This window comes from Hemitrygon akajei, chromosome 10 (assembly GCF_048418815.1).
Source record: "Hemitrygon akajei chromosome 10, sHemAka1.3, whole genome shotgun sequence".
Lineage (NCBI taxonomy): Eukaryota > Metazoa > Chordata > Chondrichthyes > Myliobatiformes > Dasyatidae > Hemitrygon > Hemitrygon akajei.
In genome coordinates, this window is record NC_133133.1 from 19065019 (window position 1) to 19343130 (window position 278112).

At 42.5% G+C, this 278112-nt stretch overlaps 5 protein-coding genes across 12 annotated transcripts; 2 read left to right on the top strand and 3 right to left on the bottom strand.

Moving 5' to 3' along the window:
- Positions 1-755: 755 nt before the first annotated feature.
- On the bottom strand, positions 756-54050 carry nkrf (NFKB repressing factor). 3 transcript variants are annotated; one of them, XM_073057850.1, is made up of 3 exons: positions 53742-54050; positions 13263-13384; positions 756-4548 (listed from the first exon to the last, which is right to left on the bottom strand). In XM_073057850.1, exons 2-3 carry the CDS (start codon positions 13348-13350, stop codon positions 2594-2596), a joined length of 2043 nt encoding a protein of 680 aa, XP_072913951.1. In that variant the 5' UTR covers positions 13351-13384; positions 53742-54050; the 3' UTR covers positions 756-2593. The 3 variants fall into 3 exon arrangements, with proteins under 3 accessions (XP_072913951.1, XP_072913952.1, XP_072913950.1); XM_073057851.1 differs by lacking the exon at positions 53742-54050 and adding an exon at positions 26210-26302; XM_073057849.1 differs by lacking the exon at positions 53742-54050 and adding an exon at positions 25408-25846.
- Positions 54051-64432: 10382 nt separating this feature from the next.
- On the bottom strand, positions 64433-139815 carry LOC140734198 (septin-6). Of its 5 annotated transcripts, none has more exons than XM_073057853.1 (10): positions 139703-139815; positions 118854-118968; positions 95019-95214; positions 93335-93521; positions 87367-87528; positions 81784-81880; positions 75367-75535; positions 72251-72383; positions 71897-72087; positions 64433-66038 (listed from the first exon to the last, which is right to left on the bottom strand). In XM_073057853.1, the coding sequence occupies exons 1-10, from the start codon at positions 139730-139732 to the stop codon at positions 66029-66031; spliced, it is 1290 nt and encodes a 429-aa protein (XP_072913954.1). In that variant the 5' UTR covers positions 139733-139815; the 3' UTR covers positions 64433-66028. The 5 variants fall into 5 exon arrangements, with proteins under 5 accessions (XP_072913954.1, XP_072913958.1, XP_072913956.1 ...); XM_073057857.1 differs by lacking the exon at positions 64433-66038 and adding an exon at positions 66269-66879 and having other exon boundaries at positions 139703-139813; XM_073057855.1 differs by lacking the exon at positions 64433-66038 and adding an exon at positions 66269-66879 and having other exon boundaries at positions 118891-118968; positions 139703-139754.
- A 37058-nt stretch (positions 139816-176873) lies between these two features.
- LOC140734199 (uncharacterized) lies at positions 176874-179021 on the top strand. Its single transcript, XM_073057858.1, has one exon. The coding sequence runs from the start codon at positions 177034-177036 to the stop codon at positions 178012-178014; it is 981 nt and encodes a 326-aa protein (XP_072913959.1). The 5' UTR covers positions 176874-177033; the 3' UTR covers positions 178015-179021.
- A 16583-nt stretch (positions 179022-195604) lies between these two features.
- Positions 195605-223881, bottom strand: upf3b (UPF3B regulator of nonsense mediated mRNA decay). Of its 2 annotated transcripts, none has more exons than XM_073057860.1 (10): positions 223675-223881; positions 220856-220962; positions 215781-215887; positions 211203-211328; positions 207306-207419; positions 205374-205417; positions 205081-205272; positions 204841-204995; positions 201962-202265; positions 195605-197230 (listed from the first exon to the last, which is right to left on the bottom strand). In XM_073057860.1, the coding sequence occupies exons 1-10, from the start codon at positions 223783-223785 to the stop codon at positions 197066-197068; spliced, it is 1425 nt and encodes a 474-aa protein (XP_072913961.1). In that variant the 5' UTR covers positions 223786-223881; the 3' UTR covers positions 195605-197065. The 2 variants fall into 2 exon arrangements, with proteins under 2 accessions (XP_072913961.1, XP_072913960.1); XM_073057859.1 differs by having other exon boundaries at positions 201962-202268.
- A 359-nt stretch (positions 223882-224240) lies between these two features.
- Positions 224241-230112, top strand: ndufa1 (NADH:ubiquinone oxidoreductase subunit A1). Its single transcript, XM_073057861.1, has 3 exons — positions 224241-224420; positions 229704-229793; positions 229963-230112. Exons 1-3 carry the CDS (start codon positions 224319-224321, stop codon positions 229981-229983), a joined length of 213 nt encoding a protein of 70 aa, XP_072913962.1. The 5' UTR covers positions 224241-224318; the 3' UTR covers positions 229984-230112.
- The last annotated feature ends 48000 nt before the right edge of the window (positions 230113-278112 follow it).

The following is a 278112-nucleotide window of genomic DNA, read 5'->3' on the forward strand; positions in this document are numbered from 1 at the left end:
TTCAAGGAGACCTGATACCTGTTAAACCATTTGCACAGAGACAACTTTATTCAATCAGTATAACCCTGATGGATTTAAAATACAGCAATGCCCTCTGAAATGCTGAAGTCAATTTGGTGTCCGGTTCATTTGCTGAACAATGCCAAATTAGCTAGTCCTGGCAGATCAAATGGAAGGGGCAAGGGAAGGTGGTAATAATCACTTAACCATGGTAATTTCCACCACAGGAAATGTAAGGAGTACAGATTATCAGTAAAGAACAGGTTTGTACTGGCCTTTCCTATCCATTGCAGTCAAAGTGGCTACAAATACTCACACGGTATGGCTGAAAAGTTGATAAAGGACTAGTACCTATTGGATCCAAACACCAAGAATAAACACCTTAAGCACCATCTGTAAAGAAGGGAGGAAATAGGAAAGAGAAAGCAAAGCAAACTCAGCAAAAGGATCTTAAATAGAAAATGCACCAATTTAATTTGATGTTATTGTTATTTAAAATAAGCATTACCAAGAGCTACAGCAAAGGAAATAGATGTTTCAATTTTTCCAATTCACCCAAAATAAGCTTGCGATTCTCAAATTTCCTAAAGCACTCAGAGGGTGCTCATGTTGCCTTGGTGATGAAACAAACAGCCCCTCTTTGTTCGTTGTCGGTTTCCAAGCTGAATGAATTCAGAGACTTAATTAACATTGGTAAACAGTTACCACCAGATACACAAGGTACAAGCATCGTTAGTCCACTATAGCTGAACAGATTTCATTAAAAATATTTTATTCTGTTTGGAAGGGGGAAAAGGGTCAGGACATTCTGCACACCTGATTTAGTATACTAAAAACATATACAACATATTCACTTTACTGAATTCAGACCCAAATTGCAATATCACAAAGTCATACAACTAACATTCTGACATTCTTGACATCTTACAGTGTAATGTTCTATTCAAGGCAGCAGCTGATGAAATATCCAAGATATTTTGCCAGACAAGTGCAATTAATATTGTGGTAATCTCAGTGAAGTGTCCTCATGAAGAACAAAATGCTTATTATGATTAATAGGTCAGAACCTAATCCTTCAAAACCTGTTAATCCCAATGCACACTGTGCAGTCCTTAAAATAAATTATAATTCCAGCTCAGAATCCTGCATTTACATGATAGAGAATGCAAACACCTGATGTTCCAATTTTGGTCTGTGCCAAGTTCAGTCAAGGCTACAATATGGCAATACAATTGGACACAACATCCACGGGCAAGGAGGGAACTTGGATGAAAAGGGGAAAAAAGTCCAAGCTTGCTGGAAATTGAGATGATGTATTATTTCCAGCAAACTGGAGTTCAGAGGTATGAGGAGGAATTTCATTGATACCTGCTGAATATTGAAAACCCCATAGTGGATGTGGAGAGGATGTTTCTTGTAATGGGGGAATATAGGATTCATGGGCACAGCCTCAGAATGCCCATTTAGAACAGAGATGAGGAGGAATTTCTTTAGCCAAAGGGTGGTGAATCTGTGGAATTCACTGCCACAGACGGCTGTGCAGATCATGTCATTGGATATATTTAAAGTGGAGGTTGATAAGTTCTTGATTAATCAAGGTGTCAACGGTTTCAGGAGAAAGACAGGAGAATAGGGTTGAGAGGGATAATAAATCAGCTATGATGGAATGGCAGAGCAGACTTGATGGGCCAAATGGCCCAATTCTGCTGTCACGTTTTATGGTCTTATCAGGTGAGGATGGTATTGAATAAGCTGCAATATGCTCACATTCACCAACATTCATCATATAAGGAGCAAATTCAACAAGGTACTGAGGGCACCAATATTGGAAATAAAACTAACAAATCCAATCCTACTAAGCTGTAGTTGATGGGGAGGGAAGAAAGTAGATTACTGAATATCAAATCAGAAAAAGGCTGTTAAGTAACAGCTATAAAAATACAATCAAATGAGTTAAAGTTTAAATATTGCACTGCAGAACTATCAAATCAGAAAAATACAATTATCAGCTCCAAATGCTTGCAAACAACTTTGTCTCAGTCCAACAACCTAGCAAATAAAGACTGAAATGGACAAAAAGCTTGGGTCTCATCTACAATTTCCTCCATTCAGTGGGGAAGGTGCTCATGAGAACCAGAAGATAACATGTACTTCACAAAACCCAAACAGAATGCATAATAGCATTTTTTTTTAAATGTACACTACCTTTCAAGATCAATGTACACTTAAGTCTCAAATTCAATTGATTTCACCCACTCACTTAAATTAAGATGAACCACATTGAAACAGTTGTTAGTTCACTAGTAATATCAACAGTGGCAGTTTATTACCATATTTTGTAAATAACAGACAGTTATTCTTATACATGGAGAAAGGTGATGCAGAAATACTGAGAGTTCATTTTGAATGCCTTGTTTTGAACATCTACCCCACTGATGACAATTTCAAAAGTGTAAATAATAGATGCAAATAAATTTCTATTGCAATTGAGAAATCATTTACAATAACTGAATTCAGATTACTGACCAAAAAAGTCTTGCTTCAGAAGAAAACTTCACATAAATAAAAATGAAGACGGTGGCAGAGTTGTGTATTAACTTGAAGAACCTGGCATTACCAATTCAAATCGTCCAACCTGTCCTTCCTGTGTAAGCTGATTCATAATATCCTTTACACGCATTTTTTTGAATACAACCAAATAGCGATCCTTCCCTTTCCCGTAGGCTTTACTCTTGAGGCCATATTTGGCGGCCATCTGATGGATTTGCATACGCTCATCGTTGGTCAGCTCTTTAGAAAAGGTCAACTCCTCCTGTCTGTCCGAGCGGGCATAATTTTTGATAAGATCCTCTATATCTCGTTTGTTTAATTTGGAATTACTCTTACTCATTTCCAAACCTAATCCCTCCCTCTTAAACTGTTCTTTTACAGTGATTGGCTCTGCAATACCCTCACCCTCTTTCCCCAAACCACCCCCTTTCCAACCCATTTTTCGCAAAAGCTGATTGCCAATGTTGTCTTCTGTGATCTTTTGTTTAAGATCTTCTTCCGCAGAACGTCCAATAATGGCACTGCGAGAGATGGCTGTGCCAGATTTTCCTGGCTTGCTCGATTTTACAATTGGCTGCGTTTGCCTCAATATGTCCAAAGCCTTCTCCGCCGCTGTATGCTTCACCAGTTTTTTGGTTCCATAGGCCTCAGCAATAAAATGGTCTTCTATAAAAACACGGCACTGCCAAACATCATTGGGGGTCAGCTGAAACTTGTAATCCACAGTCATTCTATTGAATTGAGCCGAATTGTTCAGAATGCACACGGCATTTTTTGCAGTCTCCAAAATGACAAACTCCATCCAGTTCTTCTTTTTGCCATCCTTTGAATGTCGCGTGCTCTGCCTATTTGTTTCTTTTTCTTTATTGGCTGTGTCCTTGCTCGGTATTTTCTCATCTGGCTTTTTGAGAGCAGGAGGAATGTCATTTCGAGGCGTGTCCTTCTCACACAGTATTAGGTCATCAATGCAATTACTTTTACATTTGCGTTTCACCACCTCAACCACCACATCCTTCAGGAACAACTTTAAGGCTTGTTCAGAAGCCCTATCTCGAGCTCCAATTTTGCTGCCAGCATAACCAGTAGATAAGTAAACACCCTGACACCTCAATTCACAAGCATAGCCATCCGTCAAGACTTTCTTGTTTTTTGGTACATCAGCTGGAGGTATCTCCTTCAGCGAGACATAGAAATACTGAGGATTTGTTTTACAGGCTTGAATACAGCTGCTCAGCACATCGCTGTGGTTCAGCTGGTTACTGAAGCCTCCGATTGAACTAAGTTTCCTTGACACAGATATCTGGAGCATATTAAAAAATGTCTGTCGGCTCTTTACCGCAGATGGAGAAAATCCACCAGATGAAGATTTACTAGATAACGGTTGCAGAGGTTCAGGAAGTACCGACTTGCTGGCATTTTTCTTGGAAGATTTTCTACTTTTTGACCGCTTGGTCTGTGTAAAACCCAGGCCCTTATAGCCCTGCTTGTTGCCAACTGGTGTCTTAGAAAAGTCCGGCCCTCTCATAGTCGGATAAAGATCCGACGAGGGAATGGAATGATAAGCCTCATACTTTGCTGAATAGTTCTGTTGTATTTTAGACATGTAAGTGCTTAAACAGGTTATCCCATTTACACAGTTTCCAGTTTTGTTTTCATTTGATTCAGTGAAGATGTTCTTGTACAAAGAGTCATAATCAAACGTAGAACTCTCAGGGGGAGCCGGAGACAATGGCCCATTTGAATTTTTGCTAGATTTATTTGATTTTTCATCTGTGGGAGAAAGTTCTGCTTTCACAGAGTTCTCCTCAGTTTTAACTACAGAGTTTGATGGCAGAATATCTTCATCTAAGTCTGCCCACCTTCGAGGCTTTTCTGACTGATTGGGCTTTTTCTTTGCCTCATCTTCATCCTTAGTGCTGCTACTCACAAATGCAACCGGCTCAAATCGAAATCTGGGACGGAATGAAGGAGGTTTCCGCTTCGCTGTTGGATTTTCACCTAAAGAGGTAAACAGATAAGTGAGTTTGGTAATGTTCTCAAATATCACTTACATTGCATATTGATGTCTGTAAATAACCAAATCTTAAGACTTCACTCATGTGTCACAAACTATTTCTTATTCTTCTGTTGATCTGCTTGTATTTCACTGGATAGTAGGTCAAATTCCTGTAACTTAAATGTTACTGCATCAGCTGGGGGACTTGCTAAGGTTTCTTTCCAAACTCCTTGCTCTGTAGTCATTTTGAAAAAACCTGCTTCAAAACTTCTTTTAGAATTAAATTCCTGGTATATTTGATACATTCATCTCTGCAGCTAAGATGTAATAAGATATTTCCACAAACTGTAACTTTTGTTGTTTGACTATCATGAAAATGTACCTTTGCAGTTCTGCACAACGGTTTAACTTTTCCCTAAGCAGAATCAGCATTAAAAGTAAACACCAACAAATTTGTTGCATAACACATATTACTGCTATCGGAAGCTTTAGAGTTCAGCTCCCAGAGCACACAATAATCCTTTCCACATGCTTAAACCTATATCCACAGAAGTTTGAAATGCTAAATAGAGTAAATGTGGACCCAAAACTACTTCAAATTTTAGAGATTCTACATCAATGGCTTTTCAATACATTCACCAAATATCAGTTAGTTTATTATTATACAAGGAATAATTAACCACTGATGTAATTGTTTGGTGCTTGTTCGTTAAAACATTGAGTCATAGGTGGGTGGGATGGAGATACGTTTCTACCAAAGGAGGTGAAAGGCACTCCGTCCCTCTGCAACCCTGCAGTTCACCCTTGGGCAAGGTGTAGCACCTGCTTAGCCCTCCAGTCAGGGTCACGTGAAGCCATGGGAGCAGGTGCCAGATGATCGTATAAACAACTGGTGCATATCACGGGTTCTGGTTATGTGATCACTGACACCAGGCAGACAATCTCTGAAGAGTATTGATAATGGTTGGGGTCACCTGTCTTTGTAAAGACACTGCCCAGAAGGCAGCAATGACGAACCACTCCTGTAGATAAATTTGCCAAGAACAATCACGATCAAGACCATGATCGTCCACATCATACAACTGCACATAACAAATAGTTAAATGTACCATCTTAAAATAATGAAAACTTAAAAATGTTATTTCAACTTGAAAATTACGCTATGAAGTGTGTACGGCAAATTCCTTCCCGCGCCTGTTTGGTACACTGGGCAGTATCCTTTCTGTTTCTTTAGCATTTATCTGTTTTATAAGGCCCAGTTGCTAGCTCGGCGTTCAACCCAGCATGGACGGAAGCATGCAAGGAGATGGCTGGATTTGAACTTCTTGTTCTAAAGTCTGTGTGCGGATACCACACCAGCAGCAGACTATGAAGCGTGTGACCAAGAGAAAAACAAACAATATTGTAAAGTAAATTTATTCTTATTTCCTGAATTACAGCAATGAGAATCAAGAAAGTAGTAACTGTTAAAGACCAAACCCAATAAACATATATAACCAGTTACACTGAATACAAGTGACAAAAACAGGTTGTTGATCCTTTTCCATCCCAACTTTTATTCCTTTCTCCTACACATTTAATGGAACAATTCCATTTAGAAGTTGAAAGCGATCCTACCATAGATGTATTACACTTTCAGTTCAGTTCTGAAGGACTAAACCCAGGAAACAACTGCCCATAATTTAGCACAAATTGCCAAATCTATCCAAAACCATAAACGACAACTGCGATATACCGCACAGGTTAAATGGAATAGCATTTCTGAGATGGAAATTCAAAATTCAAAGATCAAACTAAATTTACTATTATACATATATGTCACCATATATTATCCTGAGATTCATTTTCTTGCAGGTATTCACAGAAAATACAAAGAAACACAATAGAATCAATGAAAAACATGCTCAATTTTTTTCAGTTTGTGACTGCCTGTAAACAATCTCAAGGTTGTATAATTTATATTCTTTAAATAATAAATGCACTTTGAATCTTGAATTAACAAGACAATGTGCAAAAGACCACAAACACTGCAAATACAAAAAGAAAAAAGTAAACAAAATAATAATAATAGTAAGCAATAAATAGAGAACATGAGAAGAGTCCTTGAAAGAGAGTCCATAGGTTGTGCGAACAGTTGTCGGGGTGACTAAAGTTGAGGGAAGTTATCCCTTCTGGTTCAAGAGCCTGATGAGTGAGAGGTAGTAACAGATGTGATGCTGATGCATTTTGCAGCTCAGTCCTCTATGGAGCTTGGGAGAATGAACTAATGTACAACAGATACAAGAAATGTAAAAATTTAGCACAGAAATCAAAGTTCAAATTTAATATCAAAGCACATATACCATATATAACCTTTGGATTCATCTTCTAGCAGGCACTCACAAAACAAAGAAACACCACAGAATTCACAAAAAAAAACAAACACAAAGACCACCATCTATCTATTGTGCAAAAGAGGACAAATTGCAAACATGAACTGCAGTCCCCGAAAGTGAAGGGAAGCAAAGCCAGTCCAGGAGCCTGATGGCCACAGAGCAACAACTGCTCGGGAACCTGGCAGCGTGGGGCCCAAGACTCCCGCACCTCTCGTCCATCAGCAGTAGCAAGAAAACGCAGATCGGTCAAATGCAGGGAGATGACACTGAACACCTGTTCATTTTCCATTCTTAGCCTCAACAATTTTAATCTTGCTTGACACTTTAAACGACAGAGTAATGGAGCTGAAGCATTGCTTAAAAACTAAAGCAAAGACAGCAAGATGGTGGAATTCATTTTCAGAGTGATTTAAATAAAGGCTGTGTCAACACCAGTTGAACAGTTTGGAAGGATGACTGAAGTAAAATACAAGATACTGCATATACAGGTGTGCGTTGCTTAACGTCCATTCGGACAACGTCCGTAGTCCCAATCGGAGAACGTGACGTAGCAGACGTAACCAATTTCGTGTATCACCTGCCTCTTGAGTGTAGCAGCGTTATCTCTGTTTAATTTTCTTTCGAAAATATTACCGTAAAGTGCATCATGGCTTCCAAACGCAGCAAAACCACTCCTAGTGATAGCAGCAGCAAGAGGCAAAGTATTGATTTGGAAGTGAAACAAAAGGTTATTAAACAATATGAAGGTGGAAAACCAGTGAATGCTATTGCTCGGGAGTTAGACATGTTACACTCGACAATCACGATGATCCTAAAAAACAAAGAAAAAATTCTTGAAGTTGTTAAAGGATCAGCTTCACTGAAAACTACAAGGCTCACGAAAATGCGAGAGGGACCTATATCGGATATGGAGAAATTGCTAATGACATGGATGGCGGACTAAACACAAAACAGAATCCCTCTCAGCACGTTGACGATCACTGCTATGGCATAAAGCTTGTTCAAAATGCTTAAAGGAAAAGCAGGACCAGGCTACAATATTGAGTTTAGTGCTAGCTCTGGGTTCAAGCGCTTCAAGCAACGTTTTTCACTGCATAATATGATAGCGAGGAATGCTCATGTAGTGTTTGCTGCATAGAGAGAAATTAATGAAGGAAAGAAAAAGCAAACTAGGCAAACAACAATGGGCGTATTCCTGAAGAAGTCAATAACTCCTGAAGAAGAGCCTCAGCCAGGTCCTTCAGGCATTACAGGAGATGATATTATCATTGTTGGTGATAGTTCATCAATGCAGGTTAGTCGACCTGAAAGTCTTCCAGTTGAACACTATGAGGAAGTTGAGAACAGTGATGTGGATGATCCTGATTCTCTTTGATAAATTGTGTGTGATATAGGCTAAGAAAGTGTTTACATAAAAGTTTAAAAAGTGAAAGAAATTAAAAAGTTTAAAATGAAATTTAAAAATTAGTGTATGTATGTATTGCAGTGTACAGTATACAGTTTTAGTGTAAGTTCTTGGCTATTTAGTCAATACAGGTACAATACAGTACTCCATATAGGTTTGCTAAGTATATAATATGGTGTTAGCACAACGTCCAAAGCACATAACGTCCGATTTCACAGAACGTATCGTGGACGTTAAGCAACGCATAGCTGTACTGGAAAAGAAAGAGTGCATAGTATTAGCCTACACTGCTCACAATGAGAATATAAACATGGAGTCACCAGGAGACGCTCATGGAGTGAGCACTGTTTTAGATTCGCTCCACAACCTTTACTTTTTTAACCTATGATCACCCTTATTTAACTTATCTTTACCTACACCAGAAGATTCTTGTTACTTTTCTGGACTTATCTTTAAGAGTGTACTGTGAATTTTGAAGAAATGAATACAGAAATGGCTTTAAGATCTAAAGGGCGAGACCCTGGGAAAGATTCTAACGGCAATGGAAAGAAAAAAAAACTGATCCTAAGCGTACTGAATTGACTTATGATACGTTATTGGAGCTCTTAAATGAAAAATTTGAAGAATAACGACAAACTTTTAAAGAAGATTTAAAGGCTTTCCAGGATTCTCTGGATAAGATTGAGCATGAAGTTAAAAAGCATCAAACTCTAATCGCAACTCTGCAAGAGGACAGTCAGAAGCGAGACTTGAAACTATTATTTTTGCACAAGAAACTCATGTGAGGAAAAAGGACAATCAACATTTTTTTAGGTTTTGGAGGGGTCAACAGTACCATTCGAATTCGAATGCCAAAGTAAAAGGAGTTTCAATTTTTATTGACTCCTCTATTACATTTGTTCAACACGATATTATTTCGGATCCAAGTGGTAGATTTTTGTTAATTACTGGGTTACTTTTTAATAAGAAGGCTGCTATGGTTAATGTTTATGCTCCAAATGTGGATTATCCTGATTTCTTTAAGTCTTTATTTACTTCTTTACCTAATCTAAATGAATATATGTTAATAATGGGTGGTGACTTCAACTGCTGTTTAAATCCTTTGCTGGATAGATCTATATCCATTCAGACTTTATCAAATAAGTAGGCCACTTACATCAATTCTTTTTTGACTGATAATGGAATTTTCGATATTTGGAGATTTCTGCATCCTAAGGACAAAGAGTTCTCATTTTTCTCACAGGTTTATCATTCTTACTCGAGAATTGACTAGTTTTTCATTGACTCTCGTTTTATTCCATCTGTAATTGGATGTAATTATGACATTATAGCCATCTCTGATCATGCTCCAATGAAACTTTCTATTAAATTAATGGATACAGCTTCTAGTACTAAGCAATGGCGATTTGATTCTACCTTATTGCAAGATCCGGATTTCATTAAATTTATGAAGGAACAGATTGATTTCTTCTTTTCAACTAATTCCACGGATGAAATTTCCTGCAGAACACTTTGGGACACTTTTAAAGCATATATACGTGGACAGATTATCTCCTATTCTGTTGGTTTGAGAAAACTTATTAAGAAGGAACTCTTTTATTGGTTGATAAGATTAAAGAAATTGACAAGAAATATTCGATTGCTCCTAGTAAGGAACTTTACAAAGGGTTGAGCTTCAAATGGAACACAGTTTATTACTTACATCTTCGATTGAAAATCAATTAATGAAAACCAGAAGTGATTTTTATATACATAGTGATAAATCGGGTAAACTGTTAGCTAATCAATTGAAGAATGCTTCGGTTAAATGTCAAATTATTAAGATTCATCAACAGAATGGTGAACTGACAGTTAATCATGATGAGATAAACAAATCTTTTCAAGATTTTTATACCTCCCTGTATCATTCCGAATTTCCTCATGATCATAATACCATGCATGATTTTTTTGGGAAATTGAATTTTCCAAAATTATCATCAGAAGATCTTTTAATATTAGAAACTCCTATTACGGATGTAGAAATTAAAGGTGTTATTTCCTCTATGAATTCCGGCAAAGCACCAGGTTCAGATGGGTATACAGTTGAATTTTTAAAGTTCTTTTCCTTCTACTCTTTCTCCTTGGTTATGCAGGGTTTTTGAAGAAGCAATTAGACTAGGTAAATTACCACAATCTTTTTATAGAGCTTCCACTTCTTTAATATTGAAAAAAGATAAAGACCCTACTGACTGTGCATCCTATAGACCAATATCCTTATTGAAAGTAGATTCCAAGATCTTTTCCAAGTTACTGGCGACCAGGCTGGAGAAGGTATTACCTCAAATTATCTCGGAGGATCAAACTGGTTTTATTAAAAATCGTTATTCTTTTTTCAATATTAGGAGATTATTGAATATTGTTTATACTTCACGCAGCGCCTTCAGAATGTGTCATTTCATTAGATGCGGAGAAAGCATTTGATAGAGCTGAATGGCCATATTTATTTACTGTGCTTGAGAAGTTTAATTTTAGTCCGACATTTATATCCTGGATTAAATTGATATATCATACACCAGTAGCCTCGGTTTTTACTAACAATCAAAGATCTCCCTTTTTTCGTTTATTTCAGGGTACCAGGCAAGGCTGTCCTCTTAGTCCATTATTATTTGATACTGCTTTGGAACCTTTGGCAATTGCTATTTTTCACCTAACATTTTTGGCATCACTCGCGGGATGGATATACACAAGTTATTATACGCAAATGACTTGTTATTATACATTTCTGATCCTGAGAAATCCATTCCTGCAGTTATATTATTGTTGGCTCAGTTTAGTAATTTTTCCAGGTATAAATTGAATCTTAATAAGAGTGAATTATTCCCCTTAAATAGACAGGTTCCAATTTATGGAAATTTACCTTTTAAATTAGTTAATGACTTTTTTATAACCTTAGGGATTAAAATCAGAAAAAATCATGAGTTATTCAAGGTTAATTTTTTACTCTTAACTGATCAGATTAAATGTTTGTTCACTAAATGGTCACCATTGTCTATATCTCTGATAGGTCGGATTAATGCTATTAAGATGATTATTTTACCCAAGTTCTTATATATATTTCAAGCGGTACCAATTTTTATTCCAAAATCCTTTTTTGACAATGTTGATTCAAAAATTTCCTCATATATATGGCAGAATAAAAATCCTAGATTAGGTAAAAGATATTTACAGAAGTCAAGGAAGGAAGGTGGATTGGCATTGCCTAATTTTAGATTTTATTGTTGGGCAATTAATATTCAACATTTGAATTGTTGGTTAAGGGATTGGGATTTATCTCCTAGCCCTCATTGGGTAAATCTGGAAACTAAATCTGTACAAGGATTTTCATTGGGTTCTACTTTAGGGACTTCTCTTCCCTTTGCTCTTTCTAAATTGCATAAACGAATTGACAATCCGATAGTCAAGCATACTTTACGTATATGGTTTCAATTTCGGAATTTTTTTGGGTTGAATCAATTTATTTTAACTATTCCTATTGTATCCAATTTCTTTTTTCATCCCTCTATTATGGACCAAGCTTATTCAGCTTGGAAGACTAAAGGTATACTACGATTTTCTGATTTATTTTTGGATAATTGTTTTATGTCTTTTGAACAATTATCGAATAAATATAATTTGCCTAGATCATTTTTTTTAGATATTTACAGATTAGGAATTTTTTAAACACTGTACTTCCTACCTTTCCAAATCTTGATTCTTCGGGTATTTTGGAGAAATTGTTAGAATTAAATCCTTTTCAGAAAGGTGTAATATCAAATGTTTACAATATAATTATGAAAATATGTTCAGAGGCCTTTTATAAGATTAAAAATGATTGGGAAAGAGAACTTAACCTTACTATCCCTATTGAAAATTGGGATAAAATTCTTCAATTAACTAATTTATCCTCTATATGTGCTAAACATTCATTGATACAGTTTAAAGTTGTGCACAGGGCTCATATGTCCAAGGATAAATTGGCTCGTTTTTATTCCCATATAAATCCTATTTGTGACAGATGTCATTCTGAGATAGCTTCTTTAACTCATGTTTTGGTCATGTCCACTTTTGAAAAATTATTGGAAAGATATTTTCGATATTATTTCCACGGTATTGAACATTGATTTACAACCTCATCCTATTACTGCAATCTTTGGTTTACCAATGATGGAGTCAATTCATTTATCTTCTTCTGCTTGTCGGATGATTGCACTTCTTACATTAATGGCTAGAAGATCTATTTTGTTGAATTGGAAAGAAATTAAACCCCCTACTATATTTCATTGGTTTTCTCAAACTATGTTATGTCTAAATTTGGAAAAAATTAGAAGTGTCGTATATGACCCTTCTATTAAATTTGAAAAGACTTGGAGGCCATTTATTCAATATTTTCACATGATGTAATTTGACCCTGTTGCAATCCTATTTGTTTTTCCGGTTTTGATTATATATATGTTGAGAGGATCGGGGTTGGGACACTGATGATTTTGTATCTTTTTATAGATATTATAAACAGCCCTTTTTTCCCTCTTCTTTTTCTTTTCCTTTTTTTTCTCTTTATTAGTTAGTGATCAGTTTGTTAGATTAGTTTTTCTTAGGGTAATATTTTTTTTCTCTTTTCTGTTTTTTCTCAACATGATATACCTAGTTTTTTTTTTTGTTTCGTTTATATGATATTTGTATCATTCATGATTTGGGAAGACTTAACTATATTGTACTTATTGCTTGTGTATCCTTTCATGTTCATTTTAATTTTGTAAGTTTGTAATCCCATTATCTATGTATTAATCTTATCATGTTGATATTAATAAAAAGATCGAAAAAGAAAGAGAATATAAACATACTGATTGTGTGGACTATCAGTTCCATATTGTAATACAGCATAGCTGCACACACACAAAACAGGTAAGGGTTAACTTACCATTGTCAGAATTGGATCTTTTATTAGTTGTGCTCCCTGGAATTAACTCCGATGATCCTAAGTCACCAACTTCAATACCTTCTGCCATTTGTGAGACTCGTTCCAAAAGGTCTCGGCTGTATCTATTAGCAAACATACATAAGCAAAACATGGTCAATTCATGATAATTATATGTTGTAAAGTTACTGCTATAATTATTGGGTTTACAGTATTCCTTCACAAAAGCAAATATTATTGCAGAAAATACCAATGAATGATCGCACTGGGAGAAAAGTGTAAAAGTACATGTGTTTGGAGAAAAGGAACAGGCATAGGAGTGGAAAATAAAATGACAGCAATGTAAAGGGTCTGAGAGTGGATATCCATCAATCCAAGAAAGCAGTAAAATAAACCAGATCATGAGTTTAAAAAATGCAAATACACAATCAATAAATTATTTTTGAACTTTTGACACAAGAGAATCATGGCAGCCAATTCCTGAACAAAATGCAAACTAATAAATGACTATAATCTGCATCAGGTTGAGCTAGGTAACTACTGTCATTCAGGAAAGGAAGCAAATTCAATTTTTATCTTCCAGATATGAAATCCATGGGAAAGCTACCAACAATCTGGCAGGGATGATGGCAGAGCAGAGATGGCTAGTTTCTGGGAATAATTCACAAGGCACAGGATAGATAGGTCTTACAGAGAAAGAAGTTCTCAAATGGCAGGGGTAGGCAACTGCGGCTGACAAGGGAAGCTGCATGATTGGGAAGCTTTTAAAATCCAATAAAAGGCAACTAAAAAAAACTACAAGAATGGAAAAGATTAAACATGAGGTGCAGACAAGCCAATAATATAAAGCAAGAAACCAGACTTCTTTTAGTTATATAAAGAGTAAAAGGGAGGTGAGAGTTGATACTGGACCACTGGAAAATGATGCTGGTGAGGTAGTAATGGGGGACAAAGAAATTCCAGATGAACTTACTAAGTACTTTGCATCAGTCTTCACTGTGGAAGACACTAGCAGCGTGTCAGAGGTTCGTGACTGTGAGCAGGAGAGAGAGCCATTGCTATTACAAAGGGAAAAAGTGCTAGGCAAACTCAAAGGTCTTAAGGTGGTTCAGTCACCTGGAACAGATGGACTACATCCCAGAGTCCTGAGAGAGGTTGCTGAAGAGATAACGGATGCATTGGTCATGATCTTTTAAGAATCACTTGATTCTGGAATGGTCCCGGAGAACAGGCAAATTGCAAATGTCACTCCACTCTTTAAGAATGGAGGAAGGCAAAAGAAAGGAATTTATAGGCCAGATAGCCTAACCTCAGTGATTGGAAAGTGTTGTAATCTATTAAGGGTGAGGTTTCAGGGATACTTGGAGATAAAGTAAGCCCAAGTCAGTGTGGTTTCTGTAAAGGGAAATCTTACTTGAGAAATCTTTTACAGTTCTTTGAGGAAGTAACAAGCAAGGTGGAAAAGGGAAAGGCAGTGGATGTCATTTACTTGGATTTTCAGAAAGCATTTGATAAGGTGCCATACAAGGCCGCTTAACAAAATAAAATTCTATGGCATTAGAGGAAAGGTACTGGCATTTATTTCAAGGAGAATAGAATATAAAAGCAAGGAGATAATGTTGAGCCTTTATAAGACACTAGTCAGGCCACATTTGGCGTATTGTCAACAATTTTGAGCCCCATATCTCAGAAAGGATGTGTTGTCATTGGAGAGTCCAGAAAAGGTTCACAAGGATGTTTCTGGGAATGTAGGGTGGATGTGGAGCATTTGCAGCTTTTGGCCTATACTCACTGGAATTTAGAAGAATGTGGGGGGATCTCATTGAATCCTACCAAATGTAGAAAGGACTATTCAGGGTGGATGTGGAGAGGATGTTTTCTATGGTGGGGGTATCCAGAATTAGAGAGCACAGCCTCAAAATTGAGGGGCAACTCCTTAGAAGAGAGGTATGGAGGATTTCTTTTAGCCAGAGAGTAGCAAATCTGTGGAATGCTTTGCCAAAGACTGTGGAGGGCAGGTCTGTGTGCATTTAAGGTGGAAGATGATCATTTGCTGATCGGTCAGGGCATCAAAGAATATGGCAAGAAGGCAGGTGTATGGGGTTCAGTGGGGATCTGGAATCAGCCATGATAGAATGGCAGAGCAGACTCGATGGGCTGAATGGCCTACTTCTGCTCCCATGTCTTATCTTTGGATTAGTCCAGATTAGATGAAGTTAATAGTATCTTGAACCAATTTATTTAATCATTTTTCATTATCAGTGATTTCATTAGTAAGATAAATCAAACCATTTACATGTTTGCTTTATTTTATTTGTTTTTTTTAAATTTACAGAAGACCCCAATGCCAAATCATTTCATTTTTTGGGCAACATATATAGCTTTAAACAGGTCTGAAATGAATTTCAATTTCTAAATGTGCTGAGTGTGACTTGGTTATGTATGCCTATCATTCTGAAATAAAAAATTAAAACAAACTCACAGACCACTGATTTATCTCAATCCCAATCCAAATCTTAACCACCTCATTAAAATACCACTCAACTGACAAGACACCCACACAAACTCAGCATCCCAAGGCAACCAACTCTCTAACTTCTACTTCACAACAGTCCCTATTCTACACTTATGCATCAGGAATTTATCGCTACAGGAACAATAACACGGATTGAGCCATATCCTGCCACTTGAGCACCAATACTGCTCCATATCTAAAAACATTGTTCAGAAATGTAAATTTAACGTGCTGGCTAAGACTTTACTGCTATGCTGCAGGTATTTCATTTTAGCTGTTCTGCTTTTAGCAGTTTGGATTTGAGCTAAAGATATGTTGTTCAACTTATGATCTGCCTGCCAATCAGGACAGTGGAATTGGGAGAAGGTTCTAGAGAACGCTGGGCGGAGAGATTTTTGTGACGGACACTGGTGGGGGTCAAGGGTTTTTTTGGCGGGAGGGAAGATGGCTGAGGAAGCTGTCCCTGTTGACCAATACTCTGGTGGGGGACCCCAATTGTTTGAGATGGATTTCAAGCAACAGTCGGAAGGCGGTGTGTGCTTTCACACAGACTGTGGATCCAAGTGCATGGGTTAAAGACAACTTCAAGATGAGCTCCAACTTATGTGCACATTTGGACTGGGTTAACTGTAATGGGCCCTTTTTTTCCTATTATTTTTCCTATTAACTGCTTGATAAAGCTGAAATTTGTAAATATACTTTATAATTGTATGCAGTGTACAATCTGTTATTTCTCGCTGATGACTAATTGCATGGAGGCAGTATTTACACAGATCGGGGTTCTGATGGTAGAGACATACCAGCTTCCTGGTTTTGGAGGGACCCAGATGTACCGAGTTTGAGAAAGGTGGTTTTCTCACTACTGAGTCCAGTGAGTGCGGGTAGGTGGGACTAGGTGAGATTAAGAGTTCGGCACGGACTAGGAGGGCCGGAATGGCTTGTTTCCGTGCTGTGATTGTTATATGGTTATATATGGTTGTTAGCAAGGGGCTAACCAGCCATGTTTCTAGAGACACCCGGTAAAAAGGAGTTTCATAAGCAAGCTTGAAAAGCAAGAAAAAGAAACTGACCATTCTTTACGTCCTAGCTCCATGGTTCATAATCAGGACTTCAATTTTTCTGTTGACTGAATAATCAAGAAAACATGATCTCTATAAACTATTCAGAAAAATCAGTGTGTTTTAACATTCTGAAAATATTGCTTCCAATATATTTTCTGAAGAAGATGGAGCCAGCGAACAACATGACCAAAGGCAACTGCTTCACATAGTCCACAAAGCTATTACTACTTCTTCCAAATATGATTTTGCTACTACTGGAACATGTGATTTACAATTTGGCAGTGTGTTTTCGGGCCGTTTGAGTGATCTGGACTTCACTGTCTCCGAAGGAATTCAGTGAGGATTCGAGTGGAGTGTGCGGCCTGGCGATAGTGCGCAAGTCCATGACCGATTCCATTTCGTGCCAATTAAAGTGTCGAGCAAGATTGAAATCAACAACGAGAACAGAAGACGAGTGAATGTTCAGCACCATCTGCCTGCGTTTGTCTAGTCTCTCTCCCACCGTCTTGCTTGATGCTACTGGAGTCTTGGGTCTTCAAAATTGTTTAATCAACACGGTTTGTGAATTTGACTTAGTAGTTCATGTTGTGATGTGTTTTCGGTTACTCCTCTTTTTGTTGCAATTTGGAATAGGACGGACTGGCTCTACGACCTGCAGTCAATGAACGATCAGCCCTAAATTGAATTAAACCAAACTAAACTGAACACTTCCTAGACTGTTTTGATGAGTGGTTTGATGTTTTATATTTTGCTTTTCACTTGTTTTTTTTGCCATTTGCGCAATTTGGTTTTTTTTTGGGCGATGGGCATTTGATGTTTTATTTGAATGCGTTCCATAGTGTTTCTTTTGTTTTGTGGCTGTCTGTGGGAAAATTAATCTCAGAGTTATATGCTGTATACATACTTTGATAATAAATGTACTTTGAATCTTTGACTTTGAACTTAAGCGGTGTATTTTATTTTGTGGAAGTGTTTAATGGCAAATCACATTTGTGAATACCTAGTAGAAGTGTTCACCACTGATGTGAAAAGTTAACTTGGGAGTTAGGTATAAACAATGTTGCTCATAATCTAGTGTCTATTTTCATTCTCAATTTGGTTACAATTTGCCATAGACATTAAAAAATGATATAACTGAAAATACTGTATTTTACACTGATAAATATCCCAAAAACAAAACAAAAATTATCTGAAAGCTAGAAGCTGAAACTATGGTTTCTTAACAAGGAAAAGAAAGCCAGATCAGTTGAAAATTCCCAAGGGACCTCGTCAATGCTGATAGTTCTTCAGACTGCCATAAAAATAGCTTCTTAGAAGTGAGAAGCCTGAATTTCAACTCTGAGGAACTTTTGGACAAATTACCTTCTGTGATGGTACCAGAGGGAAAAAAAAACTCTCAAAAGGTGGGCTACTTTCTTAAAGCTCAGGAGCCCATCAATCTTCTCCGACAGCAGTTCAAGTTTTGAATCACAGATTGAGGAATGGTGAGATACATCCCAATCAAGCCAGCACAGGCCTTACCTAGGTTAAAAGCACCTGACTATAGACACCTATACATACAAATAGCTAAATTCAAACAAGAACCAGTTTTTTTTTTGGGGGGGGGGTGATACCCTGCTTACATGTAATCTTTCTACAGTCATCAGTCACCATTGTCTCACAGGCTGCCAGTATCGCTGCAAGAAGCCATTTAAGAAAGTTGCTTTGGAAACTGATATGCAATCACTTCTCAAACAAGAGAAAATCTGCAGATGCTGGAAATCCGAACAACACACACAAGGTGCTGGAGGAACTTAGCAGGCCAGGCAGCATGCGATGTTTCAGGCCGAAACCCTTTGGCAGAACTGGAGGGGAAAAAAAGAGATTAAAAATGCAGGAGAAGGGAAAGAGGACCACCAGGTGACAGGTGAAACCTGAAGGGGCGGGGATGAAGTAAAGAGCTGGGAAGTTGATTGGTGAAAGAGACAGAAAAAGGGGTAAGAAGCACAAGAGAGAGTGATGGGCAGATAATGATATGAGGTGAGAGAGGGAAAAGAGTTTGAGAAAGTTTGAGAAATCGATGTTCATGCCATCAGGTTGGAGGCTACTGAGATGGAATATAAGGTGTTGTTCCTCCAACATAAGCACAGCCTCATCATGATAGTGACGGTAGTCATGGATGGACACATTGGAATGGGAAAGGGAAGTGGTATCAAAATGGGTGGCCACTGGGAGATCCCACTTGTTCTAGCAGATGAAGCGTAGTTGCACGGCGAAGCGGTTTCCCAATTTACATTGGGTCTCACCGATGAGCAGGAGGCCACACCGGGAGCACCGAAGTGTTGCCTCACCTGGAAGGACTGCTTAGGACCCTGGATGGTAGTGAGGGAGGAGCTGTAGCACTTGTTCCGCTTGGAAGGATAGGTACCAGGAGGGAGATCAGAGAGGAAGGACAAATGGGCATCACTTCTATCGATACCCATGCAATAATGTAACATCCACTAATTCCTCAAGCCCAAAAAAACTAGCTATTGAGTCTCAGCCATCCTGATCCTGCACCATTGTAACTAGGCAGGGGAAAACAATAAATGTTCATGTCAGTTGGGCCTGATCAACATCATTCATTACAACAGGTATGGTAATTGTACTGAGCGACTTTGTACATTTTCTGCCTTATGGACAAAATTGACTTATGGACATCTGTAAAGATACCCTGTGCATAATCTGGGGAACAGCTTTCATGTAACACTTAAACTGTTGATATTTTAAAGATCAAGACTGGCTTTATTTGTTATGTGTATGTTGAAACATACAGTGAAATGTGCTGTTTGCTTCGTCAAATCAGCAAAGATTGCTGGGCAGCCTTCAAATGTCATCATGCTTCCAGTGCCAAAGCATGCGGCAACCCTAACCGTACATCTTTGGAAAAGGGGGAAAACTGAGCACCCGGAGTAAACTCGCGTGATCACAGGGAGCATGTACAAAATTCTTTGCGAGCAGCTGCTGAAATTGAACAGCAATTGGTGATCACTGGCAGTTCCTCTAGGTCATATATGTCAAACTCAAGACCCGCGGGCCAAATCCGGCCCGTGGTGGAATTATCTTTGGCCCGTGAGATAATATCTAATTACTATTAAAACTGGCCCCAGTAATCGAAGCGCCTATGGCTTATGATATGGCTAATGCTGAGTTTATTCAGGTACCAGGTTTTCAGGGTTTTTAGTGTTTATTCGGCAGTCTTCTTCATAAGAAACGGAATTTGTAAAGTGAAACACTTTGTAGTTATAGCAGAGACTGAGACACATGAGTGCAGGCTGAAAAAATGGAGGCAACGAAAGCTGCGTTCACACGTGTCCGACTGATCCGGCCCGCATGAAGCTGCATTTTGCTCAATCCGGCCCGTGACCTGAAATGAGTTTGACACCCCTGCTCTAGGTGGTAAAGGCAACAGGTTTAAGTGTCAAATATCATGGCACAATGCTGCAATGTGTCTGGTAAAGCTGTGGATGTTTAATCTGGAAGATCGGGAGTTAGAACAAACACACATTGATGAGCACCCTCCCTTGAAACATCGACTGTTGGAAGAATCACCTGACTAGACTGACATTCACTCTAAAGCCAGTTTACTGCCAACCTTACTTCAACAATGCGACGGTTGAGACGGAGAGTAAGATGAACACAGTACACATCCACGACATGGTCAGAACTGCAGAGCATGCACAGAGTAATTCTGCTCGCCAGTCTTTACACAGCAACTGTTACCCAAAGGCTCAAAAACTTTTGCCTTTAACAGACTACTAACAATTTCTGAAGGATTACACAAAGAAGAGCTTTGGGACTGAGGTAGTTTCAAAGCGGCAACAATTTGATGTCAAAAGATGAATTCAATAGGTCTGAAGCATTTAGGAGTGAACCTAACAGTATCCATTTTTTCATGGAAAAAACTGAACAAAATTGATCTTCAATATTCGATAGATAAGGACTGAAAAAAAGGAAATTATTAGACTTACTCCTAAATACTTCAGACCTATTGAATTGACCAGCAATGGACCAAATTATAAAGGTGGGAAATCTAGCCTACTGTGATACAGGTTTCCCCCGCTATCCGAAGGTAGAGTGTTCCTATGAAACTGTTTGTAAGCCGAAATGTCGTAAAGTGAAGAAGCAATTACCATTAATTTATGTGAGAAAAATTTTTGAGCGTTCCCAGACCCAAAATATAACCTACCAAATCAAACCAAATAACACATAAAACCTAAATTAACATGAACAGAGAGTAAAAGCAGGAATGATATGATAAATATACAGCCTACATAAAATAGAAATATTGTATGTACGGTGTAGTTTCACTTATCAAAATCGGGAAGACAGCGAACCAAGATCGATGTGGAGAAAAAAATCAGCACGTACACGCATGCGCGCACAACTGCCCGCACAAGGCTTCACGGGGTAAACACTCGTATAAAGCAGGCACCTTTTTTTCGTAAAAGCGAAAATCCTCTTTGGTTAGCGAAAACAGGTACTAATGTAGATCTTTCGTAACAGCGAGCTGTCATAAAGCAACATTCGAAAAACGGGAGCCACTTGTACTAACATTTCATGCAATTAAGACTGACTGAAAACACTGAAATTGATGAACCTGACATGAATGATTAACAGTACAACACTAAACCAGGTTCTGGACAAAATAACAGGTGCAAATGGACACTGAAGTCCTACAAAACAAACCATAATCACAATTTTCCGTAACATGAAACTGTATCCTTCCTCTGCACACATGAAGAAATGCAAGTTGAAAAAGAATTGCGCTTACTTACTTTACCCAAATTCTGTGAGAACAAATTTTACTCCGTATTTCAAATTTTTGGATCGTAATTTGCGAATTGTACAAGGGAAAATTTCCATAACCTGAACAGCCATTATGCAGGATTCTCCTGTACTCCTATTTGGCTAGAAATAATCAAACTAACCAATGACACTATGAGTACAACAACTGTAGCAAGCTGACTTATCAATGCTCTGAATGAGTATGCTTTATAGTTTTAATAAGTTCAGCTGTATTTCTACACAAATACACAGTTTGTGCTTGTTGGACTGGTAAGTGGTGTAAATTAACTCTTTATTCTCTTTGTGGCTTCATAGGCAATCTCAAATAGCGAAAGAAAGTGTGGACAAAAGTGTGACAAGCATCGTCATTGTTTGTGATCTTGAAATATCATTCCTAACCAGAGTTCATTATGCTTCAAACTTTATGGTATATAATACAGTGGATTTCAGTTAATTGGGACACATCAGGGCCAGTACATTTTGACCTAATTAAGCAGCTTTCTCAATTAGCTGACATTTCATGGAAATAGTATAAAAAAGTTGAAAAAGAAAACTGAATAACAAATTATGTATTTAAATGAAACACAGAATAAATGAGAACACTAGCAATAGTACTACAGTACTATAAAGTTGTGAATTAGTTAACAGTTATTGACAGAGGAATTCATCCAGGGTACAGAATGAAGAAAATCAGTGCAGACAACTACAGCATATAATGGACTGCCTTCATACACTGTTTCATATCCAAGTCTTCATTTTCATTGTAACATTCAAGATAATTAATGACACCTTCAAATTCTTCGTAGATCCTAACTTGCTGAAATAGCAAAATTGTTTCATTTTCACTCCACACCACTTCTAGCATCTACGAGCCTGAATGCTTGAAACTTCAGTGAGCAAAACAATTCTAAATTGTCTTACTGGTTATTTCTCACCAACTACATGACAAAAATCAGTTTTTTTTAAAACACAAAAACATCCACTGACTCAGTTTAAAAACTATTTTTTCTAAGAATGTTGTAGGGTCTAACAGCCACAAGTGTACATGATTGACGCTAGTTAGGGATAGTTCAGCAACAGCCTCTGGTACCAAGTAAGTGTCCCAAACAAATGAAGGGAACCCAAGAAATTTTTTCAATAATTTTTGTTAAGAGTTGTCCCAAATAAACAGCTACCCTAATTAACTGATGATCCAATTAATCAGAATTTACTATATAAACCTGTATATTCCCACAGACATACTCAACAAATACAAAAGCTGGATGAACTCAGCAGGCCGGGCAGCATCCGTTGAAATAAGCAGTCAACGTTTCGGGCCGAGACCCTTCGTCAGGACCTTCGTCTCGGCCTGAAACAGTGACTGCTCATTTCAATGGATGCTGCCCAACCTGCTGAGTTCATCCAGCTTTTGTACGTGTTGATTTGACCACAGCATCTGCAGTGTACTTTGTGTATACTCAACAAATACCCTCTTCTACTGTTACCAAAGACAGATTTCCACAATAGTCTAAATTTATAAGATGCTTTTTGCATAGAACATCCCAAGGCAATTCACTGGAACATTATCACACTGAACTGGAATACAAGTTACAATCAAAAACTAAAACCCATCTCCTGAAAGCAGAATTATGCTTGGGGTTAGGGGACTGAATTCCACAGCACAAACCCCAGGTATTCGAAGACACGAGTGCCAGAGATAGAACAATCAAATCAAGATGCCAGAAAAGGAGAAATACAGGTAGCTAGCTTACAAGACTGCAGGTACGGAGGGGGGAGAAGAGGATACAGAAATAATGAGTTGCTTTGTTAAAGAAGAACTCAAAAGTAAGGAGAATTTAAAAGCAAGGCTAAACTTGAGATTCTTCAGATGCTGGAAATTCAGAGCAACACAAAATATGCTGGAGAAACTCAGCAAGTAGAGTAGCATCTACAGTGAGGAATAAAAGGTTGACATTTTGAGCCAAGACCCTTCATCAGGACTGATGAAAGGTCTCAGCACAAAACTTCAACTCTTTATTCATCTCCATCCATTCATGCTGCCTGACCGGCTGACCTTCTCCAGCAATTTGTGTGTGTTACTTAACAGCAAAGGAATTGCTTTTCTCAAAGCCAAGTGAATGGAGACTTGGACAAGTTGTGGCACAGCCAGCAGAGCTCGAGATGACTTTTTTGAGCGAGATGATTCACAAATCTACTGAAGTAGTCCCAGGAAAAATAAGAATGGCATTGCTGAATTTTACAAATACTCCAACTGAGGCAGGGATGCAATTCACCCGTGTTATGACCACTGTAACGGTACAGATATGAGAGAGGTCCCAAGCTAAACTTTCTGTCAACAGAAATACACAATCAGAAGCAAAAACAGAAAATGCTGGAAATCCTCTCCTTTCCACTGATGCTTCAGTCCAAGACCCTTGTTGTGTGACTCTGGGCTCTGTTTCTGATAGTTGAGAGAAAGGAGGGGGATAGTATTTGTTGCGACTAAGAACTAAAGCCTAGCTCCACTGTTCCCAGTATCTGGATGAAGGAACTTCTATTTCCTCCTGTAGTGGATCTTTGACAAAATTATATTCACTATGAAAACTGAAGCTGTAATGTTGGTTAAGGTTATAAAAGAAATGGATAAGGAAATGAAAGAGACCAAGGACAAGTATTTGGGAGACATCAGGGATAACCATGCATGAAGAGAAGTCATAGCAAGTGATCCTTTGGATGGATGAGGATGGTCTGGTCAAGCCAATCAAAGTCTACAGATTAAGTAGACATGAGATAAATTACCTTTGTCAACATGCAGAAATTCAAATGAGGCGCACAAGAGCAGAAAGGCTCAAATTAAAGGCGCCAAAGCTTCCAGGAACTTGGAAAAGATTAGAATCACAAGCTTTGAAAGGAGCAAGAAAAAATGATTTGTGAAGGAACATGATATTGACAGCAGATTTGAAAGAAATAATTTGAAAACAACCTTAATTAACCGTAACTAGAACAGGAAACTTGGATGACCAGTGGTTCAGTGTAAACAGAATTATGGGAGAAATTGGTAAGTCCAGAGGACACAGCTGAGCTATCTTTGGACGGGGCATTTGAGGGAGAAAGTAAGTGAAACTACTAAAATTATTGTTCATAGCTATCCTCAGAAATTCAGTCCAAAAGGCTAAGGAAAGCAGCCGAGGTAATTAACTGGAAGCCACAATCTCACACGAGCTCGTTACATTATTAAGGAAAAGGTACGGGAGGAGGAGTTTAGGCAAGCTTCCAATTTTAAAATATATTATATATACTCAATAAGCTTTGTCCGGAAGTCAACATCTAACCCTCCACAGACGCAAAACCAGTGGAACAAGACTTGCATTTTATTATCGTGTGGCAAATCCGTTAACCTCGGATAGTACAGTAATTTACTGTACTACAGCACGTGTAAATCTCATCCTCACCGCTGAATATCTGGTGTCACTCCATCTTCGGGAGAACTTGTATTCGATCAATCACTAACATATACACGAAACCTTTCATGTCGAGGGTACCACCACACAAGACCCATCTATGGAGGACTTTGGGGGAAGTATTACAACCCCTGACGTGGAGAGGTCGCCGAAGCATAGAGCCAAGCTGCTGCTGACATTGGGGAAACGCTGCCCATCAAAGACCAGGGAGATGCTGGGATCCATGCGGAGCCCGATGCTCCGTGCCCCGCGGCCCTACACGGTCAAGGGAGCGGGTTATGTAACAAAAGCCGGGACCGAGCCCGAGGCGCCGGGCCTACACTCACCTACAGCCCAGGAAGACGTGGTTGGTCCACACCATGGAGAGTGCGAGCAACTGCTCGATCCTGCTGCCCGGGTAGTCGTGCATGTGGCGGACGATGAACTGACGGCGGAAGAGCCAATGCCGGTCGCTCTCGGAGGGTCCGCGGTACTGCTCGGCCGCGTCGGCCAGCTGCCTATTCGGCCTGGCCATTGACTCCACGCCGGCCGCCATCTTAGTGCCCAGGCCCCGAAACTCGGGGCCGGCGAGGCGCGACACGGGCAGGAGAGAGCAGGCGGGCAACCGCTCAGGCCTCCGGAGCTTCTCCGATCGTGGACCACCCAGCCCCTATTCTGCAAGGCGCCCACAAACACGCCTCCTCCTCTTCCCACCGATCCCGATCGTCAGCGCCGCCGCTGCCTTCCGCCCGGCACGGCACCGTTCCGCTCCGCTCCAATCCGACCGCCGGCAACCCTCCCTAGAGCGCCCCCGCTGGTGGAGGTCCACAGGCCCCGGTGAACGAGTCTCAGCCCCCGCCCCCTCCTTCCTTCCCACTACTATTCCCCCTCTTCCCTCTCCCTCCCTCCCCTCTCCCCCGGCACCACAACGCGTCCGCTCTGGTGTCACAATCACCCGCCTCCTTCCCCCACCCGCAACACAGCAGTGACGAGACCAGGCGCTATATGATCGCCAGCGCCCTCGTTTAAAAATAAAAACTGCAAACTTCACACAGATGTGTGCACCGATTTCAGGCAAATTCCACTTCGAAGAGGAACTTGGAATGGTGCTGCACAGCATTCACCCCCACAATCTCCCACTGATCTTACCATGTTTCTTTCCTCTGGTACCCAGCGGTGAAGACTTGGAACCCACTGAAGATCTCTCGGACTCAATTCGGCTGAAGTATTCTTAATGCCGTTTCGAAGGGCGGGCTCCTGTCAGTGTTACTCCACACACAATAGCGCTAATAGCAGATCTCGCTTTTGTCACTGCTGTTGGTGGGAATTGCCTACCGGTTCTTTTAAAACATTGCAACGCTTCAGAAATTATTTCGCTGGCGGTAAAGCCATTCTGGACACAGAAAAGAGGCGAGCGTTCTTTTACATCTTCAGGTCGACTTGAAAGACCTTTGTAGCCAATCAAAATTCTTTTGAATTGTTCTAATAAAGGAAATAACTTAAGCATTTTGATGTCCTAGTTAGTGGTATTTATAAAATATACAGATTCTCTTCTGTTTTGTAATAATTTTGTAATGTTGCCATATCAACCGCGACTCAACCATCAGAGAAACAAGCTCCCACAAAAAGCGATGTAACAATGGACAGACAATTCTTCGTGCATTCGGCATACCGACCGAGGGATCGGATTTGACGGGTCCTCTGGAGCGAAAATCTGCTGGAGGAAATCAGCGGGTCGAGCAGCATCCGTGATGGAAAATGAATTGCCGACATTGGGTTGGGTTGAAGACACTGTATCGGGTCACCGACGATAATTCCTTTCCTCCCACAGATGCTGCTCCACCTGTGGAATTCCCCCAGCAATATTATGCTCCAAATTCCAGCACCTGCCGTCTCATGTGGCTCGGGTCTGTTCTTTGATGGGATGGATGATTCGGGCAGAGGGAATACAACTTCTACACTCGCTAATAGCCCAGAGGACTATTATAACATGCAGTATTGTGGATTCGGCCGAGAATGTCGGGTAAAACCCTCCCAACCATTCAGCACATCTACATGAAACGTTGCCATAGAAAAGCAGCACCCATCATCAAAGATCCTCACCACCCAGGCCATGCTCTTTTCTCGCTGCTACCATCAGGTAGAAGGTACAAGAGCCTCAGGACTCACACCACCAGGTTCAAGAACAATTACTACCCCTCAACCATCAGGCTCGAGCAAAAGGGGATAACCATCGTCATTTAAGGACTCTTCTGTCTTGTTACTTCATGCTCGTTGTTTATTGCTATTTATTTATACCTGCATTTGTACAGTTTGTTGTTCATTGATCCTGTTTACAATTACCGTTCTATAGATTTGCTAAGTACGCCCGCAGGAAAGGAATCTCAGGATTGTTTGTGGTAACATGCATGTACTCTGATAATAAAATTTTCTTGAATCTTAAGGAAATATATATTTGAAAATGCATCTCCTGCTCTGTTTATATTTCCTCTAAAGATCCTGCCTGATATTAGGTTTATAAACCATACATATGCATCCCTTGCCTTTTTGACTAAATTTACATCTCTAGTCATCCAATGTACCTGCACCTTGTCACTCTTCCTCACAGAAACATATTGGTCCTGATTTTGATCAGCTGGGCATTAAATAACTTCCATATATCAGATGTGGCTGGCTGCGGTGTCGTGGTATCAACGATACAGAGGGTTCGAATCCAGCAGGCTCTTTGGACATTTTCCATCCGTGCTAGGCGGAGCATCGAGCTAGTAAATCTATGCCCTAATCTCGGTCCTAACTCAATTTTACTTGTAATGCCTTGCCTTGCACATAAGTGCGTACAAGGTAAAAAAAAAAGCGCGGAGAGGTAAAAATTCATCTGACCATGTGTGCTTAACCATAAACAGCTGCACCCAATCCTCTCTCCTAGCTAGCACTGCTGTTATTCGCCTTTCGACAAGGTTCAGTTTTATCCTTATCCATAACAATCTGACAAGACAACAGAGTAACGATCATTGTTCCCAAAATGTTATCTCACTGAATTACCGATCACCTGACCAGACACGTTTCCCAATGCGAGTCCTCCCCAGGTAATGAATGCGTATCTTACCGACACTCGTTTATAAGCAACCACTAACCACAGGGAACACACTGCAGAATATGTTGATCCCAGATCCGCCTCTACAGCCACCCATCAACAGACAACCCCCTCAGAACATTTTTGTACTCGACCCGAGTGACTGGACTACTATAGAAGCGAGTATTTGTGAGGCCGGCGGCATGGATGAGGATGGATTTGGCGGCTGATGCGAGACTGCCATCTTCTGGAGATGGCCGTCTCTCCCCCTCCTCCCAACCGAGCCATGACCATCGGGGGGCTAGGTGGGGTCGCGCAGAGCTCACTGAGCCATGGAGGCTGGCTGGCGGCCACTCCTGTCGCAGCCGTTTCTATGATCCTCTCCCACACATTTTATTATTTCCAACTGATGAACAACTCGAAGGAAGAATCCTGTCATAACCTGGGGACCGCCTGTACAAGGTCTAGTTTAGCCCATTCCCTGGCTGATCTATCCACATACTGTGCTACGAACCCCTCCTGGAGGCACCAACAAATTCTGTCCCATGACATTGACAGAATTCCTGTCAATAATTAAACTTAAACTCACTCACTACAATTATCCTGTTATTTACACGTCTTTCCATTATCTGATTACATTATCTGGTTCCTGCACCTGCCACTGGCTATTGGAAGCTCTATAGTGTGATCTATCACTGTAACTGCATCTTTCTGATTCCTGAGCTCTACCCATATTGCCTCAGAACATGAACCCTAATACAAGTCCTCTCTAAGTGCTGCCCTCTAACTTCTCCTGGTCAGTACTACACTATATTAATCTATTCAATATATATATACTGTAATTGATTGTTTTTAATTTTTTTCTTCTACATTATGTATTGCATTGAACTGCTGCTGCTAAGTTAACAAATTTCATGATACATTCCAGTGATAATAAACCTGATTCTGATTCTGATACCCCCCCCCCCCCACACCTCTTTAACATCCCCCTCCATTGTAGCTGAAACATTTGAACCTTGGAACATTAAGCTGTCTGTCCTGCCCGTCTCTCGGCGGAGTCCGGTGATGGCTACAACATCATAATCCAGGCCCTAAATCAATCCATTTTACCTGTAATGCTCCTTAAACTGGAATAAATATACTTCAGTCGGTCAGCCCACCACATCTATTATCCCTGCCTTGTCTATCCTTCCTTTCAATCTCACTTGATCTAACCTCTAATTTCCCCTCAGTCCCTCATTTGTTAACTTACTGCTCTACTTTCCAATCCCCTGCCACACTAGTTTATGCCCTCCCAGGTCACACAAGCAAATCTCTCCCTGAGAGTATTGGTGCCCCACCAGTTTAGGTCCCACCTTCCCTAGGAAACAGCCTAACATTCCATGTACCTGAAGCCCTCCATTCTACACCATAAATTTCACTACATTAGCTTCCAATCTCCTGCCTCACTAGCATGTGGCACAGGGTGCAATCTTGAGATTAAAATACTAGAGGCTATAGCAACACACACAAAATGCTGGAGGAACTCAGCAGGTCAGGCAGCATTGATGGAAATGAATAAACAGTCAACATTCTGAGCTGAGAAATTCATCAGGACTGGGGGGTCCTGCCTTTTAACTTTCTGCCTAACTCCCTGAATTCTCTCTGCAGGACCTCATCTCTCTACTGTCCATTAGTGGAAATCAGTTATGATTTTCTATAATATACATATATCAAGAAAGATCAGAGTGACATTATTTTCTAAGCAATATTTTAAATAATTTAAAATAAACTTTTCAGAAAAAACATAGAATAACAATACCCAACAGTGATGATGTAGTTCGCAGGTGGAATCACAGCCAAACAACGTATTAAAAATACATGCAATAGAGTCCTTGAATGAAAGTCTACAATTATGGCCAGAGAGCAAGCTGATAAATAGAATTTGAATTGTTTGGAACTTGGACCAGTGCCAAATTCTTTTCTTGGATAATACAAAAATTTAAATTGTTTTCCATGATTCAATTGAAAGCTTGCTAAAATTACTTTAATGAGGTTCTTTTTTTTTCTACCCTGCAAGTTTATTGTACCTAAGATTTGCTCATATTTATTGATGGATGAATGTTGCCCAGGACACATCCCTTGACCTTCTGAGAAAGAGACAAGAAAGCTATCACTGAGTCAAGGCTTCAGTGAAAATGAATAACAACAACACACACAAAATGCTGGTGGAACACAGCAGGCCAGGCAGCATCTATAGTGAGAAGCGTCAGGACGAAGGGTCTCGGCCCGAAACGTCGACAGCGCTTCTCACTATAGATGCTGCCTGGCCTGCTGTGTTCCACCAGCATTTTCTGTGTGTTGTTGTTTGAATTTCCAGCATCTGCAGATTTCCTCGTGTTTGCGCTAGTGAAAATGAATAACAATGTTTGTATAAAAATGGAAACAAATGCTAAAAGAGAAAAACACTAAAGATTCTGCAGATGTTGGAAATCCAGAACAACACACACAAAATGCTGGAGGAACTCAGCAGGTCAGGCAACAACAATGGAGAAGAATAAAGAATCATGGAAGATAATCACATACTGGTCCTCCCCAAGTTACAAATGCCTGATGATTCACACCCTGCACACATGAACAAGCATTTAGGACACCAGTGGGATAGCTGAGGATGGATTTAACAGCTGCTGTGGGACTGCAGGCATCTTCTGTTTGGTAGAAAAGTGTATTTCCATGTGCCTGCATCTCCAACCAATCCCCGCTACCTACCCCTGCCTGAGCAGAAATGGGAGCACTAAGCAGCCTCACTCTCTCTCTCATTGCATCAGTGAGAACAGCCGGCGACTATTTAGCCCCTGCCTGCTTACTCTCCCACCACCGCCATTATGTGACCCTCTCCTACATCACTGTGGTTGTCCATTACTGACAAGTTACAAAGGGTGGTTGGGAATGAAAACATACAAATCATTTCATTACATTAGTGTATTGGGGTCGTATAAGGTATAACAGTAACAGAATGCAGAATGAAGTGTTAAAGTCACAGCTACAGAGAAAGAGCAGTGCAGACAGACAGTAAGTTCATAACAAATAGATTGTGAGGTCAACTGTCCATCTTATTGCACCATGGAACTGTTCCTTGTCCCAGTTTCACCACACTTCATTTCAGAATCGCTGACAATCACCTTTTCCTGCCAAGGACCGATTTCTGTGCACATTTTTCACAGTGGTAAGATGAGAGTCAGCCACTGTCTGGTGGAGCCCTCCTTGTGATTTACAACAATGGGCATACTGACTGGAACTATAGAGTCATAAAACACTACAGCATAGAAACAAGCCCTTTAGGCTATCTAATCTGTGCTGAACTATTATTCCACCTGGTCCCATTGACCTACAACTGGGCCAGGATCTTACACATCCCTCCCATCCAAGTACTTATCCAAACTTAAATGTTGAAATTATCTCAAGAGTTTAAAAAGAAAATCTGGATGGGTTGCAATGGAACTTCTTTGTGTATTGGTCGATATTGCAGAAGATCTGTGTTTTATCCCCCATCAAAAAGCACTAGTTTTCTTTATGAACAATGGGAAATTTACCCTCCGTAGTTAATGAGCTATCTCCTGTACCTGACAAAATGGCTACTGAGTATTTATTTGTGCTGTTCTGCTGCTAGAGCTCTTCCACTTCAAGGTTTGATGTGTTTTGCATTGAGAATTGCTCTTCTGCACACCATTGTTGTAACGTGGGGTTATTTCAGTTATTGTTGCATTCACGTCAGCTTGAACCAGTCTGGCCATTCTCCTCTGACCTCTTTCATTAACAAGGCATTTTCACCCACAGACTTGTTGTTCACCAGATTTTTTTTGTTTTTTTACACTATTGTCTGTAATCTATCAGGCCTGTTGTGTGTGAAAATCCCAGGAAATCAGCAGCTTCTGAGATACTCAAACCACCCCATCTGGCACCAACAATCACCCATGGTTAAAGTCACTTAGGTTACATTTCTTCCCTATTCTGTTGTTTGGTCTGAACAACTGAACCTCTTGACCATGTCTAAATGCTTTTATGCATTGAGTTGCTGCCACATGATTGGCTGATTAGAAATTTGCATTAAGGATCATGTGTACTTAATAAAGTTCCACTGGGTATATGTAACAGGGAACATAGAAATTCTTGTCTCTTCTTTCACCAGCCTGCTGATCATCCAGATTCAGTATCCTGTTCCAGCTTTATCCCTACTATAAGTCAAAGACCATACCCACCCCAGAAATCTCTTTCTCCTCTCCCACTGAGTCAAAGATACAAAAACCTAAAAGCACGAGCCACTAGGCTCAAGGACATCCTCAGACCTGATGTTATCAGAGTATTACATGGTTGCCTGTAAAGTAAGTTGGACTCTTTGACTTCACAATATACCTTTTATGATCTTGCGCTTATTGTTTACTGGCACTGCACCTTCTGTGTAGCTATGACACTATATTCTGCACAAACAAGAGAAAATCTGCAGATGTTGGAAATCTAAGCAACCCACACAAAATGCTGGAGGAACCCAGCAGGCCAGGCAGCATCTATGGAAAGAGTAAACAGTCGACGTTTCAGGTTGAGACCCTTCAACAGAACTGGAAAAAAAAGATGAGGTCAGAGCAAGAAGGTGGGGGGAGGGGAGGAAGGAGTACAAGGTGGTAGGTGATGGGTGAAACCGGGAGACAGGGAAGGGTGAAGTAAAGAGCTGGGAGGTTGCTTGGTGAAAGAGATAAAGGATTGGAGGAAAGGGAATCTTACAGGAACTGGTAGAAGACTGTGGAAGAAAGGGAAGGAGAGGAAGCACCAGAGGGTGATGAGCAGGTAAGGAGATATGAGAGAGGGAAACAGGGGAAGGTGAAGGAGGGGAGGACAATTACCAAAAGTCCAAGAAATCGGTGTCTATGCCATCGGGTCGGAGGCTAACCAGACTGAATACAAGGTGTCGATCCTCCAACTTTAGTGCGGCCTCATTGCATCAGTAGAGAGGCCATGGACTGACATGTCGGAATGGGAATGGGAAGTAGAATTGAAATGGGTGGCCACCAGGAGATCCCACTTTTTCTGGCGGATAGAGCATAAATGCTCGGTGAAGTGGTCTCCCAATCTATGCCAGGTCTCACCAATATAGAAGAGGCCACACCGGGAGCACTGGATACAGCAGATGACCCCAACAGACTCACGGGTGAAGTGTCACCTCACCTGGAAAGACTGCTTGGGGGCCTGAATGGTAGTGAGGGAGGAGGTGTAAGGGCAGGTGTGGCACTTGTTCCACTTGCAAAGATAAGTACCAGGTGGGAGATCAGTGGGGAGGGACAAATGGACAAGGAGTTGCATAGGGAATGATCCCTGCAGAAAGTGAGAAGTGGGGGTGAGGGAAAGATGAGTTTGGTGGTGGCGTCCCATTGGAGATGGCGGAATCTACGAAGAATTATGTGATGGATGTGGAGGCTGGTGGGGTGGTAGGTGAAGACAAAAGGAACACTATCCCTGGAAGGGTGGCAGGAGGATAGGGTAAGGGCAGACATGCACGAAATGGAAGAGATGTGGGAGAGGGCAGCACTGATTGTGGAAGAAGGAAAGCCCCTTTCTTTGAAGAAGGAGGACATCACATTGGTTGTAAGGATGAGCACGTGGTTGGAGAGTCAGAAGGCAGCAGAGATCACAGAGAGGGACAGTGAGAGAGAGGTTTCCTGAACACCCAAAAGAATCCAGAGCTAATGAGATGTTCTCCTTCTTCAAAGAAAGGGGCTTTCCTTCTTCCACCATCCATGCTTCCCCTTACTCACATCTCTTCCATTTTGCGCACATCTGCTCTCATCCCATCCTCCTGCCACCACACCAGGGACAGGGTTCCTCTTGTCCTCACCCACCACACCATCAGCCTCTGTGTCCGGCACATAATTTTCCGTAACGTCCACCATCTCCAACAGGATCCCCACTTACCACTTTCTGCAGGGATTGCTCCCCACACGACTTCCTTGTCCACCTGTCCCTTGCAAGCAGAACAAGTACCACACCTGCCGCTACACCACCTCCCTCACTACCATTCAGGGCCCCAAACAGTCCTTCCAGTTGAGGCGTCACTTCACCTATGAGTCTCTTGGGGACATCTATTGTATCCAGTGCTCCCGGTGTGGCCTCCTGTTATGTCGGTGAGACCCAACATAGATTGGGAGACCTCTTCACTGAGCACCTATGCTCTGATCGCCAAAAAAAGCAGGATCCCCAAGTGGCCACCTATTTCAATTCTACTTCCCATTCCCATATGTCAGTCCATGGCCTCCTCTACTGCCACGATGAGGTCACACTCAGGTTGGAGGAATAATACCTTATATTCCATCTGGGTAGCCTCCAACTTGATGGCATGAACATAAATTTCTCAAACTTCCAGTAACTGCCCCGTCCTTCACCATTCCCACATTTCCATTTCCCTCTTTCACCTTAGCTCCTTACCTGCTCATCACCTCCCTCTTCTGCTTCTCCTCCTTCCCTTTCTTCCATGGTTTTCTACCCCCTCCTATCAGATTCCCCCTCCTCCAGCCCTTTATCTCTTTCACCAATCAAATTCCCAGCCCTTTACCTCAACCTCCCCCATCCGTCCCAGTTTTACCTATCACCTTGTACTTCTTCCTCCCTTCTTGCTCTGACGTCTCATCTTTTTTCCCAGTCCTGATGAAGGGTCTCGGCACGAAACGTCGATATTTACGCTTTCCCATACGTGCTCCATTTTGTGTGTGTAGCTTGGATTTCCAGCATGTGCGGATTTTCTCTTGTTTGTAATGAATTGATCTGTATGAATGGTATGAAAAACAAGTTTTCACCATATAGGAATAAACTGATTCCAGTTCCAAACTGTTCCATATCAGAGCTCAAAATAGAACTTGAAGTTTCCAGAGGAAAGGTTAAGTAAATTGGTAATGTCCTTACAAGCATGCTTTTACGTAATGAATTGTTCTGTATGAATGGTTTGCAAGACAACTACATGTACACGAGACAACAACTGTATACTATTAGGAAGGAGATACAGGAGCCTGAAGACACACACTCAATGATTCAGGAACAGCTTCTTCCCCTCTGCTGTCAGATTTCTGAATGGACATTGAACCCATGAACACTACCTCATTATTTTTTTATTTTTTTTATTTTTGCTCTTACTTATTTAACTATTTTATATATTAAAAATGTTCACCCCTTACGGGTGGTGCCTATGTGTGTTTTTTCTCTCCGTCTCAAGTCCTTGAGGCCTGGGAGCTTGAGGGTTTGGCGCAGTATCCTTGCTGTTCCTAGTAGTACACTCTTCTGGACCAAGATCTCACATATTGTTCCCGGGATTTGTTGGATCCACTCTCCCAGACCAGGTGTCACAGCTCCAAGTGCTCCTATCAAACCGGGATTACTCTGGCTTTAACCTTCCACATCTTTCTATCTCAAAGGTTTCAAAGGTACATTTAATGTCAGAGAAAGATATACAATATACATCCTGAAATGTTTTTTCTTCACAATCTTCCGCGAAAACAGAGGAGTGCCCCAAAGAATGAACGAAGAATGTTCTAACAGTTAAATGTTAGAACCCCAAAGTCCCCCCCCCCGCCCCACACAGCTCCCCTCCCTCCCGCGCATAAGCGGCAGCAAGTAACAATCCCCCCTCCCCTCACCGGCAAAAAAAACCATCGGCACTCGCCACCGAGCACTCAAGCGTGAGCAAAGTAACAGCAAAGACACAGACTTGCAGTACCCTTCCTTTTGTCCTCACCATAGCTTCTTCGCGCCTGCAGGATCTGCTCTTTCAAGCCCTGGTATTTCTCCAGCTTTTCATATTCTTTCTTCCTGATGTTACTGTCATTCGAGATTGCCACATCTATTGCTATTGCTTTCTTCCGTTCCTTGTCCAGTATTACTCTGTCTGGTTGTTTGGCCAATACCTGCTTATCAGTCTGTATTTGGAAGTCCCACAGGAACTTAGCTCGGTCATTCCCACTACCGTCTCAGGTGTTTCCCATTTGGACTGGGGAGTGTCCAATCCATACTCAGCACAGATGTTCCTGGACACTATTCCTGCAACTTGGTTGTGCCATTCAGTGTACGCTGTCCCTGCCTGCATCTCGCACCCTGTTACTGTGTGCTGGATGGTTTCTGTGGATTCTCTGCACAGTCTGCATCTTGGGTCTTGTCTGGTGTGACAGACCCCTGCTTCTATTGCTCCTGTGCTCAGCGACTGTTCTCGTGCAGCCATGAGCAGAGCCTCCATGCTGTCCCTCAGCCCCGCCATTTCCAGCCACTAATAGGGCTTTCTTATGTCAGCCACCTCTGATATCTGGTGATGGTACATCTCGTGCAGTGGCTTGTCCTGCCATGGCCTCTGGTCCTCTGGCTCTGCTTCACCCACTTCCATTTCCATGTCCCCTGCCTGCTGTCTGAGGTATTCTCCTAACAGATCGTCCTCATGGGCCATCTTCCTGATGTACTCATGGAAGTTTTGCATTTCCTCCAGAACTATGGTCTTGTCACTTCCAAGTCCCCGTCCTCCTTTTTTCTGGTGGGTTTACAGTTGCTCGATGTTGGACTTTGGATGGAATCCTCCATGTATTGTTAGTAGTTTCTGGGTCTTGATGTCAGTGGCTTCCAGTTAATCCTTAGCCAGCACACTGTTGCAGCTGGGTATCTGATGACTAGTAGGGCGAACGCGTTGATGGCTTTGAGCTTGTTCTTCCCATTCCACCGGCTTTTTAAGACCCGCCTCACTCTTTGGAAGGACTTGGATGTTGCGGCCTTCCTTGTGTCCTCATCGTGGCTTCCCTGTGCCTGCAGGATCCCCAGTTTTTGTAGCTGTCCTGTACATCTGGTATGTGGCCTTCAGGTAACTCCTTCAGCTTTGTTGAGTTTGCCTCTTTTCACGACCAACCGGCTGCACTTTTCCAGTCCAAATGACATCCCGATGTCTCTGCTGTACACCCTTGTCAGGTCGGATTAGTGAGTCAATGTCTCTTTCATTTCTGGCATGTCGCTTGATGTCATCCATGTACGGGAGGTGGCTGATGGTCTCTCCACTCCTGAGCCTCTACCCACATCCACTCTCTGAGATGATCTGGCTGAAGGAGTTCAAGCCTATGTAGAACAGCTTTGGGGATAGTGCATCACTCTGGTATATTCCACATATGATGATCACTTGTGCTATTGGCTTTGAGTTAACTTTTAGCATTGTTCTCCAACAGCCCATTGAATTCTTGATGAAGGTCCTTAATGTCTTGTACAGAGACAGGCATGTGTGGGGCATTGATTCATATGCTTTCTGGTAGTCGACCCAGGCTGTGCTTAGGTTGGTTTGTCTGGTCTTGGAGTCTCGCCTGTCTGTTTTATCCACCGGTAGTTGGTGCTTGGAGCTTCTGATTCCATTACCAATCCCCCTCTGAGCAGAGTTCAGGAATTTACACACGTCCCTTCAGCTTGGTGGCTACGATGCCTGACTGGAGCTTCCATGTTGTTGACAGGCAGGTTATAGGCCGGTAGTTTGATGGTGTTGCTCCTTTGTGAGGATCCTTCATTATGAGTACTACCCTTCCTTGAGTTAGCCTGTCAGTGTGGGAGCCTGCTTCAAGCAGCTGATTCATTTGAGCTGCCAGCCGTGTATGTAATGCTGTTAGTTTCTTCAGCCGATGGGCGTGGATCATGTCTGGCCCTGGTGATGTCCAGGTCTTCATACTTGCTACTCGTTGGACATAATATATATATAAAATATTGACTGTAATTCACTGTTTTTTTTCTGTGTATTGCATTGTAATTGCTGCCACAAAGAGAGCAAATTTCACAACATATGCGATATTAAACCTGATCGTGTTTCTGATTCTGTAACTCAATGTTACCCCTGCAGAGATGGTCAATGCCTGGCTCTGTGTCTTTAATTATCAAGCAATATCATGTAAGACAATGTACCCTGTGATTGGCTAGTGTGCCAGTAAACAGCGGCAGCTTTTAAGCACCCAAGTACATGCATATATTACTGCATCATTCACATTTCATGCACACCAGCTATTAAATTATTCAGCCAAATATATGAGCCTGCGATCTGAGTCATTATCCACGACGGCCTGAAATTAATCATATCCATTCTCTAATGCTCTGGAGGTTCAAACCGATCTCTGTTTGAATCTGATATAGATTTCAGTAGTGAAAGCAATGCTGCAGGTGAAAATAATTTAAATTTAAAACACCCCCCGGCGTTATTCAGTATAATGTACTTCCATGCAGTTAGCACCAACTGCCTCTGGATAAGTTACTGCTGCAAACTGTGACCATGAAGGTATGGCGTAGTTTGTAGCAAATTTGTCCCTCAGCCCAAACATACACTCTGGAGACCTCAGCATAACAATCAAGGTAGTCCACTCCACAGCACTGCTGATTGAAAGTCAAACTGCTGCCTTGTGTTGATGCACTGTTTTGCAGAACTATTTATCTCAATCCTGATCAATATTGATCTTGTAACCAACAGTCCAGCAAAGACAAAGCCCTCCCCTCCACTGAACACATCCACGAGGAGTGATGCAACGAGAAAGCAGCAACCATTATAACCATAAAAACACAGGATATATCAAGGACACCCACCATCTCTTCTTGCTACTACCATCGAGCAGGAAGTACAGGAGCCTTGGGTCCTGCAAAACCATCAGGCTCCTGAACTAGCGTGGATAACTTCTCTCACCCCAACACTGAAATGATTCCACAGCCTACAGGTACACATGCACACTACCCATAAGGGGTGAGAATTTTTGTAAATATATAAAATAGTTAAATATATTGTGCAAAAATAAAAACTTCACTTTCAAGGATTCTGTTCTCAGTATTTTTTTATCTGCATAATTATTTTGCACATTGTTTGTTTGCTAATCTTTCTTTTTCATAAACTCCATTGTACTCCTTTAATTTTGTGTAAACGCCTGCATGGAAATGGTCTCAAGATAGACATATACATACTTGGATAATAGATTTACTTTTAATTTCATAGATCCTTTGTTCGATACCATATTACTATTCATGGGTGGTTGCTATTATTCAAACTGGTTGCTGCACTTCAGACATTCTTGATTGATTCTGAGACACTCCAAAAGGGAATGGGGAAGACCTGAGTGAAATACAAATCAATTCTCTTCGCTTGTGTTCCAATTACATGTGCTGCCTTAGAAATTAGCCAGGTTTTGGGAGGCTGGAAATGTCCGCCAACAATTCCTCCAGGCATCTGAAATTTAAAGTGGTTCAAAGTTCAAAGTAAATTTATTATTAAAGTACATTATGTCACCATATACAACCCTGAGATTTGTCTTCTTGCAGGCATACACAATATATCTAAGAAACGTAAAAGGAGCAATGAAAGACCTCACCCACCAGGACGGACAAACAAATATACAAAAGACAACAAATTGTGCAAATACTAAAGAAAAAATAAGCAAAAAGTTTGGAGAACGTGAGATGAAGAGTCCCTGAATTTGGACTGCAATCAATTACTGAGCACGAATACGAGAAGAGAGATACCTTTTCAGTTAGGTTCACAATCAGGATTAAAATGTGGGAATTCTAGGAGACCTCCAGCCTCTCAGATAACCACATCTGCACCAGGTGCACCAAGCCCCAGCTCCTTAGGGATGTGTTAAGGAACTGGAGATGCATCTCAATGACCTTTGGCTAATATGGGAGAATGAGGAGGTGATAGATAGGAGCTAGAGGGAGGTAGTCATCCCTAGGTTGTAGGGGGTAGGTAACTGAGTGACTGTCAGGAGAAGGAAAGGAAATCGGTAGCCACTGCAGAGTCCACTGGGATATTGTTGAAGGGAATGACCTATCAGGGGAAAGCCACAGAAGTGAGGTGAAGAGGACTGCAGCAGTGATAGGAGATTCCATAGTCAGAAGAATAAAGATGAGATTCTGTGGGTACAATAGAGACACCCGGACGGTATGTTGCCTCCCAGGTGCCAGGGTCAGGGACGTCTCAGATTGGGTCCACAACATTCTAGAGGGGGAGAGTGAACAGCCAGAAGTTTTGGTACAGATTGGAACCAATGACATAGGTAGGAAGGTGAGAAGGTCCTGAAGAGAGATTTTAGGGTCCAAGTAGGAAACTGGAAAACAGGACCTCCACAGTAGTAATCTCAGGATTGCTGCCCGTGCCATGCGCCAGTGAGGGTAAAAATAGGATGATTTGGCAGATGAATGTGTGGCTGAGGAACTGGTGCAGGGGGCAGGGGTTTAAATTTATAGATCATTGGGATCTCTTCCAAGGAAGGTATAACCTGTACAAAGTAAGGGGTTACACCTGAATCCAAGGAGGAACCAATATCCTTGCAGGCAGGTTTGCTAGATCTGTTCAGGAGGGTTTTTCTAAGGAGAAGGTTCTTGAAAAACAGAAAGGTTTGTAAGTAGGTAAGTCACCTGGACCAGATGGTGTACACCCCAGGGTTCTGAAAGAGGTGGGTGAAGAGATTACAGAGGCATTAGTAATGATCTTTCAAGAATCTATTGATGCTGGCATGGTTCCGGAGGAATAGAAAATTACAAATGTCACTCCACTCTTCAAGAAAGGAGAGAAGCAGAAGAAAGGAAAGGACAGGCCAGATAATCTGACCTCAGTGGCTGGGAAGATGTTGGAGTCTATTGTTAAGGATGTGGTTTTGGGGTATCAGGAAGCACATGATAAAATAGGCTGTAGTCAGCATAGTTTCCTCAGGGGAAAATCTTGCCTGACAGATCTGTTGGAATTCTTTGAAGAAATAACAAGCCGGATAGACAAAGGAGAATTGGTGGATGTGTGCACTTGGATCTTCAGAAGGCCTTTGACAAATTGCCACACATGAGGCTGCTTAACCAGTTAAGACCCCATGGTATTACAGGAAAGATACTAGCATGTATAAAGCATTGGCTGAATGGCAGGTGGTAAACAATGGGAATAAAGGGAGCCTTCTCTACCTGGCTGCCAGTGGTTAGTGGTGCACCACTGGGTTCTATGTTCGATGATGGAATTGTTGGCTTTGTGACCAAGTTTGCAGATAATACGAAGATAGGTGGAGGGGCAGGTAGTTTTGAGGAAGTAGAGAGGCTACAGAAGAACTTAAACAAATTAGGAGACTAGGCAAAGAAGTGGCAGATGGATTACAGTGTAGGGAATTGTATGGTCGTGCATTTTGGAAGAAGAAATAAAAGTGCAGACTATTTTCTAAATGGAAAGAAAATTTAAAAATCTGAGAGTCAAGGGGACTTGGAGTCCTCATGCAGGAATTTTAGTTTGAGTCAGTGGTGAGGAGGGCAAATGCAATGTTGGCATTAATTTTGAGAGTACTGGAATTTAAAAGCAAGGACGTAATGTTGAGGTCTCACCTGGAGTATTGTTAGCAGTTTTGAGTACTTTATCAAATAAAAGTTGTGTTGACATCAGAGAGGGTTCAAAGGATAATCACAAAAATGATTCCGGGACTGAAAAGCTTGTTATATAAGAGCATTTGATAGTTCTGGGTCTTTACGCACTGGAATTCAGAAGAAAGAGTGGTGACCTCATTAAAACCTATTGAATGTTGAAAGGCCTCATTAGAGTGGATATGGAGAGGATGTTTCCTATGGTGGGTAAGTCTAAGACTTACAGCCTCAGAGGGCGATAGAGTCTTGATTAGTCAGGCATGAAGAGATATGGGGAGAAGGCAGAAAATTGGGGCTGAGGGGAAAACAGATCATCTATGATGAAATGGCAGAGCAGATTCAATGGGGCAAAATGACCTAATTCTGCTATTATATCTTATGGTTTTATAAATTGAGTCCATAGATTGTGGGAATAAGGTGAGTGAAATTTATTGTAGTTATTCTCTTTGGTTCAAGTGCCTGATGGTCAAGGGATAATAACTGTTCCTGAACCTGGTGGTGTGGGTCCTAAGGCTCCTGTACCTTCTTCCTGATGGCAGCACTGAGAAGAGAGCATGGCCTGAATGGTATGGGTCCTGATGGACGCTGCTTTCCTGTGATAGTTCTCCATGTAGATGTGCTCATTGGTGGGGAGGGATTTATCCATAATGGACTGGGCTACATCCACTACTTTTTGTAGGACTTTCCAGTCAAAGGCATTGGTGTTTCCATATCAGACCATGATGCAACCAGTCAATACACACTCCACCACACATTTTCAGAAGTTTGTCAAAGTTTTAGATGTCATTACAAGTCTTTGCAAACTTCTAAGGAAGTAGAGGTGCTGCTGTGCTTTCTTCATAATGGCATTTACATACTGTGCGAAGGACAGATCCTCTAAAATGATAACACCGTGGAATTTAAAGTTGCTGACACTCTCCATATCTGATCCTCAATGAGGACTGACTCATGGACATCCGGTTTCCTCCTTCTGAAATCAATAATCAGCTCCTTGATCTTGCTGACATTTTGTGAGAGCTTGTTGTTGTGGCACCACCCAACCAGATTTTAAATCTCGCCCTATATGCTGATTTATAACCACCATTGATTCGGCCAATGACAGTGATGTCATCAGCAAACTTAAATATGGCATTGAAGCTGTGCTTAGTCTTAAGTGTAAATTGAGTAGAGCAGGAAATGAAGCACACATCCCTGTGGTGCACCTGTGCTGATGGAGATTGTGGAGGAGATGTTACCAATCCCAAATGAATATAGCTTGAAGTGAGGAAATCGAGGAATCAATTGCACAAGGAGGTATTAAGGCTAAGATTGTGAAGCTTATTGTTTAGCTTTGAGGGGATGATCGTGCTGAATGCCAAGCTGTAGTTGATAAAGAGCATCCCAATTTTCCAAGTTGCAAGAACAGCATGTTACTTAAGTTGCTGCATCACTATGGGGTAGCACAAGATAGATATTTCCCCTTTTGCCTGCAGAAACTGATACAACATCCACTGTTGGTTCGAGTCTGATTGACAAGTTTTAATTTCTCTTTCATTGATGCATTTTCCTGATGGGAACATCACTGGCAATGCCAGTATTTATGGTCCTTCAGAAGTTGTTGGAGAGCTATTTATAGTCAGAGTGATACAGCACAGAAACAGGCCATTTGGCCCACCTAGCCTTTCTATGCTAATCCCACTTGGTGCACCTGACCATTATTTTTCTAAACTTTTTGCAATTGTTTTTAATGTTGTAATTGTACCTGCCTCTACCAACTCGTTTTAGATACCCACCATCTTCTTTCTAAAAGGAATCCAAGCCTCTCTTCATCAACTTCTACTGAATGAGAAGAAAATGAGAAACTGATGGGAATTTGGTGTTGAGCCACAAATAAACCACGATCTTGTTAAATGAAGGAAAGCTCAAAGAATGGCTGACAAGGAAAGGAAGGTTGTTTTAACATTCCCAACTCCAACTCTGGGATATGCAGAGCTTTCCACAAGCGATGCAAGTTTGAAAAAAAATCATCAGTGTTTGTTAATATTTAGCACCTATGGAAGTAGAAATCTCACCACATTCTTGGTCACTAACAAATATCTGCCTCAGACATCTGCTTAACAAGAACTTTTGCACCAGGTTTAGGGGTACTGGGAGATCCACTTCATTACATCATAGGATATCTAGGACCTGAGTGGCCAATTAGAATGAGGAATTCTTAATAGGAATTCAAGAAATAGAAGTTGAAAATGTTTATTTAATACTAAAACGGGGGCAGGAAGCACAATAAAGAGGGGCGGGGGAGGAACAGCAGCAACTGAGGGAAATCAAAGAGACTGTGAAAAACATTCAAAGATAAAGCTGCTAAGATGCCAACAATAATTAATTTCACAAGAGATAAACTTTCTAAGTGCAAGAGTTAACTTTCAGCACACACCGTTGGATGTTTTTCTGTAATTAAGACTTAACCAGTCATTCAAAATGAACTTACTCTACAGTGAAAAAGGATTGTATTCTGGTGGGGAAGAACAGCAACTTCATTCCCATCAATGCATTTATCATTCAACAGCATGCAATCTTGCACCTTCTGGTCTTATTGAGTAACTTCACAGGCCCACTCTGGATGGAAGCTCACTGCCACTAGAACACCTATTGTGCTCGCTCATGGAGAAATTCAACATGGATGAGCGGTCTCCCATCTTTTTACCCTTAAAGGGTTGCAACTCAACAACATCAACATAATTTACAGAAGAATTCAAAGTTTTCATCACCATGTGGATAAATAGTTTCTAACTTGTAGGTCTAATCTTTTAGGCTTTTTTTTCTCCAGAATCCCAGACTCCCCTATCTACCTACAACTGCACTTAACAACAAATCAAATTACATTCCAGGGACTGCAAGCAGTAAGTTCACCTCTCTCAACGGTAGGGAGAAACGTCGGTTCCTCAGGCACCTGAATTAGGAGCTCAGCTTTACACCATGTCCTAGAGGAAGGGATATATTCACAATTTCATATAACATAGAAAGAGGCCATTCAGCCCATTAACTCCTACCCCCTCCTCGAATTTCCCTACCATGGCTTTACAGTCGGAGTGCTCTACAGTAGCTGGCTAGCTTGCCAACCAGAATATCACTGGAACGTGGAAAGAAATGTGAGCACCCGGAAAAAAAAAGTCACAGAAAGCACGTACGAGCACCATCACGCAGCACCGGATTTCAAGATCAACCCAGGTCACTGGAGTTGTGAGTCAGCAGCACAAGCCACTGCCCCATAAGCATCTAACTGATGCTCATTTAGAAGGCAGAGCACAATGTGTACAGAAATACAAATTGTAATCCAGTCATTTCATAACTAATTTTTTATCTATTTACAGAACATAAGAACATAAAAAATAGGAGCAGGAGTAGGCCATCTGGCCCGTTGAGCCTGCTCCGTCATTCAATAAGATCATGGCTGATCTGGCCATGGACTCATCTCCACCTACCTGCCTTTTCCCCATTATCCTTAATTTCCCTGCTGTGTAAAAATCTATCCAACCTTGTCTTAAATATATCTACTGAGGTAGCCTCCACTGCTTCATTGGGAGAGAATTCTATAGATTCACCACTCTGTGGGAAAAGCAGTTCCTCCTCACCTCCGTCCTAAATCTACTCCCCCGAATCTTCAGGCTATGTCCCCTAGTTCTAGTCTCACCTACCAGTGGAAACAACTTTCCTGCCTCTATCTTATCTATTCCTTTCACAATTTTATATGTTTCTATAAGATCTCCTCTCATTCTTCTGAATCCCAGCAAGTACAGTCCCAGGCGACGCAGTGTGGGCTTTGTTCTCAAGCTCAGTATTTCCGATGAATCTTTAGTTCCCCTTGTCAGAGTGCTGGTGGTGAATCACCTACTTAAATTGTCGCTCTGCGTCCACAAGTGAAGCTCAATGGTCTGCCTGACTCTACTCTCTCTGAACTTCTGTGGAGTGATGGGTTTACTTGGGAAATTCAAGCACCTGTTAAGGTACAAGAATCTGGGTAAGGGTGGCAGATTTCCTTCCCTAATGGGGAACTGTTTGAGCTTTAATGACACTTGAGTTACCTGGGGCAGAGATCTCTCTTGGACTGAAAAATAACCAGAGCTCCTTCACTGAAAGTAAATGGCACACAACACTTAAAGTCATAGAGGGCTGCTGTACAGAAAAAGACCTTCCACCCATCTCAGCCATGCCAATCTAGATGCCCATCTAACCTTTTAAATGTCCCATTTGCCAACATTTGCCTTCTATGTCTCTAAACCTTTCCTATCTATGTACCTATCCAAATGTCTATCAAATGTTACTGTTGTACCTACCTCTCCCACTTCCTCTGGGAGTTCATTCAGTATATGCACCAGCCTCTGCATGAAGAAGCTGTCCCTCAGGTTCCTATTCAATCTCTCTCCTCTCCTACCTTAAACCCATATCCTCTAGTTTTTGATTCTCTTTCCCTGGGAAAAGACCGTGTGCATCAACTGTATCTACACCTCATGATTTTATACACCTCTCTAAGGACTCTCACTCTTCTGTGCTCCAAACAATAGATTTAGCCTGCTCAACCCCTCCCTATAACTCAGGCCCTCGAGTCCTGGCAACATTCTCATAATTCCTCTTTGCACCCTTTCCAGTTTAGTGATGGTTTTCCTATAACAGAGCAGCCAGAACTGTACACAACCCCCAGGCACAGACTCACCATGTCTTGTGCAACTGCTCCTATTTTCAGTGTCCTGATTCATAAAGGCTAGTGTGTCAAGTGCGTTCTTCACCGCCCGTCCACTCATGACCCACTTCACCAATGGTACACGCTTTCTGGGTTTTTTTTGTTTCTTCTACCCAATAGGAGAAGGGAGAAAAGAGAATGTCCAGGGTGAGTGGGGTCATTGATTCTGCTGGTTGCTTTACTGAGGCAGTGAGAAGTATAGACAGAGTATATGAAGGGGAGGCTGTTATTTTTTGAGGTGCTGAGCTATATCCACAACTCTCTGAAAGTTACTGGGGTCATGGGCAGAACAGTTCCCGTATCAAGCCATAAAACATCCAAATTAGATGCATTCTATGTGCATTGATGAAAATTGGTAAGGATTGACGGGGGCATGCCAAATCTCCTTATCCTCTTGAGAAAGTAGGGATGCTGGTGAGCCTTCTTGCCCATAGCGTCTAGGACAGGCTAAGAGTGCAGAGATTTACAAGGATGTTGAAGGGATTTGAGGGACTGAGTTATGGAGAGAGTATGAGTAGGGTGGGGCCTTATTCACTGGAGTATAATAGAATGAGGGGTGACCTTTTAGAGGTGTATAAGATCATGAGGGGCATAGATAGGATGAATGCACTCTCTTCTTCCCCAGGTTCAGGAATCAATAAACAGAGGGCATAGGTTTAGGGTGAGAAGGGACAGATTTAATAGGCACCTGAGGGAAAACTTTTTTCACACAGTGTTCCAAATGAGCTGTCAGAGGAAGTGTTTGAGGCATGTAGTACATCAACAACATTTAAAAGGTACTTGGACAGCTGCACACAGAGGAAAGATTTAAGGGATATGGGCCAAAAACAGGGAAATGGGACTGCTTAGATGAGAATCTTGGTCAGCATAGGCCAGTTGGGCTGAAGGGCCAGTTTCTGTGCCCTATAACTTGATGTCTCAATTACCTGATTACCACTGTGTTTTAAGTCTCCCTCGACCTCATTCCCTCCTCCACGGCTAACCTCATCCTAAAAATACTCATGTTTCTGCAATGATCCAACTCTGACTTCTTTTATTATTTCTACTTCAGATTCATTAAGGTACAGCCTTGCCTTCAGTTATCAAGGCAGGCCCCAATTCTAGTAAATCTTCTCTGTACTCTCTCTATTTTGTTGATATCTTTCCTGGTCACTGAATTATGGGAAAGAGATCAACAAAATAGAGAGAGTACAGAGGAGATTTACTAGAATGTTACCTGGGTTTCAGCACCTAAGTTACAGGGAAAGGTTGAACAAGTTAGGTCTTTATTCTTTGGAGCGTAGAAGGTTGAAGGGGGACTTGATAGAGGTATTTAAAATAATGAGGGGGATAGATCGAGTTGACGTGGATAGGCTTTTTCCATTGAGAGTAGGGGAGATTCAAACAAGAGGACATGATTTGAGAGTTAGGGGGCAAAAGTTTAAGGGTAACACGAGGGGCAATTTCTTTACTCAGAGAGTGGTAGCTGTGTGGAATGAGCTTCCAGTAGAAGTGGTAGAGGCAGGTTCGGTATTGTCATTTAAAGTAAATTTGGATAGGTATATGGACAAGAAAGGAATGGAGGGTTATGGGCTGAGTGCAGGTAGGTGGGACTAGGTGAGAGTAAGCGTCGGCACGGACTAGAAGGGTCAAGATGGCCTGTTTCTGTGCTGTAATTGTTATATGGTTATAATCTAGAAACCTCTCTGCTTCAAGGTGGACCTTACACATCCTCCCATAGGTCAATATTTAAAAATTGGCTAAGCTAAACTCTCCATTTTTGGAATTTTCTAACATTTGACTGAGCAAAAACCAGTTGGACATTTATCTACATGACAGAAGCTATTTAAATGCAAAGGTGTGCCACCCATTGCCCTGCAGTGTCACTAGTGTCCTGATGGTGGCAGTCTCGATCAGAGAATCTTTTAATATTTACAGATACACACAAGCCCAGTTACACCCAATACCATTATTCTACTAACCCATACATCTTTTGAACGTGGAGGGAAAGCTGCGTGGTCATGGGGAGAGCATACAAACTCCTTACAGTCAGTGGCAGAATTGAACCTGGATCACTGGCGCTGTAATCACGTTACGCTAACAGCTACACTAAGTGTGCAGTCCAAATCTCACCACTGTCTCAATATCCCCACCTACAGGAGGGCGACAGTACTGCAAAGTTATTACATTAAATCAGGTCAAATACACCTACTTGAAGAAACTATATAATTATGCACCAGGAGGCTGTTTGAACAGATTGTTAAGATATATACAGGAAAGACAATGTATTATTACAGTGTTGAAACTCAACCTTAGACACCAATTGAGCATTTAACATAATTTTCATGTAAATAGCTGTGCACTTAGGAAAGGTTGCATAGCAACAATGGGATGTTTTATCTATGAAACACCAACCATTTAGACTTTGTGCACCATTTAGCTTCTGTCTGTGGACAATCCCAGATCCCATATAAAGTTAAGAGTAATGTTTTAATTAGCTCTCAGTGGAAAATTAGCAACTGTAAATGATTCCGTCGTTATTTTCTGCAGCTCATTCTGGCTCCTTGCATGGGTGACTTCATCCTCCTCCTTCACGCCCCTCATAGCTGAGTGTCAAAAGCCCAAATGCACATTATCTAAGCCTCCTTCAGCGGGAGGCATTGCCTTGAGAAATCTGTGCTGTTTAAGTTCTCTGTGTCCCGTCCCCGTTTTACACCTCATTTAACTCCAAAAAGTAGATCTTGTAATTTACTCCCGTTTTCATGACCCTGCTGAGCACAGAATCCTTTGTACAATGCCTACACTACTCTGCTGGCTGTTTGAAAGTTTGGGATCTCCTCGGGCTCTGACAGTCACTATGTAAATCCCGGTGGTGGGTTTATGGAATGAAGTGTTCGACACAGGTACAATAACAACATGAAAAGACATTTAGGAAGATACATGGATAGGAAAGGTTGAGAGGCATTTGGGCCAAGTGAAGGTAAATGAGACCAGCTCAGATGAGCACCTGCGTTGGCATGGCCAAGTTGACCCAAAAGGCCTGTCTTCCTGCCGTACTGCTCTATGACGTGATGACTCTACAAAGGAGAGAGGAATTTGTGGAAGCCAGGTAGTAATGAGATGCCTTAAGTAGAGAAAATACAAATGAAATGATTCAAAGCAATCAAATTTTCTGACCATTGATTGAGAGTTGATTGAAGCATTGATATTTCAGAATGAATTGACTTTATTCCCTACATCCTTCACATACATGAGGAGTAAAAATCTTTACATTACATCTCCATCTGAATGTGCAAATTATACTAATTTGTAATAAATACTATGTACAGTAAGATGTACAGCAGAACAGTCAATATAGCTTAGAAATACAAGTCAGTGTGAATGACACACACATGGGACAAAGGGGTGCACACATGGAACAAGCTGCCGGCGAAATGGGGTGGCACAGGTACAGTAACAATCGAGATACACTTGGACAGCTACATGGAGAAGAAGGGTTGAGAGGGATAATCGGCCAAACAAGACTAGATTAAATGGCCATCTTGGTCAGCACGGACATGATGGCCTGAAGGGCCTGGTTCCAAGCTGCATTTCTGAATGACTTGATCACTCTACCTAAGAGAGAGAGGAATCTGTGGAAACTTGGCAGCATATGGTATACCAAGGGAATGATTCAAAGCAATCCAATTTTCTGATGTTTGCTCGAGAGCTGACTGACACATCGATGTTTTGGGGTGGGGTGCACATTTAGAGCATGCTGCTGGAGGAAATGGAAGAGGTGGTTACAGCTACGAATTTGAAAGACATTTAGACTGGCACATAGATGTGAAGGGTGGGATATGGGCCAAGCACAGACAAGTGGGACTGGTTCAGGTATCCTGGCCGGCATGGGTGAGCTGGGCTGTTTTCAGGGCTCTATGGTTCCATGACGATGTTAACATAAAATGGGCGCTGTCCACATACGGCAGCTGAATGGATCATTAAAGAGAAATGTCTGGTGCTTAGCTGATACAACTGGAGGACCTGAATTACAGCGAAAGATTGAATGGTTTTCTTTGTTTCCTGGCTGTCTGTGGGGAAGACACATCTCAAGGTTGCATACTGCATACAAACTTTGATAAAAAGTATACTTTGAACCTTTGCCTTTTATTCTCTGACTGCAGGAGAATGAGGTGGATCTTATAGAGGTATACAAAATTATGAGGTGTATAGACAGGGTAAATATATGCAGGCATTTCCCCTCACATTGTGTGAGACTAGAACTAGAGGTCATAGGTTTAGGGTGAAAGGGGAAATGCTTAAGGAGAAATTGTTTTTACTTAGAGATATAGCATGGTAACAAGCACTTCCAGTCCTGTTACCTCTGCTGCCTGTGACCAGCTAATCTACTAACTTGAATGTCTTTAGAACCTGGGACAAAACTGGGGCACCTGAAAGAAACCCATGCAGTCCAGGGAGAACGTACAAACTCCTTACGGACAGGAGCAAGAACTGAACCTGGGTCGCTGCCACTTGTAATAGTGTTACATTTCCTCACCCAGAAGGTGGAAGTGGTAGATGCAAATTCAATTATTGTATAACATTTGAGAAAAGTTTGGAAAGGTACATGGATGAGAGGGCTATGGCCCAGGTGCAGGTAGTTTGGAGTATGTCAAAGATCTGGGGTGAAAGGTGAAACCTTTGAGGGGAACTTCTTCAGTTAGAGGGTGTGGTGCAAGTGTGGAATGAGCTGTCAATGGAAGTGGTGGATTGTGCGTTCGATTTCAACATTTCAGAGAAGTTTGGCATGGACTAGATGGGCTGAAGGGCCTGTTTCCGTGCTGACTCCATAAAATCATTTGGTATTCAGAAGGATTAGGAGAGATTTGATTGAAAGCATTTGAATATTGAAAGGCCTAAACAGAGTGGATATGGAGAGAATATTTCGTATTGTGGGGGAATATACAACCAGAGGCCATAGCCTCAGAATATAAGAATGTCCCTTTGGAATGGAGATGAGGAGAAATTTCTTTAGCTAGAAGGTGGTGAATCAATGGAATCCGTTACCACAGACATCTCTGTAGGTCAAGTCATTGAATATATTTAAAGCAGAGGTTGATAGGTTCTTGATTAGTCAGTGTGTCAAAGGTTATGGGGAGCACCAGTGTTGGGGGGGGGGCTCAAGTGGAGACTGGTGTTGAACTAGGCTCCACTTCTATGGACTTGCATCCCAACACAGGCCAGAATTTCTATATGAGTGGCCGTTTCAATGATGGGACAAGAGAATATCGAACACAGATTGGGAGCATGCCCTTTGGCCCACAATATCTGTATGCAACATGATGCTAATCCAAATAAACCCCCTCTACCACAGGAAAGCAACATCCATCATCAAGAACTCCCGCCATCCAGCCCATGCTCTCTTCTCGTGGCTATCCGGCAGGAGGTGCAGGAGCCTCGACTCCCACACCACCAGGTTCAGGAACAGTTGTTACCCTACAAATGTCACGCCCTTGAAACAACTTGGATAACTTCAGTCACCTCAACGCTGAACTGACCCCACAACCTATAAGCACACAATTCATATTCTCAGTGTTATTTTATTTACTTATTTGTAAAATTTGCATTCTTTTGCATGTTGGTTGTTTGTAAGTCTTTACTCATGTAATGTTAGCTGCTGAGGTAATGGTTTCTCTGCAGCAGCGATGTTTGGGTAATAATTAGAGATAATGGGTGGCTAACCATTGGGAGAAATGTTATTCTTTCTTGTGTGTCTGGGAGCCAGGGTTTTTCATGGTTTTTCATCAAGGAGAGAGGGGGAGGAAGGACACGCGTGGAGAGCGCTGGTAGACCACCGGACAGTGTATATTGGAATCCGAGGGTCAGTGACGTTTCACAGAGATCGATGGTGGAGGAATAGCTACTGAGTGAGCTCCAACTGAAACTGTGACTTTAATTTGGGCCCTTTTTTTGTTTTCTTATTTTCATACTATCTCTATATTCAGATTAAGATTCATAAAGTCTATCATTTAATTGCATATGGTGTACTGTCTGATATTTTGCATTGCGGGTTTGTAATCGGGGTACAAACATCCACACAAACATGAATACCCAGTTTGGCGGGGCCGAAAGCTGATTCCCCTGATGAACACGAGCGGGTGAGCCTGAGGGTTACACTAATATATAGATTGTTGATATTTATTGAGATGCAGTGTGCAATAGGCCCTTGTGGCTCTTTGAGACATGACACTGAGCAACTCCCCCCCCCATTTAATCCTAGCCTAATCACAGGACAATTTACAATGACTAATTAACCTATCAATTGGTGCATCTTTGGACTGTGGGAGAAAACCTGAGCACTGAGGGGGGAACCCATGCGGTCACAGAGAGAATGTACAAACTCCTTAGAGATAAGTGGGAATTGAACCCAGGTCATTGTGCTGACTGCTATGCTACTCCGCCCCTCATAAATTCTATTGTATTTCTTTGTTTTCCTGTAAAAACCTGCAAGAAAATGAATCTCAGGGTTGTATAGGATGACATACATCTACTTTCATAATAAATTTACTTTGACTTTTATCTACCTACACCTGATTGATCTATAGCCCTCTATTCTCTGCATGTTCCTAGGCCTGTTTAATTCCTCTTAAACGTTCCTATGACCTCTGCTTCCATCTCTTCCCCTGGCAAAATGTTCCAGGGGAACATTTCTATCATGCTCTGTGTAGAAACACCTGCCTGGTAAATCTCCTTTGAACTCTCCAGCCTGATCACCTTAAATCTATGCTTTCCACTGTTTGACGTTTCCACACTAGGGGAACGACTCCCCTAATTGTATCCACAATACTCAGCCTCCGTACGTTTGTCCAACCCCTGCTGCAGTTATGGAATTATTACACTGGGTGACGGAGCCTTCAGCATCCAGTCGCCGTGATCAACAGTTGACAATTACAGTCTTACACAAGAAACTGGACGTGGAACCTGTCCAAATGCATATCCATGGTGAAGGTGGTTTTAGAGGTTAATCGGATAAATTTGGGCAAACAAGCCGCAGGATACTCCACCAATCTCATAGCAGGAGCACTATTCTGAAAGCCTTTGAAGCAAATTAGCAATTACCCGCAAGTAAAAATTCAGATTAAACAATCAAAATCGAAAGGATATCACATCGAACCCGCTTTGCTCTGTGAATATTTTTTTAAAAAATATGGCCTATTTATCAATTTGTTAATTGTTCGCAGCATGTGATAAATTATTTTCACTCATTAGCAAACGAATGTTGGGGGGTTTTTTTGGTCAGAGATGTTGTGTAATTTGCACTGTTTCCCCACCCGCCATGTCATGTAGTGGGTGAATCCAGGCCTTCGTGTTCATCCACTCACCTCCTCTCCATGACAACCGGCGGCCGTCCGAATTAGCGATTCACTGGCGTTTTTTTTAAATATATATATATATATATATATATATATCTTTCATGTTGATTCTCTTTATTTATGGATTTCTGATGGACGGATACGTCTACCCAAAGCATTACCTACCTCTGGGGCGCCAACCAGCCTGCTGGAGGAATTCAGCGGGGTCCGGCGGCCAGTGCGAGGGGCAAAGGAGATGTCGACGCCGCGGGGCCGGTAACGCCGCCGCCTCTCCCTCGGTACGGTTGCTCTGCCGTGCCGTGTTTGCGTTCATCCAGCCCTGCTTTGCATATGTCCCGGTACTGCGCATTCACCGCATCAAGATGCGTTTCAGGTTTTTATTAGATGGTTAAGGGAACGCTTGAACGTTACCCGGTCTGACCTGACCGGTGCCTTAGAAAGCTTCAACCTCACATCCTTGTTTTTATATTCCAGTCCCCTCAAAATGAATGCTAACACGGCATTTGCCTTCCTTTCTACAAATTCAACCTGCAAGTTAACCTTTAGAGAATCCCCCTCTAGGACTCCCAAGTTCCTTGGTGCCTATGATTTATGAATTTTCTCCCCGTTTCGAAAATAGTCTTCACTTTTTATTATTCCTTCTAGCCAAAGTGCATGACCATACACTTCTGTGCATTGTCTCTTCCCGATTCTCCTAATCAGTCCAAGTCCTTCCACAGACTCGCTGGTTCTTTAACACTGCCTGCCCCAATGTTTGCATCCTCTGCAAATTTGGCTGCAAGATAGTCAATTCAGTTATCCAGATCATTAACATATAATGTGGAAAGCAGCGGACCAAGGAATGATCTCTGCAGAACACCACTGGTCACAAACAGCCAAACAAAACTGGCTCCCTTTATTCCTACTCTTTGCCTCCAGCCAGTCAGCCAATCTTCTATCAAACTAGTATTTTTTGCTGTAATACCCTGGACTCCATTAGCTTGTTTAGCAGCCTCACCTGTGGTCCCAGGGCGAAATAAGCGACATCCACGGACTTTCCTCTGTCTATCCGCTCTGTTACTTCCTCAAAGAATTCCAACAGATTTGTCAAGGAAGAGTTCCCCTCAAGGAAACCATGCTGACTTTGACCTACTCTATCTTGTGCCTCCAAGTACACTGAAACCTCATCCTTTTCAACCATTGAAGCCAGGCTAACTGACCAATACTACACTCACTTCTGACCACTGACACGTCTGAATTTCAAGCATACTGCTAGTGTCTTCCATAATGAAGACTGATACAAAATACTTACTCAATTCATCTGCCATTTCTTTGTCCCCCATTACTACCTCTCCAGCATCATATTCCAATAGTTGATGACCACTCTTGCCTCCCTTTCACTCATTATCTATCTGAAAAAAATTTGTTATTTTGTATATGATTGGCTAGCTTGCCTTCACATTTCATCTTTCCCCTCCTTATTGCTGTTTTTAGTTGCCTTCTGTTGGTTTTTAAAGCTTCTCAATCCTCTAGCTACCCACTAATTTTTGCTATATCATATGCTCTATCTTTTGCTTTTATGTTGACTTTGACTTCCCTTGTCAGCCACGGTTGCCTCATCCTCCCTTCAGAATGCCTCTTCTTCTTTGGGATGAACCAATCCTGCATCTTTTAAATTACTCCCAGACACTCCTGCCATTTCTGTTCTGTCATCATCCCTGCTAGTGTCTCCTTCCAATCAACTTTGGTCAGCTCCTCTCTCATGCCTCTGTAGTTCCCTTTACTCCAATGTAATACTGATACATCCAATTTTAGCTTCTCCTCCTCAACCTGCTGGGTGAATGCTATCATATTATGATCACTATCTCCTAAGGGTTCCTTTACCTTGAGCTCACTAACCAACCAATCAGAATTTTCTTTACCCTTGTGAGCTTGATCACGAACCACTCTGAAAAGCCGCCTCATAGGCATTCTGCAAATTCCTTCTCTTGGGATCCAACCTGATTCTCCCAATTTACCTGCATATTGAAATCCTCATTGACCATCATAACATTGCCCTTTTTACATTCCTTTTCTGTCTCCCATCATAATTTGTATCCCACATCCAGGCCACTGATCAGATTCTTGAATATAACTCCTATCAGGGTATTTTTATCCTTGCAGTTTCTTAACTCTACCCACAAGGATTCTACATATTCTGATCCTCTGTCACTTCTGTGAAAGAAATTGATATAATTTTTGTACCAACAGAGACACCCCTGCCCCTCTGCCCACCTACCTGTCCTTACAATTTTCATGCAAATCCTTGGACATTAAGCTCCCAGCTGTGACCTTCTTTCAGTCACAACTCCGTGATGACGACAGTGTCACACTTGCCAGCTTCTACCATGCTACAAAATTATCTACCTTATTGCATATATGAATATAACACTTTCAGTCCTGTATTCATCACTCTTATCAATTTTGTCTCTATGTTACTGGAAATTAAATTCTTATTCCTTTCTAAACTTTGTTTTTTTAAACTTCTGGAAACTTTGCTTGTTTGTTTTATTCTGGGTACTCCTGTGCACTCTCCTTCCCTTTTACTTTATTCATATTTTTCCAAGCTGTTAAACCCATCTCCCCACTATTTAAAACCATATCCATGACCCTAATTGTACAATTTGCCAGGTCCTTGGTCCCAGCAAGGTTCAGGTGGAGCCTGTGCCATTGGAACAGTTTCCTCCTTCCTCAATACTCATGCCAATGTCTCAGTAATTCATACCTTCTTCCACACCAATCTTTGAGCCACGCATTTAGCCATCTGATCATAACCCTATACCAATTTGCTCATGGCCCTGCTAACAATGCACTCTGCATTTCACTATACGTTTCGATATGCACGTGACAAATGGTTTTTTGGTTGTGCATTATAATTTAGTCCTTAGTTGCTCAAATTCCCTCAACTGTGCCTCTTTTCTTCTTCTTCTTACTTTGTTGGTACCCACATGGACCTCTCCAAATCCTCTGCACATCAGATAAAATGTCCCCAATTGAGGCACCAGGCAGACAACACAGGCTTTGGGAGTCTCGATCCTTGTGACAGAGAATTGTGTCTATTCCCCTGACTATACTATCCTCAATTCCCACTACGTTTCTTTCTCTCCCCCCCCACCCCCACCATTAATGACTTCCTGAATCAAAGTGCCACAGTTAGGTTGCTCATCCTTTCTACAGCCCCCATTCATTCTCAAAGGGAGGAACAATCTCAGATCTGTTGGGCAAAGACTCCTCCAGTACTACCTCATGGTCACCCCCTATCACTCTCAATTGCATCACACCCTCTTGTCCCTAGCCACAGCCTGAATTTGATGGCTACAACTGCCCCCCAAACAATTTCCAGGTAGTTCTCTCTCCCTCCTTGATTCATCACAGTGTTGGAGCTCAGATTACGGGTCATAAATTCTGAGCTGGAGTTCCTCAAGCAGCCAATAGATGTGGTCAACGGGAACCACAATGGGATCCACCAGCTCCCACATCATGTAGCTACAATACAACACTTGATCATGCATCCCTATTTTACTTGTACTAATTTGGTTATCTTTTTCGTTAACTACTATAGTTTTAAAAAAATTACCTGTTCTTACCTTGTGCCTCCTTGTCAAAGTTTATGAGACAAAACCTAGTTCCTAGGCTCCTCCACAGGATGGTTGATTCAATATTGTCTCTGCCTCTTCTTGCCGAAGCCTCTTGAGCCAAAGCCTCAGTTTCCCACTCTGTCCTCTCCCACAATGGCCACTCCACTTGAACCTCAATTGGCCCAAGTGAAAGTCACACGCAACGAGACTTGATCTTTTTAATAGTTCCCGTTTTCGCATTCACTACTCCAAAGTGAAGATATTAAGTGTGTAAGAGAGTTCCTGGATGATTTTCCGGAGTATTGTAACAAGGGGTAAATGATGGGTAAATCATAAAAGGAGGGAAATCATAATGTTATAATGTTTCATATTCATGGAATAGATGTTCATTTCTGTCAATGCATTACACTGCCTATGGTACCTACTGGGGGGACACATCAGTATAGAATAAATTAGAAAAGCATTTTCTAGAGTGATTTCTGGATTACTTGCAGCTGCACAAATCAGCAAGAGCATAAAAAATGGGGAAGGGTCAACAGCACTATGCAGGATGAAAGGTATGAGATTTACAAGCCACCAGGAGGAGACAGGAATAAAAAATGCCAGGCACACTCATCCATGGAGAGAGTAACTTTTCTCATTTCAGATTGAGAACAATTCTTCAGGCAAGAAGCTAGCTGGAAAGGAACAGAGGTGTCCAGGTAGTTCTACTAAGTATTAAAATTCCAGATTAGGGTGTTATTAAAGGGGCAGACAGAGAGGAATAGGAATTTCTTCCATAAATGTTGAGATATTCTTCTCATGGAGGAAGGAAACATTGGTGGATCTGGCTTTAGTGAACAAGGCTAGTAGAACATCATTGTCTTTTTATTTATTTATTTGTGGGATGTGGGTGTCACCAGCTAAGCCAGCGTTTAATGTTCATCCCTAGTTGCCCTTGAGAAGGTGGTGATGAGCTGCCTTCTTGAACTGCTGCAGTCCCTGAGGTGTAGGTATACCCACAGTGCTGTTAGGGAGGGAATTACATCATGATTTCCAAACGTATTGATCACCCATAGAAGAGGGCAATGTCTAAAGTGGAACCTATGTGAACATTAGTCAGATAGGGTGGAGGGGGTGGGAATGAGATGAACATCAATAAACTCAAGGGTCCATAGGATAAATTAATAGAACAAGTGTGGCCCTGAAAAGAAACAATTCAGATATCACTTAGGCCCATTCCATACACAGAAAGAAGCAGGTGATTAGATGCGAATAGGGTTAGGATTTGTATTAAAGAAAATGGCAAGTTTGTATTAAAGAAAATATTAGCTTTATTTGTCACATGCATATCAAAATGTACAGTGAAATGCAGCATCTCCGTCAGCAACTAATGCAGTCTAAGGATGTGCTGGGGGCAGCCCACAAGGGTGTCATGCTCTGGGGCCAACATAGCAGGCCGACAGTTTACTAACCCCAACTGTTCGTCTTTGGAATGTGGCAGGAAACTGGAGAATCTGGAAGAACCCCACACAGTCAAGGAGAGAACATACAAACTCTTTACCGACAGCATTGGGAATTGAACCCCAATTTAACGCTGTGAAGCATTACACTAACCGCTACCCCAAAGTGCTGCATTATTATCAGGAAGATGTCAGAATCTATGACAACAACCAAGCACCCATTTATCGAGAGTAATCCTTTCCTAACCAATTTTAATCTCCCTGCCTTCCCATCATCTTACCTCTCCAGATTCTACCACTCTTCTATGAGTTAAGACTAAAAAGCCAATTAACCTATGAGGGAGTAACTCCACTCTGAGTACCCAAGGCTGCAGAACCTGGAGCAGAAAAAAAGCCTGTTGGAGGAACCCAGTTGGTCAAGCAGCCTCCGTAGAGGCAGGGGGGAAGATAACCAGTTTTTGGAAGTGAGAGGGCTGGTGGAACAAATGAGAGAGTGGGGTGAGGGGGTGGCTGATGGAATAATGGACAGAGGGGATAGGGGATGGTGAACCGAATTGGAAAAAAACCACGTAGTGGTGATGGGCAGAATGAATCTGAGTCTGGGTAATGGAGGGGAGGGTGTGACAAACATGGAAAAAGTCGGCAAAGGAAGAGAGACCCTGGGTAGACTGGAGGGAATGCAGTGATTGCTTGAGGAACATAAAGGAATGGTTTACCTGAAACTGGGGAATTCCACTTTCATGCCATAAGGTTGTAGGCTATGCAGGTGGAATACTGTAGGTGGCGCTGTTCCAGTTTGTCTGTTGTTCGTCCTTCGGAGTCGAAGACGATCACGACTTCTGTCAGGTGGAGGGTTTGTGACTGTGGGTCCGGAGGTGACTGGTGAGGCCAATCCGGGCCCTGAAAGCTCGCCCACATGTGGGACACATGAGGGTAGGTGCTGCAGTGGAAGTGGAGGTAGCTCGAGCCTTGCGTGCGGCGCGTTTCCTCTGAGCCTCTGCGGTGCGTCTGATTTCTGCTGCATACGCTCCTTTAGTGGTCCTGCTCCACCAGGTTGGGCAGTCCGGAGCAAGCGATTCCCAGCTACTGGGATTGATGTTGAGGTCTTTGAGGGACACTTTGAGGCAGACTTTGAAACGTTTCTTCTGTCCTCCAACTGAGCGCTTGCCCTGGCTCAGCTCTCCATACAGCAGCTGTTTTGGTAGTCGACTGTCACATCCTGACGACATGGCCAGCCCATCTGGCTTGGGCTTTCTGTAGGAGGGTGTAGACGCTGTGGGACGCTCCAGGACCTATGGCCTCTGTGGCAGTGGAGAAGGCCAAGGACAGATAGATCAGTGTAGAAATGCGAAGTGTAACCTGAAGCTCAAGATGGTCAGTCCTCTGTAAGCTAGTTGTCTAGTCTCACCAATGTAGAGGAGGCTATGTCGCAAACACAATACCAGTGATCTTCCTTTCTCTGCCCCCCCCACCCCCACCAACTTGGCTTCAGCCTCCCGCCCCAAATCTGGTTCCACTTATTGCCATTCGGCCTGTCTCACTTCTCCACTCTCCTCTTTCCAATGGCTGTCTTCCTTCAACACTCTTAGTCCTGACTCAAAGCCGTGAGCCTGTCAACTTCCTCCAGAAGTTTTGTTTTCACTCTACCATCCTAAGTGTGATGGGAATATGAATGGAACGAGGTGAAAATGGTCAAAATTTGAGAAAGGCCCAGGACTGAAAAAAAGAAGCCCAAAAGTTTTATTTCTGAGGGTGTTGATGTAATAAATGGTAAAAGGGTGTGCAAGTTTGGCTGAAATGTGAGGAGTAGGGAACATTCACAGCGGGGTAACATGGAAGTTAGTGTAACTCTTTACAGTGATCGGCATTCAATTCCCACCACTACCTGGAAGAAGTTTGTACCTTCTCCCCTATATCCGCATGGGTTTCCTCCCGGTGCTCCAGATTCCTCACACATTCCAAAGACATACAGGAGTACATTTTGGGCATGCTATGTTGGTGCTGGAAGCATGGTAACATCTACAGGCTGCCCCCAGCACAGCCTCGGACCCTGTTAGTCTTGATGCAAACGGCATGTTCCACTCTATACCTTGATGTGAAAATGACAAATCTTTAAATCTCTTAACATTCAAAACACTCTTGCACTGGTCTGTGGTGGAAGAGGATGATCCTACAATCTCACTGGAAGTAGCAATAAAGGAGGTGGTTCTACAAAATACGGCTGTACTAGATGTTACTTTGCTTGAATCAAGTGGAGTCTATCTTCAGGTGCCAGGGGACTGGAAGTTGCAAGAAGCTGCCCATAACCCTCCTGAATGAGAATGAACAGGAGAAACAATGGAATGGAAGAGTTACGCCGCTGTTCAAGGGCACAAGATGAAACCCAGCAACTCCAGACTGTTCAGTTTAACCTTGGTGCAGGAAAAGGTTGGTAGCAATGTGACTAGCACAACCCCTTACAGCACGCCAGCAGTAAGACTGGGTTCAGTTCACTGTGAGGAGTTGGCACGTTCTTCTCATGACCACGTTGCTTCCCTTTGTGCGGTTCGGTTACCCTCACATTCCCAAGGCATACTCACTAGGCTTAATAAACTGTGGACATGCTATGATGGCACCAGAAATGTGGTGACACTTTCAGGCTGCCCTCCAGCACATCCACAACATAAGCAATGCATTTTACTGTACATTTTGATGCATGTGGACAAATAAGGCTGTCTTTTTAGGTTTTAAAATTCCAAAGAAAAATATTAATGGTACTGCCACAGAGAGGCCAAAGACAAGCTAGCGCAGCACCACCTATTCCACCTGGGTAGCCTGCAACTGATTGGCATGAACATCGAATTATCCAGTTTCAGCTAAATCACTCATCTGTGCGTCTTAACCATTTCCTTCATTCCCCCCAGGCACTCTCTCCTATTGTCCACCTTTCCCATGATTCCTCCCCTCCAATTAATTAAAGACGAGAGAAAGTCTGCAGATGCTGGAAATCCAAACCAAAACACAAAATGCTGGAGGAACTCAGCAGGCCAGACAGCATCTATGGACTAGTCTTGAGGAAGACCCTTCAACAGTCCTGAAGAGTCTCATCCCGAAACGTCAACTGTTTACTCTTCTCCACAGATGCTGCCTGTCCTGCTGAGTTCCTCCAGCATTTTGTGTGCGTTGTTTACCTATGGTAAAGGTACTTAGTGAACTTGAGTTAAAGGAAAGCCGTTGCAAATTTGCTAAATGTGAATCATATCTGACTAACTCAACAAGTTGTTGCTTTGATCAGGTGGAGAGAGGTGGATAGTTTAGTTGTGGCTTTCATAAAAGGAATGAATAAAATTAAAGAAATTAATAATAAAGAAAGGATGTGCTGACATTGGAGATGGTTCTGAGGAGGTTCATGAGAATGATTCCAGGAACAAAGGGCTTTTTGTACAAGTGTTTGATGGCACAGGGCCTGTACTAACTAGTTTATAAGAATGAAGGGAACTCTCATTGAAACCTATCAAGTGTTGAAAGGGTTAGATAGAGTGGATGTGGTGAGGATGCTTCCTATAGAGGGGGACTCTAGGACCAGGGGGTACAGCCTCAGAATAGAGGGACGTCACTTTAGAATGGAGGTGAGGGGGAATTTCTTTAGCCAGACTGTAGGGAATCTGTGGAATTCGTTGTCACAGATGGCTGTGGAGGCCAAGTGATTAGGTGGATTTAGGGTGGAGGTTGATCGGTTCTTGATTAGTCAGGGTGTGAAAGGCTATAGGGAGAAGGCTGGAGAAATGGGGTTGACGGGGAAATGGAACAGTCATGGTCGAATAGTGGAGCAGACTCGATGGGCCAAATGGCCTTATTCTGCTCCTATCGCTTATGGATAAATGAGGGTATAAAGGGAATTGGCACTGTACTACAAAACAGCTAGCTTGGACTTGATGGCCCGAGTGGTCTCCTGTGTATACTTCCAACATTGCTTTTTGGACCAAGGTTGCGTTCTACATTCTTGAAACATAACCTCAATGGTCAATTGTGCAGCGCACTCTGTCATTTGTTGCCTCTGGGTTAGACGTTGCTTCAAGAGAATGACTGAGACAATAGAAATGAGCGCTTGAAGCTGATCAAACATCTCCGCAGCTGGAACACCAACTCCACGATGCTGCCCAACCTGGTGAAATAAAGACCCAAAAACGCTGGAAGCACTGTGCAGCATTTACAAGGAGCTGCGTATCTGGGATGCTTTCGGATGGTTGGGGACCTGGAGCCAGGCAGTGCGTGCGCTCCTCATCAGCACATGGAGAACCACAAAGGGCCCACAAAATGGTCGACCTGCTGATGCAGACACTACAACAACCATAATCCCAGCTTCAGCTGCCCCATTTTAAAAGGGAATGGTACAATAATAATCATCTCATAGCTCTGTAAAGCACATTTGATTTTTTTTTCTTGCCATTACTAGTTGCCACAGTTGTTTTCTTTTCTCTGCTCAGTTGAAGAAAAGGACTTCCAACTGTGATCAAGGATAATTTACCATACCTCCTGGTACCCAATAAAGTAACCATTGAGTGTGCATTTGTGACCTTATGCTGCTGTAGCCCATCCACTTCAAGGTTCACTGTCTTGTATGATTAGATGCTCTTCTGAACGCCACTGTTGTAACGTGTGATTATTTGAGTTTCTGTCACCTTCCTGTCAGTTTAAACCAGTCCGGCCAATTTCCTCTGACCTCTCTCATTAACAAGGCATCTTTGCCCACTGAACTGCTACTCACTGGATCCATTTTGCGTTTCACACTATTCTTTGCTGTGCATGAAACTCCCTGGTGATCTGCAGCTTTTTGAGATTCTCAAACCACCCCATCTGGCACCAACAATCATTCCCTGGTCAAAGTCACTTCTATCACATTTCTTCCCTATTCTGATGCTTGGACTGAATTGAACCTCTTGACTACGTCTGTATGCTTTTATGCATATAGTTGCTCCCAAACAATTGGCAAATAGAAACTTGCATTAATGACAGGTATACCTCAAAGTGGCCACAGAATGTACACTTACATGCATTATGAATTTGGGGTGGTGTGTTGGTATGACATGCACCAAAAAACAGCAACGTTCAATAATTGTAAAAGAATAAAGAATTATATAAAAAATAGAAGTATGGATATGGAATAAATGTGCAAAACTCCATAAATACTAGCATATACTTAATATAAACAGCATTATAAAAAGTGGTTTAGTGTTTATAGTGCAGTGACTGAGGTAATAGAGGGAGTGGGAGGACTAGAATGCTTGATCGAACTTTCTTCCCATAGGCTGTTACTTTTAAGATGGCACTAAGTTTTGTTTTTATAGCCCTTATACATCAAAGTTGTGGAAAGTGAAGAAGCATCGCGTAAAGTTTCAAACTGCATTTATTATCAGTGTATGTGTACAGTATACAACTCCGAGATTCGTCCTGCTGAAGGCAGCATAAAATATCCCAATCATAAAGCCTTTCTGCTATTGTTTTAATCCCGGGCTTCCCAACCTTTTTTATCCCATGGACCAATACCATTAAGCAAGGGGTTCATGGACCCCAGGTGAGGAACCCCCATTTTGATCAGAAATCACATTTTCCTCCCCTTTTCCCCCCAACTTGCTCCCTAATCTCTCCAGGATATGAACAGAAACATTAGTTTAAATCAGTGTGTGCAGCCGTGCGGTTCTTCCTAGCACCCACGTGAGGAAGTGCCTACGTAGCAGTTGCCACACAAGTTTCATGTCAGGCATGCACTCATTTCAAAGATATTTTAAGAGCATTGAGAATTTACAATCAGGAATTGATAGCATGAAACGCAACAAGATTTTTTTCTCACCTAGACTTTTATTGAAAAGTTACAGGCATGAATAGCAAAGTCAGAAAGGAAGATCATTTTCTAATGGGTCAAACACTTTGAGACCTCTAAACAAAAGTGGAGAGTACACCACTCCAGTGGCTTCACTGAAGTGAAATAAGCAGAAATATATACAGCACAAAGCAAGATGAAGATCAGAAAGGTGCAGGAATTCCGTGTGATGAGCGAGACAAACAAGGGTTAAAAGACGAATTCAGGAATGTTAACAAGGCAATGTTCAACAAGGCCTTATGGTCACTACCTTTTAACTCTAATGCACCCACAATTAGTAGCCAAAACAATAACTAGCATGTTTATCAAAAGACATTCTACAATGTTTATTTAACATGCCAAAAATAATCCAAAGTATTCCAGTTAAATCTGTTCAACATCCTTAACTACTTTTGCTATTTTATGGGAATGTGAAAAGTTAAACCCGTGTTACAACAAATTTAAGGATCCCTTCATTCTACCACTGAGTGACCGAGACACACACTCCTTTAAGCACAGAACACTACATAATCTTGTCTCCTTCCACATGCACTGCAAAGCCCACCTTCTCCTGCCCATTCCTCAGCATGAAACGAATGCATTCAGTTGGAGCTGGGTGCTCCACCTCTGCCTTCCCCTGTCCTACCCATTCACTTACTCAATGGCTAAAATTCCCACCGACTCACTACAAACCAGGAACTGAATCTGGAGCTTTCCGGGGCAGAATTTACTTTTGTTTAGAGATACAGGCCTCTCCGGCCCTGAGAACCGTGTCACCCGGCAACCCACCCACTTAAACCGCAGTCTAATCGCAGGACGATTTACAATGACCAATCAGTACGTCTTTGGAATGGGGGAGACAACTGGAGCGCTCAGATGAAACCCAATGCTGTTTCACATCATCTGCCATACCCATTTACAGCAGTGTTCGTGTGAACCTGTCTAGCTCCAACCTCTCCTTAACATCTGTGTAGAGAACAATTAGACTATTCATTTATGATCATTATACTTTACTGTATTTTCACAAAACCACTGTACATTTCCCATAGCCACAAGAGATGCTGGAAATCCAGATGACCATTTCCCACCCTTTCAACCCATGCTTCAGATCGCCCCTAAAAGCGGATCATAATTTAACACCCCTGAATAGCAGCACACCCCCGTCCCTCCCACAAGTGGAAAGTAACTCACAATGAAACTTTTAAAACAGAGTTTAAATTTAACTTCAGCTCCGCAGTATGTTAATTATATTCCTGGGTGGTGGATGGTAATTTGTACAGCACGGTGGGGAAATGAGAGCCCATTTAAACACAGAAGCGTCAAAATATTGCAAAGCTGCAGTCTTCAACAGGCAAAAATTAAAAGGAAAACAGAACATTTCACACCCATTAGCCCTACTGGTAAGACAGACTGCAGACATAAAATGGACTTGTGGGATGAGTCCACATAACCCACACAGGCTGACTATTGCCCTTTAGAGTACAGATTTAGTTTCACAGTTAAAAGAACAGCACAAGAGCCCTGACTCTTCTATGGGTCGCAGCCTCCTCCTCCAGAGAGCAGCCCGTGCAGATATTAAAAGAAGCTACAGAGAGAAAAACACAAATGAGATAGATCATCAACACAGCAAGATATTTTCAGATGTGAGCACAGAAAAGGATACTGAGCAGAAACTGAGAGAAATAACTCGAAGCAGGGGAGGGAGGGCCAAGGGACTTTGGAAGATGAAAACATGCAAAGTCTCTGATTGCCAAGGGACTCCTTCAAGGAACTGCTGCGAGGGTCATAATTCCAAATAAATAAAGACACTGTGGCTGAGGTGCAACAGATTTTAATAAGCTTAATATATCATAAACGTCCAGAACATTCTGTGGAGTCGCACACAAGAATTAAAAAAAAAATCCTAAGTGAAAATTACAAATCTGTGCAAATTTGGCACAACTGTCAGAGAAACGTTATTCTGTAGCTCTGAAAATAGCAGGGTTCTGTCTGACTGGGATAGCTGAAGAGATGTAATCCCAAAGTCTTGCATTTAAAAATACTTCAGCAAGTCTTGGTATACAGTGTTTAAAACTTTCAACCTCTCCACATTTGCAAACCAAATAGTGCAAATTATTCCTATTCAAAAACACTCAAATATGATGTACTTAATGCTCGTCACATGGGCCTAAAGAAAACATGCACTTTAAGGTGTACATTTACATTTGCTTTAAAGAAGCCTCTTAGTTTGAGCTATATGATGCAAGCTTTTCTACTCGTGAAAAGATAAAACCTTCAGATTTTGGATTTCGAACACCTGGATCACAGGCAGTGTACGGCTATCTGAAACTGCCCCGTTTAATATTGATCACAGCTTAACAGAGTAAAGCAATAATGTTCCATAATCACTCAGGGCCTCTAATTATTCAGTGCAGAGCCAAGGGTTACTGTAAGGAAAGAGCGTACAAAATACAGACAAATGAATCGCCAGTCTGAGAAATTCATACAACTCAATTCACATTTATTTGCATTTAAAGACTACTTCTGTTCAAACTGTTTCTTAGCACAACATTAGCATGCCTTCACAACAGAAGGACAATTAAAGCGGTATAAAAGTCATCTTATAAAAAACAAGCATGCGCTCTAACAAAAAATGCCCTCAAACTAATCCCTCCAGTGTCTATTAAAATAGAAATGAACAAACCCTACGTCAGTGCTATGCACTGCTTCAGATACAGCCAGGAACAGATACAGAAACAGTTTCAATGTAAAGTTTTAAACACTGAAAGTTAACAAAAATAAATATCTGGTTTCAAAAATTGGGGGAAAATTAGAAAATATTTCTTTCCTGTTCATAATAAAAACAAGTTTCCTGTAAGCTTCAATTTATTGCACCATTTCAATTGATTCATTTTCTTTCTGGGACTGTAAACAATATCTTTATTTTGCTCAGAATTGTACTTCATATTTCCCCCCCACCCCACATTAACATGCCTTTTGTCACATGCTGAAAATGTAACAAGTTCCATTTGACGTCAATTTATAAAGGGAAACAAAAGCAATGATTTGTTAAGTCCGTCGTTACATGTTTCAGTAGCCAGAAACACGAGCAGCAAGTAGGCAGCACAAGGGATGAGACATAAATGATGACGATTCATGCATAAGCTTCCTGAGTTATCTAATACACATTAACCCCACAAGGTCTTATGTTGGGATTAGTGAGTAGGAACAGTCTCTGATGCTCACTGGCGGCTTGTGTGGTACCATGCAAGTACTGAAGTGGTAAACTGGGAGTCCTTTTCACAGCTCCATACTATTTATTGCTGGATTCCTCCATTCAGCATAGCCACAGTATCAAGCTTGAACATGTATGTTCGGCATGGAGGGAGGGAGAGGTGACGGCTGGGAGGGGAGTGAGAGAGGGGCAAGCACAGCAACGTATTTGGAAACAAAAGGGAGTTCATTCTCGACTTGCTGAGGAAAGGATTCTACAGGAAGCCTGAACTGAAAATGAAAGAAAAGCAGGATTAATTTTTCATGAGCTACTTCAAACTAGGTGAAATGTTTAGCTGTTCACAATGTAAACAATGAATGAACACAATTCCAGGTTAAATATGAGAATGGTTCATGTAAAACACACATATAGCAAACATTCCAATGTGCACAGCAGTGGAAGTCCTTTACCACACAGTTACTTTGTCCAGTCAGCTACCCCGGATACAGACCGAGGCACTTTGGGAGGTCAGCAAAAGTTGAGGGCCAAGTTGACCACAAGTCAACACAATCTAGATCACTGTTTCAGTGCAGTGGTGATGGGGTGCAGCCTAGTGCAAACACATTAAGCAGAGATCTACCTACAATCTCGGGTGGATGGAAATAAACCAAGTTGGGACAAGAAAAACCTTGTACCCTTCCGCTACATGGCAGGAACGTTACCCCTGCACGGCTGTGCGTGGATCTCTGTGCAGTTCTGCTGCGACTTTTCCAATATCGATAACGCCCAAAGTTGTTCACCGTCTCCAAAGCGTTTGAAATATCCCAACAAGGGACGTGAGTGGTGCCATGTATCTGGTAGCATACACTCAGAATCCACTTTATTAGGTATATTCTGCATCTAATGAAGTGGCCACCGAGTGCATGTTCATGGTCCTCTGGGGCTGTGGCACAACCACTTCAAGGATCAACGTGTTGTGCATTCAGAGATGCTCTTCTGCGCACTTTTCTAATGTGTCGTTATTTGATTTTTTTGACACCTTCCTGTCAGCTTGAACCAGCCTGGCCATTTTCCTCAGACCTCTCACATTAGCAAGGTGTTTTCACCAGCGGAACTGCCACTCACTGGATTATTTTTTTTTTTAAATGATTTTCGCACTATTCTCTGTAAACTCTAGAGGCTGGTGTGAATGAAAATCCCAGGAGATCAGTTTTTAAGAATTTTAAAACACCCCGTCTAGCAATCATTCCACAGTCAAAGTCACTTAGATCACATTTCTTCCCCATTCTGATGTTTGGTCTGAACAACAACTGAACCTCTTGACCATGTCTGCATGCTTTTACACACTGAGCTGCTGCCATAACTGCCGATAAGATACTCATATGAACCAAGTGTACAGGTGTATCTAATAAAATGGCCTCTGAGTGTATGTAGGTACTTACACCATTCTGCTGTGCTCAGGTTTAAAATAAAACACCACCAAATTTCTTTTTTTTCCTTTTCAGACCTGAAAGGTCTCGGCCTGAAACGCTGGCTGTTTATTCCTCTCCATAGCTGCTGCCTGACTTGCTGAGTTGCTACATTTTGCGTGTGTTGCTAAAAATGGAACGAACCCTCACACTTTCCCTAGTTAGGAACTATCACTGCATTCTTGCGCCAAAACCCAGACTATCCCATCTAATGGCAATGTAGGAGAACTATCAAAACAACCGCTGGCTTCAGGATACATACAGATCATCGACATTTATCAAAGGTGACTACAGACAGACAAATACAGTCCGTCTCTACAGCTGAAATCCACATCATACTTGGGTAATAAATAGTGTTAAACCTTTCTAAAAGTGTGGGATTTAGAACTACTCGATATACCATTAAGGATCTTATTTACACCAAGAACGAGACTTCTGCACTAGACGAAGCTAGATGCACTGCAGATGGAAATCTAGCAGAAACGCACACAAACCATCACTACTCGATGTACTGGAGGACAGAACTGAGATAAGGTTCCACTGCTGTGATGGGGGTCAGCAATCAATCAAGCTTACCAGAAGTTATGGGTCTCATGCAGCATGCAGTGAACAGCGTTAACTGTAAAACAGTACATTACATGCAAAAAGCTAATGTAGGAGAACAGTGGTAAAAGTGTAAACACAACACTTGCTTGTTTTCACAAAAACCTTCCCTGTTCCAGAATAAAACTTTTTTTTAATAAGAGCTCACTGATTTCCAATGACCTTGTCACTTTACTTACCAATCGCACACACTGCTTATAATCAGAAGGCCAATGATTATTGGTAACGGAGGTCTCAATTCAGGGACCTGAACCTTGTGTATTATTAAAGTGTTTGACCTGCTTCCCTCAACATCTGCACGCTTGCCAGTGCTCCATAACAAGCTCTTGTAAGGAACTTGTGTATGCGTTTAATATAGAACCCTACAGCACAGTACAGGCCCTTTGGCCCACGGTATTGTGCCGACCTTTTGACCTACTCTAAGATCAATCAAACCCTTCTCTTTCCCCATGGGAATTACTAGTGGCTATTTTTCTAAGTGTCTCTTAAATGCCCCTGATGTATCTGTCTCAACCACCACCCCTGGCTGCATGTTCCATACACCCACCACTGTCTGTGTAAAATAAAACTTACCTCTGACATCCCCCCTACCCCCCGTACTTTCCTCCAATCACCTCAAGATTGTGCCCCTCCAATTTGCAATTTCTGCACTGGGGAGAAACTTCCTCTGTCCTCTTTACATCTTGTACATCTTTATCAAGGGACCTCTCGTCCTCCTTCACTCCAAAGAGAAAATTCCTCGTTTAGCCAGCCTATCCTCATTGGGCAGAGCCGGGCAATAGTTTAAATATTCCCTCCTGGTGTTTTGAAAGTGGTGGCTGGGAGTATACAGTGTACACATGACACAGAACAGTATTGCTTTGGTATCTGACTGAAGGTGTGTGGTCAGCCATCTAAACTGCAGTATGTGGGTAAATTCAGTTTCTGTTCAATAGACAATAGGTGCAGGAGTAAGTCATTTGGCCCTTCGATCAGCCATTTTAAATCAGCCATGTGATCTCCTGGACCAGTTTTCGATAGCCTGGATGGGTCGGAGAGGAATTTTCCAGATTTTTTCTCCTCAATTGGCAACTCGGTTTTTTTTCCCCGGGTGATCACATGGGTTTGGGCGGGATGAATAATAAAATAAAATGGGCGGCATGGTGCCCTGTTGGTTGGCACTGTTGCCTTGTGGGATTCGGTGAAAACTAGAGTTAAGATTGGATCAGCCATGATCTTGTTGAATGGCGGAGCAGGCTTGAGGGGCCAATTGGCCTACTCCTGCTCCTATCTCTTATCTCTTATGTTCGAGCCATTCATTCAATGTGATGATGGCTGATCATCCACAATCAGTACCCCGTTCCTGCCTTCTCCCCATATCCCTCGACTCCGCCATCTTTAAGAGCTCTATCTAACTCTTTCTTGAAAGCATCCAGAGAATTGGCCTCTACTGCCTTCTGGGGCAGAGCATTCCACAGATCCACAACTCTCTGGATGAAAAAGTTTTTCCTCAACTTCATTCTAAGTGGCCTACCCCTTATTTTTAAACTGTGGCCTCTGGTTCTGGACTCCCCCAACATCGGGAACATGTTTCCTGCCTCTAGAATTGGTGGAAAGACCAGGTCAGAGTAATTACTAGTGGCAAGACTTCACAAACCAGCAAGCCAATCACAGTGGTAAAGTGGGAACACAGGATGACCAAGGCATCACAGTTAGGTGAATGTTCCTACTTCTGCAGCACTGTGGCTCCCCTTAGAAATGATTAGAACTGGATGTCATTAATCAAATATTGAGCCTGCCCTGCACACGGTCTCCATTAACAGTCTCTCTAGCAGACGAAGCACAAGAACAACATGTTACTGGCTGCACGTTGCATTGTCCTGACTAAGATTGCAAACACTCAGTGCCAACTTTGCAATGATGAAGTGCCCCAGTGAAGCACTTTGCTGGCACACGGACAGATGCTTACTTGTGCATTTCACAGGTATGCATGGAAAATCGCATCTGCTACCAGAAAGGGACCTTTTACGGATAACAGTACACCCCAACACCATCCCAGTCATGGTGTCATTTATATGGGATGTAGAATTGAAAGGAAGCATCCCCTTCCTGAACACAAATTGAAAAAAAGCTGGTCTGAACTTTGGGGATTGATAACAGGATAAAAGAAGGTAAAATAATTTTTAAAAATATACTTACTTTTTCCGCTCTTTCTCCCTCTTGAGAGTCTGCTGGCTTCCGGACTGCTGGGCTTGTGACTGAAGCAACTCAGCTGCAGTCTTTCTCTGTTTAAAGGCGTTAATCTCATCATCTAGGCTCTTCTTCTTATCCTCTAACTTTTTCTTCTCGTCCTGATGAAGTTTTTTTAAACGATCAAACTTATCATGCAACTAGAAGAGGAGGGAAGAGAGACATCAGGATACTTGTCAAAAGTAACTAACTGGTAGCCCAAAAAGAACTTGGACGTTCTCAAGCACAACTTCTGATTCTCCTGTGTTGCCTGATTGCTGTTGCTTGGTTTTAGTGAGGAGGGAAAAAGGTGGCAAAGTTTACCTCTTTCTCTGCTTCCTTCAGTTCGGATTCCTTCTCCTTCACTCTCGTAACAAACATTTGTCTCATCTCCTCCTCCTTCTTCTGCAGCTCTCCAAGAAACTCGTTTCTCTTCGCTTCATACGTTTCCTGCAGACTAGAATAGGGAGTAGTCATTTAGAGCTGGAGTCACAGAGCATGAGAGTACAGGAACAGGCCATCCTACCTCATCCCATCCCTTATTCTGCCTGCACCCAAATCATAGCCCCTCGTGCCCTTCCCATCCATGCACCTAACCAAATTCCTCTTAAGTGTTGAAAATCAAACCTACATCCACCACTTCCGCTGGCAACTCGTTCCACACTCACACCACCCTCCGAGTGAAGTTCCACTTCACGTTTCCCTTAAACATTTCACATTTCACCCTTAATCCGCCCCAGTCTCACCCAACCTTAGCAGAAAAAGCCGGCTTGCATTTACCCTATCCATGCAACTCATAACTTTGTATTGTTCGTTATGTTTCGTATGACATGGGCAATCATGGTCTTTCTGTGGCCATGATTGTTCTTGGCAAATTTTTCCACAGAAGTGCTTTGCCACTGCCTTCTTCTGGGCAGTGTCTTTACCAGACAAGTGACCCCAGCCATTATCGATACTCTTCAGAGGTGGTCTGCCAGGCATCAGTGGTCGCATAACCAGGACCTGTGAAATGCACCAGTTGCTCGTACAACCATCCACCACCTGCTCCCATAGCTTCACGTGACCCTGAACTGGGAGCTAAGCAGGTGCTGCACTGTGCCAAAGGGTGATCTGTAGGCTAGCGGAAGGAAGGAGCGCCTTACCACCTCCTCTGATAGAGACATTATCTCTACCCAGCCACGACTTTATAAGCACTATCAAATCTCCCCTCATTCTCCTATGCTCCAGGGAATAAAGTCCTAACCTATTCAGCCTCTCCCTATAACTCATGTCTTCTAGTTCCGGCAACATCCTTTAAATGTCCTCTGTACTCTTCCAATCTTATTGTCTTGCCAGACCGTGAAGTTTTCGGCAAACAACGAAAATCTTTGAGGTTACTGCAACCAAAAAGCATATGGAGAGAACTAAATACAAATGTTTGTAATTAGAATAACAGATCAAATACATTTGTTCAGTTTCCATCTGCAGCTTAGAAGTCTGAAATTTCCACTACATCTTGCTAAGCCAGAATAAACCTCCTCTGTCACTAATGAGCCCATGGAGAGAGGAATTTAATGTCAGAACACATTTCCAACATTACATTTATTTCCTTCCTCCACATTATCCAGAGCTTTTGCCAATCCCTTAAAATCTACACAACTATTCAATCTCTAATAAACTTCAGTTCTAACAGCAACTCTGACTTGTGACATGTTGCCGTTTCCCTCGTCTTAGTCACTGCCAAACCCACCGGAATTTAAGGAAAATCTTGCTTCCTTTAAGACTTTTAACGCCTTCAGAAATTTGCCTTTGCACAAGGAGTGAAATGCGTTGCCTTAAAAATTCCTGCATGTAACGTCACATTGAAACGCCCCATTCCAGCCCCAATGCCCCCGGCAGAAACAACCTCTCGAAGGGAAACTCTGACCAAATTCAGTTAAGTGAGGAACATGGAACGGTGACAACAAAAGAAGTGTGGAGAGTTGATGATTAAGCTGATAAAAAGAAAACAGCAGGAATGCTGTTCTTTTAAGGTGATCAGTTTGGCCAGATGTAGGAGTGTGATTAAATTAGGAACTGGGAAGTTCTACAGCACTTTAAGGGTATCAAGATGCATTTATAGGAGTGGGTCGAATACAACGGAGCATCACAAAACTAAAACAATCTGCAGCTGCTGGAAATCCAAAGCAACACACACAAAATGCTGGCGGAACAGCAGGTCAGGCAAAGATTAAATAGCTGATGTTTCAGGAAGAGAACCTTGATCAGGACTGGAAAGAAAGAGGAAGAAGTGCAAGGTGGCAGGTGATAGATGAAACTGGGGCAGGGGAGGGGAGGATGAAGTAAAGAGCTGGGAAGTTGATTGGTGAAAGAGATAAAGGGCTGGAGAAGGAAGAATCTGGTAGGAGAGGACAGAGAACCAGGGAAGAAAGGGAAGCAGGAGGAGCACCAGAGGGAAGTGATGGGTGGGTAAGGAGATAGGTGAGAGAGGAAAACAGGAATGGGAAACGGTGAAGAGGGGGTGCAATTACCAGAAGTTCGAGAAATCAGTGTTAATGCCATCAGGTTGAAAGTATCCAGCTGAAATACAAGGTGTTGCTCCTTCAACCTGAGAGTTGTCTCACTGCACTAGGAGAGGAAGCCAAAGGCTGACATATCGGAATGGGAATGGGAAGTAGAACTGAATAGTTAAGATAGGGTAGTTAAGAAGGCCTATGGGATGCTAGGCTTCGTTAACAGGGGGATTGAGTTCAAGAGTAGAGAGGTCACGTTGCAACTCTACAAATCTCTGGTGAGACCGCACCTAGTATTGTGTTCAATTCTGGTCACCTCATTTTAGGAAGGATGTGGAAGCTATGGAGAGGGTGCAGAGGAGATTTACCAGGATGTTGCCTGGTTTGGAGAACAAGTCACATGAAGCAAGGTTAGCAGAGCTGGGACTTTTCTCTTTGGAGTGTAGAAGAATGAGAGGGGACTTGATAGAGCTCTACAAGATTATGAGAGGCATAGATCGGGTGGATAGTCAGTACCTGTTTCCCAGGGCACCAATAGCAAACACCAGAGGGCACATGTACAAAATTAAGGGAGGGAAGTTTAGGGGAGACAACAGGGGTAAGTTTTATTTTGTTTTTTTTTTGTTTGTTTTTTTACACAAAGAGTTGTGAGTGCCTGGAATGACTTGCCAGGGATGGTGGTGGAGGCTAAAACATTAGGGGTATTTAAGAACCTCTTGGACAGGCACATGGATGAAAGAAAATGAAGGGTTATGGAGTAGTGTGGGTTTAGTACTTTTTTTAAAAGGATTATATGGGTCGGCACAACATGGAGGGCTGAAGGGTCTCTACTGTGCTGTAGTGTTCTGTGAATTGGATGGCCTCCGGGAAATCTCGCCTTTTGTGGGACTCGTGCACGACGGTGTCCTGTCGGTGTGGACTGCACATGGGTAACTCGCGAACATCTACCTGAAGGGCTTGTTATCAGGGTCCGTGTCCTTAAATCCCATCTCCTCCAGTTTGCAGCGCCGATACAGCTCATAGTGGCGGGCGTGCGTCTGCTCCCGAAGGTCCTCCATGTTGACGCGAATGAGCATCTCCCGCAGTTTTACAAAGTCACAGTGATTTTCATTCTCCACTGCACCACAAAAGTTTCAGATTGTTTACAGACAAAAGTGAAAATCAGATGAAAAAAAGCACATTTTCCAACGGAACATTACAAAGCTGCCTAGCAGTCAGTTAAAACTAGCTCCATTTTCAGAACAGATATGACTCTACTGCTCTCTGCTTTGCCACACAATTGCATTATCTTGTTGGAGGGATAAATCCTGAACCAAAGTTACTGTGGCTTGCTCAGTAGCGCAATGGTTAGCACAATCACTCTACCATGGCAGCGCTCACCCAACGGGGGCTCGATTCCTGCCACTGTTCTCCCTGTGACTACATAGCTCTCCTCGGGGTGCTCTAGCTTCCTCCCACATTCCAGAGACGTTAGGAGTTTTAGAAGATGTGGTGATACTTGTGGGCTGTCCCCAGAATAACACCAGTACAAAAAAAAAGATGTAGACCATAAGAACGTAAGATATAGGAGCAGAATTGGGACAGTTGGCCCATCAAGTCTGCTCCGCGATTTCACCAAGGCTGATCCAATTTTCCCCTCAGCCCCAATCTCCTGCCTTCTCCCCATAACCCTTCATGCTCTGACCAATCAAGAATCTATCACTCTCTGCCTTAAATATACATAAAGACAGCCTCCACAGCTGCCTGTGGCAAAGAATTCCACAGATTCACCACTTTCTAGCTGAAGAAATTCCTCATCTCTGTTCTAAAAGGACACCCCTCTATTCTGAGGCTGTTTCTGCTAGTCTTAAGACTCTCCCATCAGAGGAAACAACCTCTCCAGAACCAGTCTATCAAGGCCTTTCACCATTCGATAGGTTTCAATGTCACCCCTCATTCTTATGAATTCCAGTGAATACAGGCCCAGAGCCATCAAACGTTCTTCATATGACAAGCTGCTCAAACCTGGAATCATTTTCATGAACTTGCTTTGAACTCTTTCCAGTTTCAGCACATCCTTTCTAAGTTAAGGTGCTCAAAACTGCTCACAATACTCCAAGTGAGGCCTCACCAGTGCTTTATAAAGTCTCAACATTACATCCTTGCTTTTATATTCTAGTCCTCTTCAAATGAATGCTAAACATTGCATTTGCCTTCCTCACCACAGACTCAACCTGCAAATTAACTTTTAGGGAATCCTGCACAAAGACTCCCAAGTCCCTTTGTACCTCAGTTTTCTTTTCTCTCCATTTAGAAAATAGTCAACCCTTTTATTTCTTCTACCAAATGCATGACCATATACTTCCTAACACTATATTCCATATGCCATTTCTTTGCCCATTTTCTTAATCGGTCCAAGTCCTGTAGCCTCTCTACTTCCTCAAAACTACCTGCCCCTCCACCTATCTTCATATAGTCTGCAAACTTTGCCACAAAGCTATCAATTCCATCATCCACCTCCTTCAGGACTCTGGTCCAAGTGACTTACCTACCTTCAGACCTTTCAGTTTCCCAAGAATCTCCTCCCCAGTAATGGTAACTTCACACACTTAATGCCCCCTGACAGATGGAACTTCCACCATACTACTAGTGTCTTCCATAGTGAAGACTGATGTAAAGTATTTATTCAGTTTGGCCGCTATTTCATTGTCCCCCATTACTACACCTCCAGCATCATTTTCCAGCGGTCCAATATCCATTCTCACTTCTCTTTTACACTTTATGTACCAGAAGATGATTTTGGTATTCTCTTTAATATTATTGGCTAGCTTACTTTCAAATTCCATTTTCACTTTAATGATTTTTTTTTTAGTTGCTTTCTGTTTTGTTTTTTTACAAGCTTCCCAATCCTCTAACTTCCCACTAGTCTTTGCTCTTTTATATGCCCTCTCTTTGGCTTATATGTTGGTTTTGACTTCCCTTGTTCCTCACGGTTGTGTCATCTTCACTTTAGAATACACCTTCCTTTTTGAGATGTACATATCCTGTCCCTTCTGAATTGCTTCCAGAAATTCCAGCCATTGCTGCTTTGCCATCATTTCTCCCAGTGTTCTCTTCCAATCAATTATGGTCAACTCCTCTCTCATGCCTCTGTAATTCCCTTTACCCCACAGTAATACTGACACATCCGACTTTAGCATCTCAGGGTGAATTTGATTATATTATGATCACTTGCCCCTCAGGGTTCTTTTACCTTAATCTCTCTAATCAATTCTGGTTCGTTGCACAACACCCAATCCAGAATAGCTGATCCCCTAGTGGGCCCAACCACTAGCTGCTCTGAAGAGCCATCTCAAAGGCACTCTAGAAACTTCCGCTCCTGTAATCCAGCACTAACCTGATTTTCCCAATCTACCCGCATATTTAAGTCCACCATGACTATTGTAACATTGCCCTTTTGGCATGCATTTTCTATCTCCAATTGTAATTTGTAGACCCCATCCTTACTACTGTTTGGGGGTCTGTATACAGCTCCCATCAGGGTCTTTTTACCTTGCAATTCCTTAGCTCTGTCCACAATGATTCAACACTTTCTGAGCCTCTGTCACCTGTTTCTAATGATCTCATTTCATTTTTTTTTACCAATGGAGCAACTTCGCCCCCTCTGCCTTTCTGCCTATACTTCTAATCCAATGTGCATCCCTGGGCATCAAGCTCCCAGCTATAACCTTCTTTCAGCCATGATTCAGTGATGCCTACAACATCATACCTGCCAATCTGCGTCTGTGCTGCAAGTTCATCCACTTTATTCCGTGTACTGCACACATTCAGTTACAACTCCTTCAGTCCTGTATGCAGCTGTTTAGATTTTGTCGCACCATGCTCAACCTTTTGATTCCTAACTCTGTCTGAGGTCTTGCCAATATCTGCCTCCACAATCTTTCCACTAACTGCTCTGGCACTCTGGTTACCACCCCCCTGCTGCTACTCGAGTTTAAACCCCACCGTGCAGGGTGGTGAATTTGTTACCACAGGCAGCTGTGGAGGCCAGGTCACTGGGTGTATTTGAGGCAGAGATTGATAGGGTCCTGGTTGGACATGGCATCCAAAGGTTATGGGGAGAAGCCCGGGAACTGGGGTTGAGGGGGAGATAGAAAGAAAGGATCAGCCATGATTGAACGGTGGAGCAGTCTCGATGAGCCAGATGGCCTAATTCTGCTTCCATGTCTTATAGTCTATTAGCAAACCTTTCCACTAGGATATTCAGGTGCAAACCATCCCTTTGTACAAGTCCCATCTTCCCTGGAAGAGAGCCCAATGTTCCAAAAATCTTATGCCAACACCTTAGCCATGTATTAAACTGTACAATCCTCCTAGGTCTAGCCTCACTAGCATGAGGCATGGGTAGCCAACCTGAGATCAGAACTCGGGAGGTCCTGCCCTTTCACTTAGCACCCAACTCCCTGAACTCCCTATGCAGAACATTATTTGTCCTATCCATGTCATTGGTACCTACATGGACCACGACACCTGGCTGTTCACCCTCCCACTTAAGAATGCTGAGGACTTGATCCGACATATCCTGGACCCTGGCACGCTGGAAGCAACATACCATCCAGGAATCTCGTTCTTGCCCACAGAATGTCCAGCCCGTTCCCCTAACTAATCAATCTCCTATCACCACAGCGTGTCTTTTCTCACTTCCCACTAATCTTTGCTCTATTATATGCCCTCTCTTTGGCTTTTATGTTGGTTTTGACTTCTCTTGTTAGCCATGATTGTGTTATCTTCACTTTAGAATACATCTTCCTTTTTGAGATGTACATATCCTGTCCCTTCTGAATTGCTTCCAGAAATTCCAGCCATTGCTGCTCTGCCATCATCCCTGCCAGTGTTCTTTTCCAATCAACTATGGTCAACTCCTCTCTCATCCCAGCTTCCCTTCTGAGTCACAGAGGCAGACTCAGTGCCAGAGACTCGACCACTGTGACTTTCCTCTGTTGGGTCAACCTCCTGACAGATCCAAAGTGATACACCTGTTGTTGAGGGGAAAGGCCACAGGGTACTCTGCACTGATTCCTTAACCCCTTTCCCCTTCCTGATTGTCAGCAAGATTCCAGTGTCTTGCACCTTGGGTGTAACTACCTCTATATGTCTGATCTATCACCTCCTCAGCCTCCCGAATGATCCGGAGTTCATCCAGTTCCAGCTCCAACTCCTTAACACAGATTGTTAGAAGCTGCACCTGAAAGATCCACACTCCGTGTTTACAGAAAAGCTTCTTCCTTCCATGAACACCACCTTGCACTTTGTCTTTTGCACTATTTATTCCTGTAACCCTCCTCTTGCTGCCATCAGGTAGAAGGTACAGGTGCCTCAGGACTCACGCACCAGGTTCAAGAACAGTTACCATCCCTCAACCATCAGGAAAAAGGGATAGCGACACTCCTCTATTGAGATGTTCCTACACCAATAATCTCACTTCATGCTCGCTCTCTTTATTTATTCCTGTTTATTTATGCTTGCATTTGCACAGCTTGTTCTCTTCTATGCTCTTACTCTTTCACCGATCCTGGTTACGGTTACTATTCTATAGATTTGCTGAGTATGCCCACAGGAAAAAGAATCTCAGGGTTGTATGTGGAAACGTAAATGTACAACCATAAGACACAGGTGCAGAATTAGGCCATTTGGACCATTGAGGCTGCTCTGCCACTCGAGCGTGGCTGATTTATTATCCCTCTCAATCTCATTCTCCTGCCTTCTCCCCCATAAACTTCAGCAGCCTGACTAATCAAGAACCAATCAACCTTTGCTTTAAACATACCCAATAACTTTGCCTCCACAACTGTCCACGGCAATGAATTCTACAGATTAACCACCCTCTGGCTAAAGAAGTTCCTCCTCATCTCTGTTCGAAATGGACATCTTCCTATTCAAAGGATGTGCCCTCTGGTTCTAGAGTCTCCAGTGTTTGGAAATATCCTTTCCACATCCACTCTATCCAGGCCATTCAAAATTGGGTAGATTTCAACTTTCTAATTTCCAGCGAGTACAAGCCCAGAGCCATCAAACACTCCTCATGTGATAAAACTGATTTAATTCTGTCCATCAGCCCACCACCTCCCTGCTGATGCCCCCATTTTCTCTACACAGTTGTGAATTTCAGCACGCTTGTCAAATTCCACCGTACCCCCAGCCATGATTTCAGAGCAAGTGCTCTCCAAGACCTTGCTCTCCCTGGGTGGGCCGAGGGCAAGAAAAGCACATCACGGAACAGTCCAGCCTTGCGCTCGATAGACCTGCTCCCCAAGCTGCCTTCAGGAGCTGGCTACCAACAGCATGGCCCAGAAACCCCAGGCCTTCAAGCTGTCCTCCTTGAAAACAACGTCCCACCTGGGGCAGCTAACACAAAGCCACTGAGTAAATACCAATTAAATTAATCTAATGACAATCATGAAGCCATTGAGAACAAAAAGAGGGTAGAATTTGAAGGTGATTGGAGGAAAGTACGGGGGGGTAGTTGTCTGAGGAAGTTTTTCCCGTGCACACAGCAGTGGTGGGTGCATGGAACGCATTGCCAGCCGTGGTCATGGAGGTAGACACATTAGGGAGATTTAAGAATAAATACGGATAAAATAAAAATAGAGGGCCATGTGGGAGGAGAGGGTCAGATTGACTTTGGAGTAGGTTAAAAGGTCAGCACAACATCATAGGCCAAAGGCCCTGTTCTGTTCTGTGTTCCAAACCCCCGCGTGATCATCCGTGGCTCTCACAGGATCTCATCGAATGCTGGCTTTCACCATTTGTAAAAACAACCTGCAGATCTCCTCCGTGAATCACTAAGCAGCTGTATAAACAACTTGGTGAAGGCAACTTGGCCTGAGTTAGACTACACAAAAACAAGGGCCTCTTATCATTTTCCCAGGCAAACCCAGCAATACGGCCATTTGGGTAGCAGAAGGACACCATCACAATACAATATGCTCTTACAGAACTTGTGTGAAATTAGTAAATAAGTACAATTTTTCTACCTGTGTTTGACTTAAGTGGAGATGACAGGGTGCCACACTGTGGACAGAGGGGGGACAGGGTGCCACGCCGCGGACAGAGGGAGTGTGTTACAGAAAGAGAGGAGAGAAAAAAAAAACCAGGACACAGACTGTTTTCTAGGACTGCAAGCCCCAGTGATGTGGGGGCTGCCTGTACTACAAAATGTACCTGCAGAGCATAAGGATCAGTGCGGTCATGGTGTGGAAAACTGATTTGCCAGAGTACTTTTCAGTAACAATTTTCGTTGTAAGGAATCGCACTGAACAGTCAGACACAGATTGCTGCTCACCAGCACAGAATAAAAATCAGCTATGAGCCCTGCACCCAGCTTACCCTGCACGGTGCCCCAGGGGTACTGTCGCGCCTTCATCATCTTGTTCCCAATCTTAACCTCCTCTGTACTTCCAACGACAGCAAAAGGCAAATGCGCCTGAAATACATCAACATTAGTTCGTAAGAGCGCAGTACTGACAGGGTAACTCGTAACGCTGAATCTGGTTTGAAACTGTATCAGTGGTCAGGAGCTCACTGGACCTTCAAAGACACATCAGCTATGTCCCCTCTCCGCCAGCAATTAGTTGCACCCCCATCCTTTGACTATTGCACTGCAACTCTCTCAGCAGACCTCAGTTAAAGGCCGTGCTCTCCTCTCGCTGCTGCCATTGCGAAGGAGGTACAAGGGGCTTGTGTTCCCCACCACCAGGATCAGGAACAGTTATCACCCTACAACCATCAGGCCCCCGAACCAGTGTGGGTAACTTCAAACACCACAACACTGAACTGATTCCACAACCTGTGAACCCACTTTTCAAGGACTGTACATCTCATGTTCACAGTACTGTTTAATTTATTTATTTTTGCACAGTTTGTCTTCTTTTGCACGTTGATTGTTTGTCAGTCGAGTGCAGTTTTTCACTGAGTCAATTCTATTTCATTGTTCTACTGTGAAGGCCTACCAGGAATTGAATCTCAAGGTAGTATGTGGTGACATATATGTACCTTGATGATATATTTACTTTGAATTCTCTTTTGGTCTATATCCAAGTTACTGTTCAACCACCAGCTTTTCAGAGAATGTTTTGCTCAAAAAGAAATCTAATTTTCCCCTTTATTTCTCACTATCTACCTTGCTTTTGTTACAGACACTTGCAGTAGAACTAGTTTCTCCAAATCCACTATCAAAAGGCCCCAACACAACCTACCCAATGGTCAACTACTCAACTCACTGCCTGATGCTCCCCCAGGCTCTTTAATCCATCCGTCCCACATTCCCCCCCTCGGAAAAACTTGTATTATTATATTAAAAAGCAACTGCTTCGTGGGGGTCAAAATCCCTTTGATCCTCAAGTTGGGCTTCAAAAAAGTTACAGGGAGAAGGCAGGAGAATGGGGTTGAGAGGGATAATAAATCAGCCATGATGGGATGCGGAGCAGACTCAGTAGGCTGAATGACCCAAGTCTGCTCCTTTGTTTTACGGTAATTTATTTTGTAAACTAACAGATTTTTGAAACAAGACACACTAATGGGTGGGTGTATGCTAGCTTGCATGCTCCTTGCCAAGTTTGAAATGACACCTTTACATTCTTCCGGCAGCAGTCTCTTTCTGTTCAGTTCTGTAACTTACTGCTCCCTTCATTGCCCGTAAGGTGACCGGCAAGCCTCGTTCTCGAACCACGGCTGTGGTGCCGAGAGAGACCTCACATAGTACTAACGGGGCCGACATTTCCAAAATCTAGGCTCCTCCCAGAGTACGGGAATTGAATTGACAAACAGTAATCTCCAGTTCAGTGTTGAGTTCATAAAGCACATGGGAATGGACCCCTCTGCCAAACATGATAACCATATAACAATTACAGCACAGAAACAGGCCATCTCGGCCCTTCTAGTCCGTGCCGACGCTTACTCTCACCTAGTCCCACTGACCCGCACTCAGCCCATAACCCTCCATTCCTTTCCTGTCCATATACCTATCCAATTTTGCTTTAAATGACAATACCGAACCTGCCTCTACCACTTCTACTGGAAGCTCGTTCCACACAGCTACCATTCTCTGAGTAAAGAAATTCCCCCTTGTGTTACCCTTAAACTTTTGCCCCCTAACTCTCAACTCATGTCCTCTTGTTTGAATCTCCCCTACTCTCAATGGAAAAAGCCTATCCACGCCAACTCTATCTATCCCCCTCATAATTTTAAATACCTCTATCAAGTCCCCCCTCAACCTTCCACGCTCCAAAGAATAAAGACCTAACTTGTTCAACCTTTCTTTGTAACTTAGGTGCTGAAACCCAGGTAACATTCTAGTAAATCTTCTCTGTACTCTCTCTATTTTGTTGACATCTTTCCTATAATTCGGTGACCAGAACTGTATACAATACTCCAAATTCGGCCTTACCAATGCCTTGTATAATTTTAACATTACATCCCAACTCCTATACTCAATGCTCTAATTTATAAAGGCCAGCATACCAAAAGCTTTCTTCACCACCCTATCCACATGAGATTCCACCTTCAGGGAACCATGCACCATTATTCCTAGATCACTCTGTTCTACTGCATTCTTCAATGCCCTACCATTTACCATGTATGTCCTATTTGGATTATTCCTACCAAAATGTAGCACTTCACACTTATCAGCATTAAACTCCATCTGCCATCATTCAGCCCACTCTTCTAACTGGCCTAAATCTCTCTGCAAGCTTTGAAAACCTTCTTCATTATCCACAACGCCACCTACCTTAGTATCATCTGCATACTTACTAATTCAATTTACCACCCCATCATTCAGATCATTAATGTATATGACAAACAACATTGGACCCAGTACAGATCCCTGAGGCACACCACTAGTCACTGGCCTCCAACCTGACAAACAGTTATCCACCACTACTCTCTGGCATCTCCCATCCAGCCACTGTTGAATCCATTTTACTACTTCAATATTAATACCTAACAATTGAACCTTCCTAACTAACCTTCCGTGTGGAACCTTGTCAAAGGCCTTACTGAAGTCCATATAGACAACATCCACTGCTTTACCCTCATCAACTTTCCTCATAACCTCTTCAAAGAATTCAATAAGATTTGTCAAACATGACCTTCCATGCACAAATCCATGTTGACTGTTCCTAATCAAACCCCGTCTATCCAGATAATTATATATACCATCTCTAAGAATACTTCCCATTCATTTACCCACCACTGACAGGCCTATAATTGCTAGGTTTACGCTTAGAACCCTTTTTAAACAATGGAACCACATGAGCAATACACCAATCCTCCGGAACCATCCCCGTTTCTAATGACATTTGAAATATTTCTGTCAGAGCCCCTGCTATTTCTTCACTAACTTCCCTCAAGGTCCTAGGGAATATCCTGTCAGGATCCGGAGATTTATCCACTTTTATATTCCTTAAAAGCTCCAGTACTTCCTCCTCTTTAATCGTCATAGTTTCCATAACTTCCCTACTTGTTTCCCTTACCTTACACAGTTCAATATCCTTCTCCTTAATGAATACTGAAGAAATTGTTCAAAATCTCCCCCATCTCTTTCGGCTCCACACATAGCTGTCCACTGATTCTCTAAAGGACCAATTTTATCCCTCACTATCCTTTTGCTGTTAATATAACTGTAGAAACCCTTCGAATTTATTTTCACCTTACTTGCCAAAGCAACCTCATATCTTCTTTTAGCTTTTCTAATTTCTTTCTTAAGATTCTTCTTACATACTTTATATTCCTTGAGCACCTCATTTACTCCATGCTGCCGATATTTATTGTGATATCTCTCTTTTTCCTAACCAAGTTTCCAATATCTCTTGAAAACCATGACTCTCTCAAACTTTTAACCTTTCCTTTCAACCCAACAGGAACATGAAGATTCTGTATCCCCAAAATTTCACCTTTAAATGACCGCCATTTCTCTATTACATCCTTCCCATAAAACAAATTGTCCCAATCCACTCCTTCTAAATCCTTTTGCATCTCCTCAAAGTTAGCCTTTCTCCAATCAAAATTTGCAACCCTGGGTCCAGTCCTATCCTTCTCCATAATTATATTGAAACTAATGGCATTGTGATCACTGGACATGAAGTGCTCCCCAACACATACCTCCATCACTTGACCTATTTCATTCCCTAACAGGAGATCCAACACTGCCCCTTCTCTAGTCGGTACCTCTATGTATTGCTGCAAAAAACTATCCTGCACACATTTTACAAACTCCAAACCATCCATCCCTTTTACAGTATGGGCTTCCCAGTCTATGTGTGGAAAATTAAAATCTCCCACAATCACAACCCTGTGCTTACTACAAATGTTAAATTAAACCAAGTATCCTCTGCCTACACTGTTCATATCTCTCCATTCCCCACATATTCACGCATCTGTGTGAAAACCTCCCAAAGTCCACTATGGCATCTGCTTGTACAACTACCCCTGGCAGCCTGTTCCAGACACCTACCACTCTGTGTGGGTGGAGAAAAGATTCCAACTATCTACCGTAACTCTGCCTCTCATAACATTACAAATTTCTGTAGACTATCAGCCTCTGGCGCTCCACAGAAAATGATCTAAGTTTGTCCAACTTTTCCTTATGGTTCATACCTTCTAATCTAGGCAGCATCCTGGTAAACGACTTCTGTACCCTTTACGAAGCTTCCTGTAATGGGGTGACCAGAAATGCACACAATATCCCAAGCTGTTTTGATTCTTTTCGTGCTTTTTTTGCGGTTTCCATAGCAATTGACCTTTTTTTTTTAAACAAGGCTGAGTTGCTCGTTTGATGCTCAACCCAGCACAGATGGAAAGCGTGCAAGGAGCTGGCCGGATTCAAATTTGGGACTACTCGCCTCCAAGTGATGCAATTACACCCCTTCTCCAGCTCTGTATCACTTTCGCCAATCACCTTTCCAGCTCTTAGTTTCATCCCACCCCCTCCGGTCTTCTCCTATCATTTCGCATTTCCCCCTCCCCCCACTACTTTCAAATCTCTTAGTATCCCTCCTTTCAGTTAGTCCTGATGAAGGGCCTTGGCCCGAAACGTCGACAGTGCTTCTCCTATAGACGCTGCCTGGCCTGCTGTGTTCCACCAGCATTTTGTGTGTGTTGTTGTTTGAATTTCCAGCATCTGCAGATTTCCTCCTGTTTGCTCAATTACACCACTGGCCGGCCACAATTCCCCAAGTACACCTGACAAATATTTCATGCAGCTGCAACACACACAAAATGCTGGAGGAACTCAGGAGGCCAGGCAACCCTGTTGAGTTCCCCCAGCGTGTTATGTGTGTTGCTGGGCTTTCCAGCATCTGCAGATTTTCTCCTGTTTGTGATCGGAGTTTTATACAGCTGCACCAGCTCCATCGTGGGCACTAACCTCCCCACGATCGAAGAATTCTTCAACAGGCAGTGCCTTAGGAGGATGGCATGCCTCATTAAGGGTCCTCACCACTCAGGACATGTCCTCTTCTCACTGGGAGAACGTACAGAAGCTTGAAAACGCACACTCAACGTTTAAGGAATGGCTTCTTCCGGTCTGCCATCAAATTTCTGAACGTCCATGAACCCCAGCTCAATATTTGGCTCTTTTTGCATCATTTTTACATTTTTTATCGTAACATAAATTTAATGTATCGCACCAGACTGCTGCCACAAAACAACAAATTTCATGACTTCTGTCAGTGATTCCTCATACTCAGCGGCTGATCAGTGAAGGCAAGGTAAGCATGCCTTTACTACCCAATCAACTTGCACAGGGAGTTACAAGATCCCTCTGCTGTTAAGAGTCCTGCCATTAACTGTATACTTTCCCCTTACAGTTAACCTGCCAAAAGTACAACGCTTTACACTTGTCACATAAAGTCCATCTGCCGTTTCATTACTCATACTTGTAAACTAATCCAAAAGAAAAGGCACACTCACGTTCATGGTTCCATTGATCTCTGCCACCGTCTCATCGTCTGTGGGGAACTGATAGATCTGAACACCGTTGCTGACCAGTTCACTCATTATTTTGATCTTGAATTTCTGGAGCTCGGTTTTGGAGATTGAATCTGCTTTGGCAATGATTGGAATGATGTTGACCTGAAGGAGAAGAAAAGGACATTGGCTATGGGCTGAACACAGGACAATGGAGCAAGAGAGCTTCTTAGTTGGACCAAAATCCATAATAACGGGGTGTAACTTGAAGGATTAACTGAATGTTTAATGTCTGTCTTGACTCCCCAATCACTGAACCCACAAACTGATTTCACCCAAGGTTACAGGAGAAGGTTAGAGGGCAGGAGAGGTGGTGCCGAATGCAAGCTTGAAGAACAGCATTCATCTTCTTACAGGGAATGTTAGAGCCTACAAGTCTCTGTTCAACAATTTAAGGTAACCTTTCTTTTTAGTGTATACAAAGAACCAGACTTGTAATTTCTACCCCACCCCTCTGATTATGCTGCTAAGTCTTCAAAGTAAAATAAAGATCTTTATCAAAGATCAGCTTTTTGTGTCACGTGTAAATTGAAACAGTGAAGTGAGTCGTTTGCATCAACGACCAGCACGGTCTGAGATGTGGGCTGTCCCCAGCAAAAAGTGTCACCATACTTCTGGCCCCAGCACAGCATGTCCTCAACTTACTAGCTCTAACCCGTATGTCTCTGGAACATAGGAGGGAAGGGAGCAGCTGGAGGAAACCTGTGCGGCCACGAGCAGAACATACAAACTCTATAGAGACAGCAGCGGAATCGAAGCCTAGCAGGGATTGCTGGCGGTGTCAACTAATTGTGCAAACTGCTGCATTACTGTGCCAACCTGCCCTCCCCACCCCACGCATCCATATCGTCCATTTCAGACCTACAGCAACAAGTGTTTCAATCTCCGTCCCAGAACTGTTCTTCTTCCCTCTTGTTCTTCGTCATCCTCCAAACAGATCAGTTCTGATTAACCCTTCCCTGTGCTTTCAGCGGGCACCGATACATTTCATTCAGTCTTATGCCCTTTCACAGACATTCTCTTTCATCTCTGGTTCTAGCTTCTAGCTTTCCCTCGTTCTGATGAAAGGTAATCAACCTGAAGCATTAATGCTTTCTCCAGTGACCTGCTGGAGAAGTATTTCCAACATTGTGTTTTTATATGGGGAAAACGGAGAGATTTGTATACACAGTTCTGAGAGTGGCTGGCATTTGAGGAATTGCTTCGTCTGGCTACAGAGCTGAGAGGTAGGGATGAGTTTTCAGGATGGAAAGTTGGATGTTTAGGACATTTTTTAAAAAAAAAATACTCATGGAGCCCATAAACATTTAGAATTCTCTGTTCTAGAGGGCATAGTTCATCCAGGCAGAGACTGATAGATGGTAGGACTCAAGGGGATAAAGTGTAATGGACTAGAGCAAGGCTGAGCGAACAGTCGAACTGTACATGTTCCTTTTGACAGACTGCGAGCTGGTTGCTCCAGATTACAAGTTTGCAGGAGAGGCAAGATTCACAACTCCACACAAGGAAAAGGAGAACAACCGTATGGACAAGCAGCCTCTACAGGCCAACATCAAGGTTGAATCCATCAGGAAGGACCTCGGCTCATTGATCATAAGGCCAGATTAAGTCCAGTCGGCCCATCACATCTACTCCATCATCCCGTCATGGCCAATTTATTATCCCCCTTGACCCCACTCTCCTGCCTTCTCCCTGTAACCTTTGACATCCTTACCAACCAAGAACCCATCAACTTCCGCTTTAAATACACCAAATGACTTGGCCTCCACAGCTCTCTGTGGCAATTAATTCCAGAGATTCACCACCCTCCAGCTAAAATTCCTCATCTCTGTTTTAAATGAATGTCCCTCCAATCTGAAGCTGTGTTGCCTGGTCCTGGACTCCACCACTAATAGGAAACATCCTTTCCACACCCACTCTATCTAGGCCTTTCAACATTCAATAGGTTTCAATGAGATTCCCCGCTCATTCTTCTAAACTTCAGCAATTACAGGCCCAGAGCTTTCAAACACTCCTCATATGCTGACAATTTCATTCCGGAGATCATTCACGTGAATCTCCTCTTGACTCACTCCAATGTCAACATCTTTTCTTAGATAAGAGGCCCAAAACTGCTCCCAATACTCCAAGTACGGTCTGACCAATGCCTTACAAAGCCTCAGCATCACATCCTAGTTTTTATATTCTAGTCCTCTCAAAATGAATGCCAAAATCGCACCTGTTGAGAGGGATCAGCCTGTGGACTGCTCCGGTGGACTGGGCAGATGAGATCAGTGAGATCCAACGATCAGGAACGCCATTTTGCAACACTCCGTGGAGAGCAAAAGGCATGAACGAGGCACAGAAGTAGCCATGCTCATTCACCGCAAGCAAGGGAGACCCCAATTGTGACGACTACCTAAAGCATTCGACCCAGACATCCGAGGCTGCGAGAGTGAAACTGCCCCAACACAAATAAAAATCGGCCACACGGGTTTCTTATCATTATTGGATATGATGAACACCCAATCAATAAACCTAATTCTGAGCTTTGACACCCAACTGAGGCAAAGATGCCCAAGGGAGAATGGAGGATACACCCTCATGTGGGCAGTGGATCAGTGCTCTGCTCTGTACACGATGTGCAATTTATGAATAGCTAGACCTTAGAATGAACAAGGCTGCACATTAATGGCCGACAGTTAATAATTAATTACTGGCAGATAGATAAAAGTGCACAAGATTAGTGATGCAACCACCACCCGTAAATTCATGGGAAAATTCACCTCTTGGTGCAGTCATAGCAGACAACAAAAAGTGGATAAGGTCAGGTAGAGATCAGGAATGTAACTCTTGGTGAAGAATCTTACAGCCTCACCCATGTCTCATGTTTGGGCTGAATATGGTTTTGGATTCGCCAAGTTTTTATTTAAATGCAGGGGAGACTCCTTATTGCCAACACCTAGTCCATCTGCTCCAGAAGGTGGTCTTTATTTCCTTTCTTCCTTCCACAGACTCCCCCAGACCTAAAGAAAGTCTTTCAGCATTTTCTGGTTTTGTTTGATGTTCCTTTTGATGGCAAATCTCCTGCTTCTCTAAGCTGACTCCCAATTCCTTTGATTGAAGCAGAGTAACAACCCATCTCTCTTCGCCTTCCTCTGAGGGAGCAAGTTGCTAATCGCCTTGAGGCTGAAGCCTTGGCTGACAGGCAGGAGGCAAAGAGTGGGAAGAAATGGAGCCTTTTCTGGTTGGCTGCCAGTGACAAGTAGCGCTCTGCAGGGGTCAGTGTTGGGCCAGCTACTTTTCACGATATCGGTCAATGATCTCATCGACAGATCTCTACAAAGGAAGCTCTTGTTATAAAACACCTCAGACAACCAGTTGATTCCTAGCTTACAGGAGCTGCAGAAACCACTAGCTATGGGCTGCCCCAAGCTGACCAAATTAGCAAAACAAAAAGATATGGGACTGGCTTGCTGGGAGTTGAATAGCCACAAATATAAGAGTTTTCCTAGATTGGAAGCTCCACCGTTCCTCCCAGTAGCTTAAAAAACTGCTTCCCGAATTAGTATAGATTTTGCACATTTAGATAAATTTTGGACATAATGTTTGTAGCTAAGTTTACAAATAATACAAAGATAGGTGGTAATGGCAGGCAGTATTGAGAAAACAGGAAGCCTGCAGAAGAACTTGGATAGATTAGGAAAGGAGAGTGAGCAAAGTGGAAGTTCTGGGAAATATATGGCCATGCACTTTGGTGGAAGGAATAAAGGCTAGATTATTTTATAAATGGGAACAAAATCGTAAATCAGGTGCAAAGGGACCTGGGAATCCTCGTGCAGGAATCCCTCAAGGTCAACTTGTAGGTTGAGTCAGTGGTGAGGAAGGCAAAAGATATGTTAGCATTCATTTCAAGATGACTAGAATATAAGAGCAAGGATGTAATGTTGAGGCTTTATAAATTATTGGTCAGGCTGAATTTGGACTATTGTGAGCAGTTATCTAATCCCCTTATCTAGATGTGATTTCATTGGAGGGACCAGAAAAGATTTATGTGAATGATCTAGGGAATAAAGGGTCAATGTTTGTGGACATATTTGATAGTTCTGGGCCTGTACTCACTGGAGTTTAGAAGAATGGGTGGGGGGGGGGGGGGAATCTCATTGAAACATACTAAATATTGGTAGGCCTAAATAGAGTGGACATGGAGAGGACATTTCTGTCAGTGGGAGAGTCTAAGGGCACAGCCTCAAAATAGGATGTCCCTTCAGAACAGATCTGAGGAGGAATTTGCTTAGCCAGAGAATGATGAATCTGTGGACTTCATTACTATAGATGGCTGAGGAGGCCAAGTCATTGGGTAGATTGAAAGTGTAGGTTGATAGTTTCTTAATTAGTAAGGTATTAAAGGTTACAAGAGGAAGCAGGAGAAAAGGGAAAACAAACCAGCCATGGTTGAATATCTGGAGCAGAACTTATAGGCCAAATGACCTAATTCTGCTCCTATGACTTACTGTCTAAAGCTTTCACCTGATTCATAGAGGCGAATCAATTAATAAAAAATTCTTAGGTCTATATCTTTGGTTGGTCCAATTTAACCTGACCAAGCACTGAAATACCCATAATTCTGAGTAATCTCAAAGAACCTCGAGAGTTGACAACAGTGCAAAATCAGAGGCATTTACACAGCAGCAGCCAATGCACATCCAAAATCAACGTGGGTGTGGGTAGGCGCTGAAGAGCATAGGGCAGTGGGAGGACACCACAAGTGTAACACCAAGCTTCTCAATTCCAGCCAGATGCCACACCCAATGACGTCACAGGATATCACTGCTAATGATGATGCCTCAGCACCAACACCCATCCCTAACCAAGGCAATAAAATTGTCTTTCATGACAGATTTAATGCAGAAGAATTAGGTTAAAAGCAGACAGCACAAACTTCAGTCAAGTCTTTGGCCTAGAATCTAAACCCTTTGATTACTTAGTTTGCAATCTTCAGCAACGAAACTCTTAAGACAGAACCTTCTGTAAAGCAAACTAACCCTGAAAGAATATGCGGGAAAATAAACTAGGAATTAAAGCAGATTGTTATTGTTTGAATTTGCTTGACAAGTATGGATTAGTGAAGTGCAGCACACACAGACAAATGAAAAACTGGATGAGAGTCGAAATATTTGTGAAATGTACAGAATATAAATCAGTCCAAGATCCACTTTTATACACAGCTAAGTTGTACTTCTCTTCTGATGATGTCCATGACTGCAATGACCCGTGAACTTTACCAAGACCTCAAGGGTGATGACCGACAACATCACTTGTATCTGGTCTGTCACCAACCCAGGGACACAAGCACAGGGATTGCTGTGCATCAGCTCCTGAGGCACAAACACACATGGCCAGTAAACCAGTTTAAGTGGCATTGAAGGGCACCAATTGAATTTACACACACCACAAAGGACTGCTGAGAGAAGTATCAGGGTCTCTCTTCCACCCATCAGAAATATTTATCAAAAGTGCTGCATACGTAGGGCTCTTAGCATTGTCAACAATCCCTCCCATCTGTCCAATTATCCATCAGGCAGGAGGTACCATAACATTGGGACAAGGATGGTTAGGATGGGAAACAGCTTCTTCCCAGCCATGAGACTACTGAACTCCTCTCACATTTTGTTTGTGTTGCTCTGGATTTCCAGCACCTCCAGAATGTTTTGAGCTTATCCACTTCAAGATGTGGAAGAGACCAGATTTCAAGCAAGAATTCTAGAGTTTTGTAGAGCAAGATGTAAGAATAGAGGAACCTTGCCAGTGGAGTGGACTCATGGAAAGAGGGCACAAGATTTAACGTTACTACTGCTGAGCACTTGCGCCGTTATGTTTACAAGACAGCATACTGCAAGCACAAAGGCGCCTGCTCCTGAGAACTCCTCACCTTGCTATCCAGTTTCTTCATGGTCACCAAATCAAGCGACTTGAGGGAATGGCCAGTGGGGGCGATGAAGTACAGGCAGACGTGGATACGGCTGTCATGGTAACTGTGTAGAGTACGTTTAATCTTCAGCTCCTCCTGTAGGTAGGCCTCGAACTGAGTGTCAATAAACTCAACGATAGACTTGTAGCTGCAGGGTAGAGAGAGCACAGCCTGTTAAAAAAAATCTCAGTGCAAACAAAGGAAAATTACGAAGAAACCTTTAGGCAGAAAAGAGATCTGGATAGACTGTATGAACTAAGTCAAATGCAATGGCCTATCAAAGAGGCAAAAATATTACCTACACTACTGCCATGTTGGAGACAAGCAAGCAACGTAGCAGAAGCTGGTAGTGGTTGGCAGGGCCAGAGTGGGGGGGGGGGTCTAATGTAATTTGGGGGGGGGAGGTACAAGTGACTAAATTACGAAGATGGTGTCATGGGAAGAAGAATTAAACAACATTTTGAGCCACCTCAGTACTTGACCCTAAAGCCCATCCCTTCAGCTTTCCAATCAGCACTCCTGCAAACTTCCATTTCTTTTGCAACACACACAAAACGCTGGAGGAACTCAACAGGTAGAGCAGCATCCATGGAAATGAACAGACAGTCAATGTTTTGAACCAAGATCCTTCTTCAGGACCGGAAAGGAAGGGGGAAGACACCAGAGTAAAAAGGTGGGTGGACGGGAAGGAGGATAGCCAGAAGGTAATGGGTGAAGCCAAGAGAGGCAGGAATCTGACAGGAGAGTGGATCATTGGAGAAAGGGAAGGAGGAGGGGACCCAGAGGTGGTGATAGACAGGTGAGAAGAGGTAAGGGGCCAGAGTGGGGAATAGGAGGGGAGGAGGAGATTTTTTTTTAAACCAAAAGGAGAAATCTATATTCATGCTATCAGGTGGGAGGCTACCCCGATGGAACATAAATGTGATTTCTTTCGTATTCTGTACCTTGCCTACAAGTCCAGTAATCTCTTTTTTTTTTACAAAAACAAAACTGTTTTATCTATTTGAGGCACTGTTTGCGAATCTCTTTTGGCCCTCGGAATTACTTCCACGGCCCGTTTTCAGTGCAGTTTGGAAGTTAGGTACCACTCTCCCTGGCTCTGCCAATATCACGCATTAGCTTCTGTGTGTTGTATTCACAGTGCATCATTGACAATCCATAAAGGCAACAGGTTCTTCAGATGTTGGAAATGTTGAGAAACAAATCTTGAAGTGGATTAGAAGGAGTCGGAAACACACACAGAATGCTGGAGGAGCACAGCAGGTCAGACAGCATCCATGGAGGGGAATGAACAGGCCAAGACCACTTCCACTTGTCACTGTTCAGCTTCTTGCTTCATCCCCCTCCCCTACCTACCTTCCCCCTCACCCGGTCTCACCTGTCACCTGCCAGCTTGTACTCATTCCTCTCCCACCTTCTTATTCAGGCTTCTGCCCCCTTCCTTTCCAGTCCTAACGAAGGGTCTCGGTCTGAAAAGTCGACTGTTCATTCCTATCCATCGATGCTGCCTGACCTCCTGGAGGTTCCTCCGACATTTCGTGCATGTTGCTCATCGTGAACCCAGTTCCCCACGGACTATACAAGGGACTTGATTTACTGTTTATCAGATTCAACATAGCAGAAGTACGAGAAAGTCGTTCCTGACCTTTCTTCCTTGTTAATCTGGTCCCCAAATCCCACGCTGTTCACGATGGAGAGCTTCAGTCGCACACTGCTTTCCTGCAGTTCGTAGCTGCTGGACTTTATGTGAACTCCAGGCTGATTGTGTGGGGCAGGATCGCCTTCGAACTTGGTGTTGAACAGGGTATCCATCAAGGTGGACTTTCCAAGACCAGTTTCACCTAAATGCATGGAAGAGTCAAAAGTATGAAATAAACACCATTACCCAGAGCAGGGCATTCTCAGTGACCGGTCAACCTAATCAGATCAGCAATTGGGGTTAGCATTGTCACACAAGCTGAGTAATACTGTGGTATTTCACATGGACAGACTGTTAACCCTTTAGACCACACAACAGATTTTAGAAAGGTTTGGGATGGCACAGTAAAAAGAGGTTAAGGATTAACTTTGTTACATGTACATTGAAACGTACAGTGAGATGTGCTGTACGTTGATTTCAGATATCGTACATAGCCTGCGGAGCATCACCATGGTTCACAGCACCATATTGCAACTGTCAAATCATCGAGGATTGTGCAAATGTCATCACTCTTCATAGCTCCCCCACCGCTTACTAATCCTAACCCGTGTACCTCTGAAATGTGCGAGGAAACCTGGAGGAAGCTCACAGGGTCAGGCAGGGATGTAGAAACTCCTCAGACCACGGCAGGAGTCGATCCTTAATCCTACAGTTAACGCACTGTGCCACCACACTGCCCCAACTGTGTAGCATAGTGGTTACCTTGACGCTAATGCAGTGCCGGCCAGCGGGGTTCAATTCTGCCCGTGTCTCGTCACAATTGTGTGGGTTTCCTCTGGGTGCTCTGGTTTCCTCCCAGATTCCAAAGGTGTACAGGTTCGTAGGTTAACTGGTCACTGGTGTGACTGGGTGGTGCAGGCTCGTTGGGCCGGAAGGGCCTGTAACCAAGCTGTATCTCTAAGCTAAATCACTTGTCATTTATGCAATTACAGTAATTCCCACACAAGCTGTACATTTTTGTTATTTGCTCCTCCCCACTTCCCCTTCAAAGGAGGAAATGGGTGTGGAGGGTAATACCCTGAGGCCTTAAAGACAAAACCAAAAGAGGGAGTTGAACAAGATGCTACAAACCACAGTTTACAAAGTCTGTGTTACCTAGGGGCATCCCTGAATTCAAAATGTGGGGATGTAGAATAGTGAAAAAACGACTTTGTCACAGCACAACATTTCCAGCCAAGACCCTTCATCTGTACTGATGAAGACTCGCAGCCTTTAATGCTGACTGCTCATTTCCCGCCATAGTCGCTGCCTGACCTGCCGAATTCCTCCAACATTTTGTGTGTTCTCAAAAGCAGTCGTCGCAGGCAAGGTATTCCCAAAGGCCTGTGGGAAAACTCCGCTAAAATTTACAGCTGTGAACATCTGACCATGAGAAACTGCACCCAGAGCAATTTATAAATACCATACAATTCTGAAAAGAGAATTTCTCCAAATAAACACAGCTTGTTGTGTGGTTTGGGACTATCAGAAGCAGAATCCTACTCTCTGAATTAAGAAACACACACAAAATGCTGGAGGAACTCAGCAGGCCAGGCAGCATCCATGGAAAGGAGTTCAGTTGACGTTTTGGGCCAAGACCCTTCGGTGGGACTGGAGTAAAATGTGATTAGGAATCCCCGATAGAGGAGTGACCACAATGAAGCATATCCTGAAACCATTCAAGAGCAAACTAATGCCTGCCATTGGAGTCTGTAAATAAATTTGAAGGCAGGGCATGAGTGTGAACTTCCTTAGGAGTTGCAGATTTAGTACGTCACCAAAGACTCTAGCTAGTTTCCACAGATGTACCTTGGACAGCATTCTGACTGGCTGGCTCACTGTCTGGTATGGAAGGGCCACTGCACAGGATTGGAAAAAGCTGCAGAGGGTTGTAGATTTGACCAGCTCCATCACGGGCACAAGCCTCCCATCATCCGAGAACGACTATGGAATCCAGGATTAAGTATATTCACCACCCAGGACACACACCCTTCTCGTTACTATCATCAGAAAGAAGGTACAGGAGCCTGAAGACACACACTCCATTTTCACAGCAGCGTCTTCCCCTCTGCCTTCCAATTTCTGAACTGTCCATGAACACCACCTCACTATTTTGCTCTTTTTGCACTATTACTTTTCAGATACACTTACTGAAACTCTTTTTTTTCTATGTTGCTCTATACTGCTGCTGCAAAACAACAAACTTCATGAGATACGTCAGTGATCGTAAACCCTACTCTGAAGCAGAGGGTGAGGAGGTAGCAGGCAAAGATGGGGTTTGGGGTGATAGAGGCTTTCAACAGGCCTCTATCAAATGTGCAGAGGTCACTCGAATGTGCAGAGGTGCAAAGGGACTTGAGTCCTTGTGCAGGTCTCCCTACTGGCCAAATTGCAGGATTGAGTCTGTGGTGAAGAAGGCAAATGCAATGTTAATGCTCATTTTAAGAGGATCAGGGTACAAGAGCAAGGATGTAATGCTGACGCTTCATAAGGCATTGGGCAGTCCTCTCGGAGTATTGCGAGCAACTATTGGGCCCTTTATCTAAGAAAAGATGTGCTGGTATACGAGGGTCCAGAGGAGGTTCATGAGAATAATCCAGCAGTGAAAGGGTTGAGGTATGAGGAGTGTTTGATGGCTTTCGGCCTGTACTTGTTAGAGTTTAGAAAAATGAGAGGAGATCTCAGTAAAACCAAATAATGAAAGGATTAGATGAAGTTGACAAGGAGAGGATGTTTCCTATAGTGGGGCAATCTAGGACCAGAGGGCACAGCCTCAGAATAGAAGAACATCCCTTTAGAACAGAGATGAGGAGGAATTTCTTTTGACAGAGGGAGGTGAATCTGTGGAATTCACAGCTGCAGACAGCTGTGGAGGCCAAGTCATTGGGTTTATATAAAGCAGAGGTTGAATAGTAAGGGTGACAGGGAGAAGGCAGGAGACTGGGGGTAAATCAGCCATGGTGGAAAGGGGGGGGGGGGTAGACTCGATGGTCTAATATACACCTGTATTTTATGGTTGAAATCATTAAGTGCGCACAGGTGCTGGTGTGGAAATTCATTTAGAGATACACCACAGTAACAGACCTTCCAGCCCAAGGAGCCTGTCCCACCCATTTACTCTACTAACATTTACATCTTTGGAATGTGGGAGGAAACACACAAGTCCCTTTGCACCTCTGCACATTCGAGTGACTGACAGCCTGTTGAAAGTCTCTATCACCACAAGCTCCATCTTTACCTGTTACCTCCTCACTCTCTGCTTCAGAATTGGGTTTATGATCATAGAAACATAGAAAACCTACAGCACATTACCCACAAAGCTGTGCCAAACATGTCCTTACCTTAGAAATTACCTAGGGTTACCCACAGCCCTCTATTTTTCTGAGCTCCATGTACCTAACCAGGAGTCTCTTAAAAGACCCTATCGTATCCGCCTCCACCACTGTTGCCGGCAGCCCATTCCATGCACTCACCACTCTCTGTGTAAAATTTACCTCCTCTGTATCTACTTCCAAGCACTTTAATACTGTGCCCTCTTGCGGCAGCCATTTCAGCCCTGGGGAAAAGCCTCTGACTATCCACATGATCAATGCCTCTCATCATCTTGTACATCTCTATCAGATCACCTCTCATCCTCTGTCACTCCAAACAGAAAAAGCCGAGTTCACTCAACCTATTCTCATAAGGCATGCTCCCCAATCCAGGCAACATCCTTGTAAATTTCCTCTGCACCCTTTCTATCGTTTCCACATCCTTCCTGTAGTGAGGCAACCAGAACTGAGCACAGTACTCCAAGTGGGGTCTGACCAGGTTCCTATATAGCTGCAACATTACCTCTCGGCTCTTAAAACTCAATCCCATGATTGATGAAGGCTAATGCCTTCTTGACCACAGAGTCAACCTGCACAGCAGCTTTGAGTGTCCTATGGACTCAGGCCCCAAGATCCCTCTGATCCTTCACACTGCCAAGAGTCTTACCATTAATGCTATACTCACTGACGTATCTCATGAAATTTGTTGTTTTGCAGGGGAGAACGTACAAACTCCTCACAGACAAGAGCAGAATTGAACACGGGTTGCTGGCACTCTGACTGCACTATCATACCATCTCAGCAATTATAGACTTCTCCAGTTTGCAATATTTTGGCTATACATGAGGGAAGAGGGGCCTTTGCACTGCCACATCTCCCCTACGAAAGCAATACACCTTGTGATAAACTGAAGTCAACTACAGTGTGCCAAATTGAGAGAAACAGACAGATCCTGGGACCCAACTGACCAATGAGACACAAGTCCCACGACAGGCCAAATGTCCACGTCCCAGTGGGAAACAAAGAACCATCAAGCTTATTATTAAACTACCATGGGCTCCACGCCAGAAACTTAGATGACAAACAAGATCAATCCCACACGGCAGGAGTCACAACAGTGCCTACTCTTCCATCTCCCTTTCCTCCACTGCCTGAGGGAACACATTTCCTTCAGTCGAACAGTTTCTACACAGCGCTTACTTGAAATCTTTCTGCAGAAACCAGTGCTGCCAAAACGAATTTAAAAAACAAGTCTAGGAGCCCAAGAAGATTGATAGCAGAACACAAGCTTCTGCAAACAGGCTGCCTGAATCATGTCACAGATGAATTCGCTGCTTCCAATGCAAATCCCACTCCATGGTCAGCCACAACGTTCACAGCAAACCACAATTTATGTTCGAAACTAAATGAATTAAGAGGAAAATTCCAGAGAAAAAAAGCCAACTGAAATCCAAATCAAAGCCAGATTACCCGAAGAACAATGTCAATTGAGAGGTGGGTGGGGTTTACGGTGAAATTTTCACAGCTGTGATGCATCAAGCCTGAATAACAAGAAGATGTTAATATTTTTATATAAACAGCTGCCAAGCATTTCTGCCAGTCTGCTTAAATTTAAACCACGTTCTTTAATTGCATCATGGATTAAAGAAAGGTTTCCATAACACTTTATAGTTCCAAACAGAACATTACAGAAACAAGAGATTCTGCAGATGCTGGAAATCCAGAGCAAGTCATAAGATGCTGGAGGAACTCAGCAGGTCAGGCAGCGTCCATGGAGAGGAATAAACAGTCAATGTCTCGGGCCTCGACTCTAATCGGGACATTAGAGTGTTTTACAGCCAATCAAATGCTCGCAGCACAGGTCATTTTGTGTAATTTAGTACACAGTTTGCCCACAGGAAGCCTCAACAAAAAGACAAATGACAAAAAAGCTGTCAAACTAGGCTGAAGATCAACCAAAATCGCAAAGAGAACTCCAGTTTCCTATTTTAAAACAGCTTCTCGGGATCCTTCACATCTGGTTGAGGGATTCAGTTTAATTTTCTTGCAAAACATAACATGGTGCTCCCTCCACACTGCGCAGGAATGCCAGCCTTCCCTTGGTCCACTACAACAGCCAGGAATTCCTGGTGGACAGCCAATTCATTTCAACTTCCTATTCCCACACTGACACATTTATCCACAGCCTCCTCTGTAGCCACAATGTCCACCTGGGCTGTCTCCAACATGATTGCATGAACATTGATTTCTCAGACCTCTAGTAACCACTCTCCTCTGTTTCTCCTCCCCACTGTTTTTTTTTGGTCTTTCTGGTCATCCCCTCACCTTTTCTCTTCATCTCCCATCCTCATGACCAGCCTATCTTCTCTATCTGCTTCCCTATCTTCTCCCCTTTCTTCCATGGTCTACTGCCCTTTCCTTTCAGATTCCTCCTTCAGCCCCTTTACCTCTTTCACTTACCACCTTCTCACTTCATCCCGCCTCCCACCTGGTCTCATCTATCACCTACCAGTTCGTACTCCTCTCCCCCCCGCCCCCCAAGTTATTCCAGCTTCTGCCCCCTCCCTTTCCAGTGCTGATGAAGGGTCTTGAGCTGAAACATCAACTGTTTATTCCCCTCAACCTGACTGAGTTCCTCAAGTATGTTGCATCTTAGGTGCATACTGCTATTATTTTACCTTGTTCTTCTTCAATGCACCGCGTAATGATCTGATCTGTTTGAACAGATAAGCTTTCCACTGTACAGTACCTCAAGACCAATCCAGTTCTGCACTATGCTGAAGTGCCGGCAAATAAACAAAGTAACCAAAAGTGACACACACAAAATGCTGGTGGAACACAGCAGGCCAGGCAGCATCTACGGGGAGAAGCACTGTCGACGTTTCGGGCCGAGACCCTTCGTTAGGTCTCGGCCCGAAATGTCGGCAGAGCTTCTTCCTATAGATGCTCCCTGGCCTGCTGTGTTCCACCAGCATTTTGCGTGTGTTGTTTGAATTTCCAGCATCTGCAGATTTCCTTGTGTTTGGTAACCAAAAGTGATGTTCTTCAGACAGCTTATGAAATTATTTCTTTTTACTTCTACTTCTTTCAAATTTGATTCAGTTACTATCGGTACCTGTGATTTACATCTTGGTGGTGTGTTTTTGGGCTGATTGAGTGATCTGCCACTTTGCTGTCTCCGAGGAAGTTCAGTGAGGTTTCAAGCGAAGTGTGTGGGCCTGAAGGCCAAGAAGCCTGGAGACAGGGCGCCGGCCCACGAACGACTCCACCTCGCTGATCGAAGCGTTGAGGAAGACTGAAAACCGAAGACGAGAGCGGGTTTTCAACACTGGCTGTCTGTGTGCAAACAGCCTCTCTCTCGCTGCTCCCAGAGGAAAGTGCCTGGGAGCCGCATTCAATTCATCTCCCTCTTGCTCGATGCTGCCGGAGTCTTGGGGAAGGTTTACTTGACGCAGCTTGTGGATCGGCTCTTTTTTTGTGGCTATTTTGTGCGATGTTGATGGGGACAGACCGTCTCTGCTGCCTGCAGCCAATGAACAACACAGCACTACATTGAACTAAATATTCCTGGACTGTTTCAATGACTGTATAGTTTGATGTTTTATGTTGTGTTTTTTTTCCGCTTGTTTTTCCTGTTTGCTTGATTTTTTTTTTTGCGTTTGGGAGTTTGATGTTTTTCTTTGAACAGGTTCCATGGTGTTTCTTTGTTTTGTGGCTGTCTGTGGGAATCTCAGGGCTGTGTACTGCATAAATACTTTGATAATAAATGTACTTTCAATCTTTGTTTCTGTACTCAAGGTTCCTGAATGGGACTTGAACTCTGAACCTTCTGAATCAAAGACAAGCATGCTGCCACACAGAATTCAGCTGACTCATGTTTTTCCAGTCTCTGGGACAAACAGGTAACAGCCTGTGAAGATTTGGCATCCAGGCATCTTCCATCTACTTTCCCAGACCTCTACTCACAACAGAGAACATTCACATACATTGGACCAAATCCATAGTTTCTCCTTGTATTTCTAAAACCCAAGATTCTGTTTCTTCTGAGAAAAAACTGGTTTCTTTTATTGTATGTAAACAGAGGCCCAAACACACTTCAGAGCAAGAAGATGGACAGATGGTAGAGACGGCTAATGAATACGTGGACCGAATAGCAAAGAGATGGTGGAGAAAGGTTTATTATTGGGCGCCAGCCGCACACACACACAGCCCGTTTGTGTTTGTCACTATGTTGCCACAAGGCACAGAGTGGCGCTTGTGTTCAAAGCCTGAAACCTTTCATAGGCTGCATTCAGCAACAAGGGGAATGGGGAAACTGGCCAATGAAAACCTAGATTGGGGAGGGGAGGGGGGAGCAACAAAAAAAAAAGCAACATCTCATTCTCTCTGGGTAACTTCCAATCTGACGACAATCTAGAGGAGGTAGCAAAGGTACTTAATGAATACTTTGCTTCAGTATTCACCGGGGTAAAGGACCTTAGCAATTCTGGTGATGACTTACAGTGAACTGAGTGTACAGACATTAAGAAAGAGGATGTGCTGGAGCTTTTGAAAGGTATTAAGTTAGATTTGTTGATGGGACCAGACGAGATATACCCCAGGCTACTGTGGGAAGCGAGGAAGGAGATTGCTAAATCTCTGGAGACTATCTTTGCATCATTAATAGGGACAGAAGTACCAGAGGATTGGAGGGTTGCAAATGTTGTCCCCTTCTTCCAGAAAGGGAGCAGAGATAACCCCAGGAAATTATAGAACAGTGAGTCTTTCTTCAGTGGTAGGCAAGTCGTTGGAGAAGATCCTGAGAGGCAGGATTTATGAGAACTTGGAGCGACATAATCTGATTAGGGATTGTCTGCATGGCTTTGTCAAAGGCAGGTTATGCCTTACGAACCTGATTGAATTATTTGAGGATGTGACAAAACACATTGATGAAGGTAGAGCAGTGGATGCAGTGTATATGGATTTCAGCAAGGCATTTGATAAGGTTCCCCATGTGAGACTCATTCAAAAAGTAAGGAGGCATGGGATCCAAGGAGATCTTGCTTTGTGGATCCAGATTGGCTTGACCACAGAAGGCAAAGGGTGTTTGTGGATGGTTTGTATGCTACATGGAGGATGGTCACCAGTTGTGTTCTGCAGAGATCTGTTCTGGGACCCCTCCTCTTTGTGATTTTTTTAAATATAAAAGACCTGGACGAAGTAGAAGGGTGGGTTAGTAAAGTTGCTGACAAAGTTTGGGGGTGTTGTGGATAGTGTGGAGGAGGGCTGTCAGAGGTTACAGCAGGACATAGATAGAATGCAGAACTGGGCTGAGAAGTGGCAGATGGACTTCAGCCCAGGTAAGTCAAATTTAAAGGCAGAATAGGTCTCCTGCCAGTATGGAAGATCAGTGACATCTTGGGGTCCATGTCCTTAGGACACTCAAAGCTGCTGCACAGGTTGACAGTGTTGTTAAGAAGGTATAAGCTGTTTTAGTCTTCATCAACTGTGGGATTGAGTTCAAGAACCATGAGGTAATGTTACAGCTATAAGAGACATTGGTCAGACCTCATTTGGAGTACTGTGTTCATTTCTGGTCAGGAAGGGTGTGGAAACCATTGAAAGGGTGCAGAGGAGATTTACAAGGATGTTGCCTGGATTGGAGAGTGTGCCTTATGAGAATAGGTTGAGTAAACTTGGCCTTTTCTCCTTGGAGTGAAGGAGGATGAGAAATGACCAGATGATGTACAAGATGATGAGAGGCATTGATTGTGTGAATAGCCAGAGGCTTTTCCCCAGGGCTGAAATGGCTAACACAAGGGCGCATAGATAGAAGGTGCTTAGCGATAGATAAAAGAGGGATGTCAGAGGCAAGTTTTTCCACACAGGGAGTGGTGGGTGTATGGAATGGACTGCCAGCAATGGTGGTGGAGGCGGATACAATTGGGTCTTTTAAGAGACTTAGATAGGTACACAGAGCTTAGAAAAAGAGGGCTATGCGGTAGGGTAATTCCAAGCAGTTTCTAGAGTAGGTTACATGGTCAGCACACAGTGTGGGCTGAAGGGCCTGTAATGTGTTGTAGATTTCTGTGAACATTGACTTCTCCATCTTCTGGTTATTTCACCCCTCTTCCCCTTCTCTTTTTCTATTCCCCATTCTGGGTCCCCCTCTTACCCCCTTCTTTCTCCTCACCTGCCTATCACCACCTTCTGGTCTCACTCTTTCCCTTTCTTTCCTGGTCCACTCTCCTCTCCTATCAGATTCCTCCTTCTACAGCCCCTCACCCATCACTTTTTGCCCCTTACTTCATCCCCTCTCCTAGTCCCACCCATCACCCACCAGCTGCTATTCCTTCCTCCGCCACTCATTCTGGCTTCTTCCCCCTTTTCTTTCCTGGTGAAAGGTCTCGGCCCCAAACGCTGCCTCTTTATTCCTCACGGGAGATGCCGAGTTTCTCCAGCTGCTGTGGATTCTGAGCATCTGCCGAGTCTCGTGGCTGAAAAAGGTGGAAAGCCAGAGACAACGGTGTCGGGCATTCGAGTCACAAATCAGAGCAGCCAGGGGTTCAGCTAATGAATCTTAATTTAGAAAGGGCAAAAACAGGGCAGACTAAATTGCATTCTAAATGAATGATGAATTAGAGAGTCACTTGTTTGATGGGGCAGTCAACCAGCTCTACCCACACTGAAGCCACTGTAAATATCTCAGTTCCTGGAAGCTGTCCAGCCGCAGAAGGACAAGGAATGGGCAGCACTGCCAGACTGATCTACAATCCTGTCGCATCCAGCTACTGGAGCGGAGACACAGGAGCCATTTCAGATACACCAGGTAATAAATCCTCTGGGATTGCCAGTGAATAGATTGACGGTGAAGTCCTTGCCCGGTCAGAGTGCTCCATTCGTCTCCGTCAGCTAACGCTCAGAGTATAATGAATATGAATGTGTTGCCCCGAGTTAACCAACTGCATTAGTCACAGAGAGTCACTGCCCTCGAGTGTTTGGTAGCAGAGGTCAGAGGTAAACACTCTCCGTTGCCAATCAACACAACCCCGGCAGTAGCTTACTGAGCTGGTTTCAACCAGATTGAACACAAGGACACCTTTTAATCACAGGGTGCAAGAATGTTTATCAAATTCAGGTCTACTGTCATTCAAGCATACACATAAATACATGTTCTTCCAAGCTGGCGTACACAATACAGCTCATATAACTCACACGCAACACACAAATTAACAATGTACATTTACAACACAAAAAGTAAACAGTATAATATTCCTGACACTTCATGTGTGATGAGACCTGGGTGGGGGCAGGGAGTTCAGTAGACTCACAGCCCGAGGGAGGAAGCCGTTTGCCATTCTAACAGTTCTGTCCTGTCTGATGGTAGGGAGTCAAAAACATTGTTGTTATGGAAACAAGTTTCACGCACAACCCTTAACAGCTCAAGATTAACCCTCGACCTTGGAGGTACAAGCTAAGCTCGTCGGAGAATGCTACACAAAGTAGTGGATACGGCCCAGTCCACAAGTGAAACTTTCCCCCTCCACTGAGCACGTCTACATGGAGTGCTGTTGCAGCAAGAAGCCCCACCGTACAGGTTACGCTCTCTCCTTGTTGCTGCTATCAGGAAGCTACAGGAGCCTCCGGACCCATACCATATGGTTCAGGAACAATTATTGCCCCTCAACCATCAGGCTCTTGAACCAGAGTGGATAACTTCACTCCCCCCCATCACCAAGATGTTCCTACAATCTAAGGACTCATCATCTCATGTTCTTAATATTTACTGCTTATTCTCTTTTGTGTTTGTACAGTTTGTCTTTTGCACGTTGGTTTGTCCATTCTGTTGGGTGTGGTCTTTCACTGATTCTATTGTGGCTCCAGGATTTACTGTGAATACCCACCAGAAAGTGAATCTCAGATGACCTACGTACTTCAGTAAATTTACTTTGAACTTTTCAGTACAGGTACTATCTCAAGAGTTGATGTTTGATTCTAATGGAGTTCACACAGTCTCCCTGTAACTACGTGAATTCTGTCCCACATTGCATTCTCCCTGAGACTATGACAGCTGCCCCACATCACAAATTGAAGAGTTAATTGGTCACTAAGTTCCCCTTGGTGTGTAGGTGGGCAGCAGAATCTGGGCCAAGTTGACAAGAACAAAAATGGGATTTACATAGGATTAGTGTAAATGGGGCAATGTAGACAGAGGGGGCAAAGGGCCTGGTCATGCATCCCCATACCTTACCCCTCAGCTCTAATACGTACAGACTCTCCTCAGGTGTTAAAATACATTATGCATCCATGCCTTCAATTTGTTAGATTGCACATCACAATTTCTTAAATTGTCCATTGTTCAGCCTGAGCTGAACAGAAACACTAACCCTCAGATTTTCTGTTGTGCTGTCACAACTGAGTCTGAGTGTAAAAGTTCAGGTGCGAATCAGAGCAGACTGCAGGCCGAAGAATACAGGCTGTTCTCGGGGCTGGAGGACTGTGTACGTGCAAGAGGGAGGGAGAAACAGAGCTAGTTTTTGCTGTTCACGAGGAAATCTGCAGATGCTGGAAATTCAAGCAACACACACAAAATGCTGGTGGAATGCTGCTGGTAGTCCTGACGAAGGGTCTCGGCCCGAAACGTCGACAGCACTTCTCCCTATAGATGCTGCCTGGCCTGCTGCGTTCCACCAGCATTTTGTGTGTGTTGCTAGTTTTTGCTGTTGATGGTTTGCATGTGTGTTGTCCTGCCGAGCATTGTGGGCATGCCATTTTGGGCACTGGACTGGGTAACGACACTTGCGGGCTACCTCCCGCACACCCTTGGGTGCGTTGGTTGCTGACGCAATCAACACATTTCACTGTACATTTCAATATACGTGTGATAAGTAAACTAGAATCTTGAAGCACAGGATATTAGATGGTTCCCTGGTATACAGACTATCCCCCTCTTGCCCTCCCACCAGTGCCATAATGCACAGGTTACATGCAAACTAGGAAATGGAAATAGAAGTGTCAAGGGATAAAAAAGTTCCTTACAAAGATGTTCAAGATCATTAGACACACACACACACAAGGTGGATGGTAACAGTCTTTTCTTCTGGGTAGAAGAGTCCAAAACTAGAGGGACAGATTTGTGGTGAGGGGGGAAATAATTCAAAAGATAGTTTTCCCCCTGCACAGAGGGTGGTGAGTATATGAGCAAGGAAGTGGTTAAGGTAGGTACAATAGTATCATTTACACAGCACTTGGACAGGTACAGGGAAGGGCTAAGCACAGGAAATCAGAACTTGCTACGTGGTCAGCAGAGACTGGTTTGGGCCAAAAGGCCTGTATCCGTCCTCCACTGGTCTATCACTAGGTGCTCTTTTTTAAAAAGATACATTTTACTGAAATCGATCATTGTTCCGCCTGTACACACTCGGTAATGTCATGACTTCAAATATTAGACTATGTAATGTTATTTAGAGACCAGAGGCTTTGCGTGCTCTGCCCACTCCAAATGTCAATCCATACAATGTAAAAGTATCAGACTGTGATGCTCCATTTTGTCCAATTTTCCACCGTAAACTCCTTCATGCCGCTAATGGTCTATTGCTGCAACAGCCCAGTAGTCTACACCTTTAAAATGGCCGAGCTACGAAAACTGGGAAATTGTGGAAGAATTCAGGTTCCAAAATCCAAGCAGGAGCATTATTAAATCCAAGCAAACAGATGAAGTTTTGAGAGGGTCAATCCAAAAATCATAATGACAACATTTTATGCAACTCAAAAAACAGTATCAAGTTTCACCATCAGATCCATTTTATGCAATATTGAATGTATTTAATTGCCAGCCACATAGCCAAAATCATGCTGGGGTAGTTAAAAATATGGAGATTCTGCACCAGTATCAAAATATTGATTTCAGACTTGCAGAATTCGCGACGTGCACAGATCCAGATTTTGATCCGTCAACTCTGTCTATGTTGTTCCTTATCGCGTCTTGTGGCACATCGGGCAGTGACCTTGCCAATTCTTTAGCACTTTGGCCTGTTTCTTTACCCACGAGGCCGAGTTGCCAGCTCAACACTCGACCCAGTACAGACGAAAAGCGTGCAAGGAGCCGGCCGGATTTGAACCTGGACTGTTCGCCTCGCAGCTACTACGTCACCGGCCAGCTGACTCCGACTTTGCAGCAGAATTTTACTGAGGGGATAAAACACTGGGCTTTACAGAACAAAAGGTATTGTCTGGCTAATTGTTACCAGTGATCCAGGTCCTCTTAAAACAGGAGTTCCCAACATTTAAGTCATGGACCCCTACCATTAACCGAGGGATCCATGGAGCCCAGGTTGAGAATGTCTCTCTCAAAACAAAATCCAAAAGGCCTTTTACTCCCTTCCTAAACGGGAACATTACTAAGTGTTTAAAAACATGGTAAAAGGACACATTAGTGTAACTGTTAGCACGATGCTTTACAGTGCCAACTGTAAAACCAGGGTTCAATTCCCGCACAGCCTGTCAGGAGTTTGTTTGTATGTGATGCCCCTGACCGTGTGGGGGTTCCGCCAACATTCCAAAGATGTACCGTTTAGGGTTCACAAGCTGTGGACATGACACATGGTGTCGGCAGCATGGTGGCATGTGCAGGCTTGCCCAGCACAGCCATCGCTGATATGATTTGACACAAAATTTTACTGCATGCTTCAATGTGACAGATAAAGCTGATCTCTCTAAAGCAGGGGTTCCCGAGCTTTATGCCATGGACCCCCTGCCGTTAACAGAGGGGTCCCTGGACCCCCAGGCTGGGCCCCCTGCTTGCTGAGGAGGAAGCCCAGTTCCAGTCCAGCTCACAGGACGCAAACTGCGCTGCCGAGATGGGTGCAGGTGAAGCAGCGGTGGGGACCTGCCCACCGGGTGCTGCGGAGCCGATACCAGTGAGACGCCCAAACCAGCCGGTGGGGTGATGCAGAATGACACCCGAAGAACTGGGAAAGAATTGCAGGGATTTAACAAAAGCTGGAAAAAGAGAGGCGGGGGAGAACAGTTCAGTTGCTAGGAGGTTGGAGAAGTTCGGGAGTCTCTTACGTCAAGGGCAGAAAGAGATTGGGTGGAGGACAGAGCTCCATCTATGGGTTGGCTGTCATTAGGAGATATCAGAGGCGATGCAAGGAGAGACAGGATTAATATGGCAGAATCCACAGCATCACCATGGTGATGTCAGTAGAAGGAACTAAATGGTCCGAGTGAATGATAACACTGAGAGGATGCTAATAAATTAATTTCATGCAAAGTTTATAAAGACATTCAAGAAAAAAACCAGCAAGCTAACATGTTTTTACGCGCAGAGAGGCCCCAGTTGTGTTTGCAGCAGAATCACAATTTACCATCAATGTCAAATAAATAACACAATTTCTTTTATTCCTCTCGATAGAGGCTACCTAACTTGTTTAATTCCTCCAGAATTTTGAGTCTCTTGTTCAAGGTTTCCTGCATCTTGTGATTAGCAATTTCTTTAAGTGCTCTCCTGAATGAGTGAATCGTTTGGGGTTGATTTCCTGTCACACTGAACCACATCACAAATCCTCAGGATTAAAATTTCAACCGGTTACCAAAGCATAGAAACCCCCTTATTTAACAAGTTCTGCTTCCCAGATTCTTGCCCCTTTTATAATTAAGCACACACAGAAGTGGAACTGGATACTGGCTTAGATGCTTCCTGATTTGAAAGGCTCACTGACACAGGGTTCACGGACTTTTCACAGTGACACAATTAGAAGCTTCACCAAGCAGAAGCGTGTGAACAAAAAACCGAAACTACATGCCCACCACCCTTAAAATTCAAGAACTATAGACTGTTCCATTCCAAATGTGGATTGCCCAAAATACTCCGAATTCAAAAGACGTATGGGAAACCTTTTACACTTGGGACTTCCCAAAAAAAAAATACCCAATAGACAATGAAATTCCAGCATCTGATAATATACTTCTCTCAGCTCCCCAGTTCTGGCAGTGACCAGCAAATGTACAAACTGTAGATTTCAGTGCATTGACTGCTTGGCACTCAGTTCTTTACACCTCCAGGGTATCTCTGTTCAAAATGTTATTAGCTTGATTTTGCTGTCGAATGTCTTACGAGCTTCCAGTATATTTGATTTGAGATTCAGGTTTATCTCATGTACTGTACACTGAAACATACAAAATGCTGGTACAACCCAGCAGGCCCTCAGCATCCACAGAAAGGAATAAACAGTTGATGTTTCAGACCGACTGTTCATCAGGACTGGAGAGGGAGGGGACAAAACCAGAATAATGGGGGGGGGGGGGGGGGGAGTACAAGCTAGAAGGTGATGGGTGGGGGGTGAAGCAAGAAACTGGGAGGTGTGATTGGTGGAAGAGGTAAAGAGCTGGAGAAGAAGGAATCTGGTAGGAGAGGAGGGTGGCTCATGGGAGAAAGGAAGAAAGATCCGCACGGGTAGGTGACAGACAGGTGAGAAGAGACAAGAGAACCAGAATGGGGACCGGAACAACAGAAGGGGGAAAGGAGAGAAATCAGTGTCCATGCCATCAGGTTGGAGGCTGCCCAGAGTATGTAGTGTTGCCCCTCCAACCTGGGGGTGGCCTCATCATGGCAGTAGAGATGGTCATGGAACAACACGCTGGAATAGGGAATTGAAATGGCTGACCACGAGAAAATCCTGCTTAATGCGGATGGAGTGAAGGTGCTCACGGAAGTGGTTCCCAGGTTTGCAGCGGGTCTCACTGATGTAGAGGACATTGCATCGAGAGCATCAGATACAGTAGACAACCCAAGCAGACTTACAGTGAAGTGTCGCCTCACCGCCAAGTGCTTAAAATGACAGCAAGGCCGTTAAGAGCTGATGTCAGGAAGAAACATTCTCCCATGCCACAAAGGAGCAGAATTTCCTTCAATTTCACCAGGCCGGCTGGTGGCGTAGTGGCATCAGCGCCGGACTTCGGCTCCCAAGTTCGAATCCAGCCGGCTCCAAAAACCTGGAGAGAGATGGGCTCCGCCAGGTTTCAGGTGCCCAAGACACGGCGTATAATGAGCTATCACCAAAAAGATCGGTGACAGCGACATGACGATTCCACCAGGAGACACACACACACACACACGGTCTGTTTCTCCCCACAGTAACGGGCACTTCCGGACCAACGAGCTCACACCGCCCAATTACACTCATGTGACCTGCATGTCTTTGGAATGTGGGAGGAAACTGGAGCTCTCAGAAAATTCATGGGGAGAACATACAAACTCCTTACAGACAGCAGCAGCAGAATTGAACCTGGGTTGCTAACACTAACTGCTACACTACCATGTCACCCCAATTCCAAGACAATTTGGAAAGCTTGGTTAACTACATTAGAGCAACACACAAAGGTGGAATATGGAGGGGAATAAACAGCCGACATTTTGGGCCGAGTCTTCATCAGCACTGTTGAAGGAGTCTCATTGAAGAGTTGGCTGCATTCTCCCCTCCATAGATTCTGCTTGACCCGAGTTCCTCCAGCACTGTGCGTTGCTATGGATTTCCAGCATCTGCAGAATCTCGTCTTCACTGTACCAGACATTCCCTTCGACCATGTGATGACCTCAACCAAAACAGCCACGGGGGGGGGGGGGGGGGGGAGAAGGGGAGGTCCCACAGTTATTTTGGGTAAACCTTGAATACTCATTTAGAATCTGAAATTTCCCACCTACAGCAGATGCACAAAGTATTAATTATACTAGCAGGTAACTTAATCTGAAGCAAAGGTCACAAGCACATTAAATTCTACATTCCACCTGTTCACCCCAATCGTCAAGTGTTCTCTTTAGATTTTTACTCCACTGCTCACTTCACGCATCAGTTACCATCCATCTGACAAACTTATCAGAAGTTACAAACTCCCACCGCATGGTGAATGTTTCACTGACTGCACTTGGGTGTGCCAAGTGAAAGCTTTCTTTAAAAAATAACAAATCTTTCTTACTTTTATTGATTCCTACCAAACAAAGGGCTCTGAACTGCCGCTCCAAAAGACACAAGAGCAGAATTAGGCTATTCTGCCCAGCAAGTCTCTGCCATCCCATCATGACTGATTTATTATCCCCTCAACCCTGTTCTCCTGCCTTCTCCCCTACTAATCAGGAACCTATCAACCTGCACTTTAAATATACCCAATAACTTGGCAAGGAATTCCACAGATTCACCACCCTCTGGCTAAAGAAATTCCTCATCTCGGTTCTAAAGGGATGTCCCTGTTTTCCAGGGGTTCCCAACATTTCTTATGCCATGGACTGATACCATTAAGCAAAGGGTCTGTGGACCCCAGATTGGGAACCCCTGTTGCATTCCAAGGCCATTTCCTCTGGTCTCGTACTCCCCCACCATAGAAAACAACTACTTCACATCCACTCTAGGCCTTTCAATATTCAGGAGGTTTCAATGAGATTCCACCCCAATTCTTCTGAACTCCAGTGAGTACAGACCCATCGAAAGCTCCTCGTAATTAACTCTTTCATTCATGCATCATTCCCATGAATCTCTTCTGGACCCTCTCTAAAGACAGCACATCCTTTCTTAAATAAGGAGCCCAAAACTGCTCAGACTACACCAAGTGTGGTCTGAACAGTGCACCCTGTGAGTGCCTATGCTGCTTTTTATCCTGCCTAGACCAGGTCGGGAGCTCTTCAGAAGTTCAAACAGAAGGCACTGCTAATGGCTTGGAATTCCACGTCAAGGACCTCTAGACTTCCATCCAGCAAGTTATTGAAAACTGATGACCAGGACAGCAGCAAATCAATGATCAAAGTTCTCAGGAAACTAAAATAAACTTAGTTACTCCAGTTCTGAAACAATCAGATTTTCAAGGTACCACCCCCCCCCCCCCCCATTAGTCTTCAAAGTATACAGGACGTCCCTTTAGAACAGAGACTAGGAATTTATTTAGCAAGGAGGCAAATCTGTGGAATTCATAGCCACAGATGGTTGTGGAGGTAAAGTCATTTGGGTGTATTTAAAGTGGAGGTTGACAGGTTCTAGATTAGTCAGGGTGTCAAAGGTTATGGAGGGAAGGCAGGAGGAGAATGAGATTGAGAAGGATAATAAATTAGCCATGATGGAATGGCAGAGCAGATTCAATGGACAAAATGACCCAGGTCTGTTACTATGTCTAATGGTCTGATATTGAATATGGCGAGTACTGAATGAGGGCAAAATTACATTTCCCTTGAAAGATCATTACAGATTGGCTGAACTGGAGGTACTTCAGGGAAGCAAGCAGTTAGGCAAACCCATGCAAAATAACCTTCATGTTCCATTTTCCTGCTTGCATTGCAAAACTATTAAATATACATGAAGCCCAGAGCCAAACTGTTCTACATGATCCCATCACAATCATGTCCAATACAAAGAGTGGTGCCAATTTTAACTGTGCAATAAGGTTATATATTGCCTACAAGGTTGAACAAACTTGGATTGCTTTCTCTAATGCTGAGGCCGGGGGGGGGGGGGGGGGGGTAAATAGAAGCTTATAGAGGTTATAGATAGGACAAGACCCCAAACACCCCCTCTGCTCTCTGAGCACATGCGCTATCAAGGCTCAAAGACAGCTTCTATCCCACTATTATCAGACTCTTGAACAGACCTCTTGTACATAAAGCTGGACTCTTGGCCTCACATAATCTTGCACGGCATTGTTCACCTGCTCTGCACTTAGTAGCTTTTACATTTTATTCACCATGGTCATTGTTTTCCCTCGTTCGACCACAATGCACCGTGTAATGATTTGATCTGTATGAACAGTTTGCAACAGTAGCTTGGTACACGTGACAATGATAAAGTACCAATATAGTCAATTATTTTCAAAAGGTGGAAAGTCAAATATTAGAGGGCGTGAAGTGAGGAAAATGAAATGTGAGGGGGGCAAAATTCAAGCACGAGTGGTGGGTGCCTGACTGGAGAGTGCTGCCAAGGTTGGTGGTGAAAGCACCCAGAGGCATTTTGACAGACACATGGACACCAGAATCAGGTTTAATATCACTGGCACGTGTCACAAAATTTGTTATGCGGCAGCAGTACATCGCAACACTCAAACTATAAATTACTGTAAATATATACACAAAATTTAAATATAAAAAATGAGGAAGTGCTCACATATTCAACGTCCATTCAGAAATCTGATGGCAGAGGGAAAGAAGCTGTTTCTGAGTCACTGAATGTGAGTCTTCAAGCTTCTGTACCTCTTCCCTGATGGCAGCAATGAGAAGGGGGCATGTCCTGGGTGAAGGGGGCCCTTAATAATGGGTGCTGCCTTTGAAGATATCCTGGATCCTGGCAAGGGGAGGCCAGTGCCCATGGGGGAGCTGCTGAAGAACATGTATGGAATGGAGGCCGATTAGTTTAACTTTGGCCCATGATGTCTGTACTGACCATGATGCTACAGGGCCTGTTCCGGGGGAGGGGGATGGGGGGAGGGTGGGGGGGTACTGGCTTATACATATAGTACAACCATTTTACCCTGTGGGTTACAATAAATAATCTAACAAAAACTAATAGAAATGTGGCGACTTGGAAACAAAACCAATTTTTGACTCACGTCAGTCTCAGTTCAAGATTTTTGTTTCCATTAGAAGCAAAAATTTACCTTGCACTTTTAAAATATTCAGAGTTTTGCAATATATATTAAAGACCATTGGCACACATCCACAATGCCATCTCTGAAGCTATGTACAGTCACATTCATCAGTTCTTGACACAATTTTGCATTCCCAGCAATGGAAACATCCTCAAAATTGGCAGTGAGATTTGTACAATATGGTTTGATTAAGAGTAGTTGAAGTTCAGAACATTTGCCATGAATGACACGATGGAAGCGTAAAAATTTGCATGATGCTATTATAGCTCAGGGCCGATCCAGAGTTTAGAGTTCAATTCCAGTGCCGTTCCACAAGGTGCATGTCCTCCCCACGGAATGTGTCGGTTCTCTGGTTTCCTCCACAGTTCAAAGACGTACCAGGTAGGTTAATTGGTCATTGCAAATTATCCTGTGATGAGGTTAGGGTTATATCCGGGTTGTTGGGGTGGCGTGGCTCAAAGGGCCAGAAGGACCTACTCTGCACTGCATCTCTAAATAAATAAAAATCCTCAAGTCGTAGACAAAGTGGACAACAACCAGGTGGTGTACCACAAAGTAATCCATGAAAGACTTTCAGTCAAGATAAGCATAGGCTAATCATTTGATGTCCTCTGTGTGAGGGCAGCAAGACCACAAGACAGAATTAGGCCATTCAGCCCATCATGTCTGCTGGTTATTTGTCGTTTCAAATGCATTCTCCTGTCTGTCCCCATAACTTTTGTCAAAAATTAAATAAACAACATTAATGTTTCAGGTCGAGGACTCCATGAAAATTGGGAAGCAGAGGAAACTCAAGTTGCAGGGGCCCCCAATCTTTTTTATGCTGTTGACCCCAGGTTGGGAACCCCTACTCTACTGGGATAAAGCCAATGTGATCATGTGGATAAGGTGCAAAGTTCTCTCATCAGTGAGTAAATGGGAGCAGTCAGAGATGAGAGCATAAACGGAAGAATGCTGGAATACAGAAAAGCAGAGCAGGGAGACACTGGGGCAAGCACAACCTCTGTTCTGAGGGAAGTTGGAGGCAGGGGAAGAAACCAGTTGAGTCAATACAAGACAGATTCCTGACAGAGACAGCAGTTGAGACTCCTGAAGTTGTAGCAGGTTGCAATGTGTCCAGATAAAAGACAGACCTCTGTTCAAGTTTGTACTGGGTCTCAATTGGTCAGTGTGGGTTGGGATGGAGAACTGGAAACATGTGCCCACCCCCATGGACTGAACCCAAGTACTCTGTGAAGTATAAACACAAGAGATTCTGCCGACGCTGGAAATCTTGAGCAACAAACACAAAATGCTGGAAGAACTCAGCAGGTCATGCAAATGGAGGGGAATGCATGGTCAACAGTTCAGACTGTGACCCTTGAATGAGACAGGAAAGGGGGAGGGTATGAACCTCCTTCCCCTTTGTGGTGAACTAGATATACCTGTCTGACTGCTCCTGTGGCTCCTCCCACAGACCCCCTGCTGACTGCTCCTGTGGCTCCTCCCACAGACCCCTGCTGACTGCTCCTGTGGCTCCTCCCACAGACCCCTGCTGACTGCTCCTGTGGCTCCTCCCACAGACCCCTGCTGACTGCTCCTGTGGCTCCTCCCACAGACCCCTGCTGACTACCCCTGTGGCTCCTCCCACTGACCCCTGTATAAAGGCGACTGTGGCCTGCTGCTCTCCCTCATTTTCCCCAGGATGTAGTGTTGTTCTTCAGTCAATAAAAGCCGATATCTCACTTCCTAAGTCTCGGCGTGAGTTATTGATGGTGCATCACCCTTCTTCCATGGTCCACTGTCCTCTCCCATCAGATTCCTCCTTCTTCAGCCCTTTACCTCTTCCACCTATCACCCGACAGCTTCTTAATTCATCACCCTCTTCCCTCCCCGCTTACCTATCATCTGCCATTTGTACTCCCTTCATCTTCAAAAGTGGCTTTGGGCCCTTCCTTCCAAGTCCCAATGAAATGTCTCCGCCCAATTATGTCAGCTGTTCATTCCCCTCCATGGATGCTGCCGGAACTACTGAATCCCTCCAACATTTTGTGCGTGTGACTCTGCAAAACTGACTGCCCAAATTGCATCAGAGATTATATTGTCAACTCAGAATATAATGCATTAGATTAGAGCTGCAAATTCCGGGCAGTAATTATGTCCACAGCTACGTGCACCAGCAGCTTGCTTCAGGACCATCCAGTCCAAATGCTTGTGTCATCACAATAAAACTGCACTTTGTCCGCTCCAGTCTAGGTTATACACTTAGAACGACACCACACGCAGAACAGCACAATCTCTTCGCTCAAAATGGAATCATGGCACATATCTGTCAAATTGAATCACCTAGTTAGTGGAGGGAAAACAGCTGTAGGCCCGATTTAACTTACAGCTTCACTGAAGAATAAATACAGAAATCCGAAGTGTAATTATTTGCAGAATTTCAAGGATTTTGAAAAGTCATGTAAACCCAAAGGGAAAGGGTACCGCAATTTCAACCAACTAGCAAAGCAAGGGATTAATTAAAGCAGTAGAAAATTAAAACAGTCATAGGCTGGAGCCTGGGTTTCAATGAATGAAACTGGGAGCTGTCATCGTGATGGGCCCCAAAGGTAATTTAGATTTTCATCAGCTGTAAGTGGACCAAGACACACATTTTACTATTTTCAGCCGTATACTCTTGCCCAAGGCCACACCACAAACAAGGCAACGGGAACATGGAACGCCAAACATTAGCTTTACTTGTCACACGTATATTGAAACAATGAAACCCATCGTTTATGTCAACGACCGACATTGCCGGAGCACGTGTGGGAAGCCGATACGTGTTGCCACGCTTCCAACACCACCACAGCACGCCCACAACTCACTAACCCCAACCGTACCCGATTGGAATGGGGGGGGGGGGGGGGAGGGGGGGAGAAAGAGAGAGAGAACCGGAGCAAACCCACATGGTCACAGGGAGAACATTAAGAGAAAAGTTAGCAACATCTATCATTGGTTATTCAAGGAGAGAACACGCAAAGTCATTACGGGCAAAAGCAAAAATTGAACCCCAGTCGGTGATCACTAGCAGTTTAAAGGGTTTCGCAAACCACTATATGCTACCCATTCGCTATTCAGCAGGTACTGCTGCTCAGTTAGTTTATATCTGACTTTGTAAACCCCCCCCCCCACCCCCAACCACAACACAGCAGTACACGCGCAGATACCTGGTACAAATATATCCAAGCAGGAAATGACCTACACCCAATGTCCCCTCTAATTCCATCCCCCCACCCCCCAAAGCAGCTGCACAGATCAACCATTGCTCTAGGCAGGAATTAATTTCTTTCTGAAATAAAATAAAATTTTTTAAAAGCCTGAAAACCGCCTGGCACTATGAATATTTGGAATGAAAACTGAAAAATTACACACTTGATTTTATTAAAGTGTATAATGAAATTCAGTATGTCAGGTAGTCTAAACAACTGACATGTACAGTGGCAAAAATTAAATGTTTTGACTAGATGGCATCGGCGCTCAGCAGGCAAGTGGTTTATTAACAAGCTACAAATTTCCATTCTGTGTTCATTGTTACAATTTGTAAAAGTGTTTAACTTGAAATCTGACAGTGTAAATAGATTGAAACTCCAAAATGTTTCAAAAAGGTTGAGGCACAATTATTACTGAGAAAATTTATGGATTATATCCATTAACACATTAATTACAGGGTAATTGTAGCTGCACAGGAGCATTTCAGTTACTACGCGGCCCCGCACCAGCACAGCCTAGAGGGATCAGGGCCTACACCCAATAACGTGCTGCAACCTTTGACCCTGACAAGCACAGGGCAGATTACGTAGGGTGGCAGGAGTCGGTCAGCTGGTAGGAAATATTCATCTTGGAGCCCTGGCAGTCAATTACTCACCCACACACAAGATGTTGAAGCAGAAACCCTGACATACCGACTTGTTGACTAACTGGTCTGGCATACTGTCAAAGCCAACATGACCAGAGAGTGACAGGTTCCGGGCACCTTCCGTCTGTAAAACAGGAGAAACAAATTAGTGGGGAGACCAGCCCCACCCATCCAAGATCCTATTCTTTTCTCTTCCCATACGCAGAAGATTATTTCCAAATCCTTTACCAATATAGCACTCCAAAAAAATAAAAGCTAAAGCTCATCACAGAACGCAGGTGGCAACAAGAGCCCTATTAACTATGCCAGGCATAACTGCAAATTAATGCTTGATTGGTGGTTATTGGCTACAACTGGACACCACATCAATAAGCCAGCCAATCAGAATGTCCAGTTAACATCACATCACAGTCCTCAGGAATGCAGGTGATCAATATATTATGACATCTCTGCCAATATGCTACAAGGTTTTTTAAATTCACAATTTGACAAGTTATAGCAATGTTTTACATCATATAAACAGCAATATACCCCCCCCAAGACTTGCCATATTTAGCTATACATGGCAACTAGAAAATACAACAATGTGGAATTCCTTAAAAAAAAACAATAAATATAGAAACAGAATTAGGCCATTCGGCCCATCAAGTCTGCTCCACCATTTCATAAAAGCCGATTCACTTCCCTCGCAGCACCGATATCTTGCCTTCTCCCCATATCCTTTCATCCCCTGAATAATCAAGAATCTATCAACACACACAAAATGCTAGAGGAACTCAGCAAGCCAGGCAATAGAAGTAAGAAGTCGACGCTTCGGGCCAAGACCCTTCATCAGGACTGGAGAGGAAAAGATGAGAAGCCGGAGTAAGAAGGTGGGGGGGGAGGGGAGAGAGAAACACTAAGTGATCAGTGAAACCGGGAGGGTGAGGGGTGAAGTAAAGAGCTGGGAAGTTGATTGGTGAAAGAGATACAGGGCTGGAAAAGGGGAATTTGTTACGAGAGGACAGAAGGCCAAGGAAGAAAGGGAAAGGGGAGGAGCACCAGAGGGAGGTAAGGAGATAGGTGAGAGGGAAATGGGGATGTGGAATGGTGAAGGGGTGCATCACTGGAAGTTAGAGAAATCAATGTACATGCCATCAGGTTGGAAGCTACCCAGACTGAATAGATGTTGTTCCTCCAATCTGAGTGTGGTCACATTGTGACAATAGAAGAGGCCATGGATAGACACATCAGAATAGGAATCGGAAGTGGATTTAAAATGAGTGGCCAAGGGCATTCCTTCCTCCACCATCAATGCCGCCGTCGACTGCATCTCTTCCATGTTGCCACATCTGCCCTCACCCCATCCACACTCCACCCAACCAGGGAGAAGGTTCCTCTTGTCCTCTCCTGCCACCCCATCAGCCTCCACATCCAGCACAGAATTCTCTGGAACCTCCACCCTCCAATGGGATCCCACCACCAAGCACATCTTTCCCTCCCCCCATCCATTCGTCCCTCCCCACTGATATCCCTCCTGGCACTTATCCTTGCAAGCAGAACAAGTGCTACACCTGTCCCTACACCACCTCCCTCAGGGCCCCAAGAGGTCCTTCCAGGTGAGGCAACACTTCACCTGTGAGTCTGTTGGGGTCATAAACTGTCTGGTGTGGCCTCCTGTATATTGGTGAGACCCGACATAGACTGGGAGATTTTTGCCAATGACCTGCTCATCATCTACCAGAAAAAGCAGGATCTCCCAGTGGCCACACACTTTAATTCCACTTCCCATTCTGATACTTCTACCCATGGCCTCCTGCACTGTCATGATGAGGCCACACTTAGGTTGGAGGAACACCACCTTATATTCCGTTTGGGTAGCCTCCAACCTGATGGCATGAACATCGTTGTCTCAAACTTCTGGTAATGGTCACCCCCACCCCACTCCTTCAACATTCCCCATCCCCTTTTCCCTCTCTCACATCTCCACATCTGCCCATTGCCTCCCTCTGGGGCTCCTCCCCCACCCCCTTTCTCTTTCTTCCGTAGCCTTCTGTCCTCTTATCAGATTCCCCCTTCTCCAGCCCTGCATCTTTCACCAATCAACTTCCCAGCTCTTTTCTTCACTCCTTCTCTCCCCCCCCCATTTCACCCATCACCTTATGGTTCATCACCCCCTCCCCCAAACACCACCTTCTTACTCTGACTTACCTTTTGTTCTCCAGTCCTGATGAAGGGTCTCAGCCCGAAATGTCAACTGTACTCTTTTCCATAGATGCTGCCTGGCCCGCTGTGTTCCTCCAACATAGTGTGTTGCTTTGGATTTCCAGTACTGCATCTGCAGATTTTCTCTTGTTTAAGAATCTATCAATTTCCACCTTAAATACACCCAATGACTTGGCCTCCACAGCTGCCTGTTGCAATGAATTCCGCAGATTCAGCACTCTCTGGCTAAAGAGATTCCTCATTTAATAAAAATTGAGATAACACAATTCACCACTACACAGAATTAATAATATATTCAATAGCTGGTGACACAATCTGATTATTAATAACGAGCTTCTGCAGATGCTGGAAATCCAGAATAACACATACAAAATGCTGGAGGAACTCAGCAGCTCAGCGTCTACAGCGAGAATAAGGAGCCAAAGGTTTTGGGCCGAGAACCTTCATCAGGATCACCTCAACATTATTAATGTTCTCTGTGGTAATAATCTTCCAGTTAGCAGAGTAGCTTTAAAGAAATGACCTATAGAATGACATATTCCACCCCCCCCCCCCCCCCAGTCTATTTACCAGATTTCCTTGGAATACATTAAACACTTTACAGTTTGACGTTGTAGAGGTTTGAAGCAAGCACTGAGCTGTTGTCATGGTTACAGCAATTACTCAGCTGTTAAGTCTGCTTGCATTCTGAACTGTTTAAAAAAAACCAAGCCTGTGAACATGATCAAATCAGAAAGGAGTTAGAATGGGCTTCAAATTTAATATCTCTGGGGAACGTTGATAAATTTAAACAATTAACCATATAGCAAAAGGGTGCTGCTAGCCACCTCATATTATGGTGCACTGAGGCATTCAAACATCCAACAGCAGCTTCTGACTGAATGAATACATTTACCAGATGCAGCAAAGCACCTTGGTCACTCCAAGCAAACAATATCTGTCTTTGTTCTTCCCTGTGCATTGCCATGAAGTTGCAAGCGCGGCTGCAGAAGGAGGGGAGTTGGTCACGGGGTTAGCAACCAGTCCCACAAAAACCCCAGAGCAGCAGAAATGGCAACAGAAGCTCCAAAGACTCACCCCAGGAGGGGAAAGGTCGCTGCTCAGAAGACACACGGTGAAAGCAGAAGTCATAGGGCTGATCAAGCTTTGACCGTGGCCGAAGGCCTCCGCGAGCTGCAGTCAGAGGGCTCTGCCCCAATAGGGGCAATGGGCTAAGAAAGTATTACCCAAATTTCTTTAGGTCTCATTTTCAATCCACAAGCAAACAACATGCACATTTTGTCCTTGCTTGAAGACTCACTCTTTCAAAGAGTGCTCTTTAAAAGAAAACGTAGACAAAGTTAGCAGTCAACCTTTAACATAAAACTCATCCTTTGCTCAAATACTCTCCCTCCAATCACCCATTCATGCTAGAAGTCATCTTCCCTCTCCTCAATAACCCCTCCCCTCACAACTGAAACTACTCAAGTGTGGTGAACTAGATATACCTGTCTGACTGCTCCTGTGGCTCCTCCCACAGACCCCTGTATAAAGGCGACTGTGAGCTGCTGCTCTCCCTCATTTTCCCCAGGATGTTGTGCTGTTTATTCTTCCAGTCAATAAAAGCCGATATCTCGTTTCCTAAGTCTCAGCGTGAGTTATTGATGGTGCATCATTGAGACAAACTGAATACAGTGAATTTTGGTTAATTCAGTTGATCAGGGCTGCCACTTATTTGGAACAACTCTTAAAGAACAAAAGCTATACTGAGACAATGGCCTGGATTTCCTTTAATTAGGACACTATGCCACTTAATTGGGACAGGAGACCATTGCCAATTTAAAACTAGTGTCAGTTGCATGCACTTGCATGGCTGTTAACACTACACTGTGCTACAGCAAAGAGTTTTTAAAATGTGTCAGTTACCTGAGCTTGTGTTCAAAAAGCAATGACTTTGTCATTGACAGTTGGTCAGAAATAAGCAGCAAGACAATTCAGAACTGCTTTGCTCACTGTGGTTTCAAGCATTCAGGCTTAGAGTTTACAAAAATGATTGAAAACTTCACAACTTCAGTAAGTTAGAAACTATAAAGAATCAAGATATTGACAATCTTAAATGTTATAATGAAAATGAAGGTTTAGAGGATGCAATCGTCAAAAGCATTCAATGAAGTAATTTTGTTCATTTACTGTCAGAAGAACACAGCAAATGAATTCCTCCATTAAAACTAGTAGTTCCTAATAGTTGTCAAGGTACTGCAGTAGTATTGGCAGTTTTCTATTCTGTATTTTACTTAAATACACAACTTGTTAGTTAAATGCTAGTTTGTCTTTTTATCGTTTAACTACTTGCATAAAACATTGGCTAATTAGGACAGCCACTTAAATGGGCTTGAGTGTACTGGTACTGATGTGTCCCAATTAACCAGAATCCACTGTACTTCCTTCTGTACACCCTATGGACAGCAAATAAAGTGCAAAAGAATTAGACCATAGCATTGTTCCTGCCAGTTTGTCTTTTTATCGTTTAAAACTACTTGCATAAAACATTGGCTAATTAGGACAGCCACTTAAATGGGCTTGAGTGTACTGGTACTGATGTGTCCCAATTAACCAGAATCCACTGTACTTCCTTCTGTACACCCTATGGGACAGCAAATAAAGTGCAAAAGAATTAGACCATAGCATTGTTCCTGCCCACCTGTCCAATCCCAGCCACCATTCCCCATTGTTCCTGCCCACCTGTCCAATCCCAGCCACCATTCCCCATTGTTCCTGCCCACCTGTCCAATCCCAGCCACCATTCCCCATTGTTCCTGCCCACCTGTCCAATCCCAGCCACCATTCCCCATTGTTCCTGCCCACCTGTCCAATCCCAGCCACCATTCCCCATTGTTCCTGCCCACCTGTCCAATCCCAGCCACCATTCCCCATCAATGGTACATAATCCATTTATCCAACAGGCTCACTAGATATAGTACTACTGGACATATATGCAGAAAGGTGCCAGAAAAAGGCCAGCAATATCATGAAGGATCCGACCCACCCTCCTCATGGACTGTTTGTCCCACTCCCATCAGCGAAATGGCTATGTAGCAACCACACTGGGTCCACCAGACTCAAAAGGTTACTTTCCCCAAGCAGGGAACACCTCATCAACACCTCCACCCACTATTGCCACCACTACGTTCTCGTTTCCTGTCAGTCACCCGTGTACACGGGTACTTCTGAGCCCAGCATTACTCCATGGACACATGTACATAAGCCATCTGATAGTCAGTGTTTTACTGTTGTGCTCTTTTATCCTATTCTGACTTTTTGTGCTGCACCAGATCTGAAGTAACCATCATTTCATTCTCCTTTACCACTTGTGCACTGGAAATGACAATAAACAACCTTGAATCTTAAGTGCAACTCTACATCAGTGTTTAATGGTTATTTATCTATCTTCACTGCAGAACTCGATGCTTTCGGTTATTGCCAGGGACCTGAGCCAGACCATAACCATCATAATCAACTGCAGAAAATTAAATTTTGAAATATAAAAACAAAACTCCTGCCAAGGTCACACCAAGCCAAATTTAGTTACGAACTTCAATGGACTATTAAAGAGACTTAATTATCTGCTAGAACCAATTACAGGCCAAGGAGCAGTGCATTGTTTAATATAGTGTTAGTTAATATTGTATTAGTGTGCACATCACAAAAACATTTAATTCAGTAAACAAAGTCTTACATTCATAAACCACAACATAAATGTAACCAAAATAGTGAAAATACACAAGACAAAAAGCACCATCTGGTTTACCTAACCTGTGCTGCTCATCCTGTGTTTTAAACATCAGTTCTCACTGCTGCCTGCAAGGAGTTTGCATGGTCTCCCTGTTGTTGTGTGGATGAAGTCACTGGAGAAAAGTACTGATAGATACATAGCAGCTTCTGTATTTGACAAAACAGGTACAGCAGGCATCACGTGGAGACACTTTCAGTGGAAAGGTCTCCTAGCCCAATATGGTGCCGGATATTCTGTGCTAAACAGAGGACAACTCCATATTTACAATGTATGGACAATGCTTTCTTTGAAACTACATACAACCTTCCTATCTCCTGATTCACCTCCCCACCAGAGATGCCCAAATGAATTTTAATCAGTATTGTCTGGACTGGGATTCACAACTTTTTAGGAACCCATTGTTCAGAGCTGCACTCCAAATTAAATGCACAATACAGGTTCAGATGTGAAGACTGGTAACCAAAGTCAAATGCCAAATGTTTATGTCCCAAACCCAAAAATCATTCTAACACTCCCCGTGACTGTGGGGGTTTCCTCCGGGTGCTCCAGTTTCCTCCCACTATCCAAAGATCTACCGATTGGTAGATAAATTGCCCCGTGATTAGGCTAGAATTAAATTGGGGGATTGCTGGGTGGTGCGACACAGAGAGCTGAAAGGGACTGTCTGCACTCACTCAATAAATAAAAATAAAATCATATTTCTCCAATCTCATTTACTAAATAACTTTTGAAAAATAGTGTCATTAGAGACCAGAGGGATACAACTCAAAGGTTACAGGGAGAAGGCCGGGAACTGGGGTTGAGGAGGAGATAGGAAAAAAGGATCAGCCATGATTGAATGGCAGAGCAGACTCAGTGGGCCAGATAGCTCCTACGTCTTATGGTCTAAACAAAAATCCTCTGATATATTTCTAACCAAACACCGAATACAATCTGACAGCCGTGCAGTCAGAGGAAAGAGGTCTACGAGGTGGAGTGTGATTGGAAATAATTGGAGGCTTTGATCGTTCACACACGGCTCGGTTTTAAGCATGCAATGCAGAACAGTGACACTTGCAGAAGGGTTTCATGAAACAAACCCACATGAAGGCAGTGACAGTTTAATTCCACACCCGGCTGTAAGGGGCTCGTACGTTCTCTCCATGACCACATGGGCACCCTCGGGTGCTCCAGTTTCCAGAGATGTACTAACAGTCACATGGGCGTAACGGGGCAGCCTGAGTGCGTTGCTGTGGAAGATCCCCTTAGTGTGCTGCATCTTAAAATTTTCTAAAAATTATATACACTGAAAGGTGCGGCAACAAAAACTAACGTACGTAGCTCACAAACAGCAAAACAAAAAGAAAATGACCTTGTGGCGGCTGAGAATTTTGTACCCAACATGTCAGATCTGTAAATCTGAGGAGAATAAAATGTGACTTGATAGAAACGTACAAGAGGCTAAGAGACATTGATAGTGAAGAGCCAAAACTCACCCCCCCCCCACCCCCAAGGCAGGATTGAGTAATACAAGAGGGCATAATTTTAAGGTGATTGGAGGAATGTATAGGTAGCAGAGAGGTTGGGGTGGGTCTATTGGTAAAAAAATGAAACCAAATCCTTGGAAAGAGGAGACAGGATCAGAAGATGTGGAATCCTGTGGGTAGACTTACAGAACTGATGGGAGTTGTATACATTTTCCTGAGCAGTAGCCAGGATGTGGACTACAAATTACAATGGGAGATAGAAAAGGCATGTAAAAAGGGCAATGCTCAGAATCAGATTTATTATCATCGGCATGTGACGTGAAATTTGTTAACTCAGCAGCAAATTTGTGATAGTCATGGGAGGTGTCAATATGCAGGTAGTGGAAGTTGGGAAAATTCAGTTGGTGGTGAATCCCAAGCAAGGGTATTTAAAGAATGTCCACAAGATGGCTGCTTTTTTTAAAAAAACAGCATTTTCTGCTTGATCTCGCTAGGGGAAAGGCAATTACAGAGACATGAGAAGGGAGCAGGCCAAAGTTGATTGGAAGGGAACACTAGCAGGGATGACAGCAGAACAGTAGTGGCTGGAGTTTCTGGGGAAATTCAGAAGGTACAGGAAAGATACATCCCAAAGATGAAGTATTCCAAAGGGAGGATGAGGCAACCATGGCTGACAAGGGAATCAAAGACAGAATGAAAGTAAAAAGAGAGGGCTTATAATATAGCAAAACAAAAATAGTGGGAAGGTGGAGGACTGGGAAGCTTTTGAAACCAATAGAAGGCAATTAAAAAACCATAAACAGAGACAAGATGAAATATGAGGGTAAACCAGCCAATTATACGAAAGAGGATACAGTTGCCTCAGATGTATTGTACAAGGAGTAAAAGATAGACGAGAGTGATTATAGACCACTGGTTAAAATGACACTGGAGAGGTAGTAATGGGGAGGACTAAGAAATGATGGACGAATCTGATAAGTCTATTGTGTCTTCACTGTGGAAGACACTAGCCAGAGAAGTGGGCATGACAGGGGGCAGAAGTGAGTGTCATTGCTGTTATGAAGGAGAAGGGGACTCTAACCCAGGAAATCTTCTGCAACGTTTAAATAGAGGTAAAGGGGGCTGAATAATTGGGGCAGGGTCAGCTGGGTAATCTGACAGGAAGCGGAAGCTACTTTTGAACTCTGAATGAAGGTCCCAATAAAACACCCCTCTAGATCACGTGACCAGTCCCAATCTCTCCCCCCCCCCCCAGTACAATATGCTATGGGACTGATCACGTGACCAGTCCCAATTCCCCCCCCCCCCCCAGGTACAATAGGCTGTGGCGCTGATCATGTGACCAGTCTCAATCCCCCCCCTCAGGTAAAACATATTGTAGCACTGCCCCATTAAAGCCATTCTGCCTGTAGTCAGAAATGATCAAGTAATTACTGTTCAATGTGTAGAAGAGCTTCTTTACACTTTAATGTTTGATATTCAGTGAGCCGGGGGAGAGAGAGGACCCCAGGACGAATCCGCCATCCGTCAGTGAAGCAGTGGAGCAGCTTACAGCAGGGTTATTGTAGAGTCCAAGATATTAAATTCAACAGATGGTTCTGAATATCCACTGTAGTTGTCAAGTCAAGTGTCTGGAGGACTACAGGATTGGTTTTGAGACAGCAACAGATAACCAGATTCTTCCAATCAAAAGAAATCAGACATTAATTTGGCAAGGTCAACTTCCCCTCTGGTCAGACAGACAGCCCCAGTGGTTACAAATCTCATCTGATTCAGACGGGTAGATTTGAAATTGGCAACGAGAACAGATATTTGTGGTGGCACTTAGAGAAGGTCAATTCTAAACGTCAGCCATGGCTTGGGCTTCTAATGGGACGAACTGTTACCCATTACAGGGAAATTTCTACCCACCCAAAAGCCTTGTGTACAAATTACCTCAAAACATTGAGCAGCAAAGTCTTACACAAGGGGTTTGCAGAGTAGGAACTGCCTGGAGGAAACAGACTGCGGTTTCCCGTTTCCTCCCTGCAATCCCCTGCAGCTTGAAAACAAGTTGTAGAAAAACTGAACTGTTGCACACAGGCACCAAGAAAACCACCAAGTGAAAAGTTGTCAAATTAAACTTGATTTTGATGAAGATTGCAGAGGGAATCTAACTCAGACAAGCGAAAAGTGATGCACAGTAAATGACGGGATCCCGAGGACGATTGTTGAAGAGTGACCCCCGGGTACAAGAGCACAGCTCCCTTAAACCGACGGACAGTATAGTGTACAAGGCATCGACATGACTCCCTTGTCCACTCCTCCCTCTCAGCACCACCCCTGCAAATGTGGCAAGTCCCACCAGCCAGGGCCCCGAACAGTCTTTCCGGGGGAGGTGACGCTTCACCTGCGAGTCTGTCTGGGTCAGCTACTGTGTCCAGCACTCTTCTCTACATCGGCGAGACACAGTGGAGAGCGGGAGTACCACTTCGTCAAGCACCCTCACTCTGCCCACCACAAAAGGCTGAGATTTCCCAGTGGCCACACGCTTCAATCAGGCTTCCCATTCCGACACGCCAGCCCATGGCCTCCTCCACTGCCTACACTCACACTGGAGGAGCACTTCACACTTCAACCTGATGGAACGAACACTGATTTCTCTAACTTCCAGTAACTCTCCCCTTTCCCTTTATCCATTACCATTCTGGCTGCCGTCTCACCCATCGCCTGCACTGCGCATCACTTCCCTCTGGTTCTGCTCCTCCTATTTACTCCACGGTCCAATGCCGTCTCCCATCAGATCCCTACTTCAGCCCTGATATGGAAGGGGTAATCACCTCCCAGCTTCTCACTGCAACTGCCCTCCGCCACCCACCTTCCCCATCACCTGCCAGCTTGTACATCTACACACACCCCTCCCCCTCCCACCATTCTGGATTTGCCCTCTTCCTTTCCAGTCCACAGATGCTGCCTGACTTGCAGAGTTCCTCCAGTATTTTGTGTTACAAGATTTCCAGCGTGAGCAGAGTCTCCTGGTTATGGCACGCTTTCCTTCATTGGCCGTGGATTACATAAAAAGTTGAGACATTGTGTTATGGTTGCTCCAGACATTGGCTAGACCACACTTGCAGCATACAAGCTGTTTTGACTGCTGGCTGTAGGGTGTGATGAAGACAGAGGTGGTGATAAAAAGATTCACAGGGATGTTGCCAGGCTCCTAATACTTTAGGAAGGGGAAGTTTGGAGAACAGATGCTGTCAGGACTGAATTGTGAGGAGAGATGACAAGTTGGAGCTGCTTTCCCTGGAACAGAAGAAACAGGCAACTTTGCAGAGGTTTATAAACATCAAGAGGAATAAGAGAGTAGATGGCTTTTTTCCCCCTCATGGTTGGAGAGTCTAAAACTAGAGAGTTTAAAGGTGAAGGGAAAGATTTAAAGATGTGAGGGACAGGTTTTCCACACGGTGGTGGGTATAGAGATCAAGCTGCTGAAGGAAGTCACACAGGCCGACATAATCACGATTTTAAAGGCATTGGCCAGGTACATGGATGGGAAAGGTTCAGAGGGATTTGGCCCATACACAGGCAAATGGGACCAGTTTGATTGACATGGACGAGTTGGGCCAAAGGACCCATTTCCCTACAGTATAACAATGACAATATTCCAGTAGCAACACCAAGACCCTCCATTCCAATCGCCCCCAATAAATACAAATTTCTACGTGTACCGTGGAGAGCATTCTAACTGGCTGCACTGCTGTCTGATAAGGAGTGGGGTCATTGCACAGGATTGGAAAAAGCTGCAGAAAGATGCAAACTCAGAGAGCTCCATCATGGGCACTGGCCTCCCAGTATCAATGACATCTTCAAAAAGGCGGCATCCATCATTAATGATCCACCATCACCCAGGATGTGCCCTCTTCTTATTGCTACAGGAGTCAGAAGAAACACACACTCAAAGTTTTAGGAATAGCTTCTTCCCCTCTGCCCGATTTCTGAATGGACAGTGAACCCATGTACATTACTTCACTATTTTTACCTTTTTCCACTGTTATGTTTAAATTTTGTAATTTATAGTTTATTATTAGAATCTATTGCATTTCTAATGCCACATAACAAATTTCTCTTTAGTGATAATTAAACTCGATTTTGATGCTATCAACTACATTGATGGATCTGAAGTTACACACAAAAAAAGACAACAAATTTCTTTTCCTGAGAGATATCAGCAAAGCTGATGGTCATTTGAACAAACATCTCACTGTTTCAGTTATCAAGAATAATAGACTTACTATCAGATCCACTTAAATTTAAATTCCCCAGCTGCCATGGCAGGTTTAAAATCCCACTAGATACAAGTTCAGTAATTTAACCATGGTGTCTTTCCGTTCCACAGCAGTGACCACGATTTAGAGAGTGGTCTTTAACTGCTGTGGTGTTTAGTCACGCACATCTTCAAGGCAACCAACTGCTCAGATTTCTCTGTTGGAAACTGGGGCTAGATAAGCACATTCAGCCAAACCTCATTAGAGGCTAATTGCCAGGGGAGATTCTGTGAATTTGCAAGTGGAATCTAATTTAATCATCTTCATCTTGGAGGTTAGCAGACAAGAAATTAACATCTTTATTAAAAAAAAGGTTGTGTTGCAGTTTGCTGTCTTATTAAGACAAGTAAGTATAAATGTGTTATAACACCAGAGTCGCTAATCACGTCCTTTTCTTCAAGCCACTGCTCTCTCACACCCCCACCAGCAGAACGACCTGCACAAACCAGGTCTGTTCACCTGAGCTGCTGCTTAATTAAGGGATGCCAAGTTGCTTGTAAAATTTTTAACCTCTGAACTGTGAAGTCTGGAAGGACACTGAACACGTCTGCATTCTTTCACACTATGAAGACACCGTTACACATTCAGACAAATTGACTTTAATAAAACAGCTCCCTGTGCTGAGGTAGCCTGAAGTTAGAAAATGAATCACTTCCAATTCTTCCATTAGGTCAGGGTGAGCAAATTTATTTCTGGGGAAGAAATTTGGCCCTTTGACTGGTCCCCAATACTTCTGCAAGAAGTCGGGGAACACACACCTGTCTCGTCGGTGAGGTCCGAAGTGGAAAGGGCGAGCAGCTTCGAGTTGCTGGGTGTTAACTTGTTGATGCAAATTAAGGTGACGGCACACCAGTGGCCACGTTTCGTTAGGAAGTTGAGGAGATTGTGTGGTCACAAATTTCTATGGATGTACTGAGGGGAGAGTACTCTGCCCGGTATGTAAGGGCCAATGCACAGGGTCAGAAAATGCTGCAAAGTGTTGCAAACTCAGCCAGCTCCATCAAGGGCACTGGCCTCTCCAGCATCAAGGACATCTTCAAAAGATGATGCCTCAAAAACGTGGCATCCTTCATTAAGGGCCCCCATCATCCAGGACATCCATCTTCTCATTGCTACCATCAAGGTGGTGGTACAGGAGCCTGAAGAGACACATTCAACATTTTGGGATTGGCTTCTCCCCTTTCACCATTAGATTTCAGAATGATCCACGAACCCAATTTTTTTTTTTGTGCACATTGCAGCAACTCAAACTTCACGGCATACGTCAGTGATAGTAAACCTGATTTGGATTCTCTTATATCCACACGAATTTCAAAGCTCAATGAAAACCATAGCAACCATGGACTTGCCTCCTCTCCCCCCCTCCCATCTCAAAAACCTGCGTCAATTCCAACGGACAGCACGTTGGCCTTCTAGCAGTGAACTGAAAAGCAATTCAAAGGTTACCAGAGTGGGGTTATCTTTATAACACAGAACGTTAAATTTACATTGAGGGGTGTGAGGGCTACAGTCCAGCTGCAGGTCAATGGGACGAGACAGAATAACAGCTTGGCATGGACTAGATGGGCCAAAGGGCCTGCTGATGTGCAGTAGTACATTATGACCATAATTCATATACACTGGGTGAAAAACAGTGAACAGCAGACCTCGCTCCTCACAAGCATTACAAAGCACCTCCTCTGCCTCTTAGCCCAGGAAGGGAGGAACGGTAGTGCAGCTGGAAGCTCATCACTTTACAGCGCCAGCGGTCTCCAATCAGGGTTCTGTTCCCGCTACTGATATTTGATATCGTCATTTCAACAAAAAAAAAAAAAAAAATTGGATAGGTGTATGGACAGGAAAGGAAGAGGGTTATGGGCTGAGTGCAGGTCGGTGGGACTAGGTGAGAGTAAGTGCTCGGCACGGACTAGAAGGGCCAAGATGGCCTGTTTCTGTGCTGTAATTGTTATACGGTTATATGTTATACCGCCTGTAAGGAGCTTGTACGCTCTCCCCATGACCACGCGGTTTCCTCCCACAGTCCAAAGACGCACGGTTAAGGTTAGTGAGCTGCAGGCAAGCCACGGTGGTGCCAGAAATGTGGTGACGCTGGCGGCTGGCTCCCAGCACATCCCTCACCGATTTGATACAACATAAAATAGCGCATTTCAGTGTACATGTAATAAATCAAGCTAATCTTTAAATCAGGAACAGTTTGAGTGGGCAGTGGAAGGGACTGATACTGCACTAGAAAGGGAGAGAGCATTAGACAAACAAAAAATTGTTAATTGAAACAGTACACATTTGCAATTGTTTTTAATTAAATGTGGGAAGAGATCTGAAAACCAGATACGTGGCTGCATTTGAATTGAACTTTAATGAGAAAGTCTTGTACTCTGGAGTTTAAAAATAATGTTTGAAAATCATGTTTCTAATTTTAAGCATATCCCATTTGATATTTCCAAAAGATCGCCTTTCTATAAATTTCTGAAATACTTGGACGTGGTTGCTGATGTGCAATTCATATCATCAACTGGCTGAAATGAGGCAATTTCATTGACCTTTAGTTAGGTGATAATTTAGTTATGCTAATTAACAGCCATTAGTTTTAAGGAACCATGTTACTCACTGCCTTGTCCTTCTCTGGAGGTATCAGCACAATAAAGCCAATCTTTATCATAATAAATCAGGAAAGTTAAATTGCTGTGTAAGTATTATGGACAGGAGGTGGCTACTCCACCCCACAAGCCTATCGCATCCTTCAATATCACCATGACCTGTCATCTGAAAGTCTCATTTCCTCATCTGTAATGGTACTTCCATTTTAATGACCTGGCAAACAAAAAATCAACCCTTTCACATCCAATATCCAGATGTACAGCAAGAGGTATTTGTTACACGTATATCAAAACATACGGTGAAATGTGTGTTGCTTGTGTCAACAGGTTGTGCTGTGGGTGGCTGGTAAGTACTGCAATGTTTCCATTGCCAATGTAGCATGCCCACAACTTACTAACCCTTAAATTTTTTGGAACGGTGATCTCTGGCACTGTTAACTGATTGTGCTAACCACTACCATGCCTGACAAGCTCTACTTTGTTTTATTCCATTACCCTGTGTGTAGGAGTCAGCATTTCCGATGTCCTCTTCACCCACACAATCCTCGGCATTTGGATATTTACCCAATTACAAGCCATATTAAAGGCCAGGGAATCCTGGCCGTCATATTAAAGTCTGCACATGTGGACAAATCACAATATTGCCCAAGAGCCAAACAGCAATCATCAGCAGTTTTAGATTTGCAGATAATTAACACAGCAAGATTTCCTTCCAAGTGAACTGTCAGCAGAAGCCGGTGCCATTAAAACTCTCCTTCCCACCATAGAAGGCAAAGTCAAACTGCAAAACTTAAGGATAATTGGTTATAATGGAAAACTTGGCAACCCTAATAGAAAAGATCAATGTGACTTTAATTAAAGCTTGCAAACCAAGGTTAAATATCCAAGAATTTGTTAGAAGACAACACATCCTTGGGAGCTGAAAGCAGTCAGTTTGCTCTCCCAGATTAAGATTAAACTATTACACTTGGCTTTTTCTACTGAGGCTGAGGGGGACTACAACTACAGGTCATGGGTTGAGGTGAAAGGTGAAATGTTTAAGGGGATCATGAGGGGAAGTGTCTTCACTCAGACGGTCATGAGGGGAAATGTCACTCAGGGGATCATGAGGGGAAATGTCTTCACTCAGTGGTGGAACGAGCTGCCAATCCAAGTGGTACATGCGAGCTCGATTTCAAAGTTTAAAAGAAGTTTGGATTGGTACATGGATGGTAGGATGGCTTATGGTCCTGCTGCAGGGCGATGGGACGAGGCAGTTTAAAATGGGTGAGCATGAACTAGACAGGCTGAAGGGCCAGTTTCCATGTTGTAGCTCATGACTAACATCATAACACATAATGAAATATGCTGTTTGTGTTACAACGGACAAATCCAAGGCTGTGCTGGGGGCAGCCCACAAGTGTCACCACACATTCTGGCACCAAGACAGCATGCCCACAATACCCGGCAGAAACAACAGAAAAATAGCAACAAAACAGCAAACAAGAACCTGTTCTCTCTCCCACCCTGCTCACACAACAGTCAGGCTGCCAGCCCCCCGACAGGCCACTTCCAAATCTCCAAGCTCCAGCCCCTGGCCCACACTCGCAGAATCAGGCACCCACCTTCCAGGTACGCCATAGAGCCCCCAAGTCGCAGACTTCTGATGCCCAGAACTGGGCAATTCCAACTGAGAGTGACCTCGCACTACAAAGTGGTTCATACCTCAGCGACACATCCTCTGGATTAACAACCCTCCTCAACATGACCAGACACATGGTCACTGGGACAGCTAGGTGCACAGTACCATAGGGGCTAGTGCGATGCTATCGTAGCTTTGGTGTTCAATCCCAGTGCCCTCTGTAAGGCGTCTGCACACCCTGGCCGTGGAATGCGTGGGTTTTCCCAGCTGCTCTGGTTTCCTCCCACAGTCCAAAGATGTCGTGGGTAGGTCGATTGTAATATAATCCCAGGATTAGTTGGGGATTGTGGGATTGCTGAGGCAGCATGGCTTGAAGGGGCAGAAGGGCCTACTCGTTGCTTTATTGTCAAATAAATATTTGTGTTGGCACTTGTGCACCTTAGTTTAATAACAATGATAAACAATCTTCACTAATAGTCACTGTTTGCATGACTAGCAGCTGTAAAGCACTCAAGGCAACACTATCTCTGGCCACCACCCCCTACCCAAATCCACGTCCTTCAATACCTCAGAACTCAATACCATCATTACAGTTGATAAAGACAACTACATGTCATCAAGCCTACTTCATCAGTACTCAACTTCCAATCATTCAGCAGAATATCAGTGATCCTCCATTTCACACACCATCAAGACTGTAACTAATTTTTCATTATTTGGCTGGTTTTCCCTTTAGGGATAGAGGCCACTAGTGTTCACCACTTATCCCAGTAAACCCTATCAGCAGTCTGTAAGGCTATGATTAGGAGGAATTTCTTTAGCCAGAGGTTGGTGAATCTGTGGAATTTGTTGCCACAGGTGGCTGCGGAGGCCAAGTCATTGGGTGTATTTAAGGCTGAGGTTAATAGATTCTTGATAAGTCAGGTGTGAAAAGTTACAGAGAGAAGGCAGGAGATTAGAGTTGAAGGGGGAATGATCAGCCTTGATGGAATGGCAGAGCAGACTTGATGGGCCAAATGGCCCAATTCTGCTCCTATGATTATGGTCCATTTCAGGTCAGTTAAGACTAACAGTGCTGTGTGTCTGAAGCAACACACAAACTGCCATAAGAACTTGACAAGTCACACAGCATCCATGGGAAGTGCTGGAGGAACTCAGCAGGTCAGGCAGCATTTACAGAAATGAATAAACAGTCAATGCTTTGAGCCAAAACCCTTCAGAGTAAATCAACTGTTTATTCATTTCCTTACAGATGTTGAGTCTCTCCAGCATTTTGTCTGTTGCTCTGAATTTCCAGCATTGCAAATCTCACCATTATGGCGACGTTTCAGGCCGAGGCCCCTCATTAGGGCCAAAAAGGGAGGAAAACAGCCAGGATTACGTGGCGGGGGTTAAGGGACGGCATACAAGCTGCCAGGTGACAGGTGAAGGTGGGTGGGGAAAACAGGAATGAAGTAAGAAGCTGGGAGGTGGTAAGTGGAAGAGGTAATGGGCTGAAGAAATCCGATTGGAGAGGAGAGTGGACCACGGGAGGAGGAGGAGGGCCGTGGGAGATGGGCAAATGAGAAGAGAACCAGAATGGAGAATGGAAATCAAGGGGAGGGGTCGGAGGTAGAGAAATTAGCAGACATTTGAGAAAAAGTTATCTTAAAAAAAACAGGTCATTGGTACATCCTGAATATGGTAGGCGTTTTTAAATGACAACACAGAAGTCAAATTGTCAGCATTATTGCTGTATTCCATTCTTCTGGGTTCTAGTTAGAGTGACATCTACAATGGGGAGGGGAGGGGAGAGGAGACCCCCCCCAGGGGTTTAACAAAGCCAACCATCAACACCCACAGGGTAGGTAACAAATGCAACCCTTTTGGAGTAAGGCAGACAACTGCCAACCTGCTGCACTGTGCAGTATAGTCACGGCTCAGATTTACCATGACTCCTCTGGACCATAAGATATAGCCGCAGAATTCGGCCATTCGGCCCATTGGGTCTGCTCCACCATTCCATCACAGTTTGTTATCCCTCTCAACCCCATTCACCTGTCTTCTCCCCGTAACCTTTGACACCCTGACTAATCAAGAACCTGTCAATCTCCGCTTTAAATATATCCAATGACTTGGTCGCCACAGCCATCCGTAGCAACAAATTCCACAGATTCACCACCCTCTGGCTAAAGAAACTCCTACCTCTATTCTAAATAGATGCCTTTCTAGCCCAGGGATGCCCAACCTGGGGTCCCCAGACCCCTTAATGGTATTGGTCCATGGCATGAAGGTTGGGCATCCCTGGTTTCGGGGGTTGTGCCCTGTGTTCCTAGACATCCCCACTATAAGAAACATCCTCTCCAGGTCCACTATCTAGGCCTTTCAATTGGTTTCATTCTTCTCAAATATCACCCAATACTTGCTCTTAAGAGGCAGCATACAATTTTGTATTGTACAATTTTAAATCTTGTAATTTAAATTCTGGAATTAAAACTGTGTCAAAACTCAACTTGTCTGCATATTTGCAATGCAGGACAGAAGTCCCAGAAGTGCTAGATGCATTTTAATTAACAAGGGATGCTTGTTTAGAACTTAATTTACCGAACATACTATTACCTAGAATGCTATTCCAGTATAGCAGTATTGTTCAAAGTTACTCGATGTGATTTTAATCGCAAATAAATATCTTTTTTTTTAAAAAAAAGGCAGGAGGATGGGGTTGAGAGGAATAAATCAGGCGTGATTGAATGGGAAAGCAGTCTTAATGGGCCAAATGGTCTAATTCCGCCATGTCTTGCGGTTTTAATGCCCTGCAGGTTGTACACATTCTTAGATTGAATTAAAACAAAACAAAAAATTAATTCCTTTCCATTGAAGCTGCCCGAACTGCTGAGTTCCTGCAGCACTATGCGCAGGTTACTCCACATTTCCAGCAACTGCAGAATCTCTGGTGTTGAATCAAATCAAAAGTCCCTCATCTTCATGAGCTCTTAAAACACCAGATCATCAGCTCAAGAATTTGATTCACCACATTCTCACTATTCTGTGCACTTCACTGAGAACCAAAACTGCAGAAGGTACATTTTCAACAGCACAGGACATGGGGTGGGGGGGGGGGGGGGGGGAGAGCATTTTCTTGGGCCTTCCTGCCTCAAAGCACTGAGACACGTCAACCCCAACACCGAATGAGAGGCACACGAAAAGATAAAACCAACAGGAAGACCTAAATAGCAAAATTGATGACAAAGTTTCAAATGATTAAAATACCACAAGCACCTGAGGTAGAAAGCCAATCGATGCTCCATTTTAAAGTCAAAGATGCTTCTTGATACTACAAAGAGCAGAAATCCAATGCAACAATGAATAAAGTGTCCTGATGAAGAGTTTTGGCCCAAAATGTCTGTTTTTTTTAAAAATTCCTCTTCATAGATGCCACCTGACCTACTGAGTTCCTCCAACATTTTGTGTGTGTTACTCTGGATTTACAGCACCTGTAGAATCTTGTGTTTAGGAATACAATATTCCCCTTTAATATTCTGTGAAACACTAAATATTACCTTACTTCCATTACAACCTCAAAGGCTTTGAAAACTACTAAAAAAAAACAAGCCAGACCTCAAATATACACCTCAGCTATTCATATCTTAAACTGCAAACACACTACATCCTTCCAGTGGTTGAAGACCTTCATTGGTTAATATTTGTCACACATTTTGTCCCCAGGTAACACACTCCACTGTCACCAGAATCACATAAGACATAGAAGCAGAATATGGCCATTCAGCCCATCGAATTTTCTCCACCATTCTAGCATGGCTGATTTATTATCCCTCTCAACCTCATTCTTTTGACTTCTCCCCAGAACCTTCGACGCCCTGACTAATCAAAAATCTATAACTTCCGCTTTAAATATACCCAATGACTTGGTCTCCGCTGCCATCTGTGGCAATGAATTCCACAGATTCACCACTCTCCGGCTGAAGAAAGCCCTCATCATCTCTGTTCTAAAGGGATGTCCTTCTATTCTGAGGATGGTGGTCCAAGACTAGAGGACACATCTTCTCCACATCCACTCTGTCCAGGCCTTTCGATAGGTTCCAACGAGATTCCTCTCTCTCTCTTCCCTCCCTCCTTTCTAAATTCCAGCGAGTACAAACCCAGAACAAAAAACTCCTCAAACGTTAACCCTTTATTCACGGTATCATTCTTCGGAACCTCTAGACCCTCTCCAATACCCGCACACCTTTCAGATGGGTGGATAGTATTTATCACAGCTGGGTCTAAGCGAAGCATGCCGATACACTAACGAATGCAGGGGGAAAGACTGCTTCCCCTTTAATACCCTAGGTAAATCGTTCAGTTGCGGAAACGGTGAAGCCCCGCAGGGAAGAGTCCGCGTGAACAGCTGTTATTTCCATTCGGAACTCTGACAGATAAAACCGATGGGCGCAGGTGGCCCGTCCCATCTATAACGGTTTTTACTACGAGGTAGGAAGTGGTCGGGGAAAGGGGAGGAAGAAGGAAAAATCAACCCGGGTCGGTAACGGGCTCCGCTCCACAACACAAATTCCCTTTCACTGAAGTCGCCTGAGCCGAATTTCGGAAGCGGACACGAACCCTTAGCGCTGCTCCCCATCCGTTTGTTATTTCTCCCTTCGCCCTCATTCACTTGGGTTAATTTAATTGCCAGTCCATGCCAGGAGCCGACGCCCAGCGATGTGCACCCAGCCCACATCTTGATGGGTGAACAATAGCTGGACTGACCAGACCACCGCCAGCGGTTAACAGCCCGGGGGCGAGGCAGCGCTTCATTCATAACAACGCAGGGAATGGCAGCCCTCCCACTGGGGGGCAAACGACCGCATGCCTACGCCAGTGGAAGGAACGAAGGCGGAGAAGCGCACTCACCGACTGCCGAGCCACCTCCGCCGCCGCCATGGTCGATCCTTCACCGACTCCCTCCCGAACGCTGCCGCTAGATACATTGTGGGCGCTACCACGGCGCGCCCGTAGGGGTGCCTGCAGCTCCTAATCGTCCCGACCCCTCTCTCACAATCTCCTCGCCGGTTAGTCTTCTTACCAATAACAAATCCTATTATCTCATTAACAACTTACTTTATCTAACTAACCTCTGCAGCCCTCTGTGCAGCAACGTCTTCACCATGTGTGGGCGGCAACCCCTCTTTTCATTTTGCTCGGGTCCAACTCGAGCGGAAACCTGAAGTATCTTATTCTCTGCCTCCGTCTATTTTATACGTTTGACCACACCGGTTCATAAATGATTTCTTCATTAACAACGGACTATTGCAACTTGACTTTGCTGCATTATTTCATTGCAGTAAATAGTTTATTTATCCACACCTCAAACTTTAAAGATATAAGTTATAAATTAGACTCAAATTGAAAATATTTGCACGAAAGTGGTCGATTAGAAATTAATTACTGTTGATGCTTTCACGATTTTGGAAAATCCAGTGTGGGTGTAATAACGTGTTAGCCACTCTTCAGCAGGTGCGGAAATCTGGGCAGTTTATTGCCATTTTGTATGCGTCATTCCAACGAAGTTGTCTTCAGCCCTCCCACTTAATTTATGGTTGATCTTTGCAGGCGCCAATAAAGCGGCGACCTCACACAGCCACTTAAAAGGTGTAACCTTTAGGTGTCTGCATTGACGCATATCAGATTTTTTTTAAAAAGACGTGGTGCCTCCTACTGTACACGGAGAATAGTCGCACTCTGTACGCAATGAGTCACATTTCCACTGTATTCAGAAATCGGATATTTGATCTGGATGTTTTATTTATTTTAGCGACATTTGCATGTGTGGATGGTCCAAATTTCCACGTGGTACTATTAGAATAACAGTCAGAGCGCAGGGGTGGACCCAAACCACATCTAAACCCTTAAGTATCTATGTATTTTCTTAGCTGGTGACAAGTTTATTCCACTCCGGTTGGTTTAAATACAATTCTGCCGGGATGCATGATAATACTGTTCCAAAACCATCCAGTAATAACTGGCCATTTTATTCTGTGTCCTAATCTGATAATTTTGTGAAAACATTCAATTATAAGAGGGGATTGGATTACAGCCCTGAAACAGACCCCTCGGCCCATCTAGTCTGTCCATCGTGGTCTCATACCAAGTCCCATTTACCTGCAGTCAGACCATAGCCTCCATACCTCCCTCATCCATGTACCCATCCAGAATTCTCTTAAGTTTTACAATCAAGCTCACTGGCAGCTCGTTCCACACTCTAACTGCCCCATCAATGAAGAAGCTCCCCCCTTAAGGTCCCACCTTTCACCTAAACCTATGACCTCTAGTTCCAGTCTCACCCAACCCCATAGCAAAAGACTGCGTGTATTCACCTTATCTATACCCCTCATAATACCTCTATCAAATCTCCCCCATTCTCCTGTGCTCCATTGAATTCAGCCATTCAACCATACCCTACAATCCAGGGGTCCACAACATCCTTGTAATTTTTCTCTGCACACTTTCACTGATACCTTTCCTGTAGGTAGGTGACCGGAACTGCACACAACACTCCAAATTTAGCCTCACCAATGTCTTACACTTTAATATAACATCTGAACTCCAGTACTCAGTGCTCTGATCTGCCAATGTGCCGAAAGCTCTTTAAGACTGTGTCTACCCATATCACCACTTTCAAGAAACTATGAGTCAGTATTCCGAGATCCCTTTGTTCCACTGTACACTAAAGAGCCCCACCATTCACTGTGTAAGTCCTACCTTGGTTTGCCCTCCCAAAATGAAACACCTCAAGCTTACCTGATTAAATTCCATCACCTACTGTATTCCTCAGCCTATTTTTCCAACTGCTTCAGAACCCACTGCAAGCTTTGATTGCCTTCCTCACTGTCATCCCTCATTACATACTCAATCTTGGTGTCATCTGCAAATTTGCTGATCCAGTTTACCACGCGGTCATCTAAATCATTGATATAGATGACAAACAACAATGGATCCTGCACTGATCCCTGCAGTACATTACTATTCACAGGTCTCCAGAGAGGCAACCCCTCCCTAGCTTCTCTCATTAAGTCAATGTCAAGTCCAATTGACTATTACATTCTAAACAGCCAAGCAACCAAACCTTCAGTCTCCCATGCAGGACTTCATCAAAGAATCAGAATCGGAAAAATGTTTAATTTCACCGGGCAGGTGTCGTGGAATTTGTTAACTTTGCGGTAGTACTGCAATGCAATACATGATGAATGTTTCTTAAAACTGAATTACATAAAGTATATACATTGATAGTCAGAGGCTTTTTTCCCAGGGCTGAAAGGGCTAACGTGAGAGGGCACAGTTTTAAGGTGCTCGTAAGTCAGAGGAGATGTCAGGAGTAAGTTTTTGACGCAGAGAGTGGTGAGTGCATGGAATGGGCTGCCCATGGCGGTGGTGGAGGAGGTACAATAGGGTCTTTTAAGAGACTCCTGGATAGGTACACTGAGCTTAGAAAAATAGAGGGCTATGGGTAACCCGAGGTAATTATATAATATATCTATAAGTCAAGTCAAGTCAACTTTTATTGTCATTTTGACCATAACTGCCAGTACAGTGCTTAGTAAAAATGAGACAACGTTTTTCAGAACCATGGTGTTACATGACACAGTACAAAAAACTAGACTGAACTACATAATAAGAAAAACACAGAGAAAGCTACACTAGACTACAGACCTACACTGGACTGCATAAAGTGCACAAAAACAGTGCAGGTATTACAATAAATAATAAACAGGACAGTAGGGCAAGGTGTCAGTCCAGGCTTCGGGTATTGAGGAGTCTGATAGCTTGGGGGAAGAAACTGTGATATAGCTAACTGTTATATATAACTGTTATAAAATAGCTAAGTTAAAATAAGCAGTGCAAAAACAGAAATTATTTTTAAAAAGTAGTGAAGCAGTGTTCATGGATTCAATGCCCATGTAGAAATTAGATGGCAGAACTGAACTGAATTTATTTCTTACATCCTTCACATACTTGAGGAGTAAAAATATTTATGTTATGTCTCTGTCTGAATGTGCTAAGTGCGAATTACAGTAATTTGTAATAAATACTATGTATGGTAAGGTGTACAACAGAACACAATTGAAATACAATGGTGTCAGCGTGCATTAATCAGACTGATGGCCTGGTGGAAGAAGCTGTCCCGGAGCCTGTTGGTCCCGGTATCATATCCCGGATGATAGCAGAGGGGAAGAGGCTGTTCCTGAATCGCCGAGTGTGGGCTTTCAGGCTTCTGTACCTCCTTCCTGACAGTAAAATGCAAAGAGGGCATGTCCTGGGTGGTGGGGGACAGACTCACCAATGACAGATACTGCCTTCCTGAGGCACCGCTCCTTAAAGATGTCTAGGTAAAGTCCATGTCGACAATATCCATTACCTAACCTTCTTAGTAACCTCCTCAAAAACCTCTGAAGATTTGTTGGACATGACATGCCATTCACAAGCCATGTTGACTATCCCTATTCTGGCCCTGTCTATCCAAATGCTTATACACTTAGTGGCCAGTTATCAGTTACCTCCTGTACTTAATAAAGTGGCCACCGAGTGTATGTTTGTGGTCTTCACTGATGTAGCCCATCTACTTCAAGGTTCGCACGAGGAAATCTGCAGATGCTGGAAATTCAAGCAACACACACAAAATGCTGATGGAAACGTTGACAGTGCTTCTCCCCATAGATGCTGCCTGGCCTGCTGCGTTCCACCAGCATTTTGTGTGTGTTACTTCAAGGTTCATTGTCTTGTGCATTCAGAGATACTCTTCTGCACACCACAGTTGTAACGCATGGTTATTTGAGCTTCTGTCACCTTCCTGTGAGCTAGAATCAGACTGGCCATTCTCCTCTAACTTCTCTCATTGAAAAGGCGTATTTGCCCACAGAAATGATGTCACTGGAGTTTTTTTTGTTTCTCGGACCATTCTCTGCAAACTCTAGAGACTGTTGTGCATAAAAATTCCAAATCATCAAGTTCTGAGATATTCAAACCACCTGAACTGACAGCAACAATTATTAAATGATCAAAGTCACTTAGATCACATTTCTTCCCGATTCTGATGTTTGGTCTGAACAACAACTGAACCTCTTGACCATGTCTACATGCATTTATGCATTGAGATGCTGATTGGGTGATTAGATATTTGCATTAAGGAGCAGGTGTGCCTAATAAAGAGGTCACTGAGTTTATAGCCTGACCCCTAATTCCTTACAGTAACTTATTTACCCACTATTGACATCAGGATCACTGGCCTATAATTTCCCGGCTTATTCCCAGAGCAGGTGAATTTTCGAGCACAGATCATCGTTAGTGAATTCGAATTATGGCTTTCTGCTCTTGTAGCTCAGAGAATTCAGAATGAGGTTTATTATCATCACTGTGTGTTATGAATTTTGTTAACCTAGCAGCAGCAGTTCAATGCAATACATGATAACATAGAAAAAAATAAGTAAATCAATTACAGTAAATATATACTGTATGTATATGTGTGTGCGTATATATGTATGAATGTATGTATATTGAATAGTCAGATAAAAAAATAGTGCAATACAGAGATAATATATAAAACAAAAGTGAGGTAGTGTTCCTGGGTTCAATGTCCATTTAGGAATTGGATGGCAAAGGGGAAGAAGCTGTTCTTGAATCGCTGAGTGTGTGCCTTCAGGCTTCCCTGATGGTAGCATTGAGAAGAGAGGACATCCTGGCTGACAGAGGTCCTTAATAACAAACATCACCTTTCTGAGGCACCGCTGTTTGAAGATGTCTTGAGTACTACGGAGGCTAGTACCCAAGATGGAGCTGACTAATTTTACAACTTTCTGTAGCTTCTTTCGGCCCTGAGCCATAACACCCCCCCCCCCCACTTCCCTCCCTCCCCCCCCCCCCACCGTACCAGACCACTGGTACTGGTGCAGCCTGTCAGAATGATCTCCATGGTACATCTATAGAAGTTTTTGAGTGTTTTTGTGTGACAAGCCAAATCTCTTCAAACTCCTAATGAAATATTGCCACTGTCTTGCCTTCTTTATAGTTGTATTCATATGTTAGGATCAGCTTAGATTCTCAGAGATCTTGACACCCAGGAACCTGAAATTGCAAACTCTCTCCACTTCTCTGAGGATTGGTTCATATTCCCTCGTTTTCCGTTCCTGAGGTCCACAGTCAGCTCATTTGTCTTACTGATTATAGTTGCAACACCACTCAGCTAACTGGTATATTTTGTTCCTGTATGCCCTCTCATCTCCATCTGAGATTCTAATTCATAGATGACACTTGAGCTATGCCTAGCCACACAGTCATGGGACTAGAGAGAGTAGAGCAGAGCGATAAGCACACACCCCTGAGGTGCACCAGTGTTGATTGTCAGCAAGGAGGAGGTATAATCACCATTCCGTAGATTGTGGAAGTTGAGGATCCAATTGAAGAGGGAGGTACAGAGACCCATGTTCTATAGCTTATCATTCAAGACTGTAGGAATGATGGTATTAAATGCTGAGCTATCATCAGTGAACAGCATCGTGACGTAGGTGCTTGTGTTGTCCAGGTGGTCTAAGGCTGTGTGAAGAGCCATTGAAATTGTGTCTGCCATTGACCTATTCTGGCAGCAGGCAAATTGCAATGGGTCCAGGTCCTTGCTGAGGCAGGGGTTCAGTCTAGTCATGACCAACCTCTCAAAGCATTTCATCAGTGCTACTGGGTGATAGTCATTAAGGCAGCTCACACTACTCTTCTTGGACACTGGTATAATTGTTGCCTTTTTGAAGCAAGTGGGAACCTCTGACTGTAGCAGTGAGAGGTTGAAAATGTCCTTGAATACTCCTGCCAGTAGGCTGGCACAAGCTTACAGAGCCTTACCAGGTCCTCCATTGGGGTTTTCTCTCCTGAAAGACAGCCTGACATCGGCCTCCGAGGCTGCAATCACAGGCTCACCGGCTGCAGCAGGGATCCTCATAGCTGTGGTTTTATTCTCCCTTTCAAAATGGGCATAAACGGTATTGAGCTCGTCTGTTAGGGAAACATTGCTGCCATTCATGCTATTGATTTCACTTTGGTGTAGCATTAATCCTGCAAACCCTGCCAGAGTTGACTTGCATCCGATGTCACCTTGAACCTTGCTCGGAATTGTCTCTGTGCCCTTGAGTGTGAGTGTGGATAATGACAAATCCTAACTATTTACTGTATGTAGTATCAATAAAGTATTGATTTGGGGGAAAAAAATGAAGACTGATCTTTTTAAATCTTTCCTCCTCTCAGTTTAAGCCTCTGACTTAAGCTTTTGATTCTCATTCCCTGTGAAAAATACTGTGTTCACTCACTCTATCTATACCTCTCCATGATCCTTTGACACCTCCGTAAAATAACCCTTCAAGTGACCCTCGCTTTGGGGAATAAATCCGAACCTGCCCAGCATCATCCTCGAGTCCAGGCAACATTCAGATAAATCCTCCTTGGAGTTGAATGGCATCATTTGTTAACACAAGGGAACCCCTTCAAGTACTTCAAATGATCAAACCTCACAGTCCTCAGGTGTGGAGAGGTCCAGAGGCTCACCAGCCTCTGTGAAAACAATATTCTATTTCACCTCTGTTTGAAATGAAAGGCTCCTTATCATTGTAACTGTGTCTCCTAGTTTGAAACTCTCCCACTGAAAACAAAGAACATGGAATAGTACAGGCCCTTCGGCCCACAATGTTGTGCTGACCTTTTAACCTATAAGATAAATCCAACCCTTCCCTCCCAGATAGCCCTCCATTTTTTTTCATTCATGTGCCTATTTAAGAGTCTCTTAACTGTCTGCCTCTACTGCCATCCCAAGTAGAATATTTTATGCACCAACCACTCTCTCTGTAAAAAAAACGAACCTCTTGTATCTCCCAAATGCATTCCTCCGATCATCTTAAAATTATCCCCTCTCATATTAGCCATTGCTGCCCTGGGGAAAAGGTGCTGGCTGTCCACTCTATTCATGCCTCTTATACACCTCTACCAAGTCACCACTCATCGTCCTTCGCCCCAAAGAGAGCTTAACCTTTCCTTGTAAGACATATAAACATCTCAATATCTCCCCCGTCATGACCCCTTCATACATATATGATTCCATAATTGCCCACTGGCTGAAGAAATTTCTGCTCAAAGTCTTGAGTGGCCATTGCAGATTCTTGAGGCTCTGACTCCTGATTCTAAGCTTTCTGCCATCACTGATACGAATCACGAGAAGCTCCGCACCACTTTCTGTGGCAATCGCTGTTCCCTCTAAGCTGCACGGCCAGGCAATATCTGAAATGCTTCCGCACACATAGCCTTTGTTGCCGTTCAGACCGAGTTTTCTCTTTATACCATGTTTTATTAAAGTGCTGCGCAATTTTCAGGCCGGGTAAAAATTTCCTGCTCAGCGCCACGGTTGATCTGCACGGCTGTGAAATGTATTAGAGGGAATGTTGGTGGCAACCACTAGCCACAAATTTCAAACCCAAAAAATGACCCACATACTGTTATGAGTGATGAACAGACTTGATGAAAATGGGGTGAAGAGTTAACCATTCCCCCCCACCCCCCGAGAACTATGAACTATTGCTGTTGCTATGCTGCTACTGAGAGAGAGAGAGAGAGAGATGAAGCATAGAGGCAGGAACATCTGCTACAGATAAGAGAGAGAGAGAGACTGTTGATTTATTGTATTTTGACTCTTCCTGGATTATTTACCCTTCACTACAAGGACTTTACTTTGCTCGTTAACATTCCTCAGGAGACAGCAGGAGTGGCCTGATTTGATGGACACGGTCATTCAGAGTTGATGGATAGCTGAGACCCCGTTAGTAGGGATAAAAGACAAGTCTGGGGAGACACCCTTCAGACACACCAGAGGACACTGACTGAGTGTTGGGAACCCACAGAAAGGTGGGGGCTTTGGAGACTGAACCAGGAGATCGGTCAGTAAAGCTCTCAGTGTGATGGCAGGGCTGGTGGGGACTTGTGTGTGTGTCCACTCATGCCAGAGTGATGAGTCCACCACAGAAGAACAGTCTAGCTGAAGAACAGAGGGGTCATAGCTGAATGGCCACAATGACACGACGGAATAAGAAAGCAGCAGAATGTTTGCCTGCTGCAGCTGTTACATCTCGCTCGCTTTCTCCCGCTCTCTCCAACGATTACAACACAACAACCATAACTACCTCAGCACGCATGAACTGAACTTTATACTCTTCTATGACAATTCATTTACTCCTAGACATCAATAGAGCTTGTTTATTATTGCTTATTATTATTCCTACACTTCTATGTTTATTATTGCTAACTTGTTTTATATGTATATTTGGATTTTTGATATTGTGTTGTGTAGTTTACTAATAAACATCTTTAGTTTTGGTACCACCAGACTCCAATGGATTCTTCTTTCTTTGCTGGTCTGACACCCAGTTACGGGGTACGTAACAATACAGACTCTCCCTCGGTTACAATCGCCCAACTCATCAACCTTGTACATATGAACCACTAGCCACAGTTCTCAAACCCAAAACTAAAGCACTTATATATCCTCCCCAGGTTATGAGTGCCTGACTTAGGCACAGCCCGTACATATGAACCAGTGCTTGTGCAAACAGTCAGATGGATGGGGATGAATTTGCTGGTGGCTGCGGGAATGTAGGCATCTTCTGTCAGGTGAAAAGGGAGCATTTCCATGAGCCTTGTCCCTACCCACCTCATCCCCTGAGCCACAATAAACAGGGGCTGGGTTGAGCTGAGTAAAGCTGGGAGCACACTCTTTGCCTTACTGAGTCAGTGAGGCTGGCCGACGGACGCTTTTCTCCAGCTTGTTTGCTCTCCCGTCACCGCTGTTTCTATGGTCCTCTGACACACTATTGTTGTCCATATCTGACTAACAAACATTTCAGATTACAAACAATCGTCGGAAATGCAACTCTGTCATAACCGTGGGACAGCATCTCTTCCAAATCTTTATTTTCTATTAATAAGTCCTCAACCCATGGCAATACATGATCCCAAATTCATGTAATCTAACTTTACTTAGTAACCTCACTTGAGGCACCTTATTGAAGGCTTTCATAAACCACGTCTGCTGTACACCCTTACATTCTCTACAATCTCAAAAACTCCAAGATTTGTCCAAAATGATTTCACTTTCATGAATCTGTTATCACTGTCAAATTATTCATCAAGAGAGCTTTTACTGCTTCCTAAATAGCAGGTTCTAGCATTTCCCCTAATGTTAACAGTTCATCATATAAACTCCACTACACTATGAATGTAAGGAAACATGTACAATTGTGTATTTTTGCATCTTGCATAATTTTATAAATTAATTTTATTTAAAATTACTCTAGTGTTAAACAGAAAGTTATTTTCTATTATTGTCAAACCAGCATTTGGACCAATGAATAACAAGGTATTACAGCACGTTTCAGCAGTACTTCTTTACCAGTAAGACTAGTGAACTCTGGTGACAAACCTTTCTGTCTCTCTACATCTAGCCATGCATACCAACAACAACAACTCATATTTATGTAAAACATTTAACACAGACAAAAGTTAACTTCTTTGTATGAAACAGAAAAGTGTAATAATTAGATATGGAAATAAAGGATCAATGTGCCCTTGTAAGCTACCACACCAGTGAAGCAAGTAATTAGGAAGACTAGTGTTGGCTTTTCTTACAAGATGATTTAACATGTAAGACTTTGACAAACTTCTATAGATGTGTGGTGGAGAGTACATTGACTGGCGACCTCACAGCCTGGTATGGAAACACCAACGCCCTTGAATGGAAAATCCTACAAACAGTAGTGGACATGGCCTATTCCATCACGTGTAAAGTCCTCCCCATGAAACTTCGTCGCAGGAAAGCAGCATCCATCATCAGGGACCCTCACCACCCAGGACATGCTCTCTTCACGCTGCTGCCATCAGGAAGAAGGTACAGGAGACTCAGGACTCTCACCACCAGATTCAGGAACAGTTATTACCCCCCAACCATCAGACTCTTGAACCAAAGGAGATAACTTCACTTACCTCATCATTGAAATGTTCCCACAACCTATGGACTCACTTTCAAGGACTCTTCATCTCATGTTCTCAATATTTCTTGCTTATTTATTATTCTTATTATTTCTTTCTTTTGGTATTTGCACTGCTCGTTGTCCTTTGCAGTCTGGTTGAACACCCAAGGTGCTGCGGTCTTTCATTGATTCTGTTACGGTTGATATTCTAAGGACTTATTGAGTATGCCTGCAAGAAAATGAATCTCAGGATTGTATATGGTGACATATTTGTATGTGTTTTGATAACAAATTTACTTTGAACCTTGAGTAGTGTATCAGTTAGTGTAACACCATTACAGCACCAGTAAACACAAAATACACTGCAGGTGCTGTGGTCAAATCAAGACGTACAAAAAAGCTGGATGAACTCAGCAGGTCGGGCAGCATCCATTGAAAGGAGCAGCTGAAAACCTGAAACGTTGACTGCTCCTTTCGACGGATGCTGCCCGACCTGCTGAGTTCATCCAGCTTTTTTGTACAGCACCAGTAACCTGGGTTCAACTCTGCTGCCGTCTGTAAGGCATTTGTACATTCTCTCTATGACTGTGTGGGTTTCCTCCCACGTTCCAAAGATGTACGGATTAGTAGGTTAATTGTCACATGGGTATAATTGGGTGGCGTGGACTTGTTGGCCCCCAGGGGCCTGTTACCGCACCGTATCTCTGAAAAATGGAGTAAACGTGTCTCAGCGTAGGACCTTTGTGCAACTGTGCCTAGTGTACGATTTATAGATTTCAAGAAAACCACTTGCCATGTATTAAGAAAAGCAATTATAAATGAGGGCAGAGTTTGCAAGAGTGTACTGGGAAAAGAGATAAAAGGATAGGACTAAAGATCAGCCTTGGCAGACATTTGATGAGATATTTCATTAAGTTCAGCGAAGGTAGGTTCCAGTGAGATGGGAAAGCCTCTATAAGAAGCATATGCACCTTTGCTGGATAACTGAGAAGTTGTGGGTGGTATCAGATTGAAATGACCTATTGTGCAGGTCAGCGGTAAGTCCGAAGTTTGAGTATCATTTAGACATCAGTAAAGGACAACTAAAAAGTAAAGGGGGAGAGGATGGAATATGAATGTAAACTCAGAATGAGGTTTAACATCTTTCGGTTTAAGATGGTGCTACCGAAGACATGTGACAGCTTACTGGTAGTTCAAAAGCAAAGGAACTCGATTAAAACTATTATTAATAACACACATTTTTTGAAGTACATTGTGATAAACTATCACTACAAACAAAGGCAAAGCGAATTCATGAAATGTGCCCTGCTGGTGCGCTGCAAAATCGACACCCTTGGATTTGGAGCCGTGCTGGTTGGAGTGACAATTCGGAGGGAGAAGACGGGACAGAGGGGTTCCGATGCCTGTGCAACTAACCTGGGTAGGAGGGTGGATCACCCTAAGCACCAAGCTGATTTGGAAAGGTCAAGAACGGCTTCATCAGCAGCAAAGTCCAGGGCCAAAGTGAATCACCCTCTTACTCTGACTCTCCCCTTCCTGTCCAGTCCTGAAAAAGGGCCTCAGCCTGAAACGTTGACTGTACTCTTTTCCATCGGTCTTGCCTGACCTGCTGAGTTCCTCCAGCATTTTGTGTGCATTGCCTTGGGTTTCCATCACATGCAGATTTTCTCTTGTCAGTGAAACTGCTGAAACTGAAGAGAGTGTAGAAAAGTTTTCAAAGGATATATCAGGATACACATCAGTTACAGCTATGGGTGGACAATTGTCAGATGGAGTTTCATCTGGGCAAGTATGAATCGTTGCACTTGGAATGGGAGTCAAATGTAAGACCATAAGACCCAGGAGCAGAATTAGACCATTTGGCCCATTGAGTCACTGATGCACCATCAATAACTCTCTGAGACATGAGGCGAGATATCGGCTTTTATTGACTGGAAGAAAGAACAAGCAGCAATTGACCACCATGCTACATCCTGGAGACTGAGGCCGGGGCGGTGTCTCCAATCGCCTTTATACCGGGGTCTGTGGGAGGAGCCACGGTCAGTGGGAGGAGCCACAGGAGCAGTCAGCGGTGGGGGGGGGGGGGGGGCCTGTCCAGACAGGTATATGTAGTTCACCACAGTCACACCACCCCATCTGCCCTCTGGACAGTAAAAATCCCACAATATTATCTGAGCATCATCTGAATTATTCCTAACTTAACACACCAAATGTACTAATTGTTCATTCATTTTACTGCCAGGGCATTGGACTTCCAGACCACCATACAATTGTGAGATATTGGTGAGCGGACACAGCAGCAAGTGGTCCCTGTATGCCAGCTACTGACTACGAGCACGTCTGACTTCAGGGCCAGGACGTGAAAATCTTACAGGCAGTAGTGTGAACATCATAGTAGCACAGTCACTAGCATAATGCTTAACAGTGGAAAGCATACAGTTAAAAGCAGCTTTTGGAACAACATTGATGCATGGAGGAATCTCAGGGTCCAGCCCTTAGCTCTCTGAAGGTAGCGACGCAAGTAGATTGAACAGTAAGGTAGCTTGACTTCATTGGCCAGAGCATTGAATACAAGAATATGCAAGTGATGTTGCAACTGTATAAAACCTTGGTTGGAGCGTGGGATGTGGAACTTGGACCAGGACATAGAACAATTGACATGCGATGTAGGGTATGGGACATATGACATTGGATGTGGGACGTGGAACAGGGAACATAGAACAGGAGAGCACAGTACAGGCCCTTCAACCACCATCTTATGTCTGTATTGTATGGTTCTATGTTCTCTGACTCACAGTGGGCAAAAAGTTGGGCAGATGGAACATAATGTGGGGAATGTGAGATTATTTACCTTGGAATGAAAATGAAAGGGAGAATGGCTGTATGCAATGCTACGTGGAGTATCTTTGATTTTTTGTTGAGATACAGCATGGAATCAGCCCTGCTGGCCCTTTGAGCCGTGCTGCCCAGCAAACCCCCAATTGAATCCGAGCCTAATCACGGGACAATTTACAATGACCAATTAGCCCACTAATTGGTACGCCTTTGGACTGTGGGGGAAACCAGAGCACCCGGAGGAAACCACACGGTCACGGGGAGAAGGTACAAACTCCCTACAGGCTGCCTGTACTGTAAAGTGTTATACTAACCACAGCGCTGCCGAGTGTGAAAATATTGTGATATAATGCGGGCAACTAATGCAGTGCTGGTCTTTATTGCAAGCGGCGTGAGTATAAAAGTTGGGAAGTCTTTACACAACATAGCAAGTGTAAAGCAATTGTTCAGCAATCAGACATCTTTGAGGAATTATATGAATAGAGGCATTAATACGAAAAAGAAAAACAGGTTGATATGCTGGAACATGTCAACATTAAGAAACAGGATGTGGTGGAATTTTTGTAAAACATTTAGAACAGGTAAGACCCCAGGGTTGGGCAGAATACACTCCAGGTAACTAGGGGAAGCTGCATCTTTGGTGACAAAGTTTGCATCCATACTGGCCCCAGGAGTAGTGCCAGAAGACTGAAGGGTAGTAAATGTTATTCCTTTGTTCAAAAAGGCAATAGGGATAATCAGGGGAATTATAGACCAGTAAGTCTTTTGTCAGTGGTGGGCAAACTATTGGAGAGGATTCTCAGAGACAGGATCTATGAACATTTGGAGAAGCATGGCTTGATAGAGATATAGTCAGCGTGATCTTTTGATGGACAAGTCATGCCTCACAACCCTGATTGAGTTCTTTGAGAAAGTGACCAAACAAATTGAGGAGGGTAAAGCAATGGATGTAGTGTAAATGAACTTTAGGAAGGCATTTGACAGAAAGTTTCCTATGATAGGCTCATTCACAAAATCAGGAGGCATGGGATGCAGGGAAAGTTGGCTGTGTGGATTCAGACTTTCCTTGCCTATAGAAGGCAGAGGGTGGTAGCAGATGGAGCACATTCTGCCTGCAGGTCAGTGCTGTTCCACAGGGATCTGTTCTAGGAACACTGCTCATTGTGGTCTCTATAAAAGATTCTGATGAATAAGTGGAAGGCTGGGTTAGTAAGTCTGCAGAGGACACAAAGGTTGGTGGTGGTGTGGATCGAGTAGAAGGTTGCTGTACAGTCGTTTCAGTAGGTTAATGGTTCAATTTTATATCAGAGAATGTATACAGTATACAACTTGAAATTCGTACTCTTCACAAACATCCTCAAAACAGAAAAAAAAAACAAAGGACAAATGACAGAAAATGTTAGAACCCTGATGCCCCCTTCCCCCTCCCATGCACAAGCAGAAGCAAAACCATCAACAGCACATTGACAGGATGCAGACCAGGCTGAGAAGTGGCAGGTGGAGTTCAATCCGGAAAAGTGTGAAGTGATTCACTTTGGAAGGTTGAATTTGAAGGTTAATGGCAGGATTCTCAGCAGTGTGGAGGAACAGAAGGATCTAGGGGTCCACAACCATAGATCCCTCAAGGTTGTCGCACCAGTTGAGAAGGCATAAGGAGAGTTGGCCTTCATTACTCAGGGGATTGAGTTCAAACGCCACAAGATAATGTAATGTTGCAGATCTATAAAACACTTGGACTATTGTACTCGGTTCTGGTCCCCTCATTATACGAAGGATGTGAAAACTTAAAGGCTGATTTATACTTGTGCGTTGCATCGACGCCGTAGGTACCGCGTACCCTATGCCGTAGGGTGACATGCACCCCTCCAGAAAAGTTACTCACGCATCGTGGTGACGCAGACCGCAACAACTGTGATTGGTCCGCTTGGTAGCATCGCATTTCCTCCTACACATTTCTGGTTGCTTCTTCTCCGCCATGTCTGAACACCGATACGAAATAGATGAACCAAATCGTCAAATCTACCTGCCAACATGCAAAAATGTTTGAAATGCATTTTCTCGTCCATGTCTCTCAACGAAGAAACTCAACACAGTGGCATAGAAACCCCACCACTAACTAGTGTTCTAGCACACACCAACGCATGCTCGCTACGGCGTAGAGCAATGCAGAAGTGAAAATCAGGGTTACAGCGTAGGCTGCGGTGTAGCCCGTACGCACAAGCATAAATCAGCCTTTAGAGAAGGTGCAACGGAGATTTTCCAGGATGCTGCCTGGATCAGAGAACAGCTTTTACAAGCATAGGTTGAGCGAGCTAGAGTTTTTCTCTTTGGAGAGAGGGAAGATGAGAGGTGACTTGATAAATGTGTACAAGATAAGAGACATAGAGTGAGTGAACACCCAGATAATTTTTCAGGGTGGAAATGGTTAATACATGAGGCATAACTGTAAGGTGACTGAAAGAAAGTATAGAAGGCGTAGAAGGGATAAGTATAGAGGAAAGTACGGAGGAATGTCAGAGTCAGGTATTTTTACTCAGAGATTGGTGGGAGGGTGGAATGCCCTGCCAGGGGTGGTGGTAGAGGCAGATACATTAGAGACATTTAAGAGTCTCTGAGATAGACACATGGATGAAAGAAAAGTGGAGGGCTTTTGGGAGGGAAGGGTTAGATTGATCTTAGAGTAGGTTAAAAGGTCGGCACAACATTGTGGGCTGAAGGGCCTGTACTGTGCTGTAATGTTCTATGGTCTAAGTTTAGTTTTTTTTAAATATGATCAAATATAAACTGCAAGCAGTAATCAGTTTTGACATTGAAAGACAGCTATGTAAACGAGCAAAGAAACACTCACAAAAATGCTGAAGGTACTCAGGTCAGGCAGCATCTGTGGAGAAGAATAAACAGTTAACGTTTTGGGCCAAAACGCTTCAAGGCAGTGCATGTCATTTACTTGGATTTTCGGAAGGCATTTGATAAGGTGCCTCACATGAGGCTGCTTAACAAGATAAAATCTTGTAACAGGAAAGATACTGGCATGGGTACAGGAATGGCTGACAGGCAGGAGGCAATGAGTGGGAATAGAGGGGGCCTTTTCTGGTTGGCTGCCAGTGACTAGTGGTGTTCCACAGGGGTCAGTATTGGGACCGCTACTTTTCACATTGTTTGTCAGTGATTTAGATCATGGAATCGCTGGTTGTGTGGCAAAGTTTGCAGATGATACAAAGTGCTGAGGAAGCAATGCGATTGCAGAAGGATTTAGACAAATTGGAAGAATTGGCAAAAAAGTGGCAGATGGAATACAGTGTCGGGAAATGTACGATAACGCATTTTGGTAAAAGGAACAAAAGACTCTTATCTAAATGGGGAGAAAATTCAAACATCAGAGGTGAAGGGGAACTTGGAAGTCCTCATGCAGGACTCCCATAAGGTTAATTTACAGGTTGAGTATGTGGTAAAGAGGGCAAATGCAATGTTAGCCTTCATTTCAAGGGGAATAAAATATAAAAACAAGGAGATAATGCTGAGGCTTTATAAGACACTAGTCAGGCTGCACTTGGAGTATTGTCAACAGTTTTGGGCCCCATATCTCAGGAAGGGTGTGTTGTCATTGGAGAGTCCAGAGGAGGTTCACAAGGATGATTCCAGGAATGAAGGGGTTAACATATGAGGAGCATTTGGCAGCTTTGGGCCTGTACTCACCGGCATTTAGAAAAATGCGTGGGGATCTCATTGAAACCTACTGAATATTGAAAGGACTAGATGGGGTGGATGTGGAGAGGATGTTTCTTCCGGTGGGGGTATCCAGAACTAGAGGACACAGCCCCAAAACTGAGGGGCGATCTTTCAGAAAAGAAGTAAGAAGGAATTTTTTAGCCAAAGAGTGGTGAATCTGTGGAATGGTCTGCCACAGACTATGGTGGAGGCTGTGGGTATATTTAAAGTGAAAGTTGGTAGTTTTCTGATCGGTCAGGGCATCAAAGGATATGGCAAGAAGGCAGGTGTATGGGGTTGAGTGGGATCCAGGACCAGCCATGATGGAATGGTGGCAGAGACTCAATGGCCTAATTCTGCTCCTATGTCTTATGGACCTCGGCCTGAAACATCGACTGTTTATTCCTCTCCACCAGTGCTGACTGACCCGCTGAATTCCTCCAGCATTTTTGTGTGCGTTGCTCTGGATTTCCAGCATCTGCAGAATCACTTGTGTTTACTGTTACATTGTCATACTGACTCAGAGCACAGGCAACTGACTCACAACAGGAGCTGCTCAGGAGATATGGCCTGTAAACTCACATAAGCTTGAGTCATCCTGGCATGCATTAGCCAAACATGAGACGATGGATCTATGATAATTGGCCTGTCTCAGCCCAGACATCCCACATCTTTAGCTACTTTTGTACTTTTGAGACAAAGATAAAGAGGAAGGTTCCAGACCAGACTGATTATTTTATCACTTGACATTTAACTTGCAAATGTGGAAAGCTTGAGGCTAACACAAAATTAGGTGTTGATTATGTTATGGATTACAAGGGGATTTTGATCAATTAAGAAAGTGGGCCGAAGAAGTTCAATGCAAAGTATCAGAATCAGAATCAGGTTTATTATCACCGGTATGTGTCGTGAAATTTGTTAACTTAGCAGCTGCAGTTCAATGATAAGACAGAAACAAAACAAATAAGTGAATCAATTGTAGTAAGTCTATATATGTATATTAAATCGATTAAAAATAGTGCAAAAACAAATAATATATATTAAAAAAAAGTGAGGTAGTGTTCATGGGTTCAATGTCTATTTAGGAATCGGATGGAAGAGGGGAAGAAGCTGTTCCTGAATCGCTGAGTGTGTGCCTTCAGGCTTCTGTACCTCCTGCCTGATGGTAACAATGAGAAGAGGGCACGTCCTGGGTGCTGGGGGTCCTTAATAATGGACACTGCATTCTTAAGGTACCACTCTTTGAAGATGTCTTGGGTACTACAGAGGCTAGTACCCAAGATGGAGCTGACTAACTTTACAACTTTCTGTAGCTTCTTTTTTGTCCTGTGCAGTACCCCCCCCCCCACCCCCGTACTAGACAGTGATGCTGTCTGTCAGAATGCTCTCCACTGTATGTCTATAGAAGTTTTTGAGTGCTTTAGTTGACAAACCAAACCTCCTCAAACTCCTAATGGAGGAAATTGCGGAAAAACTTTTTCAGCCAGAGAGTTGTGCATCTGTGGAACGCTCTGCCTCTGAAGGCAGTGGAGGCCAATTCTCTGGATGCTTTCAAGAAAGAGTTAGATAGAGCTCTTAAAGATAGCGGAGTCAAGGGATATGGGGAGAAGACAGAAAAAGGATTGTGGATGATCAGCCATGATCACTTTGAATGGCGGTGCTGGCTCGAAGGGCTGAATGGCCTACTCCTACACCTATTGTCTATTGTCTAATGAAATATTGCCACTGTCTTGCCTTCTTTATAGCTGCATCGATATGTTGGGACCAGGTTAGCTCCTCAGAGATCTTGACATCCAGGGACTTGAAACTGCTCACTCTCTCCACTTCTGATCCCTCTACGAGGATTGGTATGTGTTCCTTTGTCTTACCCTTCTGGAAGTCCACAATCAGCTCTTTCATCTTACTGACATTCAGTGCAAGGTTGTTGCTGTGTCACCATCCGACTATCTGGTATATCTTGCTCCTGTATGCCCTTTCATTTCCATCTGAGATTCTATTAACAGTGGTTGTATCATCAGCAAATTTGTAGATGGTATTTGAGCTATGTCTAGCCACACAGTCATTTGTATACAGAGAGTAGAGCAGTGGGCTAAGCACACACCCCTGAGATGTGCTAGTGTTGATCAACAGGAAGGCGGAAACATTATCACCAATCCACGCAGATTGTGGTTTTCTGTTTAGAAAATCAAGAATCCAGTTACAGAAGGTACAGAGGCCCAGGTTCTGTAACATCAATTAGGATTGTGGGAATGATGGTATTAAATGTTGAGCTATAGTTGATGAACAGCATCGTGACATAGGTGTTTGTGTTGTCCAGGTGATCTAAGGCCATGTGAAGAGCCATTGAGATTGCATCTGCTGTTGACCTATTGGGGCGATAGGCAAATTGCAGTGGGTCCAGATTCTTGCTCAGGCAGGAGTTGATTCTAGCCATGGCCAACCTCTGAAAGCATTTCATCATTGTAGATGTGAGTGCTACTGGACGATAGTCATTAAGACAGTTCACTCTACTTTTCTTGGGCACTGGTACATTGTTGCCCTTTTGAAGCAGGTGGGAACTTCCAACCATAGCAGTGAGAGGTTGAAAATGTCCTTGAATACTCCCACTAGATCCTTGGCACACTTTTTCAGGGCTGTACCAGGTACTCCATCGGGGCCTGAGGTAATGCATATTGAACATAGAACATAGAATAGTACAGCGCATTACAGGCCCTTCGGCCCACAATGTTGTGCCGACCCTCAAACCCTGCCTCCCATATAACCCCCCACCTTAAATTCCTCCATATACCTGTCTAGTACTCTCTTAAACTAGTGTATCTGCCTCCACCACTGACTCAGGCAGTGCATTTCACACACCAATCACTTCTCTGAGTGAGAAACCTTCCTCTAATATCCCCCTTGAACATCCCTCCCCTTACCTTAAAGCCATGTCCTCTTGTACTGAGCAGTGGTGCCCTGGGGAAGAGGCACTGGCTGTCCACTCTGTCTATTCCTCTTAATATCTTGTACACCTCTATCATGTCTCCTCTCATCCTCCTTCTCTCCAAAGAGTAAAGACCTAGCGCCCTTAATCTCTGATCATAATCCATACTCTAAACCAGGCAGCATCCTGGTAAATCTCCTCTGTACCCTTTCCAATGCTTCCACATCCTTCCTATATACAGGCGATCAGAACTGGAAACAGTACTCCAAGTGTGGCCTAACTAGAGTTTTATAGAGCTGCATCATTACATCGTGTCTCTTAAACCCTATCCCTCGACTTATGAAAGCTAACACTCCATAAGCTTTCTTAACTACCCTACCTACCTGTGAGGCAACTTTCAGGGATCTGTGGACATGTACCCCCAGATCCCTCTGCTCCTCCACACTACCAAGTATCCTGCCATTTACTTTGTACTCTGCCTTGGAGTTTGTCCTTCCAAAGTGTACCACCTCACACTTCTCCGGGTTGAACTCCATCTGCCACTTCTCAGACCATTTCTGCATCCTATCAATGCCTCTCTGCAATTTTCGACAATCCTCTACACTATCTACAACACCATCAACCTTTGTGTCATCTGCAAACTTGCCAACCCACACTTCTACCCCCACATCCAGGTCATTAATAAAAATCACAAAATGTAGAGGTCCCAGAACAGATCCTTGTGGGACACCACTAGTCACAACCCTCCAATCTGAATGTACTCCCTCCATCACAACCCTCTGCCTTCTGCAGGCAAGCCAATTCTGAATCCACCTGGCCAAACTTCCCTGGATCCCATGCCTTCTGACTTTTTGAATAAGCCTACCATGTGGAACCTTGTCAAATGCCTTACTAAAATCCATGTAGATCACATCCACTACACTACCCTCATCTATATGCCTGGTCACCTCCTCAAAGAACTCTATCAGGCTTGTTAGGCACGATCTGCCCTTCACAAAGCCATGCTGATTGTCCCTGATCAGACCATGATTCTCTAAATACCCATAGATCCTATCTCTAAGAATCTTTTCCAACAGCTTTCCCACCACAGATGTAAGGCTCACTGGTCTATAATTACCTGGACTATCCCTACTACCTTTTTTGAACAAGGGGACAACATTTGCCTCCCTCCAATCCATTCCCGTGGTCAATGAGTACGTAAAGATCCTAGCCAGAGGCTCAGCAATCTCTTCCTTTGCCTCGTGGAGCAGCCTGGGGAATATTCCGTCAGGCCCCGGGGACTTATTCGTCCTAATGTATTTTAACAACTCCAACACCTCTCCTACCTTAATATCAACATGCTCCAGAACATCAACCTCACTCATATTGTCCTCACCATCATCAAATTCCCTCTTAGTGGTGAATACTGAAGAGAAGTATTCATTGAGGACCTCGCTCACTTCCACAGCCTCCAGGCACATCTTCCCACTTTTATCTCTAATCGGTCCTACCTTCATTCCTGTCATCCTTTTGTTCTTCACATAATTGAAGAATGCCTTGGGGTTTTCCTTTACCCTACTTGCCAAGGCCTTCTCATGCCCCCTTCTTGCTCTTCTCAGCCCCTTCTTAAGCTCCTTTCTTGCTACCCTATATTCCTCAATAGCCCCATCTGATCCTTGCTTCCTAAAGCTCATGTATGCTGCCTTCTTCCACCTGACTAGATCTTCCACTTCACTTGTCACCCATGGTTCCTTCACCCTACCATTCTTTATCTTCCTCACCGGGACAAATTTATCCTTAACATCCTGATCCTTAAACATCGACCACATGTCCATAGTACATTTCCCTGCAAAAACATCATCCCAATTCACACCCGCAAGTTCTAGCCTTATAACCTCATAATTTGCCCTTCCCCAATTAAAAATTTTCCTGTCCTCTCTGATTCTGTCCTTTTCCATGATAATGCTAAAGGTCAGGGAGCAGTGATCACTGTCCCCCAGATGCTCACCCACTGACAGATCTGTGACCTGACCCGGTTTGTTACCCAATACTAGATCTAGTATGGCATTCCCCCTAGTCGGCCTGTCAACATACTGTGACAGGAATCCATCCTGGACACACTTAACAAACTCTGCCCCATCTAAACCCTTGGAACTAATCAAGTGTCAATCAATATTAGGGAAATTAAAGTCACCCATGATAACAACCCTGTTATTTTTGCACCTTTCCAAAATCTGCCTCCCAATCTGCTCCTCGGTATCTCTGCTGCTACCAGGGGGCCTATAGAATACTCCCAATAGAGTAACTGCTCCCATCCTGTTCCTGACTTCCACCCATACTGACCCAAAAGAGGATCCTGCTACATTACCTACCCTTTCTGCAGCTGTAATAGTATCCCTGACCAGTAATGCCACCCCTCCTCCCCTTTCCCCCCTCTCTATCCCTTTTAAAACACTGAAATCCAGGAATATTGAGAACCCATTCCTGCCCTGGTGCCAGCCAAGTCTCCGTAATGGCCACTACATCATAATTCCATGTATGTATCCAAGCTGTCAGTTCATCACCTTTGTTCCTGATGCTTCTTGCATTGAAGTACACACACTTTAGCCCTTCTACCTTACTACCTTTATACCCTTTATTCTGCTGCTCTTTCCTCAAAGCCTCTCTATATGTTAGATCTGGCTTTACTCCATGCACTTCTTTCACTGCTCTATGGCTCCGGGTCCCATCCCCCTTGCAAATTAGTTTAAACCCTCCCGAACCATGCTAGCAAACCTACCTGCAAGGATATTGCTGCCCCTCGAGTTCAGGTGCAAACCATCCAATCTGTACAGGTCCCACCTTCCCCAGAAGAGATCCCAATGGTCCAAAAATCTAAAACCCTGCCCCTGGAAAGTCAAACCAGAGTAGTACTATGAATGATAGGGCAGAAGTGAGTGTAATTGAACAGAGGGACTTGGGGGTTCATTGAAAGCAGCATCACAGGTAGATTGTTCGTTTGTTACATGCTGTTTCGTAAAAGGTGGGTGATCATTGTCTTTCCTGGACCATGATTGTTCTTGACAAATGTTTCTACAGAAGTGCTTTGCCATTGCCTTCTTCTGGGCCGTGTCTTTACAAGACGGGTGACCCCAGCCATTACCAATACACTTTAGAGATTGTCTGCCTGGCGTCAGTGGTCGCATAACCAGGATTTGTGATACAGTATGCACTAACTGCTAATATGACCATCCACCACCTGCTCCCACGGTTTCACGTGACCCCAATCGGGGAGGGCTAAGCAGATGCTACACCTTGCCCAAGGGTGACCTGCAGGCTAGCGGAGGGAAGGAGCCCCCTACACAAGTAGTCAAAGGATGTTTAGCACACTGGCCTTCCGTCAGGGCATTGAGCATAGGGGTTGGTATATTACATTGTAGTTGTTTAAGTAATTGATGAGTCATTCTCCAGGGTAGTGGGGAGCATATAGATTGAGAGTGAGGGGGGAAGGATTTAAACGGGACCTGAAGACAATTTTTTTTTTTCACACACAATGCGGCAAGTATCGGGAATGAGCTACTGAAGGAAGTGCTTGAGACAGACCCAGTCCTCTCGTTTAAGAAGCACTTGGACAGGTACGTGGGGGGGACAGAGCATAGAGGAAGATGGGCCGAATGCAGGACATTAGGACGAGCTGGTTTGGGCGCAGTGGTCAGCATGGATTCGTTGGGCTGAAAAGGCCTCTATCCATTCTGTATATAATTCTCTCTGATTCCATGAAGATATCAGACATGCCAGAGGCATATTTACTCTGTCATTCGGTAACTACGATATCTGTTAAACCAAAAGTCAGTCCTCATAATACTAGTTTTGAATATCTGAGATTTCTCTCCTCAGAAGTTTTTAAACCGTTCACGTGAATTACTTTGTTCCAGCAGATGTGTTTGAATATTCAGGTAAGTTGTGAATAAAAATGTAAGTCAATGAAAGAATCTGTCTCCCCCAAAATAGAACCATAGAACCATAGAACATTACAGCACAGAAACAGGCCTTTTGGCCCTTCTTGGCTGTGCCGAACCATTTTTCTGCCTAGTCCCACTGACCTGCACCCGGCCCATATCCCTCCATACACCTCTCATCCATGTACCTGTCCAAGTTTTTCTTAAACGTTAAAAGTGAGTCTGCATTCACCACTTCATCTGGCAGCTCATTCCACATTCCCACCACTCTCTGTGTGAAGAATCCCCCCCCCCCAATGTTCCCTTTAAACTTTTCCCCCTTCACCCTTAACCCATGTCCTCTGGTTTTTTTCTCCCCTAGCCTCAGTGGAAAAAGCCTACTTGCATTCACTCTATCTGTACCCATCATAATTTTATATACCTCTATCAAATCTCCCCTCATTCTCCTACTCTCCAGGGAATAAAATCCTAACCTATTCAACCTTTCTCTGGAACTCAGTTTCTCAAGTTCCGGCAACATCCTTGTAAACCTTCTCTGCACTCTTTCAACCTTATTAATATCCTTCCTGTAATTCGGTGACCAAAACTGCACACAATACTCCAAATTTGGTCTCACTAATGCCTTATTCAACCTCACCATAACATTCCAACTCTTATACTCAATACTTTGATTTATAGGCCAACTACCCTATCTACCTGTGACGCCACTTTTAGGGAATTTTGTATCTGTATTCCCAGATCACTCTGTTCTACTGCATTCCTCAGTGCCCTACCATTTACCTTGTATGTTCTACCTTGGTTTTTCCTTCCAAAGTGCAATACCTCACACTTGTCTGTATTAAACTCCATCTGCCATTTTTCAGCCCATTTTTCCAGCTGGTCTAGATCCCTCTGCAAGCTTTGAAAAGCTTCCTCACTGTCCACTACACCTCCAATCTTTGTAACATCAGCAAATTTGCTGATCCAATTTACTACATTATCATCCAGATCATTGATATAGATGACAAATAATACTGGACCCAGCACTGATCCCTGTGGCACACCACTAGTCACAGGCCTCCACTCAGAGAAGCAATCCTCCACTACCACCCTCTGGCTTCTCCCATTGAGCCAATGTCTAATCCAATTTACTACCTCACCATGTATACATAGCGACTGAATCTTCCTAATTAACCTCCCATGCGGGACCTTGTCAAAGGTCTTACTGAAGTCCATGAAGACAACATCCACTGCCTTCCCTTCATCCACTTTCCTTGTAACCTCCTCGAAAAACTCTAATAGATTTGTTAAACATGACCTACCATGCACAAAGCCGTGTAGACTCTCCCTAATAAGTCCCTGTCTATCTAAATACTTGTAGAACCTATCTCTTAGAACTCCTTTTAATAATTTACCTACTACTGACATCAAACTTACCGGCCTGTAATTTCCCGGATTACTTTTAGAGCCTTTTTTAAACAACAGAACAACATGAGCTATCCTCCAATCCTCCGGCACCTCACCCGTAGATACTGACATTTTAAATATATCTGCCAGGGCCCCTGCAATTTCAACACTAGTCTCCTTCAAGGTCCGAGGGAATACCCTGTCAGGTCCTGCAGATTTATCTACTCTGATTTGCCTCAAGATAGCAAGCACCTCCTCCTCTTCAATCTGTATAAGTTCCATGACCTCACTACTTGTTTACCTTATTTCCACTGACTCCATGCCAGTTTCCTTAGTGAATACAGATGCAAAAAACCCACTTAAGATCTCCCCCATTTCTTTTGGTTCCCTATATAGCCGACCACTCTGATCTTCAAGAGAACCAATTTTATCCCTTACTATCATTTTGCTCTTAATATACCTGTAGAAGCTCTTTGGATTATCCTTCACCTTCACTGTCAAAGCTACCTTATGTCTTCTTTTAGCCCTCCTGATTTCTTTCTTATGTTTTTTTTTGCACTTTTTATACTCCTTAAGCACCTTATTTGCTCCTTATTTCCTATACATGTCATTCATCTCTCTCTTCTTCTTTATCAGAGTTCCAAAATACCTCGAGAACCAAGGTTCCTTATTCTTATTCACTTTGCCTTTAATCCTGACAGGAACATACAAACTCTGCACTCTCAAAATTTCTCCTTTGAAGGCCTCCCACTTACCAACGACATCCTTGCCAGAGAACAACCTGTCCCAATCCATGCTTTTTAGATCCTTTCTCATTTCTTCAAATTTGGCCTTTTTCCAGTTTAGAACTTCAACCCGAGGACCAGATCTATCTTTATCCATGATCACGTTGAAACTAATGACGTTATGATCACGGAACCAAAGTGTTCCCCTAAACACACTTCTGTCACCTGTCCTGACTCTTTGCCAAATAGGAGATCTAATATTGCATCCTCTCTAGTTGGTACTTCTGTATATTGATTTAGAAAACTTTCCTGAACACATTTTACAAACTTTAACCTGTCTAGACCTTTAACAGTATGGGAGTCCCAATCAATATGTGGAAAATTAAAATCCCCTACTATCACAACTTTATGTTTCCTGCAGTTGTGTGCTATCTCTCTGCAGATTTGCTCCTCCAATTCTCGCTGACTATTGGGTGATCTATAATACAACCTCATTAATGTGGTCATACCTTTCCTGTTTCTCAGCTCCACCCACATGGCCTCAGTAGACAAGCCCTCTAATCTGTTCTGCCTGAGCACTGCTGTAATATTTTCCCTGACTAGCAATGCCACCACCCCACCCTTCAACCCTCTGCCTCTATCACATCTGAAACATCGGAACCCTGGAACATTAAGCTGCCAGTCCTGCCCCTCCTGTAGCCAAGTTTCACTAATGGCTATAATGTCGTAATTCCATGTGTCAATCCACACCCTCAGCTCGTCAGCCTTCACCACAATACTCCTCGCATTGAAATAGACACACCTCAGAAGATTATTACCACCACACACAACCCTTCTATTTGTGACTTTGCATGAACCTTTAACATCATTTATTTTCACCCCCGCTCCACTATCTACTCTGGCACTCTGGTTCCCATCTGAAGTAAACTCTGTAATTGTAACTATTAAGATAGTATTCAATCAACTGTTATTACCTTTGTACATAAGAGTATAAAGTCTCAATGTATTTTGAGTTCAGCAAGATTCCACTGATTTTCCCAGGAGAACATCTTCTATGAGGTTTTCTTCCTGGATGTTTGCTAGTGCTGAATGAAACCCTTTTACCTGTACACCTGCCGCTCCACTTTCCGTGTGCCTCATTCATGGCCACAGCTGGTGAGACGACGTCAGGAGCATGTCACTTCTGGGCCAGTTTCTTCTCACCACCACCATCGTGCAGGAGCTACCTTGGGTCCTGCCCCACCAGGTTCAGAACAATCAACCATCCTCAACCAGTGTGTGGATAACTTCTCTCACTACAACACTGAACTGATTCCACAACCTATCGACTCTACCACTCATGTTCTCAGTAGTACGTATTTATTTTTATTTGCACAGATTGTCTTCTTTTGCTCATTGGTTGTTTTAAAGTCTTTGTTTATGTACTCTTAAAATAAATTCTGTTGTATTTTTTATTTTCCTATAACTGACTATAGGAAATGAATCTCAAGATAGTATACAGAGTGACATACCTATGTCCTTTGATATTAATTTTATTTTAACTTTGACGGGCACAGGTACATGTATGTAACGATGCAGTGAAAACCATACTTGCAGTCACATCAGCGGCAGCATTCACAAGAGAAACATAAATTAAAATTACGCACTATTTCACAAGAAATAACACAATTTGAACTAAATAAAATGGAGTCTATTTTGGTGCACAGTGATCACATTTTGGTTTGCACTGCAGACGTATAGTTTTAGTCCGTATGTTGAAGGAAGGTTGTACTTGCTAAGGAGGAAGTGCAGGGATGTTCCTTAGGTTGATTGCTGGAATTAAACTGTTGAGAAACAATGACACCTCGAGCAGGTTCGGCGTGTTCTGGCTGGAGCTTAGAGGAGAATGAATCTGGGGAGTGCAGAGACGGAAATTCCCCTGGTGTGAATATCGAGAACGTGGGGCATGGACCAGAATAAGAGGTCTCCATTTATGATGGAGGTGACAAGCAGAGCAGCAGAGTAGTGTAGTGGTTAGCACAACTGCCTCACAGTGCCAGTGATCACCGATCGGGGTTCGGTTCCCGTCTCTGTCTGTGAGGAGCTTGTACGTTCACCCCACGACTGTGTGTCTTTCCTCCAGGTGTTCTAGTTTCCCTCCACGTCCCAAAGATGTATGGTCAGGGTTAATGAGTCGTGGGCATGCTATACTGGCACTGGAAGCGCGGTCACACTTGCCGGCTGCCCCAGCGTAATCCTCGCTGATTTGATTTGACGGGGAACAAAGCGCATTTCACTGTATGTGTTGATGTACATATGACTCACAAATAAAGAAAGCTAGTTTCTTCTCTCAAAGGGTTGTGACTCTTTAGGATCTGGAGTAGCAATCATTTGGTTCTCCTAACACTTGTGTACTGAAGAATCACAATAAACAATCTTATATCTTGAAACTTGAGAACGTGCTGGAGGTGGACGTATTGAACGTACTTAGGGTGGAGATTATCAAGCACTTCAGCTACAGAGAGTCAAAGAACATGGAGAGAGCAGTGGTGGAGCTAAAACTGGATCAGACGTCATTTCATGGAAAGATTGAATAGGATCAAAGGGCCAGTTAGTGACTCCTGCTCCTCTGTCTCATGTGGCAATGAAAATCCACCAGAATTATTCTTGGAAGTGTGGGTTTTGTCATTCAGTGGGCATTTCTATAACTCTAGACTTTAACTGAATGAGAGATGATATCATAAAAACTGAAAAAGTTCTTAAAAGGCAGGTGTAGACAGAGATTTTCACTTGGTAAGGATTGTATAGAATCAAGGGTTATCGCATCTATGGAAAGGGTAGGCCATTTCAAACTGAGTGTAGGAACAACTTCTTGGAACTGGGCTTGGTTTGTTATTGTCACAGTTATAGGGAAAAGCTTGTCTTGCACACTGTTCATACAGATCAAATTGTTTCACAGCACATTGACGTAGAACAAAGTTAAACAATAACAGAATAAAGTATTACAACCTCAGGGAAAGTGCAGCCCAGGTGGAAAAATGGGGTCATAACCAGGATGATTGATTGTGAGGTCAAGAGTCTAACATATAATTCGAAGGAATTATTTAATAGTCTTCTAACAGCGGGGTAAAAGTTGTCCTTGAACCCAAGCTAAAATGTAACAAAAATGAACCTGAATTTCCCACCATAATCCCACAAAAGCATTTTAACACAAGAACAATAAACAGTACTGGTCATTAGAAATGTAGGGGCGGGCTGTCAACCTTGCCCCTCCAGAGTGTCACACTATGTTTTCTATACATAGATTGATTATATGTCCATAAAGTGATGCTAGGCTGGACATACGGTGACTGATAGTAAATAATAAAGTAGTGGTGGAGTGAGTGGGTGGAGGTGTTGATCAGCCTTACCGCTTGGGGAAAGTTACTATCCTTGAGTTTGATGGTCCTGGCGTGGATGCTACGTTACCTCCTCCCTGGTGGGAGTGGGACAACCAGCCCATCTACAGAGTGCGTGAGATCGTTCATGATGTTACTAGCCCTCCTCTGTATGTTTGTCCTCACTGGTGGGTAGGCTGGTGCTGATGATGCGTCGGGAAGTTCTGACGACACGTTGCAGAACTTTCCTGTCTGCCGCGGTGCAGTTTCGTCTCATGCAGTGGTGCAGCTAGTCAGGATGCTCACCTGTGGAATGACCTGAGTATGGATGTGCAAAGTCCAGCTCTCTTCAGCCTCCTCACAAAATAAAGGCACTGGGGAGCGTTCTGAGGACCACAAGACAATTGCGTATGATATGCACTCTCGGGAATTTGAAACTGCTCAGTTTCCACTGTTGCCCATATGGCATAAATGGCAGTGATCACTCCCCATTGAGCTCAACGCCTTTTATATACGCATTGAAAGGGAGAACAACACCACACCTGTGTGAGTCCCCACATCATCTGGTGACCCTGAGATCTCCGTTTTGACAGCCGTGGTCCGAACAGCCTCCAAGGGGGTAAACCCTCACGAAGCTTCAGGCCCTGATATTTACCTGGCAGTGTACTGAAAACCCGTGCCAGTCAGCCAGCTGGCTGGAGTGTTCAAGGACACCTTCAGACTCTCACTGTGGTGGCCTGTGAGGCTCCCATCCGTTACAATAGTTCAGCAATCATCCCGGTGCCCAAGAAGAGCAGGATGAGCTGCCTCAAGGACTATCTCCCAGTAGCAGTCACTTCTACTGTAATGAAATGCTTTGAGAGGTTGGTCATGGCTAGATTTAACAGCTGCCTGAGCGAAGACCTGGACCCACTGGAATTTGCATGCCACCACAACAGGTCAACAGCAGGCACGGGCCCCTTGGCTCTTCACTCTGCTTTGGAGAACCTCTGGAACACCTAGACAACTGTGAGACAGACATCAGGGAACTGTTTATCGACTACAGCTCAGCATTGAACACCATCCTTCCCTCACTACTAACAACCAAGTTCCAAAACCTGGGCCGCTGTACCTCCCTCTGCAACTGAACCTCAACTTCCTTATCAAGAGATCACAGTCAGTGCAGATCAGTAATAAAATATCTTCCTCGCTGACAATCAACACAGGCACACCTCCAAATTTTTGTACTTGATTATGGAATGGGACCTGAAACCTGAAATCACTGCCTCAGAGGCAAAAGTGCCGACAACAAAACACAGGCGATTTAATTGACTGTCCCAAGATTGCAGTTCTTCTTCCAAAAGCCGTAATTCATGTTGGATCTGCTTTAGTCTTAAATATGAGGTTGGTAGGTTTTAGCTCATGCAAAGTATTAAGCAATGCACTATGTGGCCACACTGTAAGATACACCTGTGCATCTGCTTGTTAATGCAAATATTTAATCAGCCAATTATGTGGCAGCAATTCATAAGAACGTAACAATTATGAACAGGAGTAGCCCATCTGGCCCATCAAGCCTGCCCCGCCATCCAATAAGATCATGGCTGATCTGTCCATAAACTCAGCTCCATCTACCTGCCTTTTCCCCTTAACCCTTATTTCCCCTACTATGTAAAAATCTATCTAACTGTATCTTAAATATATTTAATGAAGAAGCCTCAAATGCTTCCCTGGGCAGAGAATTCCACAGATTCACCACTCTCTGGGAAAAACAGTTTCTCCTCATCTCCATCCTAAACCTTCTCCCCTGCATCTTGAGACAAGGTCCCACCTTGTCTCACCTACCAATGGAAACAACTTTCCTACTTCTATTTTATCTATCCCTTTCAAAATTTTGTATGTTTCTATAAGATCCCCTCTCATTCTTCTGAATTCCAGACAGTATAGTCCCAGGCGACTCAATCTTTCCTCATAGGTTAACCCCTTCATCTCTGGAATCAACCTGGTGAACCTCCTCTGCACTGCCTTCAAAGCCAGTATATCCTTCCTCAAGTATGGAGCCCAGAACTGCACACTAATCCAGGTGCAGCCTCACCACTACCCTGTACAGTTGCAACATGACCTCCCTGCTCTTGAATTCAATCCCTCTAGCAATGAAAGCCAACATTCTGTTTGCCTTCTTAATAACCTGTTGTACCTGCAAGACAGCTTTTTGCAATTCATGCACAAACACTCCGAAGTCCCTCTGCACAACAGCATGCTGCAATCTTTCACCATTTAAATGATAATCTGCTCTTCTATTATTCCTTCTAAAGTGGATGATCTCGAATTTACCAACATTGTATTCCATCTGCCAGACCTTGGCCCACTCAGTTAACCTATCTATATCCCTCTGCAAACTCTCCACATCCTCTGTACAATTTGCTTTTCCACTCAGTTTAGTGTCATCAGCAAGTTTTGCTACGCTACACTCAGTCCCTTCTTCCATATCATCAATGTAAATGGTAAACAGCTGCGGGCCCAGCACTGACCCCTGTGGCACCCCACTCACCACTGACTGCCAACCGGAGAAACACCCATTTATACCAACTCCCTGCCTTCTATTGGTTAACCAATCCACTATCCATGCCAATACACTTCCTCTGACTCTATGCATTTGTATCTTATTTATAAGTCTCTTGTGTGGCACCTTATCGAACGCCTTCTGGAAATCCAAGTACTGCATATGACATCTGCCTGTTTCCCTCTATCCACTCTACTCATTATGTCCTCAAAGAACTCCAGTAAGTTGGTCAAACAGGACCTGCCCTTTTTGAATCCCTGCTGTGTCTGTCTAATGAAACCACTCCTTTCTAAATATTTCGCTATTTCTTCCTTAATGACAGCTTCAAGCATTTTCCTGACTACAGATGTTAAGCTAACTGGCCTGTAGTTGCCTGTCTTTTGCCTACATCATTTTGTAAAAAGTGGTATGACATTTGCTGTCTTCCAGTCGGCCGGGACCTCCCCAGAGTCTAGAGAATTCTGGTAAAGATTACCAACATGTCTACTATAACCTACGCCGATTCCTTCAGCACCCTGGGATGCATCCCATCAGGACCGGGGGACTTATCTACCCTTAGGCCCTCTAGTTTGCTCATCACTTTCTCTTTAGTGACAGTGATATAATTGAGGTCCTCACCCCCCATTTCATCCATAACATTGTTCTTTGGCATATTAGATGTGTCCTCCACTGTGAAGACCGACACAAAATACAGTAGTTGTTCAATGCCTCAGCTATTTCCTTATCACCCAGTTTCCCCTTCTCAATGCATAAAAGCATGCAGACACGGTCAAGAGGTTCAGTTGTTGTTCAGTTGGGGAAGAAATGTGATCTAAGTGACTTTGACAGCGGAATGATGGTTGGTGCCAGACGGGGTGGTCTGAGTATCTCAGAAACTGCTGATCTCTTGGGATTTTTAAACAGAACAGTGTCTAGAGTTTACAGATAATTGTCAGAGAAAGAGTTCTGTGGGTGAAAATGTCTTGTTAGTGAGTGAGAGGTCAGAGGAGAGTGGCCAATTTGGTTCAGGCTGACAGGGAGGTGACAGTAGCTCAAATAACCACGTGTTACAGGGGTGGTGTGCAGAAGAGCATCTCTGAATGCACAACACATCGAACCGTGAAGTGGATGGGCTACAGCAACAGAAGACCACAAACATACACTCAGTGGCCACTTTATTAGGTACCCCCTGTATCTAATAAAGTGTCCACTGAGTGTAGGGCAAAGGTGAGTATGAGAAGATAATATCTATAGATTTTCCATCTTCTCAGCTGCTGCTTCAGACATAGTCAGTTCCTGCCCCTTAGAAATCCATATCACGTTTCTCTCCGATTAACGCAGTCTTTAAACAATTCTGTCTTGTTTTACTTACAGATGTGTTAAGATAATGTTATAATTATTTTAATTTCCTAATGAATGATGTTATACAGACCAATTTCACTTCTACTTTCTTAAACTGCTGGTTGAAATGTTTTGAGAAAAGACTTTTCAACAATGCTTTATGTCCATTTAATCACTTCCCATTCACGTGACAGCAAGTCCAGAAGGGGAATTCACTCTCTTTAGATTCAGATTCATTTTTCTATCACAAGCACAAGATGATGAGATGCATAGATCAAGTGGGCAGCCTGAGACTTTTCCCAGGGCTGAAGTCACTAATACAAGGGGAAATAAGTTCAAGGTGATTGATTGGAGGAAAGTTTAGGATGATGGCAGAGGTAGTTTTTTTACACAGTGAATAGTGGGTGCATGAAACACACTGCCAGGGATGGAGCTAGGGGCAGAGATACATTAGTGATGCTTAAGAGACCCTTTCATGGATGAAAGTGAAACGGAGGGCTATGTAGGAGGGAAGGCTTAGATTGATCTTAGCGTACATTAAAAGGTTGGCGCAATATCATGGGCTGAGCTGTCTGTACTGTGTTAGCTGTTCTATGTACATCAGAACATACAGTGAAATGTGCCGTTTGCATTGACAACCAATACAACCTAAAGAAGTGCTGGAGGCAGTGCGTAAGTGTTGCCACACATTCCGGTGCCAACACAGCATGCCCGCCACGTTCAGCAGAACAACCCGAGTAAACAACAAATCAAACCCCTTTCCCGCCCACTCACAAACACAGACCAGCCTCCAATCCCAGGACAGGCCACAACTGTGTTCTAGGTCCACCTAAATCATAATTGGCAAAGAGGGATTCTTGTGGTGAATGAGAGCACATGTGATGATTCTCCGAAATTTTCTACCCTGGCGGGATGTAGATGATAGATCATTGGAGATATTTAAAAAGGAGGTAGATACGTTTTTGAAAATCAGGGAATGGTGACTCGGGGGAACTGCACAGCAGAGGCGTTAAGATGAGCATATTAAATAATGGGATTAGGAATGAGGAAGCAGACGTCTTTCTCCTCTTGATGACTCCTTGGTTTCCAAGTATCCTAAGTACTTTTAGTTGGGAAGTAGGTGGATTTAGGAAGTGGGTGGGGAATTTTTGTACTATTTTGTGTTGTGTTTTTCGTTACTCTATAAGTAGGTATTGTTGAAGTGTGTGTGCGTGAATACCAGTTCATCTACTGTTTAGCTTATCTAAATCTAAAAACTGTATATGCCAGAATTGTGCAACAACAACCAAAAATGCTGAAAACACTTTGCAGGTAGAGCAGCATTTGTGGAGAGAGGAAGAGTGTAATTTCAGGTTGACTGGTACCTGACCTGCTGAGTATTTCCACCATTTTTGACTTGTTTTCATTAAACTATCCCACGCAGTTAGGTCACCTGGTTATAACTGGTATTGATCCCTTTACGTCCAAGAGGACAACAACCCGGAGTTGTGTGCCTCAGTGACCCAGAGAGCTATGTTGGCTGGAGTCCGGGTTTTATGCTTTGGCTCTTGGTAGGGTCACCCATGCCAAACAGGTCAAAGGGTAAAGGCCAGATTAAGGGTGGTCAACTGGTCTTCCAAGTTCAGAGGTTCTGCTCAGGACTGCTAAGAGAAACAGCAATGAAGAATCCTTCTACATCTGAATGGCCAAGGACAGACAGAGATGGAGGACCTTCATTGCCCCTCGAAACGCCAGCGGTGTAACCGGCAGTAAGAAAGTAAATGATTGTTTAACACAGACAAAACCACAGTGGTAGCAATAGGAGAATGGTAGAAAAAAATCTACAGTTTAACATCGACTGAAATGAAAAGAATACACATTAACTTGTTTCCAGTGTTCTAAATCTAACTTTTTAACTTGGTGCTCTTCACTTTTAAGCCCTGCATTTTGAGGACTCCACATAACGATGAAGATTAGATATGAGCAGCACCAGTTGAAGTCCAGATGTTGGTCTGGGCCTGGGATTCCCGACCTTTTCTTGTGCCGTGGATCCTCACCATTAACCGAGGATGGGAACCCCTGCCAGACGCTGCCTGACCTGGTGAGTTCCTCCAGCATTTTGTGTGTTGCGGGAACGTCATTGCCTGCTCATTGAGATCAGTCTTTTTCCAGCACAGTTCATGATGAATTTACACAAAGCAGCCCCTCCCCAACAACTGGTCCTATAAATCATTGATATGGTTTTATCTTCAGATGCGAGACTGTTGACGGTGACATGGAGATTTATTTTAGAACTGTTTCCTGGACGGGACATCCGAATGATCTTTCAGTTCTGCTTTAGTAGAACTCTCGTGACCGAGTTCCTCTTTAAAGTGTCAGGGGTTATTTTAAATATATGTTAACGTCACGGTAGAGGAGTTTAAAGCGAAAAAAAACTGTTGGGGGAACTCAGCAGGACAGGCAGAATCTGTGAAGTGAGTGTTTTATTTCAAAAATATTTTTGTTCATAATAATACATGTATGGAGGAACAGAGATGTTACAAATCTCCTTATATTCCTGGTGTCATTTGATTGATAAATTCAGTGGTATTATTAACGCGTTACTTTTACATACCACCGTTGCCACCGGTGTGGATGGGAGCGGATGGCTGACAATTTTTTTTGAATAAATGAATGAAATTAATTTATTTCGGTCAGTACAAACATAACAAAAAGCATCATTCACAACGATGATTTCATAGGACAATATTACAACAAAAAACATAGATATTCTTTAAAACAGACCGAAAGGGTGTCGGCTGAAGCTACAGTTTATTACACCTACCCTTCTTACTTACCTTATACACATCCAATTCGGGTTGGTGCCCCCCCCCCCATTGGGACTGAAAGCAGGAAGGACTCCCACCAGCCAGGCCAGGCTCTCTTCTCGCTGATGCCATCGGGAAGGAGGCTCAGGAACCTTGGATCCCACACCACCAGGTTCAGGAACAGCTTCAACCATCAGGCTCCTGAACAGACAGACATACTTTATTGATCCCGAGGGAAATTGGGTAAACAACTTCACTTACCTCAACTCCGAACAGATTCCACAACCGAGGAACTCGCTTTCAGGGACTCTACAACTCAGATGTTCAATATTATCTATTTACTGATTTTTAAAAAATTATTTTTGTATTTGCAATATTTGTCTTCCTTTGAACGTCGGCTGTTAGTCATTGATTATGTGTAATTTTTCATAAATTCTGTTGTATTTATTTTCCTGTAAATGCCTGCAAGAAATGAATCTCCCGGTAATATAAGGTGACATCTACATACTTGAATGATATATTTACTTTGAACTTTGGAACGTGGCCAGTATAAAGAAAGTGAGGGGAGGGAGCGGAATTTGGAGTTGGGAAAAGGTTCACTTGACAGTCGATGTAAATAAAGGAACAGTCCCAGAAGCGGGAACAGTGGGCGGTCCTGTTTGGGAACAGAACCTCGTCTTCCCAACATGATCCATATCACTCCACTTCCTGTGTATTCATCTCTCCCTCTCTCTCTTCAAAGCCTCTCAAACGATAGCATCTCCCCCCTCCTTCCTGAACGTTTCGCGAACCCATAAACATTACCTCACCGTTCCTTTCTTTTGCACTGTTTACTCGAGTTGTGGTTTACAGTAAACTTACGTTTTCATGCAGACAGATTTATCATCAGTGTCTTATCGGACGGTGATGATAAACCTGATTCTGCTTCTGTCTATTTCCACCTCTACCCCGGCCGCCTGTTCCAATAATGAATATCAATACATTCACTATCGAACATTGAAAAGCCTGGACAGAGTGAAAGTGGGGTGGCCGTTTCCAATAGTCTATGACCAGAGGGCAAACACAGCCTCAGAATAGAAGGGTGTCCCTCAGAAAAGAGATCGGGCGGAATTTATCTGTGGAATTCATTGCTAAGGACTGCTGTGGAGGCCAAGTCTTTGGGCATATTTAACGCGGAGGTCGATAAGTATTTGATCAGCAAGGACGACAAAGGGTACGGGAAGAAGACAGGAGAATGGGTTTGAGAGGGATTAAACAATCAACCATGATAGAATGGCAGAGATGGGCCGAATTGCCTGATTCTGCTCTGTTTTATGGTCACAGGCAATGAACCCAGGTATAAGATAAGATAAAACATTACCTAGTTGCTCAGTCAGAAATATAAGTTAGCTGTCTACAACCTTAACACAGTACGTTACCACTCTGCGTAAAGAAAAAAAAACTCCTTTAAACTTTCCCCCTTTTAATTTAGATCCAGATCCTCTAGTTTATGAGAAGCAGAAAGTAGAAGTGAGAACCGACTTAAGGAGACGAGCCGGTGCCCACGCCTGTTTGGCCTTAGTGATGGAAATTCCGCGGGGGCGTGGCGAAGGGCAGGGTGCAGTGAGTTGTTGACTCAGACTCATTTGTTCGCTAATTCAGTTTGGACTCTGGATTCTCTGAGTACGTTCCTCACGGGGTAGGTCTCCAGCGAGCTCGGGATGTTCGAGAAGATCGAGACGAGCCGCGGTCGGTTCCTTCCAGCCACCAAGGGAGTACATCTGACCCAGCCCCCCAAGGGGGATCCACTGGTGGCTGCGGAGCGCGACTGGGACGCGTCGCCCACCAAAAGCAGCGACCGCCACTGTCCGACCTACGGCCGGGTCTTGGAGGACGTCAACCGCCTGTCCAACCTCCTGGGTCGCTTCTTGCAAGCGACGGACGAACTGGTCGGCGAAAACGCGGTGCGGACGCAGCCGCTGACCGGGTCGCTCGCAGCTCGCCTGACCTACCGCCGAAGTTTGCGGCTGGAGCGGAGCGACTCCGGCGTGAGCGCAGGGGCTCGGGCGCAGAGCAGGAAAGTAGCGGCAGATCGGCGGCAGGATGGAGAGGACCCGGTGGACGAGGGTCTGGCCGAGCACGAGTGGATGATGGCAGCGGCCGGAGGCGATCTGGAGAAGCTGGCAGCGCTGCTGGACTCGGTGCCCGGTCTGTTGAACAGGAAGGACCCGGTGACGGGGCTGACGGCGGCGCACTGGCTCGCCAAGAAGGGAAACGACGGAGCGCTGCGGGAACTGGTGTGCCTGGCGGAAAGTCGCGGTCTGCGCCTGGACCTGAACTGTCGGGCCGGCGGAGGGGGCCACACGCCCTTGCACCTGGCGGCCATGCAGGGACACCAGATGGTCATCAAGCTACTGATCGGCGCCTACAACGTCGACGTGGACGCCCGTGACTTCGGCGGTAGGAAAGCCTGGCATTACCTGGCCAGCGGGGTCCCCGGCAAATTCCGGGAGCTGGTCGGGGCGCAGGATCAGGAGTGCCCGAACGGGACTGCACGCCACCCCAAGAAGTGCCCCCGGTTGCAGGAGGAAGAAACTCAAGTGGACGGTCCGTCCAAAAAGCCCCAGTTCTTTGTAATCGCCTCATTGCAGAGAATCTTACACGCAAGCTATTGGCGCTGGCGGAAACGCAACTCGGTTTAGACTGAGACTATACAGTACAGTAAACTACAGCCGCGGTGTGGACTGAGAACCCGGCACTACTAGATTTTCTATAGCACCAGCCATGTTCTCATTGACGGGACATCCCAAAGCACTTTATCTCTGTGAAGAAATCGCTGCCGGACAGCAAATGAGCCAACGAACATTAATGTCTAGTGCTAAAATTTAACGTGATCAGCGCGTATATATCTTTGAATTGCGTTGAAAAGCACAATTATTTGCTCTCAAAATAGAGATGTATTTTACTGACGTTTTATGACATATTGGTTTCCATTTTCAAATGGTAAATTTACTGGGAAAAAAAACTTTTCACTTTGAGTCCTTGCACGATGATATGCCACATCTATACTTCCCAGTAATAAGTACAGTATATGTTCTGGGAGCAGTCCGGGAATTTCTTTGTTGTTGTTTTTATGTGCAATTTATAAATAAGGAAAATAATAGATTTGGTACCTGGTGACGATGGTAATTGTGTGATGATGCTACTGAATTGATAAGATTTAATACTTGATCTTGACTGTATTTATTTTCCCCACTCACCTTGCCCCTTGCCTGGTTTCGCCTATCACCTTCCAGCCTGTACCCGTTCCCCTCCTCCCAGCTACTTACTCTAACTTCTTCCCCCTTCCCCTCCCGTCCTCTTGAGCGTCAACTGTTTATCCTTTCCACAGATTCTGCCTGACCTGCTGAGTCCCTCCACCATTTTGTGTGTTACTCAGGTTTTCCAGCATCTGCAGAATCTCCTCCTTTATATTTATTTTCAGTATGTTTTCCAAAAAATCGGTTTAAATTTTACTTCATTTGGGAACTTTTGTACTAGAAATCTCTATTTTGTACCATAAATGTGTATTTGACAAAACCTTTTACACATGGTTTATTACTATGTGTAAAAGAAATTCACCTGTGACATTTATATTGATTGTGTGATTGAGTATTAATTATAAAGACCACGATTAATAATGGACACAATAAAAGCAACTGGAAAATGAGATTGATTGTGAAATGTTTTGTTTAAGCTAGTTGCAAAGTGCTGGTAAAGAGGTTATATACTACATGATGTAATACTAAATTTTCAAAATACTATATATTGTAGGAAAATTGTAGTTTCCCTTTCATATTTCATATAAACCTGTATTGAGAAACAGGTTTTAAAAATACCATCACAACCAATGGTTTATTATTTCTGCTCCACTCCACAACCCTCTGCTCTGAATTTCGGCCAGTAATTTCTGACTAGTCGTGCTTCGGTCTGTTTAATTTTGCATCGAGTGTGGTGTTTAGCAGCTTGAAGATATGGGATGCAAGTGGTTTAATAAACAGAGCAAAACACACAACATGCTGGAGGTCAGGCAACATCTATGGAAATGAATCTATGGCCAAGACTATTCACCCCAAAATGTCGACTGTTTATTCCTCTCCAAAGATGCTGCCTAATCTGCTGGCATTTTGTGTGTGTGGCTTTGAATTTCCAGCATCTGTAGAATCTCTTGTGTTTCTGATTTAATAAACAGCTGGTTTAACATTTTTTTTCAGTTTGATAAAGATATGTCAATTAAATTTACTTGAACTCTAAATAATAATTACTTTATTTTTGCCAATTAAATAATAAATTATTATTATTGTTATGCCATTTTTCTTTTTTTATTTGGACATTGTTGGCTTTCGCACACTGTCATTTGTGTATGGTTTTTCATTGATTCTGTTGTGTTTCCTTGCATTTACTGTGAATGCCCACAAGGAAATGAATCTCAGGGTGGTCAATGGTGACATACGCAGAATGTACTTCGATAATAAATTTACTTTGAGCTTTTTGAACTGTGAAAAGCAGGAGGAACTCAGCAGACTGAGCAGCATCTACAGAGGCAAATAAACAGTTCAGGCTTTGCTCTGAAGCATCGGCTCTTCAGAGATGCCCCCTGACCTGCTGAGTGCCTCCAGCAATTTTTTGTGTGTGGCTGAAGATCTCCAGCATTTGCAGAATCTCTGGTGTCTCAGGAAATTCTGTGTCAGTTCTGAGCCACTATGGTTCTCCAGTAATACCCACCAGTTGATTGTCCAGGAAAAGTAGACACAAATTCATCGCTCAAATATCGTGGAGTGTGTTGGTGAAATGATCAGTGCCCGAGGCTAATTTTGCAATTCCAGGAAATATTGCCACATTGCACTGTAGAGCTCCCGGCAACAGCTACAGTGCAGAAAGTGTAGTGTGCAAAGCATTGCCAGAATGTTAGAGCTGACTTCTTTACATTATTTTTTTAATTTAGAGATTCAGCTCAGGATTGGTCCAATTTTCCCTGCGTCTTAAACTTCTGACAAAAATCCCAACCAGGGTGCAAAATTTTTGATGGCTATCTATGTATCACATTAAAGACGCAGACGAAAGATTAGCTTTATTTGACACCTGTACATTGAAACGTACTGTGCAATTTGTTGTTTGTGCAAATGAGCAACGCAGCCCGCAGGTGACGACTCGCTTACAGCGCCAACATAACATGCCATAACTATTAACCCTAACCTGTACGTTTTTGGAATGTGGGAGGAAACTGGAGCACCCGGTCACAGGAAGAACATGCACACTCATTGCAGACAGCGGTGGGAATTGAAACCCAGTCACGGTCACTGGCTCTGTAAGGTGTTATGCTGGCCACCATGCTACTGAGCCACCCCGCACACTATGTATCACCCTCCATCCCACATGCTGAAAAATAAGGAAAATGTGTTTAAATCACAAGTATACTTGTTGCAGTAAAGAATGCAATGGGTTAATTTTGAGACCAGTTGCCAAACATACTCAATGATTTGCGACACAAGCATTTCATTCAAGCACAGGATGTGGGCATTATCGACAAACCCGGCATTCACTGTAAATTCCTCGTTGCACTTGTGAATGTGGTGGTGTGTCACACAAAATTCTTGAAGCTTTGCAGTGCTGTTGAATGGGAATCTTGTTTTTACTTCAGACGCAGCGAGGCAGGAACAGATTCCTTTTTACATTTCAGGATCTTGTGACTTGGTGTCGTTACAATGTGCTTATCCTTCTAGTGATCTAGGTTGTGGGAACTGCAGTTGAAGAATGCAATAACTACAAGAATATCAACATGTCCCCTATATTTGCATTACAACTTCTGCTCTGAGGTGCAAGCTGCACAACAATTCTATCTTAAGTTCGTTTCACTTTAGCTAAGCTTCTTAGGTGAGCTGTGTGCACCTTCATGCAGTACCTTTGGCCAAGAGTTAAAACACTTAATGATCCTTGCCTCTTCAAAATAGTTATTCTATAAAGACTGGTGTTAAATAAGGATAAGCACCATATTCGATAAACACATGGCTGTTTCAGACTAGATCCGTTTAATCACAAATAACCACTTCATACAAGTGACCATAAACATGGCGCCATGGTAGGATAGCAGTTAGGAGCGACAGAGGGTCTTTGTCCCATGATTAGGTCAGGATTTCATCGGGGTTGCGGCGTGTGGAAGAAGCTGCTCCGTGTAATGGGAAGTGCTTTGCACTGGTGCCAGATTTGGAACATCAATAATTTCAATCACTCCAGCCATTGTGATAAGATTCTGCAAATACCAACTGACATTTATGGATTGAACTGACAGGACTATTTAGTCACTGATAACATTTCAGATATTTTGGACTTACTGTCTTGTGACTAAATATTATTGGTATTCAATGGATATGTTAGTTTCAAATATGCTTTTATGCAAATACATTATGAAATTAATTTAGTTAATATTTATTTAGAGACACACACAATAACAGGCCCTTCCAGCCCAATGAGCCCACATCACCCAATTAACCCACCAAGCCTCACATCTTTGGAATGTGGGAGAAAACTGTAGTACACAGGGGAAACCCACGTGGTCATGGAGAGAACGTACAAACTTCTTACAGACAGAGGGGGAATTGAACCTGGGTTGCTGGTGCTGTAATATCGCCATGGTAACCACTATGCCTTATTACCAAACTGACCAAAGAAACATCCTGCTCTGTCAAACACTTATTCAGCTCCACTCTAAATACTTGCAGTGATCTAGCTTCTATCACCTGCTGGGACACAGAATTTCAGAGGTTCACCACCCTCTGAGAAGTAAAAACAAAGATGAGTTAAATGAGTCCATAAAACCATAAGACATAGGAGCAGAATTAGGCCATTCAGCCCATTGAGTCTGCTCTGCCATTCCGTTATGGCTGACCCTGGAACCCACTCAATGCTATACTCTTGTCTTCTCGCCATATCCTTTGATGCCCTGACTGATCAGGAAGCGATCAACTTTCGCCTTAAATATACCCCCGGATATGGCTCCCACTGCAGTCTGTGGCACAGCATTCCACAGATTCACCTCTTTTTGGCTAAAAAAAATCCTCCTTACCTCTGTCCTAAAAGATCGCCCCTCAATTGTGAGGCTGTGCCCTCTTGCTTTTATATTCTACTCCCTTTGAAATAAATGCCAACATTGCATTTGCCTTCTGTACCACAAACTCAACCTGTAAATTAACCTTCTGGGAGTCTTGCATGAGGACTCCTACTTCCCTCTGCACCTCTGATGTTTGAACCTTCTCATTATCATTTAGATAATAGCCCACACTTTTGTTCCTTTTACCAAAACACATCATACATTTCCCAACACTCTATTCTATCTGTCACTTTTTTGCCCATTCTTCCAGTTTGTCTAAGTCCTGCTGCAATCGCATTGCTTCCTCAGCACCACCTACCCCTCCACCTATCTTCATATCATGTGCAGACTTTACCACAAAGCCATCAATTCCACTATCTATATCATTGACAAACAATGTGAAAAGTAGCAGTCCCTACACTGACCCCAGTGGAACACCACTAGTCACTGGCAGCCAACCCGAAAAGTCCCCTTTTTTCCCCACTCACTGCCTCCTGCCTTTCAGCCATTCCACTATCCATGACAGTATCTTTCCTGTAATGTCATAGGATTTTATCTTGTTAAGCAGCCTCATGTGAGGCAGCTTATCAAATGCCTTCTGAAAATCCAAGTAAATGACATCCACTGCCTCTCCTTTGTCCACTCTTGCTTGTATTTCTTTGAAGAACTCTAACATATTGTCAGGCAAGATTTCCTTTTACAGAAACCATGCTGACTTTGATTTATTTTATCATTAGTCTCCAAGCACTCTGAAACCTCATCCTTAGTAATAGACTCCAACAATTTCCCAACCACTGAGGCTAGCCTAACTGGCCTATAATTTCCTTTCTTTTGCCTTCTTCCCTTCTTAAAGAGTGGAGTGACATTTGCAATCTTCCAGTCCTCTGGAAGAATCAAGTGATTCTTAAAAGATCATGACCAATACATCTGTTATCTCTTCAGCAACCTCTCTCAGGACTCTGGGATGTAGTCCATCTGGTCCAGGTGACTTATCCACCTTAAGACCTTTCAGTTCGCCTAGCACTTTTTCCTTTGTAATAGCAATGGCTCTCTCTCTCCTGTTCACAGTCAGTCACGAACCTCTGGCACACTGCTAGTGTCTTTCACAGTGAGACAGATTCAAAGTACCCATTAAGTTCATCTGCCAGTTCTTTAACCCCCCAAACTCTTCCCCTCAGAGAGCTGAAAACAGTCAGACTAACTTTTAGGTAGATGACAATATATTCATAATTAAGGGGCATGTAGGTTACTGTGACTAAATAGAAATGAAGGGTTGAGGTTAGATTAGATTATTATATTTAGAGGTACAACAAGGTAACAAGCTCATCTGTCCCAATGAGCCCACGCTACCCAATTACACTCATGTGACCAATTAACCCATATGCCTTTTAAAGTGGGAAGAAACTCATGTCGTTGGGGGACAACATACAAACTCCTTACTGACCGCATCAGAACTGATCCCAGGTCACTGGCACTGTAATGGCATTGTGCTATCTATGCCATCGTGCCTAACGTAATGATCTAATCCAATAGAAGAGCCTTAGTAAAGCAGCCAGCGTAATCGAAGACCCCACCCCCGATATTCTCTCTTCTCCCCTCTCCCAATGGGCAGAAGACTGAAAGCATGTACCACCAGGATCAAGGACACTTATCAGACTCTTGAATGGGCCTCACAATTTATCTTATGATCTTGCACTTTATTGTTTATTTGCACTGCACTTTCAATCGCTTTTACACTTTATTCTGCATTGTTTGATGTTTTACCTCAATACACTGCATAATGATTTGCTGTGTATAAACTGTAAGCAAGACAAATCTTTCACGGTATCTTGGTACATTTGACAATAATAAACTAATTCCAAAACTAACTACAATCTCAAAATGAATCCATGAACACCATCTCACTACTCTTTCTTGCATTATTTAACATTATTTACTGTAATTCAGTTTTCTTTTCTCTCTACATTACCATGTATTGCATAGTACTGCAGCTGCGAAGTTAACAAATTTCACGACCAATGCCAGTAATATTAAACCTGATTCTGAAAGTATTTGGGACTGAGACAATGAGAATTTTCTTCTTTAAAATGGTCTAAAGTGAGAGGGCTGCAGATGTCCATTCACTGATTTCATTCAGAACAAATATCAATAGATTTCCATTGACTGGAGGAATTGGGGTATGCTCGTACAATGCAGGAAAATGATGACCAGGCGCTATCTTGAGTAACGGCTGAGGAAACCCATGCACTGAATTTACTTACACTTCTATTTTCAGAGAAATTGAATTCCAACTAAACCTAACCTAAAGCAATTGTAGTCAGTGTGTGAATATAGTAAAAAGAGTAAAATTTCTTTATGAGTCACCTTGAGTGGACTTTCTCATCCATATCTATATTTTTGCAAATGGCTTGAATGACTGTTGTTTAATTGGTTTTAGAAAAATAAACATTTTTATTATAAAGATTGAACAAATATAATAAATAGTTGTAAGATAATAGTATCTTATACCCTTATAATATTAAATATTAATTATCAGTTATTAACAACTATCTGTAAGGAGTTTGTCTGTTCTCCCCTAGACTGTGGGTTTCCTCCGGGTGCTCTGGTTTCCTCCCACAGTCCAAAGATGTACAGGGTCAGTAGGTTAATTGGTCACATGGGTGTAGTTGGGTGGCGAGGGCTCGTTAGGCCACAAAGGCCTGTTACCATGCTGTATCTTTAAATAAAAAAATAAACAATCATAATTCTCACTCTTTGGAATAATACAGTAGGATATTATTGGGTTCTTTATACCTTTGCCAACTTCCTTAAAGAGTTTGCCTGTTAATCTATTTCCCCGGGTTTCCCTCTTACTCTGTAAACAACACCCAAGTGCATATCTAATCATCATTTTCAGGTTGATATGTTGTGACCAGTGCCACAGGAAAGGTACTGAAACCACAAGCATAATATTTGGGGCAATGTATTGTAGCTAAATTCACTGTTGATAAAAAGGATGGAAGTTGTGAAGAAGAAAGAAGTTCAAAAGGAATATAATTAAGTACATGGGCTTACAGATGAAGTAAAATATAAGGTACAAAGAATAGAGATGCAGAATATTATTTTCAATAGAGAGAGACTGCAGAATGTTCCTGACATATGTGGCTGACAGACAAGAAGTAATTTGAAAGGCAAATGATATGTTTATCCTTAACCATCAGCACTGGTGCACAAAAGGCTGTGTGCTTAATCCCCTGCTTTACACTTATGACTGTGTGGCGAAGCACCGGTCCAATGCCATTTTCAAGTTTGCTGACAACACCACTGTCATAGCCAGAATGAATGTGGTGACGAATCAGTATAAAGGAGAGAGACTGAAAATCTGGCTGAGTGGTGCCATAACAACAGCCTCTTACTCAATGTCAGCAAGACAAAGGAGCTGACTTCAGGAGGATGAAACCAAAGGTCCAGTCCTCCATAAAATTAGTAGGAGAGAGAGTCAGCAACGTTAAATTGCTGAGTGTTATTATTTCAGAGGATCTGTCCTGGGCCCAGCATGCAAGTGCAATTACAAAGAGAGCATGGCAGCGCTTCCATTTCCTTAGAAGTTTGCGAAGATTTTGCATGATATCCAAAGCTTTGACAAACTTTTTTAGATGGGTAGTGCAGAGTATATTGACTGGCTGCATCACAGCCTGGTATGCAAACGCCAATGCCCATGAATGGAAAATCCTTCAAAAAGTAGTGGATACAGCCCAGTCCATCACAGTTAAAGACCTCCCCATCATTGAGCACATCTACATGAAGTATTGTTATAGAAAAGCAGCATCCATTATCAATGACCCCCACGACCCAGGACAAACTCTCTTCTCGCTGCTACCAGTAGGAAGCTGGTGCAAGAGCCTCAGGACTCAATACCACCAGGTTCAGTAAGTTATTACCCCTCAACCATCAGATTCTTCAACCAAGGAGATAACTTCATTCAACTTCAGTTGCCCCATCATGGAAATGTTTCCACAACCTATGGACTCACTTTCAAGGACTATTTCTTGCTTATTTATTTTTCTTTTCTTTATTTTCACTGTTTGTCTTTTTCACATTGGTTGAACAAAAGATAAATAGTCTTTAATTGATTCTATTATGGATTTATTGAGTATGTCCAGAAGAAAATGAATCTCAGGGTATTTATAGTGATATCTGGCAACAAATTTACTTTGAATTTTGATTGTAAAGGGGTTAGTGTACAAAAAAAAGTAGGTAGCACATTATACGCACTATACCGAATTTTGAGATCACCTGGGGAACTGTTTATATGCAAAGGTCATGGAGAACAGGAAAAAGAGGAGTGGAAGCTAACACCAAGAACATAGCATCCATCAAGGACCCCCATCATTCAGGCTATGCTCTATTCTTGTTGTTGCCATCAGGAGGGAGGCACAGGAGCCTGAGGTTCTATGGGTTCAGAAAGAACAATAACATTATAAGATATAGGAGCAGAATCAGGCCATTTGGCCCACCTAGTCTGATCTACTATTTCATTATGGCTGATCCATCTCCCTGTCAGTTCCAGTCTCTTTCCTTCTCCCTGTAACCTTCATGCCTTGACCAATCAAGAACCTATAGACCTCTGCCTTAAGTATACCCAATGACTTGGGCTGCCTGTGGCAATGAATTCAACAGATTCACTACTCTCCAGCTAAAGACATTCCTTATCTTCATTTTAAATGGACAGTCCTGCATACTCTCCACATCCACTCTATCGAACTTTTCAACATTTGATCAGTTTCAATGAGATCCTCCTTCATTCTTCTGAATTCCAGTGAGTACTGGCCCAGAGCCATCAATGAGTTCTCATATAGTAACCCTTTCATTCCTGGAATCATTTTCATGAACCTTGATAGAAACATAGAAAACCTACTGCACAATACAGGCCATTTGGCCCACAAAGTTGTGCCAAACATGTCCCTGCCTTAGAAATTACTAGGCTTACCTATAGCCCTCTATTTTACCAAGCTCCATGTACTGATCTAAAAGCTTCTTTAAAGACCCTATTGTATCCGCCTCCACCACCACTGATGGCAGCCCATTCCATGCACTCACCACTCTCTGAGTGAAAAACTTACCCCTGACATCTCCTCTGTACCTACTCCCCAGCACCTTAAACCTGTGTCCTCTTGTGGCAACCATTTCAGCCCTGGGAAAAAGCCTCTGACTATCCACATGATCAATGCCTCTCATCATCTTATACACCTATAAGATTACCTTCTTTGAATCCTCTCCAATGTCAGCACATCTTTTCTTAGAAAGGGGCCCAAACTGCTCACAATGCTCCAAGTGAGGCCTTACTAGTGCCTTATAAAGTCTCAACATTACATTCTTGCTTCTATATTCTAGTTCACTCAAAATGAATGATAAAATTATATTTGCCTTCCTCACAACTGACTCAACCAGTAAATTAACCTTTAGGGAATCCTGCACGAGGACTCCCCTGACCCTTTGCACCTTGGATTTTTGTATTTCTCTCCATTTAGAGAATATTTTAAATCCTTCTGCAGCCTCCCTTCTGAATCATCAACACCAGCTACCCCTACACCTATTTTTGTATTGTCCACAAACCTCACCACAAAGCCATCAATTCTGTCATCCAAATCATTGACATATTATGTAAAATGAAGCAGTCCCAACACAGACCCCTGTTAAACACCATTATTCACTAACAGCCAACAGAAAATGCCCTTTTTCCCCATGGGCTCTTAACTTGTTAAGCAGTCTCATGTGTGGCACCTTGTTCATAGGTCTTCTAAAAACCCAAGTACACAACATCAGCCAATTCTCCATTGTATATCCTGCTTGTTATTTCTACAAAGAATTCCAACAGACATATCAGGCAAGATTTTCTCTTAAGGAAGCTATGCTGAGTTCAGCCTGGTTTTATCATGTGCCTCCAAGTACTCCAAAACCACATCCCTAACAATCAACTTCAACATCTTCCCAATCACTGAGGTCAGACTAACTGCCCTATAAATTCCTTGCTACTGCTACTCTCCCTTCAAGAATGGAGTGACATTTGCAACTTTCCAGTCCCCAGAATAATGCCAGATCTATTGGTTCTAGAACAATCAATATTAATGTCTCCACAATTGCTTCAGTCACCTCTTTCAGAACACTGGGGTGTACAACATCTGGTTCGGGTGATTTATCTACCTTCAGACTTTTCAGTTTCCCATGAATCTTTTCCCAAGTAATGGCAACTTCACACACTTCTGCCCCCAACACTCAAACTTCCGGCATACTGCTAGTGTCTTCCACAGTGAAGACTGACGTAAAATACTTAAGTTCATCTGCCATTTCTACATCTCCAGTGTCATTTTCCAGTAGTCTGATATATATTCTTGCTCGTCTTTTACTCTTCATATTCACAGTTGTGTCATCCTACCCTTTAAAACACTTCTTTGGGATTCATCTATCCTGCTCCTTCCAAATTGCTCCCAGTAATTCCAGTTATTGCTGCTCTGCTGTCATCCCTGCTGGGGTTCCCTTCCAATTAATTTTGGCCAGCTTCTCTCTCATGCCTTGGTAATTCCTATAATTCCACTGCAATACTGATACATCTGAGTTGAGCTTATCCCTCTCAAACTGCAGGATGAATTATTCAATATTATGATCACTGCATTTTACCTTAAGCTATCTAATCAATTCCAGTTCATTGCACAACACCAAATCCAGAATAGCTGATCACCTAGTGGGCTCAAACAGAAGCTGCCCTTAAAAGCCATCTTGTAGGCATTCTATAAATTCCCCCTCTTGGGATGCAGCACCAACCTGATTTTCCAAATCTACCTGTATAATGAAACTCCCCCACGACTATTGTAACATTTCCCTTTTGAAACACATTTTCTATCTCTGTTGTAATTTGTTTCCCCACATCCTGGCTACTGTTCGGAGACCAGAATACAACTCCCATCGGTTTCTTAGCTCTACCCACAATGATCCTACACCTTCCAATCCTTTGACACCTCTAAGGATTTGATTTCATTTTTTATTAAACCAACAGAACCACGCCACTCTCTGCCAACCCATCTATCCTTTTGATAAAATGCATATTCTTTGATGTTAAGCTCCTAGCTATAATCTTCCTTCGGCCATGACCAGTGATGCCCACTTACCTGCCAATCTGTAACTGTTCATATACCTAATTCCATATACTGAATGCACTCAAATATAACATCACCCTTTTCAATTCTGTCTCCCCCTTTACATTGCAACTCATCCCACTAACTGCAATTTTGCCCCATTGTCAGTCTGTTCTTGCTAGCTGTATCACTGTTGTGATGAACCCCTAGGTTTATCTTGCCGTGGACTGTCATTTTTAAGAGAGAGTGCCTGAGGGATGTCAGCCGCTGGCTTTCTCGGCTCCTGTTTGATTCTTACTGAGAGAGAGAGAGGGGCGGAACTATTTGACTCTGCAGTTTGTTTTGATTTAAGCAAGGACACTCACACACAGTCAGTCGCAGTTGGAGTCGGACAATGGAAGGGAGCCAGTGACTAAGGGGTCACTGGTTGGAACTTTCGAGTGCCCACAAAGGGGGGGTTGAGCATTGACCCAGCACATTGCTAAGTGGCTATCACGTTGTGTGATTGGGGCAACCTTGTGGAATCTATCTATGTGTTAACCCTTGCCTGGATGGTAGTTCCCTTTGAAGATGGTACCCCTGTGATACGCTACTATTGGTGATAATTCGTAAGTGGATTTGGAATGACGACGGATAAAACCTACGGCGATTGTTATCCTGTTTTACCACCTTGGAACCTGTGGAATACGACATAAATGCCTTCTCTCAACATTCACCTTGGCTTACAAATATCTCTCTCACATCACTTAATCTGCCAATGAACTGAACTTTCATACCTTACCATCTCAAGATTTTAAGCCTGGTGCTCCAGAGCTCAATAGTTTGGGAGCTATATTATACATGTGTATACTTATAACACTGTTAACTTTTGATTATTCTTGTTTAAGTTGCTATATTAAGTAAATACTAATAAAGATAATGGTTTTAACATCAAAACCAGATTCCAGGCGTGGTCTATCGCTGCTGGTTCATTTAAACCGTTACGGGTACCTAACACTATACTCTGCCCGTTTGTACACCAACTGTCCCATCCCCATTCCAAATTAGTTTAAATCCTGCCTGCTAGAATATTGGTCCCCCTTAGGTTGAGGTGTAACCCATTTCTTTTATACAGGTCGTACCTTCCCAAAAGAGATCCCAATGATCTAGAATCTAAACCCCTGCTCCCTGTACCAGCTCCTCAACCACACATTTATCTGCCAACTGCTTCCATTCTTACCTTCACTGGCACATGACACAGGCAGCAATCCAGCCATTACTACCCAGGTAGCCCTACTTTTCACTTTCTACCTAGTCTCTAAAATTTCTCTTGAGGACTTCCTTCCCTTTCCTACTGATGTCATTGCCGCCAAAATGTAGCAAGGCTTCTGATTGCTCACCATCTTTAGAATGCGGTGGATTTGAGACATTCCTGACCCAGGCACCTGGGAGGCAACATAGCATCTGGGTGTCTCTATTACATCCACAGAATCTTGTCTCTGTTCCTCTAACTATAGAATTGCCTATCACTATCTCAGTCCTCTTTACCTCTCTTCTCTGGGGAGCCACAGTGGTAGACTCAGAACCAGAAACTCAACTCCTCCCCATTAGGTTGTCCCCCTCAACAGTATCCAAAACTGTACTTATGGAGGGAAACGGCACAGGGGTACTCCATACTACTTGCCCATTTCTCTTCCTTCGCCTGACAATCATCTAGTTACCTGCCTCCTGCAACTAGGGGTGACCACCTCCCTATCACTTCCTCATTCTCCCATATGAGCTGAAGGTCATTGAGCTGCAGTTCCAGTTCCTTAACTCACTCGCTGAGATGCAGATGTGGTTATCTAAGAAGCTGTAGGTCTCTCAGAATTCCTACATCTTACACAAACAACATAACTTGGAGTATTTCTCACTGCTCTATGCCCAACAGATGAGGAATGAAGAATAAAGAAACTTACCAGATACTTACCTTGCCCAAGCCTGATGAGCCAAAACCCCACCTTACTTTTATTTGCCCTTGCTAATGAATCCCACTGATTAGCTGCAGTTCAAACTCAGAAAACTACCACGAAGCACTGCTTTTTAAATCTTCCATCCTGGACCTCTGTGACATCATCTCATGCTCCTGTTCACTGATCAGTTGCTGTTCAGACTCCTAGGTTCCTGAACCAGCGTGGATAACTCCACTTTCCTCAACTCTGAACTGATTGCACAACCTACAGATACAAGGACTAAGTAAATTATGATCTCAGTACTATTTATTTATATTTGCACCATGTTTTATTTTGGTATATTGGTTATTTGTCAGTCTAATTTTTCCTCTTTGATATTGTATTTCTTTGTTCTACTGTGAATGCCTGCAAGGGAAATTGAATCTCAAGGTAGTATAAGGTGACATATGTGTATTTTGATAATACATTTACTTTGAACTTTGAAACCAGTCTTGATCTTCCAATGATTAGAAGGCTCAATGGGCCAGCTGGTGTAAGTCTGCACCTGATTTGATGTATAGAAAAATAGAAAACATACAGCACAATACAGGCCCTTTGGCCCACAAAGCTGTGCTGAACATGTCCCTACCCTGGAACTACCCAGGCTTTACCCATAGCCCTCTATTTTTCTAAGCTCAGAGGAGTTTATTCAAGAGGAAAGCACTTCCCATAAGAATTTACAAAGAGATGTTTCTTCATTTTCACCTTTAGTTCTTTCCCCAAATGTTTTAAACTAATGACTTCTATTACAGAAACTTGCTTCATCACATTTGCTTATCAAATACTTTTACCACTTTGAATAATATTTGCTTTATAATCTCGTCACTCTCTCCACCAGGCTCAACTCTCTTATCCCTGATGTAATCCCAGTAAATCTGAGTCTTAATTAGAGATTTGTTATGGTTAAGGAAAAATAAACAAGTATAATATTTTTTTCAAACATCAACTACAAAATGCAGCAGCAAGAGAAACCACATCAACGCTACTGATCATCAGCAAGAAAAGCTCATCATTAAGATAACTTTGGGAAGATAACTGATACCCTTTCCTTTGTGGTCTATCAGCCAATCCAATAAGTTGCTTTACATTCTGAGAACTGTGGTTGCACTACTCAACAGTCTGTAAGGAATATCATTCCCCTCCTACTACAGCTAGTTTCAAACAGATAACTTTAAATCAGTCAATTTTACAGATGACGTCAATGTTTTTAGTTTTAGTATTTTCTTCCTTTTTGTCTCTTAATGCGAAGGAAAAGAAACGTTGCTTGTCTTTTGGGAAGTATAACCATATAACAATCACTGCACGGAAACAGGCCATTCTGGCCCTCCTAGTCCATGCCGTTTTTGATGTTTTTGATTTTCAGAACCACAATATCTGCAACATGCTAAACATAGCAGCACATGAATTGCGTTGTGGCTGGTGTCTCTCTGAAAGAATCCAGTCACAGGAATTGGAGATTACTGAGAGTTTAAAAAGGAGAGTCAACCACATTGGCTGGTCTAGTGTGACAGACAGGCTGGAGACAACAAGGATGTGGATTTCCTTTGGGAAAAGGACATTAGATGTTGTTTTAAGCTTAGATGGCTATGTGGGAAGGAAAAGCTAGATTAATCTTTAGGTTAAAAGGTTGGTGCAGCATCGTCAGCCAAAGGGCCTGTATTGTGCTGCACTGTTCTATGTTGTAATTCTGGGTAAAAATCAGACCATTTAACAGGCACAGGTGGCTTAATGATGCATGCAACTAGAGATTTGAGCTTCCGTCAGCACAAGGTGATTGGGTTGGCTGTCGGCAGCCAGTCCTGGAGCTGGCAAACCAATCAACACTTTCCAATTTGAACCCATGGTAACCACCAACAGTCATCTGGAGTAAATCTGGGGCATAAAATATACAGCTCCCTCCACAGAATATCAGGAGTGAAAAGGACAAATAAGTTTGCAGCAGGTGGTATATTAACAATACATTAATGAGAGTCATTGTATAAACAGGAACTGCAAACTATAATATTTAATTCAATGTTAAACAACATTTAGATGTTTCACAGTTGGTATGACTGACACTATATCTTTAAATTCCGTATTTATTTAATAATGACTTCAAAACTATCACAGTGGGATTCAAATTCCAGTCCTCTGGATCAATGGTCAAGACTCCTGCATCCTAATTCCGTAACAATTACTGTGTTACCAAACTTCTCTGCCTAATGAAATCTAGGTATGATATTCATACAGGTTTATATTTTTCATGACACGAGTGATGCAAGGCATAGTAGCGTGGATGATCAATCTTTTCCCCAGGGAAGAAATGTCAAATATCAGAGGGTAAAGGTTTAGAATGAGGGAGAAGCTTCAAGATTTGCAAGCCAAATTTAAAAAAAAAATGGAATGGCAGGTCCCTCAAACCACCAGCAGGTGAAGTAATAGAAGCAGTTATGATAGCATTTAGACAAGTACAGGTAGTCCCCGAGTTACGAACGTCCGACTTACGGACAACTCGTACTTACAAACCGAGGAAGGAGATCGCTGTCTGTCATCTTAAGTCGGATCGCGACACCGTCCGCCATTTTAAGTTGGATCGCGATGCTGTCCACCATTTTAAGTCGTTGCCATTGACACTGTGTTGAGTGTGTAACTTTGTATTTGGCTTAAATTTTTCTTAGCAAGATTCACCCTGACCCTGGCCCCCTCCCCATTCCGGTTAGCTGGTGGCACAGTGAGATCAGCACCAGGCTGGAGAACGGAGGTTTCTGAGTTCAATTTAGTAACAGACCGTTCCCGTGCTGGGTTGATGTTGATCCACTGACTCCTGTACCATCTGTGCCGGGTTGATGTCGAGCTCACAACTCGACCTCGTAAAAAAAAACACACTGCCACCTCCAGTTTAAATTCCCACATGGAATATTGTGGAGGATCAAATACCCAATCCCAGCACAGCCCCTACTTATCCCATTTAACCTGTCTCAGTGCGGTGCAGTTTAGGACCCGGGGAATTCAGTGCGGTGGTCCTTAGGACCCAGTGGACCTCGGGAGCCAGCGGAGGTCAGGACCCGCTGCCCGCAGTGTTTCTGTTCCGTTGATGGGAAACGATCACGATTGAAAATAAAGTGGAAATAATAAAGCGTTTGGAAAGAGGTGAAACACCATTGGTCATTGGAAAAGCATTAGGCTACAGTCGGTCAACAATCGAAACAATTTTAAAGGATAAAGGATAAAGTGAGAATAATGGAGCATGTGAAAGGCCCTGCCCCGATGAAAGCTACAATTATTACTAAGCAACGCAGTGGTTTAATTATTGGAATACATACATTTCTTAATTGTTTTATATGCATAGAAAGGTAAAATATATACTATATACTAAGACAAACATTTGACTAACTGACGCTAAATAATACCAGATGTATTTGTTCTGACTTACGTACAAATCTGACTTAAAGACGGACTCAGGAACTGAACTCGTTCGTAACCCGGGGACTGCCTGTATAATAAAAGACAGGGACTTGAGGGATACGGATCATTGCAGACAGAACTAGCTTTGCATTATGGTTAGCACAGACAATGTGGCCTGAAGGGCCATTCGTGTGCTGCACGGAAGTTTTCAGAACAAAGTTCATTGGTTTATTTAAAAGATCCTTCTGGAGTCTTTCAGGAAGTGTTCTGCAAGTTACTATAGAGATAAAGACAGTATCATGCGCTGTGCATTACGTGGATCACTAGGTGCCAGGATTATTGAACTGCAAACTTCTGTTGCTGATAACCCAGTAACCTTTGGTTTCAAAGGATTCTGATAGAACAAATATGGAGAAACTATTTTCACCAGTAAATGGGTGGGAACCAGGATAACAGTTTTAAACAAATGTACAAAATCCTCGAATTCCTTTACACTCAGGACTGGAATACTACAGAAACAGATTTCACAGCAATTTTAAAGTATTACTTGGAGGACTAATTTCAAAGGCCATAGGAATAAAGTCTGTAAATGAAAACAGCTCTTTAAGATTAAGGTATATATGCTGCCTCCTTTCGCAAGATTCTATAGTAGTCTAAAATGCCATTAAACTACTGAGGTTTGGATAAATTAAGACTCAACACCTTGGCATGGGTATTTATTGATCGCAAGTGTTCAACACTATTGAAAAATATAAACACACAAACAAAATAGGAAAGAATATATCGCCTTGAGAATGTAGTAAAAGTTTCAGCTTTCAATAGATGGAATTATTACAACAGCTCTGTTCTTGGAATGTACAAACAGATTTGCAACATTTGTTTTAAAAGTAAAGCCAAAAAAAGTTTGTTGATGCAGGTTTAGCATTTGTTTTTACCTCAGATCCTGAAGAACAATGTCTACAAGATACTAAACATGAAATGCTGGAACTGGCAATGTTACAAATCAGGATCAAGAAACAGGCTCCAAAGTTTTCTTTCTCATTTTACTACACATGATCCAAATCCATTTACTTAGTAAATCACAAACAGTCTTAAAGGATTAGTCACCAAACAGGTTTGTTCTTGTTCTGTCAGCCATCCAGCTCTCTCAAAACAAAAACTCAAATCAACATTTTCCCAACTCAAGGATCTGATTACCATTCTAGCAACTGTTAAAAAGCACACACACACCCCCCTCAGATTTCCTAATGCAGACTCCTGGTTACCAAGCTTATTGGCACCCTCTATTGGCTGACTAGGGAACAACATCGTAGGGGACTTCCCAAGGCACAGGAAGAAAGAGGAAGTTGTACAGAGAGCAGATTATCGATTCATACTCATCCCTTAATGAATCATCATTTTCAGCTACCCTCATGTTCATGATTGAACACAATTTGGATCATGAGCACTGGACTGGCACAGCAATACGAAAGTACACTTAGATTTTAAGCACAAATCACTGGAACCAGTTGATTAGATTTAAAACTGAAGCATTACATGATCTCCAATACAAATTGCAACTGATATACCTTAGACAGGTAGAAAGCTAATGATACAGCACCTATGACAAGTATGAAAGAACAATTTTATTTTACTCCCTTGGGCCTTTTCATTGATCTTCCCACCACAGATGGAATCTATTAAGGCCATGAAGAATTTGGTCTCTCATATTCTAACCTGCAATGTGGAACTAAAATTTATATCAACTTACAGCTCAGGTAAGTTATTAGCATTTTCTGGTGTAATTCTGCTGTAGCCACCAGAACTCATCCTTTCTACTTGCCTCCCCTGAAGTAAATAATGGGATATCATTAGCTCATTATCAAAGCTGTTGGCTAGTACATTTTCAGAGTTACTAGCATCTGTCTAGTAAGCACATCTAATTTACATCCCAGTTTTCTCCAACTGCAACAATCTTGCACATCAGTAACCTGTCACAACTGTGATGGCAAAAGAAACCTCCATTCTTAATATTGGGAAATTACCAGTTTCAAACGTTTTAATCTGACAAGCAACGCACCATTCTCATTCTCCAAGCTCATCTCCAATAAGGGCACTTTTGAATTTCCCCATACGGCTGGCATACTGTGATTTCTCAATCACTGAACGGGCAGCAGCCTTTTCATTCCTCGTTCGCCTTTTCAGCAATGTTTCCAGAAGCCTCAGGCTCTTTTTTCTCCTCGCTTTCTTCTGCTGGCTTTACGCTGCTTTCGCTAGACTTTGAAAATGCCACTAAGCGGCTGCGGCTCCGCGCCCCTGGCTGGTACAGCTGCATGGTAGGGCGGTCCTGGAAAGAAACAAAAGACATGAAAGCACAGAACTTGAATCGTTAACCATTTGTCTCTTTGTAGATGCCACTTGATCTGCTGAGATTTTACAGTCTTTAGCTCAATATGGTAAGAATTATTTGCACATTTTATAAAGTGTTTACTCTTTACACCATCTTGCAAAATAATACAAGTCCAACTGTTTTGTTCATTGTAATGGAGTAAAACAATTCAGATACATTTCCAGCAAAAGTTACGGCAGAGCTTTAGTAACTGGGAGAGGCAGTAAAAGGACCACATGAGTGCCAATGAACTTAATGACTGATTTGTAAAATTATAGCAATTTAATATTTCAGTGGTTTGGTGTTAAATTCCTAGATTAAAAATCCATTATGTAAAGACTGAGTTATATTAGAAAATATTCAGAGAGCTTACTCAAGAGAAATTTTAAAAATAAATTTGATAAATGTCACTTAGTATGGCAAGTAGAGCTACGGCCCATTAAAAGCATTCTGACTGCATCATGGCCTGGTAGGGAAACTCCAATGCACAGTTCCTTCACAGGTGTAACTCTCCCTATAAGGACATATCCAAAAGGCAAATGTCTCAGGAAGGTGACATCCATCAACAGGGACCCCACCGTCCAGGTGAAACCTTTTTCTTGATGTTGCCAGACAGGAGATATGGGAGCCTGAAAACCCACACGTCCAAGTTCAACAACAACTTCTTCCCCACTGCCATCAGGTTCTTTAAGTGAACTGACCTGCAAAAGCCCAATTCTACTTAGAACTATATTCCTGCTCTCTCCCACAATGTACATGTTTATTTTGTCATGTATAATTGATGTCAATTTAAGATTATTAACTTGTATAATGTACTGTGCTGCTGCAGAAAGCTGATTTTCATGGTGTTTATACCCTGTCTATACAATAAAAACTTGAGTGCAAACCCTTGGTTTTCCAGGGGAATTCACGCTTGCCTTTCATAGACAATAATAAGCACAGTGAGTGTTATTAGCTGAAGGAACTGAAACAGCATCTAACCTCACTGCAGTACATCAGAATTAGGTTTAATATCACTGACGTAAGTAATAACATTTGTTATGTGGCAGTATAGACAATAGATAAATGCTGAAGTATATAGTATACTAAAGTAAATAGTATATAGATAAATACTAAAGAAATACACACACAAAAAATAAGTAGTGCAAAAAGAACAGAAATAGTGAAGTGGTGTTAATAGGTTGGTCCACTGTCCATTTAGAAATCTGATGGCAGAGAACAACATGGATGTCACAGCAGTAACTAGGTATAGGTAGAAATGATGGGACCTGGTCTGTGCAGGAGGAATGTACCAATTCCACATGAGTTCCCAATGAATTTTACATTCAATTGGTATTCTTTACTAGCAAGGGTGACAGCTTCTCTGGGAGCTGCAGCCAAAGTCCAGTTCAGATCCAAATAGGTGGGTCAGCTGCAGACAGCAAAACCAATTGAAATCAGATTGAATTACCTGCAGTCACAGACGTGCCAAGTTGGCATGTTGCTTTTCTGGTGCTGGGGTGCGAGCTGTGTCATTGAACAGTTGCATAACATTCTGATTGAAGACAGGAATCAGCCAGAGGCACAGTGCCTACAAAAAGTATCTCAGTCCCCTTGGAAGTTTTCATATTTTATTGTTTTACAACATTGAATCATAGTGGATTTAATTTGGCTTTTTTGACACTGATCAACAAAAAAAAAGAATCTTTCATGTCGAAGTGAAAACAGATCTCTACAAAGTGATCTAAATTAATTACAAACATAAAACACAAAATTGCAGAAGTATTTACCCTTTTAATATGACACATCAAATAATCACTGGTGCAGCCAATTAGTTTTAGAAGACACATTAGCTATATGGCGATCTGTTTTTGGAGACCCATGGTCAAGGTGTTTCAATTGACCGTACTAAAAATACACCTGTATCTAGAAGGTCCAACTGCTGGTGAGTCAGTTCCTGACAAAAACTACACGATGAAGACAAAAAAAAAACACTAAGTAACTCTGTGAAAAGGTTATTGAAAAGCACAAAACAGGAGATGGGCACAAGGAAATTTCTGAGTCACTGAATATCCTTTGGAATACAGTCGTCAATCATCAAGAAATGGAAAGAATATGGCACAGCTGTAAATCTGCCTAAAGCAAGCCACCCTCAAATTGAGTGACCATGCAAGAAGGGGACTAGTGAGGGAGGCCACCAAAAGACCTACAACAACTCTGGAAGAGTTGCAGTCTTCAGTGGCTGAAATGGGAGAGACTGCACATAAACAGCTGTTGCCCGGTGCTTCACTAGTCACAGCTTTAATTGAGAATGGCAAAGAAAAGGCCACTGTTGGGAAAAAAAACACTCATGAAATCTTGGCTAGAATTTCCCAGAAGGCATGTGGGAGACTTTGAAGTCAGCTGGAAGACACTTCTATGGTCTGATTAAACCAAAATAATGCTTTTTGGCCATCAGGCTAAATGTTATGTTTGCCATAAGCCAAACACTGCACGCCATCAATAGCACACCATCCCTACTGCGAAGCATGTTGGTGGCTGCCTCATGCTGTGGGGATGCTTCACTGACGCAGGCCCTGGAAGACTTGTGAAGGTAGAGGGTAAAATGAATGCAGCAAAATACAGGGAAATCCTGGAGGAAAAACTGATACACTCTGCAAGAGAACTGCGACTTGGGAGAAGATTTGTTTTCCAGCAAGTCAATGACTCCAAGCATAAAGCCAAAGCTACACAGGAATGGCTTAAAAACAACAGTTAATGTCCTATAGTGGCCAAGTCAGAGTCCAGACTTCAAACTAATTGAAAATTTGACTTGAAAAGAGCTGTTCACTCATGATCTCCATGTAATCTGATAGAGACCTATCCACACAAACTCAAGCTGTAATTGCTGCCAAAGGTGCATCCACTAAATACTGACTTGAAAGGGGGATGAGTAACTATGCAATCTACTTTGTGTTTAATAATTGTAATAAATTTAGACCAACTTGTAGAAATTTGTTTTCACTGTGACACAAGAGTTTTTTCTGTTGATCAGTATCAAAAGTCCAAATTAAATCTACTGTGTTGTAAAACAATAAACCATGAAAACTTCAAAGGTGGCTGAATACTTTTTATAAGCACTGTACCAATACCACAAAAGAGAATCAACAAGGAAATTAGTTTGCTGGAAAAGAGATTCAAAAGGACAACTTCAATGAAATTCAAATGTCCATGAGTACCACATGTGTATTAATGGGGCAACAGGACAGGTGGTGTATATTAAAACACAGTGAACAGCATCATTTGTACCAGCGTTGCCCTGGGAGCACCCTGCAAATGTTGCCAACATAGTGTGCCCACAACCTCACATATCTTTGGAATGTAGGAGGAAACTGGAACACCCAGAGGGAACTCATGCAGTCATGGGGAAAGCAAACACCTCACAAACAGTGGCTAGAATTGAACCCCGATGTTACTGCTAGCTGAAAAACTTTACACTATCTGCTACCCTACCATGCCGGCCAAGGATAAGTACAGATGAAGCTTGCAGGGAGGAGGGCATCAGATTCCTGGACTCGTTTTGGTCAGCAGGGTTTGGGAGAAGGGAAAATAAACTGGAAAGCCATGGACCAGCACAAGGTGGACACCCTTGTAGGCAAAAGGAGCATCAATGAGAAGTTATTATGGTGGTTGAGGGCGAGGTATAAAAGTTCTATTTGGACAAAGCTAAAACTTTACCTACATTGCGTGTATGATTAAGAATGAACAGCAAACCACTGCTTTGCGGCAAGCCAACGGTCAAAAACATTCAAGGTGAAGAGTAAAATCTGTTATGCTTTTTACACAAAACAAATTAGAACTCCCAAAAACCAATGCCTGGAGGAGCACATTGTGTCCACTTTATAAAATACAAGACTGGTTTATTCGTCACATGTACATCAAAACATACAGTGAAATTAGTGATGACTGTGCTGGGGAAGGTCCAAAGATGTTGACACACTTCTGAAGCCAATATGGCATGCGTAAAACTGACTAAATCTAATCCACAAGTCTTTGGAATATGACAGAAAATCAGAGCACCTGGAGGAAGCCCTTATGGCAATGGGGAGAATGTACAAACTCCTTATAGATAGCAGCAGGAATCAAACTGATCGATAATCACCAGCACTGTACAACATTTCAGTAACTGTTACACTATCCTGCTGCCCCAAGTTGGCTATAGTTAAAGTAACACCAACAAGGACTTACAAGAATGATGCTATCTCAGTGCAGAAGGCTCAAAGAATGTTTAAGGATTTTACAAGGAAAGTTAAAGGCCAGCTTTGCCTACACTGGGAATGGTTTGTCGACAATAGAAGGTCCAATGTGATTTAGTCAAGGGTACAAAACTATGCAACTTACTTAGGAAAAGTGGTACGAACACGTTTACTTATTAGAGAAGTCAATAGTTAGTATAGTCCAACAATAGGAAAAATAACATTATAAGTAACAAGATCCACATAAATGATTGTTTCTATTTATCTGGCCCACTCAGTTCATTTTTAAAAAACATCTGGATGAGCATTTAGCTATCACAAGAGCTGGAAAATGGAACAAATCTCAATGGCTCTTTTTCAGCCAATAATAGCACAGGGCAAAATAGCAGAAATTCATACTAGGTCAAGAATTTCCAACCTTTAGAGTACCAGGAGGTGCACGTTTTACCTGTCAGTAAAAGAAATTATGCTGTACCTTATTTCTGATTCGTTCTTTTTTCATTGCAGTTTCCTCCTTCTTATCCTCTTTTCCCTTCTCTAATTTGTCGTAACTTGCTGTAATCTCCAAGCTCTCCCTTTTCCTGGCTTTTTCATTTGACTGATCCTTCTCCTTCTTTATATCTTCGTCTTTTTTCCTGAAAGGCTTGTCAGCCTCACACCGTTCCCTCAGTTTCCTGCGGTCTTCCTCCTGGCGTTTCTGACGTTCTTTCTCCTTCATTCTCCTCTCGCGTTCCCTTTCCTCTTTCTCTCGGTACTCTCTTCCGCCATCGTCCTCAAACCTACTGGGTCCGAACAAAGAAAAACTCATTCAAGTCTCTAAAACAAAAGCCTCTAATTAAGAAAACAGTTATTATGCGATGGTGTCAAAATGGCTGCTGTGACACGTCTGGTGTGGTAATGTAATTTGTAGCGCTTGTCACTCTCACTTTCAGCTCCACCGATGGCTAACAGTCTCGTAAAAAGGAGAGCCAAATGTGTAAATTCTCCCTGCTACTATGTAGCCTCTGCAACAGCAAGTGTCATGTAGTACCTCCTCGCTGATAAGACATGGAAACTGAACTCCTGGATTGGGTGTCTATATAATAAATGGCAGGTGATTAGGGAGCTTAAGGTAAAAGAACCCCCAGAGGCAGTGATCACAATATGATTGATTTCAACTTGAAATTTGATGGGGAGAAAGTAAAGTCTGATGCAGCAGTATTTCAGTGGAGTAAAGGAAATTAGAGTCACATGAGAGGAGTTGGCCAAAGTAAATTGGAAGGAGATGCTGGCAGGGATGCCAGCAGAGCAGCAATGGCATGAGTTTCCGGGAAAAATGAGGAAGGTGCAGGATAGATGTAGATCTTCTAAAATGAATGCTAACGTTGCATTTGCCTTCTTCACCACTGACTGAACCTGCAAATTAACCTTTAAGGTGTTCTACACAAGGGCTCAAAAGTCCCTTTGCATCTCCCCATTTAGAAAATATTTTAGGAACATTTGATGGCTCTGGATCTGTGTTCACTGGAATGTAGAAAGATGGGGGTGGGGGGATCTCATTGAAACCTTTTAAATGTTGAAAGGCCTAGACAGAGTAGATGTGAAAAGAACATTTCCTATGGTGGGGGATTCTAGGAGAAGAGAGCCAAGCATCAGGATAGAGGGGCATCCATTTAAAATTAAGATGTGGAGAAATTTCTTTAGCCAGAAGGTAGTGAATTTGTGGAATATATTTCCATGGGCAGCTGTGGAGGCCAGGTCATTGGGTGTATTTGCCAGGAAAATTGGTGTATCTGAAATGCCAGTATTCATTATGGATTTCTACATGACCCAGGATGAAGAGACCTGTTCACAGGGCAGCTGAGTCAACCACTATGTTGTAGAAGATAAAGGCCAGACCAGAAACAAATAGATAGCTTTTAGTTTCTAATTTCCAATCTGCTGTGGTGGGACTGGTTCCAAGCATAAATGATTATAAGACCATAAGACATAGGAGCAGAATTAAGCTAGTCGGCTCATCGAGTCTGCTCCACCATTCCATAATGGCCAATTTATTATCTCTCTCAACCCCATTCTCCTGGTCTTTTACCTGTAACATTTGATGACCTTACCGATCAACAGTCTATTAACCTCCACTTTATACCGAACAGACTTGATGGCCAAATGGCGTAATTCTGCTCCTAATGTCTTATGGTCTATTTATACACAATGACTTGGCCTCCGCACCATGTGTCAATGAATTGCAGATTCACCGCTCTCTCATTAGAGAAATTCTTCCCCATCTCTATTCAGAGGCTGTGCGCCCTCTAGTATTAGACTCATTCCCCATAGTGGGCATCCTCTCCATATCTACCCTGTACAGGCCTTCCAATATTCAATAGGTTTCAATGAGATCCCAATCACCGCCCCCCCCCCACCCCCCCATCTCCTCATTCTTCTAAACGGCAGTGAGTACAGGCCTAGAGCCATTAAACGCTCTTCATGCTTTAACCCTATCATTCCTGGGATCATTCTCATGAACCCTCCCCCCTTGTGATCTCTACCATTGCCATCATACCCTTTCTTAGGTATGTGGTCCCAAAACTGCTCACAATACACCAAGAACAGTCTGACTAGTGCCTGATAAAGACTCAGCATCACATCCTTGCTCTTCTACTGCAGTAGTCTTGAAATGAACGCTAACATTGCAATTGCTGTCCTTATCACCTACACAACTTCAAGGGTACAATTTAATGTCAGAGAAATATGTACAATATACATCCTGAAATGCTTTTTCTTCACAACCACCCACGAAAACAGGAGTACCCCAAAGAATGAATGATAGTTAAATGTTAGAACTCCAAAGTCCCCCCCACCAGCTCCTCCTTCCTGCACGCAAGTGGCAGTGAGTAACAATCCCCCCCATCCCCACCAGCAAAAAAAAGCATCGACACCGCCACCGAGCACTGAAGCGTGAGCAAAGCAATAGCAAAGACACAGTTAACCCAAAGACCGCGTTTCACCTGGTATTCGATATACTGCAGGTTCTCGCTCTCCCCAGTAACGGAGAAAGAGGTTTCTCCATTTTCCCTTCAGGGAATCTTGCACGAGGACTCCCAAGTTCCCTTGCACCTCTGATTTACTCCCTTTAGAAATTATGAATCTAGTATCGCAACCACTATGCTGTAGCAGCCTTCAAAGTCTATTGCGAGAAAAAGGCTAAAGGCTGTTTGGCAAAGATTGACAAAAGCAGCCTTTATAAAAGTCTGCAGGGAAGATCACTACTTGTGGTTCACTGTACTCTAGCACTGATTTATAATCACAGGTAAAGAAGTGCATTTACTGAAACAAATAGCAAGACAACAGATACAATTAATTCCATTTAGTCCCACGTACTTTTTTCCTTTATCATCCTTGATGGAACTCTCCAGTCTTTTTCCCTGGGCAATGAATGACCTGTCTTCTTTAGCCCTTTCTCTGTCCAGTTTCTTTAGTTTGTCCTTTGGCTTTTCCATGCAGGAGTCATCCCCTTTTTCTGGCTTCTTCAGAAGCTACAAATCCATTGAGATATATTCCCGTTACATATTTTACTGGTTAATATAGCAATTTTGTAGATATACTGACATTATAGTGCACCTTTATCTTTGGTTCATCCTTTGATCGATCCTTTTCTTTGTCAAACCCTTTTTCTACCATCTTCTTTTGTTTCTCTGCTTCCCTCCTTTTCCGCCTTTCATCCTCTCTCCATTTTCTTCTTTCTTCTTCTCGAAGCCTCCTTTTTTCCAGCTCCCGTCTCCTCCTTTCTTCTCGTTTTTCCTCTCTTATTCTCTGGTAGAGAAAACAATGACACATTCATTCATTAACAGCATGTATGAGGGAAATAACACTAATTTTCAAAATAACAAATTGAGGGAGGGGTGGATCTTTACCTGCTTAGTTTTTACATAGTCCAGAAGAGGTGTTGTTTTCTTGGCTGTGAATTAAAAATATTATCCATTTAGACTATTGCAAAAACTTCTGAAAATTAGAGAAAACGCTGAATAAACCTTATACACCAACATGTAGCACAACTCAGGGAAAATTACTGCTCAGGAAACAAGTACAAATGGTTATCAGTACAGTGTCTTTGTAAAAGACCCAAGATACACAAAAAGCTCCATTAGCATTAATGCTGTATTTCTGAAGTGCATGAATGTAGTTGGGAGCAGGTGGTAACAAGCAGAAACATAGGACTCCCTAATCATCATTCAGGAATACACCATTAACAAGAAACATATTGTTTTAAATAATAGCAACTCAAGTCGCATGTACACAAGCATTCAATGGATGGAAGGATGGAAGGATGGTAGATAGATAGATAGATAGATAGATAGATAGATAGATAGATAGATAGATAGATAGATAGATAGATAGATAGATAGATAGATAGATAGATAGATAGATAGATAGATAGATAGATAGATAGATAGATAGATAGATAGATAGATAGATAGATAGATAGATAGATAGATAGATAGATAGATAGATAGATAGATAGATACTTTATTCATCCCCATGGGGAAATTCAACTTTTTTTCCAATGTCCCATACACTTGTTGTAGCAAAACTAATTACATACAACACTTAACTCAGTAAAAAATATGATATACATCTAAATCACTATCTCAAAAAGCATTAATAATAGCTTTTAAAAAGTTCTTAAGTCCTGGCGGTAGAATTGTAAAGCCTAATGGCATTGGGGAGTATTGACCTCTTCATCCTGTCTGAGGAGCATTGCATCGATAGTAACCTGTCGCTGAAACTGCTTCTCTGTCTCTGGATGGTGCTATGTAGAGGATGTTCAGAGTTATCCATAATTGACCGTAGCCTACTCAGCGCCCTTCGCTCAGCTACCGATGTTAAACTCTCGAGTACTTTGCCCACGACAGAGCCCGCCTTCCTTACCAGCTTATTAAGACGTGAGGCGTCCCTCTTCTTAATGCTTCCTCCCCAACACACCACCACAAAGAAGAGGGCGCTCTCCACAACTGACCTATAGAACATGTTCAGCATCTCACTACAGACATTGAATGACGCCAACCTTCTTAGGAAGTACAGTCGACTCTGTGCCTTCCTGCACAAGGCATCTGTGTTGGCAGTCCAGTCTAGCTTCTCGTCTAACTGTACTCCCAGATACTTGTAGGTCTTAACCTGCTCCACACATTCTCCATTAATGATCACTGGCTCCATACGAGGCCTAGATCTCCTAAAGTCCACCACCATCTCCTTGGTCTTGGTGATATTATTGCTTGTTATTAAATTAGCAAACTTTTACAATTCACCTTAGAAGAATGAAACCTGCCATTACCCTTACATGCTCAAAATTATACCAGAAATCATTTTTTTTATTTAGAGATACAGCAGGGAAAAGGCCCTTCCAATCCACCAAATCGCACCACCCAGCAACCCACCAAGCTAGCCAAATCACAAGACAATTTATGATGACCCCACTAACCTTCTTTGGACTGTGGGAGGAAACCCACAGGCACACAGGAAGGAACGTACAGACTTGTTTACAGAGGACACCAGAATTGAAATCTGATGCCCCGAGTTGTAATAACATCATGTTAACCACTACACCATTGTGGTGGCCTAAGTTGATGGTTCTTTTTGATCAAAGACAATAGAGCAAACTGCTTTTATTGTAGATCTTCATTAATTATTATAACAAAAAAGTTTCATTTATGGAAAAGCATTCAGTATTAAAGAGCACAAGATTATTTAAAGCAATAATTTAGAGAATCATCATTTCTGCAACTCTTTTATAAACAAGCAAATAAAGATTTGGAAGCTTTAGATTTTTTTGAAGCAGTTCTATTTACCCGCCAGTTCTTTTGTTTTTGCTTCAATTTCCTCCAGAAGTGTTTCAGGATTGTTTGAATTTTTCTCATCGTCCATATTATTATAACTCTCCAAAAACTTCTTGTATTCAGGATCTGATATACAAAAAAAATACAAAACAGTGAGCACAAATTCAGCTAATTCCAAAGCAAACTCAATCAAAATCAAAACAATTAATTCAAGGTCTTCTGTTTTTGAAAAACTGCTCAATTTCCCTTATCAGAAAGGCATGACAAACTTCTACTACTTGGACGATAGGATCATTCAGAACTGCCATGGAAATATATGAACTTTGATCTCCAGATCAGCACCTTGTGTTTGCTTGGCACTTATTCCCACAGTGGATCAGGGACAAAATATCGCCAATCACTACAAGGTACTATGTATTGAGGCTTCAAAATAATTTTTTACCGGACCTATAATACACAAACTTAGTATTCTAGCAAAGAGTTAACCTGAACTTTGTACCTGTAAGCCCGAGTAGGATTCAAACCTGTCATCTGAACTTCAGAAGGGAAAGGTTTTAACCTCCAAGCCAGTGAAATAAACAGGAATTTTTAAAAAATGAATCTAACACACTGCAAATCTTTTCCCCCATAATTGATACGACACAATTTTAAAGTGCATATATTAAGTCAACATGGTGATAGCAACAAGGAGCACTGGTCTCCTCACTAGAAAACGCAAGTCTTAAGAATTGGTACTCCCTGATCTCCTAACAAAATCTGTATTTTAATGCCACTTTCTTCAGTCAAAGGCAATTGTTTCCTCAATAGATTCCTCTCCAGCTGCTAACAACACTGATCCAAGAGCAACTAAAGAATACTTAAGAGTGTTGTTAACAAAATACAGTGGCATGCAAAAGTTTGGGCACCCCTGGTCAAAATTTCTGTTACTGTGAATAGCTAAACGAGTAAAAGATAACCTGATTTCTAAAAGGCATAAAGTTAAAGATGACACATTTCTTTAATATTTTAAGATTACTTTTTTTATTTCCATCTTTTACAGCTTCAAAATAACAAAAAAGGAAAAAGGGCCCAAAGCAAAAGTTTGGGCACCCTGCACGGTCAGTACTTTGTAACACCCCCTTTGGCAAGTATCACAGCTTGTAAACGTTCACTACAGTCAGCTAAGAGTCTTTCAATTCTTGTTTGGGGGATTTTTGCCCATTCTTCCTTGCAAAAAGCTTCTAGTTCTGTGAGATTCTTAGGTCATCTTGCAAGCACTGCTCGAGGTCTATCCACAGAATTTCGATGATGTTTAGGTCAGGGGACTGTGAGGGCCTAAACAGCTTGCGCCTCTTGAGGTAGTCCATTGCAAATTTTGAGGTGTGTTTAGGATTATTATCCTGTTGTAGAAGCCATCCATTCTTCATCTTCAGCTTGCTTGCTTCTTTTCCTTTTAAAAAACAGACGGTGTGATGTTTGCTTTCAGAATTTGCTGGTATTTAATTGAATTCATTCTTCCCTCTACCAGTGAAACGTTTCCCATGCCACTGGCTGCAACACAAGCCCAAAGCATGATCGATCCACCCCCGTGCTTAACAGTTGGAGAGGTGTTCTTTTCATGAAATTCTGCACCCTTTTTTCTCCAAATATACCTTTGCTCATTGTAGCCAAAAAGTTCTATTTTAACTTCATCAGTCCACAGGACTTGGTTCCAAAATGCATCAGGCTTGTTTCGATGTTCCTTTGCAAACTTCTGACACTGAATTTTGTGGTGAGGCCGCAGGAAAGGTTTTCTTCTGATGACTTTTCCATGAAGGTCATATTTGTGCAGGTGTCACTGCACAGTAAAACAATGCACCACCACTCCAGAGTCTGCTAAATCTTCCTGAAGGTCTTTTGCAGTCAAACAGGGGTTTTGATTTGCCTTTCTAGCAATCCTACGAGCAGTTTGCTCTGAAAAATTTCTTGGTCTTTCAGACCTCAACCTGACGTCCACCATTCCTGTTAACTGCCATTTCTTAATTACATTACGAACTGAGGAAACGGCTACCTGAAAATGCTTTGCTATCTTCTTATAGCCTTCTCCTCCTTTGTGGGCATCATTTATTTTAATTTTCAGAGTGCTAAGCAGCTGCTTATAGGAGCCCATGGCTGCTGATTGTTGGGACAAGCTTTGAGGAGTCAGGGTATTTATAAAGCTTTGAAATTTGCATCACCTGGCTTTTCCTAACAATGACTGTGAACAAGCCATAGTCCTAACAAGGTAATTAAGGTCTGAGACCTTGGTAAAAGTTACCCGAGAGCTCAAATCTCTTGGGGAGCCAAACTTTTGCATGGTGCTCCTTTCCTTTATTTCACTCTAAAATTGTACAAAATAAAAAATAATACACTAATCTTGCTTAAAATGTTGAAAAGAATGTTTCATCTTCAGCTTTATGACTTTTGGAGATCAGTTCTACTCACTTAACTATTCACAGTAACAGAAATTTTGACCGGGGTGCCCAAACTTTTGCATGCCACTGTATATAATACAAATTACTTGGCTGAAAGACAATTAAAACAAGCAACAGAAATATCTATATTATAAAACATCATTGAGCCCCAGGATGAGAACTAGCAACAATCATATTTACTTACAGTGATTCATGCTAGGTCATTTGACTCAAAGTTAAACAGCAAAGATTTCATTAACCAAATTCATACCATGTGAAGCATTTCACTAACGTATTTGAAAATCAAAACAGCAGGTGCTGGAAATAAAAAAAAGACAAAATACTGGGAAGGCCAAGTTACATCTCTGAAGAGCAAAACATTTAACATTCCAGTTCTAAACTTTTATGCCGTTGAAGCTTTAGTCATTATTTCAACAGAATAAGCAGCACCAACCCAAAATATCAATCCTGTTTTACTCTTCCATAGCCTTCTGAGTGTTTCCAGTATTTTCTACCAAAATCTGTCGTTTTTCAAACTTGAAACCAGTAAAGGACTATTTTTTCAACATTTGTCTCTCATTTAAATCATTTCTCCCAAGATAATGGAATAAAAATGAGTACAGCACAAAAGCAGTATCATGATGGATTGAAGGCACAACTTGGAATTCTTTGTTTAACGCAAGTTCCTTGATAAAACCCCATGCTCTGAGATAAATCCAAAGTCTATCTTCTAGCTAAAAATAAGTAAACACTTGGATTTCCACAGAGCCTTTCACATTCTTTTTAGAATGTGTCAAAGCACTTAGGAGACAGTTATTTTTGAATTGTAGTCACTTTGGTAATGTAAGAAATGCAACAGCCACATGTACACATCACTATCAAACTGCAGTTACAGCTTAACCTAAAACTGATTATCTCTCTGGGTCAGTGTATCTGGGTAGTCAAAATGCAATGGTTAACTACTGAACAGTTAATCGATGGTTGGCTCATGATTCATAAAACACCAGTTCAATCCCACCACAGCAGGTGGGAATTAAAAAACACCAACTAGAATTTGAATCAGTAATTGCAACAAATAATTATCTTAGTGATACTCCAGTACACCTGGCCCATCAATATCCCTATCTGTTCAGGGCCACATGCAACTCCAGACCAACAGATATGGTTGTTATTTTATCTGTCATTGCAAAAAATTTGTTCAGCTTAGAATGCACAAGTTTAAAAAAATGCATTGACTGAGGAACATGAAGCAGAAATAAAGGTTAACACACTAAAAAGAGCTTGCATTGAGCCACAGGATACTTCATGTCTGCTAGTGATAACATTTGAGGCATAGCCCAAAAATTTACACGCTTGTATCTGAAGTTGGTACAATTGGGATAACCAAGTTACACCTTAAAAATCTACCTGAAATTCATCAATGCACACAAACAAAACAATCACATAAAAAACAGTTCACAAGCATTTATATTATATAAATAAGATAAACAATCCATACCATCACTAAAGTGTATATTGTCCGTACCATCTTCAACAGTTCCTGCTTTTGCATCCTTTTTCTTGCTTTTCTTTTTTGGAATTTTCTGAAATGGGGCAAATTCTACAATAGCAGGGTATTCCTGACCTATTATCAGGAAAAGAAGAGATAGAAAGCCAAGACATAGAATACAAGTAAAAAATTTAGCTATTAAAATGAGATCAGATTAAAAATTTAATCAAATACAGGTGGCCCCCGCTTTTCAAACATTCGCTTTACAACAACTCACTGTTACGAAAGACTTACATTAGTACCTGTTTTCGCTAACCAAAGAGGATTTTCACTTTTACGAAAAAGACGCCCGCTTTATACGTGTGCTTACCCCGAGAAAGACTACAATTGACCGTGAAGCCTCGTGCGGGGAGTTGCTTGTGCATGCATGTATGTGCGCACGTTTGTGCGTACGTGCCAATTTTTTTCTCCAAATTGATTTTGGCTCGCTACCTTCCCAAGTTTGATAAGTGAAACTACACCGTAATTACAATATTTCTACTTTATATAGGGTGTAAATTTATCATTATCATTCCTGCTTTTACTATATGTTAGTGTTATTTTAGGTTTTATGTGTTATTTGCTTTGATTTGGTAGGTTTTTTTTGGGTCTGGGAACGCTCAAAAATTTTTCCCATATAAATTAATGGTAATTGCTTCTTCGCTTTACGACATTTCGGATTACAAATGGTTTCACTGGAATGCTCTACCTTCGGGTTGCGGGGGAAACCTGTACAAACTTAAGGTAACTGAAACATAACTACTCGTATGGAGGCTGGAACAATCTGTCCAAAATTAATTTTTCATTTTATCTTTAAGTCATGACAAACATTTGAACCAAATCTGCTTAATAGCAGAAGATACCTTTCAAACCAACTAAATCAACTTTGTGGCAGTCTGGATGGTTATCTTCTATTTAGAGTGAAGTTATGCTTTGTTATGTGTTCTACATTCATAACCAGAGCCAGTTCTTTAAGATTGATATAACCGGGGTGATAATGGGCAAAAATTCCCACTACCTATTAAATGCTCCCGATGGTGTTCGTCTCAAATAGCCTCTGACAACCAAGTCCAGCTTCTGGCCTTCACGTGTGACTTAACTACTAAGCCCAGCAAAACCACTGCTGACAGAAGGGGGGGGGGGGGGGGAAGGCAGGTCACTGGTGCCTTAAAACCAGTCACTTCAGGCAAATGGGGCTCTTCAGCCGTGGTTGGCAGCTCATCTAGAACAAAATCTCTGATCTCAAATGTCTGCTGCCTTGCTGCTGAATCCACTCATAGGGCAGGCTTTAGGAATAAACTCCGACAAAAAATCCAGAGCTGGAGTTCCCAGGGCAGTCCCTCATTGAGTTCAACGCTGACTGGTAACTCCTGTGACGCAGCTGGTGACAAACTGTATTGGTCTCTGCTGTTCCTTTAGATTCAGCAGCTGTGTAGAGAGGGGGAGTCTGCTGCACAGGCAACAGCTGCTCTCATTATTGTACTGCCCTGGCTTGCGTATCAAGTAGGCAGCTAGGTCGTAATATCCATGGTCGACCCTGACCAAAGGAGGGTCTCAACACTCATAGCCAGAGGTACGTAGAAAAATAGAAAATAAACAATGTAATTTTATTTGATATTCCTCAAACTCATTTGCTAATGGAACACCCAAAGTACCAAACCTTCCACGGAAAGGCATCTTCCCTTCACAGGTGGTACTGCAAAAAGAAACCTTCTTAGGCCAAATAATGCTACATATGATCATATTCCAGGAGTGGGCAGGTAAAAAAACAGTATTTATTAAACAACACTATAATCTAAAAAAAGAAATTACCATTCACACAGAGGATTCCACTTAATTGGGCCATCAGTTAATCAAGGCAGCCACTTATTTGGGACAACTCTTAAAGAACAAAAACAAGTCCAGAAAATAGCAGGACTCCCTGCCTTTATTCAGAACAGTATGATGCTTGATTAGAGCAGGCAACCGTAACCTAGCTTCAGCCTTCTGCACACCATGTGGCTGTTAGATACTACACCATGTTTAGGGCGAACAGTGTTTAAATAGCATCACTTGCCATATTTATGTGAAAATGTGATTTTTGTTACTGATAGCTGGCTAGTAATAAATTGTAAGCTAACTTACAACTATTTTGCACCTTGCGGTTTCAAATATTCAGGCTTGGAGATGACAGAGTCAGGAGGGAAAAGGAAATAATCTCACCACTTTAGAAAGTTAGAATTTGGAGGTATTGACAATCATCTTAAATGTTACAATTAAAACAAAGATTTGGAGGATGCAATTGTCAAAAGCACCATTTGAAGGCAATCCACTCTCTGCACTAGGTCACACACACAAAATACTGGAGAAACTGAACAAGTCGGGCAGCATCTATGGAAATGAATAAACAGTCAATGTTACAGGCCGACACCCTTCTTCAGGACTTGGAAGGAAGAAGACAGCAGAATGAAAAGGTGTGGGGTGGGGGTAAGATGGAGGAGGATAGCTGGAAGATGAAGCCAGATGGGTGGGAAAGATCAAGGGGTGGAGGAGGAATCTGACAGGAGAGGAGAGTGGATCACAGGAGAAAGGTAGAGGGAGAGAGGAGGGGACCCAGGGGAAAGTGATAGGCAGGTGAGAAGAGGTAAAAGGTCGGGGGGGGGGGGGGGATTTTTTTAAAAAATATTCATGCCATCAAGTTGGAGACTACCCAGACAAAATACAAAGTGTTGCTTTTCCACCTGTGACAGTGGCCTCATCTTGGCCCAAGAGATGACCATGGACCTACATGTAGGAACGGGAATCAGAATTAAAACGTTTGACTACCAGGAAGTTCGCTTATGACGGATGGAGCAGAGGTGCTCGACGAAGCAGTCCTCCAATTCACAATGAGTCTCGCCAATGTAGAGGAGGCTGCACCGACACAATAGACAAACCCAGCAGATTCACCTTGAGCAACTGTTTGGGGTTCTGAATGGAGGTGAGGGCAGTGGTGTATGGCCAAGTATAGCACTTCGGCTGCTTGCAGGGATAAGTGCCAGAGGAGAGATTAGTGGGGAGGGATGAACGGACAAGGGAATCCTGGAGGAAGCAATCCCTGTAGAATGCTGCAGGGGTGGTGGGTGGAAGGTAAAGATATGTTCAGTGATCGGATCCCTTCGGAAATAGTGAAAGATAGGGAGGATGATGTGTTGGATGCAGAGGCTGATGGGGTGGTGGATAAGAACAAGAGGTACTCTATCACTGTTAAGGCGGTGGGAAGATGGGGTGAGCACGGACGTTTGGGAAATGGAGGAGAAACAGGTGAGGGCAGCATCTATGGTGGAGGGACATTCTTTAAATGTGGAGGACATTTCTGATGTCCTAGAATAGAAAGCCTCACCCTGGGAATAGATGCAGTGGAGTAAGAAACTGAGAAAAGGGAAAAGGGAAGAGGTTTAATCCAGATAACCCTGGGAATCAGTAGGTTTATTACCGATGTCAGTTGACAGCTTCTCTCCAGAGATGCAGTAAATGGAGGGAGGTGTCAGAGATGGACCAAGTGAATTTAAGGGCAGGGTGGAAATTAGAGGCAAAGTTGATAACATTGTCTAGCTCAGCATGGATGCATGAAGCAGTACCAATGAAGTGGAGGAAAAGTTGGAGGAGAAGGCTTCAAACATGGACTGTTTTACGTAGCCAACAAAGAGGCAAGCACAGCATGGCCCATGCAGGTGCAGCCCATGACTACCACTCGAGTTTGGAGAAAGTGGGAGGAGCTAAAGGAAAAAAATAGTTGAGGGTGAGGACCAGTTCTGCCAGACTGAGCAGGATGGTGGTGAAGGGGAATAGGTTCATTCTTTTGTCAAGAAAGGAGTGGAGAGCTTTGAAGCCTTTTTGATGGCACATAAAAGTGTATAGGGACCGAGTATCTATGGTGAAGATGAGGCAGTCAAGACCAGGGAACTGAAAGTTACTGAGGAGCTCAAAAGCATGAGAAATGCAGCGGATATAGGTGGGAAGGGACTGAACCAAGGGGATAAAATGGAATCAAGGTATGAGGACTCAATTTCAGTGGGGCAGGAGCAGGCTGAGACAATAGGCCTACTCAGACAGTCTGGTTTGTGGATCTTGGGAGGTGGTAGAAGCGAGCAATGTAAGTGTAGGGTAAGGGAACTATGAGTTTGGTGGCACGGGATGGGAGAACTAAGTTTAGTGGGGTGTCTGTGTTGATTTTGTTCATTTACATTCAAAAGAACACATCAGCATACACTGAATGAATTCCTCCATTGATAAATAACTAATAATTTTATAGAAATGTAGTAGTTTTGGTAGTGTTCTAATTTATTTTATTTTTTATTTAAATACATAATTGTTATTCAAACAGTAGTTTGTCTTTTTATACCCTTTTAACTATTCCCATAAAACAATTAACTGGGACAGCTGCTTAATTGGGCCAAAATGTACTGGCCCTAATGTGTTCCAATTAACTGGAACCCACTGTACTTTTGAGGATACAAAGGAGGTGGTTTAACAGATGCAAATTGTGCAAACCAATTGAAGTGTTAATAATAGTTAAAAGTACCATACCTTTGCTGTCAATAAAAACATAACCATCAAATTGATCCCTGAAGAGCACAATATCTTCTTGGTTTTTGAAGTTAATGTATGCTCTAGAAAATATGTGGGGAAACAAACTGTAGAGAGAAAGAGATTTTGTGTAAGAAACAGCTTGAAAAGGGTACTTTTTAAGCTCAATTGCTTTATAGAAATGACTGGACAGCACTTATGACCTAGCATTTCATTTAATATCAAAGATTTGGATTAACTGTAATATACCCAACCTTGCTGATAATATAAAGTTACATCACTGTGGGTTCTGAGGAAGATGAACAGAGACTTCGTGGGATTAGAGACAGTTTAACTGAAAGGCCTGATGAATTATAATGTGGAAAATCGCAAAATCATCCACTCTACCAGAAGGAAAAAAAAATTAGGTGCAATATTATTTTTTAAATTGCAACAGATTGAAAAGTATCAATATTTAGAAGTAACTTCTTGTACACAAGTCACTGAACATGAAGGTAAAATGATATGGAAAGGAGGATGAAAAGTGACTTGATAAGAGACATAGATAGAGTGGTGAACCAGAGACATTTTCACAGGGCAGAAAGGGCATAATTTTAAGGTGTTTGGATGAAAGTATGTGGGAGGATGTCATAGACAGTGGTTTTTCCTTTCTTAAAAACAGAGTAGTCGGTGTGTGGAATGTGCAACTAGCACTGCTGGGAGGGGTAGATACATTTGGAACATTTAAGAGACTCTTAGATAGGCATGAATGAAAGAAAAATAGAGGGTTAGGAGGGAAGGGAGGTTAAATTGATCTTGTAGTAAGTTGGTACAACATTGTGGGCCAAAAGGCCTGCACTGTGCTGTAATGTTATATATTCTTTATGCTGGCCTTTATTGTAAGAGGATTTGAGTATAGAGTAGATATATACTACTCTCATTAATACAGGTGATTATTTGGTGAGACCAAATCTCCAAATATTGGTCAGAGTATTGTTCTCTATGCACTGTCTACATTTCTCACCACCTTGGTAAAGTAGACAATAGGACTAAAGATCCCACGCACCCTGGACACCCTTTCTTTCTCCCTCCTACTAAATGGTTCCCTAGTACAACTGCATCTTTTTACCTGTACTACACTTTATTTTTCTCTTTTATTGCTTTCCCCTTGTGCTATGTCAACACATTGTAATCAATTGATTCATATGGACAGCATGCAAAATGGGTTTTCACTGTACCCTGTGACAGTAATAAACCAATTTACCAATAGCTCTGGTTCCCCTACCAACTATACACCAATGATAGAAGGTATGCAGTGCAAGTTCACCAGTGATATCCAAGGAGAAGAAATGAAGTACAAAGAGTTTAAGCAGACTACATCTGTATTTTTAAAGTTCAAAAGTGAGAGAGGTGATCTCATTGAAAAGGTAGAAAATTCTAATTGGGCTCAAAAGGCTAGATGCTTCCCACATCAGGGAGATCTAGAACCCAGGGTCAGATCCTCAATACAAAAGAAAGGTGATACAGGATTGATGAGAGGAAACATTTTTAGTCATAATGTAGCAAATTGTGAAAATCGTTACCAAGATTGAGGAGTTATATAGCATGAAACCAGACCCTTGGGAACAACTTGATGACCAAGTTGCCTACCTGAGCTAGTCCCATATTCCCTAAACATCTCTATCCATCTACCTGTGGAAATTATACCCACTTCTACCATTTTCTCTAGCAGCTCATACCATACACTATCCATCCTCAAAGGCAGGGGTTCCCAACCTTTTTCATGCCATAGACCCCCATCATTAACCGAAGGGTCCATGGACCCCAGGTTGTGAAGTCCTGCTCTATGGGAGATTTGCCCCTCAGGTCCTCTCCAAATCTTTCACCTCTCACCTTAAACCTATGCCTTCTAGTTTTACACTCTTCTATACTGGACAATGTGGCCGTTTACCTTATTTAGGCCTGTCATGATTTTATCTATCTCTACAAGATAGTCCCTCAGCCTTGTGTGTTCCAGAGAAAACAGCCTCCCCTTATCAGTCTCTCCTTGTAACTTAAGCAATTCAGTCTCAACAATGGTGAAGGAATATTGAATTTAAGGATCTCAGAGCCGACCTTCCACAATACTGTTGTATCGCCACATTCGTTGTTCTTCCTGATCAAGGTCGAGAAACTGATTGGTTCAGCAGAGGTAACTAGCCAAATACCATGTCCAAGACAAAACAGAGTTTTAGATGTCCAAGGTAAATCAGAGGACATGGAGACAGTACAGGAAAATGATACACAAAGTTATTGAAAGACAGGGCAAACACACAAAAAGGACCAAGCAGCCTACGCTTACTTCTGCTTCTCAAGTTGTTATATAAAGACTCAGTGCTTTTGATTTCAACATTCTGCACAAGAAAATCTTCCTCATCACCACCAGTCATATTTTATACATCCACTAATCATAAATTCAACTGCAACTTAGAAACAAAATGCTGAGACTTATTCAGACAAGTTTCCATCTTAAAAAAATATCATTTGCTGGAATTTCCCCATGAGGTCAACAAACAACTCATAATACACTGCATGAAAGAGTGCATTTGGCTAAACCATTCATGGAAATAATCAAAATTGCCTCAATGGCTGTTCATAAATCAAGCTGATTACTGTCACAAAGTTCTGCATTTCTATTCAAAGCACTATGAGAAGTGTTACAATGACAGAGCCACAAAAAAAAAGCCATTCTCAGTCAGTAATAGATGAATTATCAGCAAGATCTTCACTGTCCAGAGATCTTCACTGAAGATTGTCATTGGGGTCAGCCTGTCAAGAATGCAGTCCAGTTGGCCCTCCTTATCCGCGGGTTCCGCGTGCGCGGATTCAAACAAATGCAGATCAGGAAAACCCGGAAGTTCTCTCTCCAGCACTTGTTGTTTGAGCAAGTACAGACTTTCTTTTCTTGTCATTATTCCCTAAACAATACAGTATAACAACTATTTTCATGGCATTTACATTGTATTAGGTACTATAAGTAACCTAGAGATAATTTAAAGTATATGGGAGGATGTGCATAGGTTACCACAGATCGGGAATTGGAAAAAAAACCGGAAGTTCTCTAACAGGTATATCCGGTATTATTTAGCGTCAGTTAGTCAAACATTTGTCTTAGTATTCAGTATATATTTTACCTTTCTATGCATACAAAACACTTAAGAAATAAGAAATGTATGTATTTCAATAATTAAGCCACTGCATTGCTTTGTAATAATTGGAGCTTTCATCGGGGCAGGGCCTTCACGTGCTCCATTATTCTCACTTTAAAATTATTCTGATCATTGACCAACTGCAGCCTAACACTTTTCCAATGACCAATGGCGTTTCACCTCTTTCTGATCGCTTTATTATTTCCACTTTATTTTCAATTGTGATCGTTTTCCGGAACAGAAACACTGCAGGCAGTGGGTCCCAAGCTTCGCCAGGTCCTAAAGTCCACCGACTTGAGCAGCTGCATTTTTTGGTATCCGCAAGGGGGCCCGGAACCAGTCCCCCGTGAATAAGGAAGGCTGACTGTAGTCTAGAAGATTTCATTCTATACTTAAAACAATTTGTTTTCAATTATGCTGTTAATTATACCAGTGGGATCCCAAAATTGCTCTGCAGTCTGACAGATTTACATCTAACTGATGTATAATTAAAATGAGTCACCAAACAATGAATATAGCACCACTTGACCAATATCACAAGTAGTCATGAGGGAATAAACATAGGTGCTGAAAATCTAAAATAAAAACAGAAAATGCTTGAGAAACTTAGCATGTTGGGATACTTAACAACTGCTTTGCTGGTTACAAAAATACTGCAGAGTTGTGGACACAGCTCAGCACATCACAGAAGCCTGCCTCCCCTCTATGGACTGTCTACACTTCACCATCTCAGTAAAACAACTAGCATAATCAAAGGCACACCCTACCCAGATATTTTTTCTCTCCTCCTTCCCAATAAGCAGAAATGAACTGAAAAGTATGGTAGTATCAGTCTCTGAGAATAAAGGATTAACATACAAGGAGTGTTTCATGGCTTTGGGCCTGTACTCACTGGAGTTTGGAAACTGAGGGGGGCATCTCATTGACAGGCCTAGACAGAGTAGGTGTGGAGAGGATGCCTCCTATAATGGGGGGGGGGGGGGGGGGGGAGGAGAAGGAATAGAGTCTATGACCAGAGGTCACAGCCTCAGAATAGAGGGACATTCATTTAGAACAGAGCTGAGGAGGAATTCTTTAGTATAGAGTGGTGAATATGTGGAATTCAGTACCACAGATGGCAGCTGAGACCAAGTCACTGGGTATATTTAAAGCGGAGGTTCATAGGTTCTCCAGTAGTCAGGGCATCAAAGGTTATGGGGAGAAAGCAAGGGGGGGGGGGTGTTGGGAGAGATAATAAATCAGCCACGATGGAATGGCACAGCAGACTTGATGTGCTGAATGGCCTAATTTTGCTCTACGTCTATGGTTAAGGACAGCTTCCGTCCTGCTGTCATAAGCCTATTGAACGGTTTCCTAGATCAATAAGATGTATTCTTGACCTTAGTTTACCTTGCACCTTATTGTCTACTTGCACTGCACTTTCTCTGTAGCTGTAACACTTTATTCTGCATTGTTATCATTTTATCTTGTACTACCATTGTAGTGAATTGATCTCCAAGAACAGTATGTGAACCAATACATCTACAGAAAGGGAAACAGAGTTAATAGGTCAGGTGAACATGTCAAGATTCAGGAATTTAATGTCATTTCCAGTATACAAGTGTAAAGAGAAACAATATTTTTAAAACTCTGGATGTGAGGTAACTAAAAAAAAAACATGATAAGATAAAAACACGATATTAAATACATAGGATAACATATACATAGATTGACTATGTCCACAAAGTGATGTTAGGCACATGAAAACCTATACATAAAGTGACAGACAGCATTTCTAGCACTTATTACCACAGCACATCAAATCTACGTAACTACAAGATTTTGAGAACAAGCTCTAACTTTTAATGTGGTAAGGAAAGATTGGTCTATTTCAAAAACACAACACAATTCTGTTATATTAACATTCACCTCGAGTTGGTAGAAAAAAACTCGAAGTAATCATGTTCAGGTAACGGGGCAAGCTGCTCCTCTAATTGTTCTTTCGTCAAACTAGGAGGTAGACGGCGAATCACCACCTAATTAAAAAGGAGAATTATAATCAATTACATGCCTACAACACAGTTTGTTACTGCAACTTATGAAATACCTTTCAATTCTGGAACAGCTCACTCAAATCAGATATCCACCATTCCTTTCAATTCTTTCAGTGGCCTAAACATGGGTGCCCAACAGCGTAGCAGTTGGTACGACACTGTCACAGCTTGGTGTGTCAGAGTTTAGAGTTCAGTTCCAGAGTCTACTGTAAGAAAGTCTGTACATCCTTACCATATGTGTATTTCCTCCCACAGTCTAAAGACGTACTAGTTAGTAGGCTAATCTGTCATTGTAAATTGCCCTGTGATTGGACTCAGGTTAAGTCAGTGGGTTGCCGGCATGCAGCTTGGTGGGCTGGAAGGGCCTGTTAAGGTGCATCTCTGAAAACAAAATAAACAAACAAACCAAGGATCCCCACAGTCCATATTACAACAGATTATCTGAAGCCCCTACTCCCATTGAGGATCATCAGTAGATCATAGGCTATTTGTGGTGACACAGTTACTAAAGTTACTATTTGGTAGTATAAAATAGTTAAGCAAGTTACCATCATGCTCAGTTAAACACAGCAAAGTCTCTCCTAAAATGCTTTTTTAGTTAAAACAGCAAATACTTACAACATTGTGACAGTATTATTGAGCAAATCTAAAGTAGCTGGAGATTCAGCAACAAGTATAGATTAAGCAACACACACAAATGCTGGAGGAACTCAGCAGGCCAGGCAGCATGTAGGGAAAAGAGTAAACAGTCGCCATTTTCAGCCAAAACCCTTTGCCAGCCTGCCGGAGGTTTTCGGCCTGAAATCTCAACTGTATTTTTTTTCTACAGATGCTGCCTGACATGCTGAGTTCCTCCAGCATTTTCGTATGTGTTGCTCAGATTTCCAGCATCTGCAGATTTTCTCATTTGTGGAAGTATACATTAATTCAGTTTTAGGATGCTTTTTGCAGGCAAATATCAGTTACAAGCTCAAAACAATCTTTAGAATTAAATGCTTATAAAAATGAGGAAACTTGTTCATTTGTTACATGCCCCGTTGTATGACATGGGCAACCGTTATCTTTCTGTGATCGTGATTGTTCTTGGCAAATTTTTCTGCCTTCTTCTGGGCAGTGTCTTTACAGAACAGGTGACCCCAGCCCAGACTGGTGTCAATGATCACATAAACAAGAATGAGACATGCACCTGCTGCTCATGTGCCTATCCACCTCCTGCTCCCATGGCTTCACATGACCCTGATCAAAGGGCTAAGCAGGAGCTGCAGCTTGCAAAAGGGTGGCCTGTGTGTGTGAGTGCAGGGAAGGATCGCCTTATACGTCCTTCAGTAGAGACGTATCCCCACTCTGCCACCTGTAATCAGGAAATTCAGGCCTCTAAAAAGAAATTATACAATAACAGCTCCACAGCTTTCATCTTAACAACATGGGCTTAATTTACAAAGCTCAACATGCGATTAAAATATTGAGAGATAAATACAGAGGAACAACACAGGGCATTTCCATTATAATATGTGGGATAAATGCCTGCCACACCATGGTACAATTTAGTGTTACTGTGGGCAATAAACGGCTGTGGATGCCCAGGGATCGGTACTTGACCCCAGATTTTCACAATATATGTCAATGATTTTTGTTTAAAAATGACACAAAGGTGGGATATAGGCAGAGAAAGCAACTTTGGTGGGATATAGGCAGCGAGAACAACTTTGGCAGGCAGGCAAATGCATGTCATATACCTGTCAAAACAAGGATATCTATTCTCCTAAAAAGATGCAAGTATTAATAGTTTGGGAAGAAAGAAAGTGTAATGAGAGCAGGGTATCAATTCATATGCAGCGAACAGTTAGGAAGGCAAATAGATAATGAACTTCACTGTAAGATTTGGGGTGGGGAGGAGGAAGAAAGAGGGCTGCTTTGACCTCTGGAGTCTCTTTATCCTAGAAAGGAACAAAGATTTACTACATTGATCCCTCCAATGCAAAAATGACATACATTGAGAGAACTGGGTAAGCTAATTGGCTAAGTTAGGCGTACATTCACTCTAGCATAGAATATAAATCTCTATAAACCTATACAGCTCTAATTGGAGTAGATACAGGGAGAGTGCTCCTAATGCCAGGAGAGTCCAGCCAAGGGATCAAAACCTCAGAATACAGAGTATGCCAACAAAACCAGGATCAGAATTGTCTTCATCCAGAGGTTGGCAAATCTAGAATTCAGTACCACTGAAAGCAGTGGAGTCCGAGTCCTTAGATGTGATCTAGATGGAGATAAATAAATCTCTCAAACATATGCAAAAATAAGTAATACAGGCAAAACGCAGAATACTGAAGTAGATGATCAAGCATCATTATTGTGCTGTATACGAAGGCCTAAAAAACTGAAGAGCCTTCTCCTACCCCTATTTTCAGCTTTCTAAACATTCAGCCGCAGCACGGATTGTGTGCGTAGAGACAGTGGCTGTGAAAGGGGTGTGTGTTTAAACACCCATTCGCAACAGACAAGAGTGTGTCTGCGATCAAACACCTAACCAGACCACACATAACAGCGTAAGAAAACACTTAAATCCAGCACGGTGTGAAAAAGTACCCAGTCAGATCACGGGCAGCGCGCTGCGACTGTGTGTCAGCAGACACCTAGGACTTTGCAGCCTAATCCCAATTATGTCCCATTGAGGCCCACTGTTGCACAAACCTTAGTCAGAGCCTCTTTCTTCTCCTTCTTCTCAACTCTCTCCACACGCTCTTCATATTTAACCTCCGTTTTCTTGTCCCTCGGCTTGGTATTCTCCTTATCCTCTTTCATCACGATGAACGCCACCTCACGCAGGCCTCGGCCCCGAATTCAACTTCACTCCACTAGGGCTCCGGCTGGCCGTCACGTCACTCACCGCAAACTCCTTTTCTAATTGGCGGGAGTGAGGTTGGGAGGCGGGAACTATCTCGGCAAATTGCCGCGAGATTTGAACTGGGGCGTCGATGGGCTGCCCCGCTGATTATTGAAACGGTTTGTGTTTACCATGCGCACGTTAGAAGTGAGGGAACAAGCACCAATTTGTAAGGGAACACGCTCACGGCAAACGTCAGTTTAGATTAAATAGTCTCATCAAAAGTAGGTCGCGAGGTCTCATCAATGCGCATGCTCATTATTTTTTTGTGGCGAGGCGATGTCCTTGGTACGCATGCGCAATATACCTGGAAAAAGGATCCAATTCTGCGCATGTGCGTCCGGTTTCCCCTTGACGCGCATGTGCTAATGGTTTAGTCTTCTGCGCGTGCTCAGTGTGCGCGGAAGGTCGGAGGTACGGTACTGGAGGTCGGTTGTTGCTGTCGGCAGGGATGTGGTACGAAATCCTCCCTGGCCTCGGCCTCATGGCTGTTTGCATGACTATTCCTGGGCTTTCCACCATCTATATTCACAGGTTCACCAACGGTGGCAAGGTAAGCGTGGCCGTCTGCAAGGTGGTGTGAACGCGTTAGGGATAAAGATAACGTAGTAAATTTAAATAGTACCGCGGGGCACCCTGTAGCTTTTTGACCTACAGTCACTGTTCCGGCATTTATAACTCTAATTTATTTAATATTAATTGCCTAATTGTGAAAAGACTTGGAGGGTCACTGTATGGGGAGGTGTATGTATATGGTGATTTGGGTAGTGGGTCCTAGGGTTTCGAAGTTCAAAGTATGTTTATTATCAAAGTACATATATGTCACCATATATAGCCATGTGATTCGTTTTCCTGTGGGCGTACTTAGAAAACATAATAGAATAAATGAAAACCGCTCTTAACATGACGGGAAAACAATGTGCAAAAGACAACATGATGTGCAACTGCCGAAGAAATGGTGAACAAATACTAAATATTGAGAATCTGAGATGAAGGGTCTTTGAAAGTGAGTCCATAGGTTGTGGGAACAGTTCAGTGGTAGGGTGACTGGAATTGAATGAAGTTAACCCCACTGGTTTAAGAGCCTAATAGCTGAGGGACAATAACTGTTCTTGAACCTGGTGGTGTAGATCCTGAGGCCCCTGTACCTTATTCCTGATGGCAGCAGTGAGAAGAGAGCATGAACTAGTGGTGGGGACCTTGAATATGGGTGCTGCTTTCCTCTGACAGCACTCCATGTAGCTGTGCTCAGCGGTGGGGAGGCCTTTACCCTTGATGGATTGGGCTCCACTTTTTGGAGGTTCCATTCAAGGGCATTGGAGTTTCCATACTAGGCTGTGATGCCACCACTTAATAGAGCTCTCCAACTCACATCTATAGAAGTTTGTAGCAACACACTGGAGGAACTCAACAGGCCAGGCAGCATCTATGGAAAAGAGTAAACAGTTGATGTTTCGGGCTGAGACCCTTCATATATATAGATGTTTGTCAAAGGTTTATATATCATGCCGAATCTTTGCAGACTTCTAAGGAAGTAGAGATGCTGCTGTGCTTTCTTCATAATTGCACTTGTGTACTGGGCACAGGACAGGTCCTCTGAAATGATAACGCTGACTAATTTGAAATGGCTGACTCAATGTCAATAAGACCAAAAAACTGGTTGTAGAGTTCAGGCAAGGAAAGCCAAAGGTCCATGAGCAAGTAATCATTGGAGGATCAGAGGTGGAGAGGGTCAGCAACTTCAAATTCCTGGGTGTCACTATCTCAGAGGACCTGTCATATAAATATAATTGTGAAGAAAGCACAACAGTGCCTCTACTTACTCGGGAATCTGTGGAGATTTAGCATGTTATCAAAAACCCTAGATGTGTGATGGAAGGTGTGTTGACTGGCTGCATTACAGCCTGGTATGGGAACGCCGATGCCTTTGAGCAGAAAATCCTGCAAAGGGCAGTGGATTCAGCCCAGTACATCGCAGGTAAAACCCTCCCAACCATTAAACGAGTCTACATGAAACATTGCCATAGGAAAGCAGCATCTATTATCAACGATCCTCACCACCCAGGCCATGCTCTTTTCTCCTGCTGCTAAGGTAGAAGGTACAGGTGCCTCAGGACTCACACCAGCAGGTTCAAGAACTGTTGCTACCCTTCAGCCATCAGGCACTTGAACAAAAGACTTCTTATCAGCTGGATTTTCAATCTCTCTCCTGTATGCTGATTTACCACCACTTTCGATTCAGCCTATGACAGTGGTATTGTCAGCAAACTTAAATCGCAGAGTTTGGACATAATAACAAGTAATAATGTTGGGAACTGGGAGTGGAATCTGCAGGTGATAGTTTCCGAAAGTAACTGCTGCCCTTGAACTTCGTGGGTGGAGTGGTCGTTGGGTTAGTCTGCAATGCATTTTGCTGCAGCTACTGTGTGTTGTAGTAGTTGGTGTTTTTGAATGATTGATGTGGTCCAATCAAATAGCGATAGTGTAGATAATCCTGAGTTTTTTGAAAGTTTATTGGTGCTACACTAGCTCCCTTAGTTTGCTAGAGGCCGTCCTTTGTTTTCAGAGCTACTCTTTTTCACAGACCCATTAGCTTCCTTCTGATTCTATTCCCAGCTTTTCTTCCCCTCCCCCCCCACCAATATTAGGAGTAACTTAGAATCCTGATGTAGTATACCTGGTCAATTTGTTATGCTGTCTGGAGGATGCTAGTGCTGTATCTGTACTGGAATATCTTATTGGAACAGCTAGTTCTGGAGCTTGGGTCCTCGGTGCTTATTGCCTGTTATGCTGCTGGCGGTTAGGGCAGCAGTGAAGGTCCTCCATCTCTGGTTGTGCTCAGGATTTCCTTCGTCATGTTCAAGCGTACCACAACCTTGTCGTGGTTCGGAGGCTTGCATGCTTCAAAGACCCGGTGAGCTACGTTGGCTGGAGTCAGGGCCTTAGGCTTAGGCTCGTGGCCAGGTCTCCCATACCAAGCAGATCAGAGGGTAGAGGGTAGACTCTGTGGACCACCGGTCCTCCAGGCTCAGGGATTTAAACAACTCTGACTGGTCAAACAAAACTGTTACGGAAACAGCAATGAAGAGTCCTCAGTGCAACAGCTGGGATATTATCTGACTCTATAATACTCCCTGTTGATGGATTAAAGTTGTTGGTTGCACATTTCTTTGATGTAGATGTCCTAAAGAGTACAAGGAAAAGACAGTGAAGAATGAACAACATCTCAGAGATGGCATATTTTGTTAAAGCATGTCATTACTGACATGAAGGTACAAAAATATTCAAAGTTGTACCATTAAAGCAAAGAGAAATTAATAAAATAGAATAAAACAATCAAAAAATGACTTGAATTTGGAAAGGGCCAGGTTAAACCAGTCTAATCAGACCATGTGTATTTCATGCCTTGTATTTGGAGGGTAGTCAGGATAAAACTGTCAAGTGGGCAATGGAGTGACAGGAGGTCACAAAGCATACTGATGGATGCAGGGAATGTATTTTCTCTGGCTATCCATCTATCCCATATTACTTTTCTGAAAGAGTCATCAGCTGGGCTCAATCCCCTGCCTTGAAGTTGACATTAGTTTTCCTTTCTTAAATATGACAAGATATTTTATTCATCCTTTGCATTTAAACATTCAAAACATCTGTTATAATTTCAATGAGCGATCTTAAAAAATCTCCCTTCTCACTCTCAAATTGCCAGCTTAACTTTGTTTTTCTTGATAAACTATTTCAAAATTCACTATCAAGGTCCTTTACCTCCTGTCTGGAGAGATTGGTCAAGATGGAAATGTTTTTTATATAGAATCAAAAGAGAATTACATAAAATATTCAAGGAAAATGGTTGTACAAAATAATTTATTTATTTAACAGATGCTGATGTATAACTCAGCTTTCAGCAGAATATACGTAAAGTTTAAAGTTTACTTTGAATTTTGAGCTTTAATTATTTTCTGCTGACAGAGCTGAGTTCTTTTACATCAGCATCTGCTACACATAAACAGTTGAACTAGAATGACATTGCAGCTTAGTTTACATTAGTTTCATACATAATAGACTTATTCCTCTGTGGAATGATTTAAATTTTTAAAGATTAGCTTTATTTGTCATATGTACACAAGACTTAGGAGCAGAATTAAGTCGTTTGGCCCATCACATCTCTGCCATTCAATCATGGCTGATCCTTTTTCCCGTCCTCAGCCCCACTCTCTAGCCTTCTCCCCATAACCTTTGATGCCGTGTCCCATCAAAAACCTATCAAGTTTGGCTTAAGTACATCCAAAGACCTGCCTTTGGTAATAAATTCCACAAATTTACCACACATAGGGACATTGAAGCACAGCAAAATGCATCGTTGCATCAAAGTGTAAAACAGTCGGAGGGTTGTGCTGAAGCTGCCTGCAAGTGTTGCTGCGCTTGTCCCACAGCACACTAACCCTAACCAAACATCTTTTGGAATGTGGGAGGAAAACCACGCTATTAGGGAAGGACCTGTTCCTGCAGACAGGTGAGAACTGAACCAGTGGTAACAGGCACTGTAAAGTGCAGTGCCTATGCTAAAAGGTTTTGAGCATAATATTTCCTTAAATTAACTGGGATTGAGAATGTCCTACTTGACTACTCCTGGATTGAATCCTTACAGTGATTAGTATGTGAAGTGCAATCTCTATCTTAAAAAATAAAATTTGAGATTTAAGTCACAAGACCCCTTAAGCTTTATATTCAGAATTGCCATGGTTGACTTCTCCAATTCTCCTTCATGCACTTTCATGCTTGATCCCCAATAATTTGAAAAACTACAGGTCTTCATTTTGATTATACACAGTGCTCTTCGATGGGAAAATTACTTCTTGTTGATGTTCTAATTGAATGGTCCCTTATTGGATCCCCGTCCTCTCCATTTAACTCTTCACCTCCCCCCCCCCCCCCACAGCAAAGTTCCTTTATTTCACTTGCCGTACATAATTGTGTTCAATGAATTCAAGATTGTTTAATGTCATTTCCCATGCACTAGTATAAAGGAGAACAAGATGATTGCTACTCTGGATCCCATACAGCACAAAATAAACACAAAAGGTAAAGAACAAAACAATAATACAAACACAATAAATATAAATATGTAAGATGACCAACAGGAAATAATAAAGTAGTGGTGGAGTTAGTGGGTGGAGGTGTTAATCAACCTTATTGCTTGAGGAAAGTTACTGTTTTAGAGTCTGGTAGTCCTGGCGTGGATGCTATGTAGCCTCCTCCCTGATGGGAATGGGACAAACAGTCCATTAGCAGGGTGAGTGGGATCCTTCATGATATTACTGGCCCTTTTCCTGCATCTTTCTGTTTTTATGTCCTTAAAGGCAGGTAGGTGGTGCCGATGATGTGTCCGGCAGTTTTGGCTACCCATTGTAGAGTCTTGCTGTCGACCGCGGTGATGTAGCTTGTCGGGATGTTCTCTGATGCACCCCTGTAGAATGACGAGAGTATGGATGTGTAAAGTCCAGCTCTGTTCAGCCTCCTCAGAAAGTAGAGGCGTTGGTGACCTGTGTAGGGTGTGTTCTGGGACCATGAGAGGTTGTGTTTGATGTCCACTCCCAGGAGTTTGAACATGCTTGCAGTTTCCACTGATGTGCAGTGTTCCGACCTAATTGGGGAGTAAGTGATTTTTTTTTTTTTGCAATCTCAGTGAAAGAATATGCTGAGAAAGTTCAAGTCCTGATAACTAAGAAGTTGCTAGTTATCTTAAAATCAAATTGCAACATAGCATACAATGACAGTTAATGACCTTTTAATCAAAATCAAATTCTATTAACATTTCAATGATCTTTTTTATGCTCAGGAAAAAAGAACTGCCCGGTTACCATATCAATGGACTCTGTTAGAAAGGGACAGAAGAGTGTCTGGTGACAGAATCTATTTCAAATCAAAGGTAAATTCTTGGGGAATATGAATGCTAAAATGCATTGACCTCAAATTGAATCCACTATGCAAGTTATAAAAGTGGCAAATTATATGTATGCAAGATCTAAATAATAATATATTACTTTGATTGTGTTTATGTAAAATAAATGTCCTAATTTATTCTTCTGTTTTAACAGGGATTAGAAAACATTGACTGATGGGGGTCTTCATCTTGAACACCATATTTGTGAATCTGGAGGAGAAGCATTATTGAAGTGTTAACTTTAATCTTTGTTTCATAACGTGAACTAAATATTTTACCATAAAATGGAAGGTATAAACATGAACTGGATAAGTAGTTTGTGTTTTCTATTGCAGATAAGTTTAGGAAGTGTTGAAAGTGTGGAGGTGGAAATGAGCGAGTTAGAACATTGAAAAAGTTGCTAAGGGGTATTGATATGTCTATTTTAAACATTTTTCCATTTTTGTCAGTTTGAATTCACTTTTCAAAGTACATTTGTTATCAGTGTGCCATGTACAGACATGAAATTCATCTTCTTGCAGGCAGCCAAAAACAAAGAAACACACTAAAGTCCACAGATAATTCCATATAACAAAGATCATCAAACAACCAACATGCAAGAAAAAAACAAGTTGTACAAACTATATTTTTTTAAAAAGTAAACAAGTAATACCCAGACATGAACCGCAGAGTCCCCGCTGCGGGGACAGCCAGTTCACAGCTGTAGCCGGTCCAGAAGCCCACTCACTGCTGGCCACAGCTGCAGTCAGTTCAGCACTGAGGCAAGTAAAGCCTCAGTAGTGAGCTGATCACCAGTTTGTTCTTTGCCCTTGCTCTCGATGCTTTAACCTTTGTAATCTGGCTCGGTGCTTCAATCAACTAAACATTGGTTTGTTTTTTTCCTCTCTGCCTGGGCCTCGTCACTTCAATCCAGCCCCAAGTCCACCCAGCAATGCAGCCATTGCTGCATTCTTAAGAGTAGTTTGCCAAATCCTTCAGGACATCACAAAAAGCTACAGTTCATACAGATGGTTCAAAAGCATACAAAAGGTTTCTACATGGTTTCAGTTTGAATTCTTCATTTGAGACACTGAAAAATTGCAAATTCTATTGGCATGTTGTGAAAAGAAAAATTAAGCTTAATTAGAGTTAAGAAAAAATAGTGAACTCTTGAGTAACAAACAAAATACTGGACGAATTCAGCAGGTCAGATGCTATCAAAGAAATAGAGTTAATGTTTCAAGCTGAGACCCAGCAGGACTGATGGTAAACTCTTGTATATTTATGTGGTAGCGAAAACAACTTAAAACCATATTTTACATTATGTCTATCACACTGATGGTAAAGTAAAATGATCATAGTTTAATAGAATTATGGAAATTGTTGAAAGTATCTCTATCAGTGTTTCAGAATGTAAAAAAAGCTATGCTGAAGACATTGCAGACGAAGTTCTGCATGGATGCTTGTTTTGAATCTGATGAAGCAGTCATCATCATCGTCATTGTGTGCCGTGTCGTTTGACGTGGGCAGACATGGTCTTCATAACCATGATTGTTTTTGGCAAACTTTTCTTGGAAGTGATTTGCCATTGCCTTCTGGGCATTGTCCCCGTCATTATCAGTACTCCTCAGGGATTGTCTGCTTGGCATCAGTGGTTGCATAACCAGGACTTGTGATATGCACCACCTGCTCCCATGGCTTTATGTGACCCTGATCAGGGGTCTAAGTAGATGCTAGACCTTGTCCAAGGGTGACCAGTAGGCTAGCGGAGGGAAGAAGCCCTTTACACCTCCTTTGGTAGAGATGTATCTCCACCCTGCCACCTAGATACAGAAGTAAAATGTTAAAATCAGTGTGTGTCTATCATATATTATGGGGGAAACAGTGAAAGCAAGTGACCCTTTGAAAAGGGATGGAGGGAACTTCATAATGCAGTTCAAAGTTCGATGTAAATTTATTATCAAAGTACATATGCCACCATATACAATCCTGAGATTCATTTTCCTGCAGGCATACTCAGCAAATCGTGACTATAACAGGATAAATGAAAGATCAGTTAGAGTGTAGAAGACAACAAACTGTGCAAATGCAAATATACATTAATAGCAATAGATCGTGAGAACATTGGATAACAACATAGAGTCCTTACAGTGTGACCATTATTCATGGGAACACCTTGACATATGAGTGTACCCCTCTCGTTCAAGAGCTTGATGGTTGAGTGGTAGTAACTGTTCTTGTAGTTGATGGTGTGAGTCCTGAAGTTCTTGTACCTTATACTGAACGACAGCAGATTGAGACAATGCTTATTGCATGTTAGTACAGGATTCAAGTACAGCATTTCCACTCCACGAGCTCTAGTTTTTAAAGAGCTATACGGAAAGCTGGAAGCTCTGTTTAAAATCAGGTGCAAAACTTTTCCAGTGTTACACTTGTACAGCTAAAAGCAGGATGTCTTCTGTCCTTTGATCTTGTGTGGGGTTTTTTTCACTTCTGCATGCCCAGAGACAAACAAGCTGGACAGAATTGGTTGGGTTACCAATGAGCTACAAAGTCACGCTTGTTTAGTGCCTGCATCTTTTATTTAGATGAGAATTAGGCCATGTTGTGCATTAACCTTGCTTTGCCATTTGACCATTGGACAGAGGAGCAGAACTAGGCCATTTGGCCCATCAAGTCTGCTCCACCATTTAATCTTAGCTGATTTATTTTTGCTTTCCACCCCATTCTCCTGCCTTCTCTCCATAACCTTTAATCAAGAACCCTTGATTTAATCCTTACTAATCAAGAACCTCCACAAATACAACCAATGACTTGGCTCCACAGCCATCTGTGGCAATGAATTCCACAGATACAAGTAATGATGGTGTCAGCTTAGCTTGTCTTGTGCCTCAGAGTAATGCACTTGCAGTACTCTGAGGCACTCTGATTTTAACTCTGTGATTCCCACATCCAACCCCAGGTGTGGATTTTTAAGAAGATCAAGCAAGCCAAAGATAGGTGATTAATTTTAGCTGAGGTTACACAGGAAAATGGTTAAAACACAATGTGCATAGTCTTATGCCAGATGGTTTGAGGAAAGTACACTAGTAAAATGCACATGAAATGAAAGAAGAACGTTCAGGTCAGGCCAGGAAGGGATTTTAAAAAACATTCTAATAAGTTTCTTAAACTTTTCAGACAACTCACAGATCTGAAGTAACCTATTAGGGCACTTGTGCTCATGAATCCTCGGGTTGCATTTATTTGCTTGCTGTACGTTATTAAATGTTGGGTCCAGTGATTAGGAAGGAACTAGAACAGTGCAGTGATGATGCCAATTACATAGGTGAACTCCACCCACAGCACAATTTCCAGAGCTGGAGAAGAATTATATAATAATTAACTTTTCATACTTCAAGTTGATTAAAAAATAACTTGTGTCCACTAATGGATAATATACCAGCCATGATGAAATGGTATAGCATGATTGATGGTATAATGAAATGGTCTAATTCTGCTCTTGTGTCTTATGGTTCATCAGGTATATACTTTGTGCAATTCAGGAAGTGTTCATTGGTGGGCAGATAGTTGAATGGAGAATGTGCAAGGAACACCATGCCCAATTGCTTCTGGTGCCTTGTTCGGTCAAATGTAGTTTAACTTTTTTTTAAACTCTTAAATCAAAATTGAATAGCTTAAGAGTTTATTCCCTGTAACACAGGGGAATAGAGGGAGCTGTTACAGAGGTATACAAAGCTATGAAGAGTGTATGATAGATAAGGCTTTCCCCCTTAGGTTAGGTGAGACTAGAACTAGAGGTCATGGGTTAAGGGTGAAAAGTGAAATGTTTAAGGGAAACCTCTTCACTCAGGGTGGTGAGTGTGGAATGAGCTGCCAGCAGAAGTGGTGCATGTGGGTTTGATTGTAATACTTAAGAGAAGTTTGGACAGGTATGAGAGGGATATGAAGGGCTGTGGTCCAGGTAAGGGTGGATGGCACTACAAGTCAGCACAACTAGATAAGCCAAAGGATCTACTATGCAGTAGTGCTCTATGACTGAATGAAACAGAATATTACACTAAAAAGGTCTATGGTCTTTAGTAAGAAATAAGAGATTGGTACGACATTACCCCTTAAGTTTTTGGCCTTGTTGCAGACAGAGACTAGGGTATGGCCAAAGAAGGGCACTCTTTGTAGTAGTAGTAGTAGTAGTAGTAAAATTCGATGGAAGCAGGTGTGCATCTTTGCATCGGAAGGAAAGTCCTGGCTCACTGAGTGTTGGTCTTAATTCCACCAGTGAGGTTAGGAACAGAATTAGTCCAAGTTAGAGTGTTATAATGTTCTTTTTGTTTCCTAAAAGGGAACCATGACAAATATGTTGGACACCAGACCTTATGATCATGTGGCTGAGGTGAAAATGCATTTTTAATTTCTTTATTAGAAATGAATATAAACACAATGTCCTAAATATTTCCAATAACTCTTTAATTAAAAAACATTCAAGCTCTCACTGTTGCTCAGCTTTAGTGATTGTACATTAAACCAATAGATTTAGCAGGATTGTTCTACAGTTGTTTTGCAGAGGGAGGTAGAATGTATCACTTTAGTATCAGTAGCCATCGATTCACACTGGATTTGTACTCCTCCCACTGCGTTTTCATTGCTTTACCTGGCCTGATGAGGGGAAACTAAAGGTCAACGCAAAGTTCAAAGTAAATTCATTATCAAAGTACATATGCGTCACTCTATACAACCCTGAGATTAGTTTTCTTGTGGGCATACAAACATGACAGAATCAATAAAAGACCGCACCCAACAGGGCAGACAAACAATCTATGTGCAAAGGACAACAAACTACAACTACGAAAGAAAATAATAATAATAATAAGTGAGCAATACATAGAGAACACGTGATGAAGTGTCTTGAAAATGAGTCCATAGGTTGCGGAACAGTTCAGTGCTGGATTGAGTGAAGTTAGCCCCTCTGGTTCAAGAGCTGTGGGGGAAGTAACTGATCCTGAACATGGTGGTGTGTGTCCTGAGGCTCCCATGCCTTCTTCCTGATGGCATCTGAGAAAAGAGAGCATAGCCTGGACGGTGGGGGTCCTTGATGATGAATGCTACTTCCCTGCAACATTGCTTCACGTGGATGTGCTCAATGGTGGGGAGGGCTTTACCATGATTGACTGGGCTGTATCCACTACTATTTTAAGGATCTTCTGTTCAAAGGCATTGGTGTTCAAAACTCAAGCTACTCAAGTGAGATATAAACGCTGCATGATTGCCATCTATAGGAGCAAAATCTAAGGATGGGGGCGGGGGTTAGCCCACCTAAGACTGAGATGAGAAGAAACACGTTTATTCTGAGCATTGGAAACCTTTGGAAATCTAAACCCAGACTGCTATGCATGCTTTGTTTTTCTTGTTTAATCTAGATTGGGGAATGACCAATGCTCAAATATTAAGGAAGTTGAGGCATTAAGATCAGCAAGGAATATTGTATCAGTATAAAGTTTCACAATGAAAGAGCATTTTATAAATTTTTTAAAAATTTATAGCCAAATAAGCCTGCACTGCCCAATTAACCCACATCTTTGGAACATGGGAGGAAACCGACACAGTATTGTGTTCTTATTATGCAGAATGAGAAAAAGCTTTTCCTCTTAACTGTTCTTACTTATGATTCATGTACAGGCTGAATTATAGATCATTTTGCCCAAGCAAAAATGTGATGATGTCTACTGTAGCAAAACATACACCAAATTTATTCTGGTTTTAGTAGGGTGAGGTCACTAATGTTACATGTGCTCTTTATTCATTTCCTAGGAAACCACACTTGACCAGCAATGAGTCAGTCATATCAAGCTGACTCCCAGAGACATCAGGGAAGAAGAGTTTTTGCCTCAACCATAATACTTTATTTTGTCTGGGAATCTTTTCAAAACTTGCAGAGAGATTTTTCAAAGCTTGCAGAGAGATTTAGGCCAGTTAGAAGAGTGGGCTGAATGTTAGCAGATGGAGTTTAATGCTGATAAGTGTGAGGTGCTACATTTTGGTAGGAATAATCCAAATAGGACATACATGGTAAATGGTAGGGCATTGAAGAATGCAGTAGAACAGAGTTATCTAGGAGTAATGGTGCATAGTTCCCTGAAGGTGGAATCTCATGTGGATAGTGTGGTGAAGAAAGCTTTTGGTATGTTGGCCTTTGTAAATCAGAGCATTGAGTATAGGAGTTGGGATGTAATGTTAAAATTGTACAAGGCATTGGTAAGGCCAAATTTGGAGTATTGTGTACAGTTCTGGTCACTGAATTATAGAAAAGATGTCAACAAAATAGAGGGAGTACAGAGAAGATTTACTAGAATGTTATCTGGGTTTCAGCACCTAAGTTACAGGGAAAGGTTGAACAAGTTAGGTCTTTATTCTTTGGATCGTAGAAGGTTAAGGGGGGACTTGATAGAGGTATTTAAAATAATGAGGGGGATAGATCGAGTTGACATGGATAGGCTTTTTCCATTGAGAGTAGGGGAGATTCAAACAAGAGGACATGATTTGAGAGGGGGCAAAAGTTTAAAGGTATCATGAGGGGGAATTTCTTTACTCAGAGAGTGGTAGCTGTGTGGAACGAGCTTCCAGTAGAAGTGGTAGAGGCAGGTTCGGTATTGTCATTTAAAGTAAAATTGGATAGGTATATGGACAGGAAAGGAATGGAGGGTTATGGGCTGAGTGTGAGCCAGTGGGATTAGGTGAGTGTAAGCATCAGCACGGACTAGAAGGGCCGAGATGGCCTGTTTCCGTGCTTTCTTTTCTCTTAACAATATTTTTATTCAGAAGAAAAAACAAGATTTATAGAGTGCAACACATATTTACATCTTAACATAAATTGTGTACATTTGTATATTGTAATAAATTGATCAAAATGTTATAGCATATCACATAAAGCTATACCACTCTGTAATCAAAAATTTAAAGATAGGTCATACATCATAAATGACATTTTTTATATTAAAAAAAGTCAACCCCCTACCAACTACCAAAGAAAAAAGCTGACGGATGATAATGGATAATTAGAAAAAAAACATTCGCTTAAGAAGGGAAGATAGAAATATACATAAAAGTCTGTGCACTGTTAAACTTTATAAATTGGAGAAGTAATTTAGGAAAAGTCCCCAGATATCATAAAAAGATTGTTTTGAATTTAAGACTGAGCAGCGGATCTTCTTTAAATTTAAATAAGACATAATATCACGTAGCCATTGAAGATGTGTAGGAGGAGTAGACTCCTTCCATTTAAGCAAGATTGCTCTCCTTGCTAAAAGAGAGGTAAAAACTAAAACCTGTAGGTTAGGAGTATTTAAAGTTATATCTTCATTTGCAATAATACCAAACAAGGCAGTAAGAGGATTTGGGTCAAATTGGACCTTAAAAAGTTGTGAGAAGGTATTGAATACTTCCCGCCAAAACTTTTCAATTTTAGGGCAAAACCAAAACATATGAATTAAAGAGGCATAAGCAGAGCTGCATTTATTACAAAGTGGAGAAATGTTCGGATAAAAACTGGACAGCTTCTGTTTAGAAATGTAAGCTCTATGAACCACTTTAAATTGTAGAAGAGGATGACGGGCACAGAAAGATGATTTATTAACCCGTTTAAGAATTTTATTTTATCTAAAAAGTCTTGTCTAGAATCAAACAACAAGTTCCCAATTAACTACTTTTCCTGTAAGTCCTGATAAAAATTTACTGGATGATCTTTTAAATTTAAAACCTTTTGTTAATGGTTCTATTACTGGTATCTATAACTTGTTGATTGATTCTAGACAAGACTTTTTAGATAAAATTAAAAAAGCTTGGGAGGATGTTTCCGTGCTGTAATTGTTGTATGGTTATAATGGTATAGTGTTTGAACTTATTAGGATCAAACATTGCGGAAGGATTAAAGAGATGCTGCCATCTGTGAGCACCAATATAGATCCCTATTCTTTTGCAGAAGGAGGAAGATGATTAGTGGGTAAATAGGTGTGGAAAAGGCAGTGGTGTACAATAAGATCAGGAATTATAGTATTTCTGCTGACACCAAGTATATAATCAGTTATACATGACTAAACCTAAAGGTACTGCCAAATTTTGACCAACTTTCAAGGAAGGTACCATAATGCAATGCAATAACAGCAAAAAACATAAGCATGTTATTGATCATGTTTTAAACTTATTATTCTGAAAGGTTATATCATAAAACTTTACCAATTTGTCACCTTTGTCTTAACTTTCTTCCATATGCAGTATATTGCCTCCTGTTTGATTTTATATAGTTTCAAGTCTTTGTCAGAAAGAATCCTCTATTGGTTAACAGATGCCATTGCGCCTAATTGGTGGTATTATACAGCACATGGTTCCTTTCATCTGATTGGGAATCAAAGAAAAACTATTACCATTCTCTATCTGATTTGAAACAGTTGCAACATACACACAGTGCCCATGTTATTAGGTCCTTCCTAATAAAGAAGCCACTGAGTGTATGTTCATGGTTTTCTGCTGCTGTAGCCAATCCACTCAAGGTTTAACATGTTGTGCATTCAGAGATGCTTTTCTGCATACCATTGTTAATCACATGGTTATTTGACTTAGTGTTGTCTTCCTGTCAGCTTGAACCAGTCTGGTCATTCTCCTCTAACCTCTCTCAACAACAAGCTGTTTCTTTTTGCAAACAGAACTGCCACTCACTGGATGTTTTTATTTGTTTTTCACACCATTCTTTGTAAACTGTAGAGACTGTTGTGCAAGATCAGTACTTTCAAAAATACCCAAACCACCCTGTCATTCCACAGTCAAAGGCTTAGATCACATTTCTTCCCATTTCTGATGTTTGGTCTGAACCTCTTGACCATGTCTGCATGCCTTTATGCATTCAGTTCCTGCCACATGATTGGCTGATCAGATATTTGCATTATTGAGCAGGTGTACCTAATAAAGTGGCCACTGATTGTATATCTACTACCAGACTTATTACCAACAGTTCCAGAAGAGTGATTTTCCATTTAGATTTTTAAATCTATTAATGCATAATAGTACGTACACAATCTTAACAGCAGTGGAACATGCTGACACAGGAGGGCCCATGCAACGAAGGTGAAATTGTTCTGGGGAGATGTGTCTAAGTGGGTAACAGTAGATTTTGGGGTTCTAAAGCACTGAAATTTAAAAAAAACAACAGAATAAATTCATGATTGACAAAATTTGTATTAGAAAAGAGCAATTTTGACCTTGCTGTTTTGGACTTAATGCTGAGACTTTATAAGACACTGGTCAGGCCACACTTGGAGTATTGTCAACAGTTTTGGGCCCCATATCTCAGAAAGGATGTGTTGTCATTGGAGAGAGTCCAGAGGAGATTCATGAGGATGAATATGAGAAGTGTTTAGCAGCTTTGGGCCTGTACTCACCGGAATTTAGAAGAATGCATGGGGATCTCATTGAAACCTATCAAATGATGAAAGGACTACATAGGGTGGATGTGGAGAGGATGTTTCCTATGATGGGGGTATCCAGAATTAAAGGGCACAACTTCAAAATTGAGGGGAGTCCCTTTAGAACAGAGGTAAGGAGGAATTTTTTTTAAGCTAGGGAGTAGTAAATCTATGGATTGCTCTGCCACAGGCTGTGGTGGAGGCCAAGTCTATGGGAAAGTTTAAGGTGAAATTTGATCATTTCCTGATCGTTCAGAGCATCAAATGATACGGTGAGAAGGCAGGTATCTGGGGTTGAGTGGGATCCAGGATCAGCCATGATGGAATGGGCAAGCAGACTCAATGGGCTGAATGGCCTCATTATGCTCCTTTGTCTTATGGACTTATTCCAAAGCGTATGTGTTAGTAGGTTAGTTGGTCGTACAAGTGTAATAAGGTAGTACGGGCTCTTTGGGCTGGAAGGACCTGTAACTATACTGCATCTCGGAATAAAATAAAATTACAACCAGGCTATGGTGTTTGTACAGCTGTCCAGCTCATTGAGGCAAGCTATAGAAACAAGACGTCATAGACATTTTGCAGGTAATAAATGGATGGGTATAAAAATCTGTATTTAAAGCAGGGATTCTCAACCTTTTTATGTCAATACTATGAAGTAAGGGTCTGTGGACCCCAGGTTTGGAACCCCTGCTTTTAAGCTATTATATTTCCATATCTTCTCTCTACTGAAAAAACACAATTGCATCTCTGCGCTATTTGTGTTGTCTTTGGCTCAGTTAATAGTAGATGATTGCTGATTCAAGTCTGAAGAGTTGAATACTGAAAGCTGCCGCCTTGGGGCACAAGGGGATGCTGGACTATTGGTTGTGGCAAAATCGAGAGAAGTAATGCTCAGAGCGGTGCATTGAAATTAGTTCATTATTATCAGTGAAAAGATTGTCTGGCATACAGGTTATTCAGATCAAATCATTACACAGTGTGTTGATGTAGAACAAGGTAAAACAATAAGAAAATGCAGAATAAAGTGCAACTGCTACAGAGAATGTGCAGGTCAGATAAACAATAAATTGCCAGATCATAATGAGGTAGATTGTGTGATTGAAAGCCCATCTTATACCAGGGAACCATTTAACAGTGGTGTAGAAGTTCACCTTGAGCCTGGTGGCACAAGTTTTCAGCCTTCAGCATCTTCTTCCCAATGGGAGGAGAGAGAATATCTGGGTTGGATGGGGTTTGCTAATCGAATGGGTTGCATTTTCTGGGATTGCACTGACATTCTTGGACCTGTGCTCATTCAGGGAAATGGAAAGTAACATCACTAGCTGTAAATTTGAGAACTTCCTACCAACAACGGTATGGTGGTAGCTCACCAGGGGCATTAAAGCAGTTAAGATGGTGGCCTACCAGCACCTTCTCAAGGATGACTGGGGGTGGACAATCAATGGTGGCCTTGTCACTCCTGCTCATGTCCTAAGCAGTGAGTGAATAGATCAAGGCTGCCACCACCACCCAGTGCAAAACACAAACGTGTGGTAATTGAACATTATAACTGCTGATCTTGTGCTTTGGCCAAGCTCATTTCATCTTAATTCAGCAGGCAGCTGGTCTAATGCATAAATATGGTTCACTCACTCATTCTTATACTCTGTGAGAAAGCTCAATATATTCCATTGAATTACGTACTTGTCCCTGTTCATTAGACTTACAATAGAGGCATATTACATTTCTCTTAGCAAAAATTTGAGAATAAGTCATTGCAGCAGCTTTACTGGAGGCAGTAACTCCTCCATTAAACAGAAACATACATTGTACTAGTTTTCCAAGTTGATGGCATACAGATAAGCATTGGACTGTGGCACAACTCCAGCACGTTTGGGCACTGATAAGGGGACATCATTTGGGAAGCCTCTGCTCAAGCTGGGAAATGGCAGAAATGGGATGTAATGCACAATGTTAAACTTTCTGCAGACCATTTCCGATACTCTATGCCTGATGTTTCCATGAGAAAGACTGCAAACCTTTTGTGAAACCTGTTGGATAGTTTTGCTAAAATGTAATCACAGACTCCAACGATAGCAGAACCACATTTGAAAGATTCAAAGTGCCAAATCGATGTTGTCAAAATGAACATCCTTCATAAATTTTTATACCTTTTTCAATCCATACCAATTTTCATTCCTAAAGCCTTTTTTGATTCACTAGACTCAGTCATATCGTCCTACCTATGGAAGGGCAAGTGTCCCCGACTGAATAAAGTTCATCTTTAAAAATCTAAACGTGTTGGGGGCATGGCTCTGCCCAATTTCCGCTTATATTACTGGAAAGCTAACATTTGTTGTCTCATCTTTTGGTCTAATTTTTATAATCAATCCGATTGCCCATTATGGGTGACAATGGAGCTGAACATTCCACTAAGAATGTTAACATCTCCACACTTCTTGGATCCGCACTCCCTTTCGTATGTCTAAACCAATTGCTAATCCTGTCATCAGGCACACCCTGAGAGTATGGGCTCAGTTCAGAAAGCTCCATGCCTTTATTCTTTCAAGTCCTATTCTACATAATCATCTCTTCCAGCCTTCTATACATGATTCAACATTTCAAGCCTGGTTCAGAAAGGGCATCAGATGCTTCAAAGATCTTTTTTTAGGCAACAGTTTTGCATCATTTGAACAATTGTCTGCAAAGTTTAACCTACCCGACACTCATATCTTTAGATATTTGCAAATTAGACATTTTATCCGCCCTCTGATACCAAACTTCCCTGAGGCACCCGACACAAACGTCATTGATTTGTTTCTCTGTATGAATCCATTGCACAAAGGTCTAATATCTATTATCTGCAACAAGCTGGTGGCTCTGAGGCGAGCCTTTCTTGACAAAATTAAAACTGCCTGGGAGCAAGATTTAAATTTTTCAATGTCAGATGAGGTATGGGATGAAGACCTCAAATTAGTTAACTCAATCTCTTTATGTGCCTGCCATTGCCTGTTACAGTTCGAGGTCGTACACAGGGCCCATATGTCTAAAACTAAATTATCTTGCATTTACCCAGATGTTAATCTCTGTTGTGACAATGCAAAAGGGGCGAGGCTGCCCTTATCCATATGTACTGGACATGCCCTAGATTGGAAAAATACTGGAAAGATGTCTTCCAATCTCTATCCCAAATACTTAATTACAATCTGGAACCTAACCCTTTGATTGCTCTTTTTGGCACCTCCGGAGAGAGAGACATGCACCTAAGTCCGACCAAATGTCGCACACTGTCTTTTGCCTCTCTGCTGGCCAGGCGCACAGTTTTGCTCAGGTGGAGGGATGCTGCCCCGCCCACCCACACTCAGTGGCTCAGGGACATCATGTCCAGTCTACACCTTGAGAAGATCCACTACTCAATCCTCAATTCAGAAATAAAGTTCCAAAAGGTGTGGGGACCCTTTCTTGAATATTTTCAAAATTCCCAGCCAAACAAAAAGGTCCATTCTTTCTCCCTTCCCTCAGTACATAAATCCCTGACCTCCAGCATTTTCTGGTAAAACTCTTCGGACTCAGATTTGTTATCATACAACAGCCTATGTATTAGAAAAATACACCTTCTCTATACCAATGCAGCTCTGTGGGGACAAAGGTTCTGTTTAACCCTTTTTGCCAATGCATTGATGGCTTGGAGTTGGGGACTGGGAGGGGTGGGGTGATAATGGTTGTACTATGGGTGCATCTCTTTCATGAATGTGAATTGTACATTTGATACATTTGTTATGCACTGCACAATTCTCCTTTACACTACAATCTCTTTATTTTAAAAAACAATTTTTAAAAATTGTTGAGAAAGATTCAAAGCACATTTGTTATCAAAGTATAAATCATACACATTGAAATTTGTCTGCTTACTGGCAGCCACAAAGCAAGAAACCTGAATAACTCAATTTTGAAAAAATAACCACTGCGCAGAGAAAGAGGGGGAAAACACACACACACCATGCAAACAACAGATGCAAGCCAACAGTATTCTGAACCAGACTGAGTCCCAGATCTGCTCCCAGAGCAGTCGGAGTATTCCCCAGACTCAGTCCCCAGTTCATCATACCAACAGGGCAGAAGTGCACAGCAGCCGGACGAGTTCACAGCCTCAACGCAGCGGAGAAAGGAATGAATATTTGTGGGAGAGCGAACAAGATCAGCCCAACTCTTGCCTCTGTTCCCAACATTCGGGCTTCCGGTCTATCTGGGCTGACGTTTAAATTGTCCAAGCACCAGACAGTGCCATGTTCTTGGAGTGATCCAACCTTGCACCCAGGCTAAGTGGATGGGCATTGACATTGACTCCTCACCAAAAGGCTCACTCCATCTCTGGCAGTGATACCACCAACTCCATTTGCGACTCCCTCGCAATGACCCAGCAGGGCTCATCCCCCGAACCAGCCTCGCCTTCGCCTGCCCCCTCACTCTCTGTGGCAATAGTTCACCACAACTTGCTTCAGAAAATATGTTACAAGTAATGTTTTTAGTTGATTCTCTTGTCTTACAAGCTAGCAGTAAGCTGTTGCACATCTTCAGCAGCGCCAAGGAGATGTAAACGAAGAAGTTTTGTGAACCATCTGGAGGATGTCACCATTGGTCTCAGTTCGCTGGTGCCATCTTTTTCTGGAATCATGCAAAGTAACGAAGAAATGGAGATGCTATTAACATTCTGGTGCAAATGAGAGTCATAGGATCAAGCTCCCCCTTCAGATACTCAAGCAATTAAATGTAGACAGGCAGTGCTGTGCATCTGATGAAATATTAAACAGGGCTCTTCCTCTCTGTCTTCTTGGATAAGATCTTATGCACTAATCTGAAGATGAGCAAGAGAATTTGCTCCTGTGTCTTGGCTAATATTTCTCTCTTGATGTCAATGTAACATCAGAATCAGGTTTATTATCACTGACATATGTTGTGAAATTTGTTGTCTTGTGGCAGCCGTACAGTGCAACACATTAAAAAAAAACTATGTTCCCATAAGAAATGTTAAATGAGAACAAAATAGTGAAGTTAATGGACCATTCAGAAATCTGATGTTCATAAAACGTCTTCAGGTTCCCGTACCTCCTCCCAGATGCTAGTAATGAGAAGGGGGTATGCCCTGGTTGGTGATGGTCCTTGCTGTGCAAGATGACTGCAACGTCCCTTTCAGAATTACATCAACTACTCATCAAAAGTTGATGTGATTCTCTCTGTAAAAGAACTCAGAATATCCTGGGGGGTTTGAAAGGAGCTACCTTTTTGTGCTCTGATTAGACCAAATCTGTATATGCAGCACGGTGTTGAAGAATGTTGAACTATTACAGAGGCATAGAGCATGACAGCACAGAAACAGGCCCTTTCACCCATCTAGTCTATGCCAAAATATTATTCCAGGTCCCATCAACCGGCAGCTGGAATGAATGTCACCCTCCGTACCTCATCCATGTACTTATCCAAACTTCTCTTAAAGGTTGAAATCGAATCCACATCCACCAGTCCTGCTGGCAGCTCAGTCCACACTCTCACCACCCTCTGAAGGAAGTGCCCCCCCCCCCATGTACTCCTTAAACATTTCACCTTTCACCCTTAACCCATGACCTCTAGATCTAGTCTCACCCAACCTCGGTGGGAAAAGCCTGTTTGCATTAACCCTGTCTTTACCCCTCATAATTTTGTATACCTCTGTCAAATCTCCCCTCATTCTCCTGCACTCCAGGGAGTATTCAACCTTTCCCTATAACTCAGGTCCTCAAGTCCTGGCAACATCCTTGTAAATTTTCTCTGTATTTGTTTAATATTCTCTTACACTATTCCCACAAACTCAGCAACTTTAACACAATAAAATCTTGATAATCAATAAGAGGTGAACAGTATATCTTTAAATGCTCCCCAAAATAACTTACTGGATAACAAGTAGTGATGAGGCTTTCATTGATCAGGGTCAACCATGGATGTTGTGTCCCAGGGCAGTAGGTTAAGGAGGGCAAGCTCATCCACACAACTGATGAATCTAAAGGAATGGCACAGACCGATACAGTTTGGCCCCGGCAGGGTCAGAGAAGTTGCCCGTCAGTGTTGAACTCTGCCTTGGGGACTCCAGCTCCAAATGTTTTTCCTTGGGGTTTACTCCTGAAGCCTTCCCCATGAACGAGTACAGCCGCAAGGCGATGGAGGTAGGACATCAGAGTTTTTCTTCTCCTAGATGAGATGTCAACCATGGCTGATGAGCCCCATCTGCCCAAAGTGACTGGTTTTAAGGCGCCATCAGAAATGGTTCCATTAGGCTTTGTCGCTAAGCCACACGTAAAGACCAGGAGCTGGTCTTAGCCATCAGAGGCTAATTGAGATGCACGCTGTTGGGATCATTTAATAAGTAGTGGGAACTCATCCCCATTGCCCCATCCCCAGGCTATGAGAACCTCGCAGAACCTGCCAAGTGGTGCCCATTGAGTAAATGTGATCTTAATTAGTCCCTATGGACACACGGCTCCAATCATTGACCCAGTCCACTCCCAGGATGGCCTCTTCAGCTTTTTATACTGTTTCAATCAGGTTAATCAGATATACAATAAGTAGTTAATAGTAATGAAGAATAGTTCAGAGGAAGAGGTAATTCAGCCCATCTAGTGTATATTAGTTATTTTGACAAGAAATCAAGTTAGTTGCCCCCTGTTGTTTCTGTTGCAACTTCCCTTTAGAGAATCGAGGTACATCACCCTCTCCGTGATGGGTTCTAAATTCTAAAGTCCAAGGAAATTGTGTATGTGTATACGGGTAAAGGACTGCCACAGGAAAGGGCAGAAACAAATACACTTTACAGCCTTTAAAAGAAATTCGGAAAGGTTCGGAGGGAAGGGGCAAATGTGACCAGTTCAGGTAGGCAACTCGGTCAGCACAGGCGGGTCGGGCCGAAGAGCCTGTTTCCCGCTCAATGGCCATCGATGAGATAATTTCGCTCTTAAGGTGGGAGATGAAGCGACTTGCTCAGTTAGCTGAGAACACAAAAGCTTACTTTAAAGCGTCTCCCCACTCAGCCAGAGACACGGGAATTAAAATCCTCCGCACAATTCCTCCGTGATTTTTTCTCTCCCTCTCTCTCTCTGCTTGGGAAAGTTGGACAGGCGGCCGGTATTTTATCACGATCTCACGGCTGTTAGAGTGGACGGGGTAACGTCCCGGTAATTCAGTGGGTCTCAGTGAAGGTGCTGAACGATCAGCCACCGTTTATGTAAACAGCCCGGCTCAGGCCAGCGCCATGGGGTGCACCCCGTCCAAAGCGAAGCGAACCTACGCCCAGGACGGAGTGTGCAAGGACTTCGATACCGGTTCCACCTTTGTGTCCGGTCTGAAAACATCTTCTACCCCGGAGAGACCCACCCGGAAGGAACAGAGTGACAAAACGGAGGCAAAAACAGCCTTCTTAAGTGGTAAGAGTCGACGTGGACAGTTAACTGGGGTTTGGGATCCCACTGCAGGAGCGTCGGGAGGAGTGGGGCTAAGCGGCCAAATAAATAAAGTCCTGGAAGAACTCGGCACGTCGGGCAGCATCTGTGAAGAGAGACGGACAGCTGATGTTTCAGGTTGACACACTTCATCTGAACCTGATGCAGAGTCTCGAACCGAAACTACATCGGGTGTGTAAGCTTTAGGGAAGGCGCAGTAGAGATTTACCCGGTGTTGGCTAGAATAGTGAGCATGTGTTATGAGGATAGGCTGAGCCAGCTGGAGTTTACAGTGGAGAAGCGACTTGATAGAGGCGTAGAAAACGGTAAGAGGCAAGGACGAGTGAACAGCCGGAGACTTTCTCCCCGGGTGGAAATGACTAATACAACAGCCCATAATTCAACATTATCGACGATTTTTATTTATAAGAGCAGGGATGTGATGTTGAGGCCCTATAAAGAACTCGTGAAACCACACTTGGAGTATTGTGTGCAGTTTTGGGCTCCTTATTTTAGAAAGGATATATACTGACATTGGAGAGGGTTCAGAGAAGATTCATGAGAAGTTATTTCCCATGGTGGGGGAGTCTAGGACAAGAGGATTGAAGGACATCCATTTAGAACAGAGATGCAGAGAAATTACTTTAATTAGAGGATGATAAATCTGTGGAATTTGTTGCCATGATCGGCTGTGGAGGCCAAGTCATTAGGTGTATTTAAGGCAGAGATAGATAGGTTCTTGATTAGCCAGGGCATCAAAGGGTATGGGGAGAAGGCAGGGGAGTGGGGATGACTGGAAGAATTGGATCAGCCCATGATTGAATGGTGGAGCAGACTCGATGGGCCGAATGGCCTACTTCTGCTCCTATATCTTGTGGTCTAAGAGGAACAGAGAGAGAAAATCAGAAAATGCTGGAAACACTCAGTAGGTTGGGCAGCATTTGTGGAGAAACAACAGTAGGGACAGGAGTTAGCCACTTGGATTTTTAAGCCAATGTTCATACATCACCTCAACACCAAATTCCCACTCACTCTCCATCCCCTCGATGACATCTATTTCCTTAGACCACAAGACCATAAGACATAGGAGCAGAATTAAGCCATCCAGCCCATCAAGTCTGCTCTGTCTTTTCATCGATTGATCCTGGATCCCTTTCAACTCCATACACCAGCCATCTCACCATATCTATTGATGTCCTGACCAATCAGGAATCTAACAATTTCTGCTTTGAATATACCCATAGACCTGGCCTCCACTGCAGTCTGTGGCAGAGCATTCCACAGATTCACTACTCTCTGGCTAAAAATTTCCTCCTTACTTCTGTTCTAAAAGGTCACCCCTCAATTTTGATGCTGTGTCCTCTATTTCTGGATACCCCCACCAGAGGAAATACCCTTTCCACACCCACCTTATCTAGTCCTTTCAACGTTCGGTAGGTTTCAATGAGATCCCCACACATTCTTCTAAATTCCAGTGAGTACAAGCACAAAGTTGCCAAATACTCCTCATATGTTAACCCTTTCATTCCCAAAATCATCCTCATGAACCTTCTCTGGGCTCCCTCCAATGACAATACGTATTTTGAGATAAGGGTCTCAAAACTGTTGACAAAACTCCAAGTGCAGCCTGACTAGTGTCTTATAAAGCTTCAGCATTATCTCCTTATTTTTATATTCTATTCCCTTGAAATAAATGCCAACATTGTATTTGGCTTCTTTACCACAGGCTCAACCTGTGAATTAATTTTCTGGAGGACTTGCATGAGGACTGCTAGGTCCTTCTGCACCTCTGATGTTTGAACCTTCTCCCCATTTAGATAATAGTCTGCACTATTGTTCCTTTTACCAAAATGCATTTCCCAACACTGTATTTCATCTGCCACTATTTTGCCCATTCTTCCAAACTGCAGTCCTACTGCAATTGCATTGCTTCCTCAGCACTATCTACCCCTCCACCTATCTTCGTATCATCTGCAAATTTTGCCACAAAGCCATCAATTCCACTATCTATATCATTGATAAACAATGTGAAAAGTAGAGGTCCCAATACTGACCCCTGAGGAATGCCACTAGTCACTGGCAGTCAACCAGAAAGGGTCCCCTTTATTCCCAGTCACTGTCTTCTGCCTGTCAGCCATTCTTCTATACTTCCTGTAACACCATAAGATTTTATTTTGTTAGTCAGCCTCATGTGAGGCACCATATCAAATGCCTTCTGAAAATCCAAGTAAATGACATCCACTGCCTCTCCTTTGTCCACCCAGCTTGTTACTTCCTTGAAGAACTCCAAAAGATTTGTCAGGCCAGATTTCCCTTTACAGAAACCATGCTGACTTTGACTTATTTTATCATTAGTCTCCAAATACCTCAACCTCATCCTTAATAATAGACTCCAACACTTTCACAACCACTGAAGTTAGGCTAACTGGCTGAGAATTTCCTTTCTTTTGCTTTCTTCTCTTAAAGAGTGGAGTGACATTTGCAATCTTCCAGTCCTCCGAGGCCATGCCAGAACCAAGTGATTCTTGAAAACTCATGACCAATGCATCTGTTATCTCTTCAGCAGCCTCTTTCATAACAACTGGTCCAGGTGACTTATCCACCTTAATACCTTTCAGTTTTCCAGCACTTCTCCCTTTGCAAGACCAATGACACTCACTCCTGTTTCCTGACACTCCTAGAGCTAGCATCTTCCACAGTAAAGGTTGAAGCAAAATACTTATTAAGTTCATCTGCCATTTCTTTCTTCCCCATTACTACCTCACCAGTATCATCTTACAGTGGTCCAATATCAACTCTCACCTCCCTTTTACTCTTTATATAACTGAAAAACTTCTAGTCTGCTTTATATTATTGGCTAGTTTGCCCTCGTAATTCATTTTTTCCCTTCTTACAGCTTTTTTAGTTGCTTTTTGTTGGATTTTAAAACTTTCCCAATCATCCAACTTCCCACTCCCTGATGCAGTCCTTAACTTCCCTTGTCAACCACGGTTGCCCAATCCTGCCATTTGAGAACTTCTTCTGTGTGGACTGTTACGCCTGTGCCCCCAACTCTGAGGGGCTGAAGGGTCCAAAGTAGCCCCCTCCTTTTTGAGGATCGCAAGATCACTATTAATTCAGGTCAGGAGACCCAGGAAATGAGAGAGAGACGTTTGGAATGTCCTGGCCCCTCAGCGATACAAAGCCACGGGAAACGGCCATTGTCTCTTGGAGACGGAATTGTGTATTGAGTACTGTGCTATTTATTTGAAGCCCTCAGGGAATGACCAAAAGTGGGCTGGTTGAGGGGTGGTGTCCTTCCAACCTGATTGACATCTGAGACCCTGTGAGTAAGGATAAAAGAGGGTCTGGGGGAACAGCCCCTTCAGACGCACCAGAAGAAACGCTAGAAATCCTGTAACAGCGTAATAGCGACAGCCGGTGGAAAGCCACGTGCGTCCTTTTCCATTTGCCTTTGAATTGGTGGGCCTTACCACGGAAGAACGGCTTTAGCTAACAACAAAGGAGAAATCAGCCCCAATGACTCTTGAAGGATTGACATCATAAAAGGAATGGGCAAGTTTTAAACTCTCTCTCTTGACTCCAACCAAAGGCTGCAGCCTGCAGCTTGAATGAGCTTGAGTGACTTTTATATTTCCATCGGACAATACATTATCCCCTAGACAACGATAGAGCTATTTCTTATTGATTATTATTATACCCGCGCTTTTAGATTTAGTATTGATGACGTATATTATCTGTATGGTTGCATTGATATTATTTTTGTGTATTTTTATCAATAAATACTGTTAAAATAGTACCATCAGACTTCAATGGACCTCTCTATCTTTGCTGGTAAGTGACCCAGTTACGGGGTACGTAACAGGACGTATCTATCCTGCACCAAACAGCCTTGTGAATGTTCCTTTTGTGAAATTATTTGACATTATTTTAATTACTATATTAACTATTTTTATAATCGACATTTTAATTTATAATTTTAATTAACCATACTTTCAAATGCCATTCTTTGTATATGAATGCCAGATTATTGAAAATAAATCCACAGGAAGCTGGGGTAAGATTGCAAGAACTCAAAGCTTCAATTGCCGTATGAGTTTTCAAAGTGGTTTCTGGAGTTTGAAGTGGAGTGGCCGTTGTGTGAGTGGATAGGCTTTGGCTCAACAGCTAGTTCTTAGGTTTAAGAAGTTATAGGCATAACAAGTGTAGACAGGATGGTAGTTCAGGCAGTGGAATGATCCTCCTGCAAGATGTGGGATTTCAGGGTACCCAACAGTTTCCTTAATGACTACATCTGCAGGAAGTGCACTCAACTTCAGCTCCTGACTGACAATATCAAGGAACTGGAGCTGTAGGCACCTAGGACCATCCAGGAGTCTGAAAACTTCATAGATGAGTCTTCCATTGAGGTGATCACACCCAGAGTGCAGGCTTCAGGTAGTAGATGGGTGATCACTCTGAGAAGTAAGGAGAGTAAGCAGTTAGTGTCGGGTTTTCTGGTGGCCATTCCCCTCAGCAACAAATATATCCCTTAGTTTACCGCTGTAGAGATCACCTATCAGGGCACAGCAGCAGGTGTCAAGTTAGTGGGACTTTCACCAGCTCTGACACTCAGCAGGGAAGGGTAAAGTCAGGCAAAGCGATAGTGATAGGAGACTTGATGGTCAGGGGGAAGGAAGGGAGATTCTGTGGCCACAACAGAGAAGCCAAGATGGTGTGTTGCCTCTCAGGTGCTTGAGTCCAGGATGTCCCAGAAGAGCTGCAGAATATTCTCAAGAGGGAGGGTGAGCAGCCAGAGGTTGTGGTGCACACTGGCACCAGTGACACAGGTAGAAAGGGAGAAGGGGTCCTGCACAGGAGTATAGGAAGTTAGGGAAGAGGACAAAGAACAGGATTTCCAAGTAATAATCTCTGGATTACTCCAGAGCTACGTACTAGATAGGGTGGGAATAGGGTGATATTACAGATGAATGAGTGGCTGAGGAAGTGATGCAGGGGGCAGGGTTTCAGATTTCCGGATCATTAAGATCTCTTCTGGGGAAGGTATGACCTGTACAGAAAGGATGGGATACACGTGAACCCAAGGGGGATAAATAACCTCGCAGGCAGGTTTGTTGAAGATGATGGGGAGGGTTTAAACTAAGTTGGCAGGGGGATGGGAACTTGACTGATCAGGCTGACGATGGAGCAGTTGGTATGCAAGTCAATGCAGTGTGTAGTGAGACTGTAAGGAATTACCGGCAGATGATAGGGCAAAATTGCAGACAGTGGGATGAGGTGAAAATTGAAAAGAATGATGAATGCAGGGGTGACGGTGCTAAATTTGAATGCATGCTGTATACAGAATAAGATAGATGATCTTGTAGCACAGTTAGAGATTTTCAGGTATGATGGGAGTTGGGAGCTTAACATCCAGCGTAACATTGTATTGAAAGGACAGGCAGATAGTCAGAGGGACTGGGGTGACTCTGTTGGTAAAAAATGAAATCAAATTCTTAAAAAGAGGCAACATAGGATCAGAAGATGTAGAATCTTTGTGGGTAGAGTTAAGAAATTGCAAAGGTGAAAAGGTGCTGATGGGAGTTATATACACTCTCCCAAACAGTGGCCAGGATGTAGGATATAAATTTCAGCAGGATGTAGAAAAGGCACGTCAAAAGGGTAATGTTGTGATAGTCATGGGGATTTCAATATGTAGGTAGATTGGGAAAATTATGTTGGTCCTGGATCCCAAGTGAGGGAATTTGTAGAATGCTTACGAGATGGCCTTTTAGAGTAGCGCATGGTTAAGTCCACTCGGGGATCCACTATTCTGGTTTGCGTGTTGTGTAACTGACAGGATTTGATTAGGAAGCTTAAGGTAAAGGAACCCTTGGGAGTCAGTGATCATAATATAATAGAATTCACCCTGCAGTTTGAGATGGAGAAGAGAAAGTCAGATGTATCAGTAGTACAGTGGAGTAAAGGGAATTAAAGATACATGAGAGAGGAGCTGGCTAAAGTTGATTGGAAAGGGGAGATTAGCATGGATGATGGCAGGACAGCAATGGCTGGAGTTTTTGGGGACAAATTGGAAAACACAGGTTAGGTAGATATCAGGAATGAAGAAGTATTCTAAAGGGAGGATGAGGCCACTGTGGTTGCCAAGGGAAGTCAAAGACAGCATAAAAGCAAAAGTGTGGGCACTTAATATAAATTACTGGTAAGGTAGAGGATTAGAAAGCTTTTAAAAACCAATGGAAGGCAACAAAAAACCATAAAGAGTAAAAAAAAATGAAATATGAAGATAAGCTAGCCAATAATATAAAAGTAGATACAAAAAGTTTTTTTTTCAGATACATAAGGAATAAAAGAGGGATGTGAGTGGATATCGGAGCACTGGAAAGTGATGCTGGAGAGGTAGTAACAGGGGACAAAGAAATGGTGGAGGAACTTAATGAGTATTCTGTGTTAGTCTTCACTGTGGAAAACACCAGCTGAATGCCAGAAGTGTGAGAGTGTCGGGGAGCATAAGTGATTATCATTGCTAATGCTGAGGAGAAGGTGCTTCGGAAGCTGAAAGGTCTGAAGGCAGATAAGTCACCCGGACCAGATGGACTGCATTTCAGAGTTCTGAAAGAGATTGTGGAGGCATTAGTAATGATCTTTCATGAATTACTGGATTCTGGAATGGTTCTGGAGAATATCACTCCACTCTTTAAGAAGTGAGGGAAGCAGAAGAAAGGAAATGATTGGCCAGTTAGCCTGAGCTCAGCAGTTGGCAAGATGCTAGTTCCCAATATTAGAACATAGAACATAGAAAACCTACAGCCCAATACAGGCCCTTCAGCCGACAATGCTGTGCCGAACATGTACTTACTTAAGAAATTACCTAGGGTCACCCATAGCCCTCTATTTTTCTAAGCTCCATGTACCTATCTCTTAAAAGACCCTATCATATCTGCCTCCACCACCATCACTGGCAGCCCATTCCATGCACTCACCATTCTCTGCGTAAAAAAAAACTTACCCCGACATCTCCTCTGTACCTACTTCCAAGCACCTTAAAGCATGTTAGGGATGAGGTTTTGGGGTACTTGGAGATGCACGATAAAGGAGGCCAAAGTCAATATGGTTTCCCTAAGGGGAAATCTTGCATGACAAATTTATTGGTATTCTTTGAGGAAATAATTGGCAGGATAGAGAGAGGAGATTCAGTGGATGTTGTTTACTTGGAATTTCAGAAGGCCTTTAACGTGGTACCACACATGAGGCTTCTTAACAAGATAGGAACCCATGGTATAACGGGAAAGACTCTAGCATGGCTAGAAGATTGGCTGATTGGCATGAGGAATAAGTGTTGGAATAACGGGAGCTATTCTGGTTGGCTGCTGGTGATGTGCTGATACACAGGGGTTGCTATTGGGACCGCGTCTTTCCATGTCATATGTCAATGATTTGGATAATAGAATTGATGGCTTTGTGGCCGAGTTTACAGATGATTCAAAGGTGGGTAGAGGGCCAGGTAGTGTTGAGGTAGCAGGATGTCTGCAGAGGGAGTGGTCAGATTGGGAGAGTGGGGAAAGAGGGTGGCAGATGGAATACAGTGTAGGGAATTGTACGGTCATGCATTTTGGTAGAAGGAATAAAGGTGTATACTGTTTTCTAAATGGGGAGAGAAGTCAAAACTCAGAGGTACAAAAGGACCTGAGAGTCCTTGTGCAGGATTCTCTAAGGGTTGACTTGAAGGTTGAGTTGGTAAGAAAGGCAAATGCAACGGTAGCATTCATTTAGCGAGGACAGGACAATATTGTAAAAGCAAGGGCATGATGCTGAGGTTTTATAAGGCATTCAACCGAGCGCACTCGGAGTATTGTGCAGTTTTGGGCCCCTTGTCTAAGAAAAGGTGTTCTGGCATTGGAGAGGGTCCAGAGGAGGTTCACAGGAATGATTTTGGGTATGAAAGTATTAACTTTCCTGAGGAACATTTGATGACTATGGGTCTGTACTCACTGGAGTTAGAAGAGTAAGGAAGGATTTCATTGAAACCTGTAGAAAATATTGAAAGGCCTAGACAGGGTGGATGTGGAGCAGATGTTTCCTATAGTGCATGAATCTAGGACCTCAGAATAGAGGAATATTCATTTAGAACAGAGATGAGGAGGAATTTCTTTGGCCAGAGGATGGTAAATCTGTGGAATTCATTGCCATGGACAGCTGTGGAGGCCAAGACACTGAGTATATTTAAAACTGAGGTTAATAGTTCCTTGTTTAGTCAGGACATCAAAAGTTACAGGAAGAAACCAAAAGAATGGTGATAATAAATCAGCCATATTGGAATGGCAGAGCAAATATGATGGGCTGAGTGGCCTAATTCTGTTCTTCTGTCTTACGGTCTTATGGCCCAAAACCCTGACAGCTTATTCACTTCCGTAGATGCTTTCTGACCTGCTGAGTTTCTCCAACACTTTGTGTGCGTTAGTCTGGATTTCCAGCATCTGCAGAATCTCTTGTTTATTGTTTTATGCATTTCTCACCATTACTAGAACAAGTTAGTTGGTTTGGAAAATGCTACATTAAAAATAATATGAAAGGCAAACATTCGATTTCATATTTCATTTTATGTTACAGACAGCAGCAGGTAGATTTCCAGTGACTAACAATGTACTGTACTCATATTCTTTCAGTGCCCAGGAATGATTTCCACAAATGCAGTGTGGGGCACTCGCCAAGCACAGAGCCCCAGGACACCCAGAACTGCAGCAGAGAAACACTAAAGGACAGTGACTCAGCAGGTGGCAAGCATTGATCAGGAAGACAATCGATTACTGTCAACACTTACAAATTTAATTTGAGTTACGGTTAGAGAATATAAAAAAACTGTAAGGTTATTTATGAAAGAATTTTGTTAAAAAGTAAACATGCCTGTGGTAACCTCATACAGGGGAGATAATGACAACTAAATGACCAGTGTGTACAGAGTATTGCAGTTAATAATGACTTCAGTAATGGGAATTGATTTAGTTAAGTTAACTTACTTTTTAAAAAAAGTTAATCCCATCACACGTACTAGGGAATTGGTTGCCGACAGCAGCCTGACAGAGTCCTCTGTCCCGGGCCAGTCTTTTGTGTTGTCCCCGGGTGTAGCCCATCTTCTTGCTGTATCCTTCCTCTCCCAGGGATGAGGTCTTTGGATCTTCTATTGCCGTTTATGGTATGAGGTCGCTCGACCCATGCCCAACCCTCCTCCTTTCTCAGCCGGGCTTGGGACTGTCCATGGTGAGGTTAGTTGAAGTGTGGCTATTGCTGATAGATCTATCTCCCACCTGTTCCGACGATTACAAAACAAAGCACACCAATAGCATTAATTGTGTCATTAGCATTTTGATCTAAAACCTAATGATGACCCATTTCTGAAAGAACACATTTTGTGGTGTTAGCCTAGCTTTGCCCTTAGCAGGACAGCTTCGAGCTCCTTTGGGTTTTACATAGCAAGGTTCTGTCTGTCTACCATTGAAATCATGGTGCCTTACTCTCAGCATCCAGGAGCTGTATGAACAGTGAAAGCTTGTTAACAATATTGACTAGCTAGCGAGCAGCTTGGAGTCCGAAGTAAAAGCAATCATTAAAATTGTGAATCAGTTTCTGGTGTAAAGAACAGAACGAAGAGTGGGAAAGAAAGAACGAATGAATATCAAACATCAGCACAGACCCTTCAGCCCACAATGTGGTGTCAATTTTTTAGCCTACTCCATGATCAGTCTAACCCTTCCCTCCTGTATAGCCCCCCATTTATCTAAGAGACTCTTAAATGTTCCCTAATATATCTGCCTTAAAAATCAGCCCCCTGGTATTCACCCTGACAGAATAAGAGCAATAAAAGAGACAGATCAAAGTTAATGTTCTTTAGTGTCTAGTAATCATTAAACTTTACATAAAACTGATTCATACTTGTAAAAGTTCACTTTCAATGCGAGAGATGTAATTTAACACCACCAGTAACAGGATGGAAGATATTTCCACAGGAATGTCAAATTCCTGTGAGATTGATTCACATCTGTGATATCAATGGAAAAACATAACTCTGTTCCATGTACTTCAATGCTGTAATAATAACTGCAAAAGGAGGACATCTTGTTCAACAATGTCCTGTTTTCTGTACGTAACTGATTGTAAAGAGAAGTTTCTTTTCCACGTTGGTTTTATTTAAAGCAGAGGTTGGTAAGTTTTTGATTAAAGGTCATGGGGAGAATGCAGGAGAATGGGGTACAGAGCGATAAAAGATTACCAATGCTGGAATGACAGAGCAGACTTGGTGGGCTGATGGCTTGATACTCCTCCTGTGTCTTATGGCCTCTAACTGGACCAAAAGGCACGAACAAGCAAGATGATGCAATGGGAGCATTTTAAAATTGTTGCTGGGGGAAAAATTCGGGGGGGCAGAGTTAATATCTCTTTGGAGAGTGTTGCTTTTCATAACAAGTCAGTCTGCACCTCGGAAATTAGTTCTGCCTCCCAAATAAAATACTTTGTTAAGTGGTTAATTAGAAACTAGGCACTGGAGAAGTGGTTGACAACTGTTGCTCTCATCTTTTGTGGTTGCTTTTGGTTGTCATTTGATGAATAAATCCTCAACTAAAATAAAAACAGAGAAAGGTAAAATACTTGTGTCTGTGTGTGGGTGCTGAGGTATTACTTCACTTCATACATAATTAAACGTTAGTTTCAGATTAGATCTATTTATTTATCTATCATATGTACATTGAAACATAGAGTGAAATGTGCCATTTGGGTTAATGACCAAGGATGTTCCGGGGGCATCCTGCCACCCATTCTAGCACCAACATAGCATGTCAGCAGGACAACACAGAACACAATATATAACAAGCAAAACAATCCCCCTTCCTACATTCCCCCCCCCCCCACACACACACACATGGACCTCTAATTTCAGGACAGGTTGCCGCCAGGCCTCTGACCCCAACCCCCCCCAGACCGTGGTCCCAGACCTCACAGATATTGGGTGTCTGACCTCTGGACTCACTGAACAGTGTAAACAGCTTTATAAAAATTTACATATTTTACGTTTCTTGAATAGCCTGTATAATATCAACTGACCATACGTTGTCTTAATCCCCAATTGGTAATGAATGTACAAATATGTAATGAGACTTTGACTCTGACCCTTTGCTAGAGGCATTACACATGGAGAGGAAAAGAGATTTAACATTTCCGGTTGAATTCCTGACTAAGGGTTTTCAATCTAAAACATTACTTTTAGATAGATAGATAGATAGATAGATACTTTATTCATCCCCATGGGGAAATTCAACTTTTTTCCAATGTCCCATACACTTGTTGTAGCAAAACTAATTACATACAATACTTAACTCAGTAAAAAATATGATATGCATCTAAATCACTATCTCAAAAAGCATTAATAATAGCTTTTAAAAAGTTCTTAAGTCCTGGCGGTAGAATTGTAAAGCCTAATGGCATTGGGGAGTATTGACCTCTTCATCCTGTCTGAGGAGCATTGCATCGATAGTAATCTGTCGCTGAAACTGCTTCTCTGTCTCTGGATGGTGCTATGTAGAGGATGTTCAGAGTTATCCATAATTGACCGTAGCCTACTCAGCGCCCTTCGCTCAGCTACCGATGTTAAACTCTCCAGTACTTTGCCCACGACAGAGTCCGCCTTCCTTACCAGCTTATTAAGACGTGAGGCGTCCCTCTTCTTAATGCTTCCTCCCCAACATGCCACCACAAAGAAGAGGGCGCTCTCCACAACTGACCTATAGAACATCTTCAGCATCTCACTACAGACATTGAATGACGCCAACCTTCTAAGGAAGTACAGTCGACTCTGTGCCTTCCTGCACAAGGCATCTGTGTTGGCAGTCCAGTCTAGCTTCTCGTCTAACTGTACTCCCAGATACTTGTAGATACTTGTTTCTCTTTCCATAAATGCTGCCTGATCTGCTGAGTGTTTCTAGTAATAAATGATTTTATTTCAGATTTCTAGCACCTGCAGTTTTAAAAAATTTCCACTGACAAGAATTAGAAGGTAGAAGTCCAACATTTTATCCCCAGCACCACCCTGTCACCACTTTCTCCTTCGTCCTCCATTATGAACCAACTCCATGAATTCTGTCCAGCCCGCTAATCTCTTTCTCTAATTCCAGGACCATAATCAAAAGTAAAGACCTACACTGCTGTTTTCTACTCTTCAATGGGTGTCATGGTAGTTTAGCAGTTAGCATGACGCTATTATAGACTGGAGTTGGGAGTTCAATTCCAGCACCGTCTGGAAGGAGTTTGTACATTCTCCCCATAAGCATGTGGGTTTCCTCCGGGTGCTCTGGATTCCTCCCACAGTTCAAAGATGTACTGGTTGGTAGGTCAATAGGTCATTGCAAATTGTCCTGTGACTAGGCTAGTGTTAAATAGCTGGGGTTCCTTTAGGTTGTAATAGTCGGGGGTGGTAATGGGGACAAGCTCCCACTATATATTAAATGCTCCCAATAATGTGTGCCTCAAATAGCCTCAGACAGCCAAGTCCATCTCCTGCCTTCACCTATGGCTTAACTACTAAGCCTGGCCGAACCATTTCTACTGACAGGAGAAGGGACAAGGGTGAGTCACTGATGCCTTAAAACCAGTCACTTTGGGCAGAAGGGGCTCATCAGCTGTGGTTGGCATCTCGTCTGGGAGAAGGAAAACTCTGATCTCAAACCTCCGTTGCCTTGCAGCTTTACCTACTCAAGGGGACGGCATCAGCAATGAGCCCAGAGGGAAAATCTTGAGATGGAGTGCCTAAGGCATTGAGTTCAACACTGACTGGCAACTCCTGTGATGTTGCTGGTGCCAACCTCTGTAGTTCCTTTGGGTTCATCAGATGCGTGGGGGAGGGCAGTTGCTACATGGTCACCAGCTTGCTCTCCATATTGTACTGCCCAGGCTTGCATATCTAGACAGCTAGGACACAATGTCCATGGTCAACCCTGACTGACAGGGGCCTCACAAATAGGTGGGTTACTGAATAGTGCAGCTCGTTGGGCCGGAAGGGTCTGTTTCATGCTGTATCTCTAAATAAATATTAATTTTTAAAATTAATTCCTGGACTTCCCTTGAATCCCCAAGCCGTTCAGTCAGACCAATAAAATTAGTTGATGTGTTTATGAATCCAGCTTCACCACAACGGTGGTTTCCACAGTCTACACTAAGAGTACATAAAAACATACTTAAAAAGAGCAATTACTCATCAGTGCAATGCACTCTACCTTTCAGTGAAAATGTATTTGTTGGAAACACTCTGTTTGGATGCTGGTGACTAGTAGTGTCCCTCTGGGGTCCGAATTGAGCCTGCTGCTTTTCACTTTACGTATTGATGATCTGGATGACAGAAATGATGGCTTTGTGGCCAAGTGGGCAGAGGATACAATAACAGGTGGAGGGGCAGGTAGTATTGAGGAAGCAGGGAGTCTGCAGAAGGACTTGGACAGATTGGCAAAGAATGGGCAATGGGCAGAGAAGAGAATGGTCAAGTAAGTGGTAGAGGGAACACAATGGAACGCATCCTTGGACTATGATGGCCATTGACACAAACAATGCATTGTACTGTATGCTTTGATGTTTTGGTGGATATGAAACAACTAAAGCTGATTTTTAATGATTGTAGTAATGTATCAACCAATCGGAAATCTCTTATCCTTTGGAATAAAGTATTCACATTTGTTCTTCATTAGACGTCTCCCTGAATTGCCATCTTCACTTCTACATTATTGGTGTCCTAGCAAAAGGCTGATTGTCACATGTGTCACTCCAAGGAGACACGATGAATGAATCCTCTATTTGATATTTCAGACTAATGGAAAGTATTTCTGATGGTTGCATAATTGTGATATCTATTGGCTCAATTGGTTTAATGGAACTGAGGAATAATTATACTTGCAATTAACACACAATTAATTAAGTAACTTCAAAGGGTGAAGGAACAATACCACCATTAAACAAGACTACATCAGCTTTTAGTCCTTTGGATTTTTCTACATGTAACTATATTGTGGTGAAAATAAATGTGGGAATCCTTTTTGTGCACTGATAGCATATAAACTGAAACTTAGACACTCAGATAACGTGTTTAATAAATCTCCATGGCAACAGTGGAGTTTGACTCATTTATGTTTTTGTAAGTCTCAACAAGAAGTTCCAGTTCAGGATTTATTAAAATATTAAAGGAAATAGTTATTTTTCTCAGCTTAAATTTTTGGTTGCAAACTGTGATTAGTTTGTGTTTTATTCTGACTGGGATAAGCAATGGGATTAGATAAATGGGATGGTAGGGGATGGTGGGATCACCTCAGGCTTCTGTCTCAGTCTGATAAGCTACTGGAAACCTGGATTCACAAATCTCGGACCATTCTCTGGGATGGTCCACACAGCTCAGAACTAGGCTCATACTGTACATGAAGGTGGCCACTTAGATACAGAATCAGAATCAGGTTGATTATAAACACAAGAGATTCTGCAGATGCTGGAAATTCAATGCAACAAGGCAAGTACTTCTGTAGACTCTCTACTTCCTCAAAACTACCTGCCCCTCCACCTATCTTCGTATCATCTGCAAACTTTTTCAACAAAGCCATCAATTCCATCATCCGAATCATTGACATATAATGTAAAAAGAATCAGTCCCAGCACAGACCCCTGTGGAACACCATTAGTCATCAGCAGCCAGCCAGAAAAAGCTCCCTTTATTTTCACTCTTTGCCTCCTCCAATCAGGCACTGCTTTATCCACGCTACAATCTTTCCCATAATACCATGGGTTCGTAGCTTGTTAAGCAGCCTTATGTGTGGTACCTTGTCAAAGGCCTTATGAAAATCCAAGTATGCAACATCAACTTTTTCTCCTTTGTCTATCCTAGCAGCAATAACCTCCACCAAACATTTCCTGGAGCTGGTGATCAGATATGTACAATGGCAAGGAGGAACTTTAGACCATTCCTCCATACAAAACTGCTACAGTTCATCAATATTTCTGGGATACCTTGCATCAATAGTCCTCTTCGGTTCATGCCAGAGCATCTCAATTGGGTTAAGGTCTGGACTCTGACTTGGCCATCCAAAGTACGAATTTTCTTCTTTTTAAACCATTCTGTTGCTGATTTACTCTTCTGTTTCAGATCATAGTCTTGTTGCATCATCCAACTTCTATTAAGCTCCAGGTGATGGACCGCAGCCCTGACATTCTCCTGTAAAATGTCTTGATACAATTTTGATTTCATTGTTCACTCAACGATTTCAAGCTATCTCAGGCCCTGAGGCCGCAAAGCAGACCCAAACCACGATGCTCCTTTTGGTGTGCAGAGCCCTTTTCCTCCAAACATAGCCGTGTACATTTCTGCTAAAAAGTTCAACTTTTGTCTCTTCTGTCCACAGAACATTGTCCCAGAAGCATTGTTGAACATCTAGACAATCTTTTACAAACTTGAGTCATGCAGCAATTTTTTTTTTTGGAAAGCAGTAGTTTCCTATGTGGTGTCCTTTCATGAACACCATTCTTGTTCAGTGTTTTTCTTATAGTGGACACATGAGCAGAGACTTTAGCAAGTTCTAGAGATTTCTGCAGGTCTTTTACTGGTTCGTTTTCACCTTCTTCAGCATTACACCTTGTGCTCTTGGTGTGATCTTTGCAGGGCGCCCACTCCTAGGGAGAGTAGCAACAGTACTGTGTTTCTTCCATTTGAGAAAATTTCTCTGACTGTGGACTGATGAACACTCAGGTCTTTAGAAGTGCTTTTGTTCCAGCTTCATGCATCTCTACAATTCTTCTAAGGTTCTCTGAAAGTTGCTTTGATTGAGGCATGGTGCACATAAACAGATTTTTCTTGGGAAGAGCAGGCTCTGTCAGTAAGTTGACTTTGTGTGTCTTTTTTTATAGAACAGGGCATCTCTACAACCCACACCTCCAATCTCATCTCATTGATTAGAACACTTGACTCCATATAGCTTTTGTAGAAGGTATTATCCCAGAGGTTCACATACTTTTTGAACCTAGACTGTGATTGTTTAAGTGGTGTACTCAATATTGATGAGGAGACATACAATTCATTATGTGTTATTGGTTTAGGCAGATTGTGTTTGTCTATTATTGTGACTTAGATGAAGATCTGACCACATTTTATGAATAGTTACTGCAGAAAACCTGGTCATTGCAAAGGTTTCACAAACTTTTTCTTGTAACTGATTTTTCTGATCACCCCAGCAATCTTTGAGCATTTTGTCTTAGATAATATTTTTCTTCATGTCAGATGTCTTTGCAAACCAGGAACTAGCTAGCACCTAGGACTTAGCAATGTATCATTAGTGAGGCTTCATCTAAAAATGACTGCAATCTGGCTTTCCAAAATGAGTAATTGAATTATTATTGAATCTTTCCTTTCTTCAAAACTACATTGGATCTTTCATGATATTGCAAAACAAATAAATATCTTTCAATCTTATTGCATCTGAACACCATTACTGGAGGCAGAAGAGATTCTGCAGATGCTGGAAGATGCACACAATTTGCTGGAGGAACTCAGCAAGTCGGGTGCCATCTGTGGAGGGAAATAGAGAATCAACATTTCAGATCGAGACCCTTCATTAGAATCAGAAACAAAGGGAGGAGCTAGCCAATATGAAAAAAGTGGGGCAATGGGTGGAGGAAAAGCTGGTGAATGATAGGTGGAGCCAGGTAAAGAGAGGGTAATGGACAAATGAGAGAGGGAAAGAATGGGAAAGATGAAAGTGGGAGGTGATAGGTGGAAGTGAAGGCTGGAGAAGATGGAATCCAATAGGAGAGTGGACCATAGAATAAAAGAAAGGAGGTGAAGAAGGGAACTGGTAGGAGGAATATGGAGGTATATGGAGGAATTTAAGGTGGGGGGTTATATGGGAGGCAGGGTATGAGGGTCGGCACAACATTGTGGGCTGAAGGGCCTGTAATGTGCTGTACTATTCTATAGAAACATTGAAAATAGGTGCAAGAGTAGGCTATTTGGCCCTTCGAGCCTGCACCGCCATTCAGTATGATCATGGCTGATCATCCAACTCAGAACCCTGTACCTGCTTTCTCTCCATACCCCCGATCCCTTTAGCCACAAGGACCATATCTAACTTACTCTTAAATATAGCCAATGAACCGGCCTCAACTGTTTCCTGTGGCAGAGAATTCCACAGATTCACCACTCTCTGTGTGAAGAAGTTTTTCCTCATCTTGGTCCTAAAAGGCTTCCCCTTTATCCTTAAACTGTGACCCCTCGTTCTGGACTTCCCCAACATCGGAAACAATCTTCCTGCATCTAGCCTGTCCAATCCCTTTAGAATTTTATACGTTTCAATAAGATACCCCCTCAATCTTCTAAATTCTAGTGCGTATAAGCCTAGTCAATCCAGTCTTTCTTCATATGAAAGTTCTGCCATCCCAGGAATCAATCTGGTGAACCTTCTTTGTACTCCCTCTATGGCAAGAATGTCTTTCCTCAGATTAGGGGACCAAAACTGCACACAATACTCTAGGTGCAGTCTCACCAAGGTCTTGTACAACTACAGTAGAACCTCCCTGCTCCTGTACTCAAATCCTTTTGCTATGAATGCCAACATACCATCTGCCTTTTTCACCGCCTGTTACCTGCATGCCCACCTTCAATGACTGGTGTACCATGACACCCAGGTCTCGTTGCATCTCCCCTTTTCCTAATCGGCCACCGTTCAGATAATAATCTGTTTTCCTGTTCTTGCAACCAAAGTGGATAACCTCACATTTATCAACATTAAATTGCATCTGCCATGAATTTGCCCACTCACCTAACCTATCCAAGTCACCCTGCATCCTCTTAGCATCCTCCTCACAGCTAACACCGCCGGCCAGCTTTGTGTCATCCGCAAACTTGGAGATGCTGCATTTAATTCCCTTGTCTAAATCATTAATATATATTGTAAACAACTGGGGTCCCAGCAATGAGCCTTGCGGTACCCCACTAGTCACTGCCTGCCATTCTGAAAAGGTCCCGTTTACTCCCACTCTTTGCTTCCTGTCTGCCAACCAATTCTCTATCCACATCAATACCATACCCCCAATACCATATGCTTTAAGTTTGCACACTTATCTCCTGTGTGGGACCTTGTCAAAAGCCTTTTGAAAATCTATACCACATCCACTGGCTCTCCTCTATCCACTCTACTAGTTACATCTTCAAAAAATTCTATAAGATTCGTCAGACATGATTTTCTTTTCACAAATCCATGCTGACTTTGCCCAATGATTTCACCTCTTTCCAAATGTGCTGTTATCACATCTTTGATAACCGACTCTAGCATTTTCCCCACCACCTATGTCAGATTCACCTGTCTATAATTCCCCGGTTTTTCTCTTCCTCCTTTTTTAAAAAGTGGGGTTACATTAGCCACCCTCCAATCCTCAGGAACTAGTCCAGAATCTAAGGAGTTTTGAAAAATTATCACTAATGCATCCACTATTTCTTGGGCTACTTCCTTAAGCACTCTGGGATGCAGACCATCTGGCCCTGGGGATTTATTTGCCTTTAATCCCTTCAATTTACCTAACACCACTTCCCTACTAACATGTATTTCCCTCAGTTCCTCCATCTCACTAGACCCTCGGTCCCTTACTATTTCCGGAAGATTATTTATGTCCTCCTTAGTGAAGACAGAACCAAAGTAGTTATTCAATTGGTCTGCCATGTCTTTGTTCCCTATGATCAATTCACTTGTTTCTGACTGTAAGGGACCTACATTTGTCTTGACCAATCTTTTTCTTTTCACACATCTATAAAAGCTTTTACAATCAGTTTTTATGTTCCCTGCCAGCTTTCTCTCATAAACTTTTTTCCCTTTCCTAATTAAGCCCTTTGTCCTCCTCTGCTGGTCTCTGAATTTCTCCCAGTCCTCAGGTGTGTCGCTTTTTTTTTTGCTAATTTATATGTTTCTTCTTTGGACTTGATACTATCCCTAATTTCCCTTGTCAGCCACGGGTGCACTACGTTTCCTGGTTTATTCTTTTGCCAAACTGGGATGAACAATTGTTGGGATGAACTATGTTCTATGTTCTATGAATGTGTGGGTGATGGGCAGATTGAGAGGACAAGGGAGGGAAAAGAACACTATTTATAGTGTTCTTCCTCATAACACAATGCTATTGTTCACGTTTTCTATTGCTCAATTCCACAATCCCTGTGCAGCCTTAATGAACGAGTGAAGTAGATGTGCACCAGTGGACCAAGTGCATGCTACCCACGCTACTCTGCAAAACTTGTAAGCATTAGATCTTTCAACGGATGCAAATAAGAACATTATTCAATGAGAACTGAAACCACATTAGTCAAGAGCTTAGTTTCAAAATGGAAATAAAAAGCTTGGTTATTGAGCAGGCCGTTGTATTTTTCTTCCGCTTTGTATAGTTCCCATTCAATAGTTTCCAACCTTTTTGAATGCATCATTGTTGATAAATGTACTCTGTGATGTATTCTCCAGGGAACTTCACCATATTTGGAAATTGTAACATATCATAAAATAGCAAATTACTTAAAGGCAAAAGCACAAATAATCCCCTGGTACATTGACCGTTCAAATTAGTGTATTGACCAGAATAAGTTGGTTTTTTTGGCAAATATGGTAATGTGCATTTTGAAAGATTGAAATTTAAAGTTCATGCATGAATCCTGATGTCATGATGAGTACTGGGACTTTGTACATCACAATCCTGGTGAAGGGTCTCGGCCTGAAACATCAACTGTTTATTTCCCTCCACAGATGCTGCCCGATCTGCTGAGTTTCTCTCGCATTTTGTGTTGTTCATGCAACTTGATTTTATTCTCATCAACTTTCTTTGTTTTCTATTCCTGTTCTTTATAAATTAATCAATCGCATTTCTGGGAATTAACTAGATTTTATGTTTATATCTTTATGATTATATCTTTATGTTTTAAAGATAGACCGGACAATTTAAAGATGACGATTGTTTTTCTTCTGTGCAAGTATTTCAAGAATTGTTTTGGATGTGTTTTTCTTCCCTTAACTCTAATGTTATGAAGGTTACTTTCAAATTGAAGGTCGTTTTGTTTTACAAGAAAAACACTTTCCTTCCAAGTTAATTATATTGAGATATATGTTGACTGTAATGAGTTTTATGTTCGGTAGAGGGAGACAGAGATGATTTTTTTCCCTTTTTTTTAACTTAGGTAGGCGGAGTTTGTAATTGTATGCATCTGTGCTTTTCTTGGAGCTTGCGTCGATTGATATCGACTTGTTTCTGGGCTTTGTAGTTTGGGTGGGATTTTTTTTCCCCATTATGGAATCCCGGAGCATACGCCAATTATTTTTATTGTTGTTCATCTCTGCCATTTTTGACTACCCTATCCTGACATGCATCTAACTATTGTTTTTAGATACAAAGTTCCATGATGATATCTAAACAGCTAAATGTTTTAACTTGGAATGTTCATGGTTGGAATCAGCCTATTAAGTGTAAGAAAACATTTAAAGTTATTAACCAATTCCAGCCTGATATAATCTTTGCTCAAGAGACACATATCAGGTTATGTAATAAAAATCGATATGTAAATTTTGGAAGGGTCCTCAGTTTCACTCAAACTCCCAGAGTAAAACTAGAGATGTCTCTATTTTTATTGATTCCAATATTCCTTTTAATCAGGAGGATATTATAGCTGATATTAATGGTAGATTTTTGATTGTTAAAGGAATAATTTGTAATAGGAAAATGGTTTTGGTTAATATTTATGGACCAAATGTTGATGATCCCTCATTTTTAAAAACTGTTTTTGCTCTATTACCCAACTTAAATGAATATATGTTATTATGTTATTAATGGGTGGTGATCTTAATACTTGTCTAAATCCTTTAAGATGACTTTGGATAAGTCATCATCCAAATATCAACTCCCTAATCATTCTGCATCACTTATTAATTCCTTTTTAATTGATTATGGTTTAATTGAGATCTGGAGGCATATGCACCCCAGTGATAGAGAATACTCTTTTTTTCTCACATGTTCATAATAAATATTCGAGAATCGACTATTTTATAGTTGACCCTCGACTTTTATTCAATGTTCAGAAATGTGAGTATGATGCGATCGCTATTTCTGATCATGCTCCTTTAAACCTAATATTTGAACGGAAAGATGTTGTTTCTACCAGACCATTTTGGCATTTTCCAGAACATTTATTACAAAGTTCAGAATTTGTTGAGTTTATTGAAGCTCAGATAGAAGAGTTTTATCTCTTTAATAATATAGGAAACATCTCTAAGTTAGTAATTTGGGATACATTAAAAGCTTATCTACGCGGTCAAATTATTTCATATATAGCTAAACTGAAGAAACAATCAAGAATGGAATTAGATAAAATCTCTAAACAAATTAAAGAATTAGATAACATCAATGCAATCTCTCCAAATGTTGTTTCATTTAAAAGAAGAGTAGAATTACAATCACAGTATAATTTATTACTAACATATCCCGTTGAAGGATATTTGCTTAAATTGAAAAGTCAATTTTATATCTTTGGGGATAAAAATAATAAGCTCTTAGCTTCTCAATTAAGAGCAGCTAGAGCTAAAAGACAAATCTTAAAGATTCATAAAAATAATGGAGATATAGTAAGTAATCATGAGGACATTAATAATACTTTTCAAGAATTTTACTCTGATCTTTATAGATCTCAATTTCCTGCAGATTCCTCTCAAATGAAGGCTTTTTTACATAAGATCAAATTTCCACAAATTTCTCTTGAAGATCAACAGATGCTTGATGCTCCAATTACCGAGCATGAAATTCAGAAAGCTATTTTATCAATGCAATCAGGTAAAACTTCTGGACTTGATGGTTATTCAGTGGGATTTTACAAAAAATTTGAAAGATTACTTTCTCCGTATCTTTTGGAAATATTTCATGAATCCTTTGAGAAGGGTAATTTACCTTCTTTTTATGAAGCATCTATTTCCTTAATTCTTAAAAAAGATAAAGATCCTGTTGAATGTTCATCATATAGACCTATTTCGCTATTAAATGTGGATGCAAAAATTCTCTCTAAAATAATGGCTAATCCCTTGAAAATATTTTAACTAAAATCATTTCTATGGATTAAACGGGCTTTATTAAAGGCCATTATTCTTTCTCTAATGTTTGGAGATTGATGAACATTATATATTCATCATTATCCAAGCAACCTCAATGTGTTATCTCTCTCGATGCAGAAAAGGCATTTGATAGAGTTGAGTGGCAATATTTGTTTAAAGTATTAGAAAAATTTGGTTTTGGTAATAATTTCAATAGATGGATTCAAATGATTTATAAGAATCCTATTGCCACGGTCATTACTAATAACTGCAGGTCTTCTTTTTTCTTATTTTCTCATGGAACTTGACAGGGATGTCCATTAAGTCCTTTATTATTTAATCTTGTATTGGAGCCTTTAGCTATAACACTACGTGAAGCTAGAAATATTCATGGTATCTCTATGAATGGAACCATACATAAGATTTCTCTTTATGCAGATGATCTTTTGGGTTTTATTTCAAATCTTGAGGAATCAATTCCTAATCTTTTGGAAACACTCAAAGATTTTGGTAAATTTTGAGGATATAAACTTAACTTGAATAAAAGTGAATTGTTTCCATTAAATGTCCATGTTAGTATATATAATGATATGCCTTTTAGAATTGTTAATACATTTAGATATTTAGGTATTATAATTACTAAAAAAAATAAAGATCTCTATAAAGCGAATACAGTTCCTTTAATGGACTCCATGAAACAACTATTTTCTAGATGGAATCCACTTACTTTTTCTTTAATAGGTCGTATTCATGCTGTGAAAATTATGATTTTACCTAGATTTTTATATATTTTCCAAAATATACCTATCTTTTTAACTAAAAATTTTCAATCAAATTGACTCTTATTTCTTCCTTTATTTGGAACAATAAGAGACCAAGAATTAATAAATATCATTTACAAAAATTTTAAAAAGATGGTGGACTTGCACTTCCTAATTTAAGACTGTATTATTGGGCTGTGAATATTAGACAATTATGTTTTTGGTTATACTGGCTCGATAAGAACCAAAAACCACTTTGGGTTGATTTGGAATTAAAAGCTGTTAAACAATTTCATTTAACTTCAATTTTAGGAGCTCCATTACCTTTACAGCTCTCTAAAATTCCAAATTTAAATCTCTATCCGGTTATTAAACAATCCCTACGGATTTGGGTTCAGTTTCGCAATTTTTAAAATTTTAAACAATTTAAGTTGTCTAGTCTTTTATATCAAAACGTTTCATTTAAACCTTCAACAACTGACCCCATTTTTCTTCTATGGAAAAATAAAGGAATCTATTCTTTTACAGATTTATTTTGTAATGATCAATTGATGACTTTTGAGGAGTTAATTAATAAATTTTCTCTCACTCATACACATTTTTTGCAATATTTTCAGATTAGACATCTTTTACAACAATATTTACCTAAGTTTCCATATTTACAAGAGTCTGATTTGTTGGATACCATTTTGAAATTGAATCCCTTAGCGAAAGGTTCCATTAGCAGAATTTATAATTTATTTTTGTTACAAAAAGAGAACCTATCACTAAAGATTAAACAAGATTGGGAAAGAGAACTTAATATGGCCTTTGTTAATGAAGATTGGCTTCGAGTTTTGAAAACGTAAAGTCTTCTTCTGTATGTGCCAACCATTGTTTAATTCAATTTAAAATTGTACACCATTATTACTTAACAAAGGAGAGACTATCTAAAATATTTCCTAGTATAGACAACTATTGCGATAGATGTAAAACTGAAGTAGCTACTTTGTCACATATGTTCTGGTCATGTTCTTCATTAAAATCGTTTTGGAAATCTTTATTTTCTACAATTTCTAAAGCTCTGAAAATTAATTTACAACCTAATAGATTGACTGTTCTATTTGGAATAGTTCCACATCATATTCAGGGTATCTCATCTTCAGATCAACATGTAATTGCATTTGTTACACTGCTGGCAAGAAGGGCTATTTTATTAAAATGGAAAGACATTTCTTCCCCTACATTAATTGCATGGTTTTCTCAAGTGATGTTATGTTTCAGTTTGGAAAAAATTAGAAGTAGAACTTTTGATCCTCGATTTGATTTTGAGAGAAGATGGGGTTCTTTTGCCAAATATTATCATTTAATTTGAATTAAGTTATATGGTTTCCTTGTAATTTTTTTTTATAAATATGAAATGGTGGTTGATGACTCTTTTTTTATATATATTTAGATGATGGTCAAACGTATTGCTCCGGGGGGTTGATTCCTAATGGGTTTTTTTGTAGTTAATGGGGTTTTTTTTCTAGTTAGATGGGGTTCTTTTTTTTTCTTCTTTTTCCTATATATATATATATATAAAAAAATCCATTTTTATATTTTATGATCAGTTTTTTTCTTCAGCTTTATTAATTGTATACATATTAATCTGTTGAAGTTTTGTATCATTTTATAGCTGTTGAAGATTACGTACCAATAAAAAGATTCTTAAACTGAAAATGGATTGTTTCCAATGACAACACAGCCCTCCTGAGATAAAGAGCCCAAAACTGTCCAAGTGTGGCCTGACTAGTATCTTATAAAGCTTCAGCATTATCTCCTTGTTTTTATATTCTATTTCCCTTGAAATGAATGCCAACATTGCATTTGCTTTCTTAACCACAGGCTCAACCTGCAAATTAACCTTCTGGGAGTCTTACACATGGCCTCCTAAGTCCTTTGCACCTCTAATGTTTGAATTTTCTCCCCGTGTAGATAATAGTCTGCACTATTGTTCCGTTTACCAAAATGCATTATCGTGCATTTCCCTACATTGTTTTCCATCTGCCACTTTTTGTCCTTTCTACCAATTTGTCTAAGTCCTTCTGCAATCATATTGCTTCCTCAGCACTACCTACCCCTCTGCCTATCTTTGTTTCATCTGCAAACTTTGTCACAAAGCCATCAATTCTATTATCTAAATCATTGACAAACAATGTGAAAATTAACGGTCCCAATACTGACCCCTGAGGAGCACCACTAGTCACTGGTAGCCAACCATTAAAGGCCCCATTTATTCCCATTCACTGCTTCCTCCCTGTCAGCCATTCCACTATTCATTCCAGTATCTTTCCTGTAATATCATGGGATTTTATCTTGTTAAGCAGCCTCATGTGTGGCACGTTATCAAATGCCTTCTGAAAATCCAAGTAAATGACATCTACTGCCTCTCCTTTGTCCACCTTGCCTGTTGCCTCCTTGAAGAACTCTAACAGATTTGTCAGGCAAGATTTCTCTTTACAGAAACTGTGCTCACTTTGACCTATCTTATTATTAGTCCCTAAGTACCCTGAAACCCCACCCCCAACAGTGGACTCCAACACATTCCCAACCACAGAGGTCAGGCCAACTGGCCACAATTTCCCTTGTTTTGCTATTCTCCCTTCTTAAAGAGTGGAGTGACACTTGCAATTGTTCAGTCCTCTAGAGCCACAACAAAACCAAATGATTCTTGAAAGATCACAACCAATGCATCTGCTATCTCTTTAGCATCCTCCTTCAGAACTCAGACTTATCCACCTTAAGACCTTTGCCTCGTTTGCCTAGCACTTATTCCCTTGTAGTAGCAATGGCACTCACTCCTGCTCCCTGACACTCACGGACCTCTGGCACACCGATAGTGTCTTCCACAGTGAAGACCGATGCAAAGTACCCATTACATTCATCCACCATTTCTCTGTATCCCAATACTACCTCACCAGCATCATTTTCCAATGGTCCAACATCAACTCTCACCTCTCATCTACTCTTCATATAACTGAAAAGAATTTTAGTATTGGCCAGCTTGCCCTCATACTTCATCCCTTCCTTCCCCATGCCCCCCCCCAAGTTTCCTTTTATTGGATTTTAAAAACTTCCTAATCATCCAACCTCCAACTTACCTTTGCTACATTATATGCCCTCTCCTTGGCTTTTATGCAGTCCTTTACCTCCCTTGTCAGCCATGGTTGCCTATCCCTGCCATTTAAGAACTTCTTCTTCTGAGGGTCAAATCTGTCATGTGCCTTGTGAATTATTCCCAGAAACTTCAGCTGCTTCTGCTCTGTGGTCATCCCTGCCAGTATCCCCCCCAATCCACCTGGACAAGCTCCCCTCTCATGCCTCTGCATTTCCCTTTATCCCACTACGATACTGATACATGCGACTTATCCTTCCCCCTCTCAGACTGCAGTATGAATTCAATCATATTATGATGATCCCTAATAAAATCTGGATTATAACACAACACCCAATCTAAGATAACCTTTCCCCGAGTAGGCTCAAGCACAAGCTGCTCTAAAAAGCCATTTCGTAGGCATTCAACAAATTCCCTCTCTTGTGATCCAACACCAGCCTGATTTTCCCAATCCCCTTGCATATTGAAGTCCCCCATTACAATTGTGTCATTACCCTCATTACATACCCTTTCCAGTTCCCTTTACAATCTCAACCCCACATCTTGGCTATTATTTGGAGGCCTATATATGATTCCCATAATTTTTTTTTACCCTTGCAGTTTCTTAACTCTAACCACAAAGATTCGACATTCTCTACCCTATGTCACCTCTTTCTAAAGATGGAATCATACCGACCAATCTCATTACGCCATGAGTTCATCTACCTTTTTCTGAATGCTACGTGCATTTAAGTACAGCTCCTTCAGCCCTGCATTCTTCATCTTTATGAATTTTGTCTCTGTGGTACAATTTAACTCTTTGCTCTGTCTGCATTTCTACCCAATCATTGGCTTGTCCTTCCTTACATTCATGTTACGTGTTACATCATCTACTTGCAAACCTGTTGGCTCATCCTCAGCTCTGTCAGACTGGTTGCCACCCCCCTGCCATGTTACTTTAAACCACTCCCAACAGCTCTAGCAAACCGGCAAAGGTTGAAGGATCTAGGCAGGTGAAATGGTTTGGCATGGACTAGATGGGCTGAAAGGCAACTTGTCCCTTTTGTACAGGTTGCACCTGCCCCACAGGAGGTCCCAATGATCCAGAGATCTGAATCCCTGCCCCGTTCCAATTCTTCAGCCACACATTTATCCTCCACCTCATTCTACTCCTTTCCTCACTGTCACGTGGGAGAGGCAGTAATCCCGAGATTACTACCTTTGAGGTTCTGCTTCTCGGCTTCCTTCCTAACTCCCTGTAGACTGTTTACAGGACCTCTTTGTCATGGTCTGGATTGGGTTACCTTTAAATTTCCTTTGTTTGTGAACTGATCGGGACTGTTGACTCCTTGTTTCCCTTTAATTCCCTGTTTTCCCGTGTCCCTCGGGCTTGGTGATTAAGGGCAATTTACTCTCGACCGAACCGGCAGTTTATAAGTCTCCGGCTTCAGCCGTTCGGTGCGAGAGCGTTATGGAGAGTTAACGAAGTCACCGAAGCTAGTGCGAGTCAAAGTCATCTTGCCAGAGCAAGCCAAGTCTCCTCCCTGAAGCAAGTGCCGGCAAGCCGCCTTCCCTCGCCAGAGCGGGTCCGGCAAAGTTAAACTGCTAGGGTGGGTCAAGAGCTCCCCGCTGCTTGGAGCAAACTTGTGTCCAGATAAAGAACTGTCTGTTGTTCTGTGGTCTCCGTCTCCGTGTCCGGTGTCGAAAAGAGGTCCCGGACCTGTGCCCTAGAAGGGTCCTGACCCTGTGTCAAAAAGAGTCCCGACTCTGTCCTATGTCCAAGGAGGAGCCCTGGCTCAGTGTTTCTTGTCCTCGCCTCCACAGGATAGGCCTGGCTGTTTGCTGCTACCCTGAGTTGGGAACAGTCTCTTCGTGTCCAAGTCCAAGTCTAGGTTTCGTGGTTCAAGTATACAGTCCATGTCTGGGTCCCGAGTTCCAGGTTCCAGTTCCAAGTCCGAGTCAAAGCTTTGTGTTCTTGTCCTGTACAGGAGTTCCTCGTCCAGTCCTGTTGCCTTGCCACGTCTTGTCCTTGCCTAGATCTGGAGTCCGAGCCCGAGTCAAGAACCAGGTTCCGGGGCCCTGTCCAGTCTCCGGCTCGGAGTCCTTGTCCAGGTTCCAAGTTCCTAGTTCCTCATCCAGGTCCCGCTTTCCTAGTCTAGTCCTAGCTCAGGCCCTGTGTCCTAGTCTCGTCCAGGGCCTGTGTCTTGTCCAGTGTCATTTCTTCCCCTCTTCCCTTGCTTTCTTGACACTCCAAGTCCAGTTCCTAGTCCATATGCTTATTCTTGCTTCTGCTTTGCTCTCTCCTTGATTTCTCTCTGTTCTATCCTTGTTTCATGGCTTTCCTTGTAATTATTAATAAACTCTATTTAGTTAACCCTACAAAGTGTGTTTGTATCCTGCACTTGGGTCCACCATTGCTCCGCACTTGTGACACTTTTCCCTTTTTCTGCCTATGTTGTCAGTACCGATATGCACCGCAATTTCTGGCTGCCACCCTCCCATTTCAGGACATTGTGGACATGTTCAGAAACATCACGAATCCTGGCATGTGGGAGGCAAACTACCATCCGTGTTTCCTTTTCATGTCCATAGAATCACTAATCTGTCCCCCTGACTGTAGAGTCCTTACTGCTGCCATCCTCTTCCTTCCCCTACCCTTCTGAGTCACAGGGCCAGACTCAGAGCTAGAGGCACGGTCACTGTTGCTTCCCCCAGGTAGCCATCCCTCTCAACAATAAGGACTCCATTTTGAGTACTGTTGGGTGTTCTTCACTATCTGACAGTCACCCATTTATGTCTCCTGTAGCCTTGGGGTGATTACCTCCCTGTAGCTCCTGTCTATCACCTTCTCACTTTCTGTAATAAACCAAAGGTCATCAAGCTGCAGCTCCAGTTCCCTAACACGGTCTTGAAGGAGCTGCATCTCGATACACCTGGGGCAGATGTGGCCATCGAGGGGGTCTGGAAGTCTCCTGGAAATCCCATATCTGACACTCAAGACAGAACACTAGCCTTGCAGACATATCCCATATTCTTTCAAGAGTTACATGAGAAAAAGTAATAAGAAATGAACTTACCTATTTATCTTGCCTTCACGTTTTCTCAGGAAGTCTGCTGAGCCAAAGCCTTACCACTCTGACTCAGACCACTCTGACTACGACCGCTCCGCTAGATAGTACCTCTTTTTTATGGAAACTGGGTTTTTCAGGCTCTGCTCTGGACCTGCACAGGAACACTTGGTGCTGCGTCAGCGCCACTGTCCAAACCAAGGAAGTAAATAAACAGTCAATTTTGTGGGCCGAGACTATTCATCCTGTAACATTGCCTGTTTATTCATTTCCACAGATGCTGCCTGACCTGCTGAGTTCCTCCAGCATTTTGTCTATGCTGCTTTGGTTTTCCAGTATCCGTAGAATCTCTCATGTTTATGATTTTCATGGCCCCACTTGCTGTGGATCCTGTATCCAGAGAGCCATGCCTGTCACGTGACAGCACTGCCCTCACCTGGTTGGAGGTCACAGCACCTGCCAGTCAACATATCGTCCCTCCCAACTAATCAATGCACACTTAACCATTGGTCACCTTAATCGGATTAACCCATCTAGCACCGAGCCGTTGGCCCCCTGGTGGATCACCCGGGCTGGACCCTCCATCCCCCTGACCTATAAAGGGTGCTACAAGTGCTTAGCTCGCTCTCTTTTTCCATCCTCGAGGGACCATCCTGCTTCACTCCAGACTGAAGACTGCAGAACAGCGCTGGAGACACGTGGTAAGGTGTGCATTGAATAGGGTTGTGGGAGCGTTTATTGTTGTCCCTTTTGCAAAGAGCCGTGCTTACCCGTAGTCAAGGGTGGCAGGTAGTATAGCTACTTTTCCCTTGCTTGTATGGGTACCTATACTCCATCCCCACACCGTTTTCCCGTGTATTGTACTGCAGACCCAACTTTTCCCATGCTCGTCTATTCTTAGCGCGTTTGTGCGAATATTGTAGCCGCTTGTGTTGTTCCCAAGCTTTTTCTCCCCTTGTAAATAAACTCCTTATTATTAAAACTGTGCGTCCAGAGCTCTTGCCTTTGAGACCCAAAGAATCTTCCTCATTTCCATCACAACAGATCCACAATATCAAAGGAATTGTAATACTATGTTTGAAACCTGAGGATTTAAAGCAGGGGTTCCCAACTTTTTTATGCCATGGAGTCTTACCATTAACTGAGGAGTCTGTGGACCCCCAGTTGGGAACCCTGATTTAAGACATTGGCTCTTTGTGTGTCCATCAGTAAACCTGAATCGGAAACAGAATGAGAATCAGGTTTATCATCATTGGCATATGTCATGAAATTTGTTGTTTTGTGGCAGCAGCACAGTGCAAGATGTAAAAATTGCTACGAGTTACAATAAAAAATTAAATATTGCAAAAGAGGAATGGTGAGGTAATGATCATGGGTTCATGAGCTGTTCAGAAATCTCATGGCACAGGGGAAGAAGCTGTTTACTATAAGGCCATAAGACATAGGAGCAGAATTAGGCCATTCAGCCCATCAAGTCTGCACTGCCATTTCATCATGGCAGATTTATTATCCCTCATTCTCCTGTCTTCTGCTTGCAACCTTTGACACCCTGACTAATCAAGAACCTATCAAGCTCCACTTTAAATATATCCAATGATATCCAGTGGTCTGTGGTAATGAATTCCACAGATTCACCTCTCTCTGGGTAAAGAAATTCCTCCTCATCTCTGTTCTAAAGGGATGGCCTTGTATTCTGACACTGTGCCCTCTGGTCCTAGGCCCCCCCACTATAGGAATCATCCTCTACACGCCTGCTCTATCTAGGCCTTCCAATATTTAGTAGATTACAATGAGAACCCCCATCATCTTTCTAAACTCCAGAGAGTACAGGCCAGAGCCATGAAATGCTCCTCATATGTTAACCCTTTCACTGCCGGGATCATTCTCGCAAACTTCCACTGGACCTTCTCTGATGCCATCACTTGCTTTCTTAGATAAGGGACCCAAAACTGTTGAGAATACCCTGGGTGCAGTCTGGCCAATGCCTTATAAGGACTGGGCACATGTTTACTTCGCTGAGGGGGAAGCGTAATGGGAGGGAGCAGCTTAGGCAGAAGGTATCCAGGAGGCCATCTGTGGATTTTACCCTAAGGTGACGGGGTGGCCCTGGGAAGGCAGAAATGCAAATCTTGGTGAGACATACCAGCCTGGTGAATAACCCTTGGCGCAATGATATGGGCAGAAAATGATGTAGCCATGTGTAACTTTGCAAGTCCTCAGTAACAAGTAATTCTGAGGAACATCTGCAATTCGATTAGCTGATACCAGTAAACAAAGAACAGATTAGCTTTATTAGTCACACGTACATTGAAATGCGTTGTTTGTGTCAACAACCAGCACAGTCCGAGGGTGTTCTGGGGGCA

Coding starts and splice junctions, on each gene's coding strand:
- upf3b (XM_073057859.1), bottom strand. CDS start 223,785: ATGAAAGAGGATAAGGAGAATACCAAGCCGAGGGACAAGAAAACGGAG. Junction 215,888..220,855: donor TTTTTTTCTACCAACTCGAG/GTGAATGTTAAT, acceptor TTCTCTCTACAG/TTTGTTTCCCCACATATTTT. Junction 202,269..204,840: donor AAGGATGATAAAGGAAAAAA/GTACGTGGGACT, acceptor GTTCGGACCCAG/TAGGTTTGAGGACGATGGCG.
- LOC140734198 (XM_073057857.1), bottom strand. CDS start 139,732: ATGGCGGCGGCGGAGGTGGCTCGGCAGTCG. Junction 93,522..95,018: donor CAGATTAACAAGGAAGAAAG/GTCAGGAACGAC, acceptor TCTACCCTGCAG/CTACAAGTCTATCGTTGAGT. Junction 87,529..93,334: donor TGAAGAAACTGGATAGCAAG/GTGAGGAGTTCT, acceptor CTTCTCCTTCAG/GTCAACATCATTCCAATCAT.
- LOC140734199 (XM_073057858.1), top strand. CDS start 177,034: ATGTTCGAGAAGATCGAGACGAGCCGCGGTCGGTTCCTTCCAGCCACC.
- nkrf (XM_073057849.1), bottom strand. CDS start 25,616: ATGGCGGCCGGCGTGGAGTCAATGGCCAGGCCGAATAGGCAGCTGGCC. Junction 13,385..25,407: donor CACGTCTTCCTGGGCTGTAG/GTGAGTGTAGGC, acceptor GTTTGCTAATAG/ATACAGCCGAGACCTTTTGG. Junction 4,549..13,262: donor AAGATCCAATTCTGACAATG/GTAAGTTAACCC, acceptor TTACCTCTTTAG/GTGAAAATCCAACAGCGAAG.
- ndufa1 (XM_073057861.1), top strand. CDS start 224,319: ATGTGGTACGAAATCCTCCCTGGCCTCGGCCTCATGGCTGTTTGCATG. Junction 224,421..229,703: donor GGTTCACCAACGGTGGCAAG/GTAAGCGTGGCC, acceptor TTTTATGCTCAG/GAAAAAAGAACTGCCCGGTT. Junction 229,794..229,962: donor GAATCTATTTCAAATCAAAG/GTAAATTCTTGG, acceptor CTGTTTTAACAG/GGATTAGAAAACATTGACTG.